We start from the raw sequence: 276,248 nt of genomic DNA, 5'->3' as shown, positions 1-276,248 counted from the left end.
TATACACAGCCCTCACCCAGCTCCAGCACATAACCGCCCCCCAAACAACACTTCCACCCCCTCAGCAAGCACCACTCCCCCTCTCAGCCATACCCCCCACCCCACCCAAGCACAGCACGCCCACACCCGCACCCCCTTCACCACTAAGCCTGCATCTCCCTCGGCCCGTCCTCACCACCCCTTCCAGCACTACACGCCCTGATACTAGCTGCCCCCCCCCCCCCCTCCCTCACTGTCGGAGATCCCGTCCCCCACACCCGCCAGCATCACTGACAGACGCACAGCATTGCCGTGTGCCCGCCGCTGGCACCTTCTTTACCCAGCCAGCCAACCAGTGCATTCGCTCCGTCGGAGGAGCCGTCCCCCCACACCCGCCCGCATCTGTCACAGACACACAGCTCATTGCCGTGCGCACGCCACAAGACCCGCCCCTGGCCACCCACTGCCGTCTCCACATACCCGGCAAATCAAGACATTGCCATGCGCCAGCCGCTGCCCGTACACTGCCATGCTCCAGAGGAAGACCCGTCTCCCCACACCCACCAGGATCTACAGAGCCGCACACTACATTGCCGTGCGCCCGCCACTGCCACCTTAATTACACCGCAAGCCGCCCATAGATGACGCAGAGCAGCACTCTCCCGGACCCACGGACTGCTGCTGACCACCACTGCACAAGACTGTAAGTACTATGCCATCCACCCCATACCACTACACCACCATGGGGTAGTGGGTGCCATAATATGTGTGCTAAAGTAGTAAAACAGCAGCTACCCCTTAAACATTACCGTGCTGCATTTACTACTTTAGCAGGCGTATGGCACCCACCACCCCATACCACTACACTATCAACTCCACTCTATCTATGGGGTGCCGGCCAGCCCCACCCTCCATAACCTGATCACGCTGCACTCTCACTAACCATGTACTACTTGGGTAGGCTTATGGCACCCAGCACCCCATACCACTACACCACCAACGCCTTTTCTAACACAACCTCCCTTAAACATTTCATCGCACACTATATTGTGTGCGTTTAGCCACACACACACACTTATGCCTCCAATACTCACAACTACTCACACACCCCTCCATGCCTCCTATATTCACAACTATACACACACCCATCCGTGCCAACAATACTCAAAACCACACACACACACACACCCGTACCTCCAATACTCAAAAATACACACACGCACACACACCCATCCATGCCTCCAATACTCACAACTACACACACACACATTCATGCCTCCAATACTCACAACTACACACACACCCATTCATGCCTCCAATACTCACAACTACACACATACACACATCCGTACCTCCAATACTCACAACTACTCACACACCCCTCCATGCCTCCTATACTCACAACTACACACACACACATCCGTACCTCCAATACTCACAACTACACACACACACATCCGTACCTCCAATACTCACAACTACACACACACCCATTCATGCCTCCAATACTCACAACTACACACACACACACACACACACACACACACACACCCATTCCCATACATTTCTCCAATACTACCAACTCACTCACCCACACACACACACACACACACACACACACACCCATTGATGCCTACAATACTCCCAACTACATGACACGGGCTTCACACTACTTATCCTATATCTCTATTAACTCCAGCAACCTACACCACTCACAAAACACACTACCTCACATTTTACACTCACATCTGCAATACGCATGCACCTCACACTACTTCACCTAACACATCCCCACATCTATTTACACTCTCCACAACCTGCTGCCACCAAACTACACAATCCAACACCATATGTAAGTACCACCCACCACCCCATACCACTACACCAACGCCTCTTCTAACACACCTCTCCTCCCTTAAACATTTCATTGCACACTATATTGTGTGTGTTTAGCCACACACACATATATATATATATATATATATATATATATATATATATATATGCCTCCAATACTCACAACTACACACACACATCCATGCCTCCAATACACACACCCATCCATGCCTCCAATACTCACAACGACACACACACACACCCAGCCATGCCTCCAATACTAACAAATACACACACAAACACACACCCATCCATCCCTCCAAGCCTCAAAAATACACACACACACACACACACACACACACACACACACCCATCCATGCCTCCAATACTCACAACTGTATCTCTATTCGCACCCTACACCACTCACAAAACACACAAACTCACATTTTACACTCACATCTGCAATATACATGCACCTCACACATACCCACATCTATTTACACTCTCCTGGACCTGCTGCCACCAAACGTCACTCTCCACCACCATATGTAAGTAATACACACCACCCCATACCACTAAACCAACAACGCCTCTTCTAACACATCTCTCCCCCCTTCAACATTTCAGCTCACACTATATTGTGTGGGTTTCTACACACACACATATCCATGCCTACAATACTCACAACTACACACACAAACACACACATATCAATACACATGCACCTCGCACTACTTCAAATAACACATCCCCACATCTATTTACACTCTTCACCCCGTGCTGCCACCAATCTTCACTCTCCAACACCATATGTAAGTACCACCCAGCAGCCCATACCACTACACATCCCCACATCTATTTACACTCTCTACGCCGTGCTGCCACCAATCTTCACTCTCCAACACACTCACAACTACACACCCACACACCCCCATCAATGCCTCCAATACTCCCAACTACACACACACCCATTCATGCCTCCAATACTCACAACTACACACACACACACCCATTCCCATACATGTCTCCAATACTACCAACTCACTCACCCACACACACACACACACCCATCAATGCCTCCAATACTCCCAACTACACACACCCATTCATGGCTCCAATACTCCCAACTACACGCACACCCATAACCATACATGCCTCCAAAACTACCAACTACATACACACACACACACACACACACACACATCTATGCCTCTAATACTCCCAACTACATGACACAGGCTTCACACTACGTACCCTATATCTCTATTAACTCCAGCACCCTACACCACTCACTTAACCTCACATTTTACACTCACATCTGCAATACGCATGCACCTCGCACTACTTCACCTAACACATCCCCACATCTATTTACACTCTCCACCACCTGCTGGCACCAAACTTCACTCTCCAACACCATATGTAAGTACCACCCACTACCCCATACCACTACACCACCAACGCCTTTTCAAACACAGCTCTGCTCCCTTAAACATTTCATTGCACACTATTTAGTGTGCGTTTAGCCACACACTCACTTATGCCTCCAATACTCACAACTACACACACACATCCATGCCTCCAATACACACACCCATCCATGTCTCCAATACTCACAACTATACACACACACACCCAGCAATGCCTCTAATACAAATACACACACACACCGCCATCCATCCATGCCTCAAAAATACACACACACACCCATCCATGCCTCCATTACTCACAACTACTCACACACCCCTCCGTGCCTCCTATACTCACAACTACACACACACACACACACACACATCCGTACCTTATATGCAATTTCATTAAAAAACATTTATGCTCTCAAATGCACTTTAAGCACATTATTCAGCAAATTACACTATATTTCACACTCACATATATTCCTACTTCTAATGGGGCAAAGCCCCTCACGACGGTGTGAAGAGCGCCCGGAGGGCGCGATGAATCACCTAGTGTGTTAATATACAGGGACGTAGCTACCATAGGTGCAAAGGGTGCTGCTGTTATGGGGCCCAGAGTCACAGTTACATGTGTTACACAGTATACATTTGTTACCGATGGGTGGTATATAAGGGCCCTCACAACCTTGTCCAGTGGGGCCTACAAGTATCTAGTTATGTCACTGCCAGTGGGTACCTAACAGAAGCCTACATTTTTGCCCCAGTGCTTCTCCGAATGGCCCAAACCAGAGAGAGATCTACCCAAGTTGTTAGATGGATGTGTGCGGTGAGATCTGTAACTGCTGAAACTGTCACCAAAACTTAAAATCCCCCCCCCCCCCCCCCCCCCCCTTTCCTTGTGCAGCCTACAGAACAGTCGCTGTGCCCTGTGGACCTCCCAGGGAGACGATGTGTTAATTGGTTGTCGCTATTTCCAACTCCCCGGTGAAAGTTTCCTTTTTATACGTTCGAGAAGAAAGAAGAGAAACGCCGCCGCGCACCAACCTCCCATCTCATCTCGCTAAACAAGCTCTTTAGACAATTTGTTCAGAACTTGCTGTAATTACAGTCTGCCCTGTAGGTAATCTGATGTGATCTAATTTGCCAGCGGGTATAAATTAAGGACATTATGTAATTAGCAGTAAGACCAGAGAACGGAAGCAACAGCTGGGTGGCTTTGAGAGAAATACATAAATGGTTTGTACATGTCCGTGTGATGCGGAGATGGAGTTCGGTTTATGCGGAGTGCTAAGGCCGCGCTGAGTTACGGGTATTTGGTGCTTTGTTTTCTTGCTCATCGGAATCACAATCACAGTTGCTGCCAATACATCGCTAAAGTGCATCACTGGCACCTTACTCCCGACCCAGGATCCCCAAACAATGGATAATACCAGTGAGGTGTTATATACACTGTACAAACCTGCAGCCGTCCTTATACAAAGAGTGCCAACAAATCCAACAACAGGGGTAGATAGCAAAATCCTATCAGCATTTATATATACACAGGAAGCAATTAACATTCCTCCCTGGTTATTGGGCAGATAATCGCACGTTTCTTATATACTGGAGTTAAACGGCTTAAGCCCTTAGAAATACTGTGATTATCACTTTTATATGTGGTGAATACTGTATGCTACGACTCTCCCAAACTTGCAGGTTTATTTTTTCAGGGTGTGGCATAGGCCGGCATTGACAAAAGGTTGATGCAAGGAAAAGTTCAATGCATGAAAATGTTGAAATGAGTTTTCCCGTTGAGCGACATTGGTCCCGTTCACACTATGGAGGAGGCAGCGCCTGGCGGCAGCATCAGTTCCAAGGGCTGTTTCCTCCCCCCGCCGCTCAGCCCCTGTCTGATGTCAGCGACCCGGCTAAACATCGCAAATGCCAGGTTGTTCCAGGACGGACCTGTTACTAAATCCCAGGTGTGACCTGGCATTTGCGATGTGATGTGTAAGGCATCCCATACATTAGTCCGACTTGTCCTAAGGACAAGTCGGACCTGATTTCCCCCTGCAGCTCCCCGGGAGGGTGGCACACGATTTGGCACTTGATGTGCCAAGTTTTGCAAATGATACATCGCATGCGATGTATCATTTGCAACTCCCGGGGAGCTGCAATGTGGAGCGAGCAGGGGGGCCGGGGACATCGAGGTGGCGGGCGGGGGATGTGTAAGGAAGCTGGGAGGACAGACGCACGCTGCTAGTAGTGCGGACGCTGCGGGGGACACAGGCGGCAGTGACATAGAGCCGGTCGGGGGGAGTCGGGAGCTGTCAGTACTGAAAAAAAAAAAAGCCCATACAATGAATGGGCAGCCTGTGAGAGCGCTCAGCCAATCACAGGCTGCCCATTCATTGTATGGGCTTTTTTTTTTTTCAGTGCTGACAGCTCCCGGCTCCCCCCGCCCGGCTCTATGTCACTGCCGCCTGTGTCCCCCGCAGCGTCCGCACTACTAGCGGCGTGTCCCCCCCACCCGGACGGAGCATGACAGCTCCCTGCTCCGGCTCCCCCTGCCGCCCCCCTCCCTCGCCGGCGTCTCCCGCCCCCTCCCTCGCCGGCGTCCTCAGAGTCCCCACGGCTGCACATAAGATTTATCTTATGTGCAGCCGGTCCGACGTCCCGACTCTGACCCGATGCGCACGGGACCGCGCATCGGGTCGGACCGGGTGTCAAAACCTGCGATTTGGTCCGATTTCACTGCCCGATCCATGTATGGCGGCCTTTAGTGTACTGCAGGGGCTCTGATAGCATGATGTGTCCTAAAGATTGTAAGCTTGCAGCAGGGCCCTCCTTCCTCTAAGTCTGTCTGTTGTTATCCAGTTTGTCTTATCACTGTCTACTATTGTAAAGCGCAACGGAATCTGCTGCGCTATATAAGAAACTGAAAATAAATAAAGCGATCGCATAAGTGATCACTTTAATTTCCCTTCTCTGGTGGGTACTGAGCATGTCTAGGGTCTTTCGACCGTCCATGCCTGAGTGGTAAATTCCAGGGAGGGATCCCAAAGATCCCCCTCCCAGTACTTTTGTGATCTGTAAGCTATAAGCTACAATGGATGTCATCTTCGGATGGCGTTAGCTAATAGGTCCAAGGTCCAGAATGCTTAACATTCCGCAGCTTGGTACATTTGGTATTAAAGAGGGTAAACCCCTGCTCCAAAAAATACTCTGTTTTTGAGGCATACCCGTTACATAATAATTGTGCAGGTCAATCACATTGTGACATTTGGGGCTTATAGGCATTTATATAATGGGTACACACCTACACCCATATTTTATTTCTTACCTCTACGGAGTCCAACACCAAAGCTGCAGTTGCTTTAAAAAAATGCTGGCAAAGTGGCTGGCGCAAATACGCAATGGGGATTTTGGGGGTTATGTTTGCATTTGTACGCAGCAGGGCTGCGTTTGCACGGGGACATATGTATTTGTTCTGAGTATGTGCATACGCAGGGTACGTGCACCCACGGTGAGCTTTCTGTTCGCCGGGTGCAAACACGCAACATAGCGGGCGGGGGGCGTTCTCATGGTAATGAGGCCGTGATGCAGATGCGGGGGGCGGTTGGCTGACATCACTCTGTTATACTGTATAATGCCCCTGTATGCACAGATCCATATTCCTCGGAGATGTGTGCAAATCTCGATTGTTCCCTGTGTGCACAATCTCATGTTCTGCTCGCACAGAAGGCATCGGATTGGCTCTGAATCAGGCCCAGACCGCACGACTGCTGTGAGGATAGACTCAACCTCGATTCAGAAGCCGCTAATTTATCAGTGTCCTGTGAAACTCTAATTGAGTCGTCACAGTCCACTGTCCAGTGGTAATTAGAGGGCTGAATAGGAATATGCAGAGTTACAGATACAACACTTGTTGTCCTGATAATTAGGACAGAAGCCTAATACTTTTAGCAGCAATAAAACAAATGAGGCTGTTATTGTAACAAGTTCCTATAAAGGCTGCTGCTTCCCGAATAATGACCTCACAGGACGTCATATATCAATCTCTCGCTCACAGACTGTTTCTCTGCTATAAAGTGTATTTACATAGAACTTCACCTGACCCAATCTCACAGACATTCGTCTCTTTGTTCTCCTTCAATAAATCACCTGAAGAAACAAGTCACCACTGAGCAGTGAGGCGCACATACACCTGTCAGTATCACCGATGGGAGTCTCGGGCTGGTACATATACAGATGTGTAGTTATAGGCGCAATATCTGTACGTTATATGGCAGGGGACAACATCGGCCTGATTCAGGTGTGGTAAGGTGCCCAAACGATTTCGGCCGATTGCGACCAATCGGCCCGCTAAATTGGACCAAATCGCCTCTCCCTGACATGCAGTCGGGTTGTCCGACCACCCGTTCTGGGATCTCCCTCCAGGCGGCTAGGCAAGCGGGAAGCAGGGACGCATGCGATCCATCCCATCACATGCGTCCCTGCCGCCGGGAAGGTCCCGGCTGCTTGCAGGGTATTGGATGTTCGAACACTGCTGCGAGACGTCACAGCAGTGTATGGGCACCTTTAGAAGCAGCAGTGATAGTGTTGTATGGTGATGCGGTGGGAGGTGTCTATTACACGAAGACACCTCCAGCTGCAGTAGTGATCTGACCTGTATCCTAAGACGCCATATCGGATCTCTCTCCCACCATTGAGTGGCTTACAGCACCCCTAGGGGATGTGCTAGAATCTGGTCCCTCCCTGTAAACGGTGGCATTTATGGATGGCCATCATTGCCATTGATGGTTGCCATCGATGGCAATAGTGCAACTGGCCATCGATAGTGCTAAACCATGCAATGGATGACCATCAATATTTTTACCTATCAATGGTAATCCATTGTGCTTGACTGATTGGTCTGTGGGCCAATCAAAATATGGGGGCGGGGCTTTGCGGGTGTCAGAGGGCAGAGCTATGCTCCATGCCCCGGCACTATGAAAAACAAACTTGGCAACTGTTAAGTTTCCAGATTGGCTGACGTGTGAGGCCTGTTACACCCACCGGCGCACATTACACTGCATTGTTTGTGCCCATTCATTCTGTTACTCCAGTATAGTAACTCTGCCATCCTGGGCTGCTACAATGGCCACATGCCCTTTATTACTCTGGTGCAGCCCATGTAACAAAAACTTTCCAGGGCCACTTTTAGTTTGCAATCCTCCCCTGTAATTCTATAAACTGAAGATTTGCGGTTCTCCAGAAATCAGAATCCTACGAATTTTGTGGATCTGAACCAAACCCCATCCGGATTGCCTGAGGAGATCCGAACTGAGACCCAGGATCATATATTCTTCTGGTTCAGAATTTTTTCATTTTAAAGCTGAATTTCACTTTGGACCCATCAGTTGAGGGTGGATTTACCTAAACTAAAAACAAAACATGACGATGAATATGAACAAAGTGAGACACGGGGTCCGCACACAAAGCTGAACATATGTACTGTGTATCTGCTTTATCAGACACCAGCTATATACAGTACACTGACAGAGGTGATGTCACAGGAGTGACCGCTGTCTCCGGTTTATGGGCTTCCTGTCTCTTCCTATAAGGAAAATATAACAAGGTCCTCACACAGTGCATGCGTGCTAAAACAAACAGCATTGTATGTTCCTGGTGGAGAAAGTCTGGGAGCAGGTACTGTGGTCGGTCTCCTCCGAATCCTTATAACTTGAGGGTCTCTTTGTCATGCACCTGATCTCTCACCCATCTGTAATGTAACACAAGCAGCAGGGAGGTGTAAGATCCACAATCACCATATCCACAGTATGCTTCTGACATTGTGGCCACCACGTCATATCTGCCAGATAGGGTCATGCATCCAACGGGACATGTCACAGTTACCAGCATAAAGTAACACAATTGACGCATGTACCAGCCTCCGCCGAGCCATGGCAGCTGCCACATTGCGCAAAATTAAATGCTGGATTTAAAGCGTCATAAAAGTGATGCTGAATCGAGAAAATCTTGCTGCTGTCAGCAATTTGCAGGTAGTTACATATCAACTTTTTCATGTCAATCCTTTTTCTTTTGTCAACCTTTTGTCATCGTCGACCTAGTGCATGTCGGATTTTTGGGTGACAGGATCAAAAGGTTGACTGTGTTTAAGGTCAATAGGTACAGGACGACAGGATCATATGTTCAATATGCAAACGGTTGACACAGAAAAGATTGACACACATTTTTACCATTTTTTGGGTGTATGTTTCATGGTATATGATTACAATTAGTGTACTGTGGCAAGATCGTCGCAGCACTAGCGCTGTGCGCGCCGCAAGTTACTATTCCCAGGTGCAGTCGACATGGATGGTAAATCAAGAAAAAGTAGAGAACATTTTTAAGAATTAAAATCTTGTGTTGACTATTTGTGTGTCAATCATTGTCATGTCAACCTATTGTACCTTAGGCACAGTCAACCTTTTAAACATGTTGATATATAGAGCATCTATAAACGCTGTCTATCCCTTGAATGGAACCCTCGCTATTGTATGATCATCTGTGTTAGCCCCGGAAATCTAGATGTATTAATTGCAGATTCTTATATAGTGCAGCATATTCCATTGCACTTTACAATTGGAAACAACATTGATAAACCAAACTGGGTAGTAATAGACCTATATAGAGGTAGCAGGTCCCTGCTCGCAAGCTTACACTCTATAGGGTATGCAGTAATATATTCTGTAACAATGGAGCTGGCTACACTGTGGGTGGGATGCTCTAATATCCGCGGCCCCTCTCCGCCGTACATCGCCGGCTACCGCAGACATAATTATCGTATATGCACTAACATATGCGATAATGATGGGAAAGGACAGCTCTTGCGCTAATGTGCAGCGTGTGCCGGCGGCTCCCCCCTCCCTCCCTCCCTTACCCAGGGCTGCTGCTGCTGTGGGGGGGGGGGGGGGGGGGCTCTCCTCATCCTCCCTGCACCCGGAAGAGGATTTACAGTGCAGGGAGGAGGAGATCACTGGTCCAGGCAGCACAGCACTGTACTGCTCGGACACAGGTTAAGGGGGTCATGCAGGGCGGCGGGGGTCTGTTCGGGGCGGCGGTGGGTCGCGGTAGAAGCCCATACAGTATCCACTGTATAAAAAGACCAATTTCCCAGGCTCCCGTACTTATTCCAATGCGCTGCGGAGTGGGAGGCTTGGAATTACAGTTAGAAACCCTCCTCTAAAAATCCTGCGTTTGCCACTGTATAGTACTTGTTTTTGCGCACAATCGTGGCTGATGCAGGATCATACGCAGTGTGGCGGTATCCATTGTTACAGGTAATGTGGCTCAGCGAGGGCATAACAAGGGAACTGCGAGCTGTGCAGAGCTATATGTGCGTCACAATTTGCCCGTTTCCAGGTGTATAATTTGCACCTTGTATAGGGAGATGCAGCGAATCAGGCATACTCACAGGCATGCCACCAGGTGCATACAACCCAGCTTTGAGGGGATTATATGCTGGTATTCCAGGCACACAGTGAGAAAACGCATACAGCCAACTCTCCAGTGTTTGTATTTGCCCTCACCGGGCCCAGCTGGACCTCTCAATGTGTGCGGGCAGTGTAACCAGGCTATGGTCTCTGTACATGTCCGGGTCACAGACTGCCTGATGTGACTGAAGTTTAATGAATGATTCCACAGATTGGCACTGACAGCGACGTCAGGAAGATGTGTAAATAAAACCCTGCTAAGCAGCAAGCTGGCGCATTCAGTAATGCGATACAGACCCCCCGACGGGTCCTTTTAATGGAAAGCTACCCCATGGGCTGAGGGTTTGATCCAAGTGATGGGCCGCCGCTACTGTTATGGTTCTGAGTCAATAAAGCTGTGAATTAGTGTTAAAGAGAATTTCCCGCTCATTCTCTCCTCAGACAGAGGCATGGAGTACGCCATGTAACCAGCGCCACGCACGTGACAAATGTGACTATCAGCCGTGGAGCTCAGGCTGCAAATGCAATACTGGGACTATGCCGCATATACGCCTCGACATTTCCAGAGGAATAGAATAAAATAAGTAAAAATATTGTTCTCCAGTAGTTGAGTGTTGTATTTTTGTATCATTAAAAATGTAAATCCTTATACAGTAACCTCCGTCCCAAATCTCCTCACACCATGGGATGCGATTAACATACCAGCAGTTGGGATGCTGGCGGCCGAAATACCAGCATTGGAAATGTGACATCAGAATACAGATATCGTTCTTAATACTAATGCCAGAATCCAATACATAAATAGGCTGGGGCTGGTTAGGTAACTGGAGGGGGTGGTTTGATTAAGGCCCAATTGTTAGGGTTCGAGGTAAATAAGGTTAGGTATTGGGTAGAGAGGGAGTATGGGGGGGGGGGGTGTCAGGGAGAAGGTAAATATATTCTGACCATCAGGATGGCCGCTATCGGTATTCTGACCGCCAGAAGACCCACCCGCCGGCCATCGGTATGTAGCTCAGCACATTTTAATGGTGCAGGGACCATCTGGCAGAATGGCGGTAGGCATGACCGTGCATGCACCTCAGCTCCACCACCATACTCCACTCCATTCAGAACCTCTGTCCCTACCTGTGCCGGATGATGCATTCGCCCAATGTGATCGCATTCCACAGCGCCATATTGGATGCTAAGATCGTTGCAAATGCGATCAATGATAAATGGGCCCCAAGGACAGAATTTCCCAAACAAAAGGAATGAACTTTGTGCCTGAGATCTACAGTATATGACCTTGTGATAATGGAATGTGTTGGCGTCTGTGACAGAATGTAACAGCGACGACGCACATGTGTGTTTGATATGGGAGATGGAGAGGAGATTGGCACCTAATCTATATGAGAGAGACCTGAGGCTGTGTCACAATCCTGATTCGCTATGGTCATGGGGTAGCAGGTGTTCCGTGGCTGCCAGTAACCCATGTACAGCACAGTCACCCTATATCTGAGCGAGTGGTGGCAGCACATGATCGTGGCTGTGTCACAGAGCTTGGTGATAGGCTCAGCTGTCTGTAGCCGCACAGAGGGAAACCTGAGATGACACATAGGGGGAAATTTACTAATATGGATTCGTAAAAAATAGGTGTATTTCCCCTTCTTTTCCCCTCCAAACCCCCCCCCCCCCCCCCCCCACAGCAGCTATGATGCATGGTGACCCTTCGTGACACATTAGCCACTAACAGTCCCCTCCTTCTATGACCGACAGGACTGTCAAACCATCTCCATTAGCAACGGAGCAACTGGTCTTTCCTGGAAACCTGCTGCAACTCTATAGACAATGCCAGATACACCATTCTCGGTTTAAAAACGGCCAGGCTATCTCCCCTAGCAACGGAGCAGCCTCTTGCTTGATTCAAATAAAATTTGTTTACTTACTACTGCGTAATAAAACTTGCTTATCTCCGCAGCATGGGCCATTTCATCTCTCACGACTAACAGTTTAATACTATCACATAACCAAACCCCTTTCATCCGCAGTAAGCATCAAACCTTATCCAGCCACCAAACCTTCCTCTTTTATGGCAAACCCCCAACTCCTTATCTCCGCATCCAATACCAGCTACCGTTATATATTTTTTCCTGTATAATACGTAGGACTGTGTGTGAATTCCACAACTTATGTTACACAGCAGCGACTCTCTTACATACACATATATATCTCCGGAATTGACCACAAACAACATACGCTGCTTAGTTACGTTCTCTTAAAAGTTATGCTTTCTCTCCAAATAGTAAAACTTCCACCATTCAGCTTTTCACTGGCATCCGCCCACAACAAGCGTCACTGGACGTGGGCGACCAATCAATTGCATACACCTGACAGGGGAGTTCCTCCCCACAGGGTTACTTTAGGAGATCCTACCCTTCCACGTCACTTGATGTGATCAAGCCGTAGGAAGGCGAAACGCGCGTCATCCATACACACTACCCGCCGGCGCTGGCGGTGTAGTAGTACTCTGACTGCACAGCAATCTAGCTGTACACGGACGGCTCCAACAGCAGGGACTCCCGGGCACCATTAGGACCGGCATATCTCCCTCCCTACCCGAGCCACACTCTCCAGGACAGGTACCTCCAACCGCCCCCTCACTGACTGTACTGCGCTGTTCCATTTGAACAACATGACAGCTGGTATCTAACGGCAGCAGTAGCAGTGGTTCTTCAACTTCTTCCTTACTGTCACATTTGCAAATCTGTGCTCCACTCTCATTATCAAAGTCCTCTGTGGGAACACGACTTTTCTAAAAGCAGAAGGTCACACAGAATTTGCATGTGCTTCCTAATCTTTTCCACTCTGTTCTAGGGCCACCTAGCTCTTTTTCTGTCCTTCTCCCTTATTTTTCGGAAACTCTCTCATTGCGGACATTGGGCAAACCCATTGCATTGCTATGCTGGAATAGCACCAGTGCAAGGGAGCTGCCTGATTCCCCAAAAGCAGAAGTGATACTTTCTCTCTCTGACCCTACAGCACGGGATTAGGCTCTCTCATCCTGAGTCCTATACACGATTGCATGAGAAAGTAGCAGGTCTTCCCCGCTCTGCTGAAAGGCCACCTTACCATAGCTAGCAAAACAATTGAAACATTGCTACATAAAGAGCAACTATATGACAATTGCCTTGGTATTGTTGCATAAAACGAATAGACACAAAGTTGAATAACTTTTTGACACTACCCATGCATTGTCCCAATTGATCCAATCGATGGTGTGTATGGCGCGAATAGGCGCAATCTCTGTTTGATTTCATGTGATACTATTTATGCACCTCTCAAGTTGATCCAATTAATAGTGTGTACGGCGCCTGCTGGCACAATCTACTGTTAAATTGAGGTGGTGCAATATAGTGTCATAGTGACATATGTTCTATGTTTTTTCATGATTGCAGAATTCTCTGAGTAGAGTCTGACGACGAGCCTACTCAGACCAGCAAGGTTGTTATGTATAAATAAATGGAAACAGAGCAAAACAGCGTTTTCTGACACTATTTATACACTGTCCAAATTGATCCAATCCATGGTGTGTACGGCGCAACTGGCGCAATTTTCTGTGAAATTCAGGTGATACCATTTATGTACTCTTCAAAATTGATTAAACTTATGATGTGTACGGCGCTAGCTGGCGCAACCTACTGTTAAATTGAGGTGATACAATCTAGTGCTACACTCGACCTGAGCCACCACTTGACATATATTCTGTGTTTTTTCTGTTTATGACTATTGCGCAGATTCTTGCATTACTCAATACTTTAAAGACATTGCTCTTTTATTGTTTTGCTTAGCCGAAAAGTAACCCCTGCTTAATATTACCTACTAATACCTGTCCTGGGTGTACATATTACACCACAGTCAAATAAGGGAATATCACCCTTTTATTATTACAAACCCTCCCTTCAAACGATCCCTAGTCCTAAGAGCTAGCTGCCAGACTAGGCACATCCTTAATCCTGAGTTCTAGTGCGACCAACATACTGAATCCCACAGTAGAGTCTCACCTTACATGAACTCACCCCCTAATACTTGCATTGCATAGCGTATAAATTTGCCAAGCTCACTGCAATTTTGTTTGTTTTGTTTGTCTTCATTGTTTGTTGGACATCCATCAGTGTGTCAGTCCAAGAATATTTTATAAATGATCCTAATAAAAGCTAAGTTTTAATTTATTCATTATTCAAAGAGTGCCCTACAAAAAGAGTCCACTTTCCCTCTTTCCTTGTTTGTAATATATCACGGACTCAAGGGAGCACCACCAGCAAGAACGGACACATAATTTCCCATACCAGGGTAAAAAACGTCCATTTACAGCTGGTTGCAGGCAACCCAGGCCAAAACCCACTAGCATGGTGAAGGGGTCTCACTTGATCCTTCCTGACATGAAGTGGGCATAACCTTGTGCGGCTCCCAAACCCCATCCCTTTACCTTGATAATATACTGAGCAATCTCAGTCTCTAGGGAACCCAGCACAGGTTTAACTTTTCATATATCATATCTAGTGAATTATACACACGACAACCCAAGGACTACACAACCAACAAGCCCCACAAGCAAAACCAAACATGGCGAGCTTCAATCTGAGAGAAGAATTATCTACCAGAAGCAAACGCAAAGAAGATACAAGTGACATCTTTACAGAAGAAATCAATTCAACAAACTCCAATTCTAAATGGGAAGAAGATCTCCATAAATTAAAACAACTGTTACAAAAACAAACCCGACTAAACTGGGACCTAACAACCCTGGAAAATTACCAGAAACAAAAAATCTGCCCCAGAGGGCTAAGACCAAGAGTTTTTCCAGCGTACCCACTTGCCACTGAACAGCTGAAACAAGACTAGGAAGCAGTCCTCCTCAAATGTTCACAGGAACTAATAGGCATTCTCCTCCAGCACAATCATCTCAATCTGGAAGAATGCGGTAAAGAAATTGATCTCCTAGGAAAACAATTGATGAAGTGGGAAACGGACAATGACTTCCAAAAGACCTTTGAGAGGAGTAAAAAAGATCTAGAGGAGTATGAAAAAATCATTATTGAGAGAAAACGAAATAAATTCTCCCGAGATAAAAAAGACTTCGCAACTGGGAACATTTTCCGATGGAGAACAATATACAAAGCAGGCAGAAACCAAGAACCCCGTGAAGATTACAGCTCTTCCGAACTTGAATCTTCAGGTGAAGAACAAAACAATGCACGTAACTATCTCCAATCTAGAAAAAATCAACCATCTGGTGTTCATTTTTTAGAATACACAAGGGGCAACTCAGGACCCCGGTACAACCAAAGAGACAGATCAGGAGGGCTAACAAGAAGGGAAAGACAAAGGAGAAGATGGGAGTCACCTTCCCCGAGCAATCATCAAATGCACACCAGGAGAGGGAGATGACCGACCAACTAAAGATTATCAATCTCTCAGACCGAGTCATCAACAAAATCGAAGAGAAGATCTTAGCAAAAGGCCTCTCATTCTCTCCATCCAAAAACTTCAACAGATTTCAATGGGAGAAAGACCTCAAACTATTTGGAAGGAAACTCCTACTCAAAAAACATTTTGCCAAAGCAAAAACTGACCTTGACTCCCCTAATGTGACATTAGAAACACAGGAACAAGAAGCACTTGAAGCCTTGGAAGAACTTGCAGGGGAATCTGAAGGCACCTCGACAACATCCTTGAAAAGACCAACATGCAAACCCAAATCAACCTTCTTTCCCCCAGAAAATATATGCCCAGAAATACAAGTCTTCACCAATCTAGTCTCAAAGGACTTAGACAAATTACAGGTGACCAAAAATACACACAAAAGAAGAGATAACCTAACACAGGAAGAAAGAATTGCACTAAAGAACATAAAAAGCTGGACAGAGGTGGAAATCAAACCATCAGATAAAGGTGGAAACATCGTGATATGGCCCAAAGAAAAATACACAAAAGAAGCCTACAAACAACTCTCCAACCGCGATTGCTACCTACCCATCCTCCTTAACCCCATGGAGAACTTCAAAATGATCTATAAAAAACTCATAGATGGAGCAGCACAAGATGGAACAATAACCAGAACGGAACACCAATATCTCTGGACAGAGCACCCGAAAATGGCAACTTTCTACCTCTTGCCTAAGATCCACAAGAACTCCACAACACCGCCAGGGAGGCCCATTGTGTTGGGCATAGGAGGAATCACAGAAAAGGCCAGCACCTTTGTGGACCTCCACCTTAGACAGTATGTCCTCCAACTACCATCATATACTAAAGACACATTAGACGTCCTCAGGAAATTGCACGACACAAAACTGGAAGAAGACCAATTATTGGTAACTCTTGATGTGGAAGCTCTGTACACCAGTATAGATCATGAACAAGGGGTGGCAGCAGCACAATATTTTCTGGATATGGAGACACACAGCGACTTCCATGACTTTATTATCAAACTTTTGAAATACACACTAAAGTACAACTTCTTCACCTTTGACGATAAGTTTTATCTTCAGGTGAGGGGCACAGCGATGGGGGCGGCCTGTGCCCCCACCTATGCAAATTTATTTTTAGGCTGGTGGGAAAGAGAACATATCAAAAATCAAAGACTACATCAATTGCAAAAGTCAAGGCGTAGTTTACTGCATATCCTGTGACTGCGGTCCCAGATATGTTGGAATGACATCCAGGATGCTAAAACAACGCATCCTGGAACACCTGGGGACTATCAGAAATGCGGAACAGGACCGTAAGAAGATGAGGCAACTCACGACGGTAGCCAAGCACTTCCACTACAAACACCAAGGCAACACACAAACCTTTAGAGCATTTGGTCTGGAAAAAATACACCTTGGAATCAGAGGAGGGGATTTGACCAAAGAACTCCTCAAACGTGAAAGCTCTTGGACCTTTGAACTGGGAGCTCTGGCACCAGGGGGTCTGAATGAATACATAAACGACAGTGTCTTCATATAAACCAACTCGCATAATCGCCCACAGACAATAACCTGCTTTAAGAATTTCCCTCAGAAATATTCACCCTTTTTTTCAAGGATCTTCACCCTCATATCTTTTTCACAAAAAATGCACTACCCACCCCCTGGTAGTCACCCTATTCTGATTCCGGTCTTTAGCACCCTAATGCGCAATATATTTAATCACGTGATAACACCCATCACGATTCAGGACCCATTGAGTCCTCATAAATTCACTCACATATCATTTCCCTTCACACCTTGTCACGATAATTCGTAGGGACTTCTTCCTACTCAACTCCCACTTCACACCTAGTAGGTCATTTACCTACCTTTATCACGGTTTACCACCCTTCTTCCCCCCACATTCCACGATCACTCACCACACTCACAATCCCCATGGGCATAGACCCACTTAGTCAGCCTCATTCGGGCTCCCAAGCACATTCTTACCCAGGACATTTGCAGCATACAACTAGCTGTGATTAGCCTCTTCTCCCTCCTAACCCCCCATTCTTTCCCCCACTCCCCTTTCCCCTCTTTTCCCCTTCTTTTCCCCTCCAAACCCCCCCCCCACAGCACCTATGGCCTATCACAGTCACTTATGCATGGTGACCCTTCGTGACACATTAGCCACTAACAGTCCCCTCCTTCTATGACCGACAGGACTGTCAAACCATCTCCATTAGCAACGGAGCAACTGGTCTTTCCTGGAAACCTGCTGCAACTCTATAGACAATGCCAGATACACCATTCTCGGTTTAAAAACGGCCAGGCTATCTCCCCTAGCAACGGAGCAGCCTCTTGCTTGATTCAAATAAAATTTGTTTACTTACTACTGCGTAATAAAACTTGCTTATCTCCGCAGCATGGGCCATTTCAACTCTCACGACTAACAGTTTAATACTATCACATAACCAAACCCCTTTCATCCGCTGTAAGCATCAAACCTTATCCAGCCACCAAACCTTCCTCTACTATGGCAAACCCCCAACTCCTTATCTCCGCATCCAATACCAGCTACCGTTATATATTTTTTCCTGTATAATACGTAGGACTGTGTGTGAATTCCACAACTTATGTTACACAGCAGCGACTCTCTTACATACACATATATATCTCCGCAATTGACCACAAACAACATACGCTGCTTAGTTACGTTCTCTTAAAAGTTATGCTTTCTCTCCAAATAGTAAAACTTCCCCCATTCAGCTTTTCACTGGCATCCGCCCACAACAAGCGTCACTGGACGTGGGCGACCAATCAATTGCATACACCCGACAGGGGAGTTCCTCCCCACAGGGTTACTTTAGGAGATCCTACCCTTCCACGTCACTTGATGTGATCAAGCCGTAGGAAGGCGAAACGCGCGTCATCCATACACACTACCCGCCGGCGCCGTAGTAGTACTCTGACTGCACAGCAATCTAGCTGTACACGGACTGCTCCAACAGCAGGGACTCCCGGGCACCATTAGGACCGGCATATCTCCCTCCCTACCCGAGCCACACTCTCCAGGACAGGTACCTCCAACCGCCCCCTCACTGCTGATTTACACAGACTGTACTGCGCTGTTCCATTTGAACAACATGACAGCTGGTATCTAACGGCAGCAGTAGCAGTGGTTCTTCAACTTCTTCCTTACTGTCACATTTGCGAATCTGTGCTCCACTCTCATTATCAAAGTCCTCTGTGGGAACACGACTTTTCTAAAAGCAGAAGGTCACACAGAATTTGCATGTGCTTCCTAATCTTTTCCACTCTGTTCTAGGGCCACCTAGCTCTTTTTCTGTCCTTCTCCCTTATTTTTCGGAAACTCTCTCATTGCGGACATTGGGCAAACCCATTGCATTGCTATGCTGGAATAGCACCAGTGCAAGGGAGCTGCCTGATTCCCCAAAAGCAGAAGTGATACTTTCTCTCTCTGACCCTACAGCACGGGATTAGGCTCTCTCATCCTGAGTCCTATACACGATTGCATGACTCAGAGAAAGTAGCAGGTCTTCCCCGCTCTGCTGAAAGGCCACCTTACCATAGCTAGCAAAACAATTGAAACATTGCTACATAAAGAGCAACTATATGACAATTGCCTTGGTATTGTTGCATAAAACGAATAGACACAAAGTTGAATAACTTTTTGACACTACCCATGCATTGTCCCAATTGATCCAATCGATGGTGTGTATGGCGCGAATAGGCGCAATCTCTGTTTGATTTCATGTGATACTATTTATGCACCTCTCAAGTTGATCCAATTAATAGTGTGTACGGCGCCTGCTGGCACAATCTACTGTTAAATTGAGGTGGTGCAATATAGTGTTTTTGGTCGATCCGAATTACCATCGGACATATGTTCTATGTTTTTTCATGATTGCATAATTCTCTGAGTAGAGTCTGACGACGAGCCTACTCAGACCAGCAAGGTTGTTATGTATAAATAAATGGACACAGAGCAAAACAGCGTTTTCTGACACTATTTATACACTGTCCAAATTGATCCAATCCATGGTGTGTACGGCGCAACTGGCGCAATTTTCTGTGAAATTCAGGTGATACCATTTATGTACTCTTCAAAATTGATTAAACTTATGATGTGTACGGCGCTAGCTTGTGCAACCTACTGTTAAATTGAGGTCATACAATCTAGTGCTACACTCGACCTGAGCCACCACTTGACATATATTCTGTGTTTTTTCTGTTTATGACTATTGCGCAGATTCTTGCATTACTCAATACTTTAAAGACATTGCTCTTTTATTGTTTTGCTTAGCCGAAAAGTAACCCCTGCTTAATATTACCTACTAATACCTGTCCTGGGTGTACATATTACACCACAGTCAAATAAGGGAATACCACCCTTTTATTATTAAAAACCCTCCCTTCAAACGATCCCTAGTCCTAAGAGCTAGCTGCCAGACTAGGCACATCCTTACTCCTGAGTTCTAGTGCGACCAACATACTGAATCCCACAGTAGAGTCTCACCTTACATGAACTCACCCCCTAATACTTGCATTGCATAGCGTATAAATTTGCCAAGCTCACTGCAATTTTGTTTGTTTTGTTTGTCTTCATTGTTTGTTGGACATCCATCAGTGTGTCAGTCCAAGAATATTTTATAAATGATCCTAATAAAAGCTAAGTTTTAATTTATTCATTATTCAAAGAGTGCCCCACAAAAAGAGTCCACTTTCCCTCTTTCCTTGTTTGTTACTATCCCCAAAATACAGCAATTCGTATTCCTAAAGATGGCACATTCGTATTTGTATTTACAAATACGAATGTCTACACCATTGATAGGATACAACAGGGCTGGTGCTAGGGTGTCCGGCGCCCTCCTGCAAACCATACATTTTGCGCCCTTTCACATTGCCATTGCAACAAGCTGCTAGGGAGGCGGTGCTGCTGCCTGTTTGTCATTTGACAGGCTGACAGGCGCAGGGAGCAATGGGTAGGGGGCGGATCTGGACATGACATGTTATCCAGGCATTCACAGACAGGGCTACATGCCTCAGAGCAAGTGTCCGTGAGGAAGAGGGGGCAGGTCGCAGGAGGAGGACAGTGTGTGCGCGGTGCACAGAGCTGCTCAGCCTCTCCATACTGCCGTCCGCTGTCAGACAGGGGCTGCGGGCGGCGTGCAGGAGGCAGTGACAGTGAGGGCTGAGGCAGCTTTAACAGAGCAGGGAGGGAGACATCGCTTTTTCAGCATGGCGACTCCCTGCTTTGCAGTAGCTGCTGAGTGGGTAGCGCCGGCCCTGGTATACGACAGGAATCACCAATCACCGATGTAGTCCAGGGCTTCTTGCATCTTCTTCCATCTTCTTCCATCTTCTTCAAGCTGCCGGCAACTCCCCGCTGCGGAATGTCAGCGGCGCAGAGATCCTTCCTCCTCGGCGTCTCTACTTAGAATGAATTCTGGCCAATCAGGAGCCGCCTAGCGGCGAATCAGGAGGCAAGAAAGTCGGCTCCTGATTGGCCAGAATTCATTCTGAGTAGAAACGCCGAGGAGGAAGGATCTCTGCGCCTCTGGCAGTCTGCAGCGGGGAGCTGCCGGAGTCGCCGGCAGCTTGAAGAAGATAGAAGAAGATGCAAGAAGCCCTGGACTACATCGGATCAAGAATGAAGAACTTCCATGGAGGACCTGGGTGAGTAGGATTTCCTTCCACAGGTCCACCATGGATTTCTTCGGACCCCGGACCGGACGCCGACCGGACGCCGACATGAAGATCGACATGCTGAAGAATGACGACATGGATTCGGAACCAGGACAAGGCACCGAATCAAGACTCTGGGACCTACCTACATGATCAAGATAGGTAAGTATCAGTATGTGTGTAATGTATGTATTAAACTTATTTTTCAGGTGTCAGTGTGTATTTATTTAACTATTTTTTTTACTGTGGAACTACAAGACCCAGCGGGCCCTTTAATGACCCGCAGGCTGGGACTTGTGGTTCTCCAAGTCCCAGCTTGCGGGGGAGGCTTGCTGGGACTCATAGTTCCACAGTTTAAAACAATAGTTTATTCATCTATTTTTTACACCATTTTATCAGCCCGGTGGCCACCGCACAGGGCCACCGGGGACAGCACCAGGCTTCAGCCTGGCCAGGTAAGTCCTGGAGGGGGGGACCCCTTTATTGGGGGGTCCCCACTCCAACAGGGCCCCTGGCCAGGCTGACTGGTCAGAGGGCTGAATGCATTGGCTAATTATACAAGTCCCCTGGGGGGGTCTTGTATAATTAGTCTCCCCCCAGCTGTGGCATTAACCTGCTGGCTGGTTTGGCCTGGGGCTGGTTCTTAAAATACAGGGGACCCCTAGTCATTTTGTCCCCCGTATTTTGGGAACCAGCCCCGGACCTGGAGCCTGGGGCTGGTTGTTAAAAATCAGGGATCCCTGATTTTTAATTACCGGCCCTGGCTCTTTCAGCCTGGTGCTGGTTACGGCTGTGGGGGGACCCTACGCCGTTTTTTTATTTATATTTATTTTTATATTTTTTTTACACCTTGCAGCCTGCACGGATCTGAGTGATCCGTGCAGACTGCCTGAAAAATTTGTATTAGCGGCCATATATATGGCCAGCTAATACGAATCATTACACCATTGGAGGGTTACAAAGCAGTCGTATCTGACTGCTTTGTAAATCCCCCTCCGGAACACGACTTTGCATACGACTGAAACAGTCGTATGCAGCCGTAGGGGAAATACTAATACGAAAAAATAGGTTTTTCATATTAGTAAATTTCCCCCATATTGGCACCGGTGCGCTGCAACTACAGCAGAAAGTAGCCATAAAGGGTTCTAATAAAACATTCCCTAATATAACTCACATGAAGAGTGATACATTGTGCGACCCATAGGTAGGCAGTGTATATGTCGACAAGTTGTCATGGGCAAAACGTTGGCACAACAATAGTCCACATACAGGAAATTGGAGTTTTTCACTTTTTTTCAAACATAATTCATCCATGTGAACTCCGATTGGGAATGGTAAAGTGCGTTGAGCACATCAGTAATGGACCTGGGCAGAAGCATGGCGAGCAAAGTGAGGGAATGCAGTACACTAATTGGGGGTCCAAGGACTGGTTTAGGCACTAGGGGGGATTTAGGGTTAGGCTGCGGGGGGGGTGTTGGGTGACATCAGTGGGCAATGTCCCCCATCGGGATGCCAACCTCGGTATTCTGACCACTGCCATCCGAATGTACCCGTGTGATGCACCCAGGCACACCATACATTCTGCACCCATGCTGCACAGATCACAGGGAATATGGCGCTGCGGACATCTTCCTGGAGACCCGTGCATAGATTATTGCATGGATGAGGTTCAGTAGATCTACAGTAAAAAGATAGTCAAGGAGTCGACCCCCAAATGGTCGACTTGAAATAAAAAATTGTCAGGGTCGACATGGAAGAGGTACACAATAGAAAAGTTTGACATGTAAAAAGTCGACTTGGTCAAAAGGTCGACATGAACATTGGCGGGACAAAAATGTTGACATGTTTTTTTTTTACATTTTGTGCGTATCACCACACCTGAGCCACATTAATGTATATGTTACTCTTGCGGTCTCACTTTGGGCAAGGTGCCGCACTGTGCTTAGGCCGCAGTGTTCCCAATTGTAGTCCACTCTGTGGTTTCCCGGAACAGGCAGTATAACATACTTGCCTACTTTTGAAAACTAGTTTCTGGGAGATTATAGTTGGTAGTAGAATTTTGCACAGCACCCCACTGCGGGGGTGTGTCTGCTCCGCCCAAAGGGGTGTCTAGTTCCATATATGGAGACATTGTAAAAAGAGATTGTGAATGTGGCACCTAGAAGCACGGGTGTGTACTGCTACATCTGGGAGGAATCTTGTAAAATTACTTACATCCAAATGTAGATGATCCCCAAAGCAGTTAGTAAGAGCTTCTATACTTGGTAAAGTGCTGGGAAATGGAGCTGATGATTCAATGTAAATGTATCTGTCTCTCATTCCTTTTTCCCCTCAAAAATGTAACAGTGTAATGTGGGCTAGGTGAAATGAGGGAGATTGCAAGACTGAGGGAGAGAGGGAGATTGCTGATATTTTAGGGAGTCTCCTGCAGAATGCAGGAGGGTAGGCAGCTATGCCGTATAGACAATATGGATGGTGACAATATAGAAGCGGAATCAGTCTTACATTGGTTTGTACTAGTCTAGCAATTACATGGGCTCTGCGCTGTGGTACATGGTTACTCCTCACAGATGTTTCCATGAATTATTGAATATTACCAGGTGCCGTTTACATCCGGACATGGTTTCCTACTCGCCATGCGTTGGATCCGAAGAATCATCAATTTTAAGATTTACATTTTTGCCCATATGGCCCCAGCACAATAACCTCTTCTTGCATTCACAGTGTCTGCCAGCACAGCGTTATAATACTCTGGGACGCTCCGCAATCCCAAATATGTTTGGCTGAGCCCAGATTCATGACGGCTGCCATCTTTCCGCTGAGGCCGGGTGGCCTTGCCCCATGCCGAATGCTCCTCAAATGCTGCTGCCAGATGGTTGTAGTTTCGTGGATCCTCACAAAACTACTGCTCAGGCTGAACTAGGCCCTATCCCCTGAGTACAGCGGCCATTTTTGTTGTGATCCAGGACCATACACAGTCTGAATTATTATTTTTTTGGACATTTCAAAGGAAAAAGAATCCAGTTCATTACAGAAATGTTCCTGCTGCAAGATTCCTGCTGAATTGTGCTGCTGACAAACAAATCATAAATAATTGTTCCGAATCTGCCTGTTGTCAGCAAACAACGGAAACATTACTGTGTTCAGTACCAATCAACACCGACTTCATTATCAGACCCAAATGGTTGTAACAAATATCTTCCGTATAAGTGGCAGCTCCAGACACCAAACCGTGTGAAACCAGGACAATCAATACTCTGTAAATTGAATAGATCAATCTCTCCTCCTATGCTGTAAGGAAATATTGAGTTTTATTTGATACTTTGCTGAACGCAGCTTTGTACTTTAACCAGCGCCGAGCTGGGATTTTGGAGTGCCAGGCAAATGACACTTATTCCACTCCAGGCCGCTGCCCAAAACACTAGTCTACTTGGAGGGGGGGGGGGGGGGTTCTGAGTCCCCAGAAACGCCTCCTGGCATGATGGGGGAAATTTACTAAAGGAAATTTTTAAAAAATAGGTGTATTTGTATCCAGGAATACACTTTTTTTTTACACTTACTATCCCGAAAATACGGCAATTCGTATTCGTATTGATAGCTCATCAATACGACTACGAATTGCCGTATTTTCGGGATAGTAGATGTAAAAAAAAAGTGTATTTCTGGATACAAATACACCTATTTTTTTACAAATTTCCTTTAGTAAATTTCCCCCATCGATATTGCAAAGCCCAGCCCCTTTGCAGCAATTGGCCAGGATTCAGAGGTGAAAAGGGAGGGGGTGGAGCCAATATGCAATATTTCATTAGCATTTTGTGTTTTAACCCTGCCCCTTCCGATAGATGGTCTTTGGAACAAGATGATCCTAAAATCCACATTAGTTGCTACCAATGAATGTGCCAATGAAGGGTACTTTATTGGATATGACAGAATCATTAAACATCCCCTAAGTGCAAACAAAGGGTTAAGGTTGCAGCCACAGCTAACAATGATCTGTGAGCTTAATGTAATGTTTGTGCCACCTCCGCAGTGTAGAAGAGCTCTCTATCGGCTGGTTACTGTCCTGTTTAGTGGGGCGGACGTTTGCTTCAGAATGATAGTAGCGAAGGAACAGCTGCAGGCAAAGCCGCCATCTGACAGAACGAGCTGCAGAGAAAGTTTATGCATTTCTAGCTTGTTAAATGCACAGGTGTGCAGTGTAGGGGGGCTTCCATAGGCCCCGCTGCAGACAGGCCCCTTGCTCAATGGTGCTGAGTGAAAGTAGGCCTAAATATTAGGACTATAATACAAAAACAGAAATAGCTGCGCTGGAAAAATATGTATCCAAACAAGTGGATAAATCAGGGCCGGTGTAAGGCTTCTCAGCACCCTAGGCAAAACTTCAACCTACTCCAGAGGTTAATGAGTAGAAAGTCGACATTAGGTTCAGAGGGCCCTGTCTGAGAGAGCTTATAATCTAGATGTATAGTTGGTGAGATAGAGGCAGGCAGAATGAATGGTATCAGGTGAAGAACTGCTGGAGAGGTGGTTTTTTAGGGTCCGCTTGGAGTAATATTTCAGTGAGAGCCTGGTCATGCAGGGTTTGGACTTTCAGAGATGAGGGACATTCCATGGCTACATTACTGTAAGTCAATGTCGACTTGCGGATTGTCAACGTGTTGAATGACAACATTATCAATATGAAGACAGCCTTCGATATGTAGAAATGGGCAAAATGTCTGAATGTCTGTATACTGTCCACTGACTGTAGCTGTTGATATAGTTGGTAGCGGTGTGTAATGGAGATCAATAAGCAACATATATTCTATGCATGTGACAGCTGTTTTGCCTTTGATTCTTAAGCGTATAATACTTGTCCAAACTTTCATGGCTTTTAGGACTTTATCTCCTATTTGTCTGGCATTTATAGGTTCATATGACTTCAGTGACTTGAACCAGCTCTCATTACAGCTGAAGTTCCCGTTCCAGCAAACTTTGCGGTGACTGCTATTTTTGGTGCTGACTCATTCTTGGTCACGCTTGCATGGCGAAATACCACTTGGTTTACTTTCTGTACATTCCGAGGCCTTATATGATAATTTATGACACTTGAAGCATCTTTACACCCTTTAACAGCATTGGTCTGAACGGGAATTCACTCTGGAAGCTGCAGTGGTTTGGCCCATACAATCTCCGTTGATAGCTTGGCAGGGCATGGCTCCAAAGCTACTGCTAAGAAATCATACATTACATACAGTAACAAAAAGAGGGTTTGCCAGTCGCACAGGAAGGTATAGGTAATATAGTATGCAGACCCCTTTATTCAGTTATTTTGTACTGTTTTGATATGGGGTGTGCTGCCGTTGGACAATGGTTATAACAATTTAGAAAAAGAAAAAAAGATTGTCACATGGAGGGCGCACCTAAGGAAGAAAGAATTGGTACTAAAATATAACTTTTATTTCTTATTTTTTAAGAACTGCGACATATAAAAACACATGTAAGGGTAAGACAAGGTAAGTATTAAAATGGGGGATGTTGACCCCAACGTAGTGTGTCCCACGTATCCCCAATCTTATGATTTTATACTTTATTAGGCAACCTTGGATTCAGCGCGTCTTATAGTATATATTTGCTTATATTCTTTAAGGGCAAGTTTGACAAATTTTGTGTATAACTGCCGGTCAGTACCCACACTTCTTGGACCGCACCGCCCGTCGGCTTCTCCCTGTGATATGGGAGAGAGACGCTCTAGGTGCCGTCTGACCTTGCGCTGCTGTAGTCTTGCAGTATTGTCTACCGGCTTCTCCCTGGGTAGTCGGAGAAAGCCGCGCTGGACGCTCACTACACATGCGCCGCTGCACTGATCTGGTGTTGGGTCCCAGTGGATTCGCTAGCAGTGTGTGCTACCACGATCCACACCAGGTCACCACTCTCTTGCCACAATCAGTTGCGTGCTGCCTAAAGGTCACAAATCAAAATGCATTCAATGGGGAGGGGAGTTTGGGGATTTAGACACACTACATGTGTGTGGTAGACGCGTGTGTCGCTACCAGCTTCATCAGGACCCTGATGGGCTGCCCCCAGCACGGCGATCGGTGTATCCGGCGGAGATGATGTCATCTCCAAGCGCCGCCTCCGTCTACACTGCGGGTGGGCACCGCAATGTAAATGGAGTAAATCCCGGATCCGACCTGGCTTGGATCCTTCTTCCAAATGCCGGGTCGGATCCGGGATTTTTGGTGTAAAAGGGGTATAAGTGTCAAATTGTAAAACCAGGCATCTCTGATCATGTGTATACCCGAATAAATGTAATAGGGCGATGATTTCACAAGCCAGGTTTCACTAAATCATTAACCTTTTACATGTCAATCAGAGGCTTAGCTAATAAGCCCCTAATGTCTGTTACATCACCCCAATAATGTCCAGGTGCTCATCCCCTGTTGACTATATTACGCACATCACAAACAGGCTTCTGTCTCTGTATATGGTCGTTAGTTCGAAACACCTAAGTGGGTCAATCATTAAAAGTCAACAAGGATGGACGACACAAGCATTAAAACAATAATGGCAAGGTTGACAGTCAAAAGGTCAACATGTTTTTTTAATACAATGTGCCGACAGGCGGTATTATATGCCCTACATCCACTTGGGATAGAGGGAGAACAGAATAGTGTGCCCAGCGTACACCGGCACTGTGCCTGTAGCATAGTTAGTGGACGCGGTGCACCAATATGGTGCCCATGCCGACATTCGGGACAAAATAAATGAAAAACCCAGGTCGACCTTTTGACTGTAGACCTAGCTATTGTCAACCTAATACTTGTGTCGACCTTCCACCCATGTTGACCCATTTCAGGTTTTGGTGGACCAAGTGACCCATACCCACTGTCTCAATAACCAGTTTTGTTCTATAAAAACTATATATAAAATCCTGAGCAAACTTCTGAGACGCCGGCGCTCACGTCTGAAAGGCAAAGAAATAGTTCCGGCTGGAACTTCACAGAGTATATTAAGCGCACAGGCTATGTGTTATGTATTGCAGCCCAATAAATTATCTCCCAGCATGCTCTGGTCCTAACCTTTGTAACTTGGCGAATGCCAGTGATATTCTACTCTATTTTAGTGACATGTCTAAGATCCATATCGCGCCAACTGACAGATATATGAAGACTTCCCAGGAATAATGGCGGCAGAAAGGGCAGATAGAAGCGTTCTGATCATAAGCGATTGGTTTGTGCATTTTATCTGTCACATTGGGATGAGTAGCGGCTGCGAGTGGCACCTGGCGCCGCGCAGGACAGTAATGGGGTCTCTGTTCTGCAAACAATAATCCATCCTCATCCAGATCTACTATGGTACAGGTGACTTATAGCCGTCAGACCTGGATATGTGCAGGAGGAGGTGATGCTGTAAAGAGACAATGAGGGTTATTCAGACATGGGGCGAGATGCAGCAAGAATCTTGTGATGCTTGCCACCAGCCTCCGCATGCATACCAGTGATACTAACGCCGTAAGCATGAATAATTTTGAAAAGGACAGCTGTTGTGGTAAGAGGACCCAGAGTCCTATCTGCGCATGCGTCCAGTGAGGATGCTGTATGATTGGATCCCTCACAGCAGAAAACTGCAATAGAAGCCTGTAGAGTTCTATGGGCAAAGCTGATCTTAAAATCACGTTGCCCGCCACATTCCGGGACTTAGTGCATATGGCAGCTGCAGCGAAACCTCCGAAAATTCATTTTGGCCGCATTTTTTTTTTCTTTGATGCATCTCACCCGTGATCTGAATTAGCAGGGTGGCTGATTATCAATAGACTGCAAGTTGATTGACAGGAAGTCGGTGTTTGGAGGTCATCTACAGACTGGACCGCTGTAATCTCCCCCTACGTCACCTCTCCCCACTATAATCTATCTGCTTCTGCCTGGCTCATCTTCCTCTCAGTACATACTGTACTATGACCACCCCCCCCCCATACTCTTACATGTCCTTCTCTGGTTCCGCATCCAGTTCAGAACCCAATTCAAACTTCTCACAGTCACTTGCACCTCCACCCATTCCTCTACCATTTACTTCTCTGACCTTACCTCCCTTTGCACTCTTGATCACCCTTTTTGCTCCACAAATTCATGCCACCTCTTCACCCAACTGATTACCTCCTCCAACTCAATCTCAATGGGCGGGACACACAAAGCAGCAGTTTCAATGAATACCTGACATTCAGAAGCCACTTCGTTCCACCACACGATTTTCCTGGTGGACCTGTTGACATTGCACTAAAGTTACAATTACCAAGTTACTGGGTCACAGGCCGTAAGTACAGACGCGTTTCTCCATCTAGCTGATGGGTTCCTCAGAGAAGCCTTTTTAGTTTGGTAGACCCATAAGACTTTAATGTAGACTGAAAATTATTTGTACACAGAAATTATTTTATGCTTAGCAGGCCCAGACGGGCATTGTCTTATTTCCGTAATGCCACATAGTCACTATTTACCATGGTTCTGTATTAGAATATATACATTTCATGTAATACAATGTATAAAAATATGTTTCCCGGACATGGTAATGGTGTGTACACATGGTGAGATTCCTTTGCTATTTGACTAATGCTGTGTACACATGGTGAGATTTGGCATGCGATTTTGACTATATAGTCAAAATCGCATCGGGATCGCATGCAGATCGCATGCATTTTTTTACCTTGCGATTCCGATGCACGCTCCCGGGACAGCACAAATCGAAACCAGATAGACAGGCAGCAATGACTATATAGTACAGATCTGTACTATATAGTCAAAATTGCATGCATGTCTTTTGGCTTTGAATCACACATCCGTCGACCGTGTGTACACACCACAAGATTCGATTGCTATGCAATCTATGCTAACTCTGTGCTATTTACATACAATTCATACTATCTACATTCAATCTGCACTATATAGTCATTGCTGCCCTGTCTATTTGGCTTTTTAATTTCTGCTAAACGGGAGCGCACATCGGCATTGAATCGGGATAGAAAGCTTAAAACCATGACCTATCTCCATTCAATGTCTATGCAATCCTGATTCGCTTTTAACTATATAGTTAAAATCGAAGGGTAAATTGCACCGTGTGTACACAGCAGAAGACATTGAATTATATTTAGTATTTAGATTTCATTGTCACTCTTCATTTTATAAATATTTGGCTAATGAAGACGATGAGCCACCAACTGCCATCGCTGCAGCTGATAACTTTGTGCCCATCAGTTTGTGACTTACAAGGTCAGCGATTGTGTTAGGAGGACATCAGTCATCAGGGTGTGGACCACCAACAAGTTTGCTCTCGGAAGAATGTAAAAATAAATATACAGACAGACCCCTTGGGGATGAGATGAGCGGTTTCCTCTTGTTTATTAAGTCGTCCGCACAGCTGCCAAAAGGGAAAGTCAGTTTCAATGTTTAACTTTTTTCTCTCCACTTTACAGCTGTTGCGGTCACAGCGATCGCATTTGGCTTCCAAGTGTTTAGGCCGCAGTGATTGGGGGGGTATTACATGTCTGTGATGTGACAACAGGGAATCGGAGGCCGCAGTGGATGGAGGGGGGCTGGGCGCGGCAGTGTCCTTGGTGCAACTTTCATCTATTGACTTCCTCTGCATTATTTAAATCAATTCATGGTGAGAAGTAAATAGGACAAATTTAATAGATGGAACAGTATTTTGTCCTTATGAATATGTGCAGTGGATGAACACAGGGAAACAACATTACTACTGTGTGGTTTTATAGTAATAACTTTCTTTGTCACTGTATAAAAGGATCTGTGGTAATACTGGGCCTGGTACTGGGTTTGCTTCTGTGCTGTCCACAGGCATCTACAAGTGCGCAGATGGCGGCAGTCGGATGTACTACCCTATGCTTATGCCTGAATGTTTGTCTATGCGAGTCCATTTGCAGGTTCAGGCATGTGCCGAATGCTCTTTCCTGGATCGGCATCCTATCTGCTCCCACACCGTTTTATTTTAGCCGACATGTGCCGACGGGCGGTATTTCATGCCCTAACCTCCACTAGGGCGTGGAGGGAGAACAGAATAGTGTGGAAAGTGCAGTGGTACACTTTGCCGGTGTTCATGTTGATTATGTCAGCATTCGGGACAAAAAAAACGTAAAAAAATCATTTTGACCTTTTGACTGTCGAACTTCCCATTGTCGACCTAATTTATTTATTACCAATTATTTATATAGTGCAAACATATTCCACAGCGCTGTACAGAGAATATATGAACCTTCCCTTGCTTCCATGACCAATTGGTCAGTACTGCCTGGCATATCTTTCCTTGGACACCCTTTGGCGGCCAAAGCAGATTACAGCCATCCATGGGGGAGATTCTCTAAGAATCTCCGCCCCCCTTTGTCGCCCATCGCATATTTAATTATCGCATATGCTGTAACAGCTGTCCTTTGTGGTGAGAGTCGCCGGGTCCCAGCAGGTCCCGGCGGCTCTCCCCTCCCTCCCACACCCGGCGCTGCTGCTGCTGCTGCGCCGGGCTCTCCTCCTCCCTGCACCCGGAAGAGGATCAGTGCAGGGAGGAGGTCACAGGTCCGGGCAGCACTGCGCTGTGCTGCCCGGACACAGGTGAGGGGGGAGGGGGCGATGCGGGGCGGCGGGGGGGGGCGGCGGAGGGTTGCGATAGAAGCCCATTGGCTTCTATGGGGCATCGCCAGATTTTTCTGGCGATGCCCCCCACCGCGGTAACCCGGCGGGGGATGCTTACAGCATCCCAAAATGCGGTAAAAAACCCGATAACGGGGTTTTTACCGCATTTTTAGCTTAGAGAATCTCCCCCCATGAGAGAGGACGCCCTACAACTGAAGGGCATACCAGCATACTTCCTCCAGCGCTCTACCATCCAAACGCCATAAAACTAGAGAGGACTCTGGTACCCATTCCTTGGTGGTTCCATCCTTCTCCATCTACATCCTCCAGCGGTTTTCACCAACCAACACCGTAATACTAGAGAGGAACTTGGCACCCCCCCCTGAGGGTGTTATCATCCCACCCCCATTGGAAGCATTCACTACATTTAAGTGCATTTACCTATCCACCTAACCATTTTTTGCATCAATTATTCCCCGAAATGGTACCACTAACCGGATGTATCCCAATCAGAATTCAGAACACAGACGTTAATAAACGTGTTCTGTGGAATAGACTTGCAATCTCTGCCAGAAATGCCCTAAGGAAAAAAGTTGTCTTCACACCATTATTAAGCAATTATCCTATTCATTTGTCTGTTCTTTGTTGATGAGGAGACGGAGGCACTGGCCGGCTGCGCTAACTAGTGCCGCGGTTTCTGGTCCCGCTCTCTGCTAATTGTGAAATATCAATTTGAAAGCTGTAAATAAATAATTGATTTGAAATGTACCTTGAATTTGTCAAATCTGTCTGATCTTACATTCAGCAGACAGACAGCAGTGGCCTGGCTCACAGAGAGCATGGATTCTGTTTATAGAAATATTCCATGTAATGCAAATGAGCTTGGCGGGGTATTAAATAACACGTCTAATACACTGCAAAAACATGGACCGCAAACAGTGTGTGAGATGGGAAACGTGACCCTTCTCCTACCTGAATATACAGATTTACAGTATTTACAGTATTTGCATTAAAGGGACAAAACTGTAATACATTACATCAGTGGTTCCCAAACTGTGCACCTAGGCTCCCTGGGGTGCCTCAGAGCACTGGCAGGGGTGCCTCGGTTTGGTGATCCAGTACTGATTCAAATTATTTCTGCTCAATGTAATACATACTTGCCTACTTTAGAATTTAACACAGCGTCACATTGGGGGGAGCGTGTCATGCTCCACCCAAAGGGCGTGTCTAGTTCCATATATGGAGAGATTGTGAAAAGAGATTGTGAACGTGACACCTAGAAGCGTGGGTGTGTAATTTAAAATGACATATCCAAATGTAGATGAGCCCCAAAGCAGGTAGTAAGAAATACTATACATGCTAAAGTGCTGGGAAATGGTGCTGATGATTCAATGTAACTGTATCTATCTCTCATTCCTTTTTATCCCAAAAATGTAACAGTGTAATGTGGGTTAGGTGAAATGAGGGAGATTGCTAGACTAATGAGGGAGAGAGGGAGATTACTGTTATTTCAGGGAGTCTCCTGCAAAATGCAGGAGGGTAGGCAACTATGATGTAATAGGCAAAACCAGAACTTGTGGCTTCCAGTTTTAAAATATGTGGATAAACAGAAGTGAATCCTGTAATATAAGCTTGTAGCAGGGCCCTCCAACCCCCAAGTCTGTCTGTTACCCAGTTTGTTTTATCGCTGTCTACTATTGTAAAGCGCAATGGAATCTGCTGCGCTATATAAGAAACTGTAAATAAATAAATAAATCTAAGGATGAAATATAAGCACAACATATTTAATGTAATATTGTATTCTGAAATTCTCGGTAGCAAACTTTGCACCTAGGGGTGCCGGGGGAAGGGCGGGGGGGCACTGGGCAGCCCCATTACCATATGGGAATGCCCAGCGTTCTCATGTTAATGAGGCGGTGATGCAGGTGCAAGGGGATGGCAGCTGACATCACCGGATGTCAGCTGCCAACCCATATCCGTCCCAGCGTACATGGAAGTGACTTGAAAGTCACTTTTATATGTGTGCACCCTCCACATCTTTCAATGGTCGGCGACCATCGAAAGATGTGGGTGGTTACCCGTAGCATACTAATGGTATGCAAAACATCCATTCGCAGCCTGTGCAGACAAACCCGCTCTGCGGGGGAGGGGGGGCAGCCACACATTCGCCGAGTGAGGTTTGGTGGACTCGCAGCCTTGCGATTCAACCAGAATAACCCCCATTGTTTGCAAATATCTCATCACAATATTAATCTTATGTGCATAGAGAAAATTGTTTCTCACGTAGAAAACCTTTATCTGAAAGATTTTAGTAGTGACAGTTGCGTCCTGCGCCGCATGTTCCCGTACAGACTTGTGCAAGCACCTAGTTATTTTCTATTCACTGTAGGGACCCCGCCGGCCGCGGCCAGCTTACACACAATAACAGCGCCGCAGGTTCCCCCGGCGGCACGGACACCCCTGCACGCACCAGCACTCAGCAGGGACGCCGGGGACGCACTTTTTTCACAGGTACCGTTCGCTAAATGCTGGGGGTGAGGGCGAACTGCCGCCCTCCAGGTGCCGGCGCCCTAGGCAAATGCCTAGAGCTGCCTAGTGGTGGCGCCGGCCCTGGGTGTATATACATATAATGTTCCAGGGACGGTTTATAGGTACATACGATACAATGTAACTTCTCCGCATTAATATCTCACATTGGAGATGTAGGATAAAACAACACAGGCATCATACAAATAATTTACTGTCATAAAATATGAATAAAACACTTTCAATGTAATGAATGATTCACACGGCGTCCCCTACTATCCTGTTCCCTCAATCACCACTGCATTAAAAATGCCATTTCAACATTCCAATGCTTAAAAAGTCATTAAGTAATGGATAATTGATGACTGTTAATCTGCAACTTGAATAACCAGAGGTTAATTTAGTACAGAGATTTATGGAAACATATTTCAGACCTTGACAAGAGTCTGATAATAAGCTGAATTTGCACTGGCCACATTTTCCCGTTGTCTGGATGGAAACAAAGCAACAGAATACAATTCATCTTCCTGTCCTGATAGAGATTACCGATGGTATTTGATATAGCCTAGATTTGTCTTATATATTTTATAATGAATTTAATTAAAGGAGACAAAGTGCCCAATCAGAAGCCTGCTCCAGGCTCTGTCATGAAGCAGATTCCTGGTCCGAGTCCTGATCAGATTTCTGTAACTGTGCAAAGAAGTCTGAGAAAATTTCTGAAACTTTCATTTAAACTTCAAGGTAACTTGGTGCTGAGGTGTCTGATGGATCTGCCGGTGGCCAAGTAATTCAGTGGCGCACCCAAGGGGGGTTTCTGAGTACCCCCCTGTCAAACCACATTTTTTAAATGTATTTATTAACAGTTTCTTATATAGCGCATACATATTCAGCAGCAATTTACAGAGAATATTTGAACACTCACATCAGTGAGTGTTCACATTCAAAAATATACTGGTACAGTAGGTTAATTGGCTTCAATGTCGACACAGTCGACATGGACACAGTTGGCAATGAGAATCGGACCCTCGCAACGCTCGCTTCGCTCGCAATGCTTCGGGCACGGTGCCTCGCTGCGCTCGGCACACTATTTTATTCTCCCACCACGCCCTAGTGGATGGTAGGGCATGAAATACCGCCTGTCGGCACATGTCGGCTCAAAAAACAGTGAAAAACCCATGTCGACCTTATGACCAGTCGACCTTCCTCATGTCGACCTTTATGCAAATTCGACCTTAAGTCATGTCGACCTTGGCCCATGTCGACCTTAAGTCAGGTCGACCTTCCTGCCAGTCGACCTAGTGGGGTCGACCTAATGACTGTAGACCTAAGTTCATTCTAATAGATGACCGCATCCCGATATCAGTAGGGACCCACTAAGGTCCATGCTATTGCAGCCTGTTTGAGATCTGCAAGACCGGTTTCAGTAAGTAAATCCACAGGGCCCGAAACCTCTACATTTGTAATTCATGTATTACATGTGACTACCAGAGGGTACCAGACATATTTTTAGTTTAACCCTCTAGGTTAGAAAAATGTAAGTACTAGCCCTTAGTATGTCTGCACTAAAGCCCATGCTGATTTTACTTCTACCCCAATGACATCATAATTATCTCCTGTGTTGTCACTTATGTCTCGATGGGGAGATAAGGAGAGGAGTCCAGCCAATCAGCTCCTTTCTGACGTTTTTGTACTGTACTGTAAGCAAATTACAACGTCACCTGTTCTGAATGTTAAGCTTTGCAAGCAATCTACAGGCAGAAAATACAAACCATTATCGCAGTGCCACCTATTCCGCATGTTGACCTAATTATATGTTGACCATTTAACTTTAACCATGTTGACTTTTTGACTCTGTCGATCTATTCACTTTCAACCATTTGGCGTTGACCTATTGACCAATTATCTATGTACCGCCAAGAGCGGTTATTCAGATCTGCAAATTCAGCAGACTGCGCAGGCTTATGTACTTTTATGAACGCAGGGCGTACACAAGTTGACTGTCAGGAAGCCGCCATTTGTGGGCGTGCTCAGGGAAGTTGTGAGACGCCCCTAATTATATTATACAATATAGCCATGCCCCTTCTGACATCACATAAGCCTGCCCCTCCCGAAGAATGCCAGCAGCAGTGTACAGTGATGCTTTATTATTTATTTATTTATTTATTTATTAGCAGTTTCTTATATAGCGCACACATATTCCGCAGCGCTTTACAGAGAATATTTTGACTATTCACATCAGTCCCTGCCCCAGTGGAGCTTACAATCTATATTCCCTACCACATGTACACGCACACACAGACATTCTAGGGAGCCACTTAACCTACCAGTATATTTTTGGATTGTGGGAGGAAACCGGAGTACCCAGAGGAAACCCTCGCAAGTACAGGGAGAATATACAAACTCCACACAGTTAGGGCCATGGTGGGTTTTGAACCCATGACCTCAGTGCTGTGAGGCAGTAATGCTAACCATTACACCATCCGTACTGCCCACGATATGTTATTACAAATATCATTAGGAAATGAAAGGTCATTGCTACATTGTTACCACAGATCTTCCATGTGTTATGTGCTGGGTCTAGGAGCCGTTGCTAGGCCCATGGTTACATCAGCGCGGCGATCACACGCAGATGTTATAACACACCATAACATTTTCCCATTATCCCAGCATGGGATCAATGGGGAGAGGACGAGATGCAGACAGTTAATCACACAAAGGCTGACTTTGCATATGAGTTATATTGACACAATGTCAATTCCCCGACGTCCTCTCGCTGAGTGTAATAATAGGCAATTTGGATATTTCATCACCTGCTCATAGCTGCGCGACTCTCCCGCCCGCCCAGACATCAATAGCACTTTACCAATATAAACAGACTATTATTTCCTGTTTATCGTGGAACTAAACTTCATAAACAACTTAATGTGGAGCTGTCAGCCGCGCTCGCAGCACTGGAATGGCTGCGTTATGTTCTGCTATAAATTCATTAGAAACTGGCATCATGGAGGGTCACAGCTCTGCGCATTGGCAAATATAATGGGTGCAGGGTGTGCAGTGGTCCAGGCGTTCCCACACTGCACATCATCTACAGTATATACTGTATATATACTAGTAAGCCTGCTCAAAGCTAATACTTCCAAAGCTAGTCTGCTACCTTGGGGATATGGTCACTAGGTCTACAAGCATTAGGTCGACACCACTAGGTCGTCATGCAGGAAGGTCAACATGGGTTAGGTCAACAGGGTCATTAGGTCGACACAAGCATTAGGTTGTCAAAAGGTCGACATGGGGTTTTTCACTTTTTTTTCAGCCGACATGTGCCGACAGGCGGTATTTCATGCCCTACTATCCACTAGGGCAGGGGTGGCCAACCGGTCAGAGGCAAAGAGCCGAAAAATATCGTTGGTCAAGCCAAAGAGCCAACATCATGCGCGCGCCGAAGGCGCGCGCGCCAAAAAGGGGTGTGATCGGGGGAGTGGCCAGGGACGTGGTCATATGACACAAGGGGAGTGGCCACATGACAAAACTTTATGCCCCTAGTGCCAGATATGCCCCCCACAGTGCCAAACATCATATGCCCCCCACAGTGCCAAACATCATATTCCCCCCAGTGCCAATCATATGCCCCCCAGAATGCCAAACATCATATGCCCCCCACAGTGCCAATCATATGCCCCCCACAGTGCCAATCATATGCCCCCCACAGTGCCAAACATCATATGCCCCCCACAGTGCCAAACATCATATGCCCCCCACAGTGCCAAACATCATATGCCCCCCACAGTGCCAAACATCATATGTCCCCACAATGCCAAACATCATATGCCCCCCACAGTGCCAAACATCATATGCCCCCCACAGTGCCAAACATCATATGCCCCCCACAGTGCCAATCATATGCCCCCCACAGTGCCAATCATATGCCCCCCACAGTGCCAAACATCATATGCCCCCCACAGTGCCAAACATCATATGCCCCCCACACCGCCAAACATCATATGCCCCCCACAGTGCCAAACATCATATGCCCCCCACAGTGCCAAACATCATATGCCCCCCACAGTGCCAAACATTATATGCCCCCCACAGTGCCAAACATTATATGCCCCCCACAGTGCCAAACATCATATGCCCCCACAGTTAGGAAGCTGGGCCCTCCAGCACAGGTGTTGCCCACAGTGCAACACCTATGCTGGAGGGCCCAGCTTCCTAACTAAAAGCCCCACCTAGAGGGCCAGGAGGGCCCAACAAACAAATGAGCCACGGGCCAAGAAGGCCCGACTAATGCGCCCACAGGCCGGAAGGGCCTGAATGTGCCCACGGGCCTAGTGCCTGACACCCGGTGGTCTAGGGTGGATGGGGGGTAGGAGACCAAAGGCCCCTACCTGGTGTTGGGAGAGGCTGCTGGGGGGAGCTTCGTTAGCTCTTTTGCTTTCCACCCCCGCTGGCCTCTCCGGGAGCCATCTTCTTTGTTCTTCCAGAAGGCGCCGGAGATCTTCTGTCTTGATCCCGGCGTCTTCTGGCCTCTTCAGCGGCGCCGGAACTGTTCTCCCCGCCGCCGTCTTCTGCGCCGTCCTCCGGCGGCTTCTCGCCTCTTCAGGAGCGCTCCTGCGCTCCGCCGGCATGGAGACATCTCGCCCTCCCGCTGGCGTCTGATGTCAGACGCCGGGGGCGGGGCGGAAACGGCGCGGCGAGCGCTGATTGCCTCGCCGCGGCCGTTTCCTATTGGCTGCCGATGCGGCGTTTTGAATTGGCAGCCGAATTGGCGCCAAATTCAAAACCCCGATGGGAGCCACAAATTTCAGCGTGGCGAGCCGCATGCGGCTCGCGAGCCGCGGGTTGGCCACCGCTGCACTAGGGTATGGTGGGAGAATAAAATAGTGAGCCATGCGAGGGGACGCAGTGCTATGTTTCAGTGTCCATGTCGACTGTGTCGACATTCTGGTAAAAAAAAGTGAAAACCCCATGTTGACCTTTTGACAGTGTGTCGACCTAATGACCCATGTCGACCATCAGTCATGCCTACCTTCCTGCATGTCGACCTTCAGTCATGACGACCTTCATGCATATCAACCTAGTGGTGTCGGCCTAATGCTTGTCAACCTAGTTGGTGTCTATCCAATGATCCATACCCCTACCTTGCACAAACATGCACACACACTTACCTCTGTGTTTGTGCATGTGTGCGAGAAAGAGATGTAGTTTCACTCACTGCCAACAGATGGCAGTGTTTCCTAGACACACAGACACTAGACATATATACTGTATAGCAGTGCCAGAGTGGAGCAGGTCTGCACGGAGTCTTCACACAAGGCCTCTTCTCTCTTCTCTCTTAAATGCCCCTGAGTGGATGTCACCGGAGTAGTCAAATCTGCCGCAGTGTCCATCAAGACTACGGATGGCCATCGACCATCGATGATTAGAAATCATCAATGGTTTATGGCCGATGTTGAATAGTTTTGACATCGATGGGGGAGAACCAGATGGTTTCCCACCATCGATGTCAGGCTTAACTGAATAGTTTCGTTTTTATTTTTTCATTAAGGGGCCGGGACACTGAGCATAGCTCCACCCCCAACAGCCGCGAAGCCCCACCTCCATAATTTGATTGGCCCACAGGCCAATCTTTCAAAGCAAATGGATGACCATCGATATGTAAAAACATCAATAGTAATCCATTGCATACTTATACACCATCGATGACATGTTGCACTTTTGCCATCGATGGCAACCATTGATGGCAAAGGCAACAATGGCCATCCCTAATCAAGGCCTGATAATGCATTATTGCCCCTCAGTGCCAGTGGGGTATGATATAATATAACCATACCTTCCAACACTCACGATTTCAGCGGGACAGTCCCGATTACCGGGTCCTGTCCCACTGTCCCACCCGCGGCCGGAGGTGTCCCGCTGCGGGGGGGCAGTTGGGAGCCTCCCCCAATTAAACAGAATAGACGCTGTGCGCATGCGCACAGCGTCTATTCCCGGCCGAAAACGGGGACGAGGCTCATTTGCATAAGCCACACCCCTCATTTACATAATCCGCACCCCTTTTGGGGCGCTCGCGCGGCTTCGCCGCGCAAGTGTCCCTGTTTATGCAGCTACAAAGTTGGGAGATATGTATAACTTCCTCACACCTGCTCCAGCACAGGGCATGATTCAGACTTGGGCGCTAATGACTATCTCCGCAACGCAGCTGCTGGCATCAGCAAGTGATGCTGCCGCCCTGAAATTAAAATCGGCGCCCACCGGAGCTGCCGCAACTCCCCAGCAAATTACGTGCACATGCGCATCCTGTAAGCGAGAACGGGAAACATCGACTGCTCGAGTAGGTCTTTGGCTGCACAGACTGAATGCGGCAGTAGCGATGCAGGTGGCATGTTTTTGTACGTAAGGCTTGCAGCTGACATTAGATACATGCCGCAAAAATAGACGTAACACACCTGAAATTCAACAACCACAGCCCGCTAGCACCATGTCAGCACCCCCGTCACTTCTTATCAATTACTGAGAGGAGGCGTCCTTATATTACCATAGTAACCTCGTATTAAGGCTGAATAAAGACTTACATCCATCAAGTTCTTTCTAACCTGTAATTATGAAGTTTTACCCTGTGTCTGAGGCCGAGCGGCACCTTGATGCGTGCGCTGTGTGAGAGGCAGAGTCACCCGAGAAGGGCGGCAGGTGGCTGCCCGCTGGTTTTGCATGTGGCTCTGTATAAGTAAATCTGGTGTTTGTTTTGCATTTTGTGGGTTATTTTCGCTTCGCTGACGCCATTGTCGCAGGAAAATGTCTATCAGTCCGATGGAGGACACATTAAACCATCTACCAACCTGCAGATTAACCCCTACAGCACCAGAACGATATGGCCTCAAAACACCCGATTTAGATACAACCTCGACCGATTGTATGTAAGTTGGTCATGTTTTGGGCCATTTCTGATCCGATTACGATCCGATGCGCTGATAGTATGGCTGTTTTTCAGATCCTACCTACAGATCCTACCTCCCAACTGGGTGCGGATCAGATCTGGAGCAGATCGTATGCAGATTGTGTGCAGATCGTGTGCTTCAACAGGTCGCAAGACGATCGTACGATCATATGATCTGCTCCCGATCTCAATCATTCTGGTCTGTACCAGGCATTACTGTCAGTACAGTAACTCCCGATGACCATATTTGCTGCTTTCATCCCTCTCTATGTGCTGCCCTGTACCCCAGGCTCCATCATATCAGCGTCTCATAATCCAAGCCCAACACCAGCCCATATGTACGGGAAACAAGACTGGGGACCCCTTTTACTATGATAGGAGTTAAAGGGATTTTAAAAAGCAATAAGGTAATTCAGCCTGGACAATTGCCATCAGAAAAGAAGTGGCAAAAGCAGAAGAAACAGAATCTGTAAGAAGCATATTGCACCTCAGGAGAATAGAACTGGACACATTAATAAACTCAAGCACTGTTTGTAAGTTGTGTATAGAACTGACATATGTAATAAAAGCAGATAAAATGTATCCGCATATGTCTGAGCAGGATTGAACCTTCTCAGACAGGTACAAGCCTTATCTAAGACCTGCAAACTGGTGCAAACCTTACCTAACACCTGCAAACTGGTGCAAACCTTACCTAACACCTGCAAACTGGTGCAAACCTTACCTAACACCTGCAAACTGGTGCAAATCTTACCTAACACCTGTAAACTGGTGCAAACCTTACCTAACACCTGCAAACTGGTGCAAACCTTACCTAACACCTGCAAACTGGTGCAAACCTTACCTAACACCTGCAAACTGGTGCAAACCTTACCTAACACCTGTAAACTGGTGCAGACCTTATCTAACACCTGCAAACTGGTGCAAACCTTACCTAATGCCTGCAAACCTCATCTAACACCTGCAAACCTTACCTAACACCTGCAAACTGGTGCAAACCATACCTAACACCTGTAAACTGGTGCAGACCTTATCTAACACCTGCAAACTGGTGCAAACCTTACCTAATGCCTGCAAATCAGCAGAAACCATGTCTGGCACCTGCAGACTGGTTGAAACTGCAACTAGCGCATACCTCACCTAACAACTGCAAAAGGCGCACACTTTACCGACACCTGCGAACCGGTGAAAATCTTACCTAACACCTGAAAACGGTGCAAACCTTACCGAAGACATTCAATCTGGTTCTAACTTCTAACATCATCAGGCAGACAGGAACGTGCTCTTTTCTATAGACAGTACAACTCTTTTCTGATAAATCAAAATTGTAGAAATTGCTGCTAACATTTTAAAATCTTCAACTGATTCTACAAAGCCATTTGGGAAACGATATGAGGCCATCGTTGCGTCTATCGCCCCAGTCACATCTGCAACTTATTGCAGTTGCCACTACAGAACTCTTGGTCCAATAGGTTAAACTAGAGAGGATCAACATTTTACAAACCCTATGACAAGTAATTCTCCTTGCTGTGAAATTTGTTATTGGAATTTGGCCATAAGTGTCCCCAGTACTATTTTTCTGGAAAAATAGGTCCAGGAACTTTAGGTCTGGGGATGAATCAATTAAATAAAAAAAAATATATATAATAGAGAGAGGGAGGTAGGGATAGCTGTATATATTGTATTTAGAAACAAAGGCACTCACAGGTGACATTAAAATAGCACTTATCTTATGGAAAGTTGATTTTCAGTTCCTGATGATGTCATATTTACTTAGAGGTTCAGGAACTGAGTTCCTGCTGGTTCCTGCTGAAAAATAGCACTGAGTGTCCCCATCCATACCCCAACCTCACCATGCGGCAAAATGATTTAACCGTTGTCGCCCCAGCTCGATCCATAGAATATAAATAATGTGAAATGTGGAACAAGGGAGCTGACAATTGTCTGGCTGAACTGAATTTCAAACTGAAATTGCGCTGAATTCTGCCACAACGTCGCTGGTCACAGAGTTTACAATCCCTGGAGATCTCTCCTCTGCGAGGAACAGCACAAGCTGCTCAGTCTTTGGCTAACTTTGTTTTCTTTGGGAAAATGATCAATAGGACAATGAATAATTGACACCCCGGAATGACGATCAGCGTCTGCGAGAACATAGGGGCCTCTGGCGGAGCGAGGTCTTTGTTAGTGTTCGTCAGACTATAATTCCCATTGATCTGGCTGCATCAACCTTATAAAAGTCTCTGTCGGTGAAGGAGAGCGCTCAGATGAAATCCACTCTTCACCTCAAGGACTGGATAACTAATTACCTGTAGGAGTCTTTATGGATTTCATATTAATTGGTTATATACTTTACATATGCAGGAAGAACATGGTGTAATTAAAAAAAATAACCTTTGTTTGTCTCGCTTACAGTTAATTAAAAAAAATATGAATCTACTTTCCAATAAAGGATGACAGGAAGTGAGTGGTGCGCGGTGGGATAAAGTCATAGCATGAGGCTCAAATATAGTGCAACTATTGACCTATGAACAGCCCAGTTACTTACCCAGTGGATTGGTTGAATAATTGATAGCTGTTATAGCCGTACTCACTGTTACATGCTGGTTCTCTTGGAGCACACCTAGAGCTCCCAGCTGGTTAGTGTATGTAGGCACTGGGTAATGGTGCAGGAACACTTGTATTGTTGTGCAATGTAGATAATTACAGGTCTCTCTGGAGCTAAGAGGAAGCTGTGGCTTCCACTGTGTTGTTATAACACAGTCTCAAGATGGCTCCTGTGCATGCGCAGTAAAAATCTTGGTGGCCATCTTGGAATAGAGCATGAAGCCTCCCTGAAGAACAGGAAGACTGGAGTCTATGCACTGGCACACTCCTCTTTAATCAAACAATCTGTTATAACAGGTAAGACAGAAGCCATAATAGGGTAAGAGGATGGAGGATGTGGCATGTATAGAACAAACTAAGTGGTTGTAGGACTTGGCAAGACAAACAAAAAACACACAAACAGAAATGAAAATGGTGATCTGTCATTAAAAAATATGTGTAATGAAAAAGGACAGAGCAAATGACTAAAATACAGTATAACGGAAGGAAGGGGACAGGTAATGGGACATAATCAATAAAAATGTAAAGTAATTCTGCATTCGGCCAAATGTCCCTGTGAGGCCTCCATGGCTACTTGAGCATGAGACCTCGGCTTTAAGCCGATACATCGGTCAGAAGGTGACAAATTCTCTTTATCATCATTATAATGACACAGTGGAGGATGTTGGGATTATAATATTTACATTTATTTGGAGAGGGGGGGGGGGGATCCTGAGAGGAAGATGAGTAATCCCAAGATACTTACAGAAGAGGGTTATAAATAACCGTCTTCTCCTGCTTAGAACCCGGCAGCTGGAGACCTCTGCGGCCCTCACCTCCTCCATCCCACCCTTCTCTCTGACAGTATAAATAGACCACAAAGGTCAGGACGGTTATGGAACTGTGACAAGTATGTATTGGACCTGTGATAAGTTCATCGCCGTTACTAGCAGCACCCGATCATACTAATGTCACGCTATTCCTATTTTTATGCTCTGTTCCACTTTAAATCATCATCATTATATTAATATTTAGAGAGGTGCGGTCCGGTTCTCCAGAAATTCTAATCCACGTTAATTTGTGGATCAGAACCAAACCAAAACCCGGTCTGGATCCCACAAGAAGAACCAAACAGAGTCTCTCTTCGGTGCATACAGTATATAATTATGACATTATATAGTGCTGTTCTGTGAGTATTACACTTGTCATGGAGTACATTTATTATAGCGCTGTATAAAAATACATACAGCCATCTCCAGGTTGGAATTCCAGTCAGTCCCCTACAATCCATCCGGCATATCCCATATAGGTGAATTCTTGGAGCACCATTGATCTAGAGGGTGTCCAGTGTCCAAACACAATGTTGTCAATTTGTGATGAGAGTTCTATTGAAGATGGGATGTTTCCCATAGCAACCAACAAGATTCTATTTATTGTCTTCTAGAAGTTGCTAAATAAATAAGAAGTAGAATCTGGCTAGTGCTTTGGGCACTAAAGCACTAGCTCGACATATTTCGACCAGCCGAAGAGCAGGTGGTGTGACGGAATAGCCGCTAATCCACTTGCGTTTGTCAATTTCAATCCAACATAAAAAGATGCCAGATTTAGGCAGTAAGGATGGTGCCAGGTGAGCAGCAGCAGCTTACACGGCCCCGTCCCCCTGTCCGCCAATGCCCTCGCCCTCCCACTGATGCCCGCACCCTCCCGTACCCACCCACCGACTCCTGTACCCACCGCCGACTCCCGAACCCACTGTGACTCCCGTACCCACTGCCGCCAGGCCAGGGGGAGAGCAGCTCACCCAGCCCCATCCCGGCTCCCGCTGCCTCCCACCACCGCACTCACCCAGTCCCCGCACCAGCCGGGTGAACAACAATCAGAGGCCAAATACGATGTCGGATTTGGCTGCTGCATTGAATAATGGATGCAGGAATGGATCCAGCATCAATTGAATATATACCATTGGCTACGAATTAATGGGCAACAGCTAAAATACTGTCTAGGCCAGTGTTTGGTCAGGGCTGACTCTGGGGTGAGGTGGTAGCCATTACTCATCTCCAGAACCACTCCATCCCAGCCTGCAGTCACCACCTGAACCAGAAGATACCGCTGCAGCCGGCCAGACCGACCAAGCAAGGTAAGTCACCGCTGGACCATCAGAAACTCTATATTAACATTCTAGTCATAACGACATTTCATCACCGTCAACATGGTGGACATCGACATTATGATCATATTGAACATCTCATGTTGGCATCATTAATGCAGACGTAATATACCTGACTCTTAGTTATAATCTTGTAGCGTCCTGGGGAATTATAATAGACCTGTCTAACTGTAGCTGTTGTTAATACTCCAGAATAGTCACAGATTTAGTTTCCTATAAAATAGTTTAAATCTTTTTTGTTTTTCAGTTATGAGACAATAAAAGAAAATAGACTATTTCTGCCTAAATGAGGAATTAAATGAATGAATGAAGAATTGAAGTGACCGCTTTCAATGTCGTTTCTAAGGTCACGTCTGTCACCGTGTTTGTGAATTACGCTGTTGCAATACCGTGGAATGGCTTAGATCCTGCCGCCTCTTTCACCCCATACATCTATGCAGCCATCTCCGGAGACCTCTGCAATCCCACGGATGTTAAGGCTATATTGAATTTGCTTGATGATCTAAATTGCGTGTTCCAGCTGGGGCCTGAAACTCAGCATCACTGACCTGATGGAGCCTCCTATGAGAAGCACAGCAGGAAGCACAAGCTCTGTCCAGTTGGGACATGCCAAACATATACCAGCGTCCTGCCCTGTGGCAGCAGCCCTGGAATCTAATATACAATTCCCAATTCCAGAGGTGGAACTACCATGGTTCAGCAGGTGCAGTGCACCAGGGCCCACTGCCAGGGCCGCCAATATGGGGGTGCTGTGGGTACAGCTGTCCTGGCCTCTGGAAAGGCCCAGGCAGCTCATTTTGCCCATCGTAACCCCCCTGACTGCCTCCACTGCGCTGAACAAAGCAGGTCCCAGAGTGCAGGCTTATTCAACACAGAATGTAGGCAGGGCCAATTAATATGCTGCCAACCAACCAGAGATCACGTACCGACAGCCAATCAGAGCAGCTGCTGGTAAGCGAGCTCTGATTGACTCACCAGCCAGTGCTGCATTTTAATTGGCCGCTGGCATTCTGAGTTGAAAAAGCCTGCACTCCGGGACCTTCAGCGGAAGAGGAGATGGGGGAACAGGAGCCGGATTATGGTAAATCAAATTCCTGATGGCAGCCCTGCCCACTGCTGTCGCTGTCAGTGTCACCCTCATCCTGCCTCTCCGGTTCACCCACTGTCTCCCTCATTATCTCAGACTGAGCTTTCTGCATACAAGTCCCCTGGACATCGCCATTGCGCTTTGCTTTCCTGCGTCGATGTCTGTCTTTTTATAGAACGCTAGGCAAGGTCCCTGAGGCTACAATAGCCACGCCAGTCTCAGCAGAGCCCAGTGGAAGCAATATAATACAAACAGAGCAGTGTGTAAATAATATGCCGTGCCCGGCGTGAGGTCTGTGCCAGCTGATTATTTACACTAAAGAGCAGAAGCACTTGGCAGACTCCGGCTGTGTCTGAGCTCATGTTTATTTCTCTTCACAATGTATCTTCAAAGGATCTAATTGATCCGTTGGTAGCTCAGAGCCGCCTAATCCTATCTCCTCCTCCGCTCCTATTATCAGGTGATTCATTTGCAGCCACGAAGGCCCCTGGACCAGGTCCCTTTACTACGTGCTCGGCTTATGGTGGTGAAACGCCGCCGCGCTGCCCGTGGAAAGTCTGAACAAGTAAGCTGGAGTGGGTACAATGGAAAGGTGTCTGCCAGATCCAGCTGGGCCGCGGCATTTCCCCGCAATTACTTCTCCCAACATGAAAGGGAGGCGTTTGGCCTGTGCAGGAACGAGGGGGGGGGACAGAAGTCCTGTGTGGGCCCCTGAGATGGAAATAAACACCTGCTCAGGTGCTGAAATGAATTTCATTAGTATGACCTGGAATTTGGCTCCGGACGTTCTCCCAGACTTGTTTTATTGGCAGCTTTATTGCAAATATCACAAAATTACTACTTGGTTATAGTGAGTGTTCCTCGGTGGAATATACAGAATTAGCTTCTGCAGGAATAAATTAAAGGCTGAGGCTGTCGAGTGACTACTCCTCTCATTATCTTCATTTAGACGTTCAGGGTTATCGAAGTCACAGGGGACCAAGTGTTCTGCATGAATTATGGTGGCCCCTCTCATCTCTGGGCCCCATAGCAGCTGCACCTATGGTTGCTACACCCCTGTATATAACACATGTAACTGTGACAGGGAAGGTGGTCCCTCTCAGCTCTGGGCCCTATAGCAGCTGCACCCCCTGCACCTATGGTAGTTACACCCTGTATATAACACATGTAACCGTGACAGGGAACGTGGCCCCTATCAGCTCTGGGGGGGTGCTGTGAGGCGGCGAGGGACTGCAGGACAGCAACCGGGAGGCGGAGGGGACCGACAGTGAGCTCCGTTGGAAGGGGATGCGTGAGCGTCTCATGTCCGCGCGTCCTCTTCCGGCGGCGATCCGACCACCAGACCCCCGCTAAACAAGGGGTGTGGTATAACACACCGACAGTCGGGATTCCGACAGTCATTAGCGTAACGTCGGAATCCCAACTGCACGGAGCGCAATGAAGCCCCTTGCGGGTTTGCTGAGCTCGCCATGCTGCGGGCACGGTGGCAAGCTGTGCTCACCACCTATTTTATTCTCCCTCTAAGGGGGTCGTGGACCCCCACGAGGGAGCAGTCGGGATTCCGACGTCGGAGTAATGACTGTCGGAATCCCGACTGTCGGTGAGACGTCCGGCATCCTAAACAAGAGTGGCTCCATCTTTACCAGGTAAATATATGCATTTAGTTCTGTGTGTGCAATGCAGAGGAGATACCCCTGAATTAAAGTCTGCTTTGCACCAGCCCCCGTGTGTTGGAAGCTTACTGTGTGGATCCCTGTATTGCACTGGATAAAGAATGAAAGCCTCAGGCTACTGTAAAGTAACACTCCGGCAGTGTGATATACACCACACATTGCCAACAGTGTGCACCCGCCTCTCTGCTCTGCACAAACAGCGGATAACGAGTCTCATCTGTTCCCTCGGCTCCCACTCTTTGGCCTTCACCCATACCTCTAGACCGGGTCTGTAATTCAATTCTAGTATAAAAAGCCCTCTCAGCAGCTGCGTGTGGTGTTTTTCTATTTAAGACTGAAGAAAAATAAGATCCAAGCCACATCAATATCTTGCTCCCCCCTTCCCGTCCTCAGGATGGGCAAAATGACGTCTTCACTCAAGAGCGGCCAACTTACATAGGCCATGTGTGTCCACCACAGCCGCCAATCAAAACAGAGGCCATTGATCTGCTTTGATCTTGGATCAAATCGTTTTTCTTCTCCCCTGACCAACTGCTGCGATAATGGGTTCACTCAGAACATTTGCACGTGGTGGTGAAACTGAAGTTTAGCTGTAGATATCATCTGACCTTTATCGTCGCTGGAGCTTTACTGATTTTCATGTCTGGTCAAACCTTGAGCAGGCTGCAATCCACCGGAAGGGACCAGTACCCAATCAATCCCATGCACCCGATTGCAGACATGGCCACCATTGAGAGTGGGGGATGGGCTTCAGGACCCCAGTCCAGGGTCCAGACAGAAAGGGGGCCCAGGACTGGAATCTATATAATTTGTCATGAACAAAGTTCACATTTCTCTTGAAACAATGTAGAAGTAGAGTATTGCAGTCATTGCTGCGGATACTGGGGGTCTTACCAGACAACCCTGGGGGGCCAAGAAGGGTAGGGGGCCCTCCCTATTATATCAGTTGATGGCTCCACAATTTTTGATAGCAACCCTGCCTGCGGCAGTACCGGCAGTGCCCGCAGTAAAATCACAGCCAGGAGGTTTTATTGCATGTAATATAAAATTAATTTGGTTTAAATGTAACTTTTGTAGCTATTAAATGCTTTGGATTACAATTCCTTTTCCATGTGCAATATTCCTGTTTGCACGTTTCCCCTACACTGACGCTAGACGATAAACCGGAGCATGTGCGGAATGAGTCATGTTGCACATGTGGGCGGGTCTTGTTACTGGAGAATAAACCAGGCTAGGGATGGCAGCTGCTTTTGGGAAAAGGTCACCTGAAAAGTGCGGACAAAGGACAGGAGAGACCTGGAATTCTCATCTTGTGTCACATGAGCGACTCTCGGTCTCCTGGCTTTTTATGAACTAAGCTCCCCGTTTATTTAGGTAATGGCTTTCCTGCCGCTCGCTGTGTCACATATATACAGGATGCCTGCATATTTCTATGTAAATATTGAGGCCATGGCCGTTAGGACTGGCAGGGACACAGGCTGCCTGTTCCTCAGACCTGCGGCCTCCATGGAGCTTGTCTGGGCTGCTGAGGGTCGCGAGTTCTCCATCCGGGGAGGAAGGAAGTTTAGGTGAGACTGTTATTTCAGGTTTCTGGGGAAAGCCTTGTTTATTGAAACTGGATACATATTAAAAAAAAAAACCTAACTGGAGGAAGTTTGGTTGTGTTGGCTGCAGGGAGTCATATCAAGGGGACTTTGGGTTGTAGAAGCTGAGATGCCACCTGTAATGAGATCACCCAGGGAGTGCCGACGGCCAAAAATAAAGTAATTAAACAACTTTGGCTACAGAACAGACGTCTGCATCCTAAGTCTGTGCTTTCCGAGGACGTCTTCCATCCATGTGCTGGGCCGCCCTGCTGTATGGGGTACAGGGCCGGTAAGTTGGGGCTCTCCTGTTGCTGACCAAGAGGTTAAGGTGGAACAGTGAATTTGGAGACAGCTAGGAGTCCCATCAATTTATTCATGTACTCATACCTCCCAACTCTCCCAATTAAAGCAGGACAGTCCCACCAATTGGAGCCTGTCCCGATGTCCCACCCAGGAGTCTCAGTGTCCCACAGGTGGGGGTGGGGAACCAGTGATCACCGCTGCCATGCAATAGAACTCCCATCTTAGTATATTTACCCCAAAGAATAAACCCAGAGGTACAGATGGAGGCCCTCTCATTCAGCTCCAGCGCTCGCTAGCATGTCCCCGCTGGGGACTCCATTACACTAGGACGCGCAAGTGTCTAACACGCATGCGCGTTCCAGTCAATCGGCGGCTGGGTGGCGGATCCCTGCCCATCTCCACTTCAGGGAGATGGGCAGGGTTAGGGGGGTGCGGGGAGGTGGTGGGGACCGGAAACAGAGGTTGGGGAGGCGGCAGAAGCCATCAAGGAGCTCCAACCTGTCTCATGCGTGCACGCCCCCTTCCAACAGATGGAAGGGCCTGGCAGCAGGTGGCATAGCTGACCGGCGCTCCATCTGTAAGTGCCATCATTGTCGGTGTCAGATTCAATGGCCCATCCCGGGCTCACTGATAAATGCTGGTAATTTCTGGTCTGTCTACCAGGAGGATATGAATAATTTTGCCTTTCCGCACCAGCAGAAGAACACAACTCGCAGCCCTAACGCACTGCACATTGTAAAACACAACGGCAGATGGGCCGCACAGCAGTAAACACAACACATTTATTTCCAGCATGTAGTGTCGCTTTACGCCTGGCAGGCGAGCTGAGGAGAACGGCCAGGCAGAACATGTTCCATCTTTGTTGGGTGTTGGCTTGAAGTTGGCTACAGAAACCATCCTGCAAACAAGCTGGGAATTGGCCGGGATCTATCGGCGTCCCACTGAGAAAGCAAAATTGAAAAAGGTTTTGCGATGAAAAAAATCTGTGCCAACATTTTTTTTTTTCTCAGTTGTTTGAAACATTTTGTTTCCTTTCCTGCAATATGTAACCGGAGTCCTTCCAGGTGATTCAGGCTGCGATTTTATCACACGCTCCCGGGGCTGACACTAACAGCAATTACAGGAGTATGTATGCACTTACACACTGAGGGCACTACGTCACAGAGATTGTTTGCAGACACCCTATAATCCAACTAGGGACACTCCAGATTCCATTCAGTGTCAGTGATTAAGACACACACATATATACACGAGGGTGGATCAATAAGTACCGGTGTTAAGACTGAAAATGAAAATTTTTCACAAATTTTTTTTATTTCTTTTTCAACAAAATCTCCTCTCATGGCAATACACTTTTCCTAACGTCCCTGCCATTTCTTTAAACCCTCTAAAAGATACGGTTGGTCAAACACACGTAGGCTTCTGTCTCGATGACAATCTCCTCATTTGAGCTGATTTTTTTCCCCCAGGAGCCACGTTTTCAGGTTAGGGAACAGAAAGAAGTCACAGGGAGCCAAGTCAGGCGAGTAAGGTAGATGTGGCAAAAATTCAAAGCGCAATTCATGCAATTTGCCCATAACAATTCCAGAAGAGGGAGCTGGTGCATTGTCGTGGTGGGTTAAAAAAAACTAACCTACAGTATGAATCAATCTGAAATGTGGTATGGCGTTGTTTGAAAGATGGTAGTACACGATAGTAATACCAACTTTCCTCAGCAACGCCACCTGTCTTCAAACACAGGTACTTATTGATCCACCCACGTATAAGACATATATGGATGACTGGCGGTTCTGCTTGGAACCATTAAACACGAGAGCACTTGTTGTCCAGGAATCTGAATGTGCTCCCCTATAGATTGTAAGCTTGGGAGCAAAACCTCCATGTCGGTTTGTATCTACCCAGTTTGTTTAATCACTGTTGTTTCCAATTGTAAAGCGCAATGGAATATGCTGCGCTATATATATGAAACTGTAAATAAATAAATCTATATAGGTAGAACAAAGGAAAGGAAGAGGGCGCTTCCTGGTGCATTAAAAGAGATTTTATTTTAGAAAATAAGGAGTGACAAACTCCAGGGTACTTCACGGTAATGCTCGTACCAATAGTAAAAGCTCTGTGGGCTGGTTACCACAAGGTTCAAAATCACATTCAAATAGGCAATAACAGCTCACGCGATCCTTGCTGGTGTCTGTCGGGGCGTTGTAGGTGCGCACGCTGGATTGCGTCGCATAGACAGGGAGTCCCGAAGAACAGCACAGCCGTCCGGTGAGTGGCAAGGGGTACGTAGCAGGCCACGCCCTGACGCATTTCGTCACTGCGGACTTCGTCAGAGGGCGTGGCTACTGCTTACGTACAACATGTTTAAATAGTGAGCTGCTGTCAATCAGGGGCACAGGGGCTCGACTGATGTTAGCCAATCATTGGACTTATCAAATTGTCAGGAGTCCTATTAGGTATTTTTACTCAGTCTGGTACATAGAGCAAGACTTAGAAGTTAGCACTAAGTTGTTATATATAATAAGCGCTAAATCAATGCAGCATATATACTTACTGCACAGCATATGCTGCATTGATTTAGCGCTTATTATATATAACAACTTAGTGCTAACTTCTAAGTCTTGCTCTATGTACCAGACTGAGTAAAAATACCTAATAGGACTCCTGACAATTTGATAAGTCCAATGATTGGCTAACATCAGTCGAGCCCCTGTGCCCCTGATTGACAGCAGCTCACTATTTAAAGATGTTGTACGTAAGCAGTAGCCACGCCCTCTGACGAAGTCCACAGTGACGAAACGCGTCAGGGCGTGGCCTGCTACGTACCCCTTGCCACTCACCGGACGGCTGTGCTGTTCTTCGGGACTCCCTGTCTATGCGACGCAATCCAGCGTGCGCACCTACAACGCCCCGACAGACACCAGCAAGGATCGCGTGAGCTGTTATTGCCTATTTGAATGTGATTTTGAACCTTGTGGTAACCAGCCCACAGAGCTTTTACTATTGGTACGAGCATTACCATGAAGTACCCTGGAGTTTGTCACTCCTTATTTTCTAAAATAAAATCTCTTTTAATGCACCAGGAAGCGCCCTCTTCCTTTCCTTTGTTCTACCTAGATTTCCATCTCCTGTGAGCCCGGGAGCTACACCTGTGGAAGTTGGAGCTGCAGTCTTATACACAGACTTTTGGTGCCAAGTAGCCACATTGTGTGTCGACACAGTGTCTTTCTCCCTCTTTGGACATACATTAACACCAGCGCAACAGCATCCAAGTACTGTACACAAATAAATATATATATATATATATATATATATATGTAGAAGAAATAGGTGAATCTGCGCTTGTTCAAAAGTCACCAACCAGAAACAAATTGGAGGCAATAAAGCCTCAGGATTGCAAACACTAAGTCCGTGGAATGAGGACTGCAGCTTTCTCCAAAAACCCAGGACTCGTGGGTCAGCAAAGGATCTGTTTCAAGAAGGAATAGAGAAGCGCTCCATAGTGTAAAACTGTGTTTATTCAGCACAAACAATGCCACAGTACATAAAATCAGGTAAGACTCGTACCGTATAGGTAACCGCTGTGGGCTGGTTACCACAAGATATAAGTATAAGCCACTGGCACAACTCCAACCTCCGTCTCAATCTCAGCAGGGTCACGGAAACACGCTGGGCACACACTGTGTATGGACAGCGCGCCGAAAGCTCCAAGCAGGAAGGGACGCGATGGGGTAGCCGGGGCACAGGTAGAGCTGACGTCACCAACCCCGCCCTAACGCGTTTCGTATCAAACTTCGTCAGAGGGCGTGGTTGGTGACCGGCAGCTGACAGGCTAATAAGTAAACAGTGACCAATCGTAATACGAGTTTGCCGGAGGCGTGTTTTTAAAGCCACGGCATAACCGATACACAGAATGACAATAGACATTTAAACAATATAACGCCTACAGGGCATTGAGAAATTCACATAATACATATAATTTCATAAAAAACATATACATATATAAAATACATAAAAAATGTGTATAAATATATCCCAAAAAGAGACACAATTCCACATCGTTTAACATAAAAGGCTTGTGCCAGAGTACAAAACACAGACACATGTGTTGCTGATAAATATAAATACATACAAATTAGGAGCAGGACAAAAAAGCGGACATAGCAAAAAAAGAAAGAAAGAATACCAAAACAAAAGTATATATCAGTATTCATCAGACATCAGAAAATTCATATATTATAAATATCATATATATCGGATATCAATATCACACAATCATGATAGAAGCATCTAAGGGAGCATTTGTAAAAGTAGACATAATCACCGATTAATGAAAGGTGTGATTTCGTACCCCTCATTGAGGCCGTGCGGTGTAAGGCTGCCTAGGGTAAGAATCCAATAGGTCTCGCGTCTCAAGAGTGCGCGATCCCTATCTCCACCTCTCTTACCGATGGGAACCAATTCAAGACCCCTGATTTTGGTACCATCGGAATTGCTGTTATGACAGTTTTTATAGTGTCGGGGAACACTGTGATTTGTCACACCATGCTTGATGTTCCTAAGGTGTTCCAGCATGCGAACCTTTAATGGGCGTTTAGTTTTTCCTATATAATTAGACCCACAAGGACATGTTAACTGATATATAACATAGGTTGAATTACAATTAATAAAATGGTCCACTTGGAAGTTAGTACCATCAAAAGCAGAAAAAGAAGAGCCTTTCTTAACCAGAGGGCAAATCTTACATCTGCCACAGGGAAAGCAGCCTTTAAGTGTAAGAAAAGAGGATGAAGTATTAGGCAATGGGGCAGGTACAACTCCTAGTTGACTCTTAGAAGTCCAGGCGCTGATGGTTTTAGCCCTGGAAAAAACTATCTTAGGAGTTTCATCTAAATGTTCCCCCAAAACAGGATCGCATTTAACAATATGCCAATGTTTATTTAATATATTGGAGATCTGTTTTTCTCCATCATTATATTTGGTTATAAACAAACATTCATTTTTTTTATCATCACTGTTTTTGATCTTATACTGGAGGACCTCCTCCCGAACTGACCCCCTAGCCTTCACAAGTGCCGATTCCACAATATTTGTGGGATAACCCCTTTCTCTAAACCTCTGAGTGTAAATACATGCCTGCTCATCAAATGTTTGCAAGTCAGTACAGTTTCTGCGCAACCGCAGAAACTGTGAGAAGGGTATGTTATTCTTCCAAGGTTTTGCATGACAGCTCTCGTATTCGAGGTAACTATTGCTGTCTACACTCTTAAAAAATGTGCAGGTCTCCACGTGTGGTATTTGTGGGAAGTTCTCCACACTCAGCAGTAAATCGAGAAACTCAATTTTGACACTTTGAAAATTTGATGTAAATTTAAGATTAAATTCATTCACATTAATTTCTTTCATAAATTGATTGAATTCATTCTCATCCCCCTTCCAGACCATAATAATATCGTCGATATAACGATAAAAGAAAATTATTTTAGATGCCCATGTACCTTTAAGGAGGTCACATTCCCACTCCCCCATATATAAATTAGCGAGGCTTGGGGCGCAAATCGTCCCCATAGCCGTGCCCCACAGCTGTAGGTACCACTCGTCTAAAAATTCAAAATAATTATGGGTAAGCACAAACCTAAGACAGTCACACACAAAATCTGAGGCAGCCACAGAGATAGACATATCACGAGAAAGAACAGCTCTAACCGCTGCTATTCCTCCCTCATGCGGGATAGCAGTGTAGAGAGACTGGACATCGATAGATGCCCAGTTAAGATCTTTCTCCCAAGATATATTTTTAACCAATTGGAGCATATGCGTAGAATCCCTTACATACGTGGTTAAAGCAGGCACATAATGTTTAATTACCGAGTCCACGTATTCAGAGACTCTGGATGTTAAGGAGCCCACGCCGGCCACAATCGGACGGCCGGGGGGCTTGTCCAGCCCTTTGTGTATCTTGGGCAGGTGGTAAAAAGTGGCCAGGTTCGGATTAGGGTTAAGAAGATATCTAAATTCTTCAACCGACAAAACTTTTGTCTGGATACCAGTTCTCAACAAGGTCTCCAGCTCCAAAATGAACTGGGAGGTGGGATCGGAGTCCAGCTTTCGGTAAGAGATGTTATCATTGAGTAGTCTGTGGGCTTCACCCACATAGTACTCCCGATCCAGGACTACGACTCCACCCCCCTTGTCCGCACTCTTAATAACAATGTCAGTATCGGTTGAGAGACTCTTAAGTGCCTCAAATTCATTTCTAGACATATTCTTTTTATTAGAGCTCTTAATTTTAATATTGGCTATGTCTTTCTTAACTAAATCTGAGAACAACTCCAAATGAGCGCCTCTAGATTCCACAGGATAATAAACAGATTTTGGTTTCAACTTAGTGAGTGGCTTAATATTATCAGAACATTGGGAATTATCCCAATTTCTGAGGGGAGCATCCGATTTTTTAAGAAAATGTCTTTTTAAAGTAAGTTTTCTTATATAAAGATTTAAATCGATGTAAAGATCAAATTTAGTAGGGCCCACAGATGGAGCAAAAGACAACCCTTTTTGTAGTACACTAGTCTGTATAGGTGTCAGAATTTTTTTAGAAAGATTAAATACACCATTAGGTACTGGTGGTGCTAGAGGGCCCTGATCTTGGGTTCCCTTCCTATTGGCTCCTGATCCTCTTTTTCCCCTCTTTGTCTTTTTAGACTGAGTGGGGTGTAGGGATGTTTTTGCGGTCTGTGGTCGTTGGGGGCCGGTCCTTGACCTAAAAAATTATTAGTGTCTAAATTATCACTAAAGGAGGCAAGTCTCTCATAGCGGTTTTGATGTATAAAACCTCTATTATCTCTATCAGGCTGTTTATTATAACGATTGTCTTTCCTATAGGCATTATGTCTGTTTTTATATGGTACTTCTCTCCAACCATTGGATTCATTTCTATATGGGCGCCTAGGGGAATTAAATCTCCTGTGGGTGTTAACCCTATCCTGATTAGGCTGGCGTCTGTAGTTTTGAGAAGGTTCTCTTTTATTATAGTCTTTTCTATCTACATGCCACGTTCTGACTTTATTAAGCTCGTAATCCATTTTGTCCCTTTGATATTTTTTATGTTATTTATATTTATACACATTTTTTATGTATTTTATATATGTATATGTTTTTTATGAAATTATATGTATTATGTGAATTTCTCAATGCCCTGTAGGCGTTATATTGTTTAAATGTCTATTGTCATTCTGTGTATCGGTTATGCCGTGGCTTTAAAAACACGCCTCCGGCAAACTCGTATTACGATTGGTCACTGTTTACTTATTAGCCTGTCAGCTGCCGGTCACCAACCACGCCCTCTGACGAAGTTTGATACGAAACGCGTTAGGGCGGGGTTGGTGACGTCAGCTCTACCTGTGCCCCGGCTACCCCATCGCGTCCCTTCCTGCTTGGAGCTTTCGGCGCGCTGTCCATACACAGTGTGTGCCCAGCGTGTTTCCGTGACCCTGCTGAGATTGAGACGGAGGTTGGAGTTGTGCCAGTGGCTTATACTTATATCTTGTGGTAACCAGCCCACAGCGGTTACCTATACGGTACGAGTCTTACCTGATTTTATGTACTGTGGCATTGTTTGTGCTGAATAAACACAGTTTTACACTATGGAGCGCTTCTCTATTCCTTCTTGAAACATATATATATATATATATATATATATCCACTCCAAAAATAATGGCACTCAAGAGGCATGGTACAATATATAATTGTATTATACGATTGTGTCCTGACGAAGGCTTGAATACACGCAATTATGGTTTGAAACTTTACCCTGCCTCTTGAGTGCCATTAATTTTGGAGTGGATACTCCTGCACAAAAGTAACTTTACTTGTGCTAATGATCTACGCCTTTTCAGGCATCTACCCTTCGTCTGGTCCAACACAATGTGATGAAGGGCAGATGCCCGAAATGGCGTAGACTGTTAGCACAAGTAAAGTTACTTTTTTGCACGAGACCCGGAGTGACGCCTGTTATTGACCTGGATACATACGGTGGAGCTCCCACAGAGGAAGACACCCGGGCATAGATTGCGGGGAGTGCCGGACCCAAATGGGCAAAATATATATATGCATAGCTTATGTTAACCACTTCCCTAGATGATTAGTGACAGGTGTGTTGGTAACTGCTCACCTTTAAAAGCACAGTCTGATGTGAGCTTTAGACCAGATAGCATGCCTGGAATCAAACATTAATGTCATAGCTATGTGTATTGTAGCCATTTTGAGCAATAGTGTTAGGACCTGCAGAAAAGTTGGGTCCCGTGAAGGGGGCTGCAGGCTAAAATGCATTGATCAATTCATGAACTAAATCTCCACTATTTATTAATATCAGTTAATGTAGTGAATGCAAAGCCCCTACAATGTCTGTTTATATAATGTGGTCATAAGCCATAGGGCACCCCAAAAAGAGGAAAGGTGAGTGCCGATGTTTACTGTATAATATATATATGGTACTCTTTACCTAGCACGGCGCCCATCGCGGGCATTGAATGCACTAAAAAACCGGGTGCGATGCGACCGACGCGATGCCCGCGATTTCCCATAGGGAACAATGTTAAATTTCTCAATCGACCCGATTTTCCTGTTCAGTGCCTCAATTGACCCGATTTTTCCATAGGAATCAATGTTAAATGGCCCACAGAGGCCAAATAGGCACCCTGAAGTGTGAAATGGCCCCCACAATTGTTAACGCCACCCCACGATCAACGTGAACCCGAAGCGTGGCGAGCGTGGACCTTTTCATACCCCCACTATCCACGTCGGCGTGGAGTTGAGAATAGAATAATGTGGCGAGCGCAGCGAGCCACCGAGCCCGAAGCGTGGCGAGCGGACGCGGATACCTGTGAAGCCCGCGTTTACCTGTGAAGGTATCCGCGTGCGCTCGCCACACTATTCGACGTGGATAGTGGGGGTATGAAAAGGTCGTAGGACGCGGGCTCGCTGCGCTCTGCACGCTTCGGGTTCACATTGATCGTGGGGTGGCGTTAACAATTGTGGGGGCCATTTCACACTTCAGGGTGCCTATTTGGCCTCTGTGGGCCATTTAACATTGTTTCCTATGGAAAAATCGGGTCAATTGAAGCATTGAACAGGAAAATCGGGTCAATTGAGACATTTAACATTGTTCCCTATGGGAAATCGCGGGCATCGCGCCGGTCGCATCGCACGCGATTTTTAGTGCATTCAATGCCCGCGATGCCTGCGATTTTTTTTACCTGCGATGCCCACGATCAAAATCGTGGGCGCCTTGCTAGGTAAAGAGTACCATATATATATATATATATATATATATATATATATATATATATATATATATACACACTCACCCAGCTGGTGGCTCCCTCTGACCTGAAGCCACCTGAGAGTCATTTCCTGGACCTCAGCTCCCTGCTTGACCTTTGGAAGTCTGGATCCTGCCCTCTGGACATGAGGCAGCTCGGAGATAAGTGTTTAATGACCTGCAGTCCGCCAAGTGCAGAGTTCACTTTCCCTCTATATTTCCATAGTGCTATAGATCCTGCACCACCATCCCCAATCTCCTGTCATAGGACATAAGGCGATGGAGCCCTTCTACTATATGCACGTAGCATGTGTAGCAGTCGGACAGAATGCATCTTGTATTGTATCAGTGTAAAGCAGAGTGATTGGCTGCTGGAACGCTTCAGCGCTGCTTTCCTGGAAACCCCCATCCTTTCGGCAAATGGTTTAAACTATGACAATAGCACTGGTATATAATATGAATACTAGAGCTGCCGCCACATCATGCAGTGTAAGGGACAGAGCGGAGCTGTTGCACATGCCCAGTGGTAGCAGCTTCTTCTACCAAGTGTGCTGTGTGTGTGTGTGTGTGTGTGTGTGTGTGTGTGTGTGGATATGAGTTCTCAATCAGTGCACTGGACCAGAGAGCAGCTGCCAGGAAGAAGAGACAGGAGGATGAGAAGGTGGAGTGAGGTTTGTGAAGGTGAAATGGGGGCTGAGAAGGTGGAGATGGAGAATGAGAAAATGGAGTGGGGGACAGGAAGATGGAGTGGAGGAAGACAAAGGTGAGATGGTGGAATGGGGGATGAGAAGGTAGGGTGGGGGGTGATGAGAAGATGGAGTGGGGGAATGAGAAGGTGGATTGAGGGAAGAGAAAGGTGAGATGGTGGAATGGGGGATGAAAAGGTAGGGTGGGGGTGAGAAGGTAGAGTGTGGGTTGTAAAGGTAGGGTGGGGGTGAGAAAGGAGAGATGTTGGAATGCGGGATGAGTAGGTAGGGCGGGGGTGATACGGTAGAGTGGAGAAAGAGAAAGGTGGAGTAGGGGAATGAGAAGGTAGGGTGGGGGATGAGAATGTGAAGTGAGGGTTGTGAGGTAGGGTGGGGGAATGAGAAGGTGGAATGGGGGGAAGAGAAAGGTGAGATAATGGAATGGGGGATGAGAAGATGGAGTGAGGGTTGTGAAGGTAGGGTGGGGGGTGAGAAAGGAAAGATGGTGTAAAGAAGATGAAGTGGGGGAAGGTGAGAAGGTGGAGTGCATTATAAGAAAGAGGAGTGGGGGATAATAAAGGTGGAGCTGGTAAGACAATAAGAGAAGCTTTTCCAAATGGTATGGGGGGATGAGAAGGTAGGGTGGGGGTGAGATGGGGGATGAGAAGGTAGGGTGGGGGGCGAGATGGAGGATGAGAAGGTGGAGTGAGGGAAGAGAAGGTAGGGTGGGGGATGAGAAGGTGGAGTGAGGGATGAGAATGTAGGGTGGGGGTGAGAAGGTAGGGTGGGGGATGAGAAAGGAAAGCAGGTGAAGATGAAGTGGGGGAAGAGGAAGGTGAGTGCATTATAAGAAAGTGGAGTGGGGGGGATAATAAAGGTGGAGCTGGTCAGACAATAAGAGAAGCTTTTCCAAACGGTATGGTGGCCCCTAGGATTTGAGGTCTGTTTGGAAGGGAAATTGGTCAACAGTGGTAAGGGGAAGCTCTCCCTGACTTGATAATTAACCAAGAAAGCCAACTGAGTGTGCAGGATGTCTATATTAAGCCACATTTGGGTTATGACCACACCAGCCAAAGGATCTAATAAGTTATTTACAGTACTGTGAATGTATATTAAGACAGGCGTTAGCATATAGATAGGAATGTGACTCGCTGAGGAATGGACATGTATATTTATGAAGGTGACTCGTACAGTAGCTGCACTTCTTCACATAAAGTAACTTCAACTTTTTTTTTTTTCTTTCTAAGATGCAGGCGGCCACAAGTGTGAGTCTGCCCCACAGGTTACAGCATGAAAGTGGCTTGTTATACACTTATCACAGACATGAGATACGCCAGGCCATTCTTCTGCCAATTCTCTCATTGTGGTAAACAAAGAGGGCCTTATTCTAGTTCAATCTTTCCGACAAAATCCTTCTTAGATGGACAAAACCATGTGCACTGCAGGTGGGGCGGATGTAACTTGTGCAGAAAGAATTAGATTTGGGTGGGGTTTTACTTCAAAGTGAGATCTATATTGCAGTGAAAAAATAATGCAGTCAGTATTTACCCTGCACAGAAACGAAATAACTCACCCAAATCTAATTCTCTCTGCACAAGTAACATCTGCCCCCCTGCAGTGCACATGGTTTTGTCTATCTAAGAAGGATTTTGTCAGACAGAGTGAACTAGAATAAGGCCCAGAGAGTGGGTAGGAAACTTCCACCGTTCGCACTGATAGCGGCAGTAAGTTCTACGCAACCGTCCGCTTCATTCTCAGCGACATTGTCACAGCTGCGCGGTCATAACTGTATAATTTACAAGAGATTATCACTGTAGAATAGTTATTATTAAGAAACTTCCTCCACAACATATAAAGGAATGATCTCAGTGGGATATATTAGGCGGGGGAATAACGATGGTACAGGAGCCAGGTGTCTGCGCCTTGCTCAGGATAAGTGCAGTTTTATGCTATTTTCAAGAGTTCACCGGGACAATCTGTGAAATTTCATTTCTCCTTGGCTTGTCTGGGGAGACGGAGATTTGCCTTCAGTTTAACAAGTTTTAATACACAATCTTTATATCTAATAGCAATCATCTGAGAGAGGTAGGGTCAGGTCTGAGGATGGATAAACCCGCTGTATTTCTACACTCTTGCGTTAATATATATGGAAATCAGCCGGCTCAGAGAATAACCAGACTGATCTGTTACTCCTATATATAGCTGCAGTATATTCTTGTAGAGATCTCAGTATTGCTACTTGGAATGTGCGGGATCACTGGGGATAATGTACCTGTGCGACATCATTTCCCTGTTAACAACTATACCTGGTCCCATAAGCTAGCACTCACTTCTGCAAAGATGAAATTACAATGTAATGACTGTTTCAAGGGGAAATACATGTTTTGTTTTTTTTACGTTTTATTTATACATTTGAAAGAAATGGTCATTTATTATTTAATTCGATATTTGCATTATCAATGTGCCGTATTTTTGCAGGGTGTGTGTGTCAGAGTGTAGCTATGCCAGGCACCATCTTGTATCCGCTGGTGCACCATAGAGGTGAGGAGCAGCATTAGACTGTTATTATTAGAGACAGGATTATATGCATTTGCATATCTGCATATGCATTTACATATTTTGCCCATTCTCACTGGTTATTGCATATTTTACCTAAAATCTAGTGATGGTGCATATTTTAGGCCCCGTCCTCTTCCCACCCGCGAGTTACAGCACTGCTTTGCCCTGCTGCTTCTGGCCAGGTAGTGGTAGAGTGTGCAGGCTGGGGTAATATGTGCGCAGTGTGGGGAACCTTGGATGTACGCTATGTCTGACACTGCTCTAGGCTGCCAATCCATGTTGATAAAAGTCAGTCGGAGCGGATGCCATTACGAAGCTCCTGAACCTTTGTCTGCCACTGGCCTGGGACTTTGGGCCAAGAAACAGACTTCTGCAGCAGAGGAGGTTTGCAGAAGGGTTGTGACATCACGCGGTGCGGAGGAAATGCCGTGTCACAGTGAGTATGCAGCACAGGGAGGAAGCCTTCCACTGCGCCGCCCTCACACGCTATGCTGACATTTGGTCCATCATGCTGGAGATGAGGGTCTGTGTAGTTGATGCAAGAAGAGCTTTGGACACTGCAGTCTGCTGCAGCAGCCATGAAGAAAAAAAAAATCCTGTGTACAGCACTAGACATCTGCAGATGCTGTGGGCCTATTTTTGGAGGTTTATTTGCAACTAATTGTATGCTGATTTTTAAATAAATAAGTTAAAAATTACTTTTTTTATTATTTAATGTAGCATATTTTAACACTTTTTATGCATATTTTAAGTATTTTCCATGCATATTTGCATGCATATTTCAAGCTTTTTATGTTGCATATAATCCTGTCTCTAGTTATTATATAGGAGGTTATATACCACGGCAGACTCCTAGATATAGATGTACGAATGGAAGGCAGACGCGTGTTAGTGCTATAAGCGTCTTGCGTCATTAGAGATACTGGGCCGCCGTAATGAGCCCCAACCAGTATCACATCACAGAGGGACTTGTTGCCACTGTGAATGGACAGTGCTCTCACTGGCACACGGGATCAGCAGGGCCGGCTCTACCATTTTGCAGTGCCTAGGGCACCAGGATCTTGGGGGGGGGGGGGGGGTTGCCACCAAGTCTTCCTATCATGTTGGATCCTGGTTGTACCTAATGCAGGTGGCTGCTGTGGAACCTCTAAGACCTTACCTCCATACTTTCCCTTGTGGCATGCTTACCAACTGTGCTACCCCTCCTCCTTGTACTCTGTTGTGGGTGGCAAAGGGAAGCCTCCACAGAAAGTAGGGGACTTGCCCACCTTCCCAAGGGGCTGGGAGGACCACCTGATTTTGGGAGCCTCCCTGCCATTCCAAGATGTTAGGCACGTATACCTTAAGGGGTTGGAAAGTGAGTATTGGTGGCAGTGGGGCGGGGGGGGGAGGGTAGATTAAAGTTTTGCTTAGGGTGCTGAGAAGCCTTACACCAGACCCTGGGTATCAGACATGTCTGGGGAAAGTGATTGGCAGGTGGTGAGCCAGACGCACAGAAAGGGTTCATCTTATGGACCACTAGATTGCGCATGGAGGTGAAATAACTAGGGAGGAAGAGGAGGGATGTCACAAACCCATGACGCTAATGCTCTACTGGTCCGCTGTCTCCCTCCCCTACCTCTATGTATCAAAGGTTGACTGGCTACAGTGCTCATTGCAAAGTGCCTCAGGAAAAAGAATGACAGGCCCCATTTCCTGCGGGCCCCTTATGTTTACTAATACGGAGCTGGTCACAGAGGGGCGACCCTTAGTAGACGGAGTTGTGTCGGTGCCCATCTTTGGACCAGACTTCTTGTTTCTAGAACAGAAACTTTAGATATTTGTTTTTAACTAGATACAAAAGACGCTACTGTACAAATCACTTCATATCTGCCTCTATCTCCCTCTGTCCCTCATTAGTCTAGCAATCTCCCTCATGTCACCTAGCCCACATTACACTGTTACATCATAGTTACCTCCCCTCCTGCATTCTACAGGAGACTCCCCAACATAGCAGCAATCTCCCTCTCTCGCTCATTAGTCTAGCAATCTCCCTCATGTCACCTAGCCCACATTACACAGTTACATCATAGTTACCTTCCCTCCTGCATTCTACAGGAGACTACCTGACATAGCAGCAATCCCTCTCTTCCTCATTAGTCTAGCAATCTCTTTCATGTCACCTAGCCCACATTACACAGTTACATCATAGTTACCTTCCCTCCTGCATTCTGCAGGAGACTACCTGACATAGCAGCAATCTTCCTCTCTCCCTCATTAGTCAAGCAATCTCTTTCATGTCACCTAGCCCACATTACACTGTTACATCATAGTTACCTCCCCTCCTGCAGTCTACAGGAGACTCCCCGACATAGCAGCAATCTCCCTCTCTCGCTCATTAGTCTAGCAATCTCCCTCATGTCACCTAGCCCACATTACACAGTTACATCATAGTTACCTCCCCTCCTGCATTCTACAGGAGACTCCCCGACATAGCAGCAATCTCCCTCTCTCGCTCATTAGTCTAGCAATCTCCCTCATGTCACCTAGCCCACATTACACTGTTACATTTTTGGGGTAAAAAGGAATGAGAGCTATACACAGTTACATTGAATCATCAGCACCATTTCCCAGCACTTTACCAAGTATAGAAGCTCTTACTAACTGCTTTGGGGCTCATCTACATTTGGATATAAAGTAATTTTACAAGATTCCTGTCAGATGTAGCAGTGCCCCAACGCTTCTAGGTGCCACGTTCACAATCTCTTTTCACAATCTCTCCATATATGGAACTAGACACGCCCTCTGGGAGAAGCATGACATGCCCCCCTCAATGGGGCGCTTTGCCAAATTCTATTACCAACTATAATCTCCGTGAAACTAGTTTTCAAAAGTATGAATCACTTATAGTAGGACTTCGCCAGAGAGACCTTTGTGTTACTTACTCTAGACCTCCCATGTTCAACCAGGTAGCCGGATGGCTGGCAGCACCTGGCTAGTGAAAAAGGGTGATAAACTCGACCTTTTTTGTGTCTGCATTTTGTTTGTGTCAACCTTTTTCAAGTGTCAACCTTGTGTATTTCAACCTTTTGGCGCTGACCCATTGGTCTTTGACCTATACAGCGAGTACTGCTGGTGTATGTGTGTGTGTGATGTATATGAGTATAGCTGGTGTGTATGAGTGTGGGTGATGTATATGAGTATAGCTGGTGTGTATGAGTGTGGGTGATGTATATGAGTATGGCTGGTGTGTATGAGTGTGTGTGATGTATATGAGTGTAGCTGTTGTGTATGAGTGTGGGTGATGTATATGAGTATGGCTGGTGTGTATGAGTGCGGGTGGTGTATGAATTCGGCTGGTGTATGAGTGTGGGTGATGTATGAGTGCGGCTGGTGTATGAGTGCGGCTGGTGTATGAGTACGGGTGGTGTATGAGTATGGATGATGTATGAGTGCGGCTCTTGTATGAGTGCGGCTGGTGTATGAGTGTGGGTGATGTATGAGTGCGGCTGGTGTATGAGTGCGGCTGGTGTATGAGTGCGGCTGGTGTATGAGTGTGGGTGATGTATGAGTGCGGTTGATGTATAAGTGCAGCTGGTGTATGAGTGCGGCTGGTGTATGAGTGTGGGTGATGTATGAGTGCGGTTGATGTATAAGTGCAGCTGGTGTATGAGTTCAGCTGGTGTATAAGTGCGGGTGCTGTATGAGTGCGGCTGGTGAGTCTGAGTGCGGCTGGTGAGTCTGAGTGCGGCTGGTGTATGAGTGCAGCTGATGAGTCTGAGTGCGGCTGGTGTATGAGTGCGGGTTTTGTATGAGTGCGGCTGGTGTATGAGTGCGGCTGGTGTATGAGTGCGGCTGGTGTATGAGTGCAGCTGATGAGTCTGAGTGCGGCTGGTGTATGAGTACGGCTGGTGAGTCTGAGTGCGGCTGGTGAGTCTGAGTGCGGCTGGTGTATGAGTGCAGCTGATGAGTCTGAGTGCGGCTGGTGTATGAGTGCGGCTGGTGTATAAGTGCAGCTGGTGTATGAGTACGGGTGGTGTATGAGTTCAGCTGGTGTATAAGTGCAGGTGCTGTATGAGTGTGGCTGGTGTATGAGTACGGCTGGTGAGTCTGAGTGCGGCTGGTGAGTCTGAGTGCGGCTGGTGTATGAGTGCAGCTGATGAGTCTGAGTGCGGCTGGTGTATGAGTGCGGCTGGTGTCATGCTCAGGAATAGGAATTACCAGGCAGACAGGTTCTCTAAGCAGGAGAAATGAGAACTATTTATTGTAGGAGTGTTGTGTAATGACAGCGAGCGCTTCCTGTAATGAACACTTACAAACACATTACACAGGAATCCAGCGCGCACTTCACAAACATGCAGAAAATAATCTATTACCGGACAATCATGTCTCATAGAGATGTCAATAGATATAATGTATTCATTGCGTTCATCCAATTGAGGCACGTGTAGTCAATGCAGGGTTGCACTTACTATACATGCAGCCTCCTGTCCCATATACTGGGTGACAGGTGCCGGCACAATGACCCTCACTTGCTGGAGCACGTTCCAGGCCAGTGCGTGCACTGTGGGGTACATAGAGCAATCAGGGCACTGATTATGAGTTGCAGTCGTCCATCTGCCAGTGTATGCAGTGCCGCTACAAGCGCCATCCCTTGTGTGGCCAAATGTCAAAGGACCCTATAGAGTGTAAGCTTATGAGCATGGCCCACCCACCTATAAGACTAGCTGCAGTGGCATCAAGGCGGGGGGGGGTACTTCTACCCAGGTCAGATGGAGGGGCCTGGGTTCCGCTTCCCCCTCCCCTATTGCAGAATACCGAGCAGTGGGGAGAGAGATGACTCTCCCCAGCTCAGCGCATGCTTCTCAATGCCGTGTACGGAGCTGGGGAGAAAGGCAGCAGCAGCAGCCTGTCATCTCTCCCTCTAGTTTATTTTTATCACCTGCCAGGCGCAGGGACAGTGCTCCAAAATGAGTCCCTATCTGCTATGCACTCAGCCAGAAGCTGGGGTGTCTGTGCATGCACTGTTAGCACTGACCCCCCGCCAACCCCACTGACTGCACTGCCTCGGCAGCAGTGCAATCCTGTAGCCCATAGGCTACAATGGGCTATCGCCATATCAGAATGGCAATAGCACAGGGATGCAAAGCCGGGCTGCCCGATTCTGCCCGATTCTTTGCATCCCCCATAGAAACCTATGGGAGAGGTGGCCGGCGGTGATGCAGGGATTGGAGATTCCTGCTGCGGTACCTTTTTGGTACATTCGGGGATACTTAATATTTGGGTGTTTTCGGGGATTTAGCCGCAAATATTGTTTGATAAATGTGTCCCTAAAACACCCAAAGCGGGACCATAATTACAAAATATATATTTGCAAGATTTTTCTCTCTGCCCCAAAAGTGTTCAGTATTCCTGGGTGGTGATTACTAGTGCGCACCAATATGACATGCGCAATGGGTGTAGTTTGGAAGTGTCAGGGCGTGTCAGTAAAACACACTAAATACACAGATGCCCTGCCATGGGTATTGGAGGACATGGTCATGCAGTGAAACTGCCCCTAAAAAGGTGCTTTGTGCTTCATCAATGGTTCAGCGTCTAAGCATGGTGGCGTCTCACACCTTGCACATTCGGCTGAATGGATGCACAGGGAAGTATCAGCAGCATTGCGTGAGTCTCAGAGTGCAGCGGGCCAATCAGAGAAGGCGGTGCGGGACTGCATAGTAAATAGGCCTAAGCATTGTGCCAATCAAAGAAAGGGGAGGGGGGGTCTGGAATCCTTAGATTTCAGTGCACAATCCTCCTACTCTGTCGACTCTCTGAGTCATCACTAAAAGCTCCGAAGACTGCGAAGAAGATGAAGTTTTTGTATCTTTGATCCACAATCCCTGTCAGGCCGGCCAACTTTGATGTGGGGGCTGTTACGGAAAGTATTGCAATAAATAAGGACTTGGCAATGATGCTCCTGACACTGAGGGTTAGACTTGAAGCATCTGCAAAAGGTGAAGGACAATCTGATAAAGATAATAGACACACAACATCAGTGGGTCTGGCTCTGGAACTGAGTGTTCATGAGTCTTCCTGGAGTGCGGCTTGGCTGTGTATGCCAGGAACATCATATATTGTTAAGAGAATCACTGGTAACCCCGGACAGTAATGTAATATATGGTTGTACTTTATGCAGTGTGCACTCCACAGCAAACCAGTCGGCCCCCACCAAGTCCTACAGAGGTTCCCTGTGGATCTGCCATAAATTTGCAGTTATCTAAGGGCCGGGTCATCTATGCAGACATAACTAATGTAATATTGCGGGCCTTATCACTGCTTACATAGGGCCAGTGATGTAACAAAGACACAACAGCCCAAGCGGAGGCAGGGGGAGCCGGCACCATGGGGAGGACAGGGCCTCTGCAGATTCTATGCGGACTTGCCGTTTGCATGAAATCTGCTGAAAACAGACCTCCAAAAATGGCCGCCACCTTACAGGAAACAGATGCTGCAGGTCCTACTGGACCTCTAGCGCCTGTAAGGGGAGCGCAGCACATATAGCGTTACGCAGCACATAAAGTGTTACAAAGAAGTGTCAGATTCCGGGAATATAACCCCTGGCAACGAGCATGTAACCCCTGGCAATAAGAAAAAAACTCCTGGCAATGAGCATTTAACCCCTAACAATGAGTATGTAACCCCATGGCAACAAGTAAGAAACCCCTAGCAATGAGTATGTGACCTCTGGCAAAGAGCAAGCAACCCCTGGCAACGAGCATGTCAGTAAAATAAAATAAAAAAATGAGGGGGGGGGGGGGTTGGGGGTGCACCAGAAAGTGAAAAAAAATCTAGTTACGCCAATGCATTGGGACTTATCCCTCCAACCCCCACCCTGGTTTTCAGCAGTCCTGCCTGAGTTTGGTGTCCACCTCCTTGTATGTCATACCCGGTATGGTCTACAACCCCCCCCCCCCCCACACACACACACACACACATTGATGCACCTGGGCCAATGTCCAGGTTCTGAAACTCACAAGTAATCGTAACTTTTTGAAATGTTCCAAGCATTTTTGCTTCAGTTCTATAGAAGTCCATTTGTATCTTGAATTTATTGGCCGTTTAGCTCTGGTTTGCATGGTTAATGATCACGTAAATAAAGATGACAGGCCCAAAGCCTTTGTCAAGGTCAGGATTCCCCAGGATCGATGGCCTGATAAATATGATCAGATTGTATTACCAGGCAGATAATAAATATAAGTGATGATTGTTCAACAATGACACCGGCCCCTGGGGATGGAAATAATGACTCAACCTTTACAGTAATTAAATCATTTATCACTGCTCTCGAAGTGACGTGGTTAATGATTGAAGCCCATAGCATAGGTGATTGCCCCTGGTCCTCGGGTCTTCCAGCCTGGCCTGAGAAAATCTATTCTACTGACTCAAAATATACTAACGCTTCCTCCCATCAACCTAATTATACTAAATCTCCACTTTACATAGACCTGCCCATCAAAGCAGCAATGGGCAAAACAAATGTATGCAGTTTGTACAACAAGAAAACTTTGCGGATGGTGCAAGTGGGAACAGGTTTAGCAAATCCACCCCCCCCCCCCCCTTATATATCAACAATACTTTACTGTCTTGTCAAACTTCCTCTGAGATATGTCTGCAGATTACAAAAGATAGGAGTCTCCCTCAGCTGTGTGTGATTACCAAGTGCTCAGAGGGAATGTTAACGTGTAAACAGCCGCGGCCAGCTAGATTCAGTGGCGCCCATGCATGTAGAGACAGTGACATATCTTTCCTGACCCACTGTACATACATGTATTGTAAACAGTGCGGTAAAGTTTTGTGGACTCGACATTCTTTCTGAATTTCTGCTTACATGTGACCTAAACGGGGTCAGATCTTCAGCGACATCGGAGGAATGTTTCAAGACAATGCGTTCATTCAAATAAAATGCACACAAGGATATACTTTTTCATTTGTCTATTGAACAACGTTAAATTTCTACGTCATCCCGCAGGCAGTGGTCGCACCGTTGTTAGTGGCACCTGGTGCAGCCAAGAGACCCCCTGCGCAAGTCTTTGGTGTGCATGCTGAAAAAGGGTTCACTGTAGAGGTTACTATTAAGTCCTGTGACTAGCAGATATATCTACAGACAGATGTTAGCTACAGCATGTTCTCCATATACGCTACCCGATCCGTTGGTACTGACATCACAAATGGGCGGGCTCACTGAGCTGTCAATCACTGGCAGCTCCTGTCGTGACTGTACCGGGGGGTCAGCAGATCACCTGTACACGCAGAACGATGCACCGATATACCTTTAGATATATTGGCATAGGCTGTGTTGCACAGTCGACGAGATGTATTTGTGAACAACGCCATTCACATATCGATGGTACACATTGGCCTATGGTTCATCTATAAATCAGTTGTTTAATCAAATGGCCGATATATCAGCCAGTGTGTGCACGCACCTTTAGCCATTCTTTCTAATCGCTGTTATTTTGTAAATATGTGCAAATAGCAGGGAAATCTCACTTTGTTCACATTATCGCACTTTATTGCACTTTTTTGCCCGGAACACGCGGCTCATTAAATATGCAAATTTGCAGCAAAAAATTTGATTTAAAAAAATGTGATAATGGGCGACAGCCTAGGAGAGTGACAAAACATCTCATCCTATTAAATGTCACCCTTGGTTTCTTTCTTCTTTTTCTTTTTTAGTTTTTTCTCTGCTTGTCTTTCTTCATGTGCAAAATGTCACTGGATCCTCTTCTTGATGATGTTGCAGCAGATGTACCGAAGCGTTTATCACCGTTATGAGGTAATTATTATTACCTTTCTTGTATCTCTTACTTCCATACAAATAAAATGTTTCTCTACCTAAATCTTGACCACCTATCAGCAGCCTCAATCCATTGTACGCTTTTCCCCATGCTCTATAGTGTATTTGGCATAGCTTCCTCAGCTCCCCAGCTCCTGCATTATTTCCCCAAATCCATTCTGGTGTCATCGGCCAGGCTAGGCCCAGTACCGGAGCACCCCAGGTGGGTGGGGGTGGGGGGTGGGGGTTGGTGCTCACCCAATCCCCCCGGGGGGGGCACCTATTCGGCCGCTCTACACGCCGTGGGGGAGTTTGCCGGTAATTGCGGCGGTTCCGGGTGATGCGGCCGCCGCGTCATACCACAGGGGGGGGGCAAGTAACTACAGGCGTGGGGAGGGGGGGATCAGATGATGCGGCGGCGACCGCATAGTCGCTCCGAAGGGGGTGCGGGGCTGTTGCGGCCAGTGCCACTCACCTCTATCCGGGGGGGGGGGGGACCTGCTGCAAACTGCCGCCCTCCAGTGGCCTGACACTGACAGCCTCTGCACCTTCTCAAGGTATACATTTATATAATAAAGACACAATCGCGCAAAATCCATTTTAAAAGAAATTTATTAAATATTTAAAGTTTCAAAGTATAATTAAACTTTTTTTCTCTGCATTAGAAATTAGAACATTGCAACATCTCAAACTCGGTCCTCACATACCCCCCCACAGCATACCATTGCATTCCCATTGGATTGCCCACATGGCAACATGACCCATTGCATACCTCCCAACTTTCAAAGTTCTGCAAGCGGGATGATGCTCCTTTTGGGGGGGTGGCCTAATTTGGGGGCGTGGCCTATACTCGCGGCTCTTCCGTGAGGCCACGCCCCCATTTTGCCGCTATGATGGCATGACCCAGAGGCTCTGTGAGCCTCTACCCATGCCCCCAGTCCCCTGGCTGCGGGAATAGACGCTGTGCGCACAGCGTTTATTCCCCGCTGCTTAGCAGCTGACAGGGGGGACTCCCAACAGCCCCCCCCCACACCGCGGGACACTGCCGCCCGCGGGTGGGACATCGGGACAGGCCCTGACAATCGGGACTGTCCCGATAAAATTGGGACTGTTGGGAGGTATGCCATTGCATTCGGTACACAATGCTCTGCTCCTGGACTTCCCTGGTAATGTAGGATTGCCACCACCTGTGGGGAGCTAGGTAATTGACGAGAAGGGTGTTTCAACACAGGTGATGCCAATCATACATTACCAGGGACGCCCAGGAACAGAGCATTGTGTACCGAATGCAATGGGTCATGTTGAAGGGTATGTCACAGTTCATGTTTTCCAGGTCACCCAGCAGGAGCACAGGCGCACTCATCACTCACTGACACATTTTGAAAGATCCACAGGTGAAACCAATTATTACACTGGTGAATCTGTAAGGAGACCTGGAAAACCTACTCTGTTGGGGGTCCTTGAGGGCCGAGTTTGGGAACCACCTCACCAGAGGGTCCTGTGCAGTGCACATCTTGCCTGAATAAAGACAGCAGCAGGAGAGAGGCTTATTCCTGGTAATGAGCTACATCTGCTGCTGTTACCCCTTATTAGAACTGTCTGATGCCTTCAGCTGTCACTCAGAGCTGACACATTTCAGTGCGCTGTGCTGCAGACTGGGGGATGCTCTTTTATCTGTTTACATTCCTGCCTGGCAGTCTGTGTGATATAAATGCATTTTGCAAACATTATTTACCCTCTGCTCCTGAGTCCTGTTCACATTGCTGCCTGTTCTGAAGTCTTCCGATTCTCGTCTACCTCTTGCTGTAGCTTCTTTGTTTCTAACAAGTTAAACAGAACTAAGTGGAGTTACAGCAAAGGTTCTCATACATCATCCAGCTCACCTTGCAGGTCCACAGGTGCACTGATTACTGATTTTAAAAGATCCACAGGTGATTCTGGGCAAGATGTACTAAAGGGAAAATGAGGTAAAACGGGGGTTTTACCGCATTTTCCTATGTACTATTACCCGTCCGCCCCGTTTTCGCCAGGCAGGGTATCGCCACCCTCTGGGTGGCGATACCCTATAGAAGCCTATGGGCTTCTTTTCGCCGCCCGCCACGTTGCCGCAACCCCGCCGCCTCGCTGACACCCCCTTTCCCCCTCCCTTGGGCTTACCTTCTTGCAGGTCCTCCAGGACCCCGGAAGGTAAGCCCTTCCTCCCCCTATCAACGCAGCCGGACGTCCTTCCGGCTGCAGGGGGGAGGAGGAGGCGCCGGGGACAGCCTGCTTAGCTGTCCCCGGCGTGTAGGTATCAGGAGCCAGCAGGGAGGAGACGGAGACCCCCCGCAGACCACAGTACAGGTACCGCGGGGGGTCTCCGTTACCGCACCGCGATGCCAGCCACATATGTTAGTACATATGCGGCAGCATCGCGGCGGACACCCGGTGAAGGGCGGCGATGTATATTAATACATCCCGCCCTCTGTGAGGAGACCTGGAAAACGTTAACTGTTGGCAGCTCTCGAGGACTGGAGTTGGCTACCCCTGTCATACATCATGGTTCTCAGCAGAGGAGGCCGTTTCGCAAAGTTGCAATTTCTTTCAGTTTCCGCAACTCCCGGCATGTGCTATTGCATTTGCTATTAAAGGCATAGTGGCAAACTATGGGGGTTATTCAGACCTGATTCCTGCGACCAGGTACAAGCCGCACCCCCCCCCCCCCCCCCCGAAGTGAAATTCCTACTTGTGCAGGCCTGCAAATGGCTTGTCGCGGCTTGCGAAATTAGATTAATCAGCGAATAGCTGCAAATCCATTCGCACCTCACTCCCCATGGAATGATTTCCCAGTGTGCAGTCTGTGCGTAGCCCAGGACTTACTCGGCGGCTGCGATAGAATCAGGCTGATCGGGGGGGCGGAGCTGAGGTCACATGACTTCCCCTCAGACACCTGGGCCGCCTGCAGTTTCCCTGAAACTCCCAGACAACAGCCGCTCCCCATGTAATGATTCCCAGTGTGTGCAGTCCGTGCATATGCTAGAACCTACTTGGCGGCTGCGATAGAAACCGGCTGATCAGGGGTGGAGCTAACGTCCCACCTGTGTTTTCCCTGAAACTTCCAGAAAACATCTTGTTACCACCCCCCAAAACACCGGCTTCATGTCAATCACCTTGCATACGGCCAGCGATAAAGAATTTATCGTAGGATGGCCTCCAGCATGCGTACTACGTGCTGTACGCGTTCTAACCATTATTGTCCAGCCTGCGAATTTGAGGCCATGCAGTCAGGTCTGAATAACCTGCCAATGCATGCCAATCGCCAACAGTGTATATAGGCCGGACACATGTGACAGACATTTTTACCACAATTGCACCTATGTAGTAAACTGAGGGTTCTCAACTCCAGTCCTGAACTACCCCCAGTAGGCCTTGTTCTGCGGATTTCGGTCAGTAATTACCCCACCGACAGAAGATGACCTGCCTGGAGAACTGGTGGGTTGAGGATGAGAACTGCTATTATCAACAAAAACAAAATATTTTGTATACTCTGTTGTCAAATGAATGAGTCAAATACCACATGTAGATCTGTTATAGCCCTATAGATGTAAGTTGGGACTGCTCACGGGGTTGGTGGAATCAGATTATTACTTCTAAGGCGATTGTAAGAATCCAACCCATCCACTACTCATTATTTTGATAATAGAGTATATAATATAATATAATTTGTTTCTTTACAGTTCAATATGTCCTTGTTACAGAGGGACTCTGAGGCCTACCGGTAATAAAGGCCTAGGGGTGAGGTTGCTAAAGGTTTTAAAAATAATAAATGATGGTAATGGCAATAGCAACCAATCAAATTCTAGCTATCCTTTATTGCATTATAGAAAATGATTGGTTGCTACAGGCAATGCCTTCCTTTTGCACTTCTACTGAAGTGTTAGTTGTTGCTCATAGAATTTAAACAGGAACACTGTAATACTAATACCCCTTTCACACTGGCCACCCAGCAATTACCCAGCATTTTTAAATGCCAGGTCATTTTGGCGGGTGCTGCCTGACCCCAATCCACACCAGAAGCAAATTACCGGGTTTCAACCCGGGAATTTGCTGAAAAAAACCCAGGTTTTTCTGTGGTGTGAAAGGGTCAACAGGGGTCTTAAATACCGGCATTCCGAACCTGGTCAAGAGCAGGGTCGGAATGCTGGGATTTAAGACCCATGATGACCCTTTCACACCAAAGCAACACCAGGGTTTTTCAGCAAATTCCCGGGTTGAAAAGCTTTAACCCGGTAATTTGCTTCTGGTGTGAAAGGGGTATGAGTGCAGACCATCCCTGGTTATGTCCTTCAAAAGATTGTTGGTTCTTCAGGTCAGTATTGGCTTTGACAATGCACCATGTAGCAAATGAACCCCTAAAACCTACCCCGTCCCCCTTCATTCAAGGGACTGGGGGGAATTCACGCGCAGGAATGCGTCAGTGGCTGGACATGGTAGGGTTAAAGAACTTCAGCATTTTTCTTCCCCTCCTTGAGAATTTCACACAAAGGAAACTCTTTTACTTCCAGTAGGAAATAAGTAACAACGCCATAGATTCTTCGTTATTATTACATTTTTAATTTGGCAAGGAGAATAATCCCCCCGGTTTAATGTCTCTGTATACACGTTGCAGGAGCGCACAGATGGAATCTGAGCCTTAATCGGGCATCCAATAAAAGAGAGAAATATTAAGAGAGGGGATTAATTCTGCAAAGGTTCCATGTGAGATCAGAGCGAATCATAACCTGATACCTGATCCCGGCCAGAACATCTGGCGCTTATTAAGGCTCTGATTCCTGAACCTTATCTTAGGAGCTGGCAATCACCATTAATATTTTATGTGCCAAGGAGGGGAACGCTCTGCAGATCCGCATCCACCCACAGTGTGGACAGGGATATTTACTCTCCGTCTCCTCATTATCATAAACTGTTTACAATCACTAAAACGCAGAATGGGATTAGCGCGCTTGTCAGCGCTCATTATATTTTGGTCCGGATCTTGTATTCTTTGAGTTTGGAGACTTTAACGTCTGACACAAGTTTCCTCTACCTGGGAGATGGAGGGTTTGTGAGGGTCAGAGGGAGATGGCATGGGGTGGAAGCTGTGTCTGGATTGTGTCTCCTCGCACATCTGTAACTGACTCCCTGTCCTTCTGTCTTGGTCTGCAGGAGATCTTGTCATGTGCACCTCATAAACCAAGACCTCTTCTCTGTGCACAAATCAGCTGTCGGATGGGAGGATTAGCAGAGGGGTGATGTAGCGAAGGCCGGATGATAACGGGTCATCTTCAGGCACAAACCCCAATACTAACATCTTCAATTGTTGTCGTCGCTATTAGAGACGCAGCGTAGAGTCTACATCAGTGGTTCCCAACCCTGGTCCTCAAGTACCCCCAACAGTGCACGTTTTCCAGGTCTCCGCACAGAATCACAGGCAAAATAATTAGCTCTACCTGTGATCTTTTAAAATGTGTCTGAATAATGATGACCTGGAAAACGTGCACTGTTGGGGGTACTTGAGGATCAGGGTTGGGATCCACTGGTCTACATGATGCTACGTGGCCTGGCAACATATATTGCCCAAGCCCTTGGAGGAACACATGGGCTTCTACGACCACCCTGTCTGGCTCTGAGCTGATTTATTTAGGCAACAAATGAATTTGGCAGCTACAAAGTATATAATGAATATATAAGGGTGAGTCATACTTTCAATCTGCTGGCCCTACACGAGCTGGCCCCCTGGTCCTGAGTGGCATCTGACACCGGCCAATCAGCTCCTGACTGTTCCTTTTTAAACTAGCCTATAATTTAACAGTCAGGAGCTGATTGGCTGGTGATAAAGTACCAGGCATTTTAACACTTCTCCTCCCTTATCACTGCTTCATACATCTACCCCTCAATAGAGCAGTTGACCATATACAGAGGCAGACGATGGCCATTTGCCAACCGTTTCAACGAGTTGCCCAAAAATATGCTGTTTATGGCTAACGGCTGTCACATGTTTTGGCTTCAAACCATGTGACAGCTGGATAGCCAGGAAGATCCTGTTTTGCAACATGGGAACCCGAGATCTGGTTACCCGACGCGTTTTGTGCACCTCTCTGCAGAACGCGGATTAGCGATGTATTTATGTGTATAAAAAGTCTATGAACAGAGCAGAGACAACTTTGGTCAGTTAATTCTACTGTGATTTCAGAAGGACTGGGAACATTTAAGGCCCAGTTTATCGAGCAACATGTGTCCCGCATTTATTCGTGTTGCTCTAATTGAATAATGAATGTGTCATCTGTAAGCCAGGACTGTGCTGGTTAATTCCTGCATCTGAAAGTTTTAGAACACAAACCCTGGGCCGGCATTATATATCCCAGGAACACGATTAGAACATTACCTGCATTAGCCTCCCAGAGGTTCAGGAGGAACCAGCCCAGCCTGACTGCTATTACAGAGAATATGACAGAGCGTCGCCCCCCGGCCATTGTTTAGATGAATTGTCAGTGCGCTGTGTATTGGCATTGTGTGTATTTTCCTGGTTGTTAAAGCGAGTGGTAGAAAGCTCCTTTTATAGTTCATTTAAGCCAGGAAGTAATACTGCATAAACCAACAGTAAATCCGACTGGCCTGCAGCTTTCTCCCAACAATAAAAGTCTGCAGATAACCGCTCGCTGATTGACGGACGGCTGCCGAGCATTCTACCGGATAGCTGCACTTATGGAGTTAGGTGATGGTTCCTCGGAATATTCTGTGCTGCTTCCTCAGTCTTGTGTTCACCAGGATAGGAAGTAATAGGGAAAACATGGATTTATATTTAATTATATTTACTGCCGTGCGGTGATAGAAAAGTTCATGGATTGCTGATACTGTCATTTACCCTCATTACCTGGTTACCGGAATAAAAGCGGCCTGCAGCTACTCTATGGAATCCCCTCCCATGCCTTATCTTATTGGCGATCAACTGTCAACAACTGTCATGTGATTTGGGATAGCCAATAAGATCCTGCTTTGAAATTAGAGTAAATCAGAGTAAATCAGAACCTGCACATTTCTAACAATAAGACATTACTCTAGTCTCCAAAAGTTTCAGTATCACCTGATTAGCTTCATAAGATGCATAAAGAGGGGAGTTATTAGGATTTCAACCACCAAAATCCCAATTCCTTGTGGTCAAAATTGCATACCAGTCACATATGGCCTCTAATGGTTGTCCAAGCCTCTGTGTGGGCTAGTCTCTCCCCATGGTATCTGGCCACAGCAAGCCTTCCACGTGAGCTATTCCTGCCCCAGTACAACACTGACCAAGCATAAGCCGTAACCGTTGACGCAGAGTTCTGATTCTCCCAATCACTACAAACGTATCATCGTATTACTGGTGCCTTTGTCTGGATACAGTTACCCTTCATGTCATGCAAATGGCGTCCCGCTGATCTTTGTCCACAACTATATTAGGGTGGCCCTGTATCCCCCCGCCCCCCTCCGCCAGCCAGGGGAAGATGCTGTGTCACTGATTATTTTCCCTCTTTCTGTTATTCCAGATTTCTGAAGTGTTTATATAACAGGAGTCGCTCGGCGGAACACAATGGGATAATTCAGCGGTAAACGTATGCACGGGAATACAGGTTTATTTTCAATGCTTCAGGAAATCAGAGTTTTGTGGCTTTTGGTGCAATGTAAAAATAGAGCCCGGAAAAATTGTGGACACTAAGAATAGAACTCAGATACGGCGACTGCACCAGGAAACCCGTCCTCGCCGCTCCACAAACAGACAGCAAGGAACTCTGGAGAGCGGCCTAACGCCTTCCAGATGGTAAGTGCGCTCCAACTAAAGGAAACATCCCAGCACTCCCAGTCATGGAACTTGTAAATGCCTCGGAATCTTACGTACTATTCCAAGTCGGCCGCGTTATTACCTGGAGTAATAAATGGTGCATTCACTAGATCTTCAAAGTGTAACTGCTGGCCTGTCATAAAGTACAGAATTATTTTATTCTTTCATTACTATACTTTAGAATTTTACTATTTCTTGTTTTTAATTCATTATTCTCCCCAAACAGCTAACAATGGTAACACAATAATAAGAGATAGGGAACGGGATGTACTAAGCTTCCGGTAAGAGCTACCAGTCTGGTCCCAGGACTACTGGGATTATGACCTGTGTAGTCCCCTTGTGTATGAAGGACCCAGCAGCTGCGGGGGTGGGGTGGGGGTGCTGTCAGGGTGACCTAAACCATACCTCCCAACTTTGAAGTCCAGGCAGGTCTTCTACGCGCGCCCGAAATTTGAGGGTGTAACCTGGCGGCAAGGGGCCACACCCCGGTTCTGTCGCTGTCGGGGCATGGCTACTAGCTCTGTAAAGCTGCTGGCCAGCCCCTCTGCTTCTATACACCGGGTGACAGGGGGGACTCCCAACTCCCCCATCCCCCTTGCCATGGGACACTGCCAGCCCCGGACGGGATGCAGGAATGTCCACAAAAACAGGGATGTTCTCACGGAAGGCGGGACAGTTGGGAGGTATGCCGTAACTGTACAAGCCGCCCAGAATACTGATACACTAAGCTTCAAAAAGTGCTAAAATGGAGAGTGATAAACAACCAGCCAATCAGCCCCTATCTGCCATGTTACAGGCTAGGTTTGAAAAATGTAATGTGGGAGCTTATTGGTTGGCTGTTTCACTCTCCATGTTATCACTTTTTGAAGCTTAGTGCTTCTGGCCCTTCATATGTAGATGCAGCTCATGTGGGACTATATCACAGATGTTCCATCACCCGGCAGACATTGCATGCCACATGTGGACCAGGGATCAGCCCAGGCATTATGGCAGGGTTGCCTATCTGACCCTCTCCTTCAGGGAGAATATGCTCTGTTCCTGGACTTCCCTGGTAATACACACAGCTGCATCACTTCACCTCGCTCTCACTATGGGGCAAATGTATGAAGTAGGGAGAAGGGAGCTAATAGAGAATTTGCCCATAGCAACCAATCAGCTGCTCTGAATCCTTTTATATTTAGAAAATTATAGATCTTACTTCAGTGCTGATTGGTTGCCATGGGCAACTTCTCCACTGCCTTTACCCACACCTGTATCACTCCACCCCCACTGTCAGTGTTCTTCCATCCCCCCCCCCCCCCTCAACTTACCGCCAGACTCAGTCCTCGCTTAGCAGGTGAGCCAACCAGAGCTCGTGTACCGGCAGCCGCTCTGATTGGCTAATGAGACACAAGCTCTGATTGGCTCAAAAGCCGATGCAGCATTTCAATTGCCCGCCGGCATCCTGCATTGAAGAAGCCTGTGCTTCAGGACCTGCTGAGTGAGGACAGAGCGCAGCGCAGGCAGCACACAGTGTAGGGTTGCTGTGGGCAAAGCGAGCTGCCCGGGCCCTTCCAGAGGCCAGGGCCCGGGACAGCTGTACCCACAGCAACCCCCTGTCACCGGCCGTGAGGACAGATCACACATACCTGTATCAATCCACCTCTCTCACCTGACAGGCCAGATCACACACACACCTGTATCACTCCGCCTCTCTCTCGCTCTCTTTCTCTGACAGATCACACTGGTGGCTATGTCCTTATATGACCTTCACTGGCATCAGCAGCATGATGTCTCCGGTCATCCTCAGTTGACCAATGGGAGATCACTTGCCTGCGTCTGAGTAACTGCGTACACATCGGAATCCTGCCATATGCCGTCCATGTGCAGTCATTTAATGAACTTCAGTCTAATTAGGATGCTACACTGACATTGTTGTAGTTATCCAAGGAATGTGGGCAAAACAAAAGACGGGAAAGCCCTGCAAGGCCATTAGAGTGTCACAGTGGTTACATCGCACGGACATTAGCCAGACAATAGCTATTTACTATCCCACCATTTATGTGGGCAGCAGACAATGTAACAGGCCTAGAACGTGATCGGTGCCAGGTGGGAAGATCTGGGGACGGGTCTAGTGCAGGTGTTTGGTCAGCGCCTTGTTAAACATGTTTATTAGCTGTAGGGAAAGAAGGGGGGGGGGGGGGGGGTCTGCGGTTTGTGCACATTGACACACTGCTGTGTTGTGTTTACAAAGTGTATATATTCTCAGGGTAATTAGCTTCCTCTGCTGACCACACTTCATTGACTCAAGTGTCTCTCTTCTCACATCCCCAGCTGGGAATTCTGTACCTAGAACAAGCACAATTGTATCATATGAATTTACATGGAAATGTTACTGTGAGTTCATTGGGTTCAGCAGCAACATAATTACACAACAGACAGATCACACAACACAATACAATGTTTAGGGGCTCATTTATCATGGATCGTATTTACAATAGGTGGAATGTTACTGCCCAGGATAACATTGTAAAATGCGATCCCATCCGTGGGATGTTTGATACCTGAGGTGCAGAGGTACAGGGCTCCGAAAAGAGACCTGTCCCTGCGAAGTCCTAACCCGGGGGGGGGGGGGGGGGGTGTCTGCGCATGCACGGTTAGTGCTGGCCCCCACCCCCACCAATCCTGCTGACCGCACTGCCGCCGGGGCAATGCGCTCCATAGCCCATAGGCTACAATGGGCTATCGCCAACTCAGAATGCCGATAGCCCCGGGATGCCAATTATCCCAGAATCCCGCACTTCTAGGTAGCCCTATACACTTTGCACACCACTGGCAGACACTAGAGGTCCCCTAGGATCTCTATCATCAGTCTCCTCTAAGGAGACTTTGTTGGCTCCCCCAAGCCACTGCTTGGACTGTGGTGGCATTGCTACTCCAATTGGGCTGATTTCCGATATCCCGAACCATACCCGATTGGCCCCAAATAGACAATGGTGTCCCATGGAAGTGTGCAGTTGAATTTACACATCAGACAGTATAAGAGAGGACAGTTTGCTGCCGCAGTACAGCCTTTCTCCCCCGCTCAGCACACGCTGCTCAGTTGTGCTGAGCTGGGGAGACAGACAACTCTCTCTCCCTCTCATTTATTTTTTTCACAAGGTGTGGCCAAGACTTCTCACAAAGGCCACGCCGGCTCCATTTTTACCAGCCGACCTTGTCCCCTCCCATAATGTCCTGGTTCACCCAGCGATATTCTGTGATGACAGCAGGCCAGTGTCTGTGTATAGAAATACTGATGTGTCAGGCAATTGGCAGATCTGTCACTAGCAGACAATTATCCGGGTATGCACTTTCTATAGAAAGGATGATGTCTAGCAGGACACAAATAACACATTATTGTAGTCGTGTCACGGGATGTAACAAAAAGAGGTGAAAGAAACAACATATTTTCAAAAAGTTGATGTCATTGCCGCTTATATACAACACACTTTGTTTTTATTATTCTTGACTTTTTATGGGAGATAACACAATAGACTGGATGCTGCATATAAATGGGATACGGTCATTTGGTCTACGGCATGTTGGTCGACAAGCATTGGGTCGACACCATTAGGTCGACATAATGAAAGGTCGACATGGGTCAACATCGACATGGGTCTAGGTCGACATGGGTTTAGGTCGACAGGTCATTAGGTCAACACAAGCATTTGGTCAACAGTGTCTAGGTTGACAGTCAAAAGGTCGACATGGGGTTTTTCACTGTTTCTTGAGCCGACATGTGCCGACAGGAGGTATTTCATGCCCTACCATCCACTAGGGCGTGGTGGGAGAATAAAATAGTGTGCCAAGTGCAGTGAAGCACCATGCCTAAAGCATTGCAAGCGAAGCGAGGGGATGTGGTGCACTGGAAACGGTGTCCATGTCAACTGTGTCGACATTCGGAAAAAAACAGTGAAAACCCCCCATGTCGACCTTTTACTGTCGACCTAGACACTGTCGACCTAATGCTTGTGTCGACCTATTGACCTTTCCCCATGTCGACCTAACGGTGTCGTCCAAATTATCCCAACCCATATAAATCACTAGAGAGGTCAGTAATGTAATACTCTGCAGGATATACCACTATGTATTTGCTAGGGGGTATATGGAACAGAACGATGTTCTGCAGATCACCAGAGAGTTCAGTAATGTAATACTCTGCAGGATATACCACTATGTATCTGCCAGGGAGTATATAGAACAGAGTGATGTTCTGCAGATCACTGGAGAGTTCAGTAATGTAATACTCTACAGGATATACCACCATGTATCTGCCAAGGGGTATATGGAACAGAGCGATGTTCTGCAGTTCACTAGAGAGTTCAGTAATGTAATACTCTGCAGTATATACCTCTATGTATCTGCCAAGGGGGTATATGGAACAGAGCGATGTTCTGCAGATCACTGGAGAGTTCAGTAATGTAATACTCGTCAGTATATACCACTATGTATCTGCCAGGGGGTATATGGAACAGAACGATGTTCTGCAGATCACTGTAGAGGTCGATCATCTGCAGAATATATCACCATGTATCTGTCAGGGGATAAGTGGAATAATAGAGCAACGTTCTGCAGATCACTCATTTCCAGGCAGGTGTGCCATGTAATAGTACTATATAGAATACTGATGTTACAGGTATACATGTTCTCTATAAAGTCTTGTTGAAATGAGAATTTCTGTTCAGTCAGTGCGACTCTGCACAATACGTTTAGTTTTTCTTTTTTTATATCTATAATGTGTAGATTATTCAGTGAACAGGAATCATATGGTTTTAATCAGGTATGTGCAAGTGTTTCAGGTTAGTACTTCAAGTCATGTGTCGCTATGGCTGCGGAGGAACTCCAAGTCCTAAGTGACCGTCCCTGTGTAATCTGCCCCAGCTGCAGACTGATAGGTGCTCTTACCTGCAGTCTCACCTAACCTCTACCACACAAGCTACTGGTTACTCTCCTGAGTTTCTATTACAAACATGTCACTGATGATGTCAGCCAGGTGTCATGGGCAGGGTCACAGACATTAGCTACATTGTGTAGATCTGTATCCAGGGTCCAATTGATTTATTGCTTGTACAGATTGAATCTGTGTTTTACAGCATTTAATAGACAACCTGGAGATTGTGTTAGGACTGCATTCATTAACTGCTGTCTAATACACAGGATGCTACTGTGTAATACCCCACCCAGCCTCCTAACAGCCCCCAGCCAAACTTACAGCAAACTAATGTAAACTATAACAGAGTTTTAAAACTCCCTGAAGTCTAATTAGATTGCCAGCTTTTTGGGTCAATGGCCAGTAATCTCAACTCAAAATATTTTGCTCACAAACCATAAAATCTCTTACAAATCCCCCAAACTACTATGCTGGGCACTTGAGGCCACATGTGTTCTCTATGGACAATAAGCGGTTAACACTTACAAATATTAAAACCAGACAGATCTGAAATCAATTAGTTCAAAACAAACTTAGTACAAATAGCAGTCGCTGCTCTTAGTAATTGATCAGGTTTCTGCTCCCACCAAAATGAACTCTCCCTGTGCTACAGTGCCACCTGTGTTAAAGCAGAGGTACTGCAGCCCAGTTCTTGTTTTACCTGTTAACTGTACCAGTAAAAAGATTTGTTAGAATTGTAGTACAATAGACTATGGGGTATACAGTCAATGCTGGGGAGGTGATGGGTTTTTGTACCGCGAGGATGGCTTTTTTTTAGCAAGGAATGGCCATCCTCGCCTTCCAGTCCCCCTTGCTGGCCGCTTGCGGTATTCTATGTTCCGTAGAATTCCTCGCCATCAGAGGGCGGCGGGTATTCCCCAGAATGGCATGGTTTGCCGCAAATGCAGGGAGCCCACTGCATATAGCAGCGAGCCTCGTCGTTTTGACGACCGCATTCGCAGTTTCCACCTCACCTCAGGGAGCAGGCGCGGTGGAAACGGAGAGTGAGGGGGGAGGGTTGAATACTGATGGTGGGCTATCGGCACTGCTCACCGTATAGCTCGCTATCTGCCACGTCTCCCCCCCCCCCCCCCCGCATTGAATATACCCCTTTGTGGTAAGTGTACACTGACATATTCAACTTTGGCCAGTTACCTGCGTTTTTAAATAAAACTTGTGTATGATTAATGGTGCTTCAGCCAATCCCCCCAACTGTTACTTTTCAACGTGCAGTGTGCATGAGAGTTGGGTGCAGATAGGCTGAAGCACAATTCAACATACACAACAAGTTTGTCGCAGTGAGGTTTATCACTTAATAAATAATAAAAAATAAGCCTCTGAGTTTGAAAAATGACAGTTAGGGGCCAGCTGGTTAGTGCTTTATCTCTCTCCATTAGATTTCTTCATGCTTTGCTAAATATCTAAAAGAACAGCTGCTCCTTTAAAGGTACATACACACTGAGCGATTTACCCCCAGCCCAGCGATTTCCAGGGGGTGGACAGCTCTCCATAGCAGGATAATATGGAAAGCCATCCACTCTGTCTCTGGTAATACCTGCAAATGAGCCACGGTGGGTGGCAATGATGTTGGAGCGTGCATCAGCGCTCACCACTCATAGGGATGGCCATCGATAGTTACAAACTATGTGATGGACAACCATTAATAGTTTTAGCTATGGATGGTCATTCCTTCTCTTTGACTGACTGGCCCATAGGCCAATCAGAATGTGGGGGCAGGGCTTTAGGGTTGCTCCATGTCCCGGCACCCGAAGAAAAAACAAAGAAAGAAACGTTGTTTCGGCTGTGTCATCGATGTAGGAAAACTTTCTAGTTCTCCTCCCATCGATGTCAAAAGTATTCACCATCGGCCATAAACCATTGATGATTTCGAATCATCGATGGTCAATTGCCATCTCTAGCCATACACACTGCTCCCCCCATGTTCATGCACCATACATGAGTACAAATTCATTGGCAGATTAGATTTATATGTGTGCCCTGTAATTAAAAAAATAAAAATAAAATTCTTCTTTAGATTGATCACAACAGAATATACTGGTAAATGTTTATTAATAAATTAAGCAAAATATTGGTTTAAAGGGACACACGCAGCAACGTTGGGGCAGCTTTATAGAAGTGTGCCCAGCAGGCTGATCTGATTATTGCACGTGAGGCCAGTTCACATGGAGAAGGTGGCAGAGATCCCCTGGGTGCAATGACTATAGGTGGTCTTGCTAATTAACACACACACACACACAACAGTAGCAAGATTTATTAGGTCAGTGCACTGGCCAGATCCATTAGTGCACAGCTGACCCTATGAGCTTACAACCTAATACAGAGCACATGTCTTGAGATATGATCTTTTTACATTAAAGGTGATGTGAAATCTGTGTCTCGGGATAGCTGTAATTTTCCAATATGAACAAATCTGTCCACCCCTCTGTCAGGGGTTTTGTGTGCTCAGATCTCTGACATTCCAGGACCTGGAGAGCTGCTGTTGGTGCTGTCACCCCGGAGTGATTCATTGGCGCTGATAACATCATTCATCTTCCTGTAATCTGGAGAAAAGGCTTTTAAACACCTATTCTCTGCCTGAGCAGGACATTAATCCAATGTCAGCACTGACCAAGGTGAGCACTTACCGCTCTGACTGAGGTGAGCACATACCTCTCTCTGACTGGGGTGAGCACATACCTCTCTCTGACTGAGGTGAGCACTTACCGCTCTGACTGGGGCGAGCACATACCTCTCTCTGACTGGGGTGAGCACATACCTCTCTCTGACTGAGGTGAGCACTTACCGCTCTGACTGGGGCGAGCACATACCTCTCTCTGACTGAGGTGAGCACTTACCGCTCTGACTGGGGTGAGCACATACCTCTCTCTGACTGAGGTGAGCACTTACCGCTCTGACTGGGGCGAGCACATACCTCTCTCTGAATGAAGTGAGCACTTACCTCTCTCTGACTGAGGTGAGCACGTACCGCTCTCTGACTGAGGTGAGCACATACCTCTCTCTGAGGTGAGCACATACCTCTCTCTGACTGAGGGGGCACATACAGTACCACTCTCTGACTGAGGTGAGCACATACCTCTCTCTGACTGAGGTGAGCACTTACCTCTCTGACTGAAGTGAGCACTTACCTCTCTCTGACTGAGGTGAGCACTTACCTCTCTGATGGAGGCGAGCACTTACCTCTCTGAATGAAGTGAGCACATACCTCTCTCTGACTGAGGTGAGCACTTACCTCTCTGATGGAGGCGAGCACTTACCTCTCTGAATGAAGTGAGCACATACCTCTCTCTGACTGAGGTGAGCACTTACCTCTCTGATGGAGGCGAGCACTTACCTCTCTCTGAGGTGAGCACATACCTCTCTCTGACTGAGGTGAGCACATACCTCTCTCTGATATTGGGAATATGGGGCTCCATTGCAGGAGATGATAACAGAATGTAGTGTTGTCTCTCTGTCCCCCAAGCAGTCACATTTCCTGACACAATGAAAGTCACCCCGGCTGTTGTACCGGTTGATGGTTTATCTCATTGTCTAATAGATTTCTTAAAACGATCAATTTATGTATATTTCCCCCCAAAGTGTTATAATGGGAAACTGCCCGCTGGTTTTTAATACTGGGTGGCAATGATGTGTGTGTGTGCAATAGGCATTTAATGAGGGACCTGGTGCTGAATTCTTTCCCAAAACATATAATGACTTAATTAGTGTACAGTCATTAGAATGCCATTAGATGTTTCCCTGCCTCCAGCAGTCCCACAGACGTTTATGGAGCTGTCCAGTCTGTATGAGGTTCCCCTCTTTCCTGTCCAGCCATGTGGATTATACTTGATAGATTTCAGTCTCTGGCCCCCTTCTGTCATGGCCCGGGACTGGAGTCCTAGCAGAGATATGTCTTATATAAGGGTAGGGAGTGGGCAGCAGGTGATTGATTGACAGCACAGTTCTGCCCCCATGTCACTCTTACACATCATATTGAATTAATCAGTACAGCTCCTAATCACATGACGCTCTGTAACACAGCATGGGTTAATTATTATTCCGAAGTGCATGTGTGCAGTGAGAGCTCCTGGCTCTTCTAATGTTGCCCATAAAGGGTGCGATGCAATCTAGTCCAAAACGTATGTGCTGCATACTTGCCTACCCTCTCCGAATGGCTGGGAGGCTCCTGAAAATCGGGTCCCCCTCCCAGCCCCCTGGTAAGGTGGGCAAGTCTCCTGCATGCCCCCCAGAGCCCTGCAATTTGCGGGTCCGTGGGAGGGGGTGGGACTAAAATGATGCAAATTGCGTAATTATGCATCATTTTAGCCCCGCCCCCCTACTCGCGGACCAGCGAATCGCGGTGTTTGCATGGATTGGGGGTGGGGATTTGAGTCGTCAGTCTTGTCCCCGCCTCCCAACCATTAGATTCAGTTGTCTGATGTGCTGCACATTCTTTTTGTACTTTGCGATAAGATGTAAAATGCGATCAGATCACTGGGATGTATCATCCCTGGCACTGCAGGGACAGGGCTCCGAAAGGAGCCCTGTCCCTGCGAAGTGCTAAGCCGGAAGCCGGGGGGTCAGTGCATGTGCGGTTATGCACTGACCTCCGCCGACCCCTCTTATGGCACTGCCCTGCTCGGGCAGTGCGATGTGTAGCCATAGGCTACAATGGGCTATCGCCATCCCAGAATGGCGATAGCTCAGGGGTGCGATGCCGGGCTACCCGATGTTGATACATCGGGCAGCTTCGCATCCCCCATAGAAACCTATGGGGGATGCGGCTGGCAGCGCTGCAGGGAGGATCGCAGCAGGGATCGGAGATAACTGCTGCGGTCCCCCTATGATACATTTAGGGGATACTTAGTATTTGCGGTTAAACCGCAAATATGGTTTGATAAATGGGCCCCTACCATGCTTGTCAACGATCCCCCGTCCGATGTACTGTGGGGGGCGGGGCTAGCATTCCTAAGGTGACTGGCAGGTGGCTGTGCCAATGCAACTCACAGATGGAACTATTACTTTATATACATTGTGCTATAGCGGTCATTGAGTCGACACATGAAAAAGGTTGGAATGCATTACCTCGAAAGGTCAACACAAAAGGTCAACACAAGAATACAAAGGATTTGTTCATAATTTATCATCCGACATGTACATGGAGTGAGAGTATAACAGTGTGCCGAGTGCAGCGAGCCATGCGGGGGGATGCAATACACATATGTGGTGTCCATGTCGACCTATGTCAACATAGACAACACAAAAATAAAAAAAATCATGTCAACCTGTCTCATGTCTCTGACCCTTTGACCATGTTGACCTAGTGCATGTCGACCTTTTCCATGTGTCCACCTTTTGCCTGTCAACCAATAGTGGTCAACATATTGACTGTTGACCTTAATTTTGTGGACCCTATGGCCCATACCCTTCACATGCCACACGCAAAGGTGTAGGGATGGCCATCGTTGCCATTGTCATTGATGGTTGCCATCGATGGCAATTCTGCAACTGGCCATCGATAGTGCTAAACTATGCTATGGTTGACCATCGCTATTTATACATATCGATGGTCATCCATTATGTTTGTTTGATTGGCCTGTAGGCCAATCAAAACACGGGGGCGGGGCTTCGCGGGTGTCGGGGGGCGGAGCTATGCTCCTTGTGTCGGCACTTAAAAAAAAAAAGCAAAATATTGTTTTACTGTTCCATCGATGGAGGGAAACCATCTGGTTCCCCAGTATTCAACATCGGTCATGAACCATCGATGATTTCAAATCATCGATGGTCGATGGCCATCCCTACAAGGGTCTAACTACCATAGGTGCAGGGGGTGCAGCTGCTATGGGGCCCAGAGCTGAGAGGGGCCCACTTTGCCTGTCAAAGTATCATGTGCTATATACATTTTCCAGCATTTGTTGACGAATCGGGGCCCTTACAAACTTTTGCTATGGGGCCCACATGTATCTAGTTACGTATTAGATCCTACATGCAGTTGTATAACTTTCATTACATGCACATGGGCAGTATGACTGGCGGGTCCCTGAGCGCCCATACGCGTTTGTATGACAGCGTTACATGCACATGGGCAGTATGACTGGCGGGTCTCTTAGCCCAGGGCACCAGGGACCTTTAATCATGCCCTGCCGAGGTGCAACACAGCCTGGGCACACACAGCGCTGCCAGCCAGGATCAGGGAGATGTGACACATGTGCTGCCTCTGATTTGCATTGCCCCGCCCACAGCGATTTAACGTCTGCGGTGCTGGGACTCGGGAGGCTGGATCTGGGAGGCACAGACAAGGGAGGCTGGATCTGGGAGGCAGGCAGGGACTCGGGAGGCTGGATCTGGGGGGCTGGGACATGAGAGACTGGATCTGGGAGGCAGGGACTCGGGAGGCTGGATCTGGGAGGCTGGGACACGGGAGGCTGGATCTGGGAGGCTGGGACTCGGGAGGCTGGATCTGGGGGCTGGACCTTGGAGCTGCTGGAGGCTGCCGCTGCCGCTGCTGCAGTCACAGGGAGCGGGCACTGGCCGGGGAGAAGGATATACAGCGCTGCTGCTGCCTCTGGATTACTGCTGGCATTGGGGACCGGGCATGTCCCATCCGTGTACCGGGCGGCGGTGGAGGAGACGCGCCCTGGAAGATGCTTCTCTCTGCTGAGGGGTCTCGGATCGCTCAGGAGACCCCCCGGGGGAAGCGGCAGACACCGGACTCCCGGCTGCCTGGCATCGGGGCGCCCCGGGACTGCGCCGCTCAGCTGTGGATTGTGCCCGAAACTTTCCCCGGATCTCACCCTATGTAGGGTGCCCGGGATCGGAGCCCGATCGGGATTATGCTGAGCTCTGGGGAGGACCCGACACCCATCCAGGTACTGCAGGGTTACTGGTGTCTCTGGTGGGGACTGGAAGATGAGCAGAAGGTGTCACTGGTGGGGACTGGAGGGTGAGCTATAGGTGTCACTGGTGGGGACTAGAGGGTGAGGTATAGGTGTCACTGGTGGGGACTGGAGGGTGAGCTATAGGTGTCACTGGTGGGGACTGGAGGTGGAGGGTGAGGTATAGGTGTCACTGGTGGGGACTGGAGGGTGAGCTATAGGTGTCACTGGTGGGGACTTGAGAGTGAGCTATAGGTGTCACTGGTGGGGACTGGAGAGTGAGCTATAGCTGTCACTGGTGGGGACTGGAGGGTGAGCTATAGGTGGCCAGTGTCACTGGTTGAAACGAGCTATAGGTGGTCAGTGCCACTTGTTGGAATGAGCTATAGGTGGTCAGCGCCACTGGTTGGAATGAGCTATAGGTGGTCAGCGCCACTGGTTGGAATGAGCTATAGGTGGTCAGCGCCACTGGTTGGAATGACCTAAAGGTGGTCAGTGTCAATGGTTGGAATGAGCTAGAGGTGGTCAGTGTCAATGGTTGGAATGAGCTAGAGGTGGTCAGTGTCAATGGTTGGAATGAGCTGTAGGTGGTCAGTGTCACTTATGGTTGGAATGAGCTAGAGGTGGTCAGTGTCAATGGTTGGAATGAGCTGTAGGTGGTCAGTGTCACTTGTGGTTGAAATGAGCTGTAGGTGGTCAGTGCCACTGGTTGGAATGAGCTGTAGGTGGTCAGTTCCACTGGTTGGAATGAGCTAGAGGTGGTCAGTGCCACTGGTTGGAATGAGCTAGAGGTGGTCAGTGCCACTGGTTGGAATGAGCTAGAGGTGGTCAGTGCCACTGGTTGGAATGCTGTGTAGGTGGTCCGTGCCACTGGTTGGAATGAGCTAGAGGTGGTCAGTGCCACTGGTTGGAATGAGCTAGAGGTGGTCAGTGCCACTGGTTGGAATGAGCTAGAGGTGGTCAGTGCCACTGGTTGGAATGAGCTAGAGGTGGTCAGAGGTGGCCAGTGCCACTGGTAGGTATGAGCTAGAGGGGGTCAGTGCCACTGGTTGGAATGAGCTAGAGGTGGTCAGTGTCACTGGTTGGAAGGAGCTAGAGGTGGTCAGTGCCACTGGTTGGAATAAGCTAGAGGTGGTTAGTACCACTGGTTGGAATGAGCTGTAGGTAGTCAGTGTCACTGGTTGGAGAATGAGAGAGGGGACCAGGAATCTGCCTCTCTGAATAGAGTGGGGCTATTTCTTCCAGTAATCTTGGTCCCCCATGTTACTGGTGGAACTGGGGCGATACATATGGAGTATTCTGCTGTCCTCCAGTCAGGACTGTATCTGTATTATCCAGATGGACAGACAGAGCCTGCAGATGGAACATTCTCTACCTTGTTTCCCAGACAGGTCACATCCCAAATAGAGGGAACATATTAGCTGCCCCTGATTCCTGCCACTCAGTGGTAAATTGTATACAGGGAACATTTGAGCTGCCCCCTATTTCTGCCCCGTGGTGATACAGGGTAGGTACGAGCTGCCCCCTATTCCTGCCCCTTGGTGATACATTGTATACAGGGAACTTATGAGCTGCCCCCTATTCCTGCCCCTCAGTGACACATTGTATACAGGGAACGTATGAGCTGCCCCTCAGTGATACATTGTATACAGGGTAGTATGAGCTGCCCCCTATTCCTGCCCCTTGGTGATACATTGTATACAGGGAACGTATGAGCTGCCCCCTATTCCTGCCCCTCAGTGATACATTGTATACAGGGAACATATGAGCTGCCCCCTATTCCTGCCCTGTGGTGATACAGGGTAGGTATGAGCTGCCCCCTATTCCTGCCCCTTGGTGATACATTGTATACAGGGAACTTATGAGCTGCCCCCTATTCCTGCCCCTCAGTGACACATTGTATACAGGGAACGTATGAGCTGCCCCTCAGTGATACATTGTATACAGGGTAGTATGAGCTGCCCCCTATTACTGCCCCTTGGTGATACATTGTATACAGGGAACGTATGAGCTGCCCCCTATTCCTGCCCCTCAGTGATACATTGTATACAGGGAACGTATGAGCTGCCCCCTATTCCTGCCCCTCGGTGATACATTGTATACAGGGAACGTATGAGCTGCCCCCTATTCCTGCCCCTTGGTGATACATTGTATACAGGGAACGTATGAGCTGCCCCCTATTCCTGCCCCTCAGTGACACATTGTATACAGGGAACGTATGAGCTGCCCCTCAGTGATACATTGTATACAGGGTAGTATGAGCTGCCCCCTATTACTGCCCCTTGGTGATACATTGTATACAGGGAACGTATGAGCTGCCCCCTATTCCTGCCCCTCAGTGATACATTGTATACAGGGAACGTATGAGCTGCCCCCTATTCCTGCCCCTCGGTGATACATTGTATACAGGGAACGTATGAGCTGCCCCCTATTCCTGCCCCTTGGTGATACATTGTATACAGGGAACGTATGAGCTGCCCCCTATTCCTGCCCCTCAGTGACACATTGTATACAGGGAACGTATGAGCTGCCCCTCAGTGATACATTGTATACAGGGTAGTATGAGCTGCCCCCTATTCCTGCCCCTTGGTGATACATTGTATACAGGGAACGTATGAGCTGCCCCCTATTCCTGCCCCTTGGTGATACATTGTATACAGGGAACTTATGAGCTGCCCCCTATTCCTGCCCCTCAGTGACACATTGTATACAGGGAACATATGAGCTGCCCCCTATTCCTGCCCCTTGGTGATACATTGTATACAGGGAACGTATGAGCTGCCCCCTATTCCTGCCCCTTGGTGATACATTGTATACAGGGAACATATGAGCTGCCCCCTATTCCTGCCCCTTGGTGATACATTGTATACAGGGAACGTATGAGCTGCCCCCTATTCCTGCCCCTCGGTGATACATTGTATACAGGGAACGTATGAGCTGCCCCCTATTCCTGCCCCTCGGTGATACATTGTATACAGGGAACATATGAGCTGCCCCCTATTCCTGCCCCTTGGTGATACATTGTATACAGGGAACGTATGAGCTGCCCCTCAGTGATACATTGTATACAGGGAACATATTAGCTGCCCCCTATTCCTGCCCCTCGACAACACATTGTATACAGGGAACGTATGAGCTGCCCCCTATTCCTGCCCCTCAGTGATACATTGTATACAGGGAAGGTATGAGCTGCCCCCTATTCCTGCCCCTTGGTGATACATTGTATACAGGGAACGTATGAGCTGCCCCTCAGTGATACATTGTATACAGGGAACGTATGAGCTGCCCCCTATTCCTGCCCCTCGGTGACACATTGTATACAGGGAATGGTACGGCTACACCGGGATATAGCAGCATATGCCCCATTATGTACAGTGGCAGCAGGCTCATTCATTGATGGATCTGAAGGCGATTCTCCCATTAGGTCTAAGTGGTACAAATTGAACAGATTAGGTTATTATGGGTTATGAAGCACAGGCTGAAATTAGTTTATATCTCTGTATGTGGACATAAAGCACCATCTCCTGCCTCTATCCCGGCTGTGCCTGGACCCTTCCCAAATCCTCCCTGGACAGCCTCCCCCCACCGAGCAGGACTAGGCACAGGGTGACCCTCCGCTTCTGGCTTGTCAACTGCAAGATCCAGCCAGGTAGATGCTCAATACAGCACGTCTGACACTACCCTGTGTACTAGTAACCCCACCTGTGTCCAGACAATCCGTAAATCCCCGCTGTGCAATAGTATCCCTCTTCTAATGTCACAGGGTGGGAAGACTATTAAGGAAAAACTCAGGAACACTCAGCAGAATAAGTGGGTCCTTGTAAATGTTTCAGGGATGAATTATATTTAGGGTTTGACATCTAAACAGAATTAGTCATAGCTCCTGCTGAGCACAGAACGTCTGCAAATAGGTGTGTGCTATGTGCTACAGTATATAGATAGGCGAGGATCAGAGATTAATACGGCTGTGGGAACAGTGGCTGTCTGATATCCAGTCTCTCCCTTCAGAATCATGTGGGTATCAGTGGACACTGCGTTGGGTGATGTTGGCAGGGTGAATAGTCTTGGTGCAATTTCTCAGTGTATTTTACCCAACAGGAATCTGAAACCTTTTTCCTTGTTGGAAAAATCGTCTCTCATCAGGGATTTTAGTCTATAATGTAAAAAAAAATACAGGGGATAACATTAGATTTTGCAAAATTGAAGCCCTACTTTGCCTTTCTCCAAAATATTCCTAGTGCTGTTTATTTGCACACTCTTCCACTGCTAAATCCGCTGCTATACAGCCATAATGATGGCAGTAGTACTAAGATGGGAGAATGGCAGAATTTCTTCATGTGTTTATCCGGTGCTGCTTAGGGATCCTGCATCCCTGTCCTCCTGCTCATGCCTATCTATGCATGTGATTTGTAAGCTGTTTATTTAGAGCCACCGTTCTCTCTAAGCTCTCTGAGACTAATAGCTGCAATACACGTAACTTGCAAGCAAAGATCCAGCAGATTGTGAATGAGCCCCAGAAAGATGGAGGACTCCGTTAGCTTACCCTTTATCACTTTGCATTCTGCATTGCTCATTTTAGGGCAGAATCCTACCCAGAGCCGGGATGTTCTTGGTTCTCAGAAAATGGTGGAAGGTATTTATTGGAATAAAAAAAAAAAAAAAAACTCCTCTAACTGAGCGTTTTCTCCAGAGTTGATTCAAATTCAGTTCATTACTGACCTCTGTCTGTAAGAACTGTGCAGCCATTGTGTTGTGGAGCGATGAATCCCAGCAGTTTGCTCAGACACTCTCCCAGTAACCAGGATTCATTTTCTCCATAAATCTATACAAAGTGCAGAATTGCAGCGTACGGAGTGTGGAAGGGGTGCGTTACCTCGCTGCACTCAGGAGCCTGTACGTAGCGAGACCAGTGGGCGAGCAGGTCTGCAAAATACAAATAGAAACACCTTGCTTTTATTATTTATACAAATATTCATCATTTTTATTATTTTCAATCGAGTGATGTGAGCGATAGGATGAGGCCTATGTACTAACTAATATTATAAGTATTAGTGTCGTTGTTAACCCTTTGAGTGACAACAACTGTAAGAGATATGCGCAAAATACCGTCGTCGCTCACATTTGTTATATAAATTCAAATGAAAAATGTGTCAAAAAATATATATTTCCTATATAAGGTAACATTACAGGTCATTGTGGTGAATAAAAATGTTTGCTTGGCAATTTTCACACCTATTTTGACAATTTTGCCTTGGCACTCAAAGGGTTAATAATGTATGTCTGTTTCTAGCAATGCTCTCACAGTATCGTGTGTGTGTGTGTGTGTGTGTGTGTGTGTGTGAGATTGGCATTGGTGGATGGTGTGTGCTGTTGTATGTTATTGACTACCAACTTGTCATAATGCAGAATACAACTATTGCTGAATTTCTCAATTTTATCATTGGGTCTATTGTCCAGTATAAAGTTTTTTAGATAGGAAAGGTAGGGGCACGGGGGGGGGGGGGGGGGGGGGGTGTACAGCAGTTAGGAACCCCATATCTACAATATCTTATCTTAACTTCAATTTTGATAATGACTCTTGTATTTCAACCATACTGTCCCTCCGTGTTTTAATACATTGTTTAGCAGTGCTCCTCGCAGTGACCATCTCGGTACTAATGTCCGTGTGTCAAGTCCATTTTTTTGCCTCCCAACGTCTTCTGGTTAAGTGGTTTCCTAATTCTAATTCCAGATCTTATACCTGTATATAGAAATATCCTTTTAGATGTGGTTTAAAAATCAGAAAAAAATGTTCAAAAGTTAAGTTTTATTAAAAAAAAAAGAAAATGCTTTTTATAACCTATATACTTAATATATTAAGTAATACTGATTTCTGGTCTTGTTTGTGGACACTGTAACCATTCAGTATAGAACTGTAGTCCCAGAATTTCTCATTGTGTCGCCACCAACAATGCAATAAATGAGGGAGATGATATTTTATTTTATTCTTCTCCGTAGCAAAATTCAATTTCACCAGAATACACCGTTTATAAGCAAAAACCAACAGACCCCATTGTGGCGGAATCATTTGTGTATACATTGTGAATGGTTTAATGCCCTCAACCAGGTTTATGGAGATGCAAACGAAGGGAAAAAATCAGCCATGCAAAATGCATCTTTATCATAATCAACACAGGCAGACACTGTATTAAAGAGGCACAGGCTGAATGCGATTATTAAAGAGCTTTTAAAATATGGAATTTATTTAGCTTGATTTACATAGAAATGAGTGTATCTGAGACCTATTTTATGTACGTACAAGTTATTTTGAACTAGAAGGGGAGATATAAAGAGTCGAGGGAAAAGCTGGAAGCAAAGGTCATGTCAGATGTTGAAATTGTAGCTTTTGTTGGAAAAGAGCAATGTTATTAATAGTATACTTATTTCGATGCACTGCATGCAAATGACAGAAAATGCAGCCGCTGAATGCACAGTCACAGCCCCTCGCAGCTGAATCACTAGAGCAGGCCACTATCCCGTCCTGGGACTCGCTAGCTGTATAATGTGCCCAGTGTTTCCCTTCCCTGCCGCAGACTTTCACTTTCCCCTATTTTGTGCCCTCAACAACTATATAAACCGCATGGCATTATTTATGTATTATTGCATTAACCCTTTGAGTTTCAACAGCTCTGGGAGATGTGCAAACTATTGGCTAAAAACGCTCGCATTTGTTATATAAATTCAAACCAAAAAATGTTCTGTTTCAAAAAAAGATTATATTTCCTATATAACAGGGATGGGGAACCTTCGGCCCTCCAGCTGTTGTTGAACTACACATCCCAGCATGCCCTGCTACAGTTTTTCTATTTGTGGCCATACTAAAATTGTTGCAGGGCATGCTGGGATGTATAGTTCAACAACAGCTGGAGGGCCGAAGGTTCCCCATCCCTGCTATAAAAGGTCACAATACAGGTCATTATGACAAATGTGTGTGTGGCAATTTCCACACTTATGTTGACAAATTCACTTGGTTTAAACTTTTTTTATAAATGTTTTTGCATGATTACCAAATACAGTGTTGTGTACAATAAACAAACAGACAAAAAAAAAGATGTATATTATATACATCAAACAATATGTTGCTATTGTGTTACTTTCACAACATAGGTCACCTTAGCGTAATATCAGAATAACACAAATACCTGAAAGGGTTACATAACCCATCAATATAAACTATAGAAATAAATGTTAAATAAAAGTTTGGACTGTCATTTAGGTAGAGCGCTCTGCACAGGGGATTCCAGAAAACTGTGTCTTCACTGGGGGCTACTTACAAATGTAACTCTTTAGGACTTTGGTCAAAAATAACCACTGGAGGAAGGTCTCCTGACACTAATAAATACTCCTGTGGTACAGTACCATGTAGAAACTGCATGGTGAGATGTTACCTTGTGGGGAAGAAGTAGGGCTAGGAACAAATCAATCTCTGTATTAAACGACCATCTCACATTGAAAGTTATTTTCACATTAAAGAGCAAGATGGTCATTGTCTTGGCTATCCCCATAAAATCAACATCTCCTTTTCAAAATCTCTCTAGAGCACAGACAAATATACTGTAGCAGCCAGACACACAGGCTTGCATTTTGCAATATGTCAGTGAGGGAAGAGAAAGAGGGGGGGAACTTTACATTTTAGAAATAGAGGGGTGGTTCAAAGGCCTCTCTGCTCTCTCCGTTGTGTGATATGTGACTGTGGTTGTCTTGGTAGTGACACTGTGCAAATTGGTTAAAACTCCACAGCAGCCTGAAGAAACAAATCAGCAAATATGTATATTTTAATAAGATCATTGCTTTGAACTGCACCTGGCACCTAACCATTCTGAAGGCGGATGTATTTTGGGCGGTGCTTTCTTCTGTAGCTCAGTTAAGTGACCCAATTCTTGGTCAGTAATCAGCTGCACGGTCACGTATATTGGTTAACCCTGTGAAATAGGCATCTCCCCTGTTTTGTATGTCATGTGCCCACTTTATGGAAGCGACCGTTCTGAAACTGTATTTGCATTGACTCAGGTGTCACGTTGCTTTGACATAAACAATCATCGGTGGCCTTGCAACCTCTCATAAACGTATGCTTAGATATTTTATTCACCAGAGATGCTGCATGATGCTTCTGAGCACAACCTCTTGTAAATAATATATGAAACCTCATAAATGAATCTGATCAGCGTGTGATCAATCCTACATTATACAATATATCCATTATAAAAACAGTCAGCTCTCCTAATGTTGAGCTGCACACTATAAATTATTAACAGTAATATATAAAGCGTGACCAGGTCCTCTGACTGGTCTCTCTCTGCAGGACCAATGCTGTATTAACAGAATGAGCGCTATGTATAGCTAAGGAGCCGAAACCCGCTGTAGACTTTAATGATGCACTTATATTCCTCTAAGGGTAAATGTCAGCCTAGCGTACATGCAGAGACTGTATATTAACTTTCCTTGTATGTGTGTGTGTGTGTGTGTGTGTGTGTGTGTCAGGATCAGGATCCTGATGAAAATTTTGTAAATGAAATTGAAACATTGATCTGCAAAACTTGTGTTACTGCCTCTTTCTTCAAGCTGCGAGTGCCGCACTATCGCCGCGTGTGTGTGTGTGTGTGTGTGTGTATATAGATAGATATATATATATAGATATATATAGATGAGATTTAACCCCAAGAGTGCCAACATCCCGTTAGAGCTGTTCAAAATCTCAGCTACAAATACCAGCGTCCCGCACATTTGTTATATAAAACCAAATAATAATGAATAATTATATTTCTTTAATAAGGTAATATTAAAGGTCATTATGATGAATACAAATGTCTTCTTGCCAATTTTCACACTTATTTTTACAAATTCGCTTTACCCATCCCCGCACACCCCTGCCGACGATTACTGTCAGCAAAGGGATGAAATAAAATAACATAGAAGATAAATATGACCAGTCTTTCATCACCTGCTTTCCTGGCTTTGCCCCACCTACTGACTACTAGACTGTTCAGGTCATGTAGTAAAGCCCCCCCCCCCCCATACATTACTGCAAATTCTCCCCTTGGAGAACTTGCAGCCGCCAGCCTTTGCGCCTCCCAGGCGGCAGGATCACATGCCATACCATTATATTTGGTAATTTTGCATGTGTCCCATTTCCCCGCTCCCGGAAGGCTGGGTCGGAGGTGCAGCAGGTCCGAACTCTGACCCAATGTGCACAGGACCGCGCATCAGCTCAGATGTCAAACGCATGATTTGGCCACGTTTCACCTGATATCTTGGCCCGATCTGTCGATATTGGGTGGAAAGTGGTGAAATCGGACTAGTGTATGGCCGGCTTAAGACCTGGCACACTACACTTCTCACTTTACGGGTGATTCTTCCGTTTTATCTAGTACATTCTATGAAATGATATGGAGAAGTTGCCCTTAGCAACCACCTTCTAACTCTACTCTTCACAATGTTAAGCACACTTCCAGTTATTCTGTTAGCTGGATGATCAGAAAGTGGGTGTGACCTCTCTGGAATGTGGGAGGCGTTGATGGTGATTGGATGGGGCTAGCGCAGTAGCGGTTCAGTATTTTATTGGGATTTATCTATTTTGTTGTTTGTTCCTGTTCTCTCCTCTCTCCGGTTTCATAGCTGTAATGTATGATACGCGAAATAAGTGTTATTGATTCGGTTTAATCCTACGGGACATCAGTCGGCCTAATTCAGACCTGATCGCAGGGCAAATTCATTCTCAAAATGGGAAAAACCATGTGCACTGCAAGTGGGGCAGATGTAACAAGTGCAGAGTGAGTTATATTTGGGTGTTATTTTGTTTCTGTGCAGGGTAAATACTGACTGCTTTATTCTTACACTGTAATAATAATCTAAAGTGTGTGTGTGTGTGTGTGTGTGTGTGTGTGTGTATAAATGTGTGTGTGTGTGTGTGTGTGGATTGTGGATATATACAGTTGTTTGTGGACAGTAAGTATATCTCTGTCTAATAATCTCTCACTGTTCATTATAAAGCCTCTCAATAATCCGGATTAGTTTGGTTGTACTGGTTCCCCACCCAGTCACTAGGCACCGTCTCCACATAACGTGTGTCAGAGGAAATTGCTTTCAGAATATTGTGAGAAATCTGACTTTTCAGTAACTCCTATAACAAAGCGGAACCTTTATTTGTACATTGCATTGTGTTGGAATAAATCCTTACAGTCAGGTTTCCTAGGAACCCACTGTAGTTTATTATCTGCAATATAATAAGCCATAGATGATGTAGTAGCATATTAGGCAGTGTAACCAGCCGCGGGCAGGTCGCAGAGTTTGCTATAATGCAATGAAGCTCTGTAATTAGTGCTGTACTACATCTCCCAGCATCTCCTCCAGCGTCCGCGGGGCTGTAGATGACTGGACAGTACAATATTATTAGAAGCTTGGTCATTATTTAGAATCTATAGCACAATGGAGTTATATGGGCTAATGACTCAATAGGCCAGTGTGTAACCTCTATTCCAGAGCGTATACTGTATATGAGTCATATAATCTTAGCTGTGGGATCTGGGATTCTTTTCCTAGCTCACCATCTCCCCCTATTGGTCACACAGGGAATTTTCCTTTCCAGAATGTTTTCAGCTCCTGATATTTGGAAGTTACATGTATGAATATGTAGTCTGCATGTGATTTATTCAGCCGGTCGCTCTGGATTAGGAAAGATTGTATTTCTCCTGGACAGTTCCATTTCTCGGATAGAGAATCCAAGCGGGGAGACAAAGCTCCATTGAATTACAACATTACTGAGGCAGGTTGACCCACATTAGGTTGACAGGCCTTACGTCGACACATGAAATAGGTCGACACAATGTTTAGGTCGACAGACAAAAGTCGATATGAATTTTGCACTTTTTTTTTGTTGCTAATGTCTACATGGACACAGCCAAAGTGTACCTTCAGGGGTTAACACAATGCGTGTCGTCCGAATGACCGTATCCACAGTGAGGCATGAGGCACCTTGCCATGTTCCTAATTCCTGGTGCATTTTCATGTCCCGATCTCTGTGGAGGCAGCCAATGATGCACTCTGTAGGGCTCACACACGCTGTATTGTCTGTTGTGTACTGGAGGGGTAACACGCGCGTTATTGTCTGTTGTGTACTGGAGGGGTAACACGCGCGTTATTATCTGTTGTGTACCGGAGGGGAAACACGCGCGTTATTATCTGTTGTGTACCGGAGGGGAAACACGCACGGTATTGTCTGTTGTGTACTGGAGGGCTCACACGCGCGTTATTGTCTGTTGTGTACTGGAGGGGTAACACGCGCGTTATTGTCTGTTGTGTACTGGAAGGCTCACACACGCAGTATTGCCTGTTGTGTAATGGAAGGCTCACATGCACAGTATTACCTGTTGTGTACTGGAAGGCTCACACGCGCAGTATTACCTGTTGTGTACTGGAGGGCTCACGCGCAGTATTGCCTATTCTGTACTGGAGGGCTCACACGTGCGGTATTGCCTGTTCTGTACTGTAGTGCTTACCGGCATGGTATTGTCTGTTGTGTACTGGGGGGCTCATGCATGCTGTATTGCCTGTTGTGCACTGGAGGGATCACGTGCGCGGTATTGTCTGTTGTGCACTGGGGGGCTCACTGCGCGGTATTGCCTGTTGTGTACTGGAGATATCACATGCGTGGTATTGCCTGTTGTGCATACCTGCGCGGTATTGTCTGTTGTGCACTGGGGGGCTCACGCGCGTGGTATTGTCTGTTGTGCACTGGGGGGCTCACTGCGAGGTATTGCCTGTTGTGTAGTGGAGGGCTCACGCGCGCTGTATTTTCTGTTGTGCACTGGGGGGCTCACGCACGCAGTATTGTCTGTTGTATACTGGGGGGCTCACTGCAAGGTATTGCCTGTTGTGCACTGGGGAGCTCACGCACGCAGTATTGTCTGTTGTATACTGGGGGGCTCACTGCAAGGTATTGCCTGTTGTGCACTGGGGAGCTCACGCACGCAGTATTGTCTGTTGTGTAGTGGAGGGCTCACCTGCGCGGTATTGTCTGTTGTGCACTGGGGGGCTCACCCACGCGGTATTGTCTGTTGTGTAGTGGAGGGTTCACTGCGCGGTATTGTCTGTTGTGCACTGGAGGGCTCACACGTGCAGTATTGCCTGTTGTGTACTGGGGGGCTCACTGAGCGGTATTGTCTGTTGTGCACTGGGGAGCTCACGCACGCGGTATTGTCTGTTGTGCACTGGGGAGCTCACGCTCGCGGTATTGTCTGTTGTGTACTGGGGGGGGGGGGGGGGGGGGGGCTCACTGCGCGGTATTGTCTGTTGGGTACTGTAGGGCTCTGAATTATTTACCAATCATTTATCTTGTGCTGCTGCTATAAGCAGAACAAACCGATGATGCAGACCAAACAAAGAGGCTCCCCGTGGTTACGCCAGAGGGAAAGTTTGGATGAAACGCATTAAAATGAAAATCAGAGACCCGATGGCCGCTCCCGTCACATCGCACATGCCAGTTCTCTGCTCCTATCCCCCTGTAAAATCAGTCCGCTGCTGCTTGTATTTGCAGCCATGTTGTTGCTTGCTTAGTGTCAGGGGGGAGCGCCGATTGATCACACCGCCCTGGTTGTTACTCCGCTGTCCCTGACTGCAGCTCCTGTTGTCTCGGACACTTTATGTTAATCCCAGCAAAAATGTGCAGCCTGGCAGTCCTGGGATTGTGCAGTTATTCCAGTTATGTTTGCAGAGGAGGGGTGCTCGGTATTGTGAGGGGCTTTACAGCGAAACGGGTAAACATCACATACTGTAGATGGATATTAGTATAAATTCTGTTATAATTAATGACGATTCCTAGGAACGTGTAGTTCCTGTATTGTTCCTGTCCTGACGCTCTCGGCATATGATACATTACATGGTAACAAATCTGTATTCTACACTGCACAGCTGGGTATTGTCCCCGTATTCTGTGTTCTGCTCTGCATATCGGAGTACTAAAGTGCTCTGCGCTGTGTATCGGAGTACTAAAGTGCTCTGCGCTGTGTATCGTAGTATTACAGTGCTCTGCGCTGTGTATCGTAGTATTACAGTGCTCTGCGCTGTGTATCGTAGTATAACAGTGCTCTGCGCTGTGTATCGTAGTATTACAGTGCTCTGCGCTGTGTATCGTAGTATTACAGTGCTCTGCGCTGTGTATCATAGTATAACAGTGCTCTGCGCTGTGTATTGTAGTATTACAGTGCTCTGCATATCAGAGTATTACCATCATCTGTGCTGCATATCGGAGTATTACAGTGCTATACAATGCATATCGGAGTATTACAGTGCTCTGTGCTGCATATCAGTGTATTACAGTGCTCTGCGCTGCATATCGGAGTATTACAGTGCTCTGCGCTGCATATCAGAGTATTACAGAGCTCTGCGCTGCATATCTGAGTACTACAGTGCTCTGCGCTGCATATCTGAGTATTACAGAGCTCTGCGCTGCATACCATAGTATTACAGAGCTCTGCGCTGCATATCCATTGTGTATGCTATGAATGATGAACGATGTGCGCTCTTACAGGTCATTAATGCTATCGTTCAATGTGTATGCTGTATATTGCTCAGCCAAGTGTTCAAGGGAAATCATTGCTATCGCTCGTAGAGTGTATGTTACAGTGTGTACTCACTGTAATAGCTTCTTGCAGTGTAATTGCTATAGTGATGGTCTGCAGAGCTTGGCCCTCATAGCTGGATTGTGGGGAGCTGGCAGAGTCCTGGGGGGATCCAGGGTGTTATAATGGGACTAAAACTATTCAAAACTTGTGCTGAACCTTTGACCCTATTGATCTAATGCAGGGGTGATGGGAGGAGTCTAAAGTAACAGACAATTCAACAGACTTTTCAGACTCCATGAATCACTGATTGAGATTAGAGAAGTAATCAGCCTGATGGTCAGCAATGTGGAGTCGCGACCCCATGCTGAGAAGGTCGGGACCCATTTTGGGGTCAGGACCCACAGTTTGAGAACCACTGATCTAATGCATGTCGTGCTAATAGGATGTCTATTTAGACTGTGTCCATGTTCCTTTGCACACCCCATTATTAGTACTCCTTCCTGTAACTCAGACACTGAGGGGTTCTGTTACCTGCAGTCAGTCCAGTGTTTGTAGGTGGGGGCGTACTAGGGGGGGGGGGATATCATTACTGGACCTTGAGTGACCTGAGGTTGGTACCGGTGTCTGGGAATCTGATGTTGCCTGCAGAGCCGGCCCTAGCCTAAGTGACGCCCTAGGCAAGATTTTGGCTGGTGCCCCCTAGCACCGCCACTAGTTCCGCCTCTGACCCTGCTCCCCTTTCCCAGCACCATCAACCCTCATCAAAGCAGTCATCATTTCGGTGCTCCTACCCACAATATTTTAAATAGAAACAGTGCCCACATTTGGAGCGCAGCCCAAACGGGTGTTTTCTTGCTGGGAAGGGGCATGGCCACACAATAGTACCCCCAATTCAAATTATGCCACACAGTAGTGCAACTTTATTCACATTATATCATGCAATGGTGTCCCTTATTCACGTTACATCACACAGTAGTACCACTTTACCTTATGTACATTATTGCTCACATTATTCACAGTATTTTAAGCACCTCCATGGCCACACTGCAACCCAGCACAAAGCTGTGTGTGCTGGGCAGAGGAGAAGAGCTGCAGCTGCTGCTGTCACTTAAGGGGATGTTTCCTCATACATCTTGCCTCAATAGGCCATGCAACTCCTGGCCAGTTCTTCTAACGTTGGGTGCCTTTTTTGCTGTAAATTCGTCTTATTTGCATTGTTATGGCCAGCACACACAAGGAGCTTCCGATGATTAAAATGATATGTGGCATGAATATATTCTGTGTGCGACTGTGGCTGTACCTGCATATGTTACAGTGATTTCCATGAATACACTATTTCATATGCAGATACAGCCTCACTCACACAGAGATTATAGGCATGCTGCATATCACTTTAATCAGCAGAAGCTGCTGGTGCCCCTAGGCATTCCAAATGCCCTAGGCAATTGCCTAGTTTGCCTATGCCTAAGGCCGGCTCTGGTTGCCTGGATGTAGGGTGCTTGCTGGAGCTGTCAGAGGTCCAAGTAGCCAGGAATAATGGTCTCTTGGTGAAATACCTGGTATCAAGGGTATATGAAGGCCTACTTTGGCTATAAATGGTTCACATAGAACCTGCCACTAATGTGTTTGTTCCCCAATGAATGAATGAGTTGACACTGTTCTCTCCTATTTCCATTTATAGAAGATGTAAATGATGTAAAATGGGTGTTTATAAATATAATTCAGAGTGAAACCACATAAATCCCTTCTCTTCATACCCCAGTCATGATGAATTCTCACCTATGTGCAGAATAGCAGTCTACGTCCCAGGAGCTTATGTTCTAATGATGCTCTCGTATCTGCAAACCCATGCAAACAGGCCTTTCCTTCTATACCTGCTGGTATAAACTGTCCGATTTACATTCATTTGTTTCCATACACTGCTCCTGTAAATACTGAGGGGAGACTATATCTTTTAAAACACTGTAAAACATCCATGTAAAATGGTAAATAGAAAGTATACATGGCCGTAATAATGGGTGGCACAGATAACTGTTTTTTTTTTTTGTTAATTATTATTTTTGGCTGTAGCTGCGGAACGTGTCGGTGACTGGAGAACACAATGCTTCCCTTTCTCTGGTTCTAGGCCCGTCAATAACAGCCTCCTATCTCAAATAAAAATCTATATGTGCTGGGACGGGAAGCGTGAACCCACAGAAACACTGCAGTGTGCAACTTAACCCAATAGCACTAATTTCTAACTAAAAGCATTCCACTCGCACGATAAGCTTGTTCCTTTATCTGGCTCCCGGTTTACTAAGTAACTATATAAAGCACGAAATGCTGGGGTGACGTTCAAGGGAGTTACCTGCAGACCTTTAAAATAGGTTCTTTCACTAAATCGGAGGCTCGGACCTGTCACGATGACAGTTTGATCCATATTAAGTGTTACTGTTGCCCCAGGCAGTTTTATTACGCCCTAAGAAAAGTAGCATGTCACGTCCTGGCCTCTCTGACACCTTGGGCCTTGCCTGCGGACAGCGAAGTGTAACCTTCACTATTTCCATTCATACTGACGTAACATGTTCATGCACGGTTGTGCGATAATTGGCAGGGCTGCGTGCAGGTCTGAATCGGGCCCCTACTGCATGATGACCTTTATTTATTTACAGTTTCTTATAGCGCAGCGGATTCCGTTGCACTGTACAATTGGAAACAATTAGCCACAAAAATAAATATATGTAATATGTGAATTAAGATGTTTCTGTACGGGCCCTTCTGAACCTTGTTGTAATGATCCCTCCCCCCCCCAATCCCCTCATATCTCCATTAACAGTAACTGGACCAAATTCACACCTTAAACCAGTGAATATAGTGCGCGGGCACTGGAATGAGGCCCTTTGTTCTCAGGATCTGCCACACACATCTCCTACAGTCTTCGGCAGGCATGTCCAAACTATGGCCCTCCAGCTGTTTTGAAGCTACACCTCCCATCATAAAGAGGGAGCACAATACGTATCAGTTTAGCTGCAGCTCTAGAGGGAATTGTGGGGGCCCTCTGAGATAGACAAAAGTGTAAAAAAGGGAGGTTGAGAGTCACAAGTAAAAAGTAAATTGACAATTTATTCTGTACACAAATAACAAACAAGATATGAAAACATAAAGAATAAAATCAATATAATAGGTCAATGTTGCAACATATTAATCCTGCATGATCAAGGGGGGGAAGGCAGAGAATTGCTCCGCAAATGATACGTTCTCCAATGGGGTCTTTAAGCTCTCCACTGTTAGTATATATTGGTTCATCATAAAACTTGGAGTGGAAAAGAAAGAATCATAGTTCTGGAATATTACCCAGCTTTTTGAAGTCGGTTATCCTGGATGGCCAATTTGCAGTTCGTCTGGAATGGTCCACAATGGGCGAATGGCACTTCACTGGCGAAGGTGGAGACGGCAGGGTCCTTTGCTGTTCGATAAAATCCCAGTTCGGAACCAAGGTGATGAGATAGCTCAACGCGTTTCGGTGCCCAAATTGCACCTTCCTCAGGAGCAGTGTGTTCTCCTGAGTAAGGTGCCATTTGGGAGCCGTAAGGTGCCATTTGGGTGCCGTTGAGCCATCTCATCACCTTGGTTCCGGACCGGCATTGGAGACCCAATGATTTGTGGAGCAAATCTCCTTCTCCCCCCCCCCCCCCCCCCACTCATGCAGGATTAATGTGTTGCAACATTGACCCGTTATATTGATTTTATTCTTTATGTTTTCATATCTTGTTTGTTATTTGTGTACAGAATAAATTGTCAATTAACTTTTTAATTGTGACTCTCTCAGTGAAACCCATTGAAACCTCCCTTTTTTACACTTCCCATCATGCCTTGCCATAGTTTTGCAATTAGGGAATGCTTAAACTATGGCAAGGCATGCTGGGATGTGTAGTTTCAGAAAACCTGGAGGGCCACAGTTTGGACATGCCTGGTCTATGGGGCAAACTTACTAAGATGGGAGTTCTGCTGAAGATGAGACTTTGCCCATAGGGAATGGGATCATTCGTCAGACTGCATTTAGGTCTACAGTCATTAGGTCGACCCCACTAGGTCGACTGGCAGGAAGGTCGACCTGACTTAAGGTCGACATGGGCCAAGGTCGACATGACATAAGGTCGAATTTGCATAAAGGTCGACATGAGGAAGGTCGACTGGTCATAAGGTCGACATGGGTTTTTCACTGTTTTTTGATCCAAATGTCGACACAGTCGACATGGACACAGTTGGCAATGAGAATCGGACCCTCGCATCGCTCGCTTCGCTCGCAATGCTTCGGGCACGGTGCCTCGCTGCGCTCGGCACACTATTTTATTCTCCCACCACTCCCTAGTGGATGGTAGGGCATGAAATACCGCCTGTCGGCACATGTCGGCTCAAAAAACAGTGAAAAAACCATGTCGACCTTATGACCAGTCGACCTTCCTCATGTCGACCTTTATGCAAATTCGACCTTAAGTCATGTCGACCTTGGCCCATGTCGACCTTAAGTCAGGTCGACCTTCCTGCCAGTCGACCTAGTGGGGTCGACCTAATGACTGTAGACCTAAGTTCATTCTAATAGATGACCGCTTCCCGTCCATAGTAACCAATTGGATTCTATTACCTTCGAGAAGGTGCTAAATAAATAACCCCTCAGTCTATACCGTTCCCCGGTCGCCCCTTCTGTAGTGTTTGCAGATACAGCTTTATAGCGATTCTTTCCACTTTGTCATCGTGTTTAAAAGTCCTTCACTGTCTTCAGTATATTATATTATATTATGATCATTATAATATCCAGCCACAGATCTGCGCAGACGTTTCCCTATTCTCAAAGCCGGGATATAGCTAGACCCTTCCCGCAACCATCCAGCCGCTGTGTCGCCATGTGCGAGCGTTTGCCGCAATTTATGGCATCACTAGAACGTTGTTGCAGTAACTAAGCGCTTTCTCCGTTATGTTTTCAATAAGCCGGCTTCATTTACTGCTGGTCTCTATCCCAGGGTTATATATATAATATATACTGACATGCTGTAATGTTATGGCAGGTAATGACCTCTGCGAGGAGGCGGCACTGCGCTGTGCGCTGATAGAGGGAGATGTTTTCTGCTGGGAGATTTTATCGCCTGCATTTGTCTCTGGAAATGCTCGTAAACTCCTCTCGGCTGCTGTAATCCAAAGTGTATTTCTGATATCCTAGGGGTCAGTGTCAGCCAGCTACTTATTACAGCAACACTTCACGCGTCCTTCCAGTAACTCTGCAGCAGCAATTAAAGCTGGAATTCATGACCTCCAGCTGCAATATATAATCGAAGATGCGAAATCGTAAGCGGCTGGTTTAAGAAAATAATTAGTCGTTGTGGAAAATAAGAAAAGACCATACAATTGGACCCGACATGTAGTCTAAAGCCTGGTAATATTATACAGCGTTAGAGCAATGTGCGGGCACTAACACACAGACCATGTTAACAAAGATTGGCTATCAACCAGTGGTGGATCCAGGGATGGGGGCTGCAGCACAGTTAAAAATTCAAATAAGGGAGCCACACCCACTGCCAGTGAGTCAGTATGGATTGGCAGTTGGTGATAGTGGGTGTGGCTTCCTTATTTGAACTTTGCTTCAGTGCCACCCCTGGAGCCACCACTGCTATCAACTATAGTATAGACCATGTTAAATGACCTTCATCATTTACACCAAGGCGTAGACTGAAGGTCCTCAGTAACATGATCATATGGGTTCCAGTGTATAGATTTCAATAGGTGGATATGCGCGATGGGTAAAAGGTCAACACAAAAAGGGTTGAAATAAGGTTTTTTTTGCACATTTGCTGGAGTTACAATCCACGTGGGCTAGAATTGGGGATCGTAATATGGTAATGAGCCACCTTGCCAGAAATGTACCAGTTGTAGCCAGTCCAAGAGGGTCCACGTTCCCACTGATTAGGCCTTATTCAGATTTGAGCTCAATACAAATTTGTTTGGAAAATGGGCAAAACCATGTGCACTACAGGTGGGGCAGATGTAACATGTATAGAGAGAGTTAAATTTGGGTGGGGTGTGTTGAAACTGAAATCTAAATTGCAGTGTAAAAATAATGCAGCCAGTATTTACCCTGCACAGGAACAAAATAACTCACACAAATCTAACTCTGTCTTTACATGTTACATCTGCCCCACCTGCAGTGCACATGGTTTTGCCCATTTCCCAAACAAATTTGCACTGGGCTCAGACCTAAATAAGGCCCATTGTGCTTAGATATGGTTAAACATACAAGATGACACCAAAGAGCATTGGCAACTTCTCCACATTATCGGCCTTGTGTCCGGTAATGTCAGCTGCCCACCCCCACCATCCACGTCCCGGGGCAATTACATGGAAATGCCCAGCATTTTCATGGGAATACCCTAAGACACTGAACATTGCCATGGGTGCGACTACCTGTCCCACGCCCCACACCCGGAGTCTTGCGTGCGTGCGTCCGGCGACCAGTCTGTTCGTCGTGGCTGAATGCACCCTGCGTATAAACATGCGCATATGCACAACATCGGTGCGTGATGCGAATGAATCTGAATGACCCCCTATGTCCGGTTAGCATGTGGAAGAGACCAAGCATCGCATTGGAATCATAAATAAATGGCGTACGATTTGACACTTTTTACTCAATGTATTGGAATTACATAGAAAAAGTAGCAAATCGTTCTACCTTTAGTACATAGCCGCCTCAATGTGTAAGTGACAGGTCCAATCTTGGAAAAGCGATTATGGATTTTTTATTTTCAAATAACAAGAAAAAATTAGTACAGCCTGAAACCGAAAATTATAATTAAGAATATTTTTCAAGATTGACATTGAATGCGCACGAGAACGAGATGAGAAATGCACAGACGCCGTGCGCACAAAGGTTATTATAAGGTTGTTTGCTTAGTGGAATAATCACAGTGATTCGCATGGCGCTTGGAAGCCCATTGGTTGCTCAGATATCGGCGGCACTTGTATTATCCGTCGTTTGGTTGGGCTATTGATACACTCGCACATACAGGCGCGCTGCTATTTTATTTATAGAAATAGGGATAAAAAGGATTTCCTCCTGATGAACAAGCTCAGCAGAGAGAGGAAATTACATCTAATTAATGATGTTCTCATCCCCAAAGTGTCAAACTATCACTGGTTCCAGGAGCTGAACTTATTTGTGTCTATTCTCACCTTTCCGTGACCCCCTGACTTGCGACTTAATCCCTCAGATCTGGCTTAATCTCTGTCAATTTGGGGTCATCGCTCTATATGGTGTTTGCTAAGGCAGGAGCTTGATAGCCTCCGAGCTGGGATTCATAGCGCTCGTGGCCAAGAGCGTTCCCAGGAGGCCACAGGAGAGAGTAGGGAAATCACAAATTAACTACTCTGCAGTCATTTGTAGCATGGGTCACTGGGCCTATTCCTGGCAGTGTCCAGTTCTCAGCAAGGGGGGGGGGTAAGCACTGAGTGTTGTGCTGAGACTTGGGGAGTGACGGGTGAGTGCGCAGATCCAAGTTACCAGCTATTGTCGCTCACCGCACACTTACATTCCTCTTTATAGAAGGAAAAGTTAGTTATTATGCAGATTTTTTTATGTATCCTTCAATATGCCATGCTCATTGTCCTGTTGAGATAACAAACCTTTATGATCTACAAAACTGGCTCTACAATTAGGCAGCTGCCTAGGGGCTCCAAAATCTGGGGGGCCCACCTGGGTCTATGCCAAAATGAAGGCTGACTCTGAGAGATGGATCCTTGTTGATGCAAAGGGCCGGTACTGAACTTCTAAGATGCCACCTCCTCACGTTCCCCTGCCGGTCTGGAAAGTTGGTTTTGGTAGGTGGGTGGTGGTGATGGGGGGAGGGCAGTAAGGTGACGTTTTGCCTAGGGTGCCGACACACCTTGCACCGGCACTGATGATCATATTAAAATGCCAAAGGAATGCAAACGTTGTAGCCACTGTATAGAAATGACCTCTAGGCTTTTCCACCCAAAAAAACAATTGTGCGCATGTTCAGGAGTAGACCTACCGCTTAATACATCTTACCCTTTCTAAGCTTGGCAGAGACCGTGCCGAGTGAGACCACATTGTAATCTGTTCATAATGCCTGGGATCTGCCCAGTGTGCCTGGCTGCAGACTATCAGACTGCAGACAGATCAGTATGGGGAGTATGTACCCGTGTGTGGGCCAATTTGGTCTAATATGACTGAAACGGGCATCCAAGTGGACTACAATTATCTGCCTGTAGCTATAAGGGAGGATGCTCTCACTTGTTTCGGAGAACCCATCTCACCCTTGTAGATCTCCCCATATTGGCATGTGTGTACAGTGTAAGAAGCTCAGCTGGAGACAAGCTTGGATACACACAAAGGTGTTCATCAGGTAGACTTGGTCAAAAGGTCAACACAAACAAAAGGTTGACACAAACAGAAGGTCAACATTAAAAAAAAATGGTTGGCATGAGTTTTTCATGATTTTTTCTTTAAAAACTATTCATACTTTACCATTCCAATGGACATACAGGGAAAGCGCTGTGAGGCACTGTGCCTGAAGCATAGCGAGTGCAGCAGGCCACGTGAGAGGATGCGATAAATGCATACAGTCTCCACGTCGTCGACCTATGTTGACACTGACACAAAAAAAGCCAAAAAAGTCAACTTTTGCCTGTCAACCAATAGTGGTCGACCTATTCAATCGGCATTCTATGTCGATGGAATGATTCACACCCTATACATACAATACATGCCGGCTACAGTCACTTAGGAAGGAGAACAGAATCCTTACATGTTGTTACCTGCCTAAATCATAACCACAGGTTGGTGCAGGAACCAATTATAACCTGCAGTCACATCATTATATAGAAGGACAAAGAAACAGATCTGACCGGACAATAGGACCTGTAAGCTGGAACTCTCCCCTGTACATAGGGAGGGGGGGGGGGGGGGGGGGGGGGGGGGGGGGCTTTGACACAACAAAAAATGGCCAAATAAAAAAAAAATTATTAGTAATATTAATAATGATGATAATATAAATATATACAAATATAAAATTGTGAGCTCTAAATATGTAGGCATATATATTTATATAAATAAATAAAGCAATAAATATATACAGATACAGTACACAATAAAATACAGATATAGAAAAACAGATAAATATAGACAGACATTAAATACAGAAAAATTATATACAGTTATAAAATACATAAAGAATGAGCGAAAGAGAGAAAAACATACATATGTATACAGATAGAAAATAAATATAGAGATATAACTATGCAGTTATAACATGAATAATAAAAGCCAGTGAGAAATATATAGGAATAGATACAGACATATACTAATAATGAGCACAAGAGAAAAAAACATACAATACAGTTATAAATAAATTAAGAAAGATATTGTGTGTGTGTGTGTGTATGTACAGTGTGTGTATAATAATAATATATATATAATATATAAACATAAAAGTAGAGCAATAAATCTATCCAGATGTAAAAGTAACGAGAACACACAGATGTAAGATCACCGGGTCTGTGACTAGTTATTTTTAGATGTCACGGACACAGGAGATTTACACAACAATGCGATTATGTCATATGCTGTTATTGGCTGTTACACGCTGCCCTTACTTGACATGATCCTTTATCTCGTTAGGTCATCTAATTAAAACCCGGAGCTGCAATGCACATCGCACATATGTCTCTGACAGACACATTTGGCTCTTCCCTTGTCCACTTAATGCCGAGTATTAATGAGAGAGCTTTCTTGGCATGAACGATTGGCTCCTGTATTTCTGTAATAGATACATATATAGAACCCAGATCTTGTTTTATTCATTTATATACAAACCGCTAAGGGGACAGTTTATCACTAAGCAAGAGCCCCAAGGCCATACCTGGACCCGGCCAGTGTGATCAGCTGTGTTTATATGATAGACCCAGCTAGTGTGATCCGCTATGTGTGTCTGATGGACCCGGCCAGTGTGGTCAGCTGTGTGTATCCGATGGACCCGGCCAGTGTGATCAGCTGTGTTTATATGATAGACCCAGCTAGTGTGATCAGCTATATGTGTCTGATGGACCCGGCCAGTGTGATCAGCTGTGTGTGTCCGATGGACCCGACCAGTATGATCAGCTGTGTGTGTCCGATGGACCTGGCCATTGTGATCAGCTGTGTGTGTCTGATGGACCCGGCCAGTGTGATCAGCTGTGTTTATATGATAGACCCAGCTAGTGTGATCCGCTATGTGTGTCTGATGGACCCGGCCAGTGTGGTCAGCTGTGTGTGTCCGATGGACCCGGCCAGTGTGATCAGCTGTGTTTATATGATAGACCCAGCTAGTGTGATCAGCTATATGTGTCTGATGGACCCGGCCAGTGTGATCAGCTGTGTGTGTCCGATGGACCCGACCAGTATGATCAGCTGTGTGTGTCCGATGGACCTGGCCAGTGTGATCAGCTGTGTGTGTCTGATGGACCTGGCCAGTGTGATCAGCTGTGTGTGCAATGGACCCGACCATTGTGATCAACTGTGTGTGTCCAATGGATCTGGCCAATGTGATCAGCTGTGTGTGTCCGACCCAGCCAGTGTGATCAGCTGTGTGTGCAATGGACCCGGCCAGTGTGATGAGCTGTGTTTGTCCAATGGACCTGGCCAGTGTGATCAGCTGTGTGTGTGCAATGGACCCGGCCAGTGGGATCAGCTGTATGTGTCCGATGGACCCGGCCAGTGTGATCAGCTGTGTGTGTCCGACCCAGCCAGTGTGATCAGCTGTGTGTGCAATGGACCCGGCCAGTGTGATGAGCTGTGTTTGTCCAATGGACCTGGCCAGTGTGATCAGCTGTGTGTGTGCAATGGACCCGGCCAGTGGGATCAGCTGTATGTGTCCGATGGACCCGGCCAGTGTGATCAGCTGTGTGTGTCTGACGGGGTCGGCCAATGTGATCACCTGTATGTACCCAATAGACCCGGCCAGTGTGATCAGCTGTGTGTTTATATGATAGACCCGGGCAATGTGATCAGCTGTGTGTGTCCAATGGATCCGGCCAGTGTGATCAACTGTGTGTTTATATAATGGGCCCGGCCAGTGTGATCAGCTGAGAGTGTCCGATGGACTCAGCCAGTGTGATCAGCTGAGTGTGTCCGATGGACTCAGCTAGTGTGATCAGCTGAGTGTGTCCGATGGACTCAGCCAGTGTGATCAGCTGAGTGTGTCCGATGGACTCAGCTAGTGTGATCAGCTGAGTGTGTCCGATGGACCCAGCCAGTGTGATCAGCTGAGTGTGTCCGATGGACTCAGCTAGTGTGATCAGCTGAGTGTGTCCGATGGACCCAGCCAGTGTGATCAGCTGAGTATGTCCGATGGACCCAGCCAGTGTGATCAGCTGAGTATGTCCGATGGACCCAGCCAGTGTGATCAGCTGAGTATGTCCGATGGACCCAGCCAGGACAGAGCTTTCTCACAACTCTGTCTCAACATACGATAATTGATACAGCTGTGTGATATCATCAGTTATCACAATGCAGATTGGGACGATATTATCACATCTCATCGGCACCACAATCTGACCATATAGAAACCAACTTTCATCCAACCATTTAACTAGTTGGTGGACTGGAATGAAAATCTGGTAATGTTCGAGAGCAGATGATATGCCAACTAATTGGCGTATGGTCAGTTTGAGTACTCGAAATATCTCATTAGCCCCCAAAGTACCCCACCCCCAAACCCACGCTGCCCCATAGACATCTTTGTTTAGGAGTTTGTTTACACAAGCACCGCGTCTACCACCGCTCATCTCGTCTTCTGAGACACTTGTCATAATTATGAAGGGATTACGTGAATTAGACTGTAAGCTCTTTTCTGTCCTCTGCTAGAAACATGTTTGTCTTGTTCTATGAAGGTGCCTTTCACTTAAAGGATTACAGCCCATTGTTCCAGCGATCAGGAATCTGGCGCCACGCACAGTGCGGCATAATATACGCTTCCGCCATCGGCCTCTTGTATACGAAAAGCAATTGTTTGGGTGTTTCTCATTAGGCACGGTACCAGTGTTTAAAGGTGTCCGCTTTCACTGGGCGATAAGACGCTCTGGTTCTACAACAGAGCACAGTCGCGTAGATACACAGGTGATAAGAGTCCCTCCTAACAGAAAGGGGGATCGCTCTGTATTTGGCTAATTTATCAAAGTGCTGTGATTGGTCGGTTTCTCTTTATTATTTTGTTGTGATCACCATTAATACCTTATGACCACAATTACTGAATGAATTATTGCGGCTTAGTCAGCGATACCGGTCGGCAAAAGTTTTGGTTGGGATAACCCTTTAACATGGGTCTTCAACCTGTGGCCCTCCAGATGTTGTGAAACTACATGTTCCAACATGCATTGCCACATTTTTTCCTATAAGAGCATGCCAAAAAACCTCAGGGCATGCTGGGACATGTAGTTCCACAACATCTGGAGGGCCACAGGTTGAAGACATGTGCTTTAGAACTACATATAGCATCTGATGCGGAGTTCAATGCAAATCAGCTGTCGGTCTCCTCAGCATCAAGCCAGATCTATGTATGTACTGTATGTATGTACTCTGCATATCAATGTATTGCGTGCCTGATTCTGGTTCATTTGCAAAAGCAAATTCTCTTTTGGACAAAACCATTCTGCAGGTGGGTCAGATGTAATTTGTGCAGAGATAGTTAGATTTTGGGTGAGTCATTTTGTTTCTGTGCAGGGTACATACTGGCTGCTTTATTCTTGCACTGCAATATAGATATCAGTTTGAAGTACAAACCCCACCCAAATCTAACTCTCTCTTCACAAGTTACATCTGCCCCACCTGCAGTGCACATGGTTTTGTCCATTAGAGAGAGAATTTGCTTTTGCAAGTGAACTAGAATCGAGCCCTGCATATACAGTATGTATGTATGTATGTATGTACGTACATATCTGTGTGTCTTTTTTTATTATTATTTAATGGCAATGGAATCATCTCAATGAATTGTGTTTACCCAATCGACTCGTTAGTAAGGAATTCCCCCCAGATAGAGTGCCACGTATTACACGTGGCCTTCATAGTAGAGGGAAGTTGTACTAAGCATTGGAAAGCCATAAAGTACCAACAACCAGCTCCTAACTGTCATTTTTTCAGCCACTGCCTTTAACATACGGTTAGTAGCTGATTGGTATTTTATCTCTCTCCTTTAGTAAATCACCTTCTACGCACTTTCTTCGGCTAGTTCCACCCCGATGCTCCCAAACAGTCCACGTAGATTTTACAAGAGCTTCCATCCCTTCTTTATTTTGTGGAGGCAGCAAGTTAATATGAAAGTGTTACAGTAGTTTAAATAGATATATCAGCTAGGGGTTGCCATCGACCATAGATGGTTAGCAGCCATACTGGGCCGGTGTGAGGCTTCTCTGCGTCTATGAAGTTCCACAGCCGCCTCCTGCATTAAGTACCACAAGGACATCTTCCTCATAGACATTCTTAGTTTTGTGATAGGCAGACTCTGTTCAAACCTCGGTGGTCAGTGGCCATACCTAATACCTCCTGAAGGCAACAATAACACGAATATACTAATGCCACCTAGTGGCCAAATATATTATAGGTAAATCTGCAGTAACTTTTCAGAACGCACATATGCCAGTAAAAGATGTACCGGACATGTAATAGTGTTGGGTAATAACGCCTAGACACCCGATCTAAGCTGTAATTGTAATAGAAACCTAGAAAATGAAAGATATTATTATAAATAACAGTTTCGTATATAGCGCACACATATTCTGTAGCGCTTTATATAGAATATAGGAACACTCACATCAGTCCCTGCGTCAGTGGAGCTTACAATCTATATTCCCTACCACATGTACACGCACGCACAGACATTCTAGGGTTAATTTGTTGGCAGCCAATTAACCTACCAGTATATTTTTGGATTGTGGGAGGAAACCGGAGCACCCGGAGGAAACCCACGCAAGCACAGGGAGAATATACAAACTCCACACAGTTAGGGCCATGGCATACTTCCCTACTTTATCAATGTCAGAATAGGGACACTCGCGCGGTGTATTAGCATAGTGTCCCATGAGTTATGAGAAAATGACAGGGTGTTGGGCAAAGCTCATAAGATGATCTGGGCATATGCTTGGTGCCAATTTTGCCCTGAATGATTGCTGGAATGAATGATTAGTAATACCGAAAGTATTTCAATATTCTACCCATTTATTACATATCATAGATACACCTCGCTGCACTTAGCATGCAATATCGATTGTCGGCATGGACATTGCCAGAGTGTCCTTTTATTCTCCCACCACGCCGTATTGGATGGTAGGGCATGAAATATCACATGTTGGCACATGTAGCACTTTACTTGTATAAGATCATACCTCCCAACATTGGACGCCTGTGCCCCAAACTTTGGGAGTGTGGCCTGCTGTGAAGGGGGTGTGGCCTATACTTGCCATGTAACCACGAGGCCACACCCCATTTTCGGCGCTGAGGGGGTATGCCCTCAGCCCCTCTGGCTGCAGGAATAGACATGTCTATTCATGGGTCTCAAGGGGGGACTCACAACTGACACCCCCCCCCCCCGCCGCAGGACACTGCCAGCCCCGGGTGGAAGGGGGGAACATCTCAAGAAACAGGGACGTTCCCGCGATAACCGGGACAGTTGGGAGGTATAATATGATGCATGGAAACGCTGGGATATAATAATAAGTTGTATATAAGTTCTTCCCACCCCACATAGAAAAACTGCCATTTTTCTGTCTTATTTATAAAATATATTTGCTTGTGGGACCCAGTTTCAGCAACAAACATGATTTTCTTACACCATTAATTGTGCAGCTGTTGTGGTACTACAAGCACCAGCATGCCCCCAGACTCTCACTCACCCGTCTGCCTGGTGAGGAAGTTCTGTGAGCACTTGTGTTGTGCCGTCCGTGAATTTACAGTAGAGCCAGTTTCACGGTATAGAGTTTCTCTGCTTTCCACGTTTCCTGTCAGACGTTGCAGGCCCACACTCGCAGATTCCTCAGACTTCTGCATCTGGGCCAAGGGCGATTTGATGCTATCTGACTGTTTAGTCTGATTTTTGTGAAGGGACTGTACCTGGCTTTGTGTTGGTGACAGGGATTAGGTGACATGCCTGCAGGGTCTCTCCGGCTAAGCCACATTTACAGCTCGCTACAAACTGAAAGCGTTTAACCATGGACTACGCAATTTCACAGGTGCCACCAAACCTCCACTGTCGCCAAGATCATAGTATGTCTGCCGCCAGACATGTTGGTAATATGATGATATGCAGTACATGTAAAGGGGCTTATTAACTCTCCATTATAGCAGAGCACCTACTATCCAGGGAAACAAAAAATGGGTGTGCTCATTATTAAAGGACCCCACCCAAAGGGCTAATGCACTGGCATTCCTCTAAATGACCTCTGGACATCTCTCACCCATCATGGAAGTATGGCGGCTTGTTCTCACTGCCCTCTCACTGACACGCTGACAGTCACTGGTGCCCCTTCGCCAATGTCTTCCTCTTGTCCTCTCTCCTGTGCACTGATCAACAGAAATCTCATTGCAGTTAAAGGGGGAGATGGTGAGAATGGAACGGGGTATGTCCGAGGCACCATCAAATTCAGACATGTTTGTAATTGTATTAGATAATTAACCTCTTCACCGCCAGCATGTTCCATCAACGCAGCACATACTTTAATGCTGATATCTAGAAAACAGGCTTTTATGTTCTGATTCTATCTACAGTATCTGTCTGTCTATATCTATCGGATGGGGTTTTGATTCTTTCACAATTGTTTTGTGGTCTGTGTCTAGGCTGCACTGCGCATATGCCGCAATGATCTTGCAACAGCGGTGGCTTTGTGGTTCTAGGCACAGTTTGATTGACCGACTGTAACCATTTTGGGTGGTGAATGTGGCTATTAAAACACTGTTTTTGGGTGTGTCTTAGTCAGTGCGGTGCTATGTATCATGAGAGCCCTAGCATTACCACCCCATCACCGACAGTGTGCCCCATAGCTCTAGCATTACCACCCCATCACTGGCAATGTGCCCCATAGCCCTAGCATATACCGCACCATCACCGGCAGTGTGCCCCATAGCCCTAGCATTACCACCCCATCACCGACAGTGTGCCCCATAGCCCTAGCATTACCACCCCATCACCGACAGTGTGCCCCATAGCTCTAGCATTACCACCCCATCACTGGCAATGTGCCCCATAGCCCTAGCATATACCGCCCCATCACCGGCAGTGTGCCCCATAGCCCTAGCATTACCGCACCATCACCGGCAGTGTGCCCCATAGCCCCAGCATTACCGCACCATGACCAGCAGTGTGCCCCATAGCCCTAGCATTACCACCCCATCGCCGGCAGTGTGCCCCATATCCCTAGCATTACCACCCCATCGCCGGCAGTGTGCCCCATATCCCTAGCATTACCATCCCATCACCGGCAGTGTGCCCCATAGCACTAGCATTACCACCCCATCACTGGCAATGTGCCCCATAGCCCTAGCATATACCGCCCCATCACCGGCAGTGTGCCACATAGCCCTAGCATTACCGCACCATCACCAACAGTGTGCCCCATAGCCCCAGCATTACCGCACCATGACCAGCAGTGTGCCCCATAGCCTAGCATTACCACCCCATCGCCGGCAGTGTGCCCCATATCCCTAGCATTACCATCCCATCACCGGCAGTGTGCCCCATAGCACTAGCATTTCCACCCTATCACCGGCAGTGTGCCCCTTAGCATTACCACCCCATAACCGGCAGTGTGCCCCATAGCCCTAGCATTACCACCCCATCGCCGGCAGTGTGCCCCATATCTCTAGCATTACCACCCCATCACCGGCAGTGTGCCCCACAGCACTAGCATTACCACCCCATCACGGGCAGTGTGCCCCATAGCCCTAGCATTACCACCCCATCGCCGGCAGTGTGCCCCATATCCCTAGCATTACCATCCCATCACCGGCAGTGTGCCCCATAGCCATAGCATTACCATCCCATCGCCGGCAGTGTGCCCCATAGCCATACCATTACCACACCATCGCCGGCAGTGTGCCCCATAGCCCTAGCATTACCACCCCATCACTGGCAGTGTGCCCCATAGCCCTAGCATTACCACCCCATCACCGGCAGTGTGCCCCATAGCCCTAGCATTACCACCCCATCACCATGATGACGTTGTTACACAGCAGCGATATAACAGTGTATGTAAGTGTACCGTCCTCTAATCTGCTTTCATCCCGAGCATTGTGTCTTTTATGCACCTAAAAATACAAAACAGAGTACAATCCATTATGCAAACAGGGAACTATCCCACAAGCTGCAGGGAGCCTGAATAGGCGGCTGACTGGCACTTTCAGCGCGTCTATCAGCGCCTGGTCATTTGTCTGCTGAAAACACCCATTTAGTCCGACAGACAACGACCATCTCCGTCAAGGTCACCTTCTCTCTGGTATCATCACATCCCAGCTCGTCTGATAAACCTCAACTGCCCGTACCTGGGAAATGCGTCAGTGTCTGAGAATTCAGAAAACTCTTAACCCCCAGCAGAGGAACGAGAGCGCTACATTACAGTATATACACAATGGGCCAGATGCACTAAGCTTCAAAAGTGATAAAAATGGAGAGTGATAAACAACCAGCCAATCAGCTCCTGTCTGACATTTTTTAAAAACAGCCCGTAACATGGCAGATGGGAGATGATTTGCTGGCTGTTTATCATTCTCCATTTTATCAATTTTGAAGCTATTGGTCCCGGGCAGCTCAAGCGGGATCGGATTGCCATACACTGCTGCGACTTCTCGCCATACTGTGTGGCCACCTTAACATTTGCGCAGGGTGGGAAAAAATCATTTGATGGTTCAGGAATTTTGTATGGATTTGTGATTTGCACCGTACCGGTCTTTGTCCTGCCTGGGCAGCGACCTGATTGGCTGCAGAAATGAGCATATTCCTTTTATTTTAAAACTGGGTACTTGTGACCCAACTATACCACCTGGCGTTACGCCAGTTTATCTTTTCAGAAGTTACTGAATTACTGCAGAAACTTTGTTTCCTTATTCATTGACATCTAATCTGGTTCTGTCACCTCAACACAGAGGAATTTCTATTTCTGCCTCCTGAATTTGAGCCTTAATCCTCCATTCCGCATTCAACGCCACCTTTTGTTATTTTGTAACCCACACAATACGAAACCAATTATACGCACAGTATCCCGGCCAACGTACACTAACAAAATAGCTGGTGCTCTGTTCACATAAACAGGTATTTTCCAGAACATAAATGCTTGAAACACAAATAAAATATTTGAACAACAGTGAAAAAAAGAAAAGAAAAAGGTTCATAAATTAAAAAAAAAAAAAAATTGTTGGAAACCGTTTGTGTGAAAATTCCGTTTTCCATTCTTACACTGAGATGTATTAGTGGGTGTAATATTACCCCTTTAATTCATCTATCATTGGAACGTGAGATTACAGGGCTGTAATTTCTTCTAAATGTGTTTGTGATTTGGATTGTAGCTCTGGGGTTCTCGCTCTCCGTCTACATCTGCTCTCTCCAATTACTCCATCCTTGGGGGCGCACAAACTGTTTTCTGGCTCTTTCAGATGCAGATTAAGAGAATAATTTGACTTCTGCTGAAATTAAACAAGAACAATCGCGAGTTGCTGACACTCTGCTGTAATGGAGAAATAAATAATTAATGTGTGGGTTCTGTTTGGATATTGGTGCGTTGTAAGATGGGCCCGGTACAGATAGGAATAATGAACTGGAAACTGAATTTAATGGTGGTTTATATAATGTTAACGGAAGTTTGGTGTAAAAATAAGTTGCCAATCAGATTGAAAAATGCTCACAGTAGCACCAAGTATTTCAGGAGACATCCTTGTGGGTGCTGGTTCTTCCTTTCTCCACTTTCCTTTGTCTACTTAAGGAAAACGTTTTTTAAAAATCAGTAGTGATAGGTTTTGGGACCTTCTAGAAATATATTGGGACGATAATTACCTTTTTACCAGGAGCTGGCTACAGGTATCTGGATGATAGATCAACAGTCAATTGGTAAAAAAGATATGATTGACACAGTCAAAAGGTTCAATGTTGTAAAAATGGACAACATAGAATGATGGATACATGAAATGGCCCCTCCCCATGATGTGTCCCCATAAATCATCATTTGCATGACTAAAGTGCAGGCGGTTTGCTACACAGCGAAGCGCTCACACATACCGGATGTGCAGCCTAACTTCGAAGCCGAGCATTGGCCGGCCATGTTTTGGGTCCCATCAGCTGCGTTTGAGGTCACGCAGGCACCGCGGCCCTCCCTCCCGAGCCGTCTGGACATGTCTGCATTGTCCAGACTGCTCCCACGAAATGCTGCCACGTCGCCACCACGCAACGGTCCCTCGCCGCCCCTCCATCGGCTCTGATACTGAGATAGTCTGTGATTGCAGTTTCAAGGCTCACACATGTGCCCTCTGACACATGCGCAGAAGTGCCAAAATTGATAAATAGTGATAGTCCGAATGTGCAGAAAGTTGACACCAAACTTAAATCTTATCCTTTTTATGTGTCAACCATTTACACGTTGACCGTTTTCTCATGTCGACATTTTGTATGTCAAACTTGTGCATGCGGACCTTCTCAATGTAGACCTCTTTGTATCCTTGTCCTAATGTCTTTCCACATTCGCTATCTGGCTCCTGGGTCTGTCCAAACCTGGCCAATCCCGTTACATCATCAGTAGCTAGTGATTGCATCAGGCCAGCATCTCCACCTAGCTCTAGAAGGGCCACCTAATTCTCTGCTTAGTTCATCCTCCTGAGCCTGGAGATGACAAGGTTTAGTTATAATCCAGGTTGTGACCCGAATATCCCTCTCTCTCGTCACTGTAAATAAATGTGTGAATTTAGCTGTCGGCCCCGGAGCCCCCACCCTGCAAAATGTGCAAGTTACTGTGTCAGTATTTCCATTCAGCAAATAATCCCCCCCCCCCCCAGTAACAGTGTCCTGGCCTCAGAGCTTTGTTTGATTTTGGACGGTTCCCAAAAGTGTCTAACCCCTTTAATTCAGGTATTTGTAAGCTGCACTGTAAATATTAGCATTGCACTTACCTGCAAGCTGTAGTAGGATCCTTGCAGAGTCTAAGCGGTTTTATGGGATTAATATTATCATCCCTGACAGGTCTCACTCTTCACTTTCCATCACAGGTGGGAAACCAATCAGGGGAGATGCAGACACCAGAACACATGATGGTGCAGGTGGAGTCTCCCTTGGCCAAAATGCTCGGGCCTGGAAATATTATGCATATGAGATTTTTCCATATTTCGGAATTTTGGACTTGGGAGACACCCTGTGCCATAAAATAAAAGGTACCATAAAATGCAGCTTTCTGTACAGAGCCGTAGGCGCTGCAAATGGCTGAGCGTCCAAATTGTTCTTGGTGCCCTCAGCTGAGTGATACTGTGCCCAGATTTCAGTCAGTATGAGCCGGCGGTTATACTGGTCAGCGGCTGCAGCTGTCCTGCCTGCTTGTATTGTATGTAGGTAATATTGCACTCGGTACCCGCAGTCTATTACAGCGCCAGGTTACAGTAACCTCATCTCACTTCACGTGGTGGGATAATGGAACAGTCACCTCCTAATGATGTATTAGAATCAGCCCATTTCCAAACTCACTTCCAGCAACTCGCGCTCTGTGAAAGGCGTTTTTTTAAATGACACAAAGACCGTTTTCCCTACATCTTTCCACTTAAAAGCCGGCTGCCGGCTTCATTGTGCCGCATAATTCATACAGAGCAGAGCAATTTGCTAACTGCAGAACCACCGCTCCGCTCTGCATTTGGAGGCAGGAAGGGTTATTGGGCTGAGTATGGCGCACTGCACAAGCTTTATATTAGCTATATACTGCACTATGTATACAGGTAGATGGCTATATACCAATATTCCATGAGGATTTGGGCTAACTTGCCAAAGGATGCAGTCAAATTACCTATAGTTATAATACCGTCCACCTTTGACCGACGGTCAAAATACCAACATTCATTATGCCGACATGATCAAAATGCCAACAAGTCAAGAGTTTTTCATGATTTTTTCTTTGATACCGACTTGTTTATACGTTACCATCCCAGTGGAAGTGGAGGGGGAATATGTCTAAAGCATAGCGAGCCATGTGAAGGGACACTTATACAGTGTCTATGTCGACATACACACCCCAAAAAAGCATGTCTACTTTTTGACCTGTTGACATTTTGAGTTAACCATGTCTGTATTTTGACCATCGAAAAATGGTGGACAGTATTTTGACCTTAGGGATTTTGACTGTTGGTAAATCATACTGAACCCCCTGCCAACACGCGCCTCTTGTGTCGTCATTGAAGGCTTTTGCGTATGAGATCGTTATTAGAACGCAGAACATGTGCTGGACTTAACTTCATTTGGCGGGAAAACTCCAGGGACAACCTTTTCTATTATTGGAATATTACTGGACTTGGGTGAAGGTGGCAGTTGTGTGGCTTTAGCTGCTGTTCATGACATCGCTAGAAACCAATGACATCACTGAGGTACGAGGCACTATGTGTCTCATGCTCAGTACCTTGTTCGGTTCCTGTGGAATCTATCAAACTTCTTGCACCACCGTGATGCTGGTGGTTATTTGCTTTTAATACTTGCTCTTAATTTTTTAGATAAGTTGGCAATGTTTTATTCTTATTATTTAAGAACCGATTTAATAGTTAGGAGTAAGACCAAAAAAAAAGGTATACAGGGCCAGACTAAGGGGCCCCTAGGACCGTGAGTTAACCATATTCAAGGGCCTATACTGAGAAGGGGAGGCGGTGTGTCCAGTGCTGTGTAGGTGTGGCTAGAGCCACATGGGTGGGTCCATCAGCTACACAATCAGTAGCTGGTAAAAATGGGAAAATGTCCTCATTATGCGGGAAAGGTAGAAATACAAGTTTCATTCTCAGCCACACCCATATCAGCCTTTTATAGGCCCCATGCACAGCAGCCAGGAATACATTTGGCAACATTTTGATTCAAAAACATAAAAGAAATATGCCAGCGCTTGAAATCACCTGTATTATACATAGCAGCAGCTGCACATTAACTGTAACATATGTAATCTGCAAACAGAACGACTATCTTCAGCGCTTATTCCTGCTGTAATTCTGTCTGCATCTAGCGGTGCTGCGTGGTATTACCGAGGTGCAAACGTATGCCTTATTTTTATTTATGCCTAGGATAAGGCCTTATGTCCTTTTTAACAGGCTAAGGGATCCTGGGAATGGTAAATGATGCCCAAAAAACAAAAAAAATGATTGACCTTTTTTTGTATCAACCCATGTTGACATTTTAACTGTCGACATTTTGCACCAGTTGACCTTTTAAGGTGTCTACTTTTTACATGTTGACCTACTGTATTGACCCTGTTCACTTTTTTACCCACTTGGCACATTCTATACGGGTCAACGTATCGACTGACTAGCCAATAATGGTTGACTCCTGGAGTTCCAGAGCAAAAGTGAGACTCCTTAAGATCCTATAACCAGAAATTTGTACTCCTGAGTAACAAGCTCTTCCGTAGCACAGATTGAATCCTTTATACCCTCCCAATGTTTATCTGTCTACACACTCTAGTGCTCTAGATTGGACACCGCTCTATGCATGGAAACGAGGCAGCAGATTTGCTTTTCAGCCATTTATAAAAACTGATGAGAATCGTCCGCTTTGGCCAACGGATTTAAAGCAGCAACAGAAATACACTGTAAAGCAGCCTGGTTTAGCATTTATTTTTATTGCCACTTTAAATCTATCAAACAAAGCTGTCAGTAAAGCGGTGGCTTTAACAAACCTCTGAATAATAAATCGACCCATAGATGCTTGAATCCATCAAAGAGCCATGTCAGCAGCCTTTATATATTCACATCACAAATTGTCTTTAAAAATGCAGAACCGTATAAATAACGTTTGATTAAATTGCATTTGAATCCAAAGCGAGTCGAAAAAATCCACCATTTAATTTACCCAGAAACCTTCTGCATGGCAAAAACTGTTATATTAAATGAAATGTATTATGAATAATCTACTGTCTGTGGATAGCAAGTGTTCCATCTGGTTCATATATTCACATATGGATCTAGAACAGAATGGCAAATGGCTGCATATATTTTATTATGATTGAATTTAGATGCTGGGACCCAGAGACCATCTTTAATGGCCATGAAAGGATACTTTTATGACCATGATGACCAGAATTAAAATTACCATTAGATTTTTAATTAAACTGAAAATGTTATTTTTATTTTAAACCAATAACCAAATTATACAATGTTCCACCCTAGATATCACTGGCTCCTAGTGACCAGATCAGCTGCACTTTCAGTGATGTCACTGGCTCCTATTGACTGGATGGGCCACACTCTCAGTAATTTCACTGGATCCTAGTGACTGGATAGGCTGTGCTCTCAATGATATCAATGCTTCCTAGTGACCGGATTGGCAACTCTCTCAGTGATGTCACTGGTTCCTAATGAAATAGTAGGCTGCACTAAGTGATGTCACTGGTTCCTAATGACTGAATAGGCTGTAATTTCAGTTTATCTTTTACATATAAGCGCCTTGTTCTCAATGTTCTGCACATGAACCAGTAAGATGTCAGCCCAATACATTGCTTAACATTTCTGTGGCCAGTTCCACATTTTATATTTATCTTGGAAGCTCGGGGGGGGAACGCTGGTGAATTGTGTTAGGTGTCCAACACTCACATCATCCTAAAGAAGCACTTTATCTAAGCTCCAATTCCTTGAGGCCGCTGAGTGATGCTTTATGTTTGGCCCTGAGTTTTGGTGTTAGTAACTCGAGCCCATATCCAGCCTCAGGACGTGATAATCTCAGAGGCTGGAGACTAAAGATGGTTTCAGCTGTTGCTGATGGAACAGCTGTAGCTGCTATTTTATCCTGGTGGTGAGTGTGTGTCGGGGCTAGATGGAGTGGCAGAGCCCCACGGCTGGAGGAAAGCTGAAATGCTCTGCACTATTTCAGGTACCACTGGTCACTTATGGGAGACCTACGGACAAAAGCATCTCGCTTCTACTATAATGAAGTCCCCAGCTCAGTGTTGGGAATGTAGGTTGGAGCCATCGTGGTGGGTCGGGGTTTATGAAGTAAATAATAGTTTCTACTAATAGTTTGTTGTACTCATTTTTGGAGGAAATGTGCACAATTAGTTTATGGCAATAATATACTTAATTAGTGAAATAATGTTGTATCCCTCTCTGATCTGGTAATTATAAAGTTCATGGGAAGGACCAAAAGTCTTGAGAAACAGTCCATCATTAATCTCATTCATTAAGTTGACTGTTTATGTCACTGCTTCCTAGTGACTGGATAGGCTGTTATGTCACTGGTTCCTAGTGACTGTATAGGCTGCACCCTCAGTGATGTCACTGGCTCCTAGTGCCTGGATAGGCTGCAATGTCAGTGATGTCACTGGTTCCAAGTGACTGGATAGGCTATATTCTCAGTCATGTCACTGGTTCCTAGTGACTGGATAGGCTGCTCTCTCAGTGATGTCACGGTTTCCTAGTGACTGGATAGGCTGCATCCTCATTGATGTCATTGTCTCTAAAATCCGTTATTATTTTACTAGCTTCATGTACAGAACCAGATTTTCCCCATAAAATACTAAATTGTACTTTAACAATTGTAAAAATTAACCAGGTTTTATTTGCAATGGTGATCACATGCTAGTGACCTCATGTAAATAGGAGTCGCAGACATTGTCATTGTGTCATGTTTACTTTACGAGGACAGTTTATCTCCCTGGGAAATGTCTGAACTCTGTTTCTGGACGTTCCCTAAACTTAAAAATATCTATTTAAATCACCTTCTTGTGAGGCAGAGGTTTGCCTGCGATCCAAGCAGAATGGCAGCTCGGTGAATACATAAAATCCTGTGAGTATTGCACTACACACAGGCTGATGTAATTACGTGCTGCAGTCTATCACATTAATATCAGATCTTCTGATACTGGCGGTGACAGCTCTGTGAATTCTGAGAAACTGAACTTGCAATTGTTCCTGTAATCCTGCTAAATCTTCATCAGACAAATGCTTGTCAAGGCCCATTGTCAAATCCTCTCCTCCAGGTCAGAGCCGGCGGCGGATCTGCTAATTAATCAAGGTGTGGATTTGTGTTCAACAAGTGTCGGTTCCATCAGGGAAATATCCAGCAAACGTTGGTGCTGGCAGGACTCATAAAGGCGATAACTGCCCCAGTTACCAAGTCTAACCCTGTGCTAGAAGGGCGTTTATGGTCCTGGCTGGTTAACTGCTCCTGGTAATGTGGGTCTATATAATGGGGAGTTTGCCATCTCCAAAGCCTGTGTTTTCTGTTGCCACCTGCTGGTCACATTTGGAATCTCTGCAGTCAGTTGGATACTTGGGGGTACATATACAAATGTGCCCACGTATATATGGACCATTTATTTCTCTTTGAATTCATCAAACGCTTGTCATCAGAGACACAGAAAAAAAGCCCGGCACTGTACTAGGGACACTGCGACTGTAAAGCGCTCAGGAATTGGCATTAAATACAGAGTAGCAGGTGAGGTGCAACCGGACCTGGCCTGCATGTTCCCTGTATCCGGGTGGTTGCACGATGATGACTATGTCGACACCAAAAGGTTGACATGCTCTAGGTAGGCATTGACAAAAGGTCGACACAGACAAAAAGCCAACCTAGAAATGGTTGACACATGAGAAGGTTGACTAGAGTTCTTTGATGGGGTTTTTTTTTTCAACATTTTCCTTTCGACTGTCAGCACTGTCTGGGCCGGATGCACTAAGCTTCAAAGGTGATAAGATGGAGAGTGATAAACAACCAACCAATCAGCCCCTGCCTGACACTTTTCAAACACCGTCTGTGACATGGCAGGTAGGTGCTGATTGGCTGGCTGTTGATCACTCTCCATTTTATCACTTTTGAAGCTTATTGCATCTGGCCCTCAGTGAGCTATACCCAGGGGTTAAAGTGAGGGGGAACGGGAGTTCCACCACCTCTAATGGTTTGGTGGAATTTTTTAACCTCCACATTGGCCCTGCACAATCATTCTCACAGAAAAGCATTCTAGTTTGCAGGGGGATGCCAAAAACCCTACCATTGGCCCTGTGTCTGCCTAATGGGGGGAGTGGAGGGGGTAATTAGGTGTCATAGCGAAATGAGTCCCCCCACCTCTGCATGACCACTTTAAGCCCTGACTATACCCTACCCAGCTTTTTCATGTCCGGATGTTTTGCAAAATGATGCGGCGATAAGGTGCGTTTTTAACAACAGAAAATCTGGCGGCCTCAGTCAATAATCTAGGTCCAACAAAAGTAATACATTGATCTCCAGTGATTGAATGTTTTACTTTGATAGATTTGTATAACATATAATGGGGGTTATTTAGAGCTGATCACTGTTGTGCAAATCTGTACACGTGCAAACAACGAAAAAAATCAGCAATGACTTTTCTCGCAATCCATCGCTATCGCTTAACAGCGATGTAGGGCCATTTTCTGAAGTAAAATCGCTCAGAAAATGGCCTGAAATCACTATTACTGTACTATATGTGCGGTATTACACAGCCTAACTCGGACGCACTGTAGTAACAGACTGCAGCTCAGTAACAGTAAGAATATCTTCTCCGCCAGTAGGTGATGACCGCACTTTGCCATCCGGAGACCAGAAGCCGCTACATCACAAATGGAAGTAGCGTGATGCCAGTTTTCCGGGTAATTTGCGCTGTCATTTCTGCAGCGCGGCCAGACTGCTGAATCTGACTTTTATGAATGTTATTGACTCTTCCTGTCATAACATAACAATCCCAGCGACTGGATGACAATGAGTAAAGCAGGTTTATCCACTGTAAGCCTTTGGGTTTGGCAATCAAATTGCCACATAGGCGAGAATTAATGTCCTTTTATGACTTTCTGTGCGAGACGATCTGTAATATGGAGTTTGTTCAACGTCCTCTAATGCTGTGAAAGATTACTGCAGACAGTTATGTATATATTAATGTACATAAAGATTAAAGACGCCGCTGAACCTGGAGATGGGACAGAATTAATATGAGGCGCAGAGACATAACCATTGTCTGCGTATAACCTCGGATATCTCTGCTTTATTCTGGTTTTTCTGCATTTTTCCCCCTGATTACTGGAGATCCCGGTCCCCGCCCTTGTCAGTCACAGTGTATGAAGAGCTTACTTGTCACCCGCATGAGTCACCGTTTCCGGACAGCGAAGGGTTACTCGGATTTGTAAGTGTTACTGGCTGGCTGTGTCGACTCGATTTCCCACGGATATAGTTTCATCCCAGATACTGGTTACGTCAGGTGTAAGAATATGTCTCCCCCCTGAGGAAAGCCTTGTCCTGTAACCTTTACGGCGCGTTACATGAGAATGTATTCATTTATATATATGTTACTTAAAAAACATTAGTTGGGGGGCAACGTTTCCAAAAAAACAGTGGTGGGGCTTGGTAGAAGGTTGAAGTTTTTTCTAGGGTGCTGAAGAGCCAACCCACTGTGCCATTTGTCCACCTGCATCCAGCAGTAGGGCCCCACGGGCTCCGAGTCAGGGTGTGCATGTTGGAGGCATGAGGGGGCGGCCATTTTGAAATGTCGCCTAGCCTAGGCTAGGACCTAGGGATATGAGAGGCACAGAGTTACATTTGGTGTCTATTGACTGTCGACCTAGACACATTTGACCCTTTCCGTAACCACACAAGTAAACTAGTGTTGACTGTTTGACTGTGTCGAACTTTTGTACCTGTCAACCTTTTCAGGTGTCTACCTTTTACTTGTGGACCTGTTGACCCTATCAAACGTTTGATTTCTCACAGGCCAACCATATGGGGCTAACTTATTGACCATGGACCTTCTTATGGTCGGCCCTATACCCTACCGCTTCTTCTCCCCAGTGCCTATGTACCAATAACTCCAGGCTTGTTTCTTAGAAATATTAGCCTCTGTAGAGCATGGGATGGGGACACCTAAAACCTCGAGGACCTTTGCATATCACGGGCACCCTTCTTCTGTAGCTCCCGTTAGTTGCGCGTAAAGTCTTTTGAAGTTGATTTGTAACCAGTGGATGATGAATGGGGAGGAGTGGTAAAACCATCTGGCATTTACTAGTCAGCTGGATCATGTAGAATCCGGGGAGGATGATGCCAATGACATGTCACCGATGTACAGTTGGTCATTGTCACAATAAGCATCAATATATTAAGAAATAAATCTTACTGGAGAAATGGCGTTATTGGTACATAGGCACCTGGGAGAAGAAGGGGTAGGGTATAGGGCCGACCATAATTCAGTCCATGGTGAAAATTTCCACCCCATATGGATGACCTGTGAGAAGTCACCAGAGTCAAAAGTTGACAGGGTCAATAGGTCCACAACAAAAGGTTGACAGGTACAAAAGATGGACACAGTCAAACAGTCAACACTAGTTTACTTGGGTACCAATTTAAACAACTTGTGTCCCCAACTTATTCGTTATGGAATAAAATTCTAGGTTGTCATCATCAGTCAATAGGTTGACACCAAAATGTTGACATGCACAAGCTCAACACAATCAAAGGTTGACATGGAAATGGTTAACACAATTTTTTTGTGTATGTGTCCATTTTTAGATTTTGTCATGCACTCCATCACATGGGTATTTATTTATTACCAGTTATTTATATAGCACGCACATATTCCACAGCGCTCTCCTTCCTCCATGCACTTTACTGTTCCCCATTGGAGTCCACGTGGATGATAAAGGTTGGAAAAATTTGTCCTTCATGGCCAAATTTACCTTTTGTCCGTGTCGACCTTTTGATTGTCAACTTGGACTCTGTTGACCTATGACCCAGAGCCTGAGAAGAAGCAGGGTCTTCGGCAGCACAGGAAGCAGCCACCACATTGGTGCGGATATATTCTGTCATCACCTGAACCTGACCGTCATTCCAGATCTAATGTCCTCAGCAGTCCGGCATCCCCGGTTCAGGGGGCATATGTCCTGACAGGCAGAGTCCACGGCGTTCTCAGGAACAATCAGCCTGCCGTCTCCTCAGCGACTCCCATCCAATGTCACAGAGCCCTTGTGATATCTGAATTGTCATTCTGCATTCAGCAGCGGAGCCATAAAATTCTTATTGCATTTGTCTGTGCAGTTGCTTAAAATGATCTTCGGTGCTTACAGACAATTCTGATTTTCTAAGCTGAGAATTTAATGACCTTTGTTTATTAAGCGGGGATGGAATGTGCTTCCAAATGTAGGTGGGGAGGGGGCTGAGGGGTTTATGGGCATGTAAGCAAAACCACAGGCACAGCCTGCTAATAGGCCTCTCATTCACCTTATCCTGTGACGGACAGGCAGGGTGTGCGCTGAGAGCTTGCACTTGGCAGCATTCTGGGCACGGGCTCCCGAACCTGATACCAATCGCTGAGAGCTTCCTGCCGCTGGCTCTCTCTGCGGGTATTAGCGAGCGTCAGCTCTTCTCAGCACATTAGGGTACAGTAGATATCAGTGTTGGGTTCTATTAAAGGAGCAGAATTAATGTAGACATATAATATATATTTTCTGACTGCGGTGCCTACAAATCATATCTTCCAAGTATTTCCCCTCCCTCCCTTAGTGCCCGCGGAATGTCATACCCATTGGAAGAGGAAAAGATTCAGCAGCATTCTAGTAGTAAAAAAAATAGTATGCAAGAGAATTCTAAAGGGGTTATTTACTAAGATGGGAGTTCTATTGAAGATGAGATGTTGCTATGGGCAACCAAGGTGCTAAATAAATAAGTACTTTCTGATTGGTTGCCCATAGGAACTCCCATCTTAGTAAATTTCCTCCATTGATGGTTGAATATTTTCACCTGACCAATCAGTTTGGCAGCCGCTGCCTGATCTCACTCAAGGTGTAGCCCCATAGGGTATCGGGGTAGTCTTAACGAATGCGAGATTTGGGTAGGCGGGTGAAGGGCAGAAGATCTGGTGCTGTTTCCGGCATTTAAACACCTTAGCAACCGCAGTTCCCAAGCTAAGGGTCTCATTGTAGTATGGAATTGCACGGGTTGGTCACATTGTCCTCACACTGTGTGCGGAGCAAGAGCACCAGCAGGCTAGCGGAATAGCACAGGTTTGTCACGTTGCTCTCATCGTTCTAAAGTTTGATACATCTCCCACTAAGTCTGCTAAAAAAATCTTTACCCTCTTTAATAACAGGAGTTTATTAGTGCATACCCTCCAACATGACCCATCCCATTAGGTACAAAATGCTCGGTTCCTGGACTTCCCTGCCAGTGACAGTTACAGATGTGAGCCTACAGCACAGTCCAATATTCAAAGAGGGGGGGTCACATCAACTCTCAGTGATGTTTGGGATGGCAGCTGGTGTGGCTCCCCTTTTTGAATATTGGACTGTGCTGCAGGCTCACATCTGTAACTGCCACTGGCAGGGAAGTCCAGGAACAGAGCATTTTGTACCTAATGGAATGGGTCATGTTGGAGGGTATGTTAGTGTATTGCACTTAACAGGCAGTTTTCAAACCCAGACTGTAACATGGCACTGATTATCTGGCATTTTATCTCTCTCCTCTTTATCTCTCTCCAAGTTTTTAGAACATCTGCTCATTGTGTCCCACAACATATCAGGATTACTATTCTTGGCTCACCAACAGCAACCAGATAGAAGTTTTTATTATACATATTATAGAGGAAAAATGTAATCTGGTTGCTACGGACGACTGCCGCATCACTACTATACTGTATAAGCTCCAGGGTGGGGATCTGAGGTGGACATGGAAGAACCTGCTCCCCTCTGTCTACTAGGTATAGCATTGTATACTGCTCCGATACAGGCACCTGGATGGCTCTCAGATCATGCCTACGTCGACATGCACTAGGTCAACACCAAAATGCTGACATGCAGTAGGTCGACACCAAAATGCACTGCAGCACTAGGTTATCATTGACACTATTTGGGGGTCCATGTGCTCAGGTGTTGAAAATGACACCCAAAAAACTGTCGACCTTGTTATGTGTCAACCTTTTCTCTGTCGACCTATTGCATATTGACCTTTTGGTGTGGACTTAGACATTCTGTGAGATGATCCACATGCCTCACTGTAATAATTTGCCTAATGAATGTCCATTACAAAGCTCCGCCTTCTGCGCTTATTTCACAAACTCTCTCCCCTCCCTCCCTCTTGTAACAGAAGTTTTCTTATACACACTATGGCAGAACGGAATCGCACTGGGTGTTGCCATGGTTACAGCTACAGAGAAGACGGGATTGTCACCCCTTCTACATTTCACCATCAAATTGCGCACTTCCAATCGGTGGAATTAGTTTCCTGTCCTGCAGAACCTGCCGTCCAACATCTATGCATAGGCTGTGCATGCTGCAATATGCTTTTTTACGCAGCGCCCGGTACTGGGGGGTAGATTTATTACGTTCTGTGAATTGATAAAGTGTCTGGTCTCTATCACCTGCCAATCAGCTCCTACCTGTCAAGTAGCAGTGGTCCTGCAAGATGATGGAACCCACTCCGTGTCTCCCCCCCCACACGCACCTTCCTCCCTGCCCTGTACCGGATCTGCTCCTGTTCTGTGCTCGGCCTGAGGCGTTGTGAGAATCTGGATTTGCTGCCTGATCTCCCTACCCGACACAGCTGCACCCACCCGCACTATTAAGGGCTTTGGAGGAGTGCAGTGATCTGTGCTTGTTGTATCTTCCCGGGATCAGGATACCTGCTACAAAGGCTGATTATAATCTATAGAATGCATTATAGCATTAGCTATATTCATTGGCTAAAGTCCAGGAGACCTTTACATGTATGATGTGGCGAGCGAGGAACGGAATCTATATCTGCTACTTATAAAGTTATTATTATACTAGTAAGCCCAGAGCTAGTCTTCTGTGTTTGTGCATGTGTGAGAAAGAGATGTAGTTTCACTCTCTGCCAGCAGATGGCAGTGTTTTGGAGACTCACAGACACTAGACATATTTATGGGGGGGGGGGGGGGGGGGTGTTTGCACACATTTGCTGTAGCCAGTGGCATTCGGCCCAAACCTCTGGAGGGGCCCGGTGGGGGGTCAGTTGCTGATGGGGAAGTTGTCCCCCTTTCCTGTGCAGGTCAGTTGATGATTGAGAAGTTGTCCCACTTTTGTAGCGCACTGTGCATAGTAATTTTCCACCTCCCTGTATGTGGCTCACTGCCCAATACCCGGGTCCAGGGGTGCTCTGGCTGTTGTTCCCCCATTTTCAATCAATCGCTGTATTATGATACCTGCAGGCCGTGTTCGCCATTGCAATCTATAATTTCACACTATAAAAGTTAGGAGAGGGATCTAAATGATCCCTCCTTGGCAAAAGCACTCACACGTGCAGTAGCGCAGCCAACACCCAAACTAGCGAGAAATGGTATTGCATTAGGATCAGTTCCTAGCGGAGCCCCTGTCTCTCTGTGTGATTATTGGTACATTTGGGTAAAACATAATCTACTGCTGCAATAAAGCAAGTTCTGATACTGAATAAATAGGCCCCTATCTGCCTGCAGAGGGCCAGAGACCCGTCCCAGTCTCAGGGGTAACTACAGTACACACTGCTGACATATATTAATGAACAAATACATCATCTTCCTTTAGGGATGATATAGACAGTAGATTCTCCCCTGATGCTTCTGCCAATATGCCTGAATACGTGCGGCGTAGATAGCGAATATAATCCAAGTTATAATCGTATACGTTTCTCTTTGATCACGCGTTGGATCTGTCAGGATCCTCCTCCGATTTAATAACATCCGTTCTGCGGCACCAGTTAACTTGTCAAGTGCTAAAATTCCCCCCTAAGGCACTACAAAGATAACAATAGAGGCAGCTGTGTGATGTATCCCTAGCTATCAGGCCTCGTACCCCAATGTACCCAGCGCTGAACGGGTTAAACTGATGTGACTGCCCCCAAAAATACAGCTGTAGCAGCGTTCCCCAGACCCCCATTGAGATTCTGCGCACACCGCGGGGCGAAGCTCCACAGATGAGACGGCACGACCGAGACACAAACCTCAGCGCGTTAAGAGGGATAAACTGTGACAGTCACAATTGAGTTAGGACCATAATCCAGTTAGAGGATCTTTTTATGCAGACTCGCGTCATCTGCAATAATTGGAGCCAAGCTGTCCCCTCGCTGGGCGCCACGTGACGGCTAACGCTTATACACCGGAAAAAAGGAAGGGTGTGTGTGTGTGTGTCCATTTCTTTGTGCTACACAGGCAGCTAATGGGCCTGGGGAACGTCTGGGCACCATAATGTAACATGGATCGTCAAGTTCCCCAGGCCTCTCGCAGAATGGACACTCCTGGGTGCAGAAGAAGCGACGCAGACCGTTTCGCCGTCGCAGATGGTCATTTATATTGTGCAGCGAAAATACAGTTGTGAATGAGAAAAATACTGTGCTCATTACATGTCAGCGCATTTTAAAGTTACATCGGCGGGTTCCAAAGTTTAAACTCATCAATTATTAGGCAGCGATAATGTCGTCGTTAGCCTGTGAGCTGTCTTTTATTCCCTTAATTAGTCAGCAGAAGGAATCTTCTACTAAATGACTATTTATGAGGTAACGCGGCAGTCGCAGCAGGTGACATGTAAAAGACCTATGGTGAATATTGCAGCGCCATCTAGTGACCACATTATCGTTAAATGTAGTAGAACGCTGGCTTGGGTGTACAATGCAGTGATCGCAGAACATCGCTGAGGCCCTATTTATTATTAATTCTGGATTTAGCTGTTTCCTTCGTCGGAAATGGGTGTTAAATCTTCCCTATAGGGTCCTAGTGTGCCACCTACAGGTCCAGTGACTGTACTGCAGGCCTTTCATTAGCATTTCCAGCAAAATGCTTGCTGTCCCCTTGTTATATGATTTGACTGTAATGATGACGACACCTGTCATCCACTCTTTACAGGTGTGAGAAGCGAGGTCAGGATCAGAGAATGATAAAAGGGGGATATGAATTTGATGCTTTCCTCTGTAAACATATCATCATCACCTAGGCGACCTCACAGAGCAGCTGCCCTGCTCCAGCACATGCACTAATGGTAATGGGAATTAGACCCCTCTATTCAGTGGCAGGCAGCTTAAACACATTTCTTTTACCAGTAATGGTGCATTTTGCAAATAGATTCGGAGTCCCCCGTTGTTCCCGCTAGTTCTCTGCCTGCAGAAACCATTTATTTCCTCGTTACACAAAAAAAAAAAAAACCTAAGATTTAAAAATAAAATAAAAACTGAGCCGCCTCGATTTGCAATGTGAAAGCAGCTTATCAGCGGCAGATCTGCGCTTTACACGGCGAGTTCTTTCTGCAGATGGATAACACTAAAAGATTGTTTTCTGCAGTGACACTGGAAATATGGGTTATGCGTGTTCCCCGCCGGCAGTCTTTGAATTCTACTGGAAAAGGGTGAATTATTTATCTGTGCAGGCGGCGCTGCGAGTGTCTTACTGTCATCTGTGGGACTGTACGCCAAGAAAGCAAGGGCACGAGGCTCGGTGCTAAGCAATCTGGGCACATTGCTAGACGGCCTTCTTACGTGGGGGCCCGGTTTGTTCTGTTACACGTGACTGGAACAAATTTGGCATAATCTCACAAGAATCCCCAAGAGGCAGCGTGGACCTCTGGTTTATTGTTGTGTCTTTAAACCCTACTCCCTCCAAGAAGAGATGTTGCAGAGCTGCAGAATTCTAAGCTCTGTGCAAAATATCTATGCACTGCAGTCAGCCTGCTCCCTTTGCTGCAGGAGTCTTGTATAAAGGGTGGTGTGGATGGGTTTTCAAGTGTGTGTGTGTGTGTGTGTGCAAACCCTAATATTCAGCGCTGGTTATAAAGTCTATACAGATGGGTCTATTCTTGTGGCACTGGGTATTTGAGGCAATTAGCGTGCCCTCTGCGTGTGGGTGCGGCGATTCATAGTATTGCATATTGCACACTCCCCCCAGAATGCACCATAGTCGGAGTGGCTAATCGCACCCACAGGGTGTTTGCGCGAGGGTGTGTAGCTGATCGGGGGACACATCTATAGTTGGTTACTCAGCAATGCAGGGCAAAGCCAGACCCAAAGGAACCCAGCAGAACATGGTCACAATTTTGGCAAAACGTCCCCCAAACACCTGATGCGTTGAGAGGGACGTTTGATGTGATTGCAGCAATGATTTATGAGGACACATCTGTTGTTGTAGTTTAAAAGTTCTTTACAAAATATGTCAATTATCAATTTTACTAATCACAAATAGTATATGTATTCCTCTAATAACTTTTGTTTTTGGAACAATGACCCAAATGAATATGGAAGACAACGCAATCACAATGGCAATACGTATGCCAACTAGTAGCCAACATAGGATCTGTCTGCAGAGACCCGATAAGAGTAAAGCAAAGAGGGCGTATGCCCCATGCGACCCCCAAACACCCCCCCCTCCCCCCCACACACACACACATTCTGTGGACCCCCAGAAAATTAAGCTACAGCTGCGAGACAGGGTTTCTGCCGAGGCAATGGGAGATAGGAGGGGAGGGGGTTAAGTCTGAGAAGAATGGGGGAGATGTTCTCTGCAGGCACCCTGTAATAATAGGGGTTAGAGCTACCACAATCCTCAAATGAGAGATAGGTGAAGGGGGAAATAGTGACTATAATGTAACTCTGTACATGTCTGCATGATTGTGCGTGTGTGTGCAACTCATCTGTGTCACATGTGCATACAGTATGTGTCACACCCTCCTGTGTTTTATGATGGAGCTCTGGAAGTCATAGGTTTAAAGGGGTCAGAGTGCTCACCAATTATATTCCAATTTGATGACATCATTTTTATCAGCATGCATTTTTATTATATAGACAGAGCTCCGTTATTGTGACATAAGAAGGCAGTCAGTATTATTTCCTAAGTGTGCAATCTGAATACAGTCTGTATTAACCGCTTAAAGCACCAATAATTTCAATAATCTCAGGAGATTTTTTTTGGCAGATATTTAATCTTTATAGTATAACAAACAATATCTGTAGCTGTGATCACTTGGGACTGGTCTTATCTGCCCATTTTTACCTGCAAAATTCACCATTATGGATCTGAAACTGATCTACCATGACTGCTTAGTAGATTAACATGTTACCTGATCTCCTTGGGCCCTTTAAGGGCCACAGTTACATTTCTGTAGTTCTCCGATTAGTAAAATCTGCGTTGCCGATGTTTCGTGGTTTTATTTCTTTGTGTTTACTGACGTTCATTTCTTTCTTCACACAGGTCCTGCTGATGAGGTGAAGCGAATTTAGCAGAGCGAGAGATAACTGAAGTAACGGATCACCTTCCAAGAAGTACCGTGCCAAAAGCCTGCTCAGTTTCAATAACTTTATCCTTTCTGGGGAAAAAAAAAAACTACAAAGTGATTAATGAGCACTTCAGTCTGTATGGGTAGCAAGCAATCCTGGCTAATGAGACTGCCGTATCTCCATCAGTGGCATGAGAAGTCCGCATCAAAGGATTACTTCACCTTCATCTGTGAGGAGCTTTCTTCTTGCCAGATGGCCAGACAAAAGCACATTAAATGCTGAAATTTGCACTCCGTGTCGGCTTTTGCACCTCTCATTTTAGCAAAGGCCTTTTGTTTTTTGCAGACCAGAAATGGGCCTTCGGACAGGATCTTGGCCCAAGGATTGGGTGGCATTTTTGAAATCCTGGGTCCTGCTTTCACTTTTGCTCTCCATGCAGATAACCCTCTCCCGGACATGTCCCACTGTGTGCCGCTGTGACCGGAACTTTGTCTACTGTAATGAGCGGAGTTTGACCTCAGTGCCTCTTGGGATTCCGGAGGGTGTAACTGTGCTCTACCTCCACAATAACCAAATTAACAATGCTGGATTCCCAGCGGAACTGCACAACGTCCAGTCAGTGCACACGGTTTATCTGTACGGCAACCAGTTGGACGAGTTTCCTATGAACCTTCCCAAGAATGTCCGAGTGCTTCACCTCCAGGAGAACAATATTCAGACAATTTCAAGGGTAGCACTGGCACAGCTTTTAAAACTGGAAGAACTTCATTTAGATGATAACTCCATCTCAACCGTCGGTGTGGAAGATGGAGCGTTTCGCGAGGCCGTTAGCTTAAAGCTGCTGTTTCTATCTAAGAATCACTTGAGCAGCGTGCCGGTTGGTCTTCCATTTGTTTTACAAGAGTTACGGTTGGATGAAAACCGCATTGCCAGGATTTCAGAACAGGCTTTCCTGAACCTGACAGGTTTGGAACGTTTGATACTAGATGGCAATCTCCTTACCAACAAAGGTATCGCAGATGGCACATTTAGCTACTTACCCAAGCTCAAGGAGTTTTCTATGGTACGCAATTCTCTCACCAGTCCTCCTACTGATCTCCAGGGCACCTATTTGGTAAAGCTTAACCTGCAAGATAACCAAATAAACCATATTCCGGTGTCGGCCTTTTCCAAACTGCACAAGCTCGAGAGATTGGATATTTCAAACAACCGGCTCCAGTTGTTGGTGAAAGGAGTCTTCGACAGCTTAACTAATCTGAAACAGTTAACTGCACGAAACAACCCTTGGTTTTGCGATTGCAGCATTAGATGGGTTACAGAGTGGCTTAAATCCCTGCCAGCTGCCATCAACGTCCGCGCTTTCATGTGCCAAGGGCCAGAGCATTTTAGGGGAATGGCCGTAAGAGAACTCAATGTGAATCTATTATCCTGTCCAACCACCACTCCCGGTTTACCAACCACTACACAACCGCCTCCAACAACTGCTCCAACTACCCTGCCACCTGTGGAGCTTATCACTACACCCACTGTAGCACCTACAGTTCCGACACCCACACCGTCGCTAGAACCCCTCACCGTGCCTGACCTAGAGACCATAGTCACTGAGAAAGTTACCCCACCCATCCGAGAACGAATCCAGCTCTCTGTTCGCTTATTTAATGACACCTGCATCCAGGTCAGTTGGCTGTCCTTTATAACGATCGTGTCCTACAAGCTGACCTGGGTAAAGATGGGACACAGCTTGGTAGAGGGGATTGTCCACGAAAGGATAGTGAGCGGAGAGAAGCAACATTTGAGTTTGTTAAATCTAGAACCCAAGTCCACTTACAGGATTTGTTTAGTCCCCTTGGATGCGTTTAACAACTATCGGGCAGGTGAAGAAACCGCCTGTGCCGAGGCCACCACCAAGGCTTCCTTATTAAATAACGGCAGCAACAGCCCCGCCAGCCATGAGCAGACAACTACACAGAGTATGGGCTCCCCGTTTATGCTGGCCGGGCTCATTGGGGGGGCGGTCATTATTGTACTTGTGGTCCTTCTCAGCATCTTCTGCTGGCATATGCACAAAAAGGGCCGCTACACCTCTCAGAAGTGGAAATACAACCGTGGGCGCCGGAAAGATGACTATTGCGAAGCAGGCACAAAAAAGGACAACTCAATCCTGGAGATGACGGAAACCAGCTTCCAGATCGTCTCCTTAAACAATGACCAGCTCCTTAAAGGAGGTTTCAGACTGCAGCCCATTTACGCCCCAAATGGGGGCATTACTTACACAGACTGTCACATCCCCAATAATTTGAGGTACTGCAACAATAGCAGCGTTCCAGATTTGGAACACTGTCACACGTGATGAAGTTACTCTCTGGGCTTTGGTTGACTCCAAGCTGAGATACAAAAAGACTGAATTTGCAAAAACGGAACAAAGACACAAAAAAAAATTTACATTTGATAAATGTTAGGCAGATGCATTTGTGCATCAAAATACTCTGTAATTTATACGGTGTACTATATAATGGAATTTAAAACAAAAAGTGCTATCTTTTCTATTCCCAGTTCATTGCAAACAGTTTTGTAACTCTTTGCTTTTTAAATCTTTAAAAATGCTGAAGTACTGTACAGGGTTGTACAATAATAACCCGTTTGCCATGATAAAGAAATGACTAGTTGTGTATTTTTTATCTTTTTGTACACTGCAATCACATACGTGATTACGCACATGCTATTAGCAGGTATGACTAGTATTTTCCTTTTATATCGCGCCACAAGGGATCTGCAGCGCCCAATTACAGAGCGTATAAACAATTGAGACAGTGACTTACCGCTGAACACAGAGGCTGTACAGGGTACATAACCATAGCGGCATCAGCAGGCAGCACTGCCATAAGTATCAGGTGGCAGAGAACAAGGGATCCACAGCACCCGATTACAGAGTATATAACCTAGGAGACAGTGACTTACAGCTGAACACAATAGAGGACAGGTACAGGGCACATAACCATAGCTGCATCAGCAGGCAGCACTGACATAAGTATCCGGTGGCAGAGAACAAGGGATCCACAGTGCCCTATTACAGAATATATAACCTAGGAGACAGTGACTTACAGGTGAATACAATAGGAGGACAAGTATAGGGCACATAACCATACACTAGCTGCATCAGCAGACAGCACTGACATAAGTATCAGGGGGCACCCTAATATAACCCAGGAGACAGTGACTTAGAAACAGAGAATTTGACGGCAGATAAGAACCACTTGGCCCATCTAGTCTGCCCCTTTTTTAAACTTGTTCCCTCAAACCATATTTTATCCTTATAAGGATATCAATATGCCTATACCAAGCATGTTTACATTTTTCTACTGTATTTGCCTCTACCACCTCTGATGGGAGGCTATTCCACTTATCTACTACTCTTTCTGTGAAGTAACTCTTCCTCTAATTTCCCCTGAATCTTCCTCCCTCTAATTTCAGTGCATGTCCTCGTGTTCTGTTGCTCCTCTCCTGTCAAGAATGTCTCCCACCTGTACCTTTGTTAAAACCCTTGATATATTTGAAAGTTTCTATCATGTCCCCCCTTTCCCTTCTCTGCTCTAAAGTGTACATATTAAGATATTTTAGTCTTTCCTGGTACGTTTTGTGATGTAGGCCATGCACCATTTTAGTTGCCCTTCTACAGCTTACAGACTTACAGCTGAACACAATAGAGGACAAGTACAGGGCACATAACCATAGCGGCATCAGCAGCTGGCACTGACATAAGTATCAGGGGCAGAGAACAAGGGATCCACAGCACCCTATTACAGAGTATACTGTATAACCCAGGAGGCAGTGACTTAAGGTGCCCATACACTAGTAAGATTTATCTTCAGATCTGGCTGGTTGGAACAAAAACATGGTTATGGATGAGTGACAGTTTGTCAGTTTTCCAGCATTTCCAAGCAAATGGTCAACTGTCATTTGCTCTCATCTATAACCATGTTTTTGTTCCAACCAGCCAGATCTGAAGATAAATCTGCGTGTGTATGGCCTTACAGTTATATACAGTAGAGGACAAGTACAAGGTACATAACCATAGTTGCATCAGCAGACGACACGGACATAAGTATCAGGGGGCAGAGAACAAGGGATCCGCAGCACCCTATTACAGAGTATAAAACCCAGGAGACAGTGACTTACAGTTATATACAGTAGAGGAAAAGTACAGGGTACATAACCATAGCTGCATCAGCAGAGGACACAGACATAAGTATCAGGGGGCAGAGAAGAAAGGACCCGCAGCACCCTATTACAGAGTATATAACCCAGGAGGCAGTGACTTACAGATGAACACAATAGAGGACAAGTACAGGGCACATGACCATAGCTGCATCAGCAGAGGACACTGAAATAAGAATCAGGGGCAGAGAACAAGGGATCCACAGCACCCTATTACAGAGTATATAACCCAGGATACAGTGACTTACAGCTAATTACAATAGATGGCAAGTACAGGGCACATAACCATACACTAGCTGCATCAGCAGACAGCACTGACATAAGTATCAGGGGGCAGAGAACAAGGGATCCGCAGCACCCTATTACAGAGTATATAACCCAGGAGACAGTAACTTACAGATGAACACCATATAGGACAAGCACAGGGCCTATAACCATAGCTGCATCAGCAGAGGACACTGACATAAGTATCAGGGGCAGAGAACAAGGGATCCACAGCACCCTATTACAGAGTATATAACCCAGGATACAGTGACTTACAGATGAGCACAATAGAGGACAAGTATAGTGCACATAACCATAGCTGCATCAGCAGAGGACACTGGCATAAGTATCAGGGGCAGAGAACAAGGGATCCACAGCACCCAGTTACAGAGTATATAACCCAGGAGGCAGTGACTTACAGATAAACACAATAGAGGACAAGTATAGTGCACGTAACCATAGCTGCATCATCAGAGGACACTGGCATAAGTATCAGGGGCAGAGAACAAGGGATCCCTAGCATCCTATTAGAGAGTATATAACCCAGGAGGCAATGACTTACAGTTATATACAGTGGAGGACAAGTACAGGGTACATAACCATAGCTGCATCAGCAGAGGATACTGACATAAGTATTAGGGGGCAGAGAACAAGGGACCCGCAGCACCCTATTGCAGAGTACATAACCCAGGAGACAGTGACTTACAGATGAACACAATAGAGGACAAGTACAGGGCACATAACCATACACTAGCTGCATCAGCAGCCGGCACTGACATAAATATCCGGGGGCAGAGAACAAGGGATCCACAGTGCCCTATTACAGAATATATAACCTAGGAGACAGTGACTTACAGGTGAATACAATAGGAGGACAAGTATAGGGCACATAACCATACACTAGCTGCATCAGCAGACAGCACTGACATAAGTATCAGGGGGCAGAGAACAAGGGATCCGCAGCACCCTATAACAAAGTATATAACCCAGGAGACAGTGACTTACAGATGAACACAATAGAGGACAAGTACAGGGTACATAACCATAGCTGCATCAGCAGCCGGCACTAACATAAGTAGCCAGGAGCAGAAACTGCAGGATTTGGTGCCATCGAAGATGGTTTAAGAGATCAAAAGGCATATAAGGGAGGTGGAGCGAAGAGGACAGGTGGAGTGTAGAGGGAGATGAGGTCAGATATTTAAATAGAAAGTAGTGGATGAGGGCTGTGTGAAGGTGCGTACCCACGGTAAGATATAGTGCAAAATCTAGCACACTATCTAGCTAGTTTCGAATAGCATGCTAGATAGTGCCCTATATCTTGCCGTGTGTACGCACTATCCGACGTACGATGCGCGCTCCTGCCGGTCGTCTGGCAGGGAGCTGCTCGGGTGAGCATGCAACTCAATCTGGCTAGAAAACATAAGATAGTATAGTGTAGTACAGCTGTGATGTCATATCATATATGATATCTTATGCACATTGTACGTTATTTTAAGCACAAATCTTATGCTTTTGACCACTGGGACTTTCCTGGGAAGTAGAGAAAAATGTGCTTTGCAATCAAGTCTGAATTAGGCCCCAAGTGCTGACATCTACATATTGACTCAAAAAAAAACATTAAAAAACCCATAAATGGGACTCTCATGTTTTGCTGAGGATCCCACTTACCGGTGGCTCAGGTGGCTCAGTATCCCACTTATCGGTGGGTGAGGATCCCACTTATTGGTGGCTGGGGATCCCACTTATCGGTGGCTCAGTATTGCATTTACCGGTGGCTGAGAATCCCACTTACCGGTGGCTGACTCCCACTTATTGGTTGCTGAGGATCCCACTTACCGGTGGCTGAGAATCCCACTTACCGGTGGCTGAGGATACCATTTACCGGTGGCTGAGGATACCACTTACCGGTGGCTGAGGATACCACTTACCGGTGGCTGAGGATCCAACTCACCGGTGGCTGAGGATCCAACTCACCGGTGGCTGAGTATACCACTTACCAGCTCAGTATCCCATTTACCGGTGGCTGAGGATCCCACTTATCGGTGGCTGAGGATCCCACTTACTGGTGGCTGGGGATCCCACTTACCGGTGGCTGAGGATCCAAATTACCGGTGACTGAGGATATAACTTACCGGTGGCTAAAGATCAGATAAAACATATAAAACAATATCCAGTTGGTAAACAATAAAAGGCAGTTTAACGATTGATAAACACAGACCTCACTGTACAAAATCAGTCACATATATAGTAAACTACAGCATGTTATCCACTATTTCATCAGAAGTGTCCCCAAATGTGACCAAGTGACCGGAGCTTTACCAGTACTCGGAAGCTGGGGCCTGCCGTCTGGGCACAGGTAGGTAAGGTAAGAACATGGCTGCTGTCCAAGCAGTTAATTTGGGAGGAAATCTTAAATCTGTAACATCACAACCTGTCCTCTGCTCCAGTGCAAGAATCCAGTCACGAGGTTCAACATGGTGGCCGCCCTCAGAGAGCTAGACGCCCCTAAGTCACCTGCTGTGTACTATGACATCATCAACAGGGTTTGGGGAAATTACAACAAAGAGAATGTCCCAAGTTCATTGATTAGTTCAGAATATTATTTTGCAAAATAACCCCCCCCCCCCACACACACACACACTAGATGCCCCCCATAATGTCTGATCCGGTGTTAGTGTACATTCAGGTCTCACCTCAATAAGCCTCTGGTCAGTGTAAAAATGGGGGCTGCATGATGAGCGGTGTATAGCGTACATTGCAAAATAATAATTCTCGTGTTAATCTCTCATCTTCCAATAAGCTACAATGTACTTACGTAGACATGTGCATCAAACATGTGTCCTCTTTATTTATAAATTACCTTACACATCCAGCAGCGCAGCCATAATGTACGGCTGCACTAATATTATAGTCAGGTAGTGTCACAGTGATGTCACTGCTTCCGAATTAATTCATCTACTGCAGATCCATCCCACAAAATGGCTTCCTCTGCTGTGTACTGGTGGCTGGTCCATAACATTTATTGATATTGCATCCCATCCGAGTATGTATATCTACCAATATAGTGTTTGCTATTGATTATACATGTATAAATTAGACAAAGTACTCCCCCCCCCCCCCCCCCCCCAGTGCTCGCTCCAGCTACATAGAGTAGTGAAGTCAGGGTTCCAGCCAACTGATGGAGACAACACACCTGTTCCTGTTAATTTTCCTCACCCAATACAAGAAACCTTCCTTGCAACTGGCAGAGAGGAGACTCACTGAGCAGCATTCTATTGGTTGGAAAAGGTGATTAGAAATTTAGGGGCCCATTTATCAATGACTTGTTGGAAATTTTAAAACTGGATGCACAGAACTCTAGCCATTCTTGGTATACCTTTTATGGTGATGATGATGCACATGTTTCCCTGATCCATGGTCACGGAGAGGCCCCTCAGCCCCCACAGTTGGGTTTGGAGGATTCTCTGATGAACCCAGGTTAGGGGCATCAGTGATACTTTTCTATGCACCGGGGAACATGAGTTTGCTCTTTGTGGGATGTGTAAATGAAGGAGGTGCATATAAAGGCCTTTTGTGCCTGTCTAAATGAATAGATTAGTAGGCGTAATCAGCTCTTGTGGGGTCGGTATACAGCGGTATGACATACAGCCACTTCTAGTCCTGGGCATAGTGCTTTTTTCTGGCTGCAGGAGGCTGGCGGATGATGCTCTCTGGTTACTGCGTGCTGTAACACAATCGTATGCTTCTCCTAGCCGCCAGCCATGCCTATGTCTGCATCGTCCAGCTTGCTCCACCTGTGTTTCTCTATACTGCCCCTGTTCATGCTAACTCCCTCCCTGTTACGCGCTGCCCATGCAATGTCCCTCTCATTGTTTTAATGTCACCTACTCTGCAAAGTGGGGGTGTCCATCGATGTGGTTGTCATTAATGGTCACCATCGATGGCGTTAAGGCAAGTATCCATCAAAGGTAACAAACTATGCATTGGATAACCATCAATGGTTTCCCCAACCAATGGTCATCCCGGTTCTTTGACTGGCTGGCCCATGGGGACCACAGAACCTGGGAGCAATGCTGCATGGGTGTCAGGGGAGGAGCTAAGCTCCATGTCCTGACACTTGTAAAATAAAAAATATTCAGTTACCCTGCGCCATAGATGGAGGGAAACCATGTGGTTCTCCTCTATTGATGGCAAAAGCATTCTACATCGGGGCATAAACCATAGAGGATTATGAATCATATAGATTGATGTCATCAGGGCTGGAATGGAGAGTAGAGGGATGTCATTAGGGTCAGTATGGAAAACAAAGTGATGTAATCAGGTGCTAAATGGGGATTAGAGTGATGTCATAAGAGGCAGAATGATGAATAGGGTGAAGTCATCAGGGTCAGAATAGGGAGTAGAGTGATGTTATCAAGGTCAGAATGAGGAATAGAATGATATCATAAGGGGCAGAATGGGGAATAGAGTGCTGTCATCAGGGGCAGAATGGGGAATAGAGTGATGTAATCAGGGGCAGAATAGGGAATAGAGTGATGTAATCAGGGGCAGAATGGGGAGTAGAGTGATGTTATCAGAGTCACAACAAGGAATAGAATGATGTCATAAGGGGCAGAATGGGGAATAGAGTGATGTCATCAGGGGCAGAATGGGGAGTAGAGTGATGTCATCAGGGGCAGAATGGGGAGAAGAGTGATGTCATCAGGGGCAGAATGGGGAGTAGAGTGATGTCATCAGGGACAGAATGGGGAGTAGAGTGATGTTATCAGGGTCAGAATGAGTAATAGAATGATGACACAAGGAGCAGAATGGGGAAATAGTGATGTCATCAGGGTCAGAATGGGGAGTAGAGTGATGTCATAAGGGGCAGAATGAGGAATAGAGTGATGTCATAAGGGGCAGAATGAGGAACAGAGTGATGTTATCAGGGGCAGAATGGGGAATAGAGTGATGTCATCAGGGTCAGAATGGGGAATGAAGTGATGTCATCAGATCTGAGTGAGGAATAAAGTGATGACGAATGATGTCATCAGGGGGAGAATGGGGAATGAAGTGATTTCAGCAGGGTCAGAATGGGGAATGAAGTGATGTCAGCAGGGTCAGAATGGGGAATGAAGGGATGTCATCAGGGCATAATGGGGAATAAGTGATGTTATCAGGGTCAAAATGAGGAATAGAGTGATGTCATAACAGGCAGAATGAGGAATAGAGTGATGTCATCAGGGGCAGTATGAGGAATAGAGTGATGTCATCGAGGTCAGAATAATGAATAAAGTGATATCATCAGGGGCAGGATGAGGAATAGAGTGATGTAATCAGGGGCAGAATGGGGAATACGGGCAGAATTAGGAATAGGGTGATGTCATCAGGGCCAGAGAGAGCTTACAGTGGAGATGCCACACAATAGGAAACCCTATTGTCACTTCTCATCGTTGCCAGCTCCAGGCCCTGCAGTCATGTCTATGAACGGCCAGGCGAGTCCATGAGATCATTGGTCTGTTGGCATTTTCTGGTAATGCCAGATGGCCCTTCTGCCCTGTAGCACGGTAAACCATGATATTTTCAATGTGATTTTCTGTATAAACCATATTGTACACATTACTGTCTGTAAAATATAATTAATTCCAAAATGTGTGACTTTGAATTACACATTCTGAAAGTTGCTTTGCAAATAAAATCCGCGCACATTCGCCCATCTGCAGGTTCATCCACATGGTACGAAAACTGCATCGAGTCAACATTTCCCCATCAAGCTATTTATCTTCTGCCAGCCCCGTGTATCACTCCAGGAGGGTCTTTGAGAAGCAGCTGTGCTGAAATATATTGTTTTAATTCCTCACCAATTATGTGGTTTATATACGCAGTGCACATACAGTTGGATAATATACCATCTGGCATATTAAACCAGTATTGAATGTTTATACATTTCAAATTGATCTACACGGTGTACAGTCTTGAAATGTTGTCTCTGCAAGTTCCCCGCATCTCTAAGCTGCTATAATTGCTGATATAAAATGTAAGGGCTCTGAGAACCTCAGTTTCGCTGCAGCTACAAGTCACATACAATACCACAGGGAATCTGCTCCCCCAAATATTGGGGTGCACCTATCACCTCCCAATAGATTCCAATGCAGCCCAGCAATAAACTGCTCATTATTAACTAAAAGGTAAACATAAGTTCCAACTAACCCTCTCACCCCGCCCCATGATCCACCCAAACCATCCCCCAACTCAAATCATCCCAACCAACAGGGCCAGCATAGACGATGGTTCTCCACTATTAATGGCTGCCAGCCAGCACTGCCCCTCCCCCCATGCATGGGGCATAGAAGCTTTATCCACTAACCTCATTGGCCCATGCCTTATCCAAACCCACATAAGGGATGCCCATTGATGGGAGGGAAACATCATCCTTGGTTCATCGTCAACCAATTCAACGTTGGCAATATCGAAGATTAACCCAATGATTGCCATGCCTTCCAACTACATCTGCCATAAGGCTGGTGTAATTTTGATGGTGTGACATCTTCGCCCGTGCATTTTTGGCCCATGGATGTAAAGCATGGAAAAAAGTTTGCAGCGGCATTCGCCTAGTCGCAGGCCTAGTTGCAGACGGGCATCCACCAATAGATGCTGCAGATGCTTCTGTCTCCACCTCCGATTCATGCCGTAAGGAGCCGCTGCCCTTTGACTGGAGTTAGGAAACATGTTGTGGCAATACAAGTATCAGTTTACCTACTGAACCGACCTCGGGTCAATCCTCTATCAATGCATCATTCTCCGGGTTCTTCTGCAACACAGAATGGAAATGTTCTAACAATACACTTTCTGTCCCCCAAATATCGGTGAGTTGTCATTAATACAGGGCCCATGACCAGACCGCCAGCTCCGGGCAGAACCATCTCACTCTCCCATGTAATCGTGCAGCAGATATTACCCAATGCATCGTCCCAGCTGCGGCAGAAATTAGATTAACCAAAAGAGCGGAGAATGATTATTTCAGTTAGGAATGAGAGAGGAGGACATCGTCCCTTGGAGTGTCGATTCTCTCAGATAAAATACATCCAATTAGAAGGATGGCCGTGCAGTATCTTACACTTCTCTTTTATTCCTAAAGCATATTAAATGTGCCCCCTTGTGTAAAAAATTACCAAATAATTGGAAATAGAAATGTTCTGTGTTCCAGGCCTGGGAGCTCTCCCCCTATCTTTGCCATTCTGTAGGGGTACTGAGCAATGTTATATTGGGAGGGGGTGATAAGTATGGCAATTAGCAGCAGTGATTCCTTTCACTTATTATGTAAGAAATCAAACAAAAATAAAATCATATTGCTGCAAGCAATGAGAGAGAGATAGAGAGAGATAGCCATGTCTGTATTAGTAGATTGTAATAATGTGTAACAGGTGTGTAAGCGGCATTACTGTGTGGCATTATGTGCATAAGGACATTACTAATGTGCAGCATAATGTGTAAGGGGCATTACTGTGTGGAATTATGTGTATAAGGACAATACTAATGTGCAGCATAATGTGTAAGCGGAAATCACTGTGTGGTATTATGTATATAAGGACATTCTTAATGTGTAGCATAATGTGTAAGGGGCATTACTGTGTGACAATATATGAATAAGGGTCGCTATTTTTGTGTAGCGTTATTGTGCAAATGGTGCACTACTGTGTTGTGTAATGTGCATAAAGAACAATGGGTATAAGAGACAGACGAAGAGATACAAGGGTCTTGCTTGCAAGATGCCACTTTATATCAGGGATTCTCAACTCCAGTCCTTGAGAATCCACAACAGGTCATGGTTTGTGTATGTCTTCATCCATCCACAGGGGGATAAATCTAGATTTGCTGGGTAAGTAATTAGCATACCTGATTCCACAGACAGAAATCCTGAAAACATGACCTGCTGCGAAAACTTGATGGTTGAGGTTTAGAACCAATTGCAGCAATGGTGTTTGAGGACACATTTGAGGATACAATAGATCAGTCCAACTCATTCTCAGGCCCAGTGTGCGACAAGGCCAAGTAAGACCGGAACCAGAAGATTAAATCCCCAAAACATCTAATTCTACTGTGAAATCCAATTATGCAGCCACTTCTGACCTGATGCAGAGATGGAGGCAAACCTGATGGTTCGCATACTACTGGGACAGTGAATGTGTGGGCTCCGCATGTGTATGACTGGTCTGTGAGACCGTTCGCCGCGCCCCCTAACCCATAGCACGACTGACCACAGAGAAGAGTTCTGGCTGTTATTCTGTAGCCGACGGGTCACGGCTGCATCTGCATCCAGCTGTGGCGCAAACTCTGAATCAGCTTATTTCTAGCTGCAAGCTTGAAAGGTGGTAACTGAGAATTACAGATATGCTATTGCCTTACATAGTCACAACATAATACAGAATGCCATAACGCAAGTGCAGAATTGTTTGTTACTTTCAAAATAAACTTTTATTTTGTTCTTTTTTGTTCTTTTTCTTTTAATCATATTTGCGGCACAAGTCGTCCCCCGCCCCTCCCCCTCCTGCACGATGAGTACTGAATATGTAACATGTTCCAGCATTCCGCAGAGCCTTCCGACAAGGGGCCTGGTGACAACATGAATCCCAAATACGAAGTTACACAGAGGATTCTGGTGACAATTAGTTTAGATCAAAGAGCGAGAGGAATTCAGAGTCATTATGCGTTTCTTAAATGATGTCATAGCTGTTTATTGTTCCATCCCGGCATAATGAATTGCCTAAATTGGTAAAGAGGCTGCGACACCATTAAGATCTCTCGGTTCCTAGATTTAGCAATCCTGTAATACGTTGCAGATTGCGAAATGGCGTCTGAATGGAAACGACAGAAAAATAAAGCTGCGTTTCTCCCGAGACATAAACATCAACATATTGTACTGTTGTTTCTTTTTCTGGCTTATTCAATTAAAAATAAGCTATTATGTGGTGTCTTAGAACTTGGAAGCTTGTTCTGCTTAAGACTGTGCTTTTCCAGCTGGCATGTTACGAGGGTTTCTTAAAGGACAAATACCCTTTTCTGCAAATCCAACATGCACTAGAGGCCCCTGCTGACAGAGATAAGGATGCGACAGATAAAGGGCCACACTGTACATTTGGGAATATTTGTGACGCTTCTGCAGAAGACTGGCGTTCATCGATTTCGTGGACTCGGCCAGTGTTAGGAATTAGCGCCTGCACAGAATCATTTTCCTATGATGTCATTGCTTGTTGCCAGTAATCAGCTTAATCTATTTGATCTGAATAAAATGGAGACTATATAAGACCAACCCTTTGTTCGCTTCATCCATTCACTCCATACTGATGTGCAAAGCCGGGGTTCCTATTGGAAGTAGAGATGAGCAGGTTTCTGAAAAATGAGCCTCCCAAAATTCCGGAATCCAGGATAATCCGAGCCGCATCTCCTGTATTCCCACCAGGACCGGATTCCAAAATGAGGACAAAAGTAAACTTCCCAGCAATGGGTCTCACATGTTTAGGATTTGATATATAACTCCCTCCGCAGTGCCGGAGAACTGTGTGCTAATGAACTGTGCTGGTGAATGAATGACTGCTGAGCTGACCCATCTGCCCACTCCAGTCCCCTCAGGCTCCTTAGTGTTAATATTAGTAGCTATAGTAAAATAGTTAAAAGCCCATCAAAATGACGGCTTCTGCAATGTGCTTTCACTTTGAGCTGTGACAGTTTTTAGCCCATAAACTCTCCACCTCACCGCAGTCCCTATCTGCTCCTACCTCCAATCTCTGTCTCAACAGCTCCCTCTCTCTATATCCAGAAAGTTTGAAGCAGATCAATGTTCTTGCAAAAATTTATTTCACTTTGTTAATGTAGCACACAAAGGAGTAATATGGTCTGTCAAGTGTCCTCTAGTGGTCAGTGGCATTACTTCACCTCATAGAGTTGAGGAGTAGTTGGTCTTATATCCTATAGATCAGGGGTGTCAAACTCAAATTCATCGGGGGCCGCATCAGCAGTTTGGTCACCCTCAAAGGGCCGGTTGTATCTGTAGGACTGTGTGTCCACTCTTTATTAGCATAAATTATTGTCACTGCATTCAATTATTACTGTTTTTTGTAATAATGTAAGTAATAACTAGCAGGGAGATTGGCTGGGGGCCTGGGACAGGGCACAGTGACGTGACGTCAGATCGCCCAGCAGGTGACCTGGGCCTCTGGGTTCGCAGGACTCTCGCTAGAGTTCTGGACTGGTGGTGACAGTGGGACAGATAATGATAATGACCCTGGACACAGGCAGCCGCACTGCAGATTTGTGGGCTCAGGCTGCGGCTGTGTGCTGCAGGCCTGGCTCTCTGCCTGCCCGGCCACGGACTCTGGACTGGACAGACTGGTCTGGACAAGAGACAACACAACTGTGCCCACCCAACTGCCGAACTTACAGTAAATATACAGAACCAACTGATGCCACGGCACTACAGGCAGGAGGCAGCTCACCGCCGGGCCGGCGTCCAAGTCCGACAGGCAGCTGCAGAAGCATGCACGTCACGGTGTCACTGGCACTGCTGTCAGGCGGGCATGTGTCACACATGGCAGCGCCGTAGCTGCTGCCCGCAGGAGGAGCCGGGGAGGAGTCGGGCACGTCACACAGTGACACTAACAAGTCTGTGTCCACTGTCCTGCCTCCCTCCTCCTCCCAGCGAGCGCCGCGGCGGAGTGACTGTGTCACCCAGCTTCCTCACGTTGTTAGGTATGTCTCTCAGTCTCGAGTCGTCTTGTGAGTGTCACTGAATGTGATGTGACACTCACACTGTGATGGCTTCCCGCAGTAATGTAATCGGCGCCAGGCGGGGGTGGGTGGCGACGGCTGCGCGGGCCACATGACGAGGTCTGGCGGGCCGGATTTGGCCCGCGGGCCTTGTGTTTGACACCCGTGCTTGCAGCAGGGCCCTCTTACCTCCAAGTCTGTCTGTTGTTACCCAGTTTGTATTATCACGGTCTACAATTGTAACGCGCAACAGAATCTGCTGTGCTATATAAGAAACTGTAAATATATATATATATATATATATATAGTCATGCAAGAGGTCCGTCACTTCTCACCACCACCAGCCTTGGTGTAAATAACTTGGCCTGGGTGCCCATCTATCCAGAGAGACCCTCTGGTATGTAGATACTTGTAAGACATTTATTTGGATATACACAAAACAATGAGGGATAGGGTGACGTACCAAAATGAGCGGTATAAGAAACCGCAATACAAACAGCATGAACAGGGTGCAGGGCACCTGAGATAGTGGAGCCGGTATACACTCAACGCTCCTTCCTTGTAGTGATGTCGCTAGGCCACGCTCCAACGCGTTTCGTCATCGACTTCGTCATATATATATATATATATTGCCACTCTGTGCAATGCAGCTGCAACGCAGAGCTCCATATAGTGCAGCATTAACCTCTTGGTATCACACTGTTTTATGTCTTTTTTGGTAGTGCACTCAGTGCAGCCCAGAGTTATTACAATACAGGGGCAGCATAAACTGTTGGTGCATACTGGTGTTTTTTTCTCACTGTCCAGTGTACATTGCAGTCCAGAGCTTCTAATACAGCAGCATTAACACTTATTTGGAGAACAGTGCACACTAGTGCATGCTAAACTTTTTGGGGAAAAGTTTAATCAAAGTAAAAAAAAGTTAGTATTTTCTGTACAACTTGTGTGCGCCATACTCTGCTGTATTCACATAAATATAAGCACTGTGACTCCGTAGTGTGATTTGTCATTTGTGAATAAAGTTAAACCGAAAAACTTTTTTGGGGACAACTTGTGCATTCAATTAAGTGTTCAGTATAACTTAATAGGTGCCATGCCCCACTGAGTCAATAAAGAACATGGTAATAGAAGAGCAGGAGCAGCAACAAAGTAATAGTGCTGTGGTTGCTGCCAGTCATGATAGTACTACAAAATCTTGTAAAGGTGGTCCAGGGGCAGAAAGTTTAGGAAAGGGCACCTGAAAGCAAAATCTGTAACCTAAAAAAGCCCAAATCAGTGCCCCTAAAAAAAGAATAAGGCTGAACAAACTGTGTTTAAAAAGCCCTGAGGTAAGTCTAGGGATGTCCAGCTGTGTGGGAGTCAGACATTTGTTACACTGGCCCTTATTCTGATTGATGCGTACTTTTCCGCATACTTTCGGATAGCGTCTTTACGGCGTCTGCGCATGCGTGGAGAACGCAACGCGCATGTGCCACGCACTGACTCCGTACCTGTTCGTGCAAATCCCGTACAAAACTGTGCACCGCAATCAGTCTGGAAATATGGGCGTATTATGGGCGTCATGCGGAATGACACATGGGCGTAGTTTCAAAGTGGGCAAAACTGGGAGGAAACATGGGCGGACACGGGGGAGTACACTTATGTTGGGGGGCGTGCATTCGGATAGCACTCCGAATGCACGCGAACAAAACCGATAGAAATGTGCGGTGTCCATAAGCAAGTATTGCTTTGCGGAAACCACTCGGTCCTGCGGTAGGTGAACGGAACGCCTAATGACTACAAGCATTAACACCTGAACCCAATACAATCGACTCCTTTACTCATTACTCACTAATGGCACGCTTGTCAGTGCTTTAATTGAAACCATTGCTGCTTCAATTGCTGTAAGGGTTAATGTGTGCAATGCATGTGTTAGGCATGGTTGTAAGGATATATTGGCATGTAATTGATTCCAATTCCAAATAAACATTTTTTTAGGAGGATAGGTAATTGAATAAGTGGGTCATGTGATGTATTGCAGAATAGACATAATAGTGGGTAGTTTTGCGTAAATACACCGCTTCCGTGCGGACGCCCCGCTTGCCATCCATTCGGATGCGGTATCACCGTGCATACTCTGTAATACCGTGCAGAATCTGAGTGTTTCCCCCGCACACGCATGGTTTGTATGTCGTCCGTAAACACGCCCTGTTCTTAAAGAGTGAGTCCGTCCGAATGCGGAGGACACGTGGGCGTTTCTACGGACGATGGCCGCACGCGGCCGCACTGACTGGCGTGCGGACCGCACCGTAAGAATTCGGGAATATCCGCACCGATCAGAATAAAGGCCACTGTCTTTATAGAGGTGCCTCTTTTGCCTCTTTCTTCCATTTCTGCACATCCTGGACATGTGGGAATGCTCAGTACAAGTGAAGATGATGACTTAATAGAAATTTAGAACGCTTGTTTGGAAGTGTGTACTTGCTGATGTTGATAAGTATGCTGTTTGTGTAAGTCAGCCAACAGTGGCAGCAATTACTGCCCTTGATAAGAAGAATTCTTATATTTGTGAAGGCATCTGCTCCATTTGCGAGGCCAAAGTTAGCAGAAGTAGGGACGACAACCATCTAGACACCTTCTCCATGTTACATCATTTGCCACAAATTCATAAAATTTAATTGACAAAATAATAATGTAATTAACACCCTCCTCATCAGTGATTGGAGGTAGTGATTCCAAAAAATTGGTTTGTGGGAGTCCAAACAAACCAAGTACTTCATCCTTCTGTTCTGCATAAAATATGAGTTGGTCCAACACAAAAAGCTAAACATTTTTAGTGAAGTTACTAGCACAAACCACAGGTACTTCCACAGGAGAGCCAGGAAAGGCGTAATTGCATTGCAGAGGATAGGGAATGACATGCGGCAGAACACGCTCGTTACTGTAGAACCTTAGTGTACCGGTCCTGTGCTTTCTCCACACCAGGGTTTACTTAAAAGCATCTCTTCCCTGTGAGCCGAAGCTAAAATAGCAGTGACATTAATAGTGGCAGATTTATCAAGTGATTTTCTTGTTCTCTCGTTACAAATTATATTTTTCAAAAACAATAACAGTTCTAAGCTGGAGCAGCATTTATCGTTCATAACGAGACTGTGTCACCTACAATATCACTCGTTGATAAATCTGCCGCTATGTTTGGCTACTAACATCACAGTCATTTAAATGTAACGATTAAACACAGAGAAGCGGCAACATTTTTCGACTGTGGAGACGATACGCTCCTGTCATTTTCAAACGCAGACTGTAAAATGGCAGCTAGAAGCTGATTGGCTGGTAATTTATTCAAGGCTTAGCACATCTCCTCCACAGCCTAAAACCCATCATATAGTGTGGCCATGTTTGGTGGTCACCTGTGGCAGCGTATAGATTGCCAGCTGTGGCCAGCATATCCGGCATGTTGAAAGTGCTAAATACCTGGCTGTCCGGTCATCACTGATTGGCTGCAGCCTAACGCCTGTATGATGAGACTCAGGTAGAGGGCTTTCCTTCCGACTTGTGCCTGAGCCTCCCGCTGCCCCGTAAACCCCCTCAACCCTCCCGGCTTTTGTGACCCCGACAGACCCCCTCCATGGCCATCCAGACTGCGCATGCGCGCATGTCTGGAAATGGCAGGGGTCGGCATGAGGTCACAGCCAGGTAGCGGAGGCCGTGCTGCTGTGTGTGCACGCACGCACAGGAAGTCTCTACTGCATCAGGACACTGACAGAGGAGCTGGAGAACCGGCAGCCGGGGCCCCGCCCACCACACACACACACACAGAGCAGGCTCTGGCCCCGGCTCCGTGCATTCTCTGCAGATCAGGCCTGCCCTGCTCTCTCTGCTCCTCTCCCTGCTCAGCTGCCGGGTCCCTGCACCTCCTAAGAAGACAGAGCAATACAGAAAGGTATAGACTGGGGGAGGGAGGGTTCTGCTTAATGTAAGGGGGGCTGTGTGTAATATAGTGGTGTGTACAGGCTGTAATATGGGGGGTAGCTGTATGTACTGTGTAATATGGGAAGGGCTGTTTTCAAATGGTATATAGTGGTGTTTGTACTGAGGGTAATGAGAAATGAGAGAACTATGTGTATTGTAATATGGGGGGTGCTGTGTGCTATGTTATATGGTTTTGTGTGTGTGCTAAGAGTAATATGGGGGACTGAGTGTATTGTAATGGGGGGTGCTGTGTAGTGTAATATAGTGGTGTAGGTACTGGGTGTAATATGCCGGAGCTGTGTAATGTAATATAGTGGTGTGTAATTAATCTGGGGGGGGGGGGGCTGTGTCTAATATAATGGTGTATGTCAGCGTTGCCTACAATTTGTGAATGAGCCACCTGCTGCCCTGCACTTTAGTTGTAGTGTATTGCTCCCCTAAAATACGGACTTGTGGATGCGCAAGTCCAGAATGCCCCGGGAGGGGGCAGTGATGCCTGCATGTCATGTGCTGGAATGGTTTGTGTGTGCAGGCTGTCGGCGAATTTACCAGCGGCAGGAGGCCAGGTGCTGTGTTAAGCTGAGCTGCTGATCTGTTTTCTCCTGCAGTGGACCTCTGCAGCCAGCGAGACTCAAGGGGGTGCCAACGTCAGCTGCTCGCCACCCGCATCGCCAGTGAATTACCATGGGAACGCCCATGAAACGCAGGGCGTTCCCATGGCCGTGACCACGGCCCGCCACCCCATGTCCCCCATCTACTGTGGAAGATTCGACCCGCTCAAATCTCCCTGAAAATGATTTTCAAAAGTAGGCAAGTATGTTGAAAAGTGATCAAATGGAGAGTGATAAACAGCCAGCCAATCAGCTCCTACCTGTGATCTCACAGGCTGTGTTTGAAAAATGTCAAGTAGTAGCTGATTGGCTGGTTGTATATCACTCTCCATTTTATCACTTTTCAAGCTTAGTACATATTGCCCTGAGTGTGGTGGCACTAGGGACTTGATGCCAGTATCACACAACCCAATATGAGGGGTCATGAAATGGGGACAGGGGGGGCTGGCTTCAAGAAAATGGGTTGTTGCTATGCCCTGGTGTGTAGTGTGTTATAACACGTGGTTTGTAGACACTGGTTTCATCTAAGTGTGCCACTGCAACACCCCCACTCCCTCCCCCCATTAATCACAAGACAGGCCACCATGATCATGAGAAGACGGCCTTTCAGGCGACAAGCAGTAATATTAGCGGGACACAAATAGGACAGATATGGAAATGCTGGTATTCCACAAAATGCATTCTACTTGTGTATCTAAGACCTGTCTGCACAGATATTTCTTAGCAAGTGTCTCCAACTATTTAATTAGTCTGTGCTCAGAAATGACAGATCGCTGTGACTGGGAACAGGAAAGCAGAAGAGCGTCACTGGGGAATAAAGGACATTATTCTGGAGCCTCGTAAGTGGCAATCTCAAGTCAAAATTGGGGCTTTATTACATTTTCATAGCAGAAAGTCACACTCTGTAATTAATATGTTATGTTTGCCATTAACTTTTGTAAGCAAAGGAGCCCAGAGGAGACGGAACGTGAATGCAAACACATGAGGGGCATTAATCTTAGCATCCAAAATAGAATTAGGAAGATAGCAGCGAAAATACTGTCAGGAAAAGACTGTGACATATTCCCGGACTCATACAGACGGTGGGGGGTGGTAATCACACAGGCGGTGGGGGTCTGGTTATCACACAGGCGAATAGGGGGGGAGCTGTCATTAATTATCCGTACAAACCTTTTTAAGGTTTAAATGTGTTGCAGTCCTATCAGAATGAATCGTCACTGAAGACACTGACAGCAGGGTGGCCTACACACGTAGTGATTTTGTGTCTGTGCAACCTGACTTCATTTGACTAGATCGCTTAGAAAATGATTCTACATTGCTCCGTGTGTAGTGGCCATACTGATAGCGATGTGCGGCCCAGCGCGTCACTATCGCAGGGTGATGTAGATCATGCATGTTGGATATATCATGACTTATCGCCAGTGTTGTCACCGGAGAACACTGGCCCTGGCGGATCACTCAGCACACAGGGCTGATACATCGCTGCTGTGTGCTGAGTGATCTTGCTGAGCGATCTAGCATTGCTCATATCGCTCTGCAACATCGCTACGTGTGTAGGCCCCTTATGAATGTGGTGTAGCGCACAGACAATGGGCCTGATTCAGATCGGATTGCTTGGATGGTAATTTTTGGAGCCCTGCGATCAGGTATACGTCGCCCACCCAAAGTGATACCTGACCCATGCAAGCCTGAGGATTGCTTTGGCGCTCTCCATGTAATAATTACCAATGTGCGCAGTCTGTGCGTAGCCCAGGGCTTACTCAGCGGCTGCGCTAGAATCAGGCTGATCGAGGACAGAGCTGACGTCACATGACTTCCCCTCCCACACCTGGCCATGCCTGCATTATCCCTGACACTCCCAGATAACAGCCGCTCACCATGGAATGATTCCCCAGTATGCACAGTCTGTGTGTAGCCCAGGACTTACTCAGTGGCTGCGATAGAATCAGGCTGATCGGGACCGGAGCTGACGTCACATGACTTCCCCTCATACACCTGGCCACGCCTGCATTATCCCTGACACTCCCAGATAACAGCCGCTCACCATGGAGTGATTCCCCAGTATGCACAGTCTGTACATAGCCCAGGACTTACTCAGTGGCTGCGATAGAATCAGGCTGATCGGGGCCGGAGCTGACGTCACATGACTTTTCCTCACACAACTGGCCACACCTGCATTATCCCTGGCACTCCCAGATAACAGCCGCTCACCATGGAATGATTCCCCAGTGTGCGCAGTCTGTGCATAGCCCAGGACTTACTCAGTGGCTGTGATAGAATCAGGCTGATCGGGGCCGGAGCTGACGTCACATGACTTCCCCCTCACACACCTGGCCATGCCTGCATTATCCTTGACACTCCCAGATAACAGCCGCTGGTACTTGTTTCCTAGCACGGCGCCCATCTCGTTGATTGTATGCCTTAACTTTAAGGCATACAATCAACGCAATGGACCCGATTTTGTGTCAATCACCAGCTAATTTGCCGGTGAAAGACAAAATCGGGTTGATCGCGTCCATTGCACCCCTAATAATGCGACCGACGCGATCAATGCAATTTTCCAATAGGGAACAATGTTAAATTATTTTTAAAGTGAAAATCGGGTTGATCGCGTCGGTCGCGGGCCATTATAATGGCCCACGATGCGATCAACCCGATTTTACATAGGTGACTGTGAAATGGGCCAATATGGCCCATTTCACATTGAATATGGTTAAAAAGTATGTGTAATGCCCCCCCCCCCATGTTAACGCCACCCCACTATTGACGCCAACCCGAAGCGTGGCGAGCGCAGCGGTACGCGTCCTCCGACCTTTTCATACCCCTACTATCCACGTCGGCGTGGAGTTGATTTTATATAGTGTGGCGAGCGCAGCGGATACCTGTGAAGCCCGCAAGGGGACGCGGATACCTGTGAAGGTATCCGTGTCCCCTTGCAGGGCTCGCTGCGCTCGCCACACTATATAAAGTCAACTCCACGCCGACGTGGATAGTAGGGGTATGAAAAGGTCGGAGGATGCGTACTGCCGCCGCTCGCCACGCTTCAGGTTGGCGTCAATAGTGGGGTGGCGTTAACAATGGGGGGGGGGGGGACATTTGAAACATGAGGGGGGGTTTGGTATTAAAATGGGGGGTTTTGGGGCTTTTTACATTGAAATCAATGTAAAATCGGGTCTCAGGGACCATTTTACATTGATTCCAATGTAAAAATCGGGTCGATCGCATCGCATGCGATTTGGTTGGCATGCGATGCGATCGACACGATTTTTCCGACCCGATGGATACAATCAAAATCGGTGCCGCCATGCTAGGAAACAAGTACCCAGCCGCTCACCATGGAATGATTCCCCAGTGTGCGCAGTCTGTGTGTAGCCCAGGACTTACTCAGTGGCTGTGATAGAGTCAGTCGGATTGGGGCCGGAGCTGATGTCACATGACTTCCCCCTCACACACCTGGCCACACCTGCATTATCCCTGACACTCCCAGATAACAGCCGCTCACCATGGAATGATTCCCCAGTGTGCGCAGTCTGTGTGTAGCCCAGGACTTACTCAGTGGCTGCGATAGAATCAGTCTGATCGGGGCCGGAGCTGACGTCACATGACTTCCCCCTCACACACCTGGCCACACCTGCATTATCCCTGACACTCCCAGATATCAGCCGCTCACCATGGAATGATTCCCCAGTGTGCACAGTCTGTGTGTAGCCCAGGACTTACTCAGTGGCTGCGATAGAATCAGTCTGATCGGGGCCGGAGCTGACGTCACATGACTTCCTTTCAAATTCCTGGCACCTTTGTGTTTCCCCTGACACTCCCAGAGAATGTCTGGTTACCACCCACAAAGCCAGCTTCCTGTTAGTCACCTTACGAATGTCCAGCAATCAGGATTTTATCGCAGGTTGGTCCCGCGCATGTGCGCAATGATCTGTATGCATGCGCAGTCTAGGGCCTGCCATCCTACCTGCCTCAATCTGACATCTTTTCATGTCGGATTGAGATTGCCGGAAACATGGCCAAATTCTGTCGGTTTTGCCCGTGTTTCCATCAAAAGCAGGTGGATTTGTGGCTATTCCGTCAGTCCACCTGGAATTTTCCGACCTGCAAAAAAAAACAAATAACAGCCAGCACTGAATAGGTGGGAACCCTTCCTGACCTACTGTTTTCATGTTGAAAACTGCTGTTTTTTCAGCAAGATGGCAGTTTTGACATTCATTAAATATACCCCAATGGGTCTGGATCACAGGGCCAACAGTGTCTAGTGCATAGGTAGACACTAATAGGTCCACATTCACTAAGTCGACATTGACAACATGTCGACATACAGTAGGTAAACATTGACAGAAGGTTGACATGCATAATGTCAACATGAAAACAAGGTTAAAACAAGAAATAGGTCGGAAAAAGGTTGACACAAAACATGAACTTTTCATTTGTCATCATTTTGACTGTGTTGACCTTTTGTCCAAGTTGAGCTAGTGCTTATAAAACTTTTGTCACTGTGAACTTAACCTAGTGCATGTCGACTTATGTGCAATGTCGACCTTGTGCCAGCCACCTTTTTGGTACAGACCTATTTAATGTTGACCTATCATTTGAAAACCAAAAGTAATCTGTCACCATTATACATCTCTGTTTCACTGCAGCAATTGTGTTGGGAATCATTTCGTATCAACCGTGATATACATTGCAAATGGGTTCTTGCATTCTTTACCCGGGGTATTATGGGCACTACCACATAACCAGTATTATGGGCACTACCCCATAACCAGCGAATCTCTATTCCAGTCCAGTTTGTGGTCTCTCCGCAGATCCAACAACCCTACATGTTGTTGAATTTTATTTATACTTTAGCTCCAGCACGTTCAGTAGTTTGTTGGCGTCCGATTCTTCCGTCAGCCGACTGGAACAGTACAAAATGTAATAATGATCCCTGGGATTATTTGACCTTCCCGTAGCAAGCCATCGTCCAGACTTGAGGAATGGATTTAGCCGGCGTGTAATCTGGAGGCTGCCAGTGTGTAGCAGAAGGAGATGCTGTGATTGGCTGCAGGGAATTCCCTACCTGTCGGTTGCATGGTATGAAATGGGCAATCTGTTCCTCAGTAATAACAGAGCGGTAGTCCGCAACCTCTGTCATGGAGATCTAATTATCTTCTCAATGGTGACCAGGCAAGACCGGCTCAGCTAAATAGTTACTGGGCTGGAGGTCAGGATAGGTCTCCTACTGGGATAGGGCAAGAAGCTAGCATTCAGTAACTGGTTCACATACTGTACGTGAGTAATGTCCCTATGGACGCTGAACACACAACACTAACGTGTCTTGCATTACAGGGGTAGTGTGGTCGTGTATTCTGTTGTATGTACATCCCATGATGTCTCTATGTTTGGAAGATGATAGTTGTGTTTAAAATAGTAGTGTTGTCTCCAGTGCTTAAAGTCGTCTGGGAGAGGTGGTGGAACTCCCTGCCCCCCCCCCCCCCCCCCCCAATATGTCACAGTCAGGGTGGGTGTGCTAGGGTGTTCGGCGCCCTCCCATCCTGCAAGCTTTACATTTATGGCCTATCCCACACACCCATGAAAAAAATTGTGCGGGCAACATAACACCACCCCTTTAACTTATGCCCAACCAAAAAATGCAACCGAAGGCACACAGCAAAAATTTAGGGCATGACCTTGTGGGACAGGGGATTGTGTACACCATAATGCCCATTACACATTATGCCACTCACCGTAATGCCCAGTACACAATTTGCTATACACCGTAATGCTCATTACAGATTATGGGCGGGATGTTATAACATCCGCGGCCCCCCTTCGCCGGACATCGCATTTTTAATAACGGCATATGCTGTAACATATGCCGTTATTAACACAAGGGACAGCTCTTGCGATAAGAGCTGTCACTTGCGATGCGGTGCCGGCACTGGACTTCCGGGTCTGTGACCCGGGAGTCCATCTGCGCATGCGCAGACCCCGGCGCCGGCCGCAGGGCACGCTGGGAGGGATCCGTGACGGATCCCTCAAACAGCGCTGCGGTAAGAAGCCCATAGGCTTCTGCAGGGATTCGCCAGCTTTTGCTGGCGATTCCCTCCGCAGCGCTGACACTGCGGAGGCACAATATAGCATATAGAGATGCGGTAGAAACCCCGAAAACAGGGTTTTTACCGCATCTCTGCTATATAGAATCTCGCCCTATGCCACATAAGTGCCACTTACCTGCATGCTCATTTGCTAGTGTTTTCTTGCTTAGTGCCAGGGGTTACATGCTTGATGCCAGGGGTTTCTTGCTCAATGCCAAGGGTTCCATGCACTGTGCCAGGGGTTTAATGCTCAGTCCCATAGGTTTCATGCAAAGAGCGAGGGGTAACATGCACAGTGCCAGGCAAGGGTGTAACTATCTTAGGTGCAAGTGGTACAGCTGCTATGGGGCCCAGAGCTAAAGGGGGTCCATCTATACTGTGTAAGTTATATGCTCAGTGCCAGGGGAAATGATTGTGTGCACTGCACTGTGCGGTAAAGGATACAGCCGGGCAGAGCGTTGGAAAACCCAGCTGTCTTGGAGCAGGTTCATCCATCCGCTGCGCAGCTATTTCAAATGACGTGCCAGCAGTGGCTCCTGATTGGCTGCCATTTGAAACAGCAGAGCCGCGGATGGATGAACCTGCTCTGAGACAGCTGGGTTCTCCAATGCTCTGCCCGGCTGTATCCTTTAGCGATGCAGATAGGGACAGACAGCAGGGCAAGGTAAGCTGACAGAGGTGGAACCGTTCCGCCTCGAAAATAGAACTGACGAACACAGTTCTGCCCTGTTCCGCCTCACTTTAACCCCTGGTTGTCTCTGGGAATTGTAGCATATAGGAAAGTCTGTGTGTTGTGTAATTACAGCCAAGCAACTGCTGGGTTTATAGTTCACAAAATCTGGCCACAAAGGAACCATAACTGATTTAGGGCCAGATTCTCTAAGCTTCAAAAGTGATAAAATGGAGAGTGATAAACAGCCAGCCAATCAGCTCCTACCTGCCATGTCACAGACTGTGTTTGAAAAATGTCAGACAGGAGCTGATTGGCTGGCTGTTTATCACTCTCCATTTTATCACTTTTGAAGCTTAGAGAATCTGGCCTCAAATGAGCCATTCGCAGTTTCACTGTACCGGCAATGTGTACTTACACGTGCACTGCTTAATCTTGAGACAAGCATATGCTACTGGCAGGATCAACCGGTTAGCTCTCGGGACCTCTTTGTTGTCTGTGTTACATTTACCTATTAGATTGACCATTGATAAAGGTGAGGTATGTAGCTGGGGATGGATGGGGTAGGTTTCGGCACATAGGATTAGGCTGTGGGGAGGGGAGGTTAAGGATAGGCTGTGGGGATTGGAGGTTAAGGTTAGGCTGTGGGGAGGGGGGGTTAAGGTTAGGCTGTGGGGAGGGGGGGTTAAGGTTAGGCTGTGGGGAGGGGAGGTTAAGGTTAGGCTGTGGGGATTGGAGATTAAGGTTAGGCTGTGGGGAGGGGGGGTTAAGGTTAGGCTGTGGGGAGGGGAGGTTAAGGTTAGGCTGTGGGGAGGGGAGGTTAAGGTTAGGCTGTGGGGAGGGGGGGTTAAGGTTAGGCTGCGGGGAGGGGAGGTTAGGGTTAGGCTGTGGGGATTGGAGGTTAAGGTTAGGCTGTGGGGATTGGAGGTTAAGGTTAGGCTGTGGGGAGGGGAGGTTAAGGTTAGGCTGTGGGGATTGGAGGTTAAGGTTAGGCTGTGAGGAGGGGAGATTAAGGTTAGGCTGTGGGGAGGGGAGGTTAGGGTTAGGCACCAGTTGGGGCTGGTAAGGGTTAGGCACTAAGGCAGTGGAGTTTTGGCTGCGGGTTGGGGGGGGAGGGTTAGGGACTAAGGGGGAGGTTACGGTTAGGCTGAGAGAGGGGAGGAGGGGATCTGACCTTCCGAGCCCCTGACGGCGTTGCCAGCATTTTGGTGCTGGAATGGCGATATCGACTGCCGGCATCCTGACCGTCGAGAAATCATAATGAAACGATAGAAGATAATAGATAGAATCTTATTGGTTGCTATGGGCAACATCCCATCTTCAATAGAACTTCCACCTTAGTAAATTTACCCCTATGAGTTTTTTGTTTTGCTGAATTCCGTATAAGACACAGAAATCCCCCCCCCCCCCAATCTACTGTGATGTCGCACATCTCGCTGCGCATGGCGCATGGATCCTCGCTGTATGAGGACAGACCTGTAAGTTATGATATGATCCTGCTTCAGAAGCTTGGTCATGTCGCTTGTAGTCACCGGTTGTTGGACCTTGTTTTATACCTGAGAAATAGCTGAGTACATAGCGCTAGGGAAGCCAACCCAGGGGAATTTTTTCAATCCCAGGATTCGGGATTGAAAAATGCTCAATCCCGGGATTTCCGGGATTGGCTTTCCTAATAAAAAAACACCCTGGCTGCCCCGCATTTACTTTACATTTGGCAGGTGCAGCTGGGTTGCCGGGTGGATGGGTTGCCGGGTGGGAGGTCAGCTTCATGCTGCCGGGTTGCTGGGTGGGGGGACGGGTGGTATGCTGCTGGCTGGCTGGCTGGGTGGGCTGGCGCTCTGACTAGTTGGGCAGGCAGGTGGTAACTAGCCTGGCGGCGCGGCTTCATACTGCTGGGCGTGACCTCTGCCTGCGCAGCGTGACCTCTGATCTCTTCACACTGAGAGGTCACGCTGCGCTGCGCAGTGCTGCTCTGCCGGGTACCCGGAGAAGCCGTGCAGCGCTTGAGCGGGTGCTCAGACGCTGCCTGGCATTAGACTGCGAATTGAAATCCCGGCGTTTTGGGGGCCAAATCCCGGGATCCCGCAGATCCCGGGATTGGCCACCCTATTTGCAAGTAAGGGGATTATTAAACCCAAGCCGTTGCTAATACTGATTGGTGAATCATACTATTAGGTGGCAATTCTATATCTGTATTTTATGATATAATGCGATATTCAGTAAGCATATGTGTTAAAACCATTGTTATATATATATATTCGAATTATCGGGTATGTCATTTATTTATTCACAGAAATTAAGCATCAGCTGTGTAAGGATCGCACTGATTACGTGGTTCCTTTTTAGATTTCTGAGATCCAGAATTTACCCAACTGATGGGGAAGCCATAACAGCCAACAGCTACTAACCTATTACACCTCATAGGTGTCTAATAGAAGGTTTTGGATAGTCCATACGCATCTGAAGCGTTCCTATATTATACTTAGGTATGTGATACAAGCCCCTTCTGCCTATTTATAATTTTAACCATTTTTTATCAAATTGTGTGATAGAATATTATCTACACTTTCCTTGTGCTCATCCTTATCGTTTTTTTATGGACATGTATGTCCAATTACTTGTAAAACAATGTTCTTTAGAATAATTTTTTGTAAAGAACGTATGTTCTTCTATTTTTTTAAAGAATTTGTTTATGACTGTCTCTCTGCTGTCTACTCTTGGATGACCCAGCGCTCTTTTATAGGGCCTACACACATCCCGATTTTGGCCAGAGATATAGCATGCCAGATTTAGCATAGCAGATTTCCTTTGAGCACAAAATCATCTATATTGCTTAGAACGTGCAAAATGTGTCAACGATATGCCTCAGCGATTCTGCTTAGCGATTTAAGCATGCCAGATTCTTCTCAAGCATGGGAAAAAGAAAAAAAAAACTCATTTAAATAAAAATGGGCAGTTCAAAGGGCTGGGGGAGTTCTTGGGGAGTTTTAAGGGGAGAGAAGTCAGGAGAAGTGTTGCAAAGAGTACCTGTACATAATAGCACCTTACCAGAGTGTTTGCAGTACTTTCTCTTCACTCCTCACCCCTTGAAAAAGATTATTTTTCAAGGGGAGAGAAGTCAGGAGAAGTGTTGCAAACAGGAACCATACCTGTACATAATTGAACTTAAAATTAACAATAAATAACATTTTGAAATGAAATGACACCATACCGTGTTTTTTATAATTTTTTATAAATAGTATAAAAGTATAAAATTGAACACCACTGGGTTCATCAACAATATCAGGCCGAGAAATGCCTCTGGCCCAAAGACTTTTCAAACAAACAAAGGGATCAGGCCAACAAACTCACAACAGTATACTAGAGCCAACAGAAGTGATGACTCACAAAATGTGCAAAGAAGAGATAGCAAAGGTAAGGACAGTCTTCAGTGAAGGACACACAACAGTGACTGATAACGCATCATTCTGGAGTCAGGGCCTAATGACGTATACAAGCAGACATTATAGTCTACACGGAATCGAAAACGCATGGAAGAGCAATTTTTTCAACTTTTAAAATTTGGAATTTTTTTGGTTTTGAAATTTATAATGGATAATAAACAGCATCGTCCTGTCCTTGTGTACTCGAGAACGCTGAGTACATTCCACTGGACAGACTGCTGGTGGTGGCTGATGTGGGCGGGTTGGGTGAAGGGGCTCCCGTCGTGTTAGCTGGGGCAAGCTGCGGAGGATTTGCCGCCGGATTAATATAGGGTTGGTGGTAGGGATACTGTGGTGAGGGTCCGCAAGATGCGTAATGCATCGGGTCGCGCATTAATTTGAGGTCATCAGGAATGTTTTTATCCTGTGCCCGAATTATTGCGTCGTACACGATGCATTTGAATTTCTGACGGGTGTCGTCATCCATAGAACGCATCTCCGAGTCTACAGTGTTTGAAAATTGCCGAATTGAATCAATAGGCTTATTAAGCCTTGCCTCCGCAAATTGAAAAAATTGCTCAGAGCTGCCGGCTACAGATCTTTTGGCTGTCTTCTTCCTCTGCCTGGGTGGTGGCGTTGGCATTGGCAGGGGGGTAGAGGTCGAGGGTTCCACTTCCTCGCACTCTAGATCTGTAGCCGCTGTAGTCTCGGACGTCTCCGCAAACAGCTCCGGAGTAGCATCCTGTAAAATAAAATACTTTAGGACCATGAATAATGATGACATGTAGCATATCTATATGTGTTCACACTTACCAGATCCTGGCTCTCCTCCTCTTGCCTAATTGGAGGCACAGGATCCATGCTATTCTGTCCATGCGTCTTCGATTCTTTCTCCAGCAGGAAGTGCATCTGGTCGTAGTACCATAACGTTGGCTTGTATACGTCATCGGCACCGGCTCCAGAACTCTGCGACTCAGTCACTTTTGCGTGCTCCTTCACAAAGACGGTCCTCAAATTCGCTATCTTCTTCTTCACACATTCCATGGTGGCATCACTTCTGTTGGCTTTAGCATAGGCCAGCAAAGCATTGTAGGCCTGATCCCTTTTCTGTTTGTTTGAAAAGTCTTTACTTGTAATTTGCCACAGGCATTCGTGGGCCCGATATATGTCGATGAACCCAGTGGTGAATTTCTTGGAGCTATTCTGTTTTGCCATTTCTGTGTGAATAATATGGTATAAAATGTAAATACATAATTAACAAATAGGCATCCACCATTATGTACATAAACAGTCCAAACTAGGTCAGCTTACAATCTATTGTCCCTACCACATGTGCATGCGCACACGTTCACTGTTTTTTTAGGGGGTCTGGTAAGACAATTTACCCCATCATAGACATGCAAGTAAACAACACATGACTAGCTTTTGCAATGTGCCAACACCCCAGAGCATGCATGTTAAAACCACATGACTAGCTTTTACAATGTGCCATCACCCCAGAGCATGCAAGCAAACACCACATGGCTAGCTTTTACAATGTGCCAACACCCCAGAGCATGCAAGCAAACACCACATGACTAGCTTTCACAATGTGCCTTCACCCCAGAGCATGCAAGCAAACACCACATGACTAGCTTTTACAATGTGCCAACACCCCAGAGCATGCAAGCAAACACCACATGACTAGCTTTCACAATGTGCCTTCACCCCAGAGCATGCAAGCAAACACCACATGGCTAGCTTTTGCAATGTGCCAACACCCCAGAGCATGCATGTTAAAACCACATGACTAGCTTTTACAATGTGCCATCACCCCAGAGCATGCAAGCAAACACCACATGGCTAGCTTTTACACTGTGCCATCACCCCAGAGCATGCAAGCAAACACCACATGGCTAGCTTTTACAATGTGCCAACACCCCAGAGCATGCAAGCAAAAACCACATGGCTAGCTTAGCAATGTGCCATCACCCCTCTCCAAACTTGCGCTGGGGGCAGCGGGCATCACATGACACCCTCACCCAGAAGCATGCTTTATTTTATGACATTGGTGGCACAGTGGGCGCCTCTCATCCCCCCAAACATCATTGTGCCCATATTCTTGCGCTGGGGGGGCAGCGCGCAGCGGGTGCAGCGCGCATCACGTGACACCCTCACCCATGCTTTATTTTATAACATTGGTGGCACAGTGGGCGCCTCTCATCCCCCCAAACATCATTGTGCCCATATTCTTGCGCTGGGGGGGCAGCGCGCAGTGGGTGCAGCGCGCATCACGTTACACCCTCACCCATGAAGTTTACATTGGTGGCACAGTGGACCCCTCTCATTACCACCCCACCCCACCTGTGATCAGTGCGTTGGTGGTGCATAGTGGAGAGCATAGTACTTACCAGCTCCGGAGGGTTCACAGCGCGTGGTGTCTGACAGCAGCAGCATGTGCAGAATGGAGAGGAGGGCTTCAGGGAGTGTCCAGATGAGCAAAATCGGTGGTCACTTGAGCACAAAAAAAAGACACCAAACAGAAGGCACCCGATATGCAGGGTCTTGCTAAACGATTTTGCTAGATTGATGGGACATGCTCATTCTTCATCTTAATGCGATTTAGACGCGCGGGGCCGCGCATCTATATCGGTTTAGCCCCCACACACACACAGATGTATGCTTAGTTTCTAAGCGACCTTGCTAAATCGCTTAGAAAATGGCACAAAATCGGCATGTGTGTAGGCCCCATTAGACTTAAAATATCAAACACTAAGCTGACCTCTTCCGACCCTCCGGCATAAAACCTGACCATCTTTCATCCTAACCTGTTTATGCTCACCTATCCCCCTTCTGTGTTACCCCTGTCTGTCTAACCCTCCCCTTTAGAATGTAAGCTCTCACGGGCAGGGCCCTCTCTCCTCATGTGTCTTTCTTAGAATATATAAACCACTGCCACCCTGATAATTGCTTCAGTGTCCTGTCCCCTGATGCAACTATCTGTATTAACCATGTACTTGTCCTAAACTGTCTTGTAATGTAATTTTGTTTTGTGTTTGCTCATAACTATGCTCTGTAAAGCGCTGCGGAATTTGTATGCGCTATATAAGAAACTGTTAATAAATAATAAATGTACGCTCAAAATATGGTACGTAAATGTTTGTACATAAATGTGCAATTTATTGTATTATTTTCACCATCTACAGTGTAAAACCCCTGATGAAGTCTTTTTCAAGACGAAACGCGTCAGGTTATTGATGTCGTATTCTGAAATGGAAACAATGTCCAGATGTGGATCTTCTAATAAAGCATTCTGGTTTTAAATTGTATTGGGTCACTGCATTATGTACCAGTATTATTGGTGTGAATTGTACTAGGTGGTGAAAGCGCTCTCTATATTTCTTGTTTATATATATATATATATATATATATATATATATATATATATATATATATATATATATATACAGTAGCTCCCGTAAGGGAAACAGCACTCACCAGACTTCATGCAATGAAGGTATAAAGGAACAGGGTGTCCCAGGTTTAATAGATCTTACTTGGAGCCTGCCGACGTTTCGGTCCAACACGGACCATTATCAAGGCAGAGAGTATCCAAACGTGTCAACAGCAGCAGCAATATAGCAGCTGCTGTATTGCTGCTGCTGTTGACACGTTTGGATACTCTCTGCCTTGATAATGGTCCGTGTTGGACCGAAACGTCGGCAGGCTCCAAGTAAGATCTATTAAACCTGGGACACCCTGTTCCTTTATACCTTCATTGCATGAAGTCTGGTGAGTGCTGTTTCCCTTACGGGAGCTACTGTATCTACATAGTACTGTCCCTCGTGGACACTGCTATTTATACGGCACCCTAGCGGTTACCTTTTGTGTGGGTGAGAGTGCAGGTCTTGTACACTTATATATATATATATATATATATAGCTTAGAGGTTGCGGCCTGGCACTCTCCCACAGTGCGCTCATGCAGGAATTGGTAAATAGCAGAATAAACAGCGGCAAAAGCTGACGTTTTGGAGCTCTCGCTCCTTTATCAAAGTGTGTAGGTGAGACAGTGTGACAAAGTGCAGTCTTACCTTAAATAAGGTGCCCTCCATCCTGTAGGCTGTTCCGGACCCCGCCCGCTGCAAACGCTCAGACCCGGAAGTCAGAAGACCGGACGTGACGTAGGGGGAACCGATCCGACTGACTTGCATGAGCCGCAAGCGTCTGGTCTCCATGGTGATTTCCCCAGCACTACTGACTGACTTGCGTCTCAGCCGGCAGGGAGCCTGGAACAGACCCACAGGGTTGAAAGGCACTGGCATGTGCATTACAGACAAATCATACATACTCAAATAATGACATAAAAATATGAAAATTCAAAACTACTCTCCATGAACAATAGTGTTATTATATGCGCAAAATATATATATATATATTTAAACAATTCTTTTTTGTATAGCTTATTGTACACCCCATTCCATAGTATGCGCCCTGGATACCTGTTAGATGTAATAATTTATAAGAAGCTGTTCCATGTACATTTTTCATGAAGTCCTTTAGGTGCGAGTGTGTTCAGAGTATGAATCCTTGGATTCGCACTGTGACAGTCAGCGGTCTCCCCCTCTTGGCGATTGAGGGACGTGGTCGATTATTTTGCATCTCAAACTGGCCAGAGAATGTCCGATCTGCTTGAAATGTTTGGCACACGGCTGTTCCGCTCCTTTAGATCCTGTACCTTCTATTGCAGCACGGATTGCTGACCTGTGTTGGGCCAATCGGGTCCTAAGGTCCCGTATCGTCTGTCCTACGTACATAAGCCCACAAGGACATATGATAATATACACGATGAACGTAGTTGTACAAGTTACCGTATGTCTAATTCTGTGCTGATAGCCTGTATGTGGGTTCTTTGATGCAATACTGCCGTGCGTCCTGACCCCCCCCCCCCCCCCCCATATACAGGGGACCATACTTGACCATGCTTTCTGAAGTTGTGGTGGGAGACTCACGATTGTACAGGTAGTCTCCTGCACCCCAGGAAGTGGGCATGATGCAGAGAAGACACCATAATCGCAGGCACAGTATGGAAGAGGCAGCGCTTAATGAGGACATCATTTAGCTGCGCCACTGTCTGTGAACCCACAAATTGCAGCATTTTCCTGTGATGGAGGAAGGCCCGGATGATGCGTCACCTACGATAAGCAGCTATCAGTAATGATAATTATCAGGTCTAAAACCTGATACATAGAATCTTAAAGTGAAAGTGCATGTGACTCTAACCCCAGTGTAGAAGCGAGCAGGGACTGAGCAATCTGTTGTAAATTAGGTAATTAAATGCACATCATAGCACTAAGTATATCAGGTCATAAGTATGCTAATATTGTAGGAAGTAGGATCCTGTCAGTGAGGACAGGGCTGCATGTAACAATGACATGATGGGGAATGGAGGCAGCAGGAAGCCACAGACTGAGAGTTATATAGTGAGTGGAGCTGGGTCCCCAGCAGCACAAAGTATATCAGGCGATGAGTGATGTGTCAGTGAGGATAGGGCTGCATGTTGCAGGGACAGTGACATGATGTGAGGAGGGGAATGGAGGCAGCAGGAAGCCACAGACTGAGAGTTATATAGTGAGTGGAGCTGGGTCCCCAGCAGCACAGAGTATATCAGGAGATGAGTGATGTGTCACTGCATGTAACCATGACATGATGTGAGGAGGGGAATGGAGGCAGCAGGAAGCCACAGACTGAGAGTTATATAGTGAGTGGAGCTGGGTCCCCAGCAGCACAGAGTACCGTATATCAGGAGATGGTTATGTGTCAGTGAGGACAGGGCTGCATGTGACAGGGGCAGTAACATGATGTGAGGAGGGGAATGGAGGCAGCAGGAAGTCACAGACTGAGAATTATGTATCGGAAGGAGCAGGGACCTCAGCAGCACCGAAAATATCAGGAGATGAATGATATGAGGACAGTGTTTGATGTGAGGAGGGGAATGGAGGCAGGTGAGAGTTATATAGTGGGAGGAGCTGGGTCCCCAGCAGCACAGAGTATATCAGGAGATGAATGATATGAGGACAGGGTTTGATATTACATGATGTGAGGAGGGGAATGGAGGCAGGTGAGAGTTTTATAGTGGAAGGAGTAGTGATGGGAGACATATAAATAGTGTATGTAAAGTGTTCTCCTTATGTTTGTAGAAGAACATGCAGCAGCTGGAGAGAGTTCCTGGTCTGTGAGAGATCTGACTGTATAGATACAAGGAGAGCCACAAAGGTAAGTGCCTGAATACAGAACAGTTCTGTGTATCACATATCATTTCCAGGAGAATTTGTTTAGGGGATATGTATTTGTAGTAACTGTTCATACACTGCTCTGCTATTAGTATTGTGTACAGCAGTGGTTCCAGTGGTGTAACTACAGAGTGTGCAGGGGATGTACCTGCTATGGGGCCCCACTGCATAGAAGGCCCAAAGGCCCAGCAAGCAATCCCACTGCACCCTTTTGATTTTTTTTTTTAATTAGTAGTGCCAAGACAGGAGGTGGGGTGCACAGCTGCCCTCAGTGAGCCTCCTCTCTCTCACCCTTTCTGTCCATCTGTCTGTATGTCCATCTGTGTAAGTCCCCCAACCGTCTGCCACTGAATGATTCCAGTTCTGACGATAGGGCATATAAACTGTAGAGAGATAAAGTACCAGCCAACCAGCTCCTAAGTCTCATTTTTCAAATGCAGCCTGTGACCTGGCAGTTAGGAGCTGACTCAGAGGCGTAACTCTGGGAGACAATGGAGGCACCCGCTGCCGGGCTCCTGCTCCCAAGGGGGCACCTCGGTTTGAATCAGTTAATTAAAAACCATCTATACCAATTCTGTGTCTGACTCCCCTCCTAGCAGGACCATATATGTCATACTCCCTTAATTTGAAATGAAAAATACAAAACATGCATACAGTACATGTATTTATATACGGTGCTTTGTATGTGGGCAAGGGGGTGGGGGGAATATTTATCTTGCCTCCAGGTACTGGGACGAACGTACGCCACTGAGCTGATTGGCTGGTACTTTCTTCCCATCCACTTTATCTTCCTTCAAAACTTAGTTCATAGACCCTAAAGTTCCAGCAAACCAGCTACTAACTGCCATTTTTCAAACCCAACATGTAACATGACAGGTAGAAGCCGATTGGTTGGTACTTTATCTCTCTTCACTTTATCACTTTCTAAAGCTTAGTACTTCAAGAGATGAACATGATGGCATTTCAGCTTCCATCGGAATGGTATGGGTCGTTGGGTGGATGCGATATAGGTCACCATGCAATGGGTGGACACCTGAAATAGGTTGGCATGGCTAAGGATTTGTTTTTCCATTCCAATTTATCTATTATATTAATTAGGATAATGTCAGTGGTACAGGAAGATAGTTCTGTTATTTGGCACATTTTATTCCCATATAGCAATGTACGAGTGGCTGACTCCTAGATGGACGCTGGACCAATTTGGTCGTAGCTGTGCGTTCCCGGCATCAGCAGCAGAGATGTGGTGGCCATTCTGAGTAACTTTAGGGTTTAGATGCTGAGTCATTATTGTGCAGCAGCAAATCAGAGACACAGCAGCAGCAGTGACAATAGTGTCCACATCTGAGTCATTTCCTAAATGTTGACAGGCTGCCTTCTCATAGAGTTTGGTTCATCCCACAAAATGGCTGCCTCCAATGTCCACACATTCATTTTGCATCTGTCCTGAAGTGCTCCCAGTTCCACCCTAGACACACCTCACAACTGGATGTATTGCCAGCAGTCATCTCCGCTCCCTGGGAATGCGGAATGACCAGTGCCGGATCCTGAGGGGGGGCTGCAGCACAAATGAATTTGTATGTTACTGGGATAGTTTCGTTTCATGGGAAAATGCAAATGTAACTCAGTGATAAGTGTTTAACATAGAAATGCAATTGTAATACTTATGGTGTATGGCCCTCTTGAGGCCCCCATACATGAGGGTCCCTCTTCGAAGCGATACACATAGTATTTTATATAACTTTTTCTGTTTGGGTCACGCCTCCAGAATTTGGCTACACCTCCCTCAGTACCATGGCCCAAGGAAGTCTCTACAGTCACTAAATGACTGGAATCACCAGTAGGTCAGACATGGCAACTGTTATGCTAAACCATTAATAAAGTGAAGAGACTGACCACAGTACCCAATACCCCCATCAAGCATTACAATAATCCCTGAATATCACAACTATCTTTACCCCAGAAATTGTAACACCCCCAGATAGTGCCGACTCACGCACATACACACATCTGTGCTCTACTCATCCCTACATAAGAATGCATATACATTACATACAACAGTATCTAGGTTCTATTTTACACACGCACACACATAAAACGTTATAAAGTACCAGCCAATGAGCTTCTACCTGCCGTGTTACAGACGGGTCTTGAAAAATGACAGTTAGGAGCTGACCGTTTATTACTCTCTGCATTATCACTTTTTTAGCTTAGTACATCTGTTGTTTCCGAGAAAGATATAATGTAGGAAGATTGCACCTAGTTCTGGGCCTGACACCATACAGCAATACTGATATCTACACCTGTATGGATTCATTATATAAACCAGCTGAACCCTTCTCCAGGCCAGTGCTGATGGCTAGTGGTGATGTCACTCAGTCAGTTAGACAGCGCATTGTGACATCACACACATGGGATAATCAGCTGCTGTCACAGCAACCTCACTTCTCAATACGAGTTGCCAGTGGAAGGAGCTTTTAAGAGAGAGAGAGTGAAAAAAAAACTAAAAAAAAGAACTACAATTCTCAGCCTGAGACTGAAAATGTCTGTAGGTGGGAAGAGACCTCCCGGCCTCCCTCTACTCATAGAGGAGGAGATGGCCAAGGAGTCTTATGTACAAATGGTCACTTACCACACTGTGACGTTTGACACCATGTTCACATCCCCTGGTGAAGGAAAGGTGGTCTATTACACAGGGGATGATGATGATAAAGAGGAGGATGTCACCGCAGAGATGTCTCTTTGTGAGGAAGACCAACATCCTAGCCTGACATACATAGAAGAGGCCGAGATGGACGAGGATTCTTACTTACAGACGGTCACTTACCACACTGTGACGTTTGACACCATGTTGACATCCCCTGGTGCAGGAAAAGTGGTCTATTACACAGGGGATGATGATGAAGAGGAGGATGTCACCGGAGAGATGTCTCTGTGTGAGGAAGAAAGATCTCCCAGCCTGACATACATAGAAGAGCAACTGCCAGAGGCGGGTGCAGAGACATCACTTCCAACTGCCATATTCTGTACTGGCGATGCCAATGGTGAAGGTGACGGCAGGGAGGAAGTTACATCTGATGCTGGGAAACATCTCCACATGTCCAGCCCCAACATCCCAGACCATGGATATATGGATGAGGTCCGTGCAGGAGAAGATCTCTGCAGTGATGAGAAAGGTGACACAGTCATAGTAATCCATGATACTGATAAAGACAACCCAATTGATGCAGATAATTACCACCCAGAGGTGAGGGATGGATGTGGGGATAACACCAAGGAGACATCCTCAGGCAAAAAAAGACCTCCCAGGCTCACTTACATGAGAGCGGCTGAGCCACACATCAATGTCTGCCATGGGTTTCTGGACCACACCTTTCATAGAAGGTCCCCGGGCTGGAGAACACCTCCCAGCTTCAATCTAATGAGAGAGATCCAGCCACTCAAAAATAGTTTCCCTGATGTTCTTGGCACCACCGCCAAGAAGACATCTCCTGGCCATGAAATTCTGGATGAAACCACCAATGATGTTTCCATAAACAATAACACCAAAGCCAATGTGAAGACCGGGGTCCAGACCAAGCTGGGCAGGAAGTGTAAGAAGGTCGACACTGAGGTAGCCAGAAATATGATGACACAGCCCAGGAGAACTGCATTGGGATGGCTTGGAACAGTGCTGTGTCTGACTGTACATCACCTCACCGCCTTACCGGTGTATGTAACATCTCTGAGCTACTGACTTATTATTTACCATCATACAATACCATCTGTATAACATCTGTATAACAACAATACTACCGTGTAACATCTAAAAAATATATACCACCAAAATATAACATCACCAATCGTGTTTGCGTGGTTATTGTTTGTGTCCTTTTTTGCACCCACAACAATGTATGCTGGTTTTGTTCCATTCGCTGCTATCTTATTTCGGTATAAATACGGCGGCCTGGTAAGGTGACAGAGTAATGCCCTGTTGCTATGGGGTGCCGGACGGGATCCCGACTTTTAAAACACTGACAGACGGGTTCCCGTGGGGGTCCACGACCCCCATAGAGGGAGAGAAGAATAGGTGGCAAACGTAGGGAGCCAACTTGCCCGCAGCGTGGCGAGCGCAGCGAGCCTGCAGGGGGCTTTGTTGCGCTCGCCCCGCTGTCTGAGTCCAGCCAGTCAGGATCCCGACGTCGCGTTAATGACTACACCCATGCTACTATATGTAACCATGCTATAATATGGAGGACTACCCTATGTTCCCCCCACCCTGTACTGAGCTGTGGAAGATATCTGCATACAAACAACCTTAGCACATCACTAATGCTATACGTAACATGGTGTTACAAATGTATACCATAGGATAAAACTTTAATTCACCATAAAATCACAAAAGATGCAAATGGCGTTTATGAATTTGTACAAGTGGTACTTGTTTCCTAGCACGGCCACAATCTTGTGGATCGTGTACCTTTAAGTTAAGGTACACGATCCACACGATGGACCCGATTTCCTTTGAAATCAGGTCCATTTTGCCGGCAAAGGTACAATATCGGGGGCATCGCGTCGGTCGGGACCATTAACATTGGTCCCGACGCGATCGACGCGATGCCCCCGATTTCCCCATAGGCTTCAATGTTAAAATATTTTTTAACATTGAAATCGTGAGGATCGCGTCGGTCTTGTGCCATTATAATGGCACAAGATGAGATGGACTTGATTAAGTCCATCTCACCTTTAAAAAAATGTGAAAAATGTGAAATGGGCCAATATGACCCATTTCACATTATAGATGTCCCCGTCGTCACCCCACGATAGACGCCAACCCGAAGCGTGGCGAGCGCAGCGAGCCCGCGTGGGGCGGCGGTGCGCGTCCTCCGACCTTTTCATTCCCCTACTATCCACGTTGGCGTGGAGAATAGAATAGTTTGGCGAGCCCGAAGCGTGGCGAGCGCAGCGAGCCCCGCGAGGGGACGCGTATAACTTCACAGGTATACGCGTCCCCTCGCGGGGCTCGCTAAGCTCGCCACACTATTCTATTCTCAACTCCACGCCGACGTGGATAGTAGGGGAATGAAAAGGTCGGAGGACGCACACCGCCGCCCCTCGCGGGCTCGCTGCGCTCGCCACGCTTCGGGTTGGCGTCTATCGTGGGGTGGGGTTTACGTCGTTAAATTTGGGGGTGTAGGGAATATTTTACATTGAATCCAATGTAAAATCGGGTCCCAGGGACCCGATTTACATTTCATTCAATTAAAAAATCGGGTCGAAAATCGGGTCGGTCGCGTCGATCGCATCGCATGCGACCAAATCGCATGCGATGCGATCGACCCGATTTTTCCGACACGACCACCCCGATGTAAATCGGTGTGGCCGTGCTAGGAAACAAGTACCGTACAAGTTTTGTTAAAAAAAAATGATAATTTCAGATTATTTGTTATAATGATCTATATAACATCATATTCATCAGTGTAATATATAATTTAAAAGTGAAAGTCAAATTGGTGAAATCACTTTTTATACTGTAGACCTGGGGTCGCCAACCCTAGTCCTCGAGAGCTACCAACAGTGCATGTTTTGCAGGTCTCCTCACAGAATCACAAGTGAGCTAATTAGCTCCATCTGTGGATCTTTAAAAATGTGTCAGTGATTAATGAGTGCAGCTGTGCAGCAGCTAGGTTGTCTGGAAAATGTGAACTGTTGGTAGCTCTCGAGGGCTAGGGTTTGCTACCACTGCTGTAGACTATGGGCAGTATTCAATGCCGCCAGCGAGAGGGGTTGTGCGATGAGAATGGCGTGTTTTGGTAAGGATTGCAGAAGAGAATTGTTCTGGGGAAATCCGCGCTGTCAGTGGATGGCGAGGATTCCCCGGAACGGCGAGCCCGCTGCATTTTGTGGCGAGCCCTTCATTTTCGTACTCGCCGTTTCCACCTTGCTGAAAAGAACCAGCGAGGTGGAAACTGCAAGTGAAGGGGACTCCGTTGAATTCTCTCGCCGTATAGCTCACAGTCAGAGGCTTGCCGGTCGCATTGAATTTACCCCTATAGCTGTCAAAAAAGTCAGTTTACCAAATAAACCCTATAAAGAAATCTGGGGACACATTGGTTGCACACCCGCTATAGTGTTCCCCTCACCACTGGTGACCTGGTGGATTGGGTAGGTGTGAATTATCAGGGGAGAAGGCCAGACTCTGGGCAGCACCACATATATAAAAAAGTAAGATAGGTAACTGGCTGACAGGCGGCCTTACTGGTGTGGCGGTCTACCGGGGATCTTCCCTGCGATGGAAGGCGGCAAGAAAACAATCCGCCCCCACACATAAGGATGTGCAATCTCGGTTTGCTGCATCATCATCCCAGCGGGTGTATCTTCTCTTACACCCATCTCTGGTCAGATTACTGGCACATCCTTAATACATGCCGGTTACAACCCCCACTTCCACCTCAACAGCATATTTAACTAGCGTTTGGCTGCCACCGTCGCGGGAGGGGGGGGGGTTTGAGGTGGGTGGTGTGACACAAGTGGGTGGTGCAGGGGGTGTGGGCGTGATGAAATTGCATCCTCATGGCCCTGTCCCGCTAGACAATGCAGTGATTACCGGCATGGTAAAGCAAGGGGCAGATAGTAATCATATTAAAAATAACAGCATTGTTCATTAACTAGTCATCCACCCAACTCACATAGTACCTAACACTTTTATTGGCTAAGAACGTTGTCAGACCGCCCGCATGGCTAACCGATACACAGTATGCAGTCAGTGGACAGACAATGGAGAGATTTATCAAAGTTTGCAGAAAGTATAGAGAGATAGTCATATTTGCCACCCTCCCGGATGCTGCAGGGAGACTCACGATTATTGTTGTAGTCCCCTGCAACCCCCCAAAAAATAGGCAGCTCCCCATATCCTGTCCTAGTGAAGGGGGAAGGATGTGACAGTCACCAGCAATCACGGGTCAGCGGGGGATAAATACCTGGAATCACATTGATTGGCCCCCGTCCATTGCAGAAGACAGGGGTGTCAAGGGGGACAAGTGTGACGGGCCCCAGCGATCTGAAGGGCCCCAGGACTTCCATGCTCTGGCACTGCAGCTGCCTGTTCTAGCTGGCCTGTCAGTGACCCTCGCGGCCCGGCCATCTACTGTGCACCATCTGTGTGTGGCTGAGTCTGACTGACTCGCTGTATGCCACTGCCGTCTACGCAGCGCTCAGAGCGGTCTACTCTGTGTGTGCGCACGGCCTGGTGCTGCAGTCTCTGTATCTTGTACTTTTACTGCGCATATGAGGGTCGTCTGTTCTGCACTCTGCAAACGACCTGCCCTGCCTGCTCGTAGTGCTCGGCTCTCTTTTGTGAATGTGACAGGCCAGCAGGAAGTAGCAGTTAGGAGCTAGGCCAGCTGGACTGAGAAAGAGAGAAGTCCACACCTGATGGATTTAGGATTGGGTGGGGGGGCCCCAGGAATATCATTGTACGGGGCCCCAAGATTTCTGTTGCCGGCCCCTCGTTGTGGAACTTCCAATCACAGGTATTTCCCTGTATTGTAGGCAAAGTCTAATGTTAAGACCATTCCGCCACACCCCCTGAAAGCGGCCTGCAGTAGCTTCTCCCAGAGAGGATATGGAAAAAGAACCAATCATCTCCGCAGCTGTAAAATAACAGAAACTGCTCTAAATGCTTCTTAATCTTCTTCTTTTATCTCTATCCAAGATGATGGATCCCTAGATCATGCACATGACATTCTAGGACAGCTTTGTCCAACCTGCGCCCTCCGGCTGTTATGAAACTACAAGGCCCATCATGCCGTGCCACAGTTTTGCTATTAGGGAATGCTATAACTATGGCAAAGGCATGCTGAGATGTGTAGTTCCACAACAGCTGGAGGGCCGCAGGTTGTACATGCCTGTTCTAGAGCGTAAGCCAGTTTTGGCAGTCACATATAGTAGCTGGGGTCTAATGAACGATACGACCATATTACTACCACTATCAATTCTTCTTCTACTACTACTCCCAGCATCCGCCGCCATACACTACTTTCCTATATTTAGACAGTGTTTGTGCCACAATAAATATAACAAAAGGCATTTAGACCCTTCCGCATCATTTCAGCCAAGTCGGGGTGCGGTCCGAAAGGGCCACCCCGGGGCGCGATGCAGTGTGAATGGGTGATTGGTCGTTCATAGTATGGAGGAGGCAGCGCTGTCAGCTCCAAGCTACATGGCTAAAGTCGACAAGCATTATCTCGACAGCCTGTGTCAACAGGCGGTATTTTATACCCTACCATCCACTACGGTGTAGAGGGAGAACAGAATAGTGCGCAGAGTGTAGCGAGGGCAGCAAGCCATGTTGACATTTGGGACAAAAAAAGTGAATGCTTCATGTTGACATTTTGTCTGTCGACCTAGCCATTGTCAACAAGCATTAGGTTGACAATGGCTAGGTGGACAGTCAGGTGCTATGACTGCTAATTACTAATGTTATGGGCCCTACACACGGAGAGATTTGTGCCAGAGATTTATAATGGGAGATTCAGCATGAGAGATTTCAAATCTCTCACAGAAAGTGTTTCGGGGACTTCAGGGGAATAAAAAAAGTCTTCAAATGTAATTAATGGGTTGGAATAAAGCCTGGAGGAGTGACATCGTCTTTGTCGATGTTAGAAAAAAAAGATTGGTACTTGTTTCCTAGCACGGCCACAACGATTTAGATCGTTGTGGTCGTAAGATAAAAAATCGGATCGATCGCATCGCATGCGATTTGGTCGCATACGATGCGACCGATCCGACCGACCGATTTTTCACCCGATTTTTTTTTTTTTTTCACCAGATTTGTTTCAATTGCCCCCCCAAATGTTACTAAGTGGGCTAGACCCCACGATAGACGTCAACCCGAAGCGTGGCGAGCGCAGCGAGCCCGCGAGGGGCGGCGGTGCGCGTCCTCCGACCTTTTCATTCCCCTACTATCCACTAGGGCGTGGAGTGAGAATAGAATAGTGTGGCGAGCGCAGCGAGCCACCGAGCCCGAAGCGTGGCGAGCGCAGCGAGCCCCGCGAGGGGACGCGTCTAACTTCACAGGTATACGCGTCCCCTCGCGGGGCTCGCTGCGCTCGCCACACTATTATATTCTCACTCCACGCCCTAGTGGATAGTAGGGGAATGAAAAGGTTGTAGGACGCGCACCGCCGCCCCTCGCGGGCTCGCTGCGCTCGCCACGCTTCGGGTTGACGTCTATCGTGGGGTCATGGCGGGCACATAAAAAATGTGAAATGGGTCATATTGGGCCATTTCACCTTTTTTATCATTTTACCCTATGTGAGATGGACTTAATCAAGTCCATCTCATCTTGTGCCATTATAATGGCACAAGACCGACGCGATCCTCCCGATTTCAATGTTAAAAGTTTTTTTAACATTGAAGTCTATGGAAAAATCGGGTCAATCGGTCGGTCGCATCGCGGCCGATTTTAATTGGTCGCGACCGACCGATTGACCCGATTTCTGTCAATCAAAGTGAAAAAATTGTAAAAAATCGGCCACATCGTGAGGATCGTGTCCCTTAATTAAGAGCCACGATCACTCACGATTGTGGCCGTTCTAGGAAACAAGTACCAAAAGATTAAAAAAAAAATGCTGTGGGGTCCCCCCCATTAGCATGACCAGCCCCGGGCTCACTGAGCCAGTCCTGGTTTCTCAAATACCAGGGGGGAAAAATGACATATAAATGACATAATATATATATTCAAGAAACCAGCAGCAGGCTCTTGAGCTGGCCCTGGTTCCCAAAATACAAGCATATAGGGGACAAAATGAGTGGGGGTCAGCTAATAAAAAAACGCCCTGGCTGCTCCGCATTTACTTACATTTGGCAGGTGCAGCTGGGTTGTCGGGTGGATGGGTTGCCGGGTGAGCGGTCAACTTCATGCTGCCAAGAGCCGGGTTGCTGGGTGGGAGGACGGGTGGTATGCTGCTGGGTGGGCTGGCGCGCTGGCTAGTTAGGGGGGCAGCAACTAGGTGGCAGGGAGGCGCGACTTCATACTGCCTGGCGTGACCTCTGTCTGCGCAGTGTGACCTCTGATCTCGTCAAGCTGAGAGGTCACGCTGCGCAGTGCTGCTCTGCCGGGTACTGGGAGAAGCCGGGCAGCGTCCGGGATTGGCCACCCTACTTAGTGCTGTTCTACACAAACACACAATCAGTGCCTTCTCTAACCTGGTTAAGAAAAATGGAACAAAGGAAATAATAGAGGTAATAGACGCGGCCTTTAAAAGCTCCACATAGAAACAGTTATTCTGTTAAACACTAATGGCTCTTCAGAACCAGCGTTTGTGATGTATTGTTACAATGTAGCCCAGGCATCAATCTCGCTGCTGACACATTTCTGAAGGCGCTGATTTTGTTGTCAGGCCAGTCCCAGCGCCTTTCTCCTGTCCCCAGGGGAATACACAGAGGCAGGGGCTTTTTTTTCCCGGAACTGTGTACAGACAAGTTATTAACACATCGAGCTGCTTGGAAGGAGTGATTGGGTCAGGGTCAAGAGGGGACAGGAGGGGGTATATATAGAGGTTCCACAGTTTGACTTTGAGAATCTGATCTCAGAATTAACCGCCACCTTCAGACTCACTAATTGTGTTCGTTTTCCAAAATATGAATCACAGCTGGTACCCCCTGCCGCTACTGGACTGGCAGCTTTTCAGCAGTAACAGATAGGAGCAGGCATGCAGCTATTTCATTTGTCATCTAAGAATGAGGAATTGTACTCGCCGCAGCACCAAAGCCGAAAATCAAATCATTCCACAGGCTGCAGAGAAAACCCCCTCACAGCTGCTCCCCAGAGGTGCAAAGGCTTTATCCAATATTTTGTCAACCTGTACAAATCCAAATTAGGTGAAGCGTTACTCTGCGCCCTGACAAGGTGACGCAGGCTCCATTTAGAGCCTCCTGGAGTAACAATTGTATCTGTAATTTATGCATGGGAGAAAATGGTAAAACAGGGAGATAACTGCTCTGCTGGCTGCTCATAACATAGATGCACGATGTCCTCTGTGTGTGACGGTGGGACACATCTTATGCAAATAGATATATTGGGAAGTGGTCTTCTCTGTACACCAAGAACCTGAATCTATAATAGATCCAGCATAAGTGTGATGCACGTGGGCCCCCCAGAATCCAAAGGGGCCCACACGGCACACCCTGCACCAATTCTTACATCTCCAGATCTCTGTGGTGGAACTCTGAGCACTGGGATAATATGGCCATGCAGAGGCATACCCCGATTGCATTAGCATACAGTACTCCCAACATTTAAAGTGCGGACAGTGGGACTCCCATGCAAAGGAGCAGCTGCGTACTCCAGAGAAGGGGCATGGTAGGGGCAAGGCCCCATTTTCTGGGGGCATGGCCCAGCCCCGCTGTCTCAGTGAATAGATGTTGTGCGACTACTACTACTGTGTGACATACATGTATAAGGTGTACTACTGTGTAGCGTAACATGAATACGGGGCACTATTGAGTGATGTCATGTGAATAAGGGGCACAACTGTGTGTCACGACGTGAATAAAGGTCACTACTACTATGTGGTATAATATGAATCAGAGGCACTACATGCAGTGTAATGTGAATATGATTGTGTGGCATAATTTGAATAGGGGGTAGGATTGTGCGACCACTCCCCCTCCTTGCGACACCACTCTCCATATGGGAGGTATGGCACAAATGTATAGTTTACAGAGGGTTATGAGGATGGGGTGTGTGTGTGTGTGTGTGACAATGGCATGAGTGTATCTGACTGGTGGGGCTCAAATAATAAATATCCCATAATTTTACCCCTGTTCCATCTCCTGAGACTCACAAACCACGGCCTTTGGCTGGAAAGGGGGAGTGGCTTAATGACATCAGCACCCCTCCCCACCCCTCGCTCTGCAAATGGTAAGCTTCTCTGGGATAGGAGCAGTAGAATGTAGGTCTGTGAGTCATCTAGCACAGTCTATGAAATGACAGATAGAAGATGACTGTTGCTGAGTCAGTTCTCCCCTATATATCTCTCTCAGGCTTGGTGCAACCCCTCTATATGTGTCAGTGTTATTATAAGCTGCATTATGGGAGGAACGCTGAGCTTAGACGCAGATTAATGATAATAGTCAGCTACCAGTGAGCAGGTTCTATTACAAGTACATGAACGTGGCTTCTTGTTCTGGACACACAAGGGACCCTTTTACAAGTACCAGGTTCCTGCAGCTCGCTGCTACCGAAACAAAACCCCCTCGGCCAGCACTTTACTTGCAAAGTCGATGCTTGCATCAGCAGGAAAAAACAGAACGTTACATTTATTGGGCGTCATTTACGACACTTGTTAGGGCAATAACCCAGGTTGTGGAATTTGTCTGGCTCCCCCGATATCCTGACGGCTGCACTGGAGGGGCGCAGCAACCATCTGTTCACGGAACACAAACCTGTCCGCTCTCTGTATATGAGAGCGCCATTGAGGCAGGGGCCTTCTAATGATTTACAAGTGGGGCATTTACTAAGTGATAAAATAACACACTTCAAAATGGGAATTTATTTCTTATTTGCTTAATCATCGTTCCCTAAATGAGACCCCTGGAAATATTACAACCTCATAGGAGTGGTCTCATTACTAACAAGAAAATTAAATTTTCTTTTTAACATGTTTTGTTATGTGAACATAATTTCACACGTTCATACAATGTATCCAGGGGAGGCTCCAGAGAAGTGTCCGCAGCACCGTTAAAAATTCAAATAGGAGAGACACAGCAACTGCCATTCCAAACTAACTCACTGGCAGTTGGTGTTACTCCCCTGTGTGCATTTTGAACAGTGCTGCAGCTCCACCTCTGGAGCCATCATTGAACATATCACATGTTTGACCAGAAGACCAAGACGTGTATATTAATGCCCTAATAGGAATCTTCAATAAACTCTCTAGATAAAGTGGTACTGACTATTCATTTGGGCGATATTACCATTCACTTCTCTAGGATAAATACAGTGTATTTATATCACTGATGACTCAAGTGCAAAGTACCTTAAGTGTAAGCTGGAATGTGTCGAACAACCACCTGTGTAGCTATGGACTTCATAGAACCTCTAGTATTGATAAGGGCTCTTTAGAACCTCCAGAGTAGGTAAGGGTTCTGTAGAACATTTATTGTAGGTAAGGACTCTAAAGATCCTCCAGGGTAGTTAAGGATTCTGTAGAACCACCATTGTAGGTAAGGACTTTTTAGAACCTCCAATGTAGGTAATAACATGCAGAGAATATGATGACTCTTCAGACCCTCCAGTGTAGATGATGACTCTTTAGAACATCCAGATTAGATGAGGACTCTTTAGAACCTCCAGTGTAGATGACTCTTTAGAACCTCTGGTTTAGATGAGGACTCTTTAAAACTTCCAGTGTAGATGAGGACTCTTTAGAACTTCCGGTGTAGATTAGGACTCTTTTGACCCTCCAGTGTAGATAATGACTCTTTAGAACATCCAGATTAGATGAGGACTTTTTAGAACCTCCAGTGTAGATGACTCTCTTTAGAACCTCCGGTGTAGATGAGGACTCTTTAAAACCTCCAGTGTAAATTATGACTCTTTAGAACATCAGTGTAGATGAGGACTCTTTAGAACCTCCAGTATACTGTAGATGTGGACTCGTTAGAACCTCCAGTGTAGTTAATGACTCTTTAGAACCTCCAGTGTAGATTATGACTCTATAATTTGAACCCCAGAGTCAGTTAGCATTTTTTTAAACCTCCAGTGTAGTTTAGGGCTACTTACAAACTCTGAATTAATTAAGGACCCTTTAAAATAAATGTAAATGTGTCATTATCATTTCTTTATCTAGCACCACCTGTCCTGCATTGCATTCAATCTCCCGCCGCTATTCCTGACTGGGCAAATAGCGGCGGGGCCCTATTCAATGTTGTCTTCCCTGATAGCATTGAACAGGGATTTCAGCAGAACGTGGCCGACTTTACAAGCAGTCGGGCACATTCTGCCAAGAACAGCCGGGAATTGTTGAGTTCCTGGCCGCAGCTCGACGATTTCTGGCCGCTTCTCATGACCACGCCAACTTCTCGGCGCTTGGCAGTCGGAACATTGAATCCCGTCTGCCAAATCAGTGTTGAGCCAGCCTAGAATGGGACAGGGTCACGGCTGTTCGTCCACCCGACAGTTGTGACCCTGCATTGAATAGCCCCCATAGTCTGTAACATGACAGAAGCTTATTGGTTGGTACTTTATCGCTCTCTAAACTTTACTAAATCCCCTCCTAAACATCATAACGGACAAGCGCACAATGTCCAGAGAACCTTTTAGTAAGCCACCAAATAACCTACCAGCACAATGAGGGAGATATCTGCCCACAGGGAGAACATGCTCAGAAAATTCCCAAGTTAGGAATCAAACTCATGACATTAGTGCGATGAAGCAGCAATAGTAACCTCTGATGCACCATGCTGACCGAATATAGGGCTCTGTAGAACAAGCTCGTTCCTCAAGTAGCTCTGCAGACCTTTCATTTCAGAATGCAGCATCCTTGTCCATGTCACATGATTCCTCTGGGATGAAATGAGAATCAGCTTGTGGTCCACACAATTTGCCCTATTTCCAGGTGGATAGCCAGTGAATTTAGTTTCGCTGGAATTTATAACATTTCCCTTAATCCCTAATTCAATCTCTTAGCTGTTTCCTGCCCTGCACACAAAACCTCTTTTTGTACCACGGCAAGAAGTTACGTCTTGTATAAATTTCCACTTCGCAATCACAAAAAAAGTGACTTCTGCGGAACCAGGCTGCTGAAACTAATCTATCTGTCAGTTCAAAGCAGAACAGTTGAAAGCAGATTTAAGAAAAGCCAAAGCCGGGGTTTGTCCAAAAGTGGCAAGACAATATTTCTTCAAAAGAAAGTGGATCTGTGTTTTGTAGCCGTATTAGCTGTTTGAAGGCGCACGCCTGCTCTCGGTCCACTGGGAAGATAAAAATTGAATTGTTAATCAGTCTTCTCTACTATCCATCCATGGTAAATCCTGGAAAAAATGCATTTAGGTCTATGGTTCTCCGGTAGATACCGGTTGGCGGAGAACAAGCGCACTTAGGGCCTTATTCTAGTTCACTCTTTCTGACAAAATCCTTCTTAGATGGACTAAACCATGTGCACTGCAGGTGGGGCAGATGTAACTTGTGCAGAGAGAATTAGATTTGGGTGGGGTTTTACTTCAAAGTGAGATCTATATTGCAGTGTAAAAATAAAGCAGTCAATATTTTCCCTGCACAGAAACAAAATAACTCACCCAAATCTAATTCTCTCTGCACATATTACATCAGACTGTAGGTATGTTTTTTAGGTCTGGCAGCAGAAGGGTGGAACTGAAAGCAAGTACATACTGTCCAATTATTGTGGTGATTTCACAACAATTGTGTAATTGGCCAAATATATTGTATAGTGTGTATGATAAATTGTCTCTGTGTTTCACGGATAACGGAGACAAATCTTACCCACAAAATGGGACTGTTACATTATTCGATTTGTCGGGCAGGACCGAAAATCTTGGACACAATCTCCTGGTATCAATTAGTGAGTATGTGTGTATTAGTGGTGTAGCTAGAAATTTTTCTCCCCTCTGCCAAAAAAAATCCCCCCCCCCCCCCCAAAAAAAAGGGGCGAGGCGATGGACAACGGGCACTACTGGCTGAGCTGACAGGCAACCCAGGCAGCAGTGAGCGCTGAGCTGGTCGTGCTCCGTGCATATCTAATGAGTGGTGACCCAGCCCAGTGCATATATAATGAGTGGGTCCCCGCCCCGTTCATATGTAATGAGCGGGTCCTGCTCATTCAATATGCACTGCACTGGGACCCCGCTCATTAGATATGTACAGGGTGGGACCAGCTCAACGCTCACTGCTGCCTGGGTCACCTTTCAGCTCAGCCAATGGCGATTCCTCAAGCCACCGCAGGGTCTGCTACATATGTAGCTATGCCACTGGTGTGTATTCTCAATAATCTGACTATGGGCCTGATTCAGATGTAATTGCTGTTGCTATCTTTTGCTGTCCACAGTTGTGACTAATGTGGGCAAAAGGTAATCTGCTGCCTCCTCATTTCTGTATGGCTTGCAAATGCAGAGACATCGGTACCATTGTCACAAATGGGTCATGTTGTAGAGTCTTAGGGGCCCATTTACCTATCACCGCCCAGGATCGTATTGTAACATGTGATCACACCGGCTGGATGCATCAAGGTTAAGGGGCGAGGGACATGGCTTAGAAAGCCCGTCCCTGCAAAGCGCTAACCCCCAAGCTGGGAGGGGGGGGGGGACGCGGTCTGTGCATGCGCGGTTATGTGCTCACTATTCCATTACTGTTCCAGGATGACCTTGTATGTCTCTAGTCAAGGTCATGAAGATGTCTTAATTGAGATAAAATACCTTACCAAGGAATGACTATTGTATTATCATGTAGGAAGTTTTACCTGACTTTTACTGCTTCTCTTCCTTTCCCGCAGTACACGGCCTTATCTCTCTCACTTTCATTTTAGAATGCAGCCTGCGCTCGGTAATATTTAATACATGCATAACCTTTATGAAATATGCATTTCCAAAAATACTGAATAGTATCGCTCTGCTTCACTGGAGTAATCTCAGACATCCCTGTCTATATCATATCTGCATCCCCGTTATTACAGAGCAGCAGAGTTCTGGTGAAAGTTTGAGCAAGCCACGTTCTGCACTGGATCGGGCCACTAAGTCGCCGACTGCGGCACCATTTTCGCACAAAAAAACTGGAGAGCTTTTGGGAATGTGGTTTCGCCTGCCTTAGGCCACTCGACTCAATACAGGACTTGGCTTATGTGATAGCTGCTTCTTATAACAAGCCCCTCCTTCCTGCAGTACTGTAACGTTCCACCTATATGTGATGTCACCACATGTTGCATCTCATCACACAGTGTTGGAGCGGTGCTGCAGAATCTTTTATTTTCTTTACAGGAGGAGGGTGTCTATTTTGTCAGTCCCGGGCACCACAATTTCTTATGGCACCCTGGGTAGATTTATCCAATCTTGGAGCTAGATTAAAGCAGAGAAGTTGCCTCTATCAACCAGTTTCTGTCATTTCACAGGCTGCCTGGAAATATCTCTCCGAGATTTAGTACATCTCCCCATCATCATTTCATTTTATGCTAGTTTTGCACTACAGACACATCATTTGGTACCATCAGCATATAACTGTTACTAATGACCGCCGCAAAAAACTGCTCAGAGATACGTATATAATTGGTTGTTTTCCCCCGGCTACAAACATGTCCCAGTGAATTCAAACAAGAACAGAGCAGTTTAAAACCACCATCTCTACTGGGAGGTGACACTTGGGAAAGGTTTCTGGATTCTCACTTGTAAGATAAAGCCGGAGTTCAACCGGCCGACTCAGACATAAAGGATTAAATGTCTTGGAAAATATCTTCCAATTGTTACTACTAAGAAAATCTTTATCTTGTAAGATCTACTGTAGATAGTTTGTGGTGGTGGGGGGGGGGGGGGGGGGAGAGAGAACCTTTTGTCTTTAATTTTTCATAACTTTTCAAAACTTGTCTCCTTACGAGTTGGTGGAAGTAATAATTCAGTGTCAGGCACAACAAGACGAGTAAACCTTTTCACAAAGCCAGACAGCTTAACCTAATTAAACTGTTGTTTTGACAGGTGGATTAAGGAGATGGGTCCCATTGGGAGGAAGGCTGCGTAGATCAGTGCGAAGTGAAGCTGTTTGCAGTCAAGGCTGGAAATAGGCTCCGCTCATCGTGCGCCGATTTGGCGTCTGATGCGGAAAGGTGACACGGCTCGAACGGAGACTAATTAGCTGAACAATGGAAATAACTGTTTATTAGGCTTGATGCGTGTCATGTCAGGTGTCTATGACTGCTACTAATGTGTGGTTCACGTGTTGCTACCTGTACAGTATGTGCGCTATTTCTGGATTCACCCTGCGCAATGGCTTCTACGGATTATTACACTGTTTTCTGATTTTTATATCGGCCAAGTGCTGTAGTGTAATCCCGGTTCCCAGTAGCATGTTTGGTATATTAAATTCCTTAGAGTCGTACAGTATATGGTGACATTTCAACAGAAATGTGGCACAATCCGTCCATTGGTCTGCTTGTCTATAACGCGGTTCTCAGAGCAGGAAATGTGTTGAGAAGATCAGCCAATAATCTAAGCTATAGGACGACGCGGAGATGGGTATTGGCCAAATAAGTCAGGGAGATTTAAAGGTAAATAATGTACAACTTATTTTATGACTAGCAGATGACTCCTCACATAGCACCAATGGTGGTTGGCCTGGGATGGATTGGCCCTCTTGGGTACAGGGGAAATCCCCAGTGGGTCCCACTGCCTGAGGGCCGTACCCCCGCTCTAGGGGTCAGGTTCCACATGGTGCATTCGTGGTTACTGGTGGATTAGTTCACTTGATGTTCATGGCTCCTTGGGTTGCTCTTATAGATACTGCCAAGGGCAAATGCAGGATTTTCAGAAGGGGGTTTCCAGAGGGGTGGAGCAAAGCACGGAGATGGACACTTAGGTGACCCAGTATATGCCGGGTCAGTTAAAGTATTATAGGCCAAATGTATATAAATAATACAAAAAAAAAAATATATATATATATACATACATATATATACATACAGGGGCGTCAACAGCAGTGTAGGCCCCTGGGCATAACAATGTATTGGGGACCCTACCGATCCTCCAGCGGTAGGGGTGGGGGAAGCTTTGATGTCCTGCGGGTGGTAGGGGGTATTATATCAACCGCTCAGCATGTAGGGCCTGGATCAGTAATTTCCACTAATTACCCCTTTATTGCACAGATGGTGGGAGTTGGGGTGGGAGAAGGGGGCATTGGGCTGAATGAAGGGGCCCTGATACATAACTTCCAGGGTGGTAGAGGATGTTTAATATGCAGAGGAGGGGTGTATAGTGGAGTGGGCTTATTATTCATAATTTTCTGGTGGGGGGACAGCTTGCTTGACTGCAGATATCTCCAGTTCCCGGAAATAGATTTCTTAGATTTTAATGGAATTAAAAACTAGAGAATCCCCCCTACCGAATGGTATTGGGGACTAGGGGATCAGAGTTCAGGAGGCAGAGCAATCTGCCAACGAGTATATAAAACTACATACCAGGTGTGTAAAGCTGGAGCAGTAACCAGCTGCTGGAAGGCTGATATCTCTGATTTTTGGAACAGTAGAGACAAGCTACTAGTGTCCATCAAAGGGGGAGAGTCCCAGATTTTGGAATATACCCTCAGAAAAACTCTACGTCAGACAGAACCTGAAATATCCAACTGGGAAGAGCAATTAACATCTTGTCATCCAGGATATACAACCGTACAAAGATGAAGTCCAACGCCAACTCGCGGACACTAATGTATACTGCAAGCTGTATGGTGACCCAACTGTCTGCTATATGAAAGAGCTAGTAAACATTCTGACACCGGCTCTGGCTTCGGGACTAATTGATCAGAAGCTATTTGATGCTCTTGTGCCCAAGGAACCAGTGGTGGCAATTCTATATACCTTACCGAAGGTCCACAAGAGCTTGGAACAACCGCCAGGGAGGCCTATAATATCTGCCAGAAAATCCCTGTTCCAAGCTCTTGCGGTATACCTCGATGCAGTAATTCAACCATGCATTGTTAACAGCTTAGGCCACATACGTGATACCACTGCTTTTCTAAATCTACTGCAGGATGTGGAATCCATACCTACTGGTAGTGTCTTGGTCACTCTCGACATTACCAGTTTATATACTGTGATCCCTAATGGTGAGGGACTCCATGCTATAAAGAACTTGTTGGAGGGTAATCCCCATTACTGTGGTCCACCCTGTGAATTGATTATCCAGTTGTTAGAGTTAATTTTAACTCATAAGTATTTTATCTTTGACGGGGTATTCTACCTGCAGCTGTTGGGCTGTGAGAATGGGTCCAATGTGGCCCCATCGTACGCTAATGCCTACATGCTGCAGGTGGAACACCAAATTTTCCTTGAAGCACCAGGCATAAGTGAGCATATTAGGGCTTATGCCAGATTCATTGATGACCTCTTTATGATCTGGAGTGGCCCAGTTGGGTTGAAGCACTGGAGGAGTACTTACGAGGTCACAATGGGTCTGGCAGCCCCATAAAATTCACGTACATGATACACCCGAGCCGTGTTCACTTTTTGGATGTAGAGGTAACCCTGAGTGAGGGTAGAATCTCATCCAACCTGTTTACAAAGCCAATGGACCGGAACACAATTTTGCACGCCAACAGTTTTCACCCGAAGTCATCCAGTTTTTGAGGGCCAAGAGGGTATGCAGTTCAGACATGGATGCAGAGCATCAAATGGCTGCAAAATTTGTGAACCGGGGTTATGACTTTAAGTCACTGGAGTTGGCTAAAACTAAAGCTAAAATCCTCAGTAAATTGCCTACTGTGGGTCAACCACTTTAATGACCAAAGTGATAAAATCAACAGAGTCTCAAAGCGATGGTGGCCCCTTGTGACTGCTGACCCCAAAATAGGATTAGGCGAGAGTAAATTAATGCATTATCAGCGGGGTCGAAATATTTTCGACTGGGTGGTCCGGACGGACATAACAGGGCTAACCAGCAGCCAAACCCATACAGAGAATTTTCTCTCAAAAAAGATGGGCTGTTTCAAATGCTTGAATTGCATAACATGCAGATCCATGGTGGCATCCTCATTTTTTAACCATCCTTCCTCTGGCAAAAAGTATTATATCCGCTACAGGTTAACTTGTACCACCAGGTTCGTTATTTATCTCCTGACATGTCCGTGTGGACGTAGTTATGTCGGGAAGACAGACCGCACTTTGCGGGAAAGGATGGCCACCCACCGTCATTCTATTAAAACTGCATTGGAGAGTGGAGCCAGTGACCAGCCTGTGGCGAGGCATTTTCTGCAGGCTGGCCACAATGTGTCTTCACTCCGTTATATCCTGATTGACCATGTGCCACCCTCGATTAGAAGGGGTGACAGATCATTGAAATTGTTGCAGCGCGAAACCAGCTGGATATACCGCTTGGGGACTCTGGCCCCTCGGGGCCTTAATGAGCAGCTGGGTTTACGCTGCTTTTTGTAACATATGGTTAACATATTGTATTTACCATATTGTCCTTAACTTTATTGCATGACTTACGGCTAAATCTGATTTGAGTATCTTGTGACTGGCATTATTTAGAAAGTTTATTCAAAAGTTTATTTAATGCTGTTTCCATAATTGATTGGTATGCTACTTAGTAGTTATCATGTTTGCATTTGTTTTTAAATTGTATTTTTACAATATGTTCACGTGTGGTGTATTAAACTTTATTATGTTTACATGTTCAGATCTCCTTGGTGACGGACGCCGCTACGTGCGTGCGCCGGGTCCACGTCTGTGCGCAGTGACGTAGTACGACGCACACTGATGACGGAGGCGGGCACCCCGGAGCCGGGAGACGTACGCTGATGTCCTGTAAGTATAAATGTGGTGATTACATGTTATGTGGTTTGTGACCTGATGAAGAGGTAGTTATTAAAACCTCGAAACGTTGTCCTTACCTGCTTTGCAAGACGTCTTATTTGGAGTGCCACCGCGTGGAGTATATATATATATATATATATATATATATATTTGTCTACACCATTGGAACCAGATCGTGTACTGCTATCGATAATATGTGGATAACAGGTTTTTTTTCTCTCAAATGTGTTGGGACATGGAGTTTTGCTCCACCCTCTCAACACTCACTAAGTCCCACCCCTACACTTTCATTTGCCCATAACTCATTTAACACTAAAGCATGGGTGACCAATGGTGGGTGCAAATATCGATGGATATCTTACAGATGTTTCAGATTTGACAATTTTAAAGAATATCAAATAGTTTACTTATTGCCAGTAATAGTTTCACATACTGTCCTACTCTACTTTGCTCTGCGTCTCTGCTGCTCCGCGCCTCTGCTGCCCTGTGTGCCATAACTGCAGCTCTGTGTGTGGACTTCTTGTCTCTGGCCTTAAAAGTTAGTAGGCAATAAAGTGCAGGAAGTTATGAAGGTCCTTGTGCGTGACGCAGCGGCAGACGCCGTACATCACTTTCTTTTATGTCACTTGGCTGCAAACACCTCTGAAACTATCACTAACGATGTCTGCCATGGTCTTAATAAGCTGCAAGTTCATTTTTATTAATGGTGACCTTTGCAGTGAGCAATTAATTAGAGCCAGGCAGGACCCATAACACATCCACTCAGAGGATCATCCGGCCATTAATTAGTATTCACAGCACCCAGAAATGGTGTCTGTTCACAAAGAGTTTGTGTTATCCCTCTGTTTTCCCGGGTACGCTGCTGTATACAATACACAAGTTGTGGCAATATATATAGTGATGCAGTAAAATCTACATGCTACATTGTATCATTGCACAGAGCATAATCAGTTATGACAAATCCACAATATAACACCATAGTGGAGAGTGGCCGGACTCCAGTGGTGGATCTTGTGTGTAATGAGTCCATGTGCAAAAGGCATAGAGGCAGAGGGTGACAGGGAAAGGCAGAGGGTGAGAGGGAGATGCAGAGGGATGCAGACTGTGACGGGGAGAGGCGGAGGGTGACAGGGGGAGGCAGACTGTGAAAGGGAAAGGCAGAGGATGATGGGGAGAGGCCGGGGGAGGCAGAGGGTGGCAGGGGGAGGCAGAGTGTGACAGGGAGAGGCAGAGGGTGACAGGGAGAGGCAGGGGGAGGCAGAGTGTGACAGGGAAAACAGTGGGTGACAGGAAGAGGGAAGCAGTGTGCCCCTTAGTCCCCAGGGTCCCTGGTGCACTGCACCTGTTGTACCAATGGTAGTTCTGCTTCTGCCTGACACTCGGCAATAATGCTTAGTACAATAGGTAATAATTAGCAGATGCCCAATATATTTGTGACAGGTTCAGGGGAAATATAAGGGAGGGGACCTAGATTGCACATGCTAACTACATTTAATGAGAGGTGCCAGGGCTGCCATCAGAAATTGACATAAAAGGGAGAACCTTCCCCCTTCTACCTCCCCCCTTCTTGAACCCCCGGCATGCCTGGTGGGACCTTGGTGTCCACAGCACTCACCACACTACCGGCACTGACCGGTCTACCTCTTTGTCCAAGCTAGCCAGGATGTGGGCCAGGTGTACCGTATGGTTTGCGGCTAGATCTACTTCTGTTTCTTGACTTTTCCCATCATGCACTGGGTCAATGTATAGCAGGAGGGGGGAATATATATCTGTGCCGAAAGCAGCAATCCACGGTGCCCGAAGCGTGGCGAGTGAAGCGAGGGCTGCAAGGGTACAATCCAGCTGAAATAAAAGAAAATAACCTACACCTACTGTATGTAAATGACAGATACAATAAAAAACACTGTGAGGGCATTTAACAACTTCCGCACTCACCTAACATTACATCCTGGTCACAATACAGTAGTGGATCTAGACACAACTATATTGTACTGTATGCGAGCAGTGTTGCCCTATCCTCACTTCCCCATTCTTGCCCTGGTGCAGGTAGAGGTGGGCAGGGGACGCTAGCGACAGATCCATGCAATGGCGGTGGTTACTAGCTCCCTCCTTTCTGTATATGCAATCGGTACACTGTAAGGCCAGAAGTGACCCACCCTCATAATGAAGATGTAAACATTACAGGTGGGGAGATGTATCGAGCCTTATAGAAAAAGGGGAGAACTTGCCCAAAGCAACCTATCAGCTTCTGTAATTTTATGGACAGCTAGATGATTGACAGGTGGAAGCTCTCCAAGGCTCGATACATTGTAGAGATCCCAAACTTGCCACATTTATTACATACTTTGCATTCATTGTTCTCAGAGCCCAGTGCGTAAATTCTTGTATATCTCCCATCCTGTCAACAAGTGGCCATGACTTGTCTTCTTTTACCAACTCTCAAGTTAATTAAAAAGATGAAAATTATTTATATCTGGTACATTAAACAAGGTCATCACCAGGAAATGAAATCCTTTATAACAGCCAAAATCTGAGCTAATTTGGAAGCTGTACAACATATAATTTTTAATTCCTTTAGTGAGTCTATTAATCTATTGAGCATACCTTGAACTTAAGAGCGGATATTAAATGTTACACTAAAAAGTACATTTCTCAGAAGCTTTGTCTTCAATTACACGTGACAATGTGAAACTACGCATTTCATTGTGCAAGAAGGAAAGTGATCGAAGAGGCAGCAATTAATAGTGATCTGTCCATCCTACCTGGCCGTGCAACACAACTTTACATGTCACTTACCTAGAGTTGCTGGATTATTGACAGCCGTACTCACTGTTACATGCACACTGTTGATGGAGCAGAGTGATGTGCTGCAAATGGGTATGTGTACAGGGATGCTGAATCAGTTTTATAGCTCTCATAGGTGCTAAAACTTCTGTCTTTTCCACCATCTCACTAAATACAGTAGAAACAGGTTGGCCTCCTGCACATGCTCAGTAAAAATCTGTGTCCATGTTAGGTTAGGGCATGAAGCCTATTTGCAGGACAGGAAGACTGGAGTTTGTGCATAGCATACAGCTACATAGTTGTTAAGGCTGAATAAAGACTTGCGTCCATCAAGTTCAACCTTGGTTTTAGCGAGTATGATCTATTACAGGGGTGTCCAAACTTTTTGCAAAGGGGGCCAGATTTGGTGAGGTGAAAATGTGTGGTGGCCGACAAATCAGCATGAACCATGAATCACATCAGAAGACTAAACAAATAACTTGTCTTGCCTGCTCTAGTGTGAAGGGTGATACTGAGATCTTGACTGTATGTCCCCCACTCTGCCCCCATTCAATCTATTTCCCCCAGACTGCTCCCCCCTTCTCTATATGTCCCCCACTCTGCCCCCATTCAATCTATTTCCCCCAGCCTGCTACCCCCTTCTCTGCATTTCCCCCACTCTGCCCCCTTTGGTGTCTATTTACCTCAGCCTGCTCCCTGCATGTCCCCCATTCTGTCCTCATTTAATCTATTTCCCCCAGCCTGCTCCCCCCTTCTCTGCATGTCCCCCACTCTGCCCCCTTTGGTGTCTATTTACCTCAGCCTGCTCCCTGCATGTCCCCCATTCTGTCCTCATTCAATCTATTTCCCCCAGCCTGCTCCCCCCTTCTCTGCATGTCCCTCACTCTGCCCCATTCAGTATATTTACCCAGCCTGCTCCCTGCATGAACCCCACTATGCCCCCATTCAGTGTATTTCCCGCCGCCTGCTCCCCCTTCTCTGTATGTCCCCCACTCTGCCCCATTCAATCTATTTCCCCCAGCCTGCTCCCTGCTTCTCTGTATGTCCCCCACTCTGCCCCCATTCAGTGTATTTCCCCCAGCCTGCTCCCTGCTTCTCTGTATGTCCCCCACTCTGCCCCCATTCAGTGTATTTCCCCCAGCCTGCTCCTTCACAGTATATTCCCCCTGACTGACCCTCCTTCTCTGTATGGCCCCTTCTGTAAGCCACAGGATGGAGAGGCCAAGCAGGCGCCACAAGGAGAGGATACAGATGCCTGTGCTCCCGCCATCGCCCTCCTCTGCTGAGTCTGCTCTGCATGCTGCTCCTTCCTCCCGGGATACTGTGATCGTGAGCCTCTCACCGCTGCACACAAGGCTATGCGCGCTCGCTGTAGGCCACGCCTCTACAGTCCCGCGCTGTGCGTCCTGCTTATAATGCTCAGCCTGCTTCCGGCTGGAGGCTGCGGGCCACTTAAAGTGACATCACGGGCCGCAATTGGCCCCCGGGCCGGACTTTGGACATGCCTGATCTATTAGCTTCATCCCTTGTTATACGTAGTGTATTCTAATATCTTTACAGACAGATTACGATTATTAAAATTTGGGAAAGAAAAGAATGTCTTTTGTTGGTGCACCAAAGATCAAAGATAGAATAAGATTTAACTTTTATTAGAATTATTAAAAGATTGCGAAATAAAAAACACAAACATACATGTAGACACAGACACTAGTGAGTAAAAAAAGGATAAGAATCCTTATTCAGTTAGACTACCGATTAATCATTTATTTTATTGGTTAATCAACGTGTTAATACAGATCCCCCAGTGTGTATCCAGCAGTGTTTTATGGGAAAACCCCTTGGTATTGCTTGGGATCCCACACTATAAGATTTGTTTATGTGGAATGCGAATAACCTGTTAGGTATCTCCCACTTGATATCTCTACCATGAGAGGGGGATTGATATCTTATTATGGTAACAGGTCAGAGACTTAAATCCAGTATCATATACATAGTGTTGAGACCTTTGGTGCTGAGTGCGGATAGTACTCTCCGTCACCCGCCCAAGGTCCAGTGGTTGCCGTAATGGATTTATAAGCTGTATTAGCAATATAACCAGGCAGCGTCAGGGAATTATATCTGTGCGGTTTCTGGTAAATATGCCCGTACAGGGCTTCTAAGACACAAGCTGCTTGTGTGCGGTGAGCTGTCAGGATGACCGCCGCACCTTCCGGCAAAAGGGTTCCGTGTACAGCGGAGACCCGCTAACTTATCACACACAAATCAAGGATATATTTGTAGCTAGGCAGTGTCATGGAATTGTATCAGTGTGCCTTCTGGTAAGTGTGCCCGTGCAGGGCTTCTATGACACACGCTGCCTATGTGCGGTGAGCTGTCAGGCTGACCGCCGCACCTTCCGGCAGAGGGTTCCGTGTACAGCGGAGACCCGTTAACTCGCAACACACAATTCAAAAATACATTGTAAGTGGTGAAGGGGTATCGGGAGTCAAAACTGGTGTGCAGTCAATTAGCTTCATCCCTTGTTATACGTAGTGTATTCTATTATCTTTACAGACAGATTACGATTATTTTTTGTACCCCTGGATGTTTTTAACCGATAGATGTTTGTCCAACCTTATTTTAAAAGTATTTATTGTGTCTGCCGACACCACCTCTCCAGGAAGAGAGTTCCATAGTTTGGCTGCCCTGACTGTAAAACAATTTTTCTTCTGAGGGAACAAAATCTTCTTTCCTCTAATCTAAATTCATTTCCACGTGTCCTAGAGTCCTTCCTTACAGTAAAAGGGGCATCTGACAGTTCCTTATATTGGCCCCTGATATATTTGTACATGTTAAGCATGTCCCCCCTTAAACGTCTCTTCTCTAGCATAAACAGTCCAAAATTGCTCAATCTGTCCTCATAGCTCAAATTCTCCATTCCCTTTATTAGCTTTGTTGCTCTTCTTTGGATCTTCCTAATTTTTTGATGTAACCAACTCCCCGATGAAAGTGCCGGTGCTGATTACAAAATGCGATGGACCCCACAAATTTGTTTTAAAGTGTACTGTATTCCTTTTTTTCTCTATTTGTAACAAACAGAAGTAGGCAGACAATGGCCACCTAAGTTATTACTGACATTACAGTCCCTGAGAAGTTGGCTGGTCTGATGGAAAAGCTGGTTAGATGAAAGCAGGGCTGTTTTTACCATTAGGCAGCTCCAGACATCCTTCTAGGGCAGTGATAGCTAACCTTGACTCTCCAGCTGTTGTTGAACTACACATCCCAGCATGCCCTGCATCAGTTTTAGCATGGCCAAATAGTAAAACTGTAGTGCGGAATTCTGGGATGTGTAGTTCAATACAGCTGGAGTATCAAGGTAAGTCATCACTGGCCATGGGGCACCTGCAAGTCTGACTGTCACAAACTGAAGGATGACTGAGAGATGGTTCCTTGATGATCTTAATGAAAGGACAGGTGTTGAATTAAGACATCACCTCCACACGTTCACCTAAAGTTCTGGGAAGTGGGTATTGGTGTGCGGGAACAGTCAGCTGACATTTTGTTTAGGGTTCCGAAATACCTTGCACCATCCTAAGGCAGGGATGGGGAACCTTTGGCCCTCCAGATGTTGTTGAACTACACATCCCAGCATGCCCTGCTACATTTTTGCTATTTGGACATGCAAAGCATGCTGGGATGTGTAGTTCAACAACAACAACTGGTGGGCCAAAGGTTCCCCATCCCTGGTGTAAGGAGTCAGCAATACTCGCGAGGACACCTACTAGTAGAACATTGCTGATAACATTTCACGAAATCCAGTTTTCATTTCTGAAATCTAAATTAGTGATTTCTAACTTCTTAATACAATTAATAAAATGATGTTTGCTTTCAGACCTATACAGCATAAACACAATGCAACCTTTATCTGACACGAATAAAGATGCCAGACATCTGCAATTCATTAGTAAAATCATTTCACCTAAAGTATCACCATAATTAATATATTGTCCTGAGAGTTGAGAACCCGGAACCGTAAACTTATATATGAGAGAATTATTATTATGCGCTGGGGAGCCCCAATGACATATTAACTTATATTGATAAATGTAAGTGTATTATTGCGCGCTGATTCTCCAAAGATTGAATTTCTGTGATTATAGTTTATTTTATTATTTTACATTTATATAAATGTTATAAGAAACGTGTTCGCTGGCTAATGTTGATTACATTTCATTTTTAATATGGGTGCTTTTATTATTTCACATTGACGGGAAAATGATTTTAATAAATTTATAGACGTCTACATACAATACGGATAAATGTTATCATTTATCAATTGTGATGGTTCTTAAAGAGCTAGACAATTCTGTATTTAACATTAATTGATAACAAAAGCTGAGTGTTACTGAGCTTAATGATACAAAATATCTGCCTACTCTACTGGGGGCTGCGGGAAGCTCCCGTTTTTTTAGGCAGTCCCCCACAGCCCTTGAAAAATAGGCTGCTCTCCCACATCCTGCCCATTTCCTAGCAAAATGTGCAGCATCCCTTTGCTATGCATTGGGCACGGTGCCTCGCTGCGCTTGGCAAGCTATTATGGTAAAGTAGGAACAAGTCCTTTTTTTTTTTAAAAGCCTCATGCTGACCTTTGCCATGTTGACCTTTTGACCATGTTGACCCTTTTCATGTGTCAACATTTTGAATGCCGACCAATAGTGGTCATCCTTTTGACTTTAGACCTAGACACTGTAGACCTAATGATGACATCCCTGACCAGGGGCTTGGCATGACTCTCATGTCAGATTTGGAATATAAAATATATGAGGTTTAGCAGTCCTGCGATTGGCCGGGTATTTAGACCTGTGATTTGCAGCGACTGTCTGCTGTCTACGAGGCATCAAACACACAGAGCAATGGGGCTGATAATCAGCTCTCCCCAAACCCTTCACTGAGACCATTTCATTTCACCTAATCAGATCTGGCCTTTCATTTTACAAGAAGTCATTATTTAGAGGACATTGTTTGGCTCCAGTGTTATCTGGTATGTGAATCTGATAGACTGTCATGTCTCCATTGTAGCCTGTCTCCTCTGCAATATTATGAAGACCCTTCACGGAAAAACAACTCACATCATCATGAAGTGATATTTCTCTGTGCGTTCTTCTCATGTTATAATGTTATGTGTGTGTTATGTTTACACTGATAGTAAGGATAGACTACAAAACACATTACACCGATGCAGAAAAATGGCTTCCGTTTTCAAATAACAATAATGCTATCAAGAAGAAATAAGGAAGCAATTTTCCTGTGTACTCTGCTTGTTCCAACTGCACTGACCTCCTGCAGGAAAATGGTAGCCAAGTGTCCATAGCTAAGGTGACTGTTTGTCTACCAACCAGAATTTAGTAGATGTGTAGACACCTCTGGTGGGAAAGTGGGAAGAGAAGAGTGATTGGTGCACCCATAGTGGGAAGACATGAATGGATACCACACATGGTTTAAAGTGATGAGTGCATGTGGCACTCATGGAGGGAAGAAATTAGTGGATTTTGGTACTTATGGCGGGAAGAGATGAATGGATTGTGAAACTCATGGCAGGAAGAGATGAGTGGATGGTGGCACTCATGGTGGGAAGAAATTAGTGGATTTTGGTACTTATGGCGGGAAGAGATGAATGGATTGTGAAACTCATGGCAGGAAGAGATGAGTGGATGGTGGCACTCATGGTGGGAAGAGATGAGTGGATTGTAGCACTTATGGTGGGAAGAGATTAGTAGATGGTGGCACTCGTGGGAAGAGATGAGTGGATGGTGGCACTTATGGCAGGAAAAGATGAGTGGATGGTGGCACTTATGGTGCGAAGAGATGAGTGGATGGGAAGAGATGAGTGGATGATGGCACTTATGGTGGGAAGAGATGAGTGGATTGTGGCACTGATGGTGGAAGAGATGATTAGATGGTGGGAAGAAATGAGTTGATGGTGGCACTCATTGCGGGAAGAAATGAGTAGATGGTGGCACTCATGGCGGGAACAGATGAGTAGATGGTGGAAACTGATAGAACGTAAAAGAGTAAAAAATGATTTTCTCTTATTCCAAGTCACAGAAATCCGCCTCACATCATATAATGGCTTTGATGACTGTGGGCCTAATTCAGACCTGATTGCAGGACAAATGTGTTCTCAAAATGGGCAAAACCATGCAGGTGGGGCACATGTAACATGCGCAGAGTTAGATTTCGGTGAGTTATTTTGTTTCTGTGCAGGGTAAATACTGACTGCTTTATTCTTACACTGCAATTTCGATTTCAGTTTGAACACACCCCACCCAAATCTAACTCTCTCTGCACCTGTAACATATGCCCCACCTGCATGTTTTTGCATATTTTGAGAACAAATTTGCCCTGCGATCATGTCTGAATTAGGCCCCTGTATCCGTTACATGTAGCAAGTCGGTTACTTCTATGTATTGTATGTAACGTTCTATAATGACTGCATATTACAGTATATTGCCTTTTGCTTCCCCTTTAAAATACAGAACAGTGTTTCAAAGATCATTTTCATGAAAGCAATTTCCTTCACTTCTTTTAATTTTATAATTATCATTTTAATTTTATTGTGAATCTCTGCGCAGTTCTGGGGATGAGCAACCTTCAGCTACAGCTCCTGTCAAATGTGTCTAAATTAATGAATACCTGGCAGTGATTCTGAACAGACAGTGATAGTAATTAATTAGAACATATTTCTTAGGGCCTTGAAGTCTAGTTTGGATGCAGTGAGTATTTGTTTTATCCACAGTTACAGTTATCCTCTCCTAATCCTAATAATCTCCTGATAAGTATTTTATACAGGTCCATAAATCTCTTCCCTAAACCTGAGTTCCCTTTGTTATGGGAAGGAAGAGACTCATTGGGACAGGATTTCAGACAAGGTCAAAAGACAAGGTCAGAAGAAGAACAGACAAGGTCAAAAGACGAACAAACAAGGTCAGAAGAAGAACAGAACAGGGAAGAAAACAGAAGAATGATGTGAATGCCCCAACAGCCATGAGAACTGTCCTCTTGCGACAATGGGCGAAACCTTACTGAGTACAGTTTTGGGCTCAAGTTTAAACTTTTCAAATCAGTTTTAATTTTGCAGAGACCTTGTTTTTTTTTACCCCAGTGAAGACTTAAATATTTTATCCAGGAACATTCCATAGATTTTCTCATGGAACTGAAAATGAGCTCCTCAAAAAGTTCTTCTTCCACTTTTCCTACAAAAGCTTTTTCGTTCCTTGGCCTTTCAACCATCAAGTAGTTTCCAAACGGGTGGTTTATTGTCCTTGAGCATGAACTTGAAGTTGGTGTGCCTGTCCTGCTACAAGTAGCACAAGATCAGTAGGTGGCTATGTCTATGCTTCCCTTCAGTCCCACAGTACTCACCACCAAGCAGCTTGACAGATTGCTATGGAAGGAGAAGAAAGCGGCAACTGGCAGCCAGTTGCTGAAATGATACTATGACACTCGCTGTACTTGTGGCCACTGGTGGCCAGAGACTTACAGGGACTTACTCACTCAGTGGAGGATGTAGTACGTTGGAAGCTGATGCTCTTGTTCAAGGTGACCCAGAGACTTGAGGCTCTCCAAGGTGGACTCTTTGTGATGTGTTAAAATATAAAACACGGTCTGGGGACTGTCTGGGACTTCTGGGAATGACCAGACAAGCTCCCATTGCCGCTGCATATAGGGCAGTTTAGAATTTGGACTAGAGCTCCATCAGCCCTCGCCTGCATGTGCAATACCCAACAATTTTCTGCTTCCATAAAGAATAACCATCACCAGGAAACATTAGCAAGAATCAGGAATCCTAGAAGATCTCTCGTCTTTGCTATAAGTGTCAGGCTACAGACAGGCTGTTGGAGGTCATGTACATAGTCCTTATACCCTGCTGGCAACAAGTCACAAATTAGTACCAATTTATGTAGAACTTCTGTTACCAGGAATTTACATATTTGCATTGGAGGGGAACAAGTTGCAACCTATTGATTACATAGATGAAGCCGAAACACTGGACGTATGCTGTTTTTTTTGGCATAAAAAGATTTTCTCTTTTTCAGCCAAAATGCATATAAGATCAGCTGGAACATGCAGAATATTATGTACAGTTTGGATTAGAAACATATGGAGTTTTTTTTCTGTATACAAAAAAATTCTGAGCTCATATATCTTGCTTTTAGATTTTCTGGAAAATATTAGAACAATAATGAGCATTTTGTGACCATGTATGTTGTGATATTGCGGATTCTTATTCTTGTCAAATATTTTATTTCAGCAAACTACTCAGGATAGCTATGACCCATACCCCATCTCTGATAGAAGGACTCTAGCCACCCTTATCATTTTTTTGGAAAGACTTGCAGGGCAATGTCCCCCCCTATCCAAAGCCGTCCCTAACCAATTTGATGTCCTAGGTAAGATTTGTCTGGTAGCCCCAAGGCGCCGCCGCATTTCCGCCAATGACCCATCACCCCACTCCTAGCGCAACACTCCTTACCCAGCAGCACAGAGTACAACAGCAACACCCAACATCCCTCACCCATAGTGATCCCCATCCACAGTGCCATAACCAGGCATTTTAGTGACCAATACCAACAAGTCCCCATTTTTTTTGAACAGGGACAGCATGTGAAAAAGTGTGAATCCCTAGAAAGGTACGTGATCTTGCCAGAAAGTGGCGTGCCCACATAATAGTACCAAAGTAAATGACATCACATAGTAGTGAAACCTTATTTACATTACATCACATGATAGTGTCCCTTATTCATATTACACCATACAGTACCGTTGGATTCAGTATTGAATCCCGGCGGTCGGGATCCCGGCGTTCAGAATCCCGACGCCGGAATCCCGACAGCCGAAATGCCGACAAGGGGGGGACGTGGATCGCCCCCCCTTGTGGGCTCGCTGCGCTCGCCACGCAGCGGGCCCGGTGCCTCGCTACGCTCGGCACACTAATTTATTCTCCCTCCAGGGGTGTCGTGGACACCCACGGAGGGAGAATGTGTCAGCATTTCGGCGGTCGGGATTCTGAACGCCGGGATCCCGACCGCCGGGATTGTAACTGCATCCCTACCCGTTTACCTTGTACATTACTCAGTGACAGGAGCCAGCTGCTGCAGTGTGACATTATCATTCAGCACTTGACTCCTGTCATAGCAGAGGAGCCTGCAGTGCAGTGTCGTCTCCGGGGGTCTCCCAGTAATAGTACTAATTGTTGGAAACAGCTGACGGTCTTAGTAGACACACACTAATCACATTAAGAAGTGTGTCTTGTAGACAATGTGTGCGGATCTGACGATGAGCAATGATAGGAAGGATGAGAATTCATTATCCGGATGACTGATCTACATTAACTAGATCTAAATTCAGAAGGTCAACACCAAAAGGTCAACAGGCACTGTCAACATGGTTATTAGGTTGACATTGTTTACAAAGACATGCAATTAGGTAAAAATGATAGAGCGTTCAAAAGATCAACATTTGAAATATAGATGCACATGGCGACTTGTTTTGTGGGGGGGGGATTTTTAGGGTGAAGCTAAAATGAGCAAGAAAACACATGTCTAATTTTTGTATCGCCACGCTCAATGTTGATCTTTTAAACATGTTGACATTTTTAAACTGGTGATCTAAAGGCATGTCTACATGGATACTGTCGACCAAATGACCCTGTTGACTTTCTGGTTTCGACCTGTCATGCCAGGGGGTTAATTTACCAAGATGAGTATTTCACATAGGATGTTGCAATGGGCAACCAATCAGAATCTCCTTATTTATTTAGCACCTTCTAGAAGACAATAGATAATATCTGATTGGTTGCCCATAGCAACATTCCATCTAAAATAGAATGTTAGTAAATTCCTACCCAAGGATTCAATGCCAGCTGAGACGATGGGCAGTAGAATCTCAGTAGGTCAAGTAGGAAGTGCTATAGTACCAGCAGGGGGCAGTGGCTATAGGATCTGTGCAGCAGCTTTATGGGCGCAATCGCGCTTGACCAGGTGCACGGCGTTATAAAAGTAAAATAAATGGAACCTACTCCACCTCCCCGCGCTTTTCGTCATCATATAAAACTCTCAGGGACGGCATATGCCACCTTAAAGGTCTGTCTATGGGCAGATTCCAGTGCATTATTATTCCAGTATACACAGACATAAAGCTGGCGGGTTGACAAATCGTTTCCCATCTTGAATTAATAAGGATGTAATCTGAGGCTGTGCTGCGCCTTTCATCACTTGTGTGAACATTATGAAAAACAAATGATTTCTAATTCTCTCAGCCTGTCTCATCCATTTCAGAATAATAAGCAAACTCGAGTCGAGCGCTCTCAAGGAGAGAGGAATTGCTGGCCGGGAGAGAAATGGGGAGAGTGCGTTTAGGCTTCTGGACTTCTACCAAGAACATCAGAATTCATTCCGGAGCAGTTCCTGTTAACAGTAGCACAGTTCATGCTCTGCTCGGCTTCACACCTTGGTGAGGGATACTCATGGCCCTGGAAACAATAATAAGGCTTTATGTATGGAGAAGGCAACAATTCACTTAGGGTCTCCTGAGATGATCATGGACCAACGTCTATGGCCACCCAGTCACTGCGGCTCACTATTAATAATCAAACATCTACTCAAACCATCAGGTCTGCGTACAACATTAAATTAGGCCCCATGAACGGACTGTAACTACTGAATTGTGACTCCTTCAGCCTTTGCTTTATGCTTTTTTAAAATTTTTATTTAATTAATGTATCATTTTATAAGATTCAAGTTTATGTGACACTCCGATGCTACTTACCACGGTGTCCAGTGGAATTGGTAAGTTCAGAGAATCCGGATCACTGTTATAGTTGACCTTTTTTTTTATTTTTTTCTTCCTTAGCAGAGAGGTGAGGGTAAACCCAACCCCAGACAATTTTTCTTCACAGATAGGTAACGTAAAGCTAATATCAGTGGGGAATGCATTCATTTATGCACAGTACTTTGTGAATTCAGTATTTTACACATAAACCAATTACTCCTTTATCCTGTCATAAACATCGTCCTCCTCTAACAAATCTAAAGTTAACACCATGCTGCACTGCAGAGGGGCAGATGTAACCTGTGCAGAGACTTGGGTAAGGGAGGGGCGTGTCCTAGCTCAGGGCTACATTGTAGTGTAGGAATAAAGCTGCCCAGCATTTGTGAGCTTCATGCAGAAGCAGCCAGTAACTGAGCACATGAGTAGCACCATGCTGCACTGCAGGAGAGCAGAAGTAACATGTGCAGAGAGTTAGGTATGGGGGGGTGTGTCCTAGCTCAGATCTACATTGCAGTGTGAGAATAAAGCTCCCCTGCATGTTTGGGCTACATGCAGAAGCAGCCAGTAACTGAGAACCTGGGTAACACCATGCTGCACTGCAGGGGGGCAGATGTAACATGGGCAGAGAGTTAGGTATGGGGGAGTGCCCTAGTTAAGATCTACATTGCAGTGTGATGATAACCCTGCTCAGCATCTGTGGGCTACATACAAAAGCAGCCAGTAACTGAGCACCTGGGTAACACCATGCTGCACTCCTGAGAGGCAGATATAAAGTGCAGAAAGTGAGGTGTGGGAGGGGCGTGTCCTAGCTCCGACTCCGAGCTACATTGCAGTGTGAGTATAAAGCTGCCCAGCATGTGTGGGCTACGCTACATGCAGAAGCTGCCGTATTTACACTGCATGCAAACATAATACAAGTATTTGCCCTCCTGGCATTGCAGCATGGTATGTTTATGTGCATTGTTACTTGATATTTATTGCAATTGTCCCAACCTGTCTCTATGTTGCTTATTGAACATTGCGCCTCTACAATTGTCCTTTGCTGTATTTCTCTTATTGAAGAGGGGGGGGGGGGGGGGGGGTAATTTCAACACAACTTTGCTCATCTGAACTGTATACAGCCCTCATGTATTTAGGTTTTGTAGATTTGGTGGCTGTATAAGGGGATTTCTATAAATAATTACCCTCCGGCAGTGAAGTATTATTGTGCCGGGTGCAGCCGCCTCCTGAATAATTAGATAATAAGTCATCTACCTCATATATAAGCAAGCAATGAATGCTGCAAACTGACATCATCTTACTGCCGGGCGCGCTACATGTCCAATCGCGAGCGCTGTAACACAATCTGTATTATTATATTACAGATACTGATAGATGAATACAATATGTCTCTCTGACCCCAGGTTATGAATGGTACAGCCTATCCCGGCCTCATGCCAGTCTCTGCCAGTGACAGTCCTATTACTCCTTTCCCATAACTCACATACTGCCGGCCCCTGGCTCCAGTCCCAGAGCCGGACTCCCCGTGTCCAGGTGCTTTAGGGAGTCACCAGCTAAAGGATCTTCAATCATTTCTGGGTAGGGTAAAGGTAACCAGATACATGATACATAGGAGTTGTGATTAATGATATACATCAGGTCATGTCCTTATATGTGGAACGCCCTGCTGCACATTAATTGGGTTCCTCTCCCTGGGCGATGGGAAGTTTGAAATGAAGTTGTCTCATGGTTCTGTCCGTAAAGAGCACAATGCGGCATACAGTATGTGAGCAGAGCTGCGATTGGCTGTGAGCAGGTACGGTGTGATGTGATGTCCCTGGGATACACCTGGCTGTGTATGTACAGTATGTGGAACATTATTTTCTGAAGCGGGAACTAGGGAGGAGTTATTCAAATTTGATCGCTGTTTTGCGAATTCTCAATCCTATCGATTATCGAATGGCTTCATAGAGCGGACGCACAAAGCCAAACAGCGACAAAAGACAGCGATGAATCTTATCGTAATCCCATCGCAGTTTGAGTGATAGGATGTCGCTGTTTGGGGGGCAGACGCCTGATATTATCTTGGAGTGTCATAAAAAACGCAGGCGTTCCCAGATGTTTTCAGGGAGGGTCTGTGACATCAGCACCACCCCGATCAGCCGGTCTCTGTCGCACAGCTGTTGAAGGGTCAGAGTTACACACACTTGCTCAGACTGGGCAAATCATTCCAGGGTGAGTGAGTTGCGAATGGATTTGCATCTGGCCGGCGATCAGCGATCCATTTGCAATTCATTCACAGATTTGCGCAGGGCGGGATTCAATCTCTCTGAGTGGCCGCTATCTGGTCACAATCCTCTGCAACTTTGCACAGCAGTGATAGGTGCAGTAGGCCCGAGGATCAGCACCATTAGGATCAGGGTAGTAGAAATCTACCGTCACCTTTTATTTAACCCCTTCATGGATGGCTTTACCCGCCGCAGTGCTACTAAAACGTCTGCACGCTTCCAAATGCTGCAGAAACTCTTGTCCGTCTGACCTGTCAATCATAGGTTTGTTCAGCGAATCCAAACCCCATCGCACTTCCTGCCGGCATTCTAGAGCTCCGCGCCGGCATTCTTCCCTAAAAGGCCGTACAATATTTAATATCTGTTCCAGCAAAATGACATCTTCGTGGAATGAAAATAACCATATCGCGGAATAATATCACATCGCCTGACACTCCACGCTCATATCTCCTGCCATTTCCTAGACAAAATACTCAGGAATGAGAGGAAATGTGGAGAAAATGATACGATCAGGTAAACAGGAAAAGTTTCAGCAATTTGTCTGAACGTATCGCAGTCAAGGTGATTCCAAGGATAACACAATGCGCTGCAAATCAGCCCTGCCACCCCTCATTATACAGACCGCGGGTCGCAGGGAAGACAGACCCATTACACCCCAGCCCCGGATAAGAAGAACGTGCTGTGTTCCTGCCAAGTGTCAATAAATGACACAGTAACATTTATTATAGAAGTTGATGTATAGCCCGGGCTTTCCGCTCCCATTGGCATCACGCAGGAGACATGAGATGGGTGAGATAAGAGCTGTGTAAGTGAAACGGCCACAGGAGGAGGATTACTCGGCCTGGACGAGATTACGCAGACGTTTCCCCGCTCTCCTTATCCGACAAGCATCGGGAACGGCAGAACAATTTAGGGAAAACATATGAAACAAACATGAGACTGCGCTGGACTGAGGCTCTGGTTTCATTTCCATTCCACTGGAATGTACAAAGTATATTTAACGGAACCTGGGATCCGGGCGGCTAATGAGGCCTCGTCTTCTTGTGCTTGGTCGTCTTTGAATTTCAGACACTTTCTATAATGACAATCAAGCTGGTGGTGCTGAGATGGGATCCGGATGATATACCTATGCAGTGGCGGATTATCCAAGGGGTGACAGGGGCGGTCGTCCTGGGGCCCCCACACATTCGGGGCCCCCATACCCGCCACCCCACGGCTGTAGGTGGGTGGTCGTGGAGCAGGCAGGGGGTCCATGTGGCGGATGTGACATCAGCGGCGGGGTCCATGCAGTAGAAGGGAAGTCAGCTGCGGGGTCCCTGTGGCAGATGGGAACTAGTAGCGTTATTAGTTCCCATCCGCCACAGGGATCCTGCCGCTGATTACCCATCTGCTGCAGGCACCTCACTGTGTCCCCAGTGCTGCACAGACCACGCTGCCCGGATCCCTGCATTGCCCAGGTAGGGGGGGGGGTGGGGGGGGGGGTGACGACATCTGTTTAATAGGCAGACCTTAGCACTGTACAAAATATTTGTCTAACTCCAATTTTGTGCACAGGTACAAATTCCCAATTTGTTCTATAACAAAAATCTACAAGATTATGTGGAAACAAAACACACAAAACTGCCTAAAAAAGCATAAGAGAAACTGGAGGCCAAAAGTTTTTCAGAGTGCTGCTGGGGGGGGGATTTGGGTTGGGATCCGCTCTGTGTTTCGGCCTTGTTATTTAGATTACATTAATGATGAAGCGATACACTTTGTAGCACTCCAGAGACCCTGAAAACATGGCCCTGTTACTTAGTGGTGATCACAACAAAGAGAGACTGAACACATTGCCCCTCTTAGGAGACGGAACTCTAGAAGAGTGGTCATGAAAGTGTTATGTTTACGCGGTGAAATGTGACTTGCCGGGATGGAAAGAGACATCGGGAAATGAGAACAAATAGTGTTAAATCCATTAGTGAGTGCACATGTTCTGTGCAAAATAATAGAAGGTTAACAACTATTAGGGAGCCTGTGTCAGGCCCGTAAATCTGATCCCCCAGCCCTCTCCCCAGCGCCGCTCTATCATACTTTACCAGATGCTGGACTTTGGCAAATGAACGCAGAGACTTTCTATAAATGTATTAAGCAGTTTATTCATTAGCAGACTTAGAGGAATTCCAGTTTTTTAATCATTTTACAAAGTACAATTTCCCGTGGTCTTAAATGACACCAGTTGACCTCATTTTGCACTAACATAATACATCTTGTAGACCTGAGTACGGGCTGCGCCAATCTGTATCGTCTCCCACAATGAAGATACCAAAACTCCATTATGTCAGTAGTCATTGGGTCCACAGTGTCTATTGAGTCAACCCTATGACCCAAACCCAGAAACAAATACCCCAACGCTGCAATCCGTCACGGGTAGCTAGATTTATAGCGTATAGAGATCCCACATCTACCATCTGCAGAGTCTCGCAGCCGTGTCTGGAGGTTGGCGGATATGGAGCCGCACTGCCGGTGAAGGTGAATTGATGTCGCGTTCACCCTAAGTGTAATGTAGGTGATAACGGGGAAATGCAGATAATGGTGGGTGGGCGGTTGATGCCCACTCACATCGGCTGATATTAGACATCACAAGTCCAACATTGGATAAGGAGCGATGAAGAGCTCCTGAAGATACAGGATGCTGTGGAGGTTTTGGATGGGTGGCAGCCATGCAAAAGAGCTTAAAGGCCTTTGGGTGAAGAGCTCAGAAGATGCAGTGGGAGGCGGCAGCCATGCACAAACGGTAACCGGTATCTGTCTGTCTTAGCCCCTAATATGTACTGTATATACTGTCTGAGCCCCTAATATGTATTTACTGTCTGAGACAATAATATGTATATACAATACTGTCTGAGCCCCTGATATGTATATACTGTCTGAGCCCATAATATGTATATACAGTACTGTCTGAGCCCCTAATATATATAGTATAGATATACAGTACTGTCTGAGCCCCTAATTTATATATACTGTCTGAGCCCCTAATATGTATATACAGTACTGTCTGAGCCCCTAATATGTATTTACTGTCTGAGCCCATAATATGTATGTCCTGTCTGAGCTCATAATATGTATATACAGTACTGTCTGAGTACCTAATATGTATATACTGTCAGAGCCCATAATATTTATATACAGTACTGTCTGAGCACCTAATAGGTATATACTGTCAGAGCCCATAATATTTATATACAGTACTGTCTGAGTACCTAATATGTATATACTGTCAGAGCCCATAATATTTATATACAGTACTGTCTGAGCCCCTAATACGTATTTACTGTCTGAGCCCATAATATGTATGTCCTGTCTGAGCTCATAATATATATATATATATATATATATATATATATACTCTTCTTGTCGGTGGCACTCTGGACTTCCAAGGAATAACGACAGACCACTTGGTTTCTGCAACGTTTCAACGCTTTATTGCGTTTTTATCAAGCCAAAGAATAGACATACAAGACAGGTATATATACCTATAACCCCACCCATAGTAATCAAATGGACCCTCCTCCTTCAGCTGGAACACAATCCCACATCAACAGGTGTCAGATCCACTAAAAACATTGGCCCTTATTCTGGTTGGTGCGGTCGAGCCGCATATGCGGCTCCGACCGCACCAGACGAATCCCCGCCCACCATACGGTTCGCCACGGCCGTCCGTACACGGACGGCTGGCGAACCGCACGAAAATGGTGGAGGCGTACGCCTCCACCATGCTGGGAGCTGCCCCCTGCATTCGATGGTCGACGACCATCGAAGGCAGGACCGCACGCCGCGGCAGCTCCCGCAAGCTGAGACCACACGGACAATCGTCCGTGTGGTAGCTTGTATGGGGGCTGAAAGCTGACATCCGGCGACGTCAGCTTTCCGCCCCCATGAGTGGCGTCATGCCCTCATTACCATGCGTACGCCCCGCGTTTGCATGGGAACGCCCATGAAACGCGGGGCGTACACATAGGGAAATGAGGGGATGAAGCCCCTCACGCCCCTATACGCCCCCTTTGCGGCGTCTAAATTTTTAACACGGAGAATTCCCCTGCACATGCGCAGAGTGACCTCTGCGCATGTGCAGAGAGAAAACATCGGCGGTACGGCCGCACGCGGGCCGTACCGAGCCGATTAGAATAAGGGCCCTTGTGCTGACTTAAGCATCATACAAATATATACAAAAATATAAAAAACATGAACAATATCAAAAATACATTTACAAAGACATAGCATAAGAAGACATGTATATATAATACCATCACAACAATGAAAAGTTAAATATTTACAAAAAAGCAAACGGATTGTGGTTTTCTAGCGCAGATTGTAGAACTGTGTACACACTGTGCAATCTTTTGGTCTAATCAATTTCTCATTTTTAATACTGTAATGAGACAAAGTGTACATGTTAATGACCATAAACAAACAAGTTGTAAAATACAGATTCAAAACTTTATATCAATTGCCTAACTCATGAGATGTCATTAAAGAAAGCATTGCAATCCAACCATTTCGTTCAAACCCCTTGGCGCTAAAGAATCTAATCTTATGATCCATTTAGATTCCAACTGCAGTAATCTCTTTGATCTGTCTCCTCCCCGTGTGAGCGGGGGGACATGATCTATAATTTTATAACGTAGTACAGACAGATTGTGCTTGGCCAGCGCAAAGTGTCTGGCAACCGGTTGTTCACTAGCGCCAGACACTAGCGCTGCTTTAATGGCCGATCGATGTTGTCCCATCCTCTCTTTAAACGTGCAATCCGTCTTGCCCACATAAATTAAAGAACACGGGCAAGAAATAGTGTACACTACAAAACTAGTACTACATGTGAGGAAAAAACGGATATTAAATTTCTGGCCAGATCTGGGGTGACAAAAGAAATTTCCAGTTTGCAAAGCGAATTAAATCATTTTTGTAAGTGTCCAATTGTTTAGACAAATTATTCAACCAATCATTCTGTTTGTCAGCCATCAATTTGGTCAGATGCAGTTCATTGAATGCGTCGATCTTACTCTTAGCTATGTTCATTTCTCGCTTAGATTCTTCAATAACTAGTAGCAATAAATCATATGAACATTTATTTAAAATGGATGTCCATTTCTTACAAAAATCAACGTTGAAACGTCCAATAGTGGGTACATTCTTGATGCGAAAACCTCTCGGTATCCTTTTGTCTTTGTAGTACCTCGAGAGAGTTAATCCATGATAAAAGTAGTCTGTCTCCTTTTTCTTTAGTTGTAACAGTTGGTCAAAACCGATATAACAGGCTTTAATAAGACCCAACCAAGTACATTCTTGGGTAAAACCAGAGTCGGCTGCTACCGATGCCCAAATTGTGTCACTTGTCGATATTTGCAAACTGGAAATTTCTTTTGTCACCCCAGATCTGGCCAGAAATTTAATATCCGTTTTTTCCTCACATGTAGTACTAGTTTTGTAGTGTACACTATTTCTTGCCCGTGTTCTTTAATTTATGTGGGCAAGACGGATTGCACGTTTAAAGAGAGGATGGGACAACATCGATCGGCCATTAAAGCAGCGCTAGTGAACAACCGGTTGCCAGACACTTTGCGCTGGCCAAGCACAATCTGTCTGTACTACGTTATAAAATTATAGATCATGTCCCCCCGCTCACACGGATTCTGCAGTTGGAATCTAAATGGATCATAAGATTAGATTCTTTAGCGCCAAGGGGTTTGAACGAAATGGTTGGATTGCAATGCTTTCTTTAATGACATCTCATGAGTTAGGCAATTGATATAAAATTTTGAATCTGTATTTTACAACTTGTTTGTTTATGGTCATTAACATGTCATTAACATGTACACTTTGTCTCATTACAGTATTAAAAATGAGAAATTGATTAGACCAAAAGATTGCACAGTGTGTACACAGTTCTACAATCTGCGCTAGAAAACCACAATCCGTTTGCTTTTTTGTAAATATTTAACTTTTCATTGTTGTGATGGTATTATATATACACGTCTTCTTATGCTATGTCTTTGTAAATGTATTTTTGATATTGTTCATGTTTTTTATATTTTTGTATATATTTGTATGATGCTTAAGTCAGCACAATGTTTTTAGTGGATCTGACACCTGTTGATGTGGGATTGTGTTCCAGCTGAAGGAGGAGGGTCCATTTGATTACTATGGGTGGGGTTATAGGTATATATACCTGTCTTGTATGTCTATTCTTTGGCTTGATAAAAACGCAATAAAGCGTTGAAACGTTGCAGAAACCAAGTGGTCTGTCGTTATTCCTTGGAAGTCCAGAGTGCCACCGACAAGAAGAGTGTGAAGTGCCCTGGTGTCTTAATCGGAGCATTCGGGAGGTACCTGGCGAGTAAAAGCCTGCATTTCAATTTGAGTGCCGACACACGGAAATTATATATATATATATACACACACAGTACTGTCTGACCCCCTAATGTGTATATACTGTCTGAGCCCCTAATATGTATTTACTGTCTGAGCCCATAATATGTATGTACTGTCTGAGCTCATAATATGTATATACAGTACTGTCTGAGCCCCTAATATGTATATACTGTCTGAGCCAGTGACGTGCGGTGAGATCAGTGGTTGGTGAGGCACTGGCAGCAGCATGACTTGGTGCAGGGGAGTGGCGGTTCCTACAAACATCAATGGTGCCATAGCAGCCGCATCCCCTGCACCTGTGTAGTAGTAGTAGTAGTGTAGTGTAGTAATGCCACTGCGCTCAACCTCCACAGTGGTACCCTTACACGCAGTACGCAACAGTAATACACCTTATACACAGAATGCCTCACACTAGTAATGTCCACACATATTGCCACACAATAAAGCCCTTACACATATGGCACATCCCCTAATACAAATAATTCCCCCATACACAAACTGTGTATTACACATTATTAATGCTCTTTCTCACATAATGCACCTTACACATATGTCCCACATTATTAATGCCCTTATGCACATAACACATAATGCCCCCCCCCCCCTATTATTAAATTCACATATACACATAATTCCCTTTACATATAATATTAATTGCCCTTATGCATATAATGCCTTTTACATATGCCCCACATTATTAAAGGCCCTTTTACACAGAATGCCCATCATACATATCCCCCAGCCCCTACATATTCTCCCTACCCTGAACAGCACAACAGTGACAGCTCCGGCGTGCAGTGATCTGAGCCAACAGTGAGCATTTGTCCTTCAGCCCCCTGCGCACATTGCACCCCCCCCCCCCTTCCGTCCTCGGGATCCAACTTCCAGCATACGGCACCCAGTACCTGATGCTGAAATTCCATCTCCCACCTGCCCAGTCCCTGCCCTGGGGCTGTCACCTTACATCTCGCAGGCTCCCGGGCACGGCTACTGGGTTCTCCAGAAGGATGCATGTCCCCTGCGTGTAGCTGTCAGCGGCCCCCACTTGGTGCACACAGAGGAGGTGTCCGTGCAGGTGGGGAAGGGGGCGCTTGCGGAGGTCCGTGCAGTCGCCGGGTAGGAAAGGGGGGGTACAGACCCCCACACTACACAGAGCGTGTGCAGACCTTCACTCCGCACAGGGGGTGTGCGGAGGTTTTATCATGCGCACGCCGGGGAGGTGTCGGTATCTGTGCAGCTGCCAGGTGAGGAGGGGGTGGAGGTCCGTGCACCCGCCGGGTGGGAAAGGGGGTTGGGGGGATATGCGGAGGTTTCCATCATGCCCACGCCGGGGGAGGGGAAGGTGTGAGTGTCCGTGCAGCCACCGGGTGGGGAAGGGAGGGGGCGGAGGTCTGTACCCAGTGCAGCTGGTCTGGGTTGGTTGCTTCTGCTGCGCTGACAAATCGCAGCTTCCTATCTGACAGGGGCGTGCTTTGAAAGCATGTCCCTGTCACTGAGGCACCGCTATAGGTGCCGCTTCGAGAGGTTTTTTTAATTGGATTTTACAGTCTGGTGCTTGGCCATACCTCCTGCCCGCCCCTTGTTCCTTGAACCGTAACATTAACAGCCGGAGGCACTGCTCTAGGTGCCTCCGAAATAGTAAAGCAACCAATTATGAAGTCAAAATGAATAGATTAATATAAAGCAGATACTTATGACACATATGTGTCATAAGTATATTCTTTGTATTATTTTATTATGTTTAGCACTAATGACAGGGGAGGCTCTGCCTCCCCTGCCTCCCCTGACTGCACGTCCCTGGTCTGAGCCCCTAATATGTATATACAGTACTGTCTGAGCCCCTAACATGTATATACTGTCTGAGCCCATAAAATTTAATTCCAGTACTGTCTGAGCCCATAATATATACAGTACTGTCTGAGCCCCTAATATGTATATACTGTCTGAGCCCCTAATATGTATTTACTGTCTGAGCCCATAATATGTATGTACTGTCTGAGCTCATAATATGTATATACAGTACTGTCTGAGCCCCTAATATGTATATACTGTCTGAGCCCCTAATATGTATATACAGTACTGTCTGAGCCCCTAACATGTATATACTGTCTGAGCCCCTAATATGTATATACTGTCTGAGCCCATAATATGTATGTACTGTCTGAGCCCCTAATATGTATATACTGTCTGAGCCCATAATATGTATGTACTGTCTGAGCACCTAATACTGTATGTATATACAGTACTGTCAGAGCCCCTAATATGTATATACTGTCTGAGCCCATAATATGTATATACAGTAGTACTGTATATACATATTATGGGCTCAGACAGTATATACATATTAGGGGCTCTGACAGTACTGTAACAGTACTGTCAGAGCCCCTAATATGTATATACTGTCTGAGCCCATAATATGTATATACAGTACTGTCTGAACCCCTAATACAGTATGTACGTATATACTGTCTGAGCCCCTAATACAATTTGTATGTATATACTGTCTGAGCCCCTAATATGTATATACAGTACTGTCTGAGCCCCTAATATATATAGTATAGATATACAGTACTGTCTGAGCCCCTAATTTATATATACTGTCTGAGCCCCTAATATGTATATACTGTCTGATCAATGTGTATGGGCAGATCTGAGATTTACAATTTGAGTCCTAACATCTCTGTGATAGATGTGCAAAATACCTGCTAAATTTGCCAGCGTTGCTCACATTTGTTATATAAATTCAAATAAAAAATGTGTAAAAAAAAAAGATTATATTTCCTATATAAGGTAACATTACAGGTCATTACGTTATGATGGATATAAATGTTTTCCTGGCAAATTTCGCACCTATTTTTACAATTCCCTTGGTACTCAAAGGGTTAATGGTCTCTTGGCTTGTATAACACTCACACAACACAAGGAAGGTGATTGGGTGAGAGGGAAGCGTGGTCACCTCATCAGCGAGATACTGTTACATTTCCCGGCCCCAGGCCTGTGTGAATGGCTGCTCTGTTTGGGCTCATGGGGAAGTGGCCGCTGGATGTATGAATAAACGAGCTTGTGTTCTAGAGCTGACTAAGGTGGGATATTAGCATTGCCGTTCTGCTTTCCCCTTCTCAGTGAGGGGATCCATATCACAGCCAACACTTCCTCATTTCCAATGGGAACCCCTCTGCTGCCACGTGCGCACTTCCCACCCCCGTGACGCCGCTACTGGGCAACACGTGTAACTAGTGGATACAGCTATTAACAGCTCAACATCGATGTTTATATCGGGAGACTGGCAGCATTTATATCATTTGCGTCTTCGGTGCATAGTTATCAATTATCACTTCCCAGACGCGGTTATTATAATTTCTTATTTATTTGCAGAAATAAGATACAAAGGATCTACGGCATGGGTCTTCAACCTGTGGCCCTCCAGATGTTGTGAAACTACATGTTCCAACATGCATTGCCACATTTTTTCCTATGAAAGCATGCCAACACTGTCAGGGCATGCTGGGACATGTAGTTCTACAACATCTGGAGGGCCACAGGTTGAAGACATGTGATCTACGGTATGTACCAAGAATCCCCCGCAGGGACGGTGGCTGTGGAAGGAGTGGTGTGCTAGAAGTGGCTTCTGGATGGCTCACAGACACCAAAAGGTCGACAATGGCAAAAGGTCGACATTGAAAAAAAGATCTACGTACACTTGGTCAACTTTGACACAAGGTTTACACAAGCAAAAGTTTGACGTGGCTTAATGGTCGACACATGAAAGGACGACATGAGTTTTTCCTGATTTTTCCCATTTGGGACTTTTTCATGCTTTACCATCCATGATTGGGAAGTGTAAAGTGTGATGAGTGCAATAGTTGCGGCCGGGGTATGATACTTGTCCTGAAGCACGGCGACCGTACATGTCCACATGCTTTGGTGTCGACATTGGCACCCCCCAAAAAATTGAGAAACTGAACCTTCTCCATGTTGGTCTAGAAAAGGACGACTTTTTGTCATACCGCCCAACTTTGGCCCATAGGCAGACAGGGCATGCAATGATGGAGGCGTGCCCGCTGACAGAGTGGGTGGGGCCTCGGGAGAGGAGGGCGGGTCCATCTGCAGAGAGCCTTTTTGGGGGCTCCCCTCCCTGCAGATGATCTATTCAGTGATCACTGTCTCCTCCCCCCCCCCCCCCCACCTACCTGACACTGCAGCCCATAGGTGGGACAGCAGGATATTGACCAGTTAGCGGGATTGTAATTGGGACAGTTGGGAGGTATGGTTGTCCCCCTAGACATTGTCTGCGAGCTAATCCACACGCCCAAATGATGCCCAATACAATCAGTTCCTGAGCCAGGTGCACTGCCACACATGTTCTATCTTGTGACCGTGTATGCGAAAATGCAGTGGCATCCTGCAGATCCTTCATGATGGAACACCTCAGATCTATACCTTATAACCGAGATAGCATCAGATCAAATCATCTAATACAGAGATTAGATACTCCCTAGGGAGCGTCTCAGTTGTTTGGCCATCTATAATATTTCAGTCCACGCTCCTGATGAATCATCCACATGCGTCTGAGTAATGGGACGTAGCGCAGGTGCCAGCATTGTCTCGTGGTACCATGAGACCAGGATAAGGCTTCACAATTTCCTGGCAGACTATTTCTTTTTGTCTTTGTTTTGGCAACAAGGTAACAGAGCCATGAATCACGCACGGGCCCAGCGCAGGCCACATGGAAGCTTTGTGGTTTCATTAGGAGAAGGCTGCATAGATTAGATGAGTCTCATGGGAGCCGGATGACTGTCAGACACTCGGGATTCGAACAGTCATTACACTGACGTCGGAATCCCGACTGTTAAATCCCCTACACTCAGGATTCCGACGGCCATCGCTATTCTCCCTCGTGGGGGTCCCGACCCCCATAGAGGGAGAATAGAATAGGTGGCGAGCATAGCGAGCTACTGTGCCCACAAGGGGCTTCATTGCTCTCCCCCTGCTGTCTAAAGGTGGCCATACATCAGAAAGATATTGTACCCAATCATACAATCTCAACTGATTGTAAGATTGATTGTATGCAGATTGTGTGCACATCTTATGTACATAATCATACAATCAATCAGCAGATGGATTGTATGACTGATTGTAAGATGGATTGTATGCAGATTGTGTGCACATCTTGTGTACACAATCATGCAGTAGATGGATTGTATGATTGATTGTATGATCGATTGTGTGTAGATTGTGTGTCCAAAAACCACCAAGGACTGCCGGGGATTTCAAGGGAAATTGTACACAATCATGAGCGCAATCGATCTTAAGATCGATCTTTCTGATGTATGGCCAGCTTAAGTCCGGGCAGGCGGTATCCCGACGTCAGGCTAATGAATGTCGGGATCCCAACTGTCATGTGCTGTATCACACCTGAGTCTCACACATGGGGAAAGATGTACTAACTAAGTCTTGGGGAATGATACATTGGAGAGAGATAAAGTACCCGCCAATCAGCTCCTACCTGTCATTTTTTTTTAAACCAGCCTGTAACATGGCAGTATGAGCAGGTTGGCTGGTATTTTAATGCTTTGTGCCTCTCCCCCAGGCTCAGAGAGAGAACGTTGGATGCACAAGAACAATTCAGGTCTCGGACTGCCGGTGAGAATGACGATTCTGTACTTTCCCTCCTCCTGGATCAGATAAGAGTCGGACGCTTGCCTGTACCATGGTTGCAATGTCAAACAGCAGATTTGTGGCAGCGCTCAGTACCATAAATCACCGGGTGTCTATTAGAGCATAGCCAACCATCCTGAGAAAATACATTTTTAATCTCTGCAACAACCTTGGATCTGCCTAAAAATACCAATCGCAGTTGGAAATAATATCTGTGTTTTGCAAACTGGCCACAAGTACTAAATGCATCATACAAATCTCAGCATTTGCAGCCGACATACTTCTGTATATAGACAACCCAGAATGTTCCCTTCCTAATATTTTTGAGACTATCTCTATCTAATTTAGTGGAATATCAGAATGATATATTAATCTGGGCAAATCCGTGGCAATGTCTCTAGAATCAGGTAGACAAATTCCCAGATGGGCTGGGCCCTTCCATTTGCAATGGGCGAGGGAATATATTCCATACCTTGGAATCCTATTACCACGAAACATTGCTAATTTGTATAGTTTAAATATTAAAAAAACAATCCTTGGGTAGGGCAAACCTGCTGAAGATGATGGCAGTACCCAGATTACTATATCCTATCCAGTCCCTACCAATTCTTTTGACTAAATCGGATATTGCACAGATTAATACTTCTATCAGGCGGTTTATTTGGAAAGGGGGGAGGGCCAGAGTGGCATTGAGAAAATTACAACAACCAAAATTTAATGGTGGAATTAACTTTCCTGATATTGTAACATATAGCCATGCAGCTATTTTACGACACCTACGTGACTGGCTTCATAAAACTTCAATATATACAGATACAGGCTTAGAACAAAATTTTCTTGACAAATGTGATTTGGTCTGTTTCCTTCATCTCCATGATCAGGAGATTCCTGACAATGACAAGGGCAATATCGATCCATTATACTTTTTTGAGAAGTATAATAGACAATGAGAAAATATCAGGAGGAATGTCTAATTGGCTATCGCATTTCCCCCACCTCACAATGCGAACCATAGAAAAAGCACTGGAGTTTTCCGGAAAGACACTGTCTGCCAGCATGTATACAGAGCTGCTTCTTAACACGTTTCATTACATATATATCTCTCCCCATTGCGAAGTTTCCACATTGGAACTATCGATAACTCCTTGTGCCCCCGATGCCATCGGGCAGAGGCTGATCTCTTTCACTGTCTATGGTCATGCCCTCTTGTGCAATATTTCTGGCACCTAATCCGACGATATGCAGAATCTACACTTATAAATCATGTCCCATTCACACCAGACTGGGGGCCAGATTCTCTAAGCTTCAAAAGTGATAAAATAGAAAGTCATAAACAGCCAGCCAATCAGCTCCTGCCTGACCTTTTTCAAACACAGTCTGTGACATGACAGGTAGGAGCTGATTGGCTGGCTGTTTATCACTCTCCATTTTATCACTTTTGAAGCTTAGAGAATCTGGCCCTGGGCAGTGTTGGGGGTTCTCAACCCGAATCAACGCATGACTCTAAACAGCCCAAAATTTGTATTGGCCCTCAGCGCAGCGGAACGTAAAACCATATTGCAAAGCTGGCTTGACAGTATGCCCCCACAGATCCCATTATTTAAACAAAAGTTCCGCTTCATCTTTATAATGGATTGGATGGATACCCTGCTAAATAAGGAAAAGAAGGTGGCCAAGTTTGTATCTTTATGGGAACCATATATAGACACTGCCGCTACCTGTGAGAAAGCAGCTACATGGCAGTCTTGGAAATACTACCTGGTACCTTACTAGACTAGCTGTTAATGATCCCCCAATCAATTTGCATGACCAGTAGGTGGGTGTGGAGTGGTGCTACCCAGGCTCCGGAGCAGGACTCGTATGTATAACAATAGGAACTCTGACTCTGAAATAACACAGATAGGAAACCCCTATTTATTGTATCACTTGATGTCATGTCTGATTACAGTATGCAAATAATTTATATTATCATAATTGCTGTAGTATTATTGGAAAATTGTAAAACTACACATAGCATTGATGTAACTGTACTTATATAACGATTGATATGTTATGTTTACCTTCATTGTGCAATTGTAAGTTGATGCCTCAATGCAATAAAAGAAAAATATAAAGAAAACAAAAAACCTAAATGCATCATGCATCTGGTTTTCAATAGATCCCTTTTTGCTATGCCACGGAATGTTACAATTACGTTAAATAAAATGTGTTTATATCTCATCCTTAGCATCAGTTATGTGGTAATGGACAGAATTCACTTATATTTGTCAACAATCTGACTATTATAATTATAACAAATTGGAATTGGTGATGGACCACCAACCTAGGGCATCCCTGCCAGTACCCCAATGCACCCCAGGGTGCCACGGCACACAGTTTTGGGAACCGCTATGCTAGTGCCCGAAGCATGGCTATATAGACTGTCAGTATTCAGGACAAAAATGTGAAAAACCCATGTCGACCTTTTGACTGTCAACCTTCCCAATGTTGATCTAATGCTTGTGTCAACCTTTTCACAATTAGGCCTGTCCACCTTTTTCAGGTGTCAACCTAAGGCCAGTTGAGGTTCAGTGGTCGACCCAATGTATGTCGACCTTAATACCCATGGAGGCATTTGGGGAAAGTGTGCAGCACAGTAAAACCCTTTATTCCATGCATGGAGACAACACCGTGCATGGGACAAGCGTGTTCCTGTCAGTCCAGCCTCCGCTTCTAGTTGAGGCTGGCATAACACAAAGGGCAGCTCTCCCGAAAAGAGACGCTCTTTGCGATGGCTGCCGGTCCCTGGACTTTTGGCTTTTTTGACCCGGGAGTCTGTTTGCGCATGTGCAGAGTGATGTGGGCGGATGCCGGGAGGGAACAGATCAGAAAACTGGCGCCCGGGTCTTAGTACATTCGGGAAATGCAATAACACCCTGAAAACAGGGTTATTGCCTAAAGTGGAGAGATAGATATAGAGAAGAGAGATAAAGTGCCAACCAATCTGCTGATACCTGCCATTTTCAAACACAACCTGTAACACGACAGTTAGGAACTGATTAGTTTGTACTTTATCTCTCTACAAGCTTTGATATTGCCCTCCCAGTTCTTACTGGTACTGTCTCCACTGATATAGGATGGCCCAAATGGACAGACTCCGGATGTACGGAGAAGCTTTGCCGTTGGCCTCTGAAGCCAATTATGCATACCTCCCAACATGACCCTCTCCAGGAGGGACACAATTAGGGATGGCCATCGCACATCGATGATTTGAAATCATCGATGGTTCATGGCCGATGTCGAATACTTTTGCCATCGATGGGGGAGAACCAGATGGTTTCCCTCCATCAATGGAACAGCAAAACAATGTTTTGTTTTTTTTCAAAGTGCCGGGACACAGAGCATAGCTCCGCCCACGAAGCCCTGCCCCCGTGTTTTCATTGGCCCACAGGCCAATCAATCAAACGCAATGGATGACCATCGATATTTTTACATATCGATTGCATCCATTGCATAGTATAGCACTATTGATGGCCAGTTGCAGAATTGCCATTGATGCAACCATCGATGACAATGGCAACGATGGCCATCCCTAGACACAATTCTCTTCTCCTGGACTTTCCACTTAATGTATGATTGCCATCAGTTGTGTTTAAAATGCATTTTCTTTTCAATGAACCTGTTCAACACAGGTGACAGCAATCATACATTAAGAGTAAAATCCAGGAGCAGAGCATTCTGTCCCTCCTGGAGAGGGTTATGTTGGAAGGTATGAATTATATATAAAACCGCTGTGCCTTGTTACTCTGTATTAAAGACGCCATCGATGGAGAAGAGCTGTTTGCTGTGTACGATCTGATCACACACCTGAACGCATGCATTGTGTCTGCCATGATGTTTATGTGTAATTCTTGTACAGAGAGGCCATGCAGTGCCGATTCTGCGGGTCAGTCGGGATAGAGAAGCTATGATCCGGATCGTCTCTTCTCTGGCACAAAATCAAAGGAAAACGAGTAAATTGGGAGAATGCAGCAGCCGGTGACGCCCCCGGTAAGCGCTTATTGAAATTAGCTGAGTAAAACCGATCTCTCGCAATGTCAGGTTCACGCTCCATTTGTGCTCAATAGTAAAAGGCAGATAAGAGCAAGCTCTCCTATTAAATCAACTTAACTCGTTAATTAGAAAGTTTTACACAGACCAAGGACTAGAATGTTTAACAGTGTTTCATTTCATGGCATCCTGATAAACGGTGTTATTTAAGTCTTTAACAAGCAGAGGGCTAACAATCAGCACAAGCAGAGCCTTAACTGGGGTGATGCGGAGTGTGCCGGGTTTGGGGGAGATGGGGTACTCTTGGCGGCACTTGTCAGTTATCTGTTTTAATTACTTTCACTTGTAAGATTCCGGGTGACATTTATTAGAGGTCCATGTTGGGTTTTTGGCGATTTTTATCGGAAAAACGTCCATTTTCACACTTTTTCCCGAATTCGCATAATTAATGAGATGCGAAAATCGGCAAAAAATGCGGGATTTGCCGCGAAATCGCACTTTCTGAAAGTGCGATTTTTTTTAACTCCGGAATTCGCATCCAGATGTTTTCCCCATTGAAAAATATACAATTCGATTTTTAATGAGATGCAAATGTGGAAATCGCCAAAAAAAATGGTCTAAACAGCAAAAAAAAAATAGACCTGATCCTGACAGGCGATTTTGTCAGAAACATGGCGATTTTGTCAGAACCATGCACAGATCATTGTGATCTGTGTATGGTTTTTTGGTAAAATATGTGTAAAAGTAAAAAAAAAAAAAAAAAAAAACCGGCGTGGGCTCCCCCCTCCTGTACATAACCAGCCCCGGGCTCATTGAGCCGGACCTGGTTCCAAAAATACGGGGGGACAAAAAGCGTAGGGGTCCCCCGTATTTCTGAAACCAGCCCCGGACTCTATGACCGGTCCTGGTTCCAAAAATACGGGGGACAAAAAATCTGGGAGTCCCCCGTATTTTGAAACCAGCACCGGGCTCCAACAGCACACAGTGTCATGCCACAGCCGGGGGACACTTTTTACACAAGGTCTTCTGGCCGTACCATGAGCACCGTGGCTGGTCAGCCTTGGACGGGGTACCTGGAGGAGTGGGGACCCCCCCAATAAAGGGCCACAAGTCCCAGCATGCGGGGCATTAATGGGCCCGCTGGGACTTGTAGTCCACCTGTAAAAAGAATATTAAAATAAAGCACACACACAGAAAAGTAAAACTTTATTACATACACATACACACACACCTCACTTTTACAACCACATACTCACCGATCCAGGATCCAGCACTGGTCTCCCTTCTGCTGCAGAGCCGGCTACCCCCGCACTGACAGCGGGGACAACCGTCTTTCTCCGATGCAGCTAACAGCTTCTGTCGCGTTGTCCCAGCGCGACACAGGCTGAGAGCGTGATTGGGCGATGCGTCTCCATGGAGACGCATAGCTCAGATCTGATTGGCTGAGCTATGCGTCTCCATGGAGACGCATAAGCCGAAGACGCTCTCAGCCTCTGTTGCGCTGGGACAACGCGACAGAAGCTGTTAGCTGCATCGGAGAAAGCTGGTTCAGCCTGCTGATAGTGCGGGCTGACCCGCTCTGCTGCAGAGAGACCAGCGCTGGATCCTGGATCGGTAAGAATGTGGTTGTAAAAGTAAGGTGTGTGTGTGTGAATGTAATAAAGTTTAACTTTTCTGTGTGTGTGCTTTATTTTAACATTCTTTTTACAGGTGGACTACAAGTCCCAGCGGGCCCATTAATTCCCAGCATGCGGGGGAGGTCTGCTGGCACTTGTAGTTCTCCTGTGTTAAGCAATGTTAGGATTGTGAATTTAACACTATCAGGCCGGCGTCCAATGGCCAGGGACGCCGGTGACAGTCCCGGGCTTCAGCCTTGGACGGGTGAAGCCTGGGGGGGGACCCCTTTATTGGGGGGGTCCCCACTCCTCCAGGTACCCCGTCCAAGGCTGACCAGCCACGGTGCTCATGGTACGGCCGGGGGACCTTGTGTAAAAAGTGTCCCCCGGCTGTGGCATGACACTGCGTGCTGTTGGAGCCCGGTGCTGGTTTCAAAATACGGGGGACCCCCAGATTTTTTGTCCCCCGTATTTTTGGAACCAGGACCGGTCATAGAGTCCGGGGCTGGTTTCAGAAATACGGGGGACCCCTACGCTTTTTGTCCCCCGAATTTTTGGAACCAGGTCCGGCTCAATGAGCCTGGGGCTGGTTATGTACAGGAGGGGGGACCTCACGCAAATTTTATTTATTTTTTTATCACAAAATCGCACATTTTACAAAAATCGCACCTTTTCATGACTAAAAAATCGCACTTTTCATCCCGAAAATCGCCCTATATCGCACTTTCTCACACTTTTCATGCCGGTATACACACCTCATTAAATATGCGAATTCGCGGCAAAAATGCGATTTAAAAAAACGCCGATATAGGGCGATTTGAGCAAAAATAGCATTTTGCTAAAAACGGTAAACCCACTAAATCTCGCCCTCCCTCTTTTTTGAGGCCCCGAATCTGCTGACTAACTTGATGAATAAGGTATTTGACTGGAGTGCAACAGGTTATGTGTTTGAATCCTGGGTATGGCCAGTATTTTAAAATGTGTTATTCACAAAAGGGTACTGTAGCTGAATAAAAAAGAGCTCTCGAGTAAAGTGCATGTATGTGTCCAAATTAATTTCCTTGTAATGTTCTATAAATATGTGCGTATGTTATTGCAAATATTTTTGCAATTATAAATCACTTAACATAATTGGCTTGTCCTGTTCTTGTACATAGGACATCGTACTGCTAAGGGGGCTGTAATGCAAAGATATATATATATATATAAAAGTATTTTAATGATCAGAACAGCAGGTAAACCCTGGACTATGGGGGATATTCTGATTCACTCGGAAAGGTACAATCACTCTCTACTGGCCAAAACCATATGCACTGCAGGTGGGGCTGATGTAACTTGATATCTATATTGCAGTATAAAAAAAAAAAAAAGCAGCCAGTATTTACCCTGCACAGAAACAATAAAACACCCAACACTAACTCTCTCTGCACATGTTACATCTGCCCCACCTGCAGTGCATATGGTTTTGGCCATTAGAGAGTGTCCCTTTCCGAGTGAATCAGAATAACCCCCTTATGTGCCCGGTATGTGGGTCCGATCTGCCTGATCAGACGACATATTGTCTTTTGCATACACTGAGCATAGCGCCGGCTAGGGATGGCCATCGATGATTAGAAATCATCAATGGTTTATGGCCGATGTCGAATAGTTTTGCCATCGATGGGGGAGAACCAGATGGTTTCCCACCATCGATGTAAAGCTCAAACTAATAGTTTCGTTTTTGCTTTTTCCCTAAAGTACCCGGAGCATAGCTCCACACCCGCAAAGCCCCGCCCCTGCTTCTTGATTCGCCCACAGGCCACTCAATCACAGAAAATGGATGACCAGCGATATACAAAAACATTGATGGTCATCCATTGAATAGTTATGCACTATCGATGGCCAGTTGCACTTTTGCCATTGATGGCAACCATCGATGGCAAAGGCAACGATGGCCATCCCTAGCGCCGGCCACCGAGAGGCTGTGCTCCTGGAACAGCACCACCCTCTTTGTGGCTGGTTCAGCCCATCAACCCTTCTGGCAATTTTCAGATGGCCAGTTCGTCTTTCTGATCTCCCAATCATAGCCCAGAAACACCCAATGCCTCCCGAACACACAGCGGCTTTGGGAGCAAACTTTGGGGGTAATTCAGGTTGATTTGCAAAGCTGTACAATTTGCAGCTTTGCGAGTCAACCAAACGCCGGCGGCATGACCGTCTGCCCACCCCCCTCGCTCTCTGAGTTTCCCCGCACACATGCGTATGGATGTTCTGCATAAACATCCATTTGCAGCTTGCGTGCGGGGAGGAAAACGTTCAATGGTCATTCGCCAATTTGTACAGCCCTCGCATCTGCAAGGATCCTGTGACATCAGCTGCCCGCACCTGCGTCACAGCCTTGCGTGCAGGGACAAAATCATTTGATCATATCCGCATGTGCAGTCACTCACCATCGCTCCCCTGCACAAACACACAGGGGAGCATGTATGGGTGTGTCAGTACCACAGCAGTGGAAACACTTTTCTGACACGCTGCTAGCTGCAGTCCAATTGTATTCTCAGAAATGGGATTAATGCCCCCACTAACATATAAACACAATCACCGATCGCTGCGCTATTTCCATCTCTGGGGAGGGATCTCGCAGACTCTGCACCTGAGGAATGATACATATTACATACAGCCAGGGTCTGTGTCCTGCGATGTCTGTGCGCCGTTTATAAATACAGTTCCAAGATTTATTAGTGTGTCAGACTTTGTCCTGTGTATTAATAAGAATAATAGTTGTTTTTTTCTTTTCTATTTAAATTACGTATGTAAAAGACTATGCGATGCCATCGGAGGCTTCCAGAAAACAGGCTTAATGTCTCCCCGGTGTAAAACTCGGATTATACAAGTTTTTTAGTTTATTTTAGAGCATAAAGGCCAGAGAGAGAGAGAGAGAGAGAGAGAGGATTAGGTCGTCATTTATCATCGCTGATAATAAACTTTTCTTAGTATTTTTTTACTTTACAGATGTCCGTACTCTCTGTAACATGTGTGAGCCCGGGATCATTCGATACATTGTACCTGACTTGTGTTACGTTGACTCAGCTGTGAATATTATTTTTTTAATGAAGTAATATTAATATCAGGGTTTGTCTCCAGCCGTCCTGTTACACATTACGCATCGGATCGTGTTCACAAACAAGTGAGGTCATTCATATATTCACCGTTATTTATATGGTGCCACTAAGGGTCTGCAACGCCAAACAAACTACAGGCCCAATTCAGACCTGACCATTGCTGAGGGAATTGGTAGACACCGCCCTGCTATAGTGCATTGCTCGCTGTGTGAATAGTTATGTCCCTCTAGTGAAGGCTACGCAGCTGAGCGATAAATGACCAAAACCATTGCAGCCACTCACCATTGAATTATTTTTTCACTGGGCACCACTAGGAGGAGCCAGAGACTTACTCAGCGGCTGCAACGAATACAGGCATATACGGCCTGGAGCTGATGTCATACACCCTCCCCCCTAAAACGTATGGCCATGCCTGCATTTCACTAGGTACGCCCAGCATTTGTTTCTGGCGCATCTGTGTTTTTCGTAGTACTCCATCTAAATGGCCGGTTACCACCCCGACATGCTGACCAGGGCCAGATTAACCATGGGGCGACAGGGGCCCCCACACGTCAGGATCCCCAACACTGGCGGTGGTGGCGGGTGGCAGGCAGCAGGATCGGGCAGGGGGTCGCTAGTAGATGGGAACTAGTAGCGGTATTGGCGGCGCAGTAAGTGGCTGCTGCATGTAAAACCATATTTTAAAAAGACTGGCCAGCCGTTTATTGGCCGAAAGAATTCTATCAGCCAATCAGATGGGAGACCACTGATTGGCTGAGAGAATTCTGCCAGTCTTTTCAAAATATAGTTGCACATTCAGCAGCCGCTTCCCAACCTGCTAATACCGCTACTAGTTCCCATCTACGACAGGGACCCCGCTGCTGACTACCCATCCACCGCAGGGACCCCCACTGCCTCCCCAGCACTGCATGGACCCCGCTGTGGTGCAGCCCAGATGCTGCCCGGTTCCCCACTGCCTGGACCCCACGCTGCCCGGTTCCCTGCTGCCTGGACCCCACGCTGCCGGGTTCCCTGCTGCCTGGACCCCATGCTGCCCAGGTACCACCTGCCTCCATCCTGGACTGGGGGGGATGGGGTGTCGGGGCCCCCACAGGCCTTTATCCGTCCCTGATGCCGACTTCCTGTTAATCACTTTGCAAATGGCTAGCAATAGAAATAAAGGGCATCATTCAGACCTGTTTGCTACATACCTCCCAACTTTGTTAGCTGAGCAGGCGGGACGCCGCTGCTGGGCGCTGGAGGCGCGTTGAAATTTTTTGGGGCGTGGCCTATACTCCGCCCCCATTTTGCCGCTATGGGGGCATGACCCAGAGGCTCTGAGAGCCTCTAGCCATGCCCCCAGCCCCCTGGCTGCGGGAATAGACGCTGTGCGCATGCACATTCCCCGCTGCTTAGCAGCTGACAGGGGGGACTCCCAACAGCCCCCCCACACCGCGGGACACTGCCGACAGCGGGACTGGACCTGACAATCGGGACTGTCCCGATAAAATCGGGACTGTTGGGAGGTATGCTGCTAGTCTGCAAACAGGTAAAGTTCACCCCCCCCCCCCCCCCCCCCCCTTACCCGAGCGAATTGCTGCGGCTTCATAAGAATGCAGCCATACGAACTCAAATTAATTTCATGGTCGCCAACCATCGAATTAATTTTCTACCTGTTCGCAAATAAAAGTCTTTTACATCTGTCTTTTATTTGCTTTGGATATGGACGAATCCGGGGCAAGCCCAGACATCAGTTAAAGTCAGCCACCCGCGCCAAGCAGGCTTCGACACGCTTGCGTTCACAGCGTTTTTCTGGGCACCCTTTTTGTGTTTTGATAATCAGCCACTGAGAATACTTTATCTCTCTCTCTCCAAGCCTTATTGGGTCTTATTGGCTAAGACTATTAAGTTAATATGTTTATTTTTTTACCAAAGTTTGCACTAAAATCATTTTATCAGTACGCTGTCCCAGTTTTGCTATTGATGCCCTCAGTGCCGGTTATCCGATAGATATTTATATAATCAACGCACAAATCGTCAATCATTTAGAATCAAACCACGCAGGTATAAAATGTTTATAGATTAACGTGATCAACTTAATTGTACAAATGTCTTGAAAGTAAATTCCGAATAGGCTCCCTTAGGCTTTACGTATGCCAAATAATTTAGGATTCTGTTACACAAAAGGCCCAATTATAATTTACAGGGCTCTGGATTTGGAGTTAAACATCGGTCTCTAAGGGCCCCTTCTCACTGTCACTGGTAATAATCTCTCTTCGTAGCTTTGTGATACATCAGCGCGATAGACGTCCAGCCGTCCACTGATCTTACTCCAGATTAGTACATTAGTATCCGGCTGTAACCTCCGAGAGTCGGGGGAATATCACAAGAGTTAATGTCTCTTTTAAATATTAATATTGCTCTTGGTTTGCATCCAGTACATAGATAATTCCCGCCGCGGTTCCACTTATTTCCTTCTTTCTAAACATGAACACTGGAATTACAGTTTATTTCCATAGAAAAAAAAAACCCCTCTCTTCTGCCTTCCACACTTCAGTCGCCACTTTCCCGAACTTTCATTTAGTTTGAGAATTTATTTCTCCAGTAAATTGCCAGGAGTGCCAAACCGGGCGTAATTTACTGGCCGTAACTCATAAACCAACTAGTTTGGTTTTTTTGTGTGTGTACGCAATGGCTGCGTCAGTGCATTATGGATGATCTGTGGGCCCGGCCCGCGGCTGGGCTCCTAGCGACGCCGTAAATCTCCCGCCTCCCGGCCGTAACTCACGCCGGTCGTTTCTCTTCCGCTCCACTTGACAAGACTTTTTAATTCTCTACAGATCATCTCCACAAATTGTTTCATTTGCCGTGTAGTTGACAATAACAAAAGATGTGTAACAGATCACTAATCACCACGTTGACATAAAGGCCTGTCCGCTCCTTAATTATGAAATGACTTATTGAACCCGCTTTGATTTTTTATTTTATACTTTTCAGCCCTGCCATTGTAGATCATTCTAGAAGGGGGACCTTAACTCTTCATCTGCTAGCTGGGTATGTAATATATCTCTGTTGCCAGAGTGGGTTTACAGAATATAGTCTATAGATTTATTGTGGCAGAGTGGATTCCTGGGGTCAGTGACATCCTCTGCAGTGCACAGCTCCTCCCCGTACGCATCAATGGCATGCATCCTGAAAAGAGGGCGTGATCTCGTGGTAAGGGGTGTTGGCTTGCAGCCCGCCCCAAGATTTTGTTACTCCTGAGACAGCCCAACATTTTCAGAGATGTTAGGCTACCCCTGGAGAGACTTCTCTGGCTGCACTGCCAGCCCTTACACTGTGAGGGGGATATGTATCAAACCTTTGACAGAGAAAAAGTAGATATACTGTAGTTCAGGGGTCCTCAAACTATTTTGCTCTGGGACCCCGTCAGACAATAAAAATAATTATGGGACCCCAGGATGTTATGCAGAAGGTCATCATGTCATTTGTGTAGTCAGTAGACGGCACATGCATGGTAGCATTGTGGAGGCACAAAATGATGGGAGGAGTCTAAATAACAGACAATTCAACAGATCTACTAGACTCCTTGAATCACTGGCTGAGATCATCAGCTTGATGGTCAGCAACATGGAGTCCTGACCCCATGCTGAGAAGGTCAGGACCCACTTTGGGGTCAGGACCCACAGTTTGAGAACCGCTGCTGTAGTTGATCATAAAAACAGCTTCTGTCAATTCATATCCTGCACTAGACAAATAAAAGAAGCAGATTGGTTGCTTTAGGCAGTTGCTCCTCCTTTATCAATTGAATATTAAAATGAATAAAAAAAAATATTTGAGTAACAAAATGGTTGTATTATTGTTGTGAAAACAAAATGTACCTAGAGAATGTTTTGCACCTCCCCCCTCATCACCATGTCCCCATGTCCATAAGTTCCCATTATAAAATTGCTTTTATATATATACAGTATATATATATATATATATATATATATATATATATATATATATATATGTTATAGTAGCATGGCACGGGCACTCAGTTATGGGAAAACCTGCGTCCGGTGCATGCAACAGATCAAACCCTAAATTGTGCCGCTCTCCTTTATGCATACCTCCCAACATGACCCTCTCCAGGAGGGACACAATGCTCTGCTCCTGGACTTTCCTCCTTAATGTATGATTACACAGATGAGGGTAAATTGCCAAGAAAGGTGCTTCAACACAGGTGATGGCAATTATAAATTAAGATGGAAGTGCAGGAGCAGAGCATTGTGTCCCTCCTGGAGAGGGTCATGGTGGGAGGTATGCTTTATGTCTGATACTGTTCGGTCTGGACTCTTATTGCTTCTTATTATTTCCCTCCTCACAATTCCTCTCACAGAAAATAAAAGAGAAAAATCTAATTTTCCGCAGGTGGAATTTTAGCACGAGTTTAAGTGCCTGCACATTTGTTGAAGTTTGTGTAGAGCGTACAGCGGCGAGGTTTATAATGAGGACGTGGCACAAAGAACATGTAGATTTAATGAGAATGAAAGTGGCAGAGATATGATAAATATAAGAAAAGATCAAAATAAAAAATCCCAAACAAATACAGCGAGAGAATAATCCACGGTCGCAGCTTCACCCTCCGAAGCTCCGCAGCAGCCAGAAACGAGACGTATCTCTCCGCAAACATTTCAATAAGCATATTTCTTCCTCCTGACTGCAAAACGACAGATGATTTAATTGCTGTGCAGAAGATCAATTGCAGATAGGGGAATGCAATTAGTCCCCTGTCAGCTTTAACTTGTTGTTTCTCTACAAAAATCCAGGGGCCCAGACTGCGCACATCTCAACTCTGACGGATCAGCTACATCTGCGGTTCTGCCGGTTATCCTAACATCTCCGCTCAGCGGTCAGGACCTAGATGTTTGGAGGTATAATCTCTCCTCAGGATCTATGAATCACCAGGATAACGAGAAAGGGGAGTGGTAAAGTAGAAAGAGATAAGGTAACAGCTCCTAACTGCCAAGTTACAGGCTATGGGACAGGTGGACTAATCCTTGGAGATCAAAAATATGGAGAGATAAAGGGCCAGATGTTCTAAGCTTAAAAAGTGATAAAATGGAGAGTGATAAACTACCAGCCAATCAGCTCCTCCCTGCCATGTCACAGGCTGTGTTTGAAAAATGACAGAAGGGAATTAATGACAGAAGGAAGCTTATTGGTTGGTGGTTAATCACTCTCTATTTTATCACTTTTCGAGGCTTAGTACATCTCGCACAAAGTACCAGCCAATCAGCTCCTAAATGTCATGTTACAATCTGTGTTTTACAAATGACAGTTAGGAGCTGGTTGGCTGGTAGTTTATTTCTCTCCACTGTATCACTCTCCAAGGAGTAGTATATTTCCCCTTGTATCTCTCTATTAACCTCATATTAATATTTCAACTTGTATACTTAAATATAAAGTATTCATTTAGTCCACAGGTTCTCAAACTTGGTCTCCAGGTCCCCACACAGTGCATGTTTTGCAGGTCTCCTGATAGAATCACAAGTGAAATAATTAGCTCCACCTGTGGATTTTTTATAATGTGTCAATGAGTAATGAATGTGCCTGTGCACCTGCCGGGTGACCTGGAAAACGTGAACTGTGTGGGGTCCTGAGGACCGAGTTTGAGAACCCCTGATATATCTTATATATTTGGCTACATCTGTCACTCAAAGTGTGTGAGTCTGTAACGCTGGGTGGAGCCTTTGACTCACATGACTGACTCAAATGACAGAGAACCAGCCCAGTGGGCCCACAGTGCCAGACACCCTCTGCCTCCCCATGTTGCCCAGAAACCTACTCCACAGCCACCAGGTGAGCGTCCCCCCCCCGCCCCCCCGTGATTCGCGCCCCCCGCCACCCCCCCCCCCTGCGGTTCGCGGCACCACCCATCCCCCCCGCTACCCCCCCTCCCGCGATTCGTGGGAATAAACATTTACATGTGTTGACCTTTCTGTGTTGATTTTTTTCTTGTGGCGATTCGCGGCACCCCCCCCCGTAACCCCCCCTCAGCGATTCGTGGCACCCCCCCTGCGAATCGTTGGAGGGGGGGTCACGGGGGCGGGGGTTGCCGTGAATCGTGGGAGGGGGGGTCGCGGGGGTGCCGCGAATCATGGGAGGGGGGGTTGCGGGGGGTGCCACGAATCGTGGGAGGGGGGTTGCGGGGCACGCGAATCGAGGGAGGGGGGCCACGCGGGGCTGTGTGCCGCGAATCGCAACCCACCCCGCCCCCGCAACTCCCCCTCCCACGATTCGCTGCAAATCTCCGCGCCCCCCTCCCACGATTCGCGGCACCCACCCCCCGCGACCCCCCCTCCCGTAATTTGCTGCGCACACCCCCCCGCGCGACCCCCCCTCCCGCGATTCGCGACCTTTTCATACCCCCACTATCCACGTCGGCGTGGAGTTGAGAATAGAAAGTGTGGCGAGCGCAGCGAGCCACTGAGCCTGAAGCGTGGCGAGCGCACGTGGATACCTGTGAAGCCCGCAAGGGGACGCGTATAGCTGTGAAGGTATCCGCGTCCGCTCGCCACGCTTCGGGCTCGGTGGCTCGCTGCGTTCGCCATACTTTCTATTCTCAACTCTACGCCGACGTGGATAGCGGGGGTATGAAAAGGTCGTAGGACGCGTACCGCCGCCCCTCGCGGGCTCGCGGCGCTCGCCACGCTTCGGGTTGACGTTGATAGTGGGGGTGGTACACTATGAAAAATGGCATTTGGGGCATTTCACAAGATTTCTACACATTTCAATGCATTTTGATGCATTTCAGTGCAAAATCGGGTGCGATCGCATCGCACCGCATGCGATTTGATCGTATGCAATGCGATGCGATTTTTAAGCATACGATCAGCATACGACCAAGGTCGTGGGAGCCGTGATACTCCACAAGTACCTTTTGACCACATCCGGTTGCAAGGTACAGTACATGACATATAGTCATTGCTACAAATGTAACTACACTTATTGCACACTAATGGCACAGCTGCATAGGCACACATGTTACCTAATGCGCCAGGTCCATTTATTTCCTATGATGGAACGTGTGAACGAGCGTCATAGTACATGGGCTCACCTTGTCCCCTACTAGACCTGTCCAGCACACTCACCATGTCACCCACTAAACTGTACCCCATGCTCCAGACCCAATGAAAATGAGGGTGTGACTCGAAGGTACAGCATTCACTGTAAGACCACTCCCCTTGTTTGTAGCCACACCCAAAGGCACGTGCAATATCACCCTCCACCCTGCCCACTTTGTGGTGCCCCCCTGACACATTTTTCTGGATCCACCCCTGACTACAATAATGACACAGAGACGTCGGCTGGCATTAAAAAGTCAGAAATTTATTGATCAAATAATAATGCCCAAAAAGTATTTAGATTTTGTATAGGCAAGAGCACGGACAAAACAAATGGCACATGAGGAATGACTGAGGGAAAGGAGGTAGAAGGGAGGGGAGGGAAAGCCAGGGAAACACAAGGTAACTCGGCAAGAGGTAAAACCATAAAACCTGCTGAGGGACTTATTATTCCTTATGTCAGAATTATGTCCAATTTATGGTCACATTATGTCCAAATTATGTCCATCTAGTCAGGTAAAAAAGTGGAAAATCCCTCAAGACCCCCACTTTTGAAAGTGGCGAGTAGCAGAAGCCCTGAGTAGGATAGACAGGGGAAGACAAAACAGACTAACAGGGAGACAACATAAAAATACGCAGCATCAAAGCAGCACAAGATTCACCACTTGGCAGACAGGTTGGATTTAAGCGCTTTTGGTGACACATTTGTGCGCTCCGCTCGTAAAAAATAAACAGACATATAACATATAACATAGCATGTATATCACATTATAGAACATGGCACATAACTCAAGCAATTAGCAATATAATATCACTCTCCTAGAACTATCAAAACTGGTAAGAAGTAAACTGTAAGGCTACTATATATTGTTAATAAAATGATTAATGATTACAGGCTAAAAATTTATGATAACAAATCAATTGTAATCTGTCCCCAAGTATAAATTAGATTAAAAGTTACATATTTAACTGTTCTATTCCCTTTGAACTGAATTGAAATCTGAATTTAAACATTTTGCTAACAAATAATTAATGATTCCAAAATCAAAACCTTATTAGGTTACTAGGTGATTCATCGTGCCCTACGGGCGCTCTTCACACCGGCGTAATGGGCTGCGCCCCTTAATTTGTGAACGTTTGTATTGTGAGAAATATGGTTAGAATTGTATGAAAGATGCCTTTATTGCAACTTGAGTTATAGGTGAAATGGGGATGCGGTCATTTGGTCTACTGCATTATGGTCGACAGTCATTAGGTCGAATCCATTAGGTCGACATGCTAAAAGGTCGACATGACTCTAGGTCGACATGGGAAAAGGTCGACATGATTCTAGTTCGAAAGGTCATTAGTTCGACAGGTCATTAGTTCGACAAGGTCATTAGTTCGACATTGTCTATGTCGACATTCACAAGGTCGACATGGAGTTTTTCACTGTTTTTTGAGCCAACATGTGCCGACAGGCGGTATTTCATGCCCTACCATCCACTAGGGCGTGGTGGGAGAATAAAATAGTGTGCCGAGCGTAGCGAGGCACCGTTCCCGACGCATAGCGAGCGCAGCGAGCGATGCGAGGGGATGCAGTGCACTTTAAACTGTGTCCATGTCGACTGTGTTGACATTCAGGTAAAAAAACAGTGAAAAACCCCATGTCGACCTTGTGAATGTCGACATATACAATGTCGAACTAATGACCTTGTCGAACTAATGACCTGTCGAACTAATGACCTTTCGACCTAGAATCATGTCGACATTTTCCCATGTCGACCAAGAGTCATGTCGACCTTTTAGCATGTCGACCTAATGGATTCGACCTAATGACTTTCGACCATAATGCAATAGACCAAATGATCCCAACCCGTGAAATGTGTTAAATAGAAAGCATATGATGTGGAAGGGGGTGTGTATTGTTTTGTTTAATTAAAAAGCGGTTACAGAGTAAGATGTACATTGATAGTGTGGAGGGTACAGTGACATTTGTGGGTGGGTGTGTGGGGTGTGTGTGTGCGTGCGTGTTAATGAGGTGTGTGTGTGTGCAATAGTATAGTAGGGTGTTTTTGAGTCAGCGGCTCCCCACTGGTGGAGGTCACGACACAGGAAAACAGGAGGCTGGGTAGTGATAGGGGTGTGTGGGCATAAGGGGGACTAAAGAGGAGGGTGGGAGACACTGTGCAGCTTCTGCCAGTGGGTGAGGGTCCAGCTTGGCAGTACAGGAGTACAGGTCAGTGTCTCCTCCTACTGGGTGGGAATTAGGGTGCATGAGAGCAGGACGCTGGGCTATGAGGCATGATAGGGGCATGTGGGCAAAACAGCATCAGCGACTCCCCAGTGTTGGAAGTTACGGTTCAGGAGAGCAGGAAGCTAGGTAGTGATAGGGGTGTGTGGGCATACGGGGGGACTAAAGAGGGGCGCAGGGGTGCCGTGAATTGCAGGAGGGGTGCAGGGGGTGCTGTGAATCAAGGGAGGGAGGGGGGCAGAATTGCGGGAGGGGGGGGCGCAGGTGTCAGCGAATTGCGGGAGGGGGGTGTGAATCGCGCCGGGGGGGTTTGCGAATTGCGGGAGGGGGGGGCGCGGGGGTGCTGTGAATCGTGGGGGGGGCATGAATCGCGGAAGGGGGGGGCGCGGGGTGCGATGAATCACCTAGTTGATTCTTGTAGCAGGATGGTAGGATGTTGCTGTCATACTGAATACATTTACATAAACAGTAATAGTGGCAGTAAAAGATCTGACTTAAAACACCTACAGTAAAACAGAACAGGTGTTGTATATTATACAACGTCTTGGTTGATGATGTCTAGGTTGACGTGCACAAAGTTGCCACTGGAAAAAAATTGCCACAAGAAAAAATCATCACACAAAGGTCAACACATGTAAATGTTGACATAAGTGTGGCACTTCATTGGTGTCCATGTCGACACATGAGAATGAATATGAAAACATTCAAAAAATGAAAAAAATATCTTCAAAAACTCATGTCAACCTTTTTCATTGTCGACCATAGCCATGTCAGTGTTTTGCATGTGCCATTTAATCCTAGGGTTGGCGTGAATCGCGGGGGGGGGTCTAGGTGCGGGGTGTCCGCGAATAGCGGGAGGGGGGGTCGCGGGTGGCTGCCGCGAATTGCAGGAGGGGGGGTTTGCGGGGGGGTCGCGAGGGGTTGCAGCGAATTACGGGAGGGGGGGTCCCGGGGGGGGGGGCGGGGGCCGCACATCGCGGTAGGGGGGGTCGCGGGAGGGGGTTTGTGCCGTGAATCGCAGAAGGGGGGGTCACGGGGGGTGTGTGCCAGTCTGATGGTCTGAGGGGTCCTGAGGGCTGACTCTGCAGGATATTTATCACAGCTTGTAAAGAGATAAAGTACAGACATGATAAAATACCAACCAATCACCTCGTAACTGCCATGCTATAGGCTGTGTTTGAAAAATGACAAGTTAGGAGCTGATTGGTTGATACAATTTCTTACCCCAAAGTCTGCTCAGATACAGATAGAGATGTGTCATGTGACATACAGTATAACTGCTCCACAGTGTGCTGTAAATAACATATAATGCATGGAGTAATATATGGGGCCTAGCTAGTACCCGCAATATTTGCAGAAATCTACGGCGAAAGCAAATATATGATATATAACTCCTGAATACTTGTTCATACAATTAATATGAATATAGCGATTTATCATTGATCATTGGGGACCAACACAGCGGCCATGAGCACAATCTTACTATCCATCCTACGCAATATTACACTCCATTACAATATACAGACTTCCTATTCCTGGGATAAACATACACCAGGGTTACCGACTTTTTCAGTCTCCTCTCTGGGAGAAGCCCGGAGAGGAGACTTCCAGCTCCAGTTCGGGGGGCGGGGCTTGAGCGTGATGTCATTAAGCCCCGACCTATGATGTAAAATAACCCAATTCATGGATCTCCGTGGAGATGCTAAAATGACGCGATTGTGACATTTTAGCTCCGCCCCCTCCTCTGAGACCCGCGGATTGCTGCAGAGGTCAGGGAGAAGACACCGCAATTGGGGGGTAACGTGGGGGTCCTCCAGAATCCGGGAGGGGGGCCGGGAGGAGGACTCAATTTTCGGGATCCTCTTGGCCATTCCGGGAGGGTAGGCAACCCTGACATACACATAAAACAAATCTCAGCAGCGTTGGTGTGTGTACACAGGTGGAGAGATAAGCAGAGAAATGACAGGTATTACACATACACACCTACAGATTTATCTGGCCAATCTATCTGGTGAGAACATAAATCTGGTAATGTATGGGAGCAGAGGACAAGAATCATTTTCTCCTAAACACTGAGAAATAGATCAAAACGGTTGTTCGGATAAATGTGTTGAATCAAATGGCTCTAAATATGTCTTAATGACCATTGACTATACCGGTTATTCTGGTCCTTTCGCACTGACCTGAATACTCGCACTGGGGGGCGATGACGTATGGCCATGTGCAGTCTCATTTCTGCGTATGTGCATATGCTGGGTGCGTGCGGCCACGGCGAACAGCCCAAGTGTGTTAGGGTGTGGAGGGGTGTCTAAGGGTGTTCCCATGAGCACGCTGGGTGCTCTCATGCAAATGCCCTGGTGATGTGGGTGTGGGGGGCGGGCAGCTGACGTAAAGGCGTGTCTCACATTTGAAAAATCAAATAACACGTTATAAACTGTAAGCATTTTGGGATAATGTTCTGTGAACTGATGAGTCAAAAAAATGGAACATTGTGGTAGACATTGGTCCCGTTACATCTACCGTAAAGCTAACCCAGCGTCTCACAGTCCGAGCATCATACCGCCATGCAGCAGTCATGGTGTGATGGTGTCAGGATGCTTCTTCAGGACCTGGACAACTTGCCAACATTGATGAAATCATGCTCTCTACCAGAAAATGTCCGGTCATCAGTCTGTGATCTTTATATAGCAAACAAAAACAAGGACCCGAAGCATAAGACAAGTCAGCAGTTACAAGTTAGATAGGTTGAACACGATGAAACAAGAAACAAAATAACCGAGAAACAAAATGAAGATATCCAAGTCAAAGTCCTGACTGACTCTAGTTGAGATGATGTTTCCGGACCTCACACACATTACACCAACTGTGAGTTCACGTGCTCAGGTGTTGACAAGGACACCAAAAAAGTGAAACATTCATGTGGATCTTTACATGTGTCAATTTTTCCTGTGTTGACCTGTGGCTTGAGTCAACCTTTTGATCATGTCAACCGTATATGTATCTCAACAATATGGTGTGCTCATATTGACTGTCTACACATTGTTGTACAGCAATCTGGATTCTGGATGACTTTCACACAATGAGTCAAGTGAATCGACGCTTCAGTCTGATGTCTGTTGTCAGGAGGTCTGTATATACTGTATGCTCTTATATTTTATATAGAGATCTTGATTCCTTTGCCAGGTTTCTTTCTTGCACCAAAGTTTAGAGTGGTAACTTCTTACCACTACACCTGTAAGTCATAGTTGCCTTCCCACCTGCATTCTGCATGAGACTCCCTGAATTAGAAGCGATCTCCCTGACTCCCTGCAGAATCTATGCAATCTCCCCAATGTTACCTAAGCTACATTATGAGCTGTTACATTTTTTGGTGAAAACATAAATCAGAGATATAAACAAATTGAAAATGTATCATCAGCGCCATTTCCCTGCATTGGTTATAAAGCACAATGATCCCTATGGCAACATGCATTTTCAAAGTTTCTTGTGTACACTTATATGGAACCACTTTAACGCACAATACATCAACAATCCCTGACTCGTATCAGTGTATATACTTCCACAAGTACAATAGGTCTTACTAACTGCTATTGGGCTCATCTACATTAGGATCTAATACCCCTTTCACAACGCAACTAATTACCAGGTACAAGCCAGTTTCTTGCCAGTTCAGCCTGGTAATTAGTGCGATGTGAAAGTGGTTACCGGGTCCCGCAAACAGGTAGCAACACGGCAATAAGAACTGGTAAAAAAGAGGGGTTCTTACCGGTTCATTGCCGTGTTGCTGTGCAGTGTGAACGGGTTAAATGGGTTGAGCGACCCTTCACAATAGCAGCATTAGGAGCAGCGCCAGCTCTAAGCCTCCTCCCCCGCTTCCGATGATGCGCTGACTCCCCGCCCCCGGATGACGTCAGCGAACCGGAAAAAATGCCGGTTTGCTAAGGGGATGGGAAGAGGGTCACGCTGGGACTGAACCGTTTCAAAGTCCCAGTGCGACCCTGCATTTTGCGATGTGAAACAGTATACTGTAAGTCATGTGTATGACACGCCTCCAGATGTAGCAGTACACGCCCACTGCGCTTCTAGGTGCCACCATCACTATCTACCTGACATGCTTTTACAAAAGTAGGCAAGTACGCTTTATAGTGTTGTATCCTCTCGTTCCAGTTTCATTTCTGTAGTATAACGGAGCGGGGTCATCTCATCGTTTAATCCCTGGAGTGGGAATATAAAACTATGACAGCAGCATTTTGGACAAGTGTCCAACGCGATCAATAAAAACACTTTCCAATTAAAATCCATTATATCTCCGCAGACCCAGCGACAAGCGGTTATGATAAGCTCTCGGATTCCAAGTGCCACACTGCCCAGGCTGCAATAAAAGCGCTATTAAACCAGAAATATGAAATAATGATTTATCTCCCGGCCTCTCCATCTAGATTTTGTTATCACTGAAGATGTTTGTTTGGAAATTGTCTTTTTTATATACAGTATATTTGCTCCGCACTTTAATATGTGCTGGTGGTTTATCTCTGCATTATCACAATAACGTAAGTGGTATTTTTAATTGCTTTTATAGCACGTGGCACTTAATGGGAATTAAAAAAAAATTGGGCATAAATTTGGGGAAGCTTTAAATTTCCCACAGGTCATTATATTGTAGCAATTTCTGCTTTTCATGTGAGAAACGGGAAAATACATTGAAACATGTATAATTAAATAAGAAGTGCTAATTGAAGCTCTTTCAGCCTAAAAGCCTTCAGTGGGAAGAGAGAGGCTCTGCGAAGCGCCAGCACTTGGCACTTGAAAGCCACTTTTGGCAGAAATGAGATAAAAGGTATTTCTGCCTCTCTGTGGCCGATATCCGAGACAATGAGCTGCGAGGGCGATCTGCGGTCCGCGCACAGACTCTCTGACCGCAGACTGCGCCCGCGGGGGGTGGGAAGGCGCTTTCTATTCAAGGAGCAATGATGGAATAATGTCCGTGATGGAAACACATTATTATATTATTGTATCCAGCTACGATGTAAGTGCCGCGCGCTGGACTGTTTCCGCAGATAAATGTTCGGTGTAATGTTAAATGTATAAGCTGACAAGTGCAGGGTTTGGTAGCTGGTGCTCACTGTCTTAGTGTATACTCTAGGTAGCGGCAGCTGGTTATGTATGAGAAGACCTATCTCACAAATATATATATAACAATGGTGTTTTCTTTGTAACCTGCACTCTCAGTGCAGTATGCTGTCCAAATATACAAGTATATGTGTGGTATATACTGACTAATTGAATAATGTAGCTTAGATGTTTTGGGGTAAACAACTTTCTTTATTCTGCGAGGGACCTGGAAGACAAGAGTGCACCGCGGGGTGGATGGGACGCCAGCCTCCCGCGCCACTTTACCTGCCACATACTGACCAGAGACTGAGACTTTTGCCTGCCTACTACCCACACCCCGTCCCACCTCACCTACCACCAGCCCATCCTACCCCACCAGGTGTACCCCTTTAGCCTGTAACTCCCCCCGCCTACCACCATCCTGATCCATATACCCACCTTTGTATCCATTTAGAATAAAGAAAGTTTTTTACCCCGAAACATCTAAGCTACGTTATTCAATTAATCAGTATATACCACACATATTTCTTATATATTTAGCCAGATCTGTCACTCATCCCCTGTGTGTATAACGCTGAGCAGGGTTACAAGAGGGATTGACAGCGTTATACAAACATAGTTTCTGCCTTAGGACAACCCCCCCCCCCCCCCCGCCCAGCGGTATACACACCAAACCCGCCCCCCCCTCGGGTTAGACCAGCGTTATACACATCCCCACCGCCAGGGCTACAGCACCACCCACCATCCTCCATTATACACCACAGCAGCCAACGGGTGACAACAAACCCCCCCCCCTCCGCCTGAATCAGCGGGTCTGAGAGCACCCCCCGCGCGAGCATCGAGTCTGCCTGCACCCCCCCACCAGTGCCGTAAGTCTGTCCCTCCCCCAGGGCAGCGGGTCTGCGAGCATGCCCCCTCACCCGCTGCAGTAGTGGTTATGCATGACGGTGTGTAGAGCGCCCGGAGGGCGCAATGAATCACCTAGTACTTGTATATTTGGACAGCATACTGCACTGAGAGCGCAGGTTACAAAGAAAACTCCATTGTTATAAGCTGACGTGCCTATAATGCAGAACATTTAATAAATACTTCTTTCATTGTAAAAAGAGATAATGGGGTTTATATAATAAAGGTCGATTTTGATGGTTTTTATTGACTGAAAAAAATGGATGAAAATCGGTCTAAATCGATGTTGTGTTTCCGGAGCCAGAACGCACAGTTACTAAGAGACAACATTTCATTTTCGTTTTTAAATGTTAGTCAATGTGTCTTTAGCCCCCTATAGGCTGTCTCATGACCAAATGGTCGACACGTGGACATGGTTGACACACAAAAGGTCGACATGAATTTTCACATCATGGTCACCATATTATATTATCACTCGATGCCCACTTGAATAGTGAAGTATGAACAAAGTCGGTGTCTAACAAAAAAATTGTGAAAAACGCATTGAACTTTTGAGTGTCGACCATGTCCAAGTTCACCGTAAACTTGTGTCGGCCTTCTGTCAATTCCGACCTATGATATGTTGACATTTTCCAGGTGATCGACCTAGTGATTGTCGACCTAGACATTGTCAATCCAGAGACCACATACCCGGGAGCTGGTCACCTGAGATTCCTGATGGTCCAGGGCCCCCTGTCGCGGGTTGGGATCGTTTGATCAACACTGTTAGGTCGACATGGTTCTAGGTAGACATGGGTCAAGGTTGACATGGTTCTAGGTCAACATGGGTTTAGGTCGACAGGTCAATAGGTTGATACAAGCAATAGGTCGACAGTCAAAAGGTCAACATGGGGTTTTTCACAGATTTTTTTTACCCGAATGTCGACACAGTCAACATGGACACAGTTTCCAAAGCAACGCATCCCCTCACATAGCTCGCAATGCTTCAGGCACGGTGCCTTGCTGCGCTCGGCACACTATTTTATTCTCCCACCAAGCCCTAGTAGACGGTAGGGCATGATATACCGCCTGTCACCACATGTCGACTCAAAAAACAGTGAAAAACCCCATGTCGACCTTTTGACTGTCGACCTAGACCATGTCAAACGAATGCTTGTGTCGACCTAATGACCTGTCAACCTAGACACATGTCGACCTTGACCCATGTCGACCTATCCGCGTCGACCCAATGCTTGTCGACCAACTTGCTGTAGACCCAATGACTGTATCCTCCTGTCGCCTGGCCTGCATGAGAAAACAGAACAACCCCAATAGCTGTTACCAGGGAACAATACAATGACTGGTTAATCCCCCCCACCTTGGCAGTGCACAGTGTCCCCATCCACAGGGTCAGGTAGAGTTTGCATTCTGTGCTTTTTGTAGCCTGCAAGCTCTTCCGCCCACAATGTTGGATGGGAAATAAAGGGCAGCATTGATGGCCGCTGTTCATTAGGTGACTGCAGCAATGGGGAGAGGACCAGGAACGCCGCAGAGTCAGCTTTCAGGAAGTTGCTGTTTTTCCTGGGGAGAAACGCTTTGCTAATAAGCTGTTTGTTTTAGCAATCGTCCAGCCGTTCCTACACAACATGTCCGCGTCGCGGTGTTTAGCTTTCTCCATGTTTGTAGACCGCTCTCCAGTTGCGCTGCTGCCTGCATCCTGTTTTCCTGATAAAATAAACATTTCAGGCAGCTGGCGGGTGTGTGACACTGCGACGCTGAGAGGGCCCTGCCAACTGGGCCGCTGTGGTAATCTGGGGATACAGAGCAGTCAGCACAGCGCTGCGTCATAAGATGAAGCAAAACTTTATCGCACCACGGAGGTAGATTGCAGAGGGGCATTTACACGTACAGAAATCTCGCCTCTCAGGGCAAACCCTCAACTGCAGGACTTCAGGTCTATCTCTGTGCAAATCCTCCTGTGAACCACGGAAGGGGCAGACGCATTAAAGTATGGAGGGAGATTAAGGAGAGAAATTTACTAACAAAAATTCGTGGCAACATTTTTTTGGGGGGGTGTATACGTATTTTTGGCATTTACTATGCCAAAAATACGACTTTTCGTATTGATGGGACATTCGTATTTGTATTTACAAATACGAATGAATACACCATTGATAGAATACGACAGGAATCACCATTCCTGACATGGATACGGACGCCGACATGGACCAAGACCAAGGGCTACTTACGGGCTAAAGATAGGTAAGTATCAGTGTGTTTGTGTAAATGAAACAGCGGTATGCAGTCGTATTCATTCGTATTAAGAATACGAATATGATTTTATGTATTCGTATTCTTATTACATTTTCAGCTATGTTTGAAAAATGACAGTTAGGAGTTGATTGGCTGGTGCGTTATCACCTTCCACTTTATCTCTTCACTCAGCTTAATACATATGCCCCAGTATAGAATGGGTCGACAGGCACAAGGTCAACATGAACAAAAGGTTGACATGTAACAGTCGGCAAAAGCAGGACCCAAGCAATAGGTTGACATAAGAAAAGATCAACCCATGAAAAGTTTGACATGTGGCTTCTTTGTGTCAATGTCGACATGGGGACCCAATTAGTGTAAGGCATGCCGACACACGGCTCACATCGCTCGTAGTCCACATGGATTGTAAAGCAACAGAGAAAGAAAAAAATGCGAACAGCTAATGTTGACACTTTTATGTGTCGACTATTGACATATCGACTTATTGACTGGGCCGACATTTTGTCAATGTCAGCTTAGCACATGTTGACCTTTAGTCAAGTGTCAACCTTTTTTGTGTTGACCTATCATCTCGATACTGTATATATTCTGTACAAATGAAACTAGAAAATAAAAATGAATAAAAGGTTCATAAAAATAAATATACTGTTATTTTTCAGCAATATATTGCAGTATTGCTGTCAGGGCATGCAGGGACTTGCAGTCCCACAGCAGCTGGACATCCTCTCGCTAGGCCATTTCTGCTCTAGACAATGCTTATTGTGCGCTTCATTGAAATACTGAAAGCCCCACATCTCTTCGCTGCTAATAATGATGTGATGTCATCATGCTCCAAGCTGCTGGCTGCAGACCTGTGCGGCCTCTCGGCCCGGTAATGACATGTGACATCCTCTGTGATCCAGCTGGGCCGCGTCTTGTCAGGTGTTCAGTAACTGGTTCCAGACGGTCCTTTCTAAATATAGACCTCAGCAGCCCTAAGGCTTACTAGGAACTAGTTGTGATTCGCTGAGTGTTCTATAGCTGCAGGATACTGGTACTTGGAGGCAGAAGGTGCGTTCTAATCGATTCCTTTTATAGTTTTATATTCTGCATTGTGCACAGCAGGTCACCCCCAATCTCAGCCTCTAGGCAAGCGCCGAAACACTCAGCCAAATGCACCAATCATGTATTAATGTTACTGTACAATAACGTGAAACACAAAGCAAAGATGACCTTGACCAATGACCCTACTGTCTAAAAGGCGCAGGAAGCACTAGATTCATTAGGTAAAAAAATGTGAAGAGTGCACGTGACTGTAAAGGCCCCCATACATTAGGCCGACTTGTCCTTAGGACAAGTCTGACCCAATTCTCCTGTGAGCCGCCCGGCAACTCCCCGGGAGGCTCACATACAATTTGGCACTTGATGAGCCAGTTTTTACATGTGATAAATCGCTTGCGATTTATCACATGTAAAACAAATGGGAAGCTGCAGGGCGGTGAGGAGCAGTGGGGCGGGCAGCGGCAGTAGTGGGGGCGGGCGGCAGTAGTGGGGGCGGGCGGTGGCAGTAGTGCCTGGCCGGCATGCTGTGATCACAAATAGCAGCGCTGCCGCTGCGGGACGGGAGTCACGGGACGCACAGTGGCGGCTATTAGATTTTCAAAATACCTGTCAAATGACCGGCCGTTCTGTGATTGGCTGAGAGAGCTTTCAGCCAATCACAGAACGGCCGGTCATTTGACAGGTATTTTGAAAATCTAATAGCCGCCACTGTGCGTCCCGCAGCGGCAGCGCTGCTATTTGTGATCACAGCATGCCGGCCAGGTCAGCATCACTCGCCGCACCCGGCACCCGCCGGGAACTCATTTATGAGCCGCCGCCCGCCCCCACTACTGCCGCCGCTATTTGTTATCACAGCATGCCGGCCAGGTCAGTGTGTCTGCCCGCCGTGCTCCCCCGCCCCCCGGTGTCTGCATGCATATGCCTGACAGGTGGGCAGGCATATGCATAGCATACAGGGAGGTCGGATGATCTTATGTGCTGACCGTCCGACCTCCCTGATCCGGTCCGATGCGCACGGGACCGCGCATCGGATCATATATCACACACCTGCGATTTTGGGGCGATTTCATCCGGTTATCGGCCCAAAGTGCCGAAATCGGATGAAATCGTCCCAAAATCGTATAGTGTATGGGGGCCTTAAGCGACGTTATGATCATATAGCTGCCCTTCGTGGCGGAGATCTCTGGGCATCTGCTGGCGGTGCAATGTGGGCCCCATAGCAACATTTTGAAGGGGGCCCTGCAGGGGTGGATTGTGATGGAAAACCAGCCATCATGGAGATGAGTTGAGGGGGTGGGGTCTATTGAAGGGGCGTATTTCTCTTCAAAGAGTCTGATTCTGCCCTTATACCCCCTAACACACCACCTCGCTAACTCCTAGCACACCCAAACCAGCATGCCCCCTCACTACCCCATAACACACCCTCTCCAGCCTGCCACCTCTCTACCCCTAACACACCCACACCAACCTGCCACTTCTCTACACCTAACACACCCACACCAGCATGCCACCTCTCTACTCCAACACACCGACACCAGCATGCCACCTCTCACCCTCACAACACCCACACCACCCTGCCCCCTCTACCCCTAACACATCCACACCAGCCTGCCACCTCTCTACTCCCTAACACACCCACACCAGCATGCCCCCTCTCTACTCCAACACACCGACACCAGCATGCCACCCCTCACCCTCACAACACCCACACCACCCTGCCCCCTCTCTACCCCTAACACACCCACACCAGCCTGCCACCTCTCTACCCCTAACACACCCACACCAGCATGCCCCCCTCTCTACCCCTAACACACCCACACCAACCTGCCACTTCTCTACCCCTAACACACCCACACCAGCATGCCACCTCTCTACTCCAACACACCGACACCAGCATGCCACCTCTCACCCTCACAACACCCACACCACCCTGCCCCCTCTACCCCTAACACACCCACACCAGCCTGCCACCTCTCTACTACCTAACACACCCACACCAGCATGCCCCCTCTCTACTCCAACACACCGACACCAGCATGCCACCTCTAACCCTCACACACCCACACCACCCTGCCCCCTCTCTACCCCTAACACACCCACACCAGCCTGCCACCTCTCTACCCCTAACACACCCACACCAGCATGCCCCCTCTCTACTCCAACACACTGACACCAGCATGCCACCTCTCACCCTCACAACACCCACACCACCCTGCCCCCTCTCTACCCCTAACACACCCACACCAGCCTGCCACCTCTCTACCCCTAACACACCACACCAGCATGCCCCCTCACTACTCCAACACACCAACACCAGCATGCCACCTCTCACCCTCACAACACCCACACCACCCTGCCCCCTCTCTACCCCTAACACACCCACACCAGCCTGCCACCTCTCTACTCCCTAAGATGCCCACACCATCATGCCGCCTCTCACCCCCTAACACACCCACACCACCCTGCCACTTCTCTACCCCTAAACACCCAAACCAGCCTGCCACCTCTCTTCCCCTAACACACCCCCACAAGCATGCCACCTCTTACCCCCTAACACATCCACACCAGCATGCCACCTCTCTATCCCTAACACACCCACATAAGCCTGCCCCGTCTCACCCCAAACACACCCACACCAGCCTGCCACCTCTCACCCCCTAACACACAGGGGGATAAATGCTCATTGCCAGGGCGGGTAACATGCTCTTTGCCAGGGGCGAGTTAAATGGGCTTGTTGCCAGAGGTTACATGTTCGTTGCCAGGGGTTAGGTTCTCACAGGTGCCCCGGACAGCAAGATCGCATAAAATCTGCAGACGGAGCACCAACTTCCCCCTCCAGTGCTTGCCACTGTTCCTCCACTAGGGGGAGTGTTGTACATGATGTATTACTGACCTAACAGGAAAATCAGGCGGTGAAATACCGGGGGTGGTACAATAAGTAAAGTAACACATGTGTAATGTTCTCTGTTTCGGTTTATTTCTCCAGCGGGCCAGAGCAGGTAGACCTCTGCTTCCCTCTCGGGCATTAGACTGCACCTCATAACAGTCATAATGTTCCAACGTCAGCTGTAAGATGGCAGGGTTGGTGGACACATAGTCACACATTGAGGTGCGAAGTGTGACCAGATGTTGGTATCGAAAGGGTGCAACAGCAGCTGAAATTCCTTGCCAAGCTGTCTCAGTGTACGGGCCCGAGACCACACACACAGTGATAATGCAATTTTTCATAATGGCAGGACAGCAATCCGTCCAGGTCAAGTATGTCCACCACAGGTAGCGCACCAATGGTGCAGCCAAAGACGCACCAAGCTGTATTTATGTGTGTACAGACACTGACTATGAGCACATTCAGACCCACGGATCTACACCTGGAAGGACTTTGAAGCAGCATTAGCATAAAGACACAGACAAAACGGATCGGTAGTCGGAAGTCGGTATAACAGTCACCCATAATGAAAGCGTGGTAATCTGAAATATCAGTCTGTAACCTCAGTCCCGGCCCGTGACTACTTACTGCATTTATCTGATAATACAAAACAGGTATTCCGATGCAAATTCTTCCGGATCGAGTGAGCTCGATACATTGAATTCACAATCGACACAACAAGCACTTAATCATATCAAGCACAGCGTATTCCACGGCGCACTAGCGCTGGAGGCTGTTAACCCAACAACAACGAACGCGGCCTCAGCCGGGAGAGAACCTCTTCACTTCATTTAGTTATTCTCTGTAAAGTGAATAAAAACAGATTTTTTTTTTGTTCCTCAAGAGGACTCGCGATGCAACAGCAGAGCTCACAGGAAGCATTTGCTCCGAATAATGCAGCAGATGGCCCTGTGATTTGCATACTTCTGAACATGAGTCTCTCAGCATGACAGCGTAGAGCAAAAAATGGTAAATATATTCAAGGAAAACCAGAAAATGGCAAGAAAGGAAAAGTCAGTGTAAATGCGAGAGAAACCGAGACCTTCGGAGCCTTAAATCCTGTATCTGCTTAATAAGAACTAATTAGAGCAGAAGTACATGGAGTTCTTTTGAATTTTGGACAGATTGAGGAAAACAAAAAGTCATTTATCGTTTCAAGGGGGGAACTTTTTTGGGCCACTGTCAGGATGACACATGAAGGCTCTCGGAGACTTGCAGTAGATTTATTACTGGAAAATGAAATCCAAATTCTTGCTGCAATGGTGACATTCAATAGCTAAAATAAGGACAACCACAGCACGAAATAAAATAGAACACCACACTGTACCATACAGTAGGTTCTCAGGAATAGAGTCAGATTACAGAGCCAAGGATAATGTTGAAGATATAAATGCCAGACGTTCATCATCTGCAGATCCACTCTGTCAGTCCTCCCCCCCCCCCCCCCCCCCCCCAATTTGGTTACCTGTATTCTACCGTATTCAATATAAAATGCTATTACTTACACGAGGCCATCAAAAACAAACTACACAAACATATATCTCTTCTCTTATCTCATATTATCTTCCAACCCGACCTCTTATCCACACTCATTACTCGCTCCCATTCCCGATTGCAGGACTTTCTTTGGGCTGCACCCACTCTGTGGAATGCTCTCCCAAGCACAATAAGACTCTCCTCCAGTCTCCAAACCTAGAAGCGCTTCCTGAAAACTCACCTCTTCGGGCCAGCTTATCAAATTCCAGAACCACCCTGTCACGACCACCATGTCTGCCACCCGTTCCCTCTGTGCTATGTCTAGCCCTGGGTCCACTGACAGGGTATCTCCTGTAATGGCGCTCACCTCCGCTACCAATCCTCATACTGGTAGGGTGCATGCTGTCGCGCTGTCATCGCAAGGTGACAGCGGTGGTGTGTGCCTCTGTGCCGCGCGGGACCTGAGCCGCCATGATGGGTCCGTGTCAGGTTAGGCCTCTGGCTGGACACACCGGCTGCAGCGCATCTGCGCATAATCACCGCCGGCTGGTTTCTGTCGCCACCTCTTCAGGCTATGGGCCTGAAGAGAGGTCCTGGACCAATGCTACTGAGGTACATGCTCCCAAATTGATGCGTGATTTTCATTAAAAATTCCCAACCAAGCCTAAGGAGTGTCCTGGGGCCACTCGTAAAGGGGGGGGGGGGGTGTGCTATCACGACCACCATGTCTGCCACCCGTTCTTTCTGTGCTATGTCTAGCCCTGGGTCCACTGACAGATTATCTCCTGTCATGGCGCTCACCTCCGCTACCAATCCTCATGCTGCATGGCGCAACCTTCCAGTTACTTAATTATTCAATTACCACTCATCTTCAAGCTCTTCAATAAGCATTGTATATTATTGACTTTATCAGTTACCAATAACTACAGTTTTATCATTGTGTCATTATTCATCTTCTGTACCGCAGTATCTTCATTAAATAAGGTTTATTTTTATCCAATTGCCTTACTCCCTTCTGTCGTTAATGCAACAACCCTATATCAAAGCACCCAGCCTCCGTTACACTCCAGCTGGTGCTTCACGAAACGTGACCTCCATAAACATATAACCTCCATAAACATATAACTTCCCCACTGTACAGGCCTCACATATCCTCACTTATTCCCTCTCTCACTTTCCAATCCTCCTGGTCCCAGGCCAACATTGCTCGGTCAGGGTATCATACAGCCCACCAAGAGCTTCTGCAATCTGATGGACCATTATGTAATAGATAACAATCATACAGCCCACCAAGAGCTTCTGCAATCTGATGGACCATTATGTAATAGATAACACCTATCCTTGTGTATCCGTGCCTATTTCCCTATACAGTGTAAGCTTGTGAGCAGGGCCCTCCTACTTCTATGTCTGTCTGTAGCTATGCAGGTTTTTTTTATCTCTATTTGCATTTATAAAGTGCAACTGAACTTCCCGCGCTATATAAGAAACTGTTAATAAATACTGTTAATCCGTAGTATTTTCAGCAGGGAGTACCTACCATAATATTGATTAATGAAATCCCACTGAGCCTCAGTGATCCGGTGACCGGCTACCCTTAACATGCAAACCCTTCCCTGTTTAGTGAAGCACTTGCATAATAGCAATACGATTGCAAAAGATTGTAATGATGGGGAGGGACTCGACAACTGGGACGGCCGTGCACTGTGCAGGAATTGTAGTTTAGCGAATAATCAACTTGAATTATGCCATATGTACTGCCATGCCACACTGTGTTTGAAAAACGACAGTAGCTGAGTTTTTGATACTTTATCTCTCTTTACAGCATATGACCAAGGTATGGCCGGGATCATTTTAGCACTTGACAGAATAGGTGTCAGGGAAAGAGGGTGCAATACTATTATACTACTAAGGAATAAGAATATGTGAGTACATGTAGTAGGTGTCACGTGCACAAAGATAAGAGAATGATTCTGCAGCATTATAGAGAGAAGTTTGGGTGATTGGCATCTGGAGATTGAGGAGGAGGGAGGTCATTAGTCAGTATGGATTAGGTGTAAAAGTGGCCCAATAGTTGTACGTGGTGGGAAAAGTACAAAATGTATTTTTTGTAAGATTGATTGGGGGAAATTTAATAGGATGAGAGATTTAGAAAGTGAGAGATTTGGTAAGAAATCTCCAGATTTTTTAAAGCGGTAATCATTTACACTGCTAAACCAGTTTGATTTTGCAGTGTAAATGATTGCCGCTTTAAAATAACTGGAGATTTCTTACCAAATCTCTCACTTTCTGAATCTCTCATCCTATTAAATTTCACCCTTTATCTTAGTTTCTAAAATATTCACTTAAATAAAGACTATTCCATTCATATTAAAAGGTCCTATGCGTTTCATCTGATATACAACATTTTCAGGTGGAAAAATGCACATATGTTATTATACTTATGTCTTATACTAGTCAAAAACACTGGGACTATTAATAGGTATGATTTCTGATTTCTTTCAATTTAAAGGAATATTTGTTATAACATTTCTGGTAATTATTTTGATAATTATATGCCCTAGTTCCTTTGGAAGGTCCTGGAATAAAAATCCTTGCTTAGAGTCGCTAGCTAATTTCCCAGGATAAGCGCACGTATTGTTCACGTGTTGTTCTGCATTAAGTTGCATGAAACCTTTAACTCATTCGTTATTCATTAGCTCACATAGAATAAAGTGCCAGGTGCCATTCTTCTGATCATTGCCATAGGAAATAATGAGTTTAGCTGCTGTTGTAACTTAGCTGCTGCAGTTGCAGGATCAGGAAAGCTGGGAACAGCGGTTTACCACTGAGAGCATTTGGCGGTTTATGGTGCAAGACGCTAATGGTACTACACGGAAAATGGGCACATCTGCAGAGCAGCACGATATCGGCAGGCATCCCGTACGCCTACTTCTGCCAGTTTCACACACAACAGACCTGGGCAAAAAAGTTAATTAGAAAAACATTTTTGGTATCCGAATACAAAAAGTGCAGGGGCAAATGTTCTAAATCTTCTTATTGCATTCCATCTGGTTTTCTTCTACATTTCTGTCTTTATTAAGCAGCCAATGTCAGCATTGGGTCAGGCGATTAAGAAAACTTGAATACAAAAGAAAAAAAACTCCGAAAATAGTTATACTTTGTTATTTGTACAGATGTAGCACCTGCCAGGCGCCAGCTCCCACCAGAGGGCGCGCGAGCACAAGACACTCGCATGCCCCTTGACGACGGAGCTCCCCGCCGCCTCCCCCGCCGATAGAGCCAGTCCCCACCACCGCCCCGATCCCTTTCTTAGCCTGCCCGTCATCTCTGAAGCGGAGATGGGCAGGGACCCGCTGCCCAGCTGCTGAGAGACTGGGATGCGCATGCGTATGAGACACACGCAACCCAGTTTAATGGAGTCCCTGTCCACCGGTGCTCGCCAGAGGGGACGTTTTGGCGAGCGCCGGGCAAGGACAAGGCCGGCTCCATCTGTAATTGTAATTTGTTATTTAGGGGTCTGATTCAGAGATGGGCACAACATTGAGCAACTTTTCCGCTGTTCTGGCGTCTACGTTGCACTGTGTTGTGATGTACCCGCATAGTCAATCTACACCCAGTCAACCCGCTATACCATAACGATGCAGAAGGACTCACAGGTCAACAATCGTCAAGTCTTATCATCGCATACTGTAGGACAGCTTTTACCCGGAAACCTGTCTTCAAGCATACAGCATTAATTAATGCTTGCGGTGAGCGGCGAAATGCGATGCAACACTCATCAGGCCCACAAAGTTCTTTGCATTAACTGAATAATTAAATGATTATAATAAACAAGTTGGAAGTACACTCACTGACCAATCCCCATCGGACCTTTATCTCTCCCCACTTTTGTAACACTTAAAATGTATTGAGATACTTTAGCATCTATGTTTCATCAAAACTTCCCAATTTATATAGTTTTGTATATACAGTATAGTAATCTCCCAAATTATGAAAGAAAATATATGAGGGTTTTCAATACCTATTCAAAGCGGTCGTTCTCGGTCGGCTTTTCTGCCTATGCAGGTTCGAATATGCATCTGCGGAAATTAGTCAAAAATTGCTGCATTTTCGACTAAAACATGTGGATTGGCGAATAATTTGCCAATTGACGTGTTTTCCGACAGTCAATAAATCTGCAGTTGTATTGAATAGTTAGAATATGAATTTGACAAAAAATTGTCGAAAAGTGCAGATATTCCAACTGTCAGAAAATTTGGCTTGGATTCAATACGCCCCATAACTCCACACAATAACAATAGTGATCACTGTATCACCATGCTGCCCAATAAAGTTTATTTACTTATTGTAATTATGATGGTGTTTCCAGTATAAAATTTTGTGGAATATCAAAATTAAATGCAAGTCCACGCATCCAGCCAGGAAATTATATAATGCACATTTTGTTTTGACGTGACAGCTCCAACCTATGTCTATCCCCGGACATCTCCACCTGTGTCTGTACCCCCGGGCAGCTCCATCCTGTGTCTGTATCCCTGGACAACTCCGACCTGTGTCTGTACTCCCGGACAGCTCCGGCCTGTGTCTGTTCTCCCGGACAGCTCCAGCCTGTGTCTGTACCCATGAGCAGCTCCGACCTGTGTCTGTACTCCCGGACAGGTCTGTCCTGTGTCTGTACCCCCAGACAGCTCCGTCCTGTGTCTGTACCCATGAACAGCTCCGACCTGTGTCTGTACACCCGGACAACTCCGACCTGTGTCTGTAACATCGTGGACAGCTCCATCCTGTGTCTGTACCCCGGGACAGCTGCAACCTGTGTCTGTACCCCTGGACAGCTCTGGCCTGTGTCTGTACCCCCGGACAGCTCCGTTCTCTGTCTGTACCCCCCAGACAGCTCTGGCCTGAGTCTGTACCCCCGGACAGCTCCGTTCTCTGTCTGTACCCCCCAGACAGCTCTGGCCTGAGTCTGTACCCCCGGACAGCTCCGTTCTCTGTCTGTACCCCCCAGACAGCTCTGGCCTGAGTCTGTACCCCCAGAAAGCTCCAACCTGTGTTTATACCCCAGACCTCAGCAATTAGTATCTGCGGCCCCATCCACATATTAAACGTGCTTCAGTTCAGATTTGCTGCTGAATTATCATGTATCTGTTTCCCTCTGGAAACATAATTAATGATTTGCTAAACATTATTTCACATTGATTTAAGATGACTTCCTCCCGCCATGACAAATGGCTCCTTCTGTAATTTTATTTCCGCAAGACAAACTTAGACTTTTGCAGCAAATCAAATGAAGATCCTGATTAATGGAGAGGAGGCCGGGAATAAACAGATCTGTCTGGGGCATTATGTTTCTGACATCTCCAACAAGCAAATCTGGAACTGGAGAGAATAGAGGGAAGAGCTTTGGAAGATGCATCAGGCCATGAGTCACACCACTTCCCCTACTAGTTAGGCATCTGTGGATGTTACAGAGGCAGCATGGTCCTCCCCATGTTTGTACCATACCATCTTAATGTATGGGCAATCTACCATTCTCTACCTTTCTCCCAGCCTGCAGCTAGACAATGATAGCTATCCCCATGCTGATTGGTGGAAGGCTGTAGCTATTCACCAATAAGAGTACACCACAGGGACGTGCAGTCAGGGGAGGCAGTGCCTCCCCTGTCATTAATGATTAAAACAATACAAAGAAGATACTTATGACACAAATTCTGTGTCATAAGTATCTTCTTTATATTAATTTAATCATTTGCATTGTTATATAATGTTTAAATTCAAATCTGAGGCACCTTAAGCGGTGCCTCCTGCTTCCCATTATATTAGCTGGAAGCAGGGGGCGGGCAGGGAGCTGAAACAAGCGGCGGGCTGTAAAAGCCCATTTAAAAACCTATTGAAAGCGGCACCGTTACAAGTGCCTCAGTGACAGGGGGGGGGATATGCTTTCAGCCAATATGAAAGCTTGCCCCTGTCACTGTAGCCGATGTGATTGGGCACAGGCAGCAGCGCTCAAGTGGACTTCCGCTGCCGCACAGACTGTCATTATTTTTTTTTAAAGATAGCGGCAAGTCCAGGATCGTCCCGAGTGGGACAGCGGCAGTAAAACACTCATCTACCAGGCTATCTGGGTGCTGTCATACTCCCTGCCACAGCCGCAGAGTCACGCACCTGTTCCACAAAGCCAGGACACGGGGCAGTGACTGAGGCTGCTAACCGGAGACCAGGCAGTAAGGAGAAGGAGACTTGCAGTCAGTGAGTACTCACACAGCTGCCTGCACGGCAGAGACCGCTTAATCCATCCTGCACCCGTGTTGTACTGCACAATCTAAGGCTGCGGAGGAGGACACGGTCCGGTGTCAGCGGCGCGGGGGGGGGGGGGGGGGTTGGGGTGAGGTTTGAGGGGGTGCGATGGTGGCTGTGACAGTGCCTCTCTGTTCACAGCCACCACCGCACGTCACTGGTACACCATTCTCTGCCTTTCTTCCAGCCTGCAGCCAGACATTGATAGCTGTCCCCATGCTGATTGGTGAATGGCTGTAGCTATCCACCAATCAGAGTACACCATTCTCTCCCTTCTTCCGAGCCTGCAGCCAGACAGTGATTGTCTGTAAGCATGCTGATTGGTGGATGTTTGCAGCTATCCACCAATCAGAGTGCTGATAGCCAATCACTGTATGGACACTTGTGGAGAGACAGTGCAAGTTAAGATTTTTATCAATTGGTTCCTGTGTGCCTGGGTGAATTTGGGCCCCATTTCATCGCTTTGCCCAGGGCAGACAATGCAGCGAGACAAAATCTCACCCGTTTCACACAGACTTGTCAATGGTTAATTCCATGCAGTATGTGCTGACATGTTTTGGGCCTGTGCAACAGCCGTACTTGTCATGAAAAGGTATTGTGTCAGAACCCTAATTATAGCTCAGAGGTTCTATGGAACAAGAGGCCTCTGCAACAGCCCATTACCATTCCACATGCGCCAACAGGTGTGCAAAGACATCCGACTCTGACAAGTCACCATAACCCCAGAAGCCGCCAGCTCGCGACGTGTACTGTACGGGGAGATTAAAAGACAAAACGATTGTCACTCTTTACATTTCAGACACATTAAATAAAAATGTTCCCAAATTGGTTCCAATCTCTTTGTTTCCATGTCATTTGTCAGCGAGACGCCGTCTCCTCACGAGAGGTGCTCTGAATCTTTAGAGCTAATGAATAAATTAAGTTACGGAAAAAAGGTCACTGCGCCCCCTTGTTTATGAAACATTATGCAAATGGTTAGAAAATCATCTAATGGCAAGCACAAGCTAAAGGGGATAATGGTACATTGCATGATTTAAATACAGAGGAAGGAGTTGGCTTTATCAGCACTGCTGAGGAGGCGTTGGCATCGGGGACACCGGGGGTTAACTGTCTGTGACAAATCCCGCACTTCCCTCCATTTCCTCACTGGTACCGCAATCATTTACCAACACGACTAAATGTTTTCTTTTATCCTTTCTGTTTAACCAGTAGTGGACTCGATGTGGACAGCTCTTTTTATTGATTAGAATCTAATTTAAAAAAAAATTGAAATAGAAAGTTAGAAATAGAAATTTGAATGCCCCAGAGATCAGCCATCAAATCCTAGAACTTTGATTGTTTGAGTAGTTAATGTGATGGAAAACAGTGGGTCTGCTGAATCTGCTAACTTTAAAAATGTCCCTCCCAAAATGGCCACTTCCTCCTCTAGTATCCATAATAACTGTCTCTTCTGAGGTGGTGGCCATTTTAGTCGGGACATTTTCAATAGGGCCAGGTGCGACAGGACTGCAGTTATGTATCTGCAGGTCCTGGCAGGGGTATAGTCCCGGTCGGCCTCACCAATAACACTTGTGCCAAGACGATGCCAGGTGCAGTTTCACCGTCTGAGTATGGCGTCCTGTGTCAGCGTGAAGACGCTACTATACACAGCCAATATGCAGAAGGTCGATACTAGCAAAATGGCGATATGCACAAGGTCAGTTTCGACAAAAGGTCGACACAACCCAACATGTTTTCCCCCAGCACACCAAGGGGCATTAGCAATAATATAAATGCAAAGATATGGTAAGCCTCCAGGCCTCTCTGATACCAGAGGTCCCTACACTGCATGACAACAGCTCTTGCTCTGGGCCATATGATTGTCTACTGTACGGCTACATGATAATAGCATATACACATGACCTCTTCATACTTTCCCTTCAGTGTGGACTCTGATTTGGAATGGTAAAGTGAGCCAAGCACTGTTGTAGCAGAGTGACTTTGTGCTTGCCGACCTTGTGGTGCTGACTAGTTAAGAATCCAGGGGGGGGAAAGCACAGTTCAAAAAATAAATAGGGGAGCCACACCCACTGCCACCAACTGCCATTCCAAACTGACTCACTGGCAGTTGGTGTTTCTCCCATTTTGAGCTGTGCTGCAGCCCTTCCTCTGGGGATCAATTGTCTACCTAGACACTGCCTACACTTTGACTCATAACCTAATCCCATATGCTCGCCCTTCAGAAAACAAACAGAACACTTAAAAAGAACAAAAACCCTATATAAAATATCATTGTATTTGGGTTGAAGCTAGTGTGATAATCCATCGTTCCAGTGACAATGCCATTGGTCATGAAGCAGTTAATAAACATGAAATAGAAATATCCTTTCTGGCATAACACCTCTTTATTGCCTCTTCCTGCCGTACTAAACTGAATATGTCCATAAAATTGGGATCAGGGGCCGCGTACCTTATGCATGCACATGGATTGATTACTATTGATCAAATTATGTCATTTATTGCAGCAAGCGGGTAGGTATTGATTCCGTGTTTCCAGCGAGTGCCGTGTGGTTTATATATTTAGTGCCGGGACGGCTCAGGACTATCAATGGAATTGGTCATAATTAAATACCGTGTAATAAGGTGACACTGGTTGATGTTGGGGGGAGGGGGGGGGGGGGGGGGGCAGTGTATTATCAGACTAAGGACAGATGAGTAATCCTGTAACACTGCCCAGGAAATGGCTCTTCTGGTAAACGAGAGGCCTGGATAGATTCTATGCTTACAAAAAAAGACCTCAGAATATGAATATGGGCGCTTGATAAATAGGATATTCTTACTCCCCTGTTAGAATTTTCACGGGGTCCTCTTGTTCCTTTCCACTTCACGTTCAGATATGAAATGACAAAAAGGGAGACAGAAGGGCAGGTCCCCTCGTGTAATATTGCTTTAACTGTGTGAGGATACAGGAATATTCCCAAATTTTACATAAATGATGGTATATATAGAGAATTTTCTGCGGGGGTATCCCCCTCTACAGAGCACTCACACGGTAATAGTGTTAGACTTGCATATCCCCAGATTTCTGGTATAGCAGGAACAATAATTGTAATTCAATTATCTGACGGGGCGAAACCCCTCACCAGGGTACTCACACTTCAGAAGATGATCATTAGCATGGAATAGGAGGTCTTTCTCCTTAGGTATTCTCCTTCCACTCAGGTAAGTAGCCAAAAATGCAAACGAGTATACTTTATATGATAAAATGAGTATCCTTTATTGTGGTAAATTCTTAAAAACAAAGAGAAACCTCAATGGAGCCACTTAGCTTTGAGGGACCGGTCAGGGCTGAGCACAATGATGTTAGCTTGGGTGAACAAGGCAATGGGGCCCCGTTTCCTTGTCCACTGTTGTGTTTCCAGCCTTTCCCGTCCTCTCAGCCATTGGTCTCCACGGGTAAAAAATGCAAAGAGAGCCTCCACCGACGCGTTTCGATCCTTGATGGATCTTTTTCAAGGTGTGTCTGCTCTCTCTGCAATTCGGATATATATATAGGGCTTCTAATGAACAAACTCCTCCAGGTGCGGTCCAATTGGATATTTAGTCCTCAAGCTGTGTAAGCAATAACTCTCTGTCCAGCAGTCCTTAGTGTGTTGTCTTCTATTCATGTTGCCGGGATCCAGGTAATCGCGCTGATCATACGGCGTCCACCGGCGTCTTCCGGCGCGTCACTTCCGGTCACGATCTTGTTACTTCCGGCTTGATGTTCTTCCGGGAATCGGCATTTTGCGTTCCATCTCAGACCACCTTATTCCGCATTACTTCCGGTCACAGGGTCTGCTTCTATTCTGCTGATATCTGGCTATTACATATCCAGAATCTAACAGACGGCAATTTTCCTAAGAATAAGAGAATAATTTTAGCAGCAACAGTTTTAGCTTCCTTTTAAAAGACCATGATTAAAAAGGTGAACTAATTTCCTAAAAATAATATTTTTTAAAATCAGCAGAAGGCTAATTGTTTAAAACGGGACCTATAAAAACCATTTAAGTTCAAAGTCCTGGTTTAATCCATTGGGTGCCAGGGTTTTGCAATTTTAAATAATTTTCATTTCTGTTTGAGCCAGTATTTTGGAAATATTTTTGTTTCTTTCAGTACTTTTTACCAGTTTAATTCCCCAGAAACCTGTGATCTCATTTGTGGAACACTTGTGATGATTTTTGAAATGTGATGACAGGGAATGCACCTCTACACCCTTCCTCACATTTCTCAAATGTTCCCCAATCCTGGTTTTCAGGGGTCTTGATGTCCTTCCAATATAAAATTTCTGACAGGAACACCTTATGGCATAGATTACGTTTGCCGTGTTGCAGTTGATAAATTCTTTAATCCTAAAATTTTCACCATTAATTTCGATTGCCTCAAATTTTGATTGATTTAGACTGCTTATATTTCGGCATCCCAAACACAGTCCACATCTGTAGAAGCCAATTGAACGATTATAGCTTTGTCTAGTTGCCTCTGTTGGGCAAAGGCTTCGTACCAATTTGTTTTTGATATTGGCTGATTTCCTATATACGAGAATGGGTTTATCTGGCAGGTGTGTTCCTAGAATGGGATCTTTTTTCAGAATGGACCAATTTTTTTTGAATGATTTTTCGATTTCCTGATGTTGTGAATTATATTGTGTGATGAAGGCCCATTTCATTTTATCGTTGTTTTTGTTTTTCGTTTGTGGTTGTAATAGAGCATCCCTTTCAATCGTTCTGGCTTGGTTCAAACCTTCTTCTATGTTCTGATAGCCACATAATTTAAAAGCTTCCTTCATTTTTTCGGATTGTGTTTCAAATATATCTTTTTCTGTACAGTTCCTCCTTATCCGCTTGAACTGGCCACCTGGAATCCCATTGAGCCAGTTTCTATGGTGGCAGCTGTCTGCCTGAATGTATGATAGGTAGTCCGTGGGTTTCTGGTTCTAGTACAGATGCTCCCATCCTTAATGTAGATTGTTAGATCTAAAAAATTAATCGTGTGGTTATCAATGTTAAAAAGAAGTTTTATGTTAAAAGGGTTGTTGTTTAAAAACTCACAAAAAAGGTCCAACTCATCCCGATCGCCACTCCAAATAAAAATAATATCATCTATGTAGCGATACCAGGACACCAGGTTTGCCCCGTATGGGTTATTGTTCCAAATGTATTTGTCTTCCCAAAAACCCATAAATAAATTTGCATAACTGGGGGCAAACCTGGTGGCCATCGCTGTTCCTTTTTGCTGCAGGTAAAAATCACCTTTAAAAATAAAATAATTTTGTTCTAAAATGTAAGGAATACTTTCCAATATGAAGCTTTGCAGTGATGGGGCCATATCGGATCTTCCAAGAAATTCTCCTACTGCTGCTGATCCATGCGAATGTTCGATAATCGTATAGAGAGAACTAACGTCTGCACTTACCAAAATGAAATTATCCTCCCATTTGACAGTGTTTAATTTGTTGATTACCTCTCGGGTGTCCTTTAAATGAGATCTATTCTGTAGAACAAACGGTTATAAGTGATAACCTATGAGTTCTGACAGATTTGACGTTAGGGAGTCTACTCCCGACACAATTGGACGACCTGGTGGTTTTAGCGGGTCCTTGTGTATTTTTGGGAGGATGTATATTGCCGGGATCTGTTTTTTTTTTAATGATTAAGAATTTGGATTCCTTAGAGCTAATGGTGTTGTTATCTACATATTTCTTAATTAAGATTTCCAGAGTTTTCATGTATTCTGTGGTGGGATCTTTTCTTAACGTTTTGTTTGTTGTGGGATCATTTAGCTGTCTGTATACTTTGTCTGTATATGCTGAGGTATCCATGATTACAACCCCCCCCCCCCTTTGTCCGCTGGTTTAATGACAATATTGTCATTCTTCTACAGTGAGTCCATGATTCTATGCTATTCCAGTTTGTGTGTGTGCTTGTGGTGGGGGCACATATGTGTGTGTGTGTGTGTGTGTGGGTGGGTGGGTGGGTGTCATCATTTTAGCTGGGTACACATTACACTATTTTTTAAACAATATCTATGCATATCCATTCCTCCCAACTTCCTGTCACCGGCAAGATGTCATGACATATGCCCGAAATTAGGGGCGTGGCCTGCTGAAAAGGGGCATGGCCTATAATTCACTTCATCCGTGGCTAGAGGATCTGTGAGCTTCTAGCTATGTCCTCAGCCCCTCTGGCTGCGGGAATGGACAGGGGTACTCCCAACTGACCACACCACCTGGGGACACTGCCGAAACCGGGATGTTCCCGCGGAAAACGGGACAATTGGGAGGTAGACACGTCATCTAGTGTGTACACCTATATCATTAATGATGCGCACTTCACCGGTCGCTAGACAATGCAACAACAGCATTTACTGGATGTGGCCATTGAAATATATCCTTTATAATATCTTTTACGACACGCTGTATAGTATATCAGGGAGTTCCAGCCAGTTCAAGGCAAATCGTTGACAACATCGAATCGTTTGTGGTGCCATCTAATGTGTGCCAGCTTTACAGTTAGTCTAGAACAGTGTTCCTCTGCCGTTGTTGTTACTACCGGTGCAACCCAAATGAAGCATTTTCTGTAAATGCAGAACAAAGATCCCAGAGATTTCTAGTTATTTTTTTATTTTTCAATTTTCTTTTTTCATTTTGTTTTGGCTTAATGACTTAGTCTTTACCTTGTTCTACATTACACCCTGTCTTACACACATCACCTACACTATTGAGCAGCTGATCACTACACGCGCACATCATGTTCTACACCTTTGTATTACTCCCACACCTCAGCTGATGGGAAAGTTCCGAAGGTGCCTCTTTCCGCTACCGGAAAACTCATTTCTATACATTGTTATTACTCCTAAATTTGTATTAGCAGCAGCCACATACAGCAGATAGAATTAATAATGCAAAGAATGAATCAGGGAATCTGCAATGTGCTAACTGTGAAAAAGTGCCAATAATCTGGAACCGCTGTGTGCCGGTAGAGGGAATCAATACCGTCATAATTAACTAATAAGATAAATTAGACGATCGGGTAAAATCAATTACTGTATAGAGGTTACTACTGTCCTGAAAGACAAGAAGTGGGAAACCAGTGCTAGGTGTGAGAATATTGTTCCTAATTCAGACTTGATTGCAGGACAAATTTGCTATCAAATTGGGCAAAAAAATCATGCTGCACTGCAGGTGGGGCAGATGTAACATGTGCCAAGAGAGTTAGATTTGGGTGGGTTACATTGTTTCTGTGCAGTGTAAATACTGGCTGTTCAGATTTCAGTTTGACCACACTACACCAAAATCTAACTCTCTATGCACCTGTTACATCTGCACCGCCAGCAGCGCAGCATGGTTTTGCACATTTTGAGAACAAATTTGTCCTGCAATGAAGTCTGAATTAGGCCTAGGATGACACTGATGATGGCGTAGAAAAGTGGACATCTCTGTCCTTGCATGTATGGCCGATCAGATGTACTGCACATGGAAGGAGCTTTGTAGCGCTCATATCAGAATCAGGCCCCTTATGTGACATTCCCTGTAATGCTCGGTGCTATTGGTTGTTCTTGTACTGACAGTAATATTACTGGTGAGTATTTGTGCAGAATGAAATCACCTGTGCGTCCAGGTGTTTCTCTGTAACTGCTCTATTGTATACAGGGCCGCCAAGAGAAATCCTGGGCCCCGATACAACAACTTCCCAGGGCCCCCATAGATGGAGCTCCCCGTAAACTCTGCCGGCGCTGGCTCCCCCAAGCCATCAGGAGGTCTGTGGACCCGTTATTACACCACTTCTTCCAAGGTGGACACAGGGACATTGCCTATTACACATGTCACACACCCATTACATATAATATCACATGTCATAATGCCCGTTACACATTACACCACACACTGTAGTTCCCAGTACACATTGTGCCATATACCGTAATACCTATGACGTATTTTACCACATGCCATATTGCCCATTACACATTATTCCACACGCCGTAATGCTCATGACATATTATGCTACACACTGTAATGCCTATTACAAATAATACCAAATAAGTTCCGCTCACCTAAATGCTCTGCCAGGGGTTAACATGCTTGTTGCCAGGGGTTTACATGCTCTGCCAGGGGTTAACATTCTCTGCCAGGGGTTAACATGCTCTTTGCCATGGGTTTAACCTGCTCTGCCAGGGGATACATGCTCTGCCAGGGGTTAACATGCTTGTTGCCATGGAGTTACAGTACATGCTCTGCCAGGGGTTATATGCTGACATCCAGAGTTGGATCTCAGCCGCAGCAGCATGAAGGGAGGTAGCAGAAACAGAGCACCCAGCAACCCACCTTCCACCTTGGAACACAGTAACCTGGATGGGACTGATGGGCTGGAGACGTGGCACCTGCTGGAGACATGGCACCTGCTGTTGCTGGTGGTGGCTGGGATGGGAATGTGGGGCACGGGGCGAACCGGATGCTGCAGAGTTGGTGCTACTCCCAGTTCCTCCCAGCACCCAGGGACTACCTACCCAAAGTATCCTCCTGTTGCCAAGCCATGGTGAACTCCTGAGTCACGTGGCAGGCTCTCAGTAAGTCCTGGAGACAGAGAGTGGAACGGCGTTCAGAAGGACCTCGGTGATGCTGTCGCCCCCATGCCCGCCCATGTCCATGATCCTGCTGCCGCCGCTAAACACCCAACTCCGGCGCACTCAGACCCAGTGCACTCGCCACCAAATAAAAAAAACCTGTGTGTGCAGGCCTGGTCCCGGGTAAACTGTACCTGCTACCCCTCTCGGCAGTCATGATTGTATCTCCCCAGATATCTGACTGTACTGCTCATATTCCTCTGTCTCTATGTGACTCTTAAGCTGCTGCCGGACAACACGTTCCAGCATGCCCTACTCACTATGACAGCTGGCTAGTTCCAGGACACCTATACTCCAGTCTCTGTCATTGATCATAAGATTTAAAAAAAAAGTACATACATCACAATTATATAATTAATGACAATGGGGCTTATTTAGCAAAATTCCTAATAAAGCCGTGAAAAACGTTCCTTATATCACTGCATATTGAGGCTAATTGGACCTTTCAGGACACTGGTCAGTCACCGGGACCTGAGTTCTGTCCAGGCAGTAAGATAAAGTTATTGCGTACGTGCTCATTTCACTTCCGTTTTGACCTGCCAAGCAAGCGGAGCCCATGGTGAACCATTCAGAATACACCTCTCTGACCAGACTTCCTCCATAAACATTAACTTAAATGTTCTTTGCAAGGATTACATGCTCATTGCCAGGGGTTACATACTCGTTGCCAGCGGTTACATTGTTGTTGCTAGGGGTTTCATGCTCATTGCCAGAGTTTCATGCTCTTTTCCCAGGTTTACCTGCTCATTACTAGAGGTCTAATACTCATTGCCAGAGGTTACATGCTCGTTGCAATGGATTTCATGCTAATGCTAAGGGTTACATGCTCTATGCCAGGGGTTACATTCTTGTTGCTAGGGGTTTCATGCTCATTGCCAGGGGGTTACATAGTTATTGCCAGCAGTTACATCCTTGTTGCTAGGGGTTACATGCTCATTGCCAGAATTACATGCTCTTTGCCAGGGGTTAAATACTCATTGCCAGAGGTTACATCCTTGTTACTAGGGGTTTCATGCTCATTGCCTGGGTTTATCCGCTCATTACCATGTGCTACATGCTCATTGCACGGGTTTACATGCTCATTACCAGGGGTCTAATGCTTGTTGCCAGGGGTTACATGCTCATTGCCTGGGATTTCTTGCTCATTATCAGGGGCCTAATGCCCATTGCCAGGGGGTTACATGCTTTTGCTAAGTGTTACATGATCTTTACCAAGGGTTACATGCTTGTTGCCAGGGGTTCAATGCTCACAAGAGCGCCAGCAATTCCAGGTAATGCTGTACACTCTGCTCTTTCTGACAGATGGTAGAGGTCCAGTAGGAACTCTAGCATCTGTCTCCTACAAGGCGGCCATTTTTGATGAGTTATTTTCAGCATAAACCTGGCACCCACGTGGTTCTGGCTCTCTCAAACCACTGCTTGGACTACGATGGCATTGCTACGTCGGGTTCATGCCATGTGAAGGTGGGGTTAGCTGGCAAGCCACAGCAATGGTTTTTGGTGCTGGTTAGGTTTTTACATAGCGTTATTCATAATTCTATCCTA

At 46.2% G+C, this 276,248-nt stretch overlaps 1 protein-coding gene and 1 long non-coding RNA gene across 2 annotated transcripts; both read left to right on the top strand.

Annotated features, from left to right (window-relative positions):
- Positions 1-91,854: 91,854 nt before the first annotated feature.
- On the top strand, positions 91,855-149,414 carry FLRT2 (fibronectin leucine rich transmembrane protein 2). Its single transcript, XM_083167151.1, has 2 exons — positions 91,855-92,318; positions 142,295-149,414. Exon 2 carries the CDS (start codon positions 142,673-142,675, stop codon positions 144,668-144,670), a length of 1,998 nt encoding a protein of 665 aa, XP_083023277.1. The 5' UTR covers positions 91,855-92,318; positions 142,295-142,672; the 3' UTR covers positions 144,671-149,414.
- An 11,917-nt stretch (positions 149,415-161,331) lies between these two features.
- LOC146049763 (uncharacterized) lies at positions 161,332-211,260 on the top strand. Its single transcript, XR_014466198.1, has 4 exons — positions 161,332-161,464; positions 178,458-178,533; positions 199,921-200,047; positions 211,131-211,260. It is a non-coding gene; the product is annotated as an uncharacterized LOC146049763 (long non-coding RNA).
- Positions 211,261-276,248: the final 64,988 nt, after the last annotated feature.

The sequence above is a fragment of the Crinia signifera genome, chromosome 12 (genome assembly GCF_055691185.1).
Source record: "Crinia signifera chromosome 12, ASM5569118v1, whole genome shotgun sequence".
Classification (NCBI taxonomy): domain Eukaryota; kingdom Metazoa; phylum Chordata; class Amphibia; order Anura; family Myobatrachidae; genus Crinia; species Crinia signifera.
Note: the sequence above shows the minus strand (reverse complement) of the source record. Positions and strands in the feature narration are given on the sequence as shown.

Excerpts from the sequence above, each read along its gene's own strand:
- FLRT2 (XM_083167151.1), top strand. The coding sequence starts at position 142,673 with ATGGGCCTTCGGACAGGATCTTGGCCCAAGGATTGGGTGGCATTTTTG.